General features: G+C 41.9%; 1 protein-coding gene across 1 annotated transcript; it reads left to right on the top strand.

The window, feature by feature from the left end:
* The first annotated feature begins 64273 nt into the window (after nucleotides 1–64273).
* LOC126234467 (uncharacterized) lies at nucleotides 64274–277111 on the top strand. Its single transcript, XM_049943158.1, has 4 exons — nucleotides 64274–64492; nucleotides 192017–192207; nucleotides 233600–233781; nucleotides 275950–277111. The coding sequence occupies exons 1-4, from the start codon at nucleotides 64417–64419 to the stop codon at nucleotides 277109–277111; spliced, it is 1611 nt and encodes a 536-aa protein (XP_049799115.1). The 5' UTR covers nucleotides 64274–64416.
* The last annotated feature ends 11247 nt before the right edge of the window (nucleotides 277112–288358 follow it).

Genomic DNA, 288358 nt, shown 5'->3' with positions numbered 1-288358 from the left:
TGGTGTCAAAAGATATTAAAATATGTTATATTTACCATTGATTAGAGGCGTAGCACAAAGAGTAGAATGTGGATTACTGGCTTACTCACATTGTCTCAATCATACAAAATTGTTTAATAGATACGTTATATTCTCGTTACCTTTCTCAAGCACGAGACAAATGCTAACTACTGCCAAAGAACAAACTGAAAACTGGGTGGAATAAACCGCCAGGCGGCGCTGGGTTCGTCCTACTCGTTGCATTTGTTTATTCACAACTAAATTAACGTCGTTACTTCGTATAAAATAGTTTCATCAGAAAATCACTTTACAATGTTTTACAGAAAGGTTTATTTTTTTACAAAACAATGCCAACAGAACTTTTGAATAGCCGAAAATTATACGGTAGATCACTTATGAACAGAAAGCGCCCATGCATTGCCTTTTCCAACAATGGGAGCAAAAACACAAGTGCCATATAGGAAACTCAGACAATTTTTTTGAGTATATGGCGACCATCCCATTCTGCCGTCTCTAATTAAAACTCCTTAATACTCCAACATAAATTTAACAATAGCACTATCCATAATACAATCATGTAAAAACCAGTGCAACATTAGTGCTATTAGTACACTGGCAATTATACTATCTTACATAACTCGTCCCTTTTACTTACATTACATGTCACAATTTTTTATAGGAATGAAATATAACTCTGACAGAAATAGGAATAGCTATGACAATTGATAAATTAATAAAAATTAAAAGTATGGTTATTAGAAGTGAGTGTGAAGGGAATAGGTTTAGCATTGGCACACTTGAAACAAAGTACATAAGAATCTTCTGTAGTTCTGTGACGATAAAATTGTTTTCTGTGAATAACGAACATTGTAAAATTCCTTGAAGCCATTAAAAAGGGGGATGAAGGGGAGAAAAAGATTAATCTTGAGAAATTGAAAAAGCCATTAAAAAGTTTGTAATCCTAAGACAGCAAATGTTTTATGAAAAGACAACTTTAAAATTACGAGAAACCATTGTTGGAACAGCCATAGTAGCGCTATTGTAGGACGTTTACAGTTTGTGCCATGCAGCATCAATGGCTGAGTAGCAACATAGGAATTTCTATCTGCCTGTGACCAATGCGAGCAAATGATACTATATGTATAACGAGTAATTAAACTTTTATTCATTTTATATTAAAAGCAAAACGCAGGGGGAAGCCACACAATGGCGCTCAGCCTTGGAGGGTAAAATACAGAATGGTACATTTGTCACAAAAAAATACTGCATATCGGCTAACTGTAGTGCGTCGCCATCTATGGAGGGCCTGGGATGGCGGCAGAAATATAAGTGCTCCGTAAACAGACTGAAAAACCAGTTAGTTTAGTATTTCTGACGAAAATTTTGTCTTACTCTGAAAACTCTCCAATTCCTGAAGTGTGTTTAATAGTAGCCCCTTAGGTGCGTTGTGCAGAATTCTAACTATTCGTAAAATTAGCAGTAATATTGCGCTGGTTTTTACAATATTGTATTTTGGATGGTACTTTAGTTAAAATGATGTTCGAGTGTTAAGGGGTTTAATTAGGTAATGCAATATGGGATGATAGCCATATATTATTGATGGAATTGATTTATGGCGTTCGAATATTGCGTCTTCTCAAAAAAATTGTTTGAATTTCCTTTATGGCGCTTGTGTATCTATTCCAGTGGCAGAAATGGCAGTGAATGGGTGCCACCTGTACATACAGTGTGTAAACTTTTAGATTGCAGACCTCTCCCTAGTCCTGAGTCGGTAGAAGTCGGTAAACGTCGTGGGGCTTCGGTAGGCACGCAGTTTCGACTGCTGCCAACATTACGTAGCTGACTGCTCCCTTTCCCTTTCGCAGCATTCAATCACACGCAATATATTTTTGCGAGCATCGCTACGAAGTACTGGTTTCCTTCTAACCGTAGGCCTACCGGTAGGGATTGTTGGCGACTCCCGAGATGGGCCAGCAACTGCCTCTTCACTCATTTTGATAATGTTTAGCACAACTGCACAATAAAAACACGCAGAACAATGCAGAGCAAACCAATAACGAAGCAGACGACAGTGGCTACCTTGTACAACACAATAGTGTTAGTAGTGAAGAAATAATAGAACAAAACGTCATGTCTGACGCGGCACTTTTTCACGCATCTCGATGTTTACCACGTCATATCTCCTGAATTATATGTCGTAAACAGACATAAATTTGCCGGCGCATTTACTGATATACACTCCTGGAAATGGAAAAAAGAACACATTGACACCGGTGTGTCAGACCCACCATACTTGCTCCGGACACTGCGGGAGGGCTGTACAAGCAATGATCACACGCACGGCACAGCGGACACACCAGGAACCGCCGTGTTGGCCGTCGAATGGCGCTAGCTGCGCAGCATTTGTGCACCGCCGCCGTCAGTGTCAGCCAGTTTGCCGTGGCATACGGAGCTCCATCTCAGTCTTTAACACTGGTAGCATGCCGCGACAGCGTGGACGTGAACCGTATGTGCAGTTGACGGACTTTGAGCGAGGGCGTATAGTGGGCATGCGGGAGGCCGGGTGGACGTACCGCCGAATTGCTCAACACGTGGGGCGTGAGGTCTCCACAGTACATCGATGTTGTCGCCAGTGGTCGGCGGAAGGTGCACGTGCCCGTCGACCTGGGACCGGACCGCAGCGACGCACGGATGCACGCCAAGACCGTAGGATCCTACGCAGTGCCGTAGGGGACCGCACCGCCACTTCCCAGCAAATTAGGGACACTGTTGCTCCTGGGGTATCGGCGAGGACCATTCGCAACCGTCTCCATGAAGCTGGGCTACGGTCCCGCACACCGTTAGGCCGTCTTCCGCTCACGCCCCAACATCGTGCAGCCCGCCTCCAGTGGTGTCGCGACAGGCGTGAATGGAGGGACGAATGGAGACGTGTCGTCTTCAGCGATGAGAGTCGCTTCTGCCTTGGTACCAATGATGGTCGTATGCGTGTTTGGCGCCGTGCAGGTGAGCGCCGCAATCAGGACTGCACACGACCGAGGCACACAGGGCCAACACCCGGCGTCATGGTGTGGGGAGCGATCTCCTACACTGGCCGTACACCACTGGTGATCGTCGAGGGGACACTGAATAGTGCACGGTACATCCAAACCGTCATCGAACCCATCGTTCTACTATTCCTAGACCGGCAAGGGAACTTGCTGTTCCAACAGGACAATGCACGTCCGCATGTATCCCGTGCCACCCAACGTGCTCTAGAAGGTGTAAGTCAACTACCCTGGCCAGCAAGATCTCTGGATCTGTCCCCCATTGAGCATGTTTGGGACTGGATGAAGCGTCGTCTCACGCGGTCTTCACGTCCAGCACGAACGCTGGTTCAACTGAGGCGCCAGGTGGAAATGGCATGGCAAGCCGTTCCACAGGACTACATCCAGCATCTCTACGATCGTCTCCATGGGAGAATAGCAGCCTGCATTGCTGCGAAAGGTGGATATACACTGTACTAGTGCCGACATTGTGCATGCTCTGTTGCCTGTGTCTATGTGCCTGTGGTTCTGTCAGTGTGATCATGTGATGTATCTGACCCCAGGAATGTGTCAATAAAGTTTCCCCTTCCTGGGACAATGAATTCACGGTGTTCTTATTTCAATTTCCAGGAGTGTATGTGGATAGTGTATGCGAAATATGTTGCGATTATAGTTAATGGTAACGAAATAATACATTAACACGTCATGCCTACTGCGGCAGATTTACGGTATGTACTGAGAAAATGTAGTAAGCGACAACCTTCTTCCCTTTCATTATTTTGTGGGGGGTGTCAGCGAGAAAAATTTTCGTAAAGGTTTGAAATTGTATGTAACGTTTGTTGCTAGTCTCTAAGTGGATGCATAAATCTGGGTATTTTCCGGTGGTGGCATCTCATTGTTTATGACGTCATATCTCCTCAAGAATGTGTCTGATTTCTTTTTTTTCGGCTAGGAACTTTCGTGGGTGTACGGAGAACAAATCACCAAAATTTCATCGCAATCGGATGAATGGTTTGGGAACGCACAGAGGGCAGACACACATACATACATTTATATATATATAGAGATTGACAGTTACGTTGTACTATATGACCTGTTTAAGTATATTTAAATTTTATAATTAATAGTTTAACATTGCGGGGAATGAAATAAAATCGCGAACAGTGGGAATCGAACACGAGTCCGCTGCATGACAAACCTTTGCCTAATCAATATATATATATAGAGATTGACAGTTACGTTGTACTATAAGATCTGTTTAAGTATATTTAAATTTTATAATTAATAGTTTAACATTGCGGGGAATGAAATAAAATCGCGAACAGTGGGAATCGAACACGAGTCCGCTGCATGACAAACCTTTGCCTAATCAATTGCGCTACGCATGCTACAGTGACCTAATTGTTGAAACATTGTACATTACACTTTTCGGCCGTTCGGAGAACAACTCACCAAAGTTTCATTGCAATCGGATGAATGGTTTGTGAGCGCATAGTAGACAAACATACATACAGTCATTTATATATATATATATATATATAGATTTTAATGTACATGACAATTTCAGTTTCGTTTACGAACAACATTTAAAGCGAGTTTTACTTCCAAGCCTTTCGTCTGCTTTCGTGTAAGCATGACGCGCAATTTGTAGTGCCAGCACTGCAACTGGCAACTGGTAGGCGTGCCTTGTCCACCCCCCCCCCCCCCCCCCCCAACGTCTCCGCTCCCATCGCAGCCAATGCTTGCTTCCTCCTCTCCCCGCACTCCCCTCGCAACTCTGCCGTCTTACAGTTAACACACTGTACATGAGTGCTACGTACCTCAACTGGTATTTCTGCACTTTGTAAATTCTTATAACATGATATTTATGAAGTTTTACTGATGCTACTAATTTATATGCTGTAAACTGTCAGAAATTTACTATCAACAGACAATTTGCCTCATATACTCCAGTGCCACTCAGCTGCCGCTTCCAGTTTATTATTTTCGACTATTCAAAAGTTCTGTTACGTTTTCTTAAAACTTTGAAAAGTGATTTCCATGAATTGTTTTCTGGTGCAATGTTTTATACGACGGAAATTCAGTTGTGAGTGAACAAATGCAGCGAGGACAGAGTACCTAGCGCCGCTTGCCGGTTTAGTCCACCCGGTTTTCAATTTGTTCCTTGGTAGCATTTGTCTCGTGATGATGATTGTTGATGAGATACAATGTATCAGTTGTACAATTTTGTATGACTGACATAACGTTGGTAAGCAAGAAAACCATATTCTACTCTTTATACTATGACCCTAATCAGTAGTGAAATATGACTATACTATCTTACATAACTTGTTCCCTTTTACTTACATTACATGTCACAATTTTTTCTAGGAATGAAAGATAACTCTGACAGAAATAGGAATAGTTATGACAATTGGTAAATTAATAAAAATTAATATTATAGGCATTAGAAGTGGGTGGGAAGTTTTGTGATGTAGTTCATAGCCTTTGAAAATGATAGTTTCGAAACGCCTAAGACAATTTTGGAAATAAAAAAGCACCGCTTCGTCTCATAACATTTTCATGCACATTGCAGCTGAAACCATTGTATGTTCTCGACGGGATAAGGCAAATATTTCATTAATTTGCATCTACGAAATAAGGAAGACGTGTCTAGACGTTCGCAGCCGTACACATTTTGGGGCGATTTCCTTGTTCGCAGAAGGTTCCACTTGTTTGTTGGTCTTGAGAGAGTACTGGTGTTATCTGTTGCGAAAGCGAATAATTTGATAATCGGAACAGAAAGAACAGGAGAGAACCAGCGTAAACCGGCTCAATTTGCGCGACAGTTAAAGAAAGAAAAAAAATCTAATAACGAAAAATTTTTCAATGCTTTTTTTTTCGTTCAGACGGACAAAATTGCGTCCTCTCTCAGCGATTAGGTACATTTCGCATTTGCTAGTGTTTCTGAACATCCACAGCATTCGACAAGTATAATGGATAGCTATGAACGAGAACAACAATTTGTTGAAGCGTTTTAATCTTGTTAAGCATGACTGCTGTACAGCTTTGATTGGAAGTTTCAAGTGAAATCTACAAATAATTGTTTGTTCTCAAATACATGAAATTGACAGTGTGCCCACTGGCGTAGAAGAGGAAAAAAATCGTTTGTGTTTGTTATTGGAAGTTTGACAACTGAGCAGATCGACAGCGAAATGAATTAAGTTGATATTCTTATACAAAAATGTTTATGTTAATCAGTTTAAGCTATGAATTATTTGGAATTTAATTGCTGTCATTCCTTTAATGTCACGTGGAATTTAATGCCAATATCAAAGATACCGCACTAAGTCTTCTGTAATGTTCGTGTAATTAGGAATGCGTTTCTTAAGTGGCACTTCCTTCTGATAATTGCTTCCTGAAAGTGGACGAAATTAGTCTTCCGGTGCCCAACATCCCGCTGGTTAAGTTCACAGTTGGCTATAACTCCGAAAGAAATTAGATTCCTAGTAACATATCGTTCGAAGTAGTCTGTGCCAATGACAGCGATCGAGATTGGAATCTGGTAGTATTATCCGTACAAGGAAAACCTGAAAAAGGAAGAAAACATTTTGCGGTGAGCAAAATTTCTCCTAGCAAAATTCTGAGCGTGTGCAGGCAGTGGATTTTCTACCAAAGTCCATCCGTTCGAACGTCTATTCCGATGAGCAAGACGTCGGGGTTCATACACACAATACTACTTGAAAAAAATATAATAGCCTTTTCAGATCAGACAATATTTTTCCTTACTTTCCTTATACAGCTATAGTTAGCATTCGTATTGTTCGACTTTCTCCACTCATCAACATGCAGAATTGCAAAATTCACAAAATGGCTGACTTCCAACAATATCTCCAATTAGCGTCATACAGAACCCGATACATGTCCCCCTAGTCCACCTGCTTAGCTGAGTGGTAAATTGCTTGTCTCCCAAGCAGTGGACCCGTGTTCGACTCTCGGCTGGGCTGGAGATTTTCTTCGCTAGTGGACTGGATGTTGTGTTGTCCTCACCATCATTTCATCCTCATCACCGGCTCGCAAGTCGCCCAATGTAGCGCCGACTGAAATAAGACTAGCAATCGGCGGCCGAACTTCCCCGATGAACAATGCCATACGCTCATTTCATTTCATGTCCATTTAGTCGGCACTGGAGTGAGCTATTTCGTTTCCTTCATAGCCTGTTTGCAAAGTTCAGAGAGAAGCGCGAGTCACAAATTAGAGATTGTCAGCTTCTCGCTCGTAGTCACAAATTAGAGATTGTCCGTTATTTATCCGTTATTTTTTAAATTGAAGTCAGCTGATAGGTATTCCTGCTTAAGGGAAGTCTCTCTAACAAAGGAACCGCTTTCGACAAAGCTTGGGTATCCGAGTAATGAGGGAATTAGTATATTTCATCAAAATATACAAGGTATTAGAGATAAAGTTAGTGAACTGCTTATAGATGTTGACTCTGAAATTATTGGTATATCTGAACACTTCTTAAATAAGGAGATAATTCAGAGGCTGCCTTTACCAGGATACAGGTTGGCTGGCAGCTTTTCTAGGAGCTCTTTGCGGTGTGGGGGAGTAGCCTTGTATGTGAAAAACGGCATCCCATTTGAGTCAATTGATGTTTCAAAGTACTGCACTGAAAAGGTGTTTGAATGTTGTGCAGATGTGGTTAAATTTAGTGGAGCTAAACTTCTAACTGTTGTTATTTATAGATCCCCAGACTCCGATTTCACAACATTTTTGCTAAAGCTAGACGAGATTCTTGGTTCACTTTATAGGAAATACAAAAAGTTGGTTATATGTGGTGACCTCAATATTAATTGTATAGGTGATTGTGCAAGGAAAAGGATGCTGGTAGACTTCCTTAATTCATATAATCTTATGCAAACCGTACTCTTTCCAACGAGAGTGCAAGGGAACAGTAGAACAACCATAGACAACATTTTTGTTCATTCCTCATTACTAGAAGGGCATTCTGTTAGCAAAAAGGTGAATGGCCTTTAAGATCATGATGAACAAGTCTTAACTCTTAAAGATTTTTGTGCTGCAACACATGTTAAATATGGTTATCAACTGTTTAGGAAAGCTGATCCAGTTGCTGTAGAGACTTTTGTAAACCTTATCGAGGAACAAGAGTGGCAAGATGTTCATAGTGCTGATACAGTAGGCGATAAATATAATGCTTTCCTCAAGACTTTTCTCGTGCTCTTTAAAGTTGCTTTCCGTTAGAACGTTCAAAACATGGTACTAGCACAAACTGGCAGCCTGGGTGGCTCACTAGAGGGATAAGAATATCTTGTATAACAAAGTGGCAATTATATCAAAACGTTAGAAACAGTCAACATCTAAATGCAGCAGCCCATTACAAACAGTACTGTAAGGTGCTTAAAAATGTTATTAGGAAGGCAAAAAGTATGTGGTATGCAGATAGAATAGCTAAGTCTCAGGATAAAATTAAAACCATATGGTCAGTCGTAAAGGAAGTGGCTGGTCTGCAGAGACAGGTCGACGATATAGAATCAGTGCGTAGTGGGAATGTCCGTGTTACTCATAAGTCGCATATATGTACAGTATTTAATAATCACTTTCTGAATATAGCAGGTGAACTAAATAGAGACGTAGTCCCAACAGGGAATGATATAGCGTTCTTAGAAAAAAGTATTCCGAGACTGTTACCTGAAATGCTCCTCCATGATACTGACAAGAGGGAGACTGAGTTAATAATTAAATCACTAAAGACCAAGAACTCTCATGGATATGACGGGGTATCTAGTAGAATACTGAAGTATTGTTCTATGTATGTTAGCCCAGTACTTAGTCATATCTGCAACTTTTCCTTTAGGAGTGGACGGTTTCCTGACCGATTAAAGTACTCGGTAGTGAAGCCACTTTATAAAAAGGGAGACAGGGATAATTTTGACAACTTTAGACCTATTTCTATGCCATCGGTGTTTGCTAAAGTTATCGAGAAGGTTGTATATACAAGGTTACTGGGGCATTTAAATTCACATAATTTGCTGTCAAATGTACAGTTTGGTTTTAGAAATGGTTTAACAACTGAAAATGCTATATTCTCTTTTCTCTGTGAGGTTTTGGACGGATTAAATAAAGGTTGCGAACGCTAGGTGTTTTCTTTGATTTAACGAAGGCTTTTGACTGTGTTGACCACAGAATATTACTGCAGAAGTTGGACCATTATGGAGTAAGGGGAGTAGCTTACAATTGGTTCGCCTCGTACTTTAAGAACAGAAAGCAGAAGGCAATTCTCCGCAATATTGAGAGTGGTAGTGATGTTCAGTCCCAATGGGGCACTGTTAAGTGGGGTGTTCTCCAAGAGTCGGTGCTGAGGCCACTGCTGTTTCGTATTTATATAAATGATATGCCTTCTAGTATTACAGGCGATTCAAAAATATTTCTGTTTGCTGATGACACCAGCTTGGTAGTGAAGGATCTTGTGTGTAATATTGAAACAGTATCAAATAATGTAATTCATGTAATAAGTTCGTGGCTTGTGGAAAATAATTTGTTGCTAAATCACAGAAAGACTCAGTTTTTACAGTTTCTAACTCACAATTCAACAAGAACCGATATTTTGATCAGACAGAATGGGCATATTATAAGGGAGACGGAACAGTTCCAAGTTCCTAGGCGTTCGGATAGGTAGTAAGCTGTTGAGGAAAGCCCATGTTCAGGATCTTGTACAGAAACTAAATGCTGCTTTATTAACCATTAGAACAGTATCTGAAATAAGTGACAGTTCAACATGAAAAGTAGTCTACTTCGCATATTTTCATACCCATTATTTTTTGGGGTAATACTTCTGATTCAAAAAGGGTATTTTTGGCTCAAAAACGGGCCGTTCGAGCTATATGTGGTGTAAGTTCGAGAACCTCTTGTCGACCCCTATTCAATAGTCTGGGTATTCTGACATTGACCTCACAGTATATACGAGGTGCGGCTAGAAAAAAACCGGACTGATGTTGGAAAAAAACATTTATTTACAATTATTTACAATTTCATGTTATTTCCTTCAATGTACTCTCCTCCTCGGTCTCTACACCGCTCCATGCGAATTTTCCACTGTTCATACCAATGCTGCAGATCATTTTCGGTAAGTCCATACATTACTTCCGTCGCTTTTTCTTTTAGTGCTTCAACAGTCTCAAATCTAGTTCCTTTCAAAGCTGACTTGACTTTAGGGAAAAGAAAAAAGTCACAGGGGGCCAAATCGGGTGAGTAGGGTGGATGATCTAAGATGGGAATGTTGTGTTTTGCCAAAAACGTCTTCACTGACAACGCACTGTGAGCTGGGGCATTGTCTTGGTGAAGGATCCATGACTTTTTTCTCCACAAATCGTTCCGTTTTCTCCGTACTCGCTCACGTAGGGTAGCGAGGACGCTAATGTAGTAATGCTGATTCACTGTTTGTCCCTCTGGTACCCAATCAATGTGCACATTCCCTTTGATGTCAAAAAAAACAATCATCATTGCCTTGAATTTCGATTTTGACATTCGTGCTTTTTTTTTTGTCGTGGAGAACCAGGAGTTTTCCAATGCATCGATTGGCGTTTAGTTTCGGGATCGTAAGTAAAAAACCACGATTTATCGCAAGTAATAACATTTTGTAAGAAGGTGGGATCACTTTCAATGTTTTCCAGGATGTCAGAACAAATCATTCTTCGGCGTTCCTTCTGTTCAATTGTGAGACACTTTGGAACCATTTTTGAACACACTTTGTTCATGTTGAAACTTTCATGAAGAATCTGCCTAACACTTTCCTTGTCAACTCCTGTTAACTCAGACACTGCTCTGATTGTTAAACGGCGATCTTGTCGAACAAGTTTACCGATTTTTTCAATGTTTGCATCAGTTTTTGCTGACAATGGTCTGCCAGTGCGAGTGTCATCACTGGTGTCTTCGCGGCCATCTTTAAATCGTTTAAACCACTCAAACACTTGTGTTCGCGATAAACAATCATCGCCGTACACTTGTTGTAACATTACAAACGTTTCACTTGCAGATTTTCCTAGTTTGAAACAAAATTTGATGTTAACACGCTGTTCTTTCTGTACACTCAACATTTTCCGACGCACAGACAAAACGTCAACTACTTAAAACAGACGCCACGGGCAGACTGAGTGCAGGAGGCAGATGAAACTCGAGCAGTAGGCGGAGCGAGAGTCACGTGACAGGCCACGCGACTTTCAGCCTTATTGCATTCGTTTTATTGTTTCACCAGTACTAGTCCGGTTTTTTTCTAGCTACACCTCGTATTTTCTTTAATGTCGTTTGTTGTTAGCAATATTAGCTTATTCCCAAGAGTTAACAGCTTTCACTCAGTTAATACTAGGCAGAAGTCAAATCTGCATGTGGAATGCACTTCGTTGACTCTTGCGCAGAAAGGAGTGCAGTATTCTGCTGGATCCATTTTCAATAAGCTACCACAAGAACTCAAAAATCTTAGCAGTAGCCCAAACACTTTAAAGTCTAAACTGAAGAGTTTCCTCATGGCTAACTCCTTCTGTTCTGTCGAGGAGCTCTTGGAAGAGCTGAAAAATTATGCATATTCCAGTGTTACATTGTTAATTTTCTTTATTTAAAATTACGACTTGTCGCCTGAATATGTCTCCTATATTTCATTTTATGTTTCTACTATCGTGTTAATTTCATGTATTGACTCGTTCCATGACCATGGAGACTTCTCCTGTATTTGGTCCCACAGAACAATAAATAAATAAATAAATAAAAATTTTTTGGTTGACGTTTACGTGAGTTGCGGGTTACTGGGTGCCCACTATATAGCTTTCAACATTCCCACAATATGAACTTGCATCATCACTGAAAAAGTTTAATTCATTATCAATGTATTTGCACTTGATTTCAGAACCACTCTGACGCTTGTTCTCGCTTGGAAAATACTGGAAGATTGCGAAAGGAAAGGGCTCCAGAACGAACGCATTACACCCAACAAAAAATACTGACCGTCGAGAGTTCATGTGCACGCTGGGCGTCTCACCTGCTTTCTCTCCTCTTTGTTTTTCAGTCTTTCGTCTGTTTGGAGAAATAGTACAGCGCAGGAATGTTTAGGTCACCTTGTTGGACTCATCACAGATTTGTGACTAATAATGAAACGTCGATTCCCCATGATAGTCTGCTCTCCACATAAACATGTAACAAATGGATAAAGATAGTGTGAAGAATAATGAAGACGACAAGCACAATATATTCACTGCAGAGATGATGGTTAGTGATTTTTGGGGGGGGGGCGGATGGAGGATGGTGGTATGATTTGCAGGGTTATTTGGAAAAATGTAGCAACATAACTGCAAATTATTATACTTTACCATTGGATCATTCAAAGAAAACGCTAAGAGAAAAACAAGACAATGCATAGTGTCACAAAACGAATGTTATTTAACTGGGACGATGATCTGTAGCAGAAACACAGGGACAGTTCGGGCCAACTCTGCATTGTTGCCAGATTTCCAATGACGTCATGTGCTGTTGCAAATTTTCTGACAAAGGTTGCGGGTTACTGGATGCCCGCTATATAGCTTTCAACATTCCCACAATATGAACTTGCATCATCACTGAAAAAATTTATTTAATTATCAATGTATTTGCACTTGATTTCAGAACCACTCTGACGCTTGTTCTCGCTTGGAAAATACTGGAAGATTGCGAAAGGAAAGGGCTCCAGAACGAACGCATTACACCCAACAAAAAATACTGACCGTCGAGAGTGCATGTGCACGCTGGGCGTCTCACCTGCTTTCTCTCCTCTTTGTTTTTCAGTCTTTTGTCTGTTTGGAGAAATATTACAGCGCAGAAATGTTTAGGTCAACCTTGTTGGACTCATCACAGATTTGTGACTAAGAATGAAACGTCGATTCCCCATGATAGTCTGGTCTCCACATAAAAATGTAATAAATGGATAAAGATAGTGTGAAGAATAATGAAGACGACAAGCACAATATATTCACTGCAGAGATGATGGTTAGTGATTTTTTTTGGGGGGGGGGGAAGGAGGATGGTGGTATGGTTGCAGGGTTATTTGGAAAAATGTCGCAACATAACTGCTAATTCCCCATGATAGTCTGCTCTCCACATAAACATGTAACAAATGGATAAAGATAGTGTGAAGACTAATGAAGACGACAAGCACAATATATTCACTGCAGAGATGATGGTTAGTGATTTTTTTGGGGGGGGGGATGGAGGATGGTGGTATGATTTGCAGGGTTATTTGGAAAAATGTAGCAACATAACTGCAAATTATTATACTTTACCATTGGATCATTCAGAGAAAACGTTAAGAGAAAAACAAGACAATGCATAGTGTCACAAAACGAATGTTATTTAACTGGGACAATAATCTGTAGCAGAAACACAGGGACGGTTCGGGCCAACTCTGCATTGTTGCCAGATTTCCAATGACGTCATGTGCTGTTGCAAATTTTCTGACAAAGGTTAATTTCCCTGTGTATGAAATGACAGAAAATTCAAATTTTGACGGGAAATTCAGAAATAGCTAGGGTTTCCCTCCCCACTCCTACGACATCACTGTTGTCCTAAGTATAAACTGACGGGAAATTAAAAAATCAAATATGGTGCATTGCCTTGCTAATGGAAGTATGTCACTTGTGCTAGATATAGAATTAAAGATGGTTGACCAGGAATACCGGTGCAGCTATATGCCCCCAGGTCCAAGACGGCTGATTGGAGTACTGGTGTAGCTCTATGACACCAGAAATCAACATGCTAGGACAAAGGGAAGTAATTCGTCTGCTAGAAAGTACCTAGTCCTGTAGCGATCTGAAGGGATATTTATACAGTCGTGTCACTTGGTCCAGGTGTGGAATTCCATCCTGCTTTTCCTAAGTTAAACAAATACCCTCTGACATCACCGTTTAAACAATTGTCTTCCTGCGTTTCAGTTTGGTGGGGAATTCTAAATGACCAGCACATATGTCACACAGCAGTGTTGTATTCCCATAAGTTAAAGTCCAAATTTTTAAATTGTGTGGTATGAAGTAGGAACAGTTGAGTCTTTATTTAAAAAAAAAAAAACTCTGAAGGGGGGAATGGGACTCTACGTTCTCCAGACGTGCTGCCCCATGCCGCTGCCGCCCCTCGACTGCACTAACACTCACCATGCCGAGGACATTACAGCCACCTGCCATGCACTCTTGTCACCAGCCACACCACTCCACCCACTGGTGGAAGATCGACGCAGGACAATAGACCAACTCGAGAACCTATTTGGGTTGTCCTGGAGCTCAATTCAGCGCATCTTGACCATCGATTTGGGGATGCGAAGAGTGGCAGCAAAATTTGTGCTCAAGCTTCTTACCGGAGATCAAAGGGATTGTCACGTTCAAGCCTGTCTCGAAATGAAGGACGCGTTTAAAGATGATCCACATTTTCTCAACAAAATCATTACAGGTGATGAGTCATTGTGATATGGGTACGATCCAGAAAGTAAACAACAGTCATCACAATGGAAGTCACCTGGATCACCTCGACCAAAAAAAGCTCGACAAGTGAAATCGAATGTGAAAATGATGTTGATCTATTTTTTGACATCAAAGGGATCGTAAACTCTGAAAACCAGACAGTAAACCAACAATTCTATTTAGAGGTTATGAAATGGCTTCGCAGATGTTTATCATGAAAACGTCCGGTATTGTGGGATTCTGGCGTGTGGTTCCTGCATCATGACAACGCTTCTGCGCACACAACTCTCAGCGTTCGCCAGTTTTTGGCCTCAACGAAGACGACTACCTTGACCGACGCGCCCTATTCGCCGGATTTAGCACCCTCGGACTTCTTCCTATTCCCGAGGATGAAAAGAGATTTGAGAGGGAAGCGTTTTGCAGATGTGGAAGACATAAAACACAATATCATGAAAGTGCTAGCAGGTATCAAAGAGGACGAATTTAAAAGGTGCTTCGAACACTGGAATGAACGTTTGGACAAGTGTATTAATGCTAATGGAGAGTACTTCGAAGGAGGTTAAGGTTGTATTGGAAAATATTTTTGGGTCCCCTCTCATATATATATATATATATATATATATATATATATATATATATATATAGAGGGAAACATTCCACGTGGGAAATATATATATATATATATATATATATATATATATATATATATATATATATATATATATCGGGGCGGTTAGTAGACCCGCAACCGAACGCCTCCCCAGGTGGCGGATAGGGGAATGCCTCCTAGATATAGGTGGTACCGAGGAAATGAAATACTCGGGGCGGACCAAAACTACTAGTAGCTTCTGTTCCCACAGTGCGCGGCTACAAAAGGCGTCTGGTCCACATGTCAGTGGCGGCCTCAACCAACCTCCTGATCTGGAAAGTCAGGTTGTAGTCGGCAGCATGCCATACATCCAACTACTAAACATCATGATGGTACAACGAGAAAAATCTCATTGCCCCGGGCCCCAGTCAATAGACTGGGATCGTCGTGAGCATCGGATTCTGGGGGCTCACGGACATCATGAGAAGAATCGGAGCTTCTCAAACTCCCTCAAGACCAAACGCAAACACTACATCGGCACACTCAACGTGAACACACTGATGAAGACAGGAAAGATGAAACAACTGAGAGACACTCTCGAAAAATTTCAAATCAAAATATGTGCACTGCAAGAAACACGATTCACAGACGAAGACCATTTCAACACGGAGAATTTCAGAATACACAAAGGAAAACCATCGAGCCAACTGAAAAACCTAAGGCTTTTTGGCACAGGATTTGCAGTACACAGGTCTATCACGGACAGCATAATCGACTTTTCGTCACCAAACGAAAGAATCAGCACCATCACAGTGAAATCAGCCAATAAATCCTACACAATAATCAACGCACATGCACCGACTAATGACTACAACAGGAAAAGCCCGGACGAAATTGATGACTTCTGGACGACAATGGAAGAAACTATCAGAAAAATTCCAGCACATAGAGTCAAAATAATACTGGGAGACTTCAACGCTAAAATCGGAAAAGAAAAGATATACAGACATATCACAGGAAAACATACTCCACACAAGGACACCAACAAAAACGGAAAACATCTGATAGACTTTGAAGCCACAACCTCGCCATTATGCCAACAAAATTCAAGAAACCAACACGAAAACGTACCACATGGAAATTCCCCAGCGGAAAGCAAGAACTACAAATCGACCACGTAATAGTCCAGAAAGACTCACAAAAAGAAATTTTGAACATAGACACCCTTAAAGGCTACTTCGACTCAGACCACCACCTACTACAGATCAGGATTCGTCTTTTGCCCAAGAAAAAGCTCCAGAAGAACAAAATGGTTAGATCAGATCCAGAATACGTTACTTTAAACCAGACACAAATATTACACAAAATTAAAATGGAGACAACGACAGACTGGACACAACTTTCACGAAGAATCCGAGAGGCCATGAAACTAGCACAAGCACCACACACACGGAAACACCGTTGGTGGAACCACACATGTGACCAAGCTATTGACCAACGAATCAGTGCATGGAAAAAATTTAGTAGCCATAAATCCCAAGAGAATTGGATGAACTTCTTGAAAACACAGAAGATAATCAAGCAAAATCATTCGCAGTGAAAAACGACAGTATGACAAACGGCGACTGACAGAGATCGAATCGGACTTCATGAAGAACAAGACAAGAAACTTCTACAGAACGTTCAGAGAAAATATGACTGGATATCAACCACCCAACTTGTGCTTCAGAAGACCGGATGGAACCCTAGAAACCAATACCAAAAACAATTGTGACATTCTGGCAAAGTACTTTGAAAAACTGCTCAACACGGACCCCCCTATGGAAGAAATGATGACAGAAACGAGCACATACAATCCAGATAGTGAACCTCCACCTCTAGAAGAAGTTAAAGAAATAATCAAGTCACTCAAGAATCGTAGAGCACCAGGAGAAGATGGCATCATCGCGGAAATCTGGAAGTTACAAGACCCAGAACTCACCAAAGACATCCACAGGATCTTGGAAGACATCTGGAAGACCATAAAAATTCCTGACGACTGGAAAACTGCCCTGATACACCCACTACACAAAAAAGGTGACAAGACTGACCCGAACAACTACAGAGGAATATCCCTACTACCGGTCACATACAAGATCCTCTCTAAAGCTTTACTAAACAGACTAGAATGCCAGACCGACCACTTGATTGGGGAATACCAAGCAGGCTTCCGTAAAAGGCGGTCTTGTGCGGAACAAATTTGGAACCTGAAAATGATTTTACAACACAAACAGAACCTGATCATTACCTTTGTTGACCTCAAAAAGGCGTACGACTCTATCGACCGGAAAACTCTCTTCAAAATTCTAGCAGAATACAAAGTAGACAACAAAACACGGGCTATCATAGAGCAAACCTTTCTATAATAATGTGTTACATCTCCAGTAAGTTGAACTTTTGCACATCTTCCTGCACCTTTCATCCAAATACAAACAGACTCTTGTTCACTTATTTTACGATGATTCCTTGTTCTTAAATAAAATGACTGGTTAGATACAAAGTATGACAGTCCCAAATCTTTATTATACACTTCTCCCACATGAAAAGTACGGTAAGATATTACATCTCTTGCATTGAATGCTTCCAAACCAGTAACATTCTTCACTTTATTACCATCAAAACGAACAACAGCAACTGTAATCCATCCATTGCCAGCTTGATGTGTATCTAATTGCGTAAGTGTAAAATTAATAATACACCCACAAAACACTGATGGACCTTGCAAAATAACTTGTGATCCCTTGTTAGCAACTCTCACTTCCAAATCTTCTATGGCCTTATAAACAGTTTGACGCGAACGTCGATATCTTCTGCTGTAGCGAGGCATCTCCAAAACATGCAGTTGCACGCGCTGCTGCTCGCCGACTGACGTCGGCTCTGACTGTAACTACTTATATACACGCGAAGCTCGTGACCTTGAGCGGCGGCGGTGCCGGAGGCGGCTTATCCCGTACGCGCGCGGTAGGAGCTCTAGACCGCGCGCGGACGGGATACAGCGTTGGCAAAGCGCCAGAGCCAGATGCCTCGTTATGCGTCACAGCTCAGCGTATATTGCATCACATTGTTCCAACTCTATGGCCTCCTGTTTTGAACATAGACACCCTTAAAGGCTACTTCGACTCAGACCACCACCTACTACAGATCAGGATTCGTCTTTTGCCCAAGAAAAAGCTCCAGAAGAACAAAATGGTTAGATCAGATCCAGAATACGTTACTTTAAACCAGACACAAATATTACACAAAATTAAAATGGAGACAACGACAGACTGGACACAACTTTCACGAAGAATCCGAGAGGCCATGAAACTAGCACAAGCACCACACACACGGAAACACCGTTGGTGGAACCACACATGTGACCAAGCTATTGACCAACGAATCAGTGCATGGAAAAAATTTAGTAGCCATAAATCCCAAGAGAATTGGATGAACTTCTTGAAAACACAGAAGATAATCAAGCAAAATCATTCGCAGTGAAAAACGACAGTATGACAAACGGCGACTGACAGAGATCGAATCGGACTTCATGAAGAACAAGACAAGAAACTTCTACAGAACGTTCAGAGAAAATATGACTGGATATCAACCACCCAACTTGTGCTTCAGAAGACCGGATGGAACCCTAGAAACCAATACCAAAAACAATTGTGACATTCTGGCAAAGTACTTTGAAAAACTGCTCAACACGGACCCCCCTATGGAAGAAATGATGACAGAAACGAGCACATACAATCCAGATAGTGAACCTCCACCTCTAGAAGAAGTTAAAGAAATAATCAAGTCACTCAAGAATCGTAGAGCACCAGGAGAAGATGGCATCATCGCGGAAATCTGGAAGTTACAAGACCCAGAACTCACCAAAGACATCCACAGGATCTTGGAAGACATCTGGAAGACCATAAAAATTCCTGACGACTGGAAAACTGCCCTGATACACCCACTACACAAAAAAGGTGACAAGACTGACCCGAACAACTACAGAGGAATATCCCTACTACCGGTCACATACAAGATCCTCTCTAAAGCTTTACTAAACAGACTAGAATGCCAGACCGACCACTTGATTGGGGAATACCAAGCAGGCTTCCGTAAAAGGCGGTCTTGTGCGGAACAAATTTGGAACCTGAAAATGATTTTACAACACAAACAGAACCTGATCATTACCTTTGTTGACCTCAAAAAGGCGTACGACTCTATCGACCGGAAAACTCTCTTCAAAATTCTAGCAGAATACAAAGTAGACAACAAAACACGGGCTATCATAGAGCAAACCTTAACCAACACGACCTCCAAAGTAAAGTTCTGTGGGGAACTATCAGAGCCCTTTGAAATTCGCGCAGGTGTCCGACAAGGCGATGGCCTCTCACCTTACCTTTTCAATCTGGTGTTAGATAAGGTCATAAAAGAATGGGAAACATCACAACAGGGGATAACCTTAGGACACCTACAGATAAAATGCCTGGCTTTTGCAGACGATTTGGCGATTGTCACGAAAGGTATAAAGGAAACAAAAGACGCTATTGAAAAACTGCACGAAATCGCTTCCAAAACTGGACTACAGATCTCTTACGAAAAGACACACTTTATGAGCACAAAGAAACTCTCATCTCTGAACACAAAGTATGGCACGATTTACGAAACGGCAAACTTCAAATACCTCGGTGAAACACTACAAATGAGTGGACATAACAGAGACTCAAACGAAGAAAGAAAGACTAAACTGGACAAGGCATACAAAGTAGTGTGGAATCATTACAACAAGAAGTCTATCTCACAAAAAGCCAAATTACGCCATTACGACACGGTGGTGCTCCCCGAGGCACTATATGCAGCAGAGACCACACTAATCCTAGGGCATACACGTATCAGACAATTAGAAAAAGCAGAACGGAAAATACTTAGGAAAATATTTGGCGCAACTAACAACAATGGAATATGGATCAAGAAACCTACAGAGGAACTGTACAAACATACGGAGACAATCACACAAAAGATTAGAAAACGCAGACTACAATTCTATGGGCACCTATACAGAATGCCATCACACAGGCTGACCAAACAGATCTTTGACTGGGTAACCACTAGAAACAACAAATGGGTGGCAGAGGTAGAAAACGACCTGAACCAACTCAACATAACAGCGGACACAATAAAGGACAGAATAAAATTCAGAAACATCATTAAGAAAAGTAAACTACATGAGATACAATGTGACAAACGAACAGGCATAAAATGGACCGAAGAACGCAAGCAAGATCACAGCCAGAAGATGAAAGAAATATGGGCAACAAAAAAGTCAATCAAGATGAAGCCGAAGACGCAAAGCCGACAAGAGGCATGGACAAAGGACCGGAAACAGAAACACAGAGAGCGAATGAGGGAAGTTTGGGCAGCAAAAGGAACTGGCCATGTAGTTTAGTCCAAATGCGCTCTTTAAGGGCAAAACACCAATAATAATAATTATATATATATATATATATATATATATATATATATATATATATATATATATACACTCCTGGAAATTGAAATAAGAACACCGTGAATTCATTGTCCCAGGAAGGGGAAACTTTATTGACACATTCCTGGGGTCAGATACATCACATGATCACACTGACAGAACCACAGGCACATAGACATAGGCAACAGAGCATGCACAATGTCGGCACTAGTACAGTGTATATCCACCTTTCGCAGCAATGCAGGCTGCTATTCTCCCATGGAGACGATCATCGAGATGCTGGATGTAGTCCTGTGGAACGGCTTGCCATGCCATTTCCACCTGGCGCCTCAGTTGGACCAGCGTTCGTGCTGGACGTGCAGACCGCGTGAGACGACGCTTCATCCAGTCCCAAACATGCTCAATGGGGGACAGATCCGGAGATCTTGCTGGCCATGGTAGTTGACTTACACCTTCTAGAGCACGTTGGGTGGCACGGGATACATGCGGACGTGCATTGTCCTGTTGGAACAGCAAGTTCCCTTGCCGGTCTAGGAATGGTAGAACGATGGGTTCGATGACGGTTTGGATGTACCGTGCACTATTCAGTGTCCCCTCGACGATCACCAGTGGTGTACGGCCAGTGTAGGAGATCGCTCCCCACACCATGATGCCGGGTGTTGGCCCTGTGTGCCTCGGTCGTATGCAGTGCTGATTGTGGCGCTCACCTGCACGGCGGCAAACACGCATACGACCATCATTGGCACCAAGGCAGAAGCGACTCTCATCGCTGAAGACGACACGTCTCCATTCGTCCCTCCATTCACGCCTGTCGCGACACCACTGGAGGCGGGCTGCACGATGTTGGGGCGTGAGCGGAAGACGGCCTAACGGTGTGCGGGACCGTAGCCCAGCTTCATGGAGACGGTTGCGAATGGTCCTCGCCGATACCCCAGGAGCAACAGTGTCCCTAATTTGCTGGGAAGTGGCGGTGCGGTCCCCTACGGCACTGCGTAGGATCCTACGGTCTTGGCGTGCATCCGTGCGTCGCTGCAGTCCGGTTCCAGGTCGACGGGCACGTGCACCTTCCGCCGACCACTGGCGACAACATCGATGTACTGTGGAGACCTCACGCCCCACGTGTTGAGCAATTCGGCGGTACGTCCACCCGGCCTCCCTCATGCCCACTATACGCCCTCGCTCAAAGTGTATATATCTTCAAGTTAACTACAACAACTAAATATCTCTAAAACGGCACATCGTAAGAAAAAAATGTTCTGGGTGAAAAGTTGATATTAATAAAGGGGACATTTGTCTTTGTGCTACGGCTGGCCAACCCGTAACCTACTCTGCTGCTTGGGCCACCTCCCCCCCCCCCCCCCCCACTTTATTGCTTATTCGGATTTTGCACTAAAATATACGTTCGGTTTACTCAAACTACACTACTGGCCATTAAAATTGCTACACCAAGAAGAAATGCAGATGATAAACAGGTATTCATTGGACAAATATATGATACTAAAACTGACATGTGATTACATTTTCAAGCAATTTGGGTGCATAGATCCTGAGAAATCAGAACCCAGAACAACCACCTCTGGCCTTAACAACGGCCTTGATACGCCTGTGCATTTAGTCAAACAGAGCTTGGATGGCGTGTACAGGTACAGCTGCCCATACAGCTTCAACACGATACCACAGTTCATCAAGAGTAGTGACTGGCGTATTGTGACGAGCCAGTTGCTCCACCATTGACTAGACGTTTTCAATTGGTGAGAGATGTCGAGAATGTGCTGGCCAGGGCAGCAGTCGAACATTTTCTGTATCCAGAAAGGCCCGTACAGGACCTGCAACATGCGGTCGTGCATTATCCTGCTAGAATGTAGGGTTTCGCAGGGATCGAATGAAGGGTAGAGCCACGGGTCGTAACACATCTGAAATGTAACGTCCACTGTTCAAAGAGCCGTCAATGCGAACAAGAGGTGACCGAGACGTGTAACCAATGGCACCCCATACCATCACGCCAGGTGACACGCCAGTATGGCGATGACAAATACACGCTTCCAATGTGCGTTCACCGCGATGTCACCAAACACGGATGCGACCATCTTGATGCTGTAAACAGAACCTGGATTCATCAGAAAAAATGACGTTTTGCCATTCGTGCACCCAGGTTCGTCGTTGAGTACACCATCGCAGGCGCTCCTGTCTGTGATGCAGCGTGAAGGGTAACCGCAGCCGTGGCCTCCGAGCTGATAGTCCTTGCTGCTGCAAACGTCTTCGAACTGTTCGTCAGATAGTTGTTGTCTTGCAAACGCCCCCATCTGTTGACTCAGGGATCGAGACGTGGCTGCACGATCCGTTACAACCATGCGGATAAGATGCCTGTCATCTCGACTGCTAGTGATACGAGGCCGTTGGGATCCAGCACGGCGTTCCGTATTACCCTGCTGAACCCACTGATTCCATATTGTGCTAACAGTCATTGGATCTCGACCAACGCGAGCAGCAATGTCGCGATACGATAAACCGCAATCGCGATAGGCTACAATCCGAACCTTTATCAAAGTCGGAAACGTGATGGTACGCATTTCTCCTCCTTACACGAGGCATCACAACAACGTTTCACGAGACAACGCGGGCAGCTGCTGTTTGTGTATGAGAAATCGGTTGGAAACTTTCCTCATGTCAGCACGTTGTAGGTGTCACCACCAGCGCCAACCTTATGTGAATGCACTGAAAAGCTAATCATTTGAATATCGCAGCATCTTCTTCCTGTCGGTTAAATTTCTCGCCTGTAGTACGTCATATTCGTGGTGTAGCAATTTTAATGGCCAGTAGTGTATTGTTTCTCATTCATGGTATGTGGCACTGTAATCGAGAAGTATGAATTGTGCCTGTTGTTGCAACTAACAACAGAAGTATTTTATTCTACATTTCATTTGCAATATAAATGTAAATCTTTGTGTTCTGACGGTGGGTATTTATGACCATAATTTACTTTAATGTTGTAAGTTAGTTTGTAAAATACGATATGGACAGCCATTTCAGCGTATGGTTTGAAATTACGTTTAGATTGATCCAGGAACAATAATGTGGGTGTAATAGTTGATATTGGAGAGCCCCATAGCCTTTCACCATTGGAGTGCTTGATGTCAGTGAGTCCCTTGGCTGTCACCACTGGGGCACTTGATTTCGGCGAATATTCTTGGCTGGTGCACGTTTCACTATCACTTCTCAGTCAATTTACGTTATCGATACAATTGTGGTTTGTATTCCGCCGTTAGTCGCCGTAGAGGAAAACTACGTTACCACACAAGTATCTTATTTGTCGGAAATGCCAATGCCTAGCCATATTATTTGTACTGTACAATCGCATTTTCAACACTCAAGTACCGTTTGAACATCGATAGCAACTGTTACAACACAAACTTGACCCCACCTACACAGGAGGGGCAGGCCGCGGTGGCCGAGCGGTTCTAGGCGCATCAGTCAGGAACTGCGCGACTGCTACGGTCGCAGGTTCGAATCCTGCCTCGGGCATGGATGTGTGTGATGTCCTTCGGTTAGTTAAGTCTAAGTAGTTGTAAGTTCTAGGAGACTGATGACCTCAGATGTTAAGTGCCATAGTGCTCAGAGCCATTTGAACCATTTTACACGGAAGGGTGGTTACTAAGTGGCCAGTTGTAGCACTGACGGATGTCCCTTTAATATTAACTTTTCACCTAGAACATTATTTTTGTACAATCCGTCGTTTTCGAGATATCTACTTCTCTGAAGTTAAACAAACATCCTGTATAAGATTTGACTTCTAGTGAATCTGGAAACCGAACTAACTACTGTAGATAAAATAAATGTGTGCTAAAATTCCAGAAAACAGTCTCTGTTGTTGCATAAACTGTGGCATAATATATTGCTGATCTCGTTGAAGAGATGAATTATAAACTGTTTACATCAAATTAAATTATAATTACGTTTTATTCTTAATAATTAATAACCCTCCCTGTTTCTAATGCAGCCTGGTATCAGCAAACTATGATATGTATCTCCAGAATAATCAAAGCTGGATTCTTGCAGTTTTCCACTTCGTCTGTCACCAGTTTCCTGCGGAGCAAAAATTCAAACCACATTATTTAATAATATATAATTATCTAATAACCGTCATAAAATTTATCTCATAATCAGGCTGTCTATTTTTTCTCCAATTTATAAATGTAGAACCGAAATAGTACATGACTTTTGTATCCTGATCATTAATGCGGAAAAATTAGTTATCAGTTAATATGTATCTGAGCATCACATCATGGCATCAGTGCGATAAACATGTAAACCTAGAGCAACCCTGAGAAGGAACTATGTTCTCCACATCTCCTAGAAGCTGTTACTTTAACAATTTTCAGAGCATAATTTCTACTGGCAAGCATGGAATGTCTGACCATAGAAACACTTTATTTATTTGCATCCCTGGCACATCTCCTAATATTTCTATCAATCATGAAAATTTTTTGGCGAGTTAATTTACGTTTGGTAATTTTCTTATGGAATTCAGTGTACTTATCACTATCTATTTTTACAGGATGTCGCGACAGTCTTTCATCTGTTCGTTTCATGTGACCTCCTACATACATGAACAGAACTCTTTGATGATTATTGTTCTTGCATTAGTGTGCTTAGGTTAGGTCAGATATTCTTTTTGTTCCATAGATCCATAGTGAGGAGATCTCCATGCGAGTCATAAAAGAAGAACAAATAACACACTGCGCAACAGAATAAAAGGATCACTTTTTCGAAACCCCGTAATTGAATTTTATCCATAATGGATGCTGCTGAACTCCGTGACTGTTCCTTTATAGGAAGTAATTGCCTCCCATTGCAACGCATAAGTTTGAAACTTGGCGCAAAAGTGCCTACAATCTACCTCTGTAACGGTGCAAGAGTGTGGCGCCCTGCGACACACCCTCGGTGTCGAAGACGCTTCAAACAGGAAGTTGTCGACACATGCGACGAAAGGACGGAGTTCAGACGTTGATGTGATGTGTAAAGTGGGTTAATGATGCCACATTGGCACCAAATTTCACCACAGTTCAACCCAACGCCACTATTGAGGTACCACACGATGGGAAGATCGCCACAACCTCTCTTACCTACATTTCGTTGCTCTTTTTAAGCCCCTGCGATGGTGATCAGATCTACGACGCCCACAGTTGAAATCAACGCTTTTTTCTTATGATGGCGAGGAAAACATTGCAGACAGACTCTCACTCAGAATCGAAGCGCAAAGTCCTCAGGGGCTGGCATAATGTGTGTCAATGAAACCACCCCTTTTCTTGCGACTTTGATTCCCATACATTTCGCTGTCGAAAACGATAGTTTGTAGGGCGAGGAGAGCAGGCAGACGGGACAATTTTTGATACCGCTTTCTTCTCTCTGACACTTCAGCGCTTTTCTGAGGACGTCGTGGGCCAGCAGTCCCATTGGACGTGATCTCACCCGTTTGGAGTACAGTGTGACAGCAATTTTCGATCTGGTGTACAGGGTGGAACCTATAGGGACCGTTCAAAACCATTCGACGAAATTTGGACTTGAAACGAAGCAGCAAAATGTGCTTAAGCTTTTTCAGTGCTCCTGTTTCACGCCCTTCTGTGACGTGCTCACAGAGGGGTGCTACACTGACACATGCGGGAATAAAATGGCAAAATGCCTTTCCGAGACTTCTCGAACCCCCTGTCCCGCCTCCCCTCCACAGTTCGGCAAAACCCTTGGTGGCACCCACCCACATTTATTGAGAATTTTAAAATGTGCCATTACAGAGAAAACCCGCAAAGTAATCCTAAGTGCCTGCAAATAGGCAACTAGCATCTGAGGTGCGTCAAGTGGTTTCCTACCTGCAAGGCGCCTAGTGCTGCTTTGCAGGTTTTCTCCGTAAAGGCACATTCATAAAATTCTCAATAAATATGGGTGGCCTCACAAGACGAGGTGAAATGTGGGCCAGAGGAGCAGCGACGACCTTCCCCTCAAGTCACAAATCCACGGGGGCGTTGCACAGAACTGTGGTGAAATTTGGTGCGAATGTGACATCATTAACACACATCAGCTTCTGAGCTATCGCGACGGGAAGCAATTACTGGGTTTCGAAAAACAGATCTTTCAATTCTGTTGCACAGTATAACTTTTACAAGAAAAAGAGAGATATTAATGTTCTTTTCAGCGATCCTAAGTACAACGTTACTTACGGATGTATAATAAGTAAGAAATGAGAAACATATTTCTTTTAAAAATTAATAGCAAACTTTTCACAAATATACAGGGTGTTACAAAAAGGTACGGCCAAACTTTCAGGAAACATTCCTCACACACAAATAAAGAAAAGATGTTATGTGGACATGTGTCCGGAAACGCTTAATTTCCATGTTAGAGCTCATTTTAGTTTCGTCAGTATGTACTGTACTTCCTCGATTCTGATGATCAAATTGTAAATTTTCACAATCAACATGTGTGGGCTGACAAGAATCCGCACGCAATTGTGCAATCACGTCATCAACACAGATTTTCTGTGAACGTTTGGGCAGGCATTGTTGGTGATGTCTTGATTGGGCCCCATGTTCTTCCACCTACGCTCAATGGAGCACGTTATCATGATTTCATACGGGATACTCTACCTGTGCTGCTAGAACATGTGCCTTTACAAGTACGACACAACATGTGGTTCATGCATGATGGAGCTCCTGCACATTTCAGTCGAAGTGTTCGTACGCTTCTCAACAACAGATTCGGTGAGCGATGGATTGGTAGAGGCAGACCAATTCCATGGCCTCCACGCTCTCCTGACCTCAACCCTCTTGACTTTCATTTATGAGGGCATTTGAAAGCTCTTGTCTACGCAACCCCGGTACCAAACGTAGAGACTCTTCGTGCTCGTATTGTGGACGGGTGTGATACAATACGCCATTCTCCAGGGCTGCATCAGCGCATCAGGGATTCCATGCGACGGAGGGTGGATGCATGTATCCTCGCTAACGGAGGACATTTTGAACATTTCCTGTAACAAAGTGTTTGAAGTCACGCTGGTACGTTCTGTTGCTGTGTGTTTCCATTCCATGATTAATGTGATTTGAAGAGAAGTAATAAAATGAGCTCTAACATGGAAAGTAAGCGTTTCCGTACACATGTCCACATAACATATTTTCTTTTTTTGTGTGTGAAGAATGTTTCCTGAAAGTTTGGCCGTACCTTTTTGTAACACCCTGTATAAATGTACAACACACTGAAGTTCATATGATAATCCTTACTCTACTACAGCCATTCACCATTATACAGATAATCAGTTTTCAAAACTTATTTACATTGCTCATATTACTGCACTGGAGATATGTGGAAGTCATATGTTACATAATGCTCACATTAGCTGATATTATTAACAACATTACATCAGTTAGTGCCCCTATGAAATACATCAGTGGAGGAAAAGGAGTTGACCATCAATAAATCTCTTCACGTTGGTGTGTAGAATGTATGAGTCGGGCGACATACCATCTGACTTTTGGAAAAGCATCACCACACAGTTCCGAAGACGGCAAAAGCTGAAAAGTGCGAGAATTACGGCACAATCAGCTTAACAGCTCATCCATCCAAGTTGCTTGCAAGAATAATACACAGAAGAATGGAAAAGAAAACTGAAGATGCGCTGCCGGCCGCGGTGGTCTCGCGGTTCTAGGCGCGCAGTCCGGAACCGTGCGACTGCTATGGTCGCAGGTTCGAATCCTGCCTCGGGCATGGATGTGTGTGATGTCCTTAGGTTAGTTAGGTTTAAGTAGTTCTAAGTTATAGGGGACTGATGACTTTAGATGTTAAGTCCCATAGTGCTCAGAGCCATTTGAACCATTTTTTTGAAGATGCGCTAGATGACGATCAGTTTATCTTTGGGAAAGGTAAAGGAACGAGACAGGCAATTCTGACGTTGCGGTTAATAATGGAAGCAAGACTAAAGAAAAATCAAGACTCGTTCATAGGATTTGTAGACCTGGAAGAAGCGTTCGACAATGTAAAATGGTGCAGGACGTTCGAAATTCTGAGAAAAGTAGGGGTAAGCTATAGGGAGAGACGGGTCATATACATTACGTACAACAGCCAAGAGGGAATAATAGAGTGGACGATAAAGAACGAAGTGCTCGTATTAAAAAGGGTTAAGACAAGGATGTACCCTTTCGTCCATACTGTCCAACCTGTACATCGAGGAAGCAATGATGGAAATAAAAGAAAGGTTCAGGAGTGGAATTAAAATTCAAGGTGAAAGGATGTCAGTGATACGATTCGCCGATGACATTGCTATCCTGAGTGAAAGTGAAGAGGAATTACATGAAATTCTGAACGGAATGAACAGTCTAATGAGTACAGTGTATGGATTGAGAGTAAGAAGAAGACGAAGGTAATGAGAAGTAGTAGAAATGAGAACAGCGAGAAATTGAACATCAGGGTTGATGGTCACGAAGTAGATGGAGTTAAGTAATTATGCTACCTAGGCAGTAAAATAACCAATGACGGACGGAGCAAGGAGGACATTAAAAGCAGACTAGACATGGCAAAAAGGGCATTCCTGGCCAAAAGAAGTCTTCTAATATTTGAGAGAAGAGAATCGAAGCATTTGAGATGTGGTGCTACAGACGAATGTTGAAAATTAGGTGGATTCATAAGGCAAGGAATGAGAAGGTTCTGTGCAGAATCAGAGATGAAAGGAATATGTGAAAAACACTGATAAGGAGAAGGGACAGGATGATAGGACATCTGTTAAGACATGAGGGAATGACTTCCATGATACTAGAGGGAGCTGTAGAGGCCAAAAACTGTAGAGGAAGACAGAGATTGGAACACATCCAGCAAATAATTGAGGACGTAGGTTGCAAGTGCTACTCTGAGATGAGGAGGTTAATAGTAGACACCTTTCTGTGGCTTTAAATCTTTATGAAGATTATTTTTATTTTTGGTATTGATTCCAAGAACTGACTTTTTGGATTTAAGAAGGCGTGTATTATTTATCACAAATTTCATTAAGTAATAATTATATTGCTAAGCACTATTGAATATCTTTGCACAGGCCTCTTCAGGACAGTTTGAGTTCACACTGCATATATTTTGATCTGGAGTGTCTCCTATTTTAATACTATTGCGTTGGTATTATTGCTCAGGCTGTGCAATTATTCTTATTTAATTTTGTGGTTGTTCTTTATTTATGTGATTGTATTGTAAGACTTTTAGAATGAATTCTCATTAGATATGAAATGAAATACTTACAATCTATCCCTGCTTTATTAGAGTATTTAACAAGCTACCTAATCAGAGAGTTACAGACTGTCTAAACCGTGATGTATTCACATTCGTAAGTCAAAAGCATAGCAGTTCAAGACGAAATGACACTGAACAATGGCTGTAAAATTTTCATCTGACTTCCTATCTGCTTAGAGTATTCTTTAACATCATGACAGCTTTGGGGCAGTGGAGTACACATAGGCTAAGATAGAAGGTAGTGTTTACCGTTAAACAATTCAAGTGAAAGTTTTATATTTCTGAAAATGCTATAGAGGCTGCGTTGAAAAATTTAAGCTGTTCGAATCTGAATGCTTTCTTTTTGAAAAATATTCGAGAAAGTAGAAACATTTCATTTAGTACCAACAAAAATCGCATATGTCTTGGAAATTATTCCTTATACCTCAATGAATTTAAATAAGATATCAGAGCAATGTGTAGCAGGAGGCTCTTACTGTTTTAACCACCCCCCTCCCCCGCAAAAAATAGGAGTTGCCAACTTCAGTAATTAATACTAAACTTTATAGCTGCGAAGGAGAGCTGGTAATTAAGCATTTCTCTGTATCATTAATGAAACAAATGCTCAGTGGACTTTGTTCACGCACAAAAAGATTCACATTAGAACTGAGATAACCGGGCAGTTTGAGTCAGTTAAACACATTATGTATTACAATGAAATGAATACCCTTAGCTGCATACAGGCGTTGATATAAATCAGTGGGGACAGTTGAAAATGTGTGCCCCGACCGGGACTCCAACCCGGGATGTCCTGCTTACATGGCAGACGCTCGATCCATCTTTTTTTCATTTTGTTCGATATTGTTCGTTGCATGTGGTCTGGTCGGACGTCATATGACATCCGTTCAAGTTGACCGTTGATTCCTTTACTTAGTCTTTTTCTTTTTTTTTTTTTTTTTTCCAGGGAGCTACCGGGTCTTTGACCGAACACGCTGGGCTACCAAGGACACAGAGAATAGTGCGACTGCATTGACTTATCTCTGGCACGCCTCCCGTGAGACCCACATTTGCAACTTATTGTCCCGCGCTGTATTCATAATGCCGCTGCCCATCATACTTATTAACTTATTACTCGCGGCTTTACTGCCGATTCCCGTAAGAGTTCGGGCACTGTTTGTGCATCCGCACAGAAGATGGTCAAATGGCCAGTGACCTGCAACCACAACGGAGGGGTATCTGTTGAGAGGCCAGACAAACATGTGGTTCCTGAAGAGGGGCAGCAGCCTTTTCAGTAGTTGCAGGGGCAACAGTCTGGGTGATTGACTGATCTGGCCTTGTAACATTAACCAAAACGGCCTTGCTGTGCTGGTACTGCGAACGGCTGAAAGCAAGGGGAAACTACAGCCGTAATTTTTCCCGAGGACATGCAGCTTTACTGTATGATTAAATGATGATGGCGTCCTCTTGGGTAAAATATTCCGGAGGTGAAATAGTCCCCCATTCGGATCTCCGGGCGGGGACTACTCAAGAGGACGTCGTTATCAGGAGAAAGAAAACTGGCATTCTACGGATCGGAGCGTGGAATGTCAGATCCCTTAATCGGGCAGGTAGGTTAGAAAATTTAAAAAGGGAAATGGATAGGTTAAAGTTAGATATAGTGGGAATTAGTGAAGTTCGGTGGCAGGAGGAACAAGACTTTTGGTCAGGTGATTACAGGGTTATAAATACAAAATCAAATAGGGGTAATGCAGGAGTAGGTTTAATAATGAATAAAAAAAATAGGAGTGCGGGTTAGCTACTACAAACAGCATAGTGAACGCATTATTGTGGCCAAGATAGACACAAAGCCCATGCCTACTACAGTAGTACAAGTTTATATGCCAACTAGCTCTGCAGATGATGAAGAAATTGATGAAATGTATGACGAGATAAAAGAAATTATTCAGGTAGTGAAGGGAGACGAAAATTTAATAGTCATGGGTGACTGGAATTCGTCAGTAGGAAAAGGGAGAGAAGGAAACATAGTAGGTGAATATGGATTGGGGGGAAGAAATGAAAGAGGAAGCCGCCTTGTAGAATTTTGCACAGAGTATAACTTAATCATAGCTAACACATGGTTCAAGAATCATAAAAGAAGGTTGTATACCTGGAAGAATCCTGGAGATACTAATAGGTATCAGATAGATTATATAATGGCAAGACAGAGATTTAGGAACCAGGTTTTAAATTGTAAGACATTTCCAGGGGCAGATGTGGATTCTGACCACAATCTGTTGGTTATGAACTGCAGATTGAAACTGAAGAAACTGCAAAAAGGTGGGAATTTAAGGAGATGGGACCTGGATAAACCGACTAAACCAGAGGTTGTAGAGAGTTTCAGGGAGAGCATAAGGGAACAATTGACAGGAATGGGGGAAAGAAATACAGTAGAAGAAGAATGGGTAGCTCTGAGGGATGAAGTAGTGAAGGCAGCAGACGATCAAGTAGGTAAAAAGACGAGGGCTAATAGAAATCCTTGGGTAACAGAAGAAATATTGAATTTAATTGATGAAAGGAGAAAATATAAAAATGCAGTAAATGAAGCAGGCAAAAGGGAATACAAACGTCTCAAAAATGAGATCGACAGAAAGTGCAAAATGGCTAAGCAGGGATGGCTAGAGGACAAATGTAAGGATGTAGAGGCTTGTCTCACTAGGGGTAAGATAGATACTGCCTTCAGGAAAATTAAAGAGACCTTTGGAGAGAAGAGAACCACTTGTATGAATATCAAGAGCTCAGATGGCTACCCAGTTCTAAGCAAAGAAGGGAAGGCAGAAAGGTGGAAGGAGTATACAGAGGGTTTATACAAGGGCGATGTACTTGAGGACAATATTATGGAAATGGAAGAGGATGTAGATGAAGACGAAATGGGAGATAAGATACTGCGTGAAGAGTTTGACAGAGCACTGAAAGACCTGAGTCGAAACAAGGCCCCGGGAGTAGACAACATTCCATTAGAACTACTGATGGCCTTGGGAGAGCCAGTCATGACAAAACTCTACCATCTGGTGAGCAAGATGTATGAGACAGGCGAAATACCCACAGACTTCAAGAAGAATATAATAATTCCAATCCCAAAGAAAGCAGGTGTTGACAGATGTGAAAATTACCGAACTATCAGTTTAATAAGTCACAGCTGCAAAATACTAACGCGAATTCTTTACAGACGAATGGAAAAACTGGTAGAAGCGGACCTCGGGGAAGATCAGTTTGGATTCCGTAGAAATGTTGGAACACGTGAGGCAATACTAACCTTACGACTTATCTTAGAAGCTAGATTAAGAAAAGGCAAACCTACGTTTCTGGCATTTGTAGACCTAGAGAAAGCTTTTGACAACGTTAACTGGAATACTCTCTTTCAAATTCTGAAGGTGGCAGGGGTAAAATACAGGGAGCGAAAGGCTATTTACAATTTGTACAGAAACCAGATGGCAGTTATAAGAGTCGAGGGGCATGAAAGGGAAGCAGTGGTTGGGAAAGGAGTGAGACAGGGTTGTAGCCTCTCCCCGATGTTATTCAAAATGGCTCTGAGTACTATGGGACTTAACATCTATGGTCATCAGTCCCCTAGAACTTAGAACTACTTAAACCTAACTAACCTAAAGACATCACATAACACCCAGTCATCACGAGGCAGAGAAAATCCCTGACCCCGCCGGGAATCGAACCCGGGAACCCGGGCGTGGGAAGCGAGAACGCTACCACACGACCACGAGCTGTGGACCCGATGTTATTCAATCTGTATATTGAGCAAGCAGTAAAGGAAACAAAAGAAAAATTCGGAGTAGGTATTAAAATTCATGGAGAAGAAGTAAAAACTTTGAGGTTCGCCGATGATATTGTAATTCTGTCAGAGACAGCAAAGGACTTGGAAGAGCAGTTGAACGGAATGGACAGTGTCTTGAAAGGAGGATATAAGATGAACATCAACAAAAGCAAAACGAGGATAATCGAATGTAGTCAAATTAAATCGGGTGATGCTGAGGGTATTAGATTAGGAAATGAGACACTTGAAGTAGTAAAGGAGTTTTGCTATTTAGGGAGTAAAATAACTGATGATGGTCGAAGTAGAGAGGATATAAAATGTAGACTGGCAATGGCAAGGAAATCGTTTCTGAAGAAGAGAAATTTGTTAACATCGAGTATAGATTTAAGTGTCAGGAAGTCGTTTCTGAAAGTATTTGTATGGAGTGTAGCCACGTATGGAAGTGAAACATGGACGATAACCAGTTTGGACAAGAAGAGAATAGAAGCTTTCGAAATGTGGTGCTACAGAAGAATGCTGAAGATAATGTGGGTAGATCACGTAACTAATGAGGAGGTATTGAATAGGATTGGGGAGAAGAGAAGTTTGTGGCACAACTTGACTAGAAGAAGGGATCGGTTGGTAGGACATGTTTTGAGGCATCAAGGGATCACAAATTTAGCATTGGAGGGCAGCGTGGAGGGTAAAAATCGTAGAGGGAGACCAAGAGATGAATACACTAAGCAGATTCAGAAGGATGTAGGTTGCAGTAGGTACTGGGAGGTGAAGAAGCTTGCACAGGATAGAGTAGCATGGAGAGCTGCATCAAACCAGTCTCAGGACTGAAGACCACAACAACAACAACATATATATATATATATATATATATATATATATATATATATATATATATATATATATATGATGTATTGTTTAGCTTTAGAAAAAACACTAATCTTCACCCTGTTATGAAAATAAATTTAAACTATGTTAGCTCTTGTTATTGTGTTCAATGATGGTGAGATTCACGCTCAATTACTGGAAGCTCAGATACGTTTTGTAGAGCTCACATGCCATTTTCAGCTTCTTCTTTCTTCAATGCCTTTTTACATGCAATTATCATTCCAATAGCTGTACTTATTACAGTGCACTAATAATAATTATAATAATAATAATTATCTTTTCTTGCCTCGCATGCTAAGCAGAAGAGCTACGTTTTTCCAGGAGCACATACCACTTTGATCTGTTCCGTACCCAGCTTTCAGCACATGCATCAATTCGCAGCGCGCCTCTACCTCACAGGGGGTTCCCCAAATTGTTCCGTCCGGATACATCCAAAGATTTCCAAATTACCTGCCTAACCAGGCTGAGATAAGACAACCTTTTTGATATTGCCATTTTTTATGTAATGTTTCTGCTCATACAATTTTAATTAGAAAAACAAAAGGTAGTACAGTTGCAATATTAATATAGAATCGATTAATACCATAAGCAGAATTAGAAAAATAAAGAGTTTTGAGAAAATCAATATAAAGCTGTGTGTAAGGTGGCAGTGTCATTATGTTACGGCAGTACACAGTTCATGGACTGTTCAAAAAAACTGATCCCGTGTGACATTACGGGATGAAAATACGCGAGAATGCTAGCTTTTTATTTTATTTATTCATCATGTTCTGTGGAACAGTGTGATCCAAAGCTGCCTTGCCATGGAACGAATCATTACAAAGTGCACAGAACGCTGAATAGTAAGGTCACAAAAAAGAGAAATAATTAATAAGACACTAAATATTGTGAGAGATTATACGAGTGAATAATACATTACAAAGGATACTTCTTTACAACTTCGAGGAATTCCTGTACAGATTTCAAGGAGTAACCCACAACGAAACCTTTCAACTTGTATGTTGTTACAACCCCGCGAACTCAGGTGTTATATGTCAGAACTACTGAGAAGTATTGTTTGGGAGAGAGGGGTGACTCACGCAAAAGCTTGCAGAGAGACGCCCACAAATGTGTCACTGACCTTATTGCATTTAAGGTACACAGTCGGCCATCCACTGACTCCGGCGATGGCGCCTCGCGGGTTGCGTGCGTGGGTCAGCGCCAGTTCCATTTGCCGAAGTCTGCTGCGTCGGCGCCCAGCCTTTTACAGCCGTAGCGCTCCTACTCAGTGCCACAGCCAAGTGACCGCCACGTCTGTTGGCTGCGCCGGTGGCCCGGTGGTCCTTCAAGTGCAACTCGTGGAACACATGTAGAGCGCCGCACCCCTGTGGACAACAGCTTGCAGTCCGCCAGACGATGTCACCCAGAGAGCGGAGGTCAGTAGTTCCCTCGCTGCTCGCGCCGGTGCAGCTCCAAGATGCGGCCGGCCCGCCACAGCTATTGCGCATCCGTGCAGCCGAGGTTGGTGGTAGTTTCAGCGGGCCGGTTGGCCGCCGATACCAATCACCAGAGGTCATCGTGGTTGGCCTGCAACTTAAGCAATCGTCATTCTCTCCGGTTCTAGAAGCGGCCAGAATGGCCACACGACTTCCTGATTTGAGCCTCAGGACTCGCTTATTTATACGTCTTTTCCCTACGCCTGTGGCATAAGTTCCTCTGAAGGGGACAGGTGGAGTACTATTTAACAACTACAATGTCGGCTTTCCTTACACCCTCTTTGGCCCCTACACACAGGTCACTAGGCGCTGTAGTAATTGCAACGTATGGGTTCTTCACAGCACGTCAGTGCCGTGTGCTGCCCTTATTATTTCACACTTATATACACTCCTGGAAATTGAAATAAGAACACCGTGAATTCATTGTCCCAGGAAGGGGAAACTTTATTGACACATTCCTGGGGTCAGATACATCACATGATCACACTGACAGAACCACAGGCACATAGACACAGGCAACAGAGCATGCACAATGTCGGCACTAGTACAGTGTATATCCACCTTTCGCAGCAATGCAGGCTGCTATTCTCCCATGGAGACGATCGTAGAGATGCTGGATGTAGTCCTGTGGAACGGCTTGCCATGCCATTTCCACCTGGCGCCTCAGTTGGACCAGCGTTCGTGCTGGACGTGCAGACCGCGTGAGACGACGCTTCATCCAGTCCCAAACATGCTCAATGGGGGACAGATCCGGAGATCTTGCTGGCCAGGGTAGTTGACTTACACCTTCTAGAGCACGTTGGGTGGCACGGGATACATGCGGACGTGCATTGTCCTGTTGGAACAGCAAGTTCCCTTGCCGGTCTAGGAATGGTAGAACGATGGGTTCGATGACGGTTTGGATGTACCGTGCACTATTCAGTGTCCCCTCGACGATCACCAGTGGTGTACGGCCAGTGTAGGAGATCGCTCCCCACACCAGGATGCCGGGTGTTGGCCCTGTGTGCCCCGGTCGTATGCAGTCCTGATTGTGGCGCTCACCTGCACGGCGCCAAACACGCATACGACCATCATTGGCACCAAGGCAGAAGCGACTCTCATCGCTGAAGACGACACGTCTCCATTCGTCCCTCCATTCACGCCTGTCGCGACACCACTGGAGGCGGGCTGCACGATGTTGGGGCGTGAGCGGAAGACGGCCTAACGGTGTGCGGGACCGTAGCCCAGCTTCATGGAGACGGTTGCGAATGGTCCTCGCCGATACCCCAGGAGCAACAGTGTCCCTAATTTGCTGGGAAGTGGCGGTGCGGTCCCCTACGGCACTGCGTAGGATCCTACGGTCTTGGCGTGCATCCGTGCGTCGCTGCGGTCCGGTCCCAGGTCGACGGGCACGTGCACCTTCCGCCGACCACTGGCGACAACATCGATGTACTGTGGAGACCTCACGCCCCACGTGTTGAGCAATTCGGCGGTACGTCCACCCGGCCTCCCGCATGCCCACTATACGCCCTCGCTCAAAGCCCGTCAACTGCACATACGGTTCACGTCCACGCTGTCGCGGCATGCTACCAGTGTTAAAGACTGAGATGGAGCTCCGTATGCCACGGCAAACTGGCTGACACTGACGGCGGCGGTGCACAAATGCTGCGCAGCTAGCGCCATTCGACGGCCAACACCGTGGTTCCTGGTGTGTCCGCTGTGCCGTGCGTGTGATCATTGCTTGTACAGCCCTCTCGCAGTGTCCGGAGCAAGTATGGTGGGTCTGACACACCGGTGTCAATGTGTTCTTTTTTCCATTTCCAGGAGTGTACAACGCCCGCCAGACCGTGCCTTCTCACCCACGAGTGGTGTCGTAAATGCCTCACAGAATCGTTTGCTAAATATCAGCATTGCCCGTGCCTTCCATCCGATGTGACATTCAGTTCTGTAACTACTATCTACCAGCCATAGCTACGCGAAATTTACGATGATGATGATGTTTGGTCTGTGGGGCGCTCAACTGCGCGGTCATGAGCGTCCGTACAAAGTCCCAATTTTTACACAGTCCAATTTTTACACAGTCCAATCTAGCCACTGTCACGAATGAAGAAGAAGATGATGATGAAATGATGAGGACAATACAAATACCCAGTCCCCGGGTAGAGAAAATCTCCAACCCCGCCGCGAATCGAACCTGGGACCCCGTGATAGAGAGGCAGCAACGCTAGCCACAAGACCACGGACTGAGGACAATCTTCCGCATTCACCATACAGGACTTCCGCTCACATTTTACTAGTACCAGGTACCCCCTATCATATGCTTATGCACTAATTAGACCTTAAAACTAACTGATTCCCTGGCCAATGCTGGTCAACCATTCAACTGATAATTGGCGTGTTGGAACGTCCACAGTCTATGCCCTCTTCTGTCTTGCACAGAAATACAGTACGCAAAAGCCTGCTAGCAACACGCCACAAATAGTGGCCGATCCGCACATCGCTAATACTTAGTGTTCCTATTCTTTCCGGAAATGTTGTGCATGCTGCTACATTTGTCCCATAGAAACTCCCCCTTGCAGGACCTCTGTTTATCTGTCCAAGGACTCCAAAAGTTCTGGACTGAGTGCGTCATTTCAACACGTTAAATTTAGAGCATGTACTACCCTCAGGGATCCTTCTGGCCAATACAACGTTTTCTGCGACAATGTCAGAACAGTGGAGCCTGTAAGCGTAGCCGGAAGACGAAAATCCGTCCTGACTACCTCACAAGTCGTACCATTAATGATCATTCCACTTTCCTGAAGCTCGAGTTTTTTCAATCTTACCAGACTGCCTCCTTTGTAGCAATTCAACTCTACAGTTTCCAGCATGAATACGGTGCATAATCAATTTGTAGCTACCCTCTGGAAGTACTTTCGGGCTGGGAGAGGCTCCTTCCCACCACTCATCACATTTATTTCTCCCAGAAACAAAGACGTTTCACATGTCCGCACATCAGTCCGTACTTGGCCTCCCGGACAGATCACAAGCCGCCCTTGTATGCACCTTTCCAACTCTACCCGACGCATTACCACGTGAGCCTGCCTGTCCTTTGAGACTAGCAATACTTCCCGTATCCTCACTTGCACCCACTTCCCCAGCACTCTCATTTCACTCTTATGGGTGAATGTTGTAGCAATGAAACTCCGAGTTTCTCCCACAATAGGTACACGGATCGCTACATGCACCATGGCTCCATCTGTTTCCACCTCCACCCTAGCTATAAGGAAGAACAGTGCGACAATTTGGCTATATGCTGTAACTCTGCGGGAAACTGCCTTACTGCCCGCCACAATACCATCACGAATTCCTCAGTTTAACCAATACGATGGTACTAAATTGTCCATTCACTGCATGAAACATCACCTCCTATAATATCATCACTCCATTCCTAGCGTCCCCAAGTTGGTCCGCTAACCCAGGCAGCAACCTCGCTACATTTAATTCATTGTCCAATGCTCTCAGTTGCTTCTGTATTTTCTCCAAATCGCTATTCAGGAACCCCCTCGTTTCGTCAGCACACTAGGTTAGCTCTGCTGCTAATTCCCGTACTAGTCTCATGTTATTCAACACCTCTTGTTCTAAGTTCGATAACCACATTGTACGCCATTCCACGGCATCCTTCACAGAACTTGTCATCTGCTGAACATGAACAACTGTGCTATTTAACTCCTGGACTTCCTCTTCGTCTGTTGTTCCAAATAGTGGCTTTAACAACTTTCCTCCAGCATTTATCCAGTCCCACTTCCGCTCAATCCTAGCTTAAGGAACCACGTCCACCAACTGTGACAATTGCACTCGTAATTTACTGTAATTGAACTGCAACTCCTGGTACTCCCTAAATAAATTGTTCCTCTGTGCCTCCTTGTACGATTCTGAAAAGGCATCCTTCAACCTACGCGTCTCATTCCCCATCTTCCAGATGTCCACTGTTGTTTTTAGCGTCTGTTTATGACTAATAAGCCACACATCCAGTTGTCTCGAGAACGTCACACCCGATTCTATAGGCTGAACAAACGTTACCTGCCCTGCCTTGTCGTTGCAGATGTACAGCAACAGGACCATCCTCGAACCCCAGGGTGTCTTTACGTATTTGAACAAAATTATTCTATCACCCCCACTCTCCTTCCAAGATCGCACAATCCACAAAAAAAAACCAATATCAGTAATAACTACATGAAAAACTAACAACTCCACAAAAAATATACCAATGGCAATACAAATACATACTTCCTGATGTACTGACCAAAAAAAAAGTACAATTATACAACTTACTTACATGACCTTGACCTTTACGGCACATCATGCACCTTACATTGCTCACCAATTCCGGGTTTCTTCTTTTTACCCTTTGTAACTTCCACCTCCTGGCTGGGTGCTGATAACTGTGGTGTCCCCTCTACCATACCTTTAAATCGCTTTATGCAACTGACATGTTTAAGAGACGTTTTTGTGTGGAACTGTTCACCACTGAGGTCGTTTGACGTCATGGATTGGTCCCTGGTACTCTTGTTAAAAATGTCTTCGTTTTCCCCTTTGATGTATAGCGACTAGTGACCATTAGCCACTGCCCCAGGTTCTATCGCGGCAATTTGCCCATGTATCTGTTCGTTTATTCTTGGCGTTCTAGTACTATTGTGTTTGGCTTTTGCACATTCCTCCAAACTTCCCTAATTCTTCCGGCATCTTCCTCACCGGCTCTCCATCCGGTCCAAATTTAGGAATCAAAGCGTCAAAGGGAGAAGGCATTTTCCTGACGTACACCACTTCAAATGGTGACAAGCTTGTTGCCGTGTAAACCTTCGAATTATAGCACTACACATTAGGTAAATAGTCGTCCCAATCATCGTGTCTGCCGGCCGGTGTGGCCGTGCGGTTCTAAGCGCTTCAGTCTGGAACCGCGTGACCGCTACGGTCGCAGGTTCGAATCCTGCCTCGGGCATGGATGTCTGTGATGTCCTTAGGTTGGTTAGGTTTAAGTAGTTCTAAGTTCTAGGGTGATTGATGACCACAGATGTTAAGTCCCATAGTGCTCAGAGCCATTTGAACCATTTTGAGCCAATCATCGTGTCTGGAACCTACGTAATAGCTGAACGTCTCTGCAATTGTCTTGTGTATGCGTTCCATTCTCCCATTGCCCTGAGGATGAAACGGACTCACCCGTAACTTCTGTGTACGCAACGCAGGGTGTAGTTGTTTCATTAAATCCGAGACAAAATTCGTACTCTTGTCCATAATTACGGTCTCAGACGCCCCAAACTTTAATATCCAGTTGTTTACTAACGCCTGAGCTACATTTACGTAACCTTTCGTCCGGCATCGGTACCATTGCCAAAAATCGAGAAAAATGATTGAAGATTGTGAGAATGTACCTATTTCCTACAGGTGTTTTATGAAATGACCCTAACGTAGAAAATGGACTGAACACCTCTGGTAACTTTGGCAATGGCACTTTCTGAGCACAATGTTGGCCGTCTGCGCGCATGGCATGCAGTCCATAACATACTGCTCCACGTCACGGTTCCTGTTCCTCCACCAAAGCTACTCAGCTATGCGTCTGTGCAGTGCACATCGCCAACCATGACCTGAAAACATACGGTCATTAGCATGCTGCAAAACTTCCTTCTGAAAATCCTCCAGAACCACCACACCTGCTCCACAACTCGTCGTTCTACACAACAAACCCTCGTGCGTAACAAAATGTGGCTATGACTTCAATGCCTGGCACTCCTTATCCTTTGCCTGTGCCTAATGCCACCCTTCAGGCCTCTTCCCTAGCATACTTAACATCGCTGCCTCGTGTCTTTAACAAATTTGCATTTGCGTGTGATCTCCCTGGCATATGGCTTACCTCGTATTCGAATTCACTAAGCTTAAGTGTCCACCGAGTTAATCTACTAGATGTATCTTTCAAAGCTAGCTACCATTTCAGTGAGGCATGGTCTGTTACGACCTTAAACTTCCTACCATACATATAATACCGAAAATACGTAATACCATATATGAGCGCCAACAACTCTTTCTCCATTGTTGAGTAGTTACGCTCCACCTTTTAACTGACTTGAAGCGTAAGCTACTGGGTGTTCCTGACCATCTATCATCTTTCCCAAAACACAGCTGGCTGCCTCATTTGAAGCGTTACGCGAAAGGATAAACTCTTTCTCGAAATCTGGAAAAGTCAATACTGGATCTGAAAATAATATTTCTTTCAATTTTTCGAGTGCCTCCGGACATTCCTGCCAGCAATGGAACTTTGTCGCCTTCTTCGGTAGCTTGTTCAAGGGTCTAGCTATATTCACAAAGTCCTTCACGAACCATCTATAATAATTACAGAGTCCATTGAATGATTATACCTTCTTAGTCGATTGTGGCATTGGATAATTTTCAACTGCATCTGTAAGACGAGGATCGGTCTGTACACCACACTCAGTAATCACGTGCCCTAGATAGTTTACCTGGTTTGGCCCAAAATGGCGCTTGTCCATATTTAACGTTAAACGTGTCGATTGTTTAGATTCCTCCAAACGTCTCACATGCAACAATAAATCCTTTGAATAGACAATTATGTCCTCGAGATAAACCAAACAAATGCTGGGCTTTAACGTTCTCAGTACCTAATCTGAAAAGTTGCCGGTGCGTTCTTTAGTCCAAATGGTATGCGTTTGTAATGAAAATGTCCTCTCCATTTGATAGTATCCACTTCCGAGGTCCATAGTTGTAAAGAACCAAGACTGACTCCGATTATCCAAAGTTTCCGTGATGTTTCGAACTGGATAAGCATCCGAAATGGTTCGCGCGTTTAGATATGTATAGTCACAGCAAAATCTGTATTTCCGTGTCCCGTCCGCCGATTTCTTTCGCACGACGACAGTATTTGTACTCCAGGGACTGTCACTCGGTTACATGATCCCATCCTACAGCTGTACTTCATTAAATTCTTTTACCAATGGTTGCAGCTGCTTTGCTATATGGTACGGCTTCCTATAACTCAGTGTGCTTTCCCCTGTCGGAATGCGATATTGCGTCAGAGAGGTTTCCAGTAACTCTCCGTTAGCACAAAATGAATCACTAAACCTCATACGGTCGCAGGTTCGAATCCTGCCTCGGGCATGGATGTGTATGATGTCCTTAGGTTAGTTAGGTTTAATTAGTTCTAAGTTCTAGGCGACTGATGACCTCAGAAGTTAAGTCGCATAGTGCTCACAAGGGAACCTCCCCATCGCACCCCCCTCAGAATTAGTTATAAGTTGGTACAGTGGATAGGCCTTGAAAAACTGAACACAGATCAATCGAGAAAAGAAGAAGTAGTTGTATGGAACAATGAAAAAGTAAGCAAAATATACAAACTGAGTAGTCCATGTGTAAGATAGGCAACAACATAGGGGTGTGTAAACCTATGAGCGCTGTGGTCCCGTGGTTAGCGTGTGCAGCTGCAGAACAATAGGTCCTCGGTTCAAGTCTTCCCTCGGGAGAATATTTTAATTTTTTATTTTCAGACAATTATCAAAGTTGAGGCACTCACATATAATCAACTTCGCTCTCCAAAATTCCAGGACATGTTCAGATTTACTTGGACATATGCAGGATTTGACGGTCTACACACGGAATAATTTGAAAACGTTAAAAACATATGTTTTGACAGAGCACAGACAAAACTGTGCGACTGTGAAACTGTTGCATTCATTTGTTGCAGTTTATGTGACAAACTCTTATGTTTTCACACTTTTTTGGGAGTGATTATCACATCCACAAGAAAACCTAAATTGGGCAAGGTAGAAGAATCTTTTTACCCATTCACCAAGTGTACAAGTTAGGTGGGTCGACAACATATTCCTGTCATGTGACGCACATGCCGTCACCAGTGTCGTATAGAATATATCAGACGTGTTATCCTGTGGAGGAATCGGTTGACCTATGACCTTGCAATCAAATGTTTTCGGTTTCCATTGGACAGGCACGTCCTTTCGGCTACTAATCGCACGGTTTTGCGGTGCGGTCGCTAAACACAGACACTAAACGTATTACACTGAACAGAGACGTCAATGAACGAACGGACAGATCATAACTTTGCAACAATAAAGAAGGCAAATTTTTCACTCTAGGGAAGATTTGAACCGAGAACCTCTTGTTTAACAGTTGCTCACGCTAACCACGGGACCACGGCGCTCATAAAGAAGGATTCTCCTAGATGTTGCCTATCTTGCACATGGACTACTCAGTTTGTATACTTTGCTTAGTTTTTTCATAGTTCCACACAACTTCTTCCTGTTTTTTCGATTGATCTGTGTTCAGTTTTTCAAGGCTATCCACTGTGCCAACTTATAACTAAATCTGAGGGGGGTGCGATGGGGAGGTTCCCTTGTCAGAGCCATTTGAACCATTTGAACTAAACCTCAGCAACAAGTTCTCCATAGCCATTGGATAACTGCCCTTCAAATGACCTTCTTTGCCTCGTAACACTTTCAATAGTTTGCTTGTGGCTTTCCTCCAGGCTCGACCAATCGAAATCCTCATCTTCCAAGACTTCCAGAGTGTCTATTATTGCACCCTTTGACAGAGTCACTTCCCCTCCGCCGAAGTTACCCACACTAACCAGAATCATCTGTTCCCCATTAAGGTCACTAGCATGTGCCAAACTCCTATATATAAAACAATGCGAACTATCCAACTCTTCATTTGTTAAGAGTGGTACAACCACATATAATGCTTCCCTCGGCAAATCTGTATCCACTGAAACCCATACTATCATTTCCGTACTTGCTGGTATTTTATACTGCTGAAAGCGTACTCAGTTTAGTTGGTTTCGCCCCCTTGACAGCTGAGCCTTGCGCCATTGTCTCGGTTGCAGCTGTTTCCCCCAGCTGAAACAAAGTGCCACTGAGTTCTACTGTGCGCTGCAAAAGACCAATCTTAGTTGATGTTTGTCGAGAAAGTCTAGCCCGAGGATCACGGAATAAACTTCGCCTATGTATGGCAACACCTCCATGCGTTCGCTTAGCTTTCCCGACCGCAAACTCTAGTGCTGCCTTACCCAATGATTCCAACCTATTATCGCCAACCTCACATAACCTATACCGTTGTGGCCCCAATCTCCTCTTTCCCCTTGAGATCCAGACTGATAACGGACACATTCACACCTGTCTTAACCAAAAGTCTCTGTTTCCTCACCCACTAAGCCACTAAACTACATTCTGTCTTGCACTAACTTATTCCATGCTACAGTCTATCGGGACTGTCTTCCAACGGGTGAAACAATCCCGTTTGCATTTAACGACTGCTTCCCTCCCCGGTGCTTTCCACCGTTCTTACCTCTACACTCAAATGCCCGGTGGCCCATTGTGCCACACACATAGCACTTTGATTGCTTACACTGTTTTCTTACATGACCCTCCCGACCACATCTATAACACATCAGAAGCGAACACGGGGTGGTCTAGTTTCTACTTTATGACCATATCCACCTCCTCTATAAGTGCTGCGATCCTAAGAGCTGACTTTTAAGTCCTCCGGGTACTGTATCTCTATCCTCTGTGAGATTTCAGCGGGTATACGACGCAAAAAAAGAATCCACTGCTCTATTTTCTACCACCTCTAACAGCACCCTATTACCTTCTGCATTCTGGGTCTGTACACGATGTCTTTGCATTTAGATTACGGACTATATCTGAGAATGCTTCCACAGACAAGTTGCGCTGAATCGAAAATGTACTTAATTTCTTTCGAAAAGGTCGTGCACCGTTGTGCTTTTGGTGCCGCTGGCACAATCCACTGGCCCACTGCTGGAACGTATGTGCTTTACTCAGTGTCTCGTGGTAGACAACATATGCTTTAGCGTCCCCCCACCAAACGCGTATTAGCAACGTACAGAATTATATCATCTGATCACCCACGTACTTCCGCAGCGTCCCTATAATCTTTAACGAAAATTGCCTTGCCAAAGAAGGGATTAATCAGTGCGACCAATGCCGGGTCATATGGACCAGAATGCACACTCAATACAGACTTACTTTACCGTGACTCTGATTGTGACTGATTGTGACTCTCTTTACAAGCCTGTAACTCACGATTAATTTTGAAATTTATATTTTTCATGTGCTCAAACTGGTCTGTTAACGCTTGCATTTGTTAAGTTAAAGCAGCAACTGCATCTGCGGTAGTAGACGTGTTTCCACCATTTTGCATACTCTATTTCCGCCTTTATTCCACTAATCGTTTTTTGAAAAAGATAAAAAGACAATCTCCCATTTTAGCCCATACAAAAAGTGTAATCATAATTAATTCCGCCAGCGAATCATCGCCCATCTACACTCAGTACAACTACTAGGCAGATGACCAGCATGCCTACATACAGCACAAACTGCTGCTACAGCTCTGGTACACGGAAACTTGTGTCCAGACAAATTGTAAAATGGACACCTCACTGGTACTAAATTCTCACGTCCACCATCACCCCTAAACAAAGATAAGTCCACGGTTTCCTGTAGCTTCACAAAAGTAACTCTAAACATCGTGTACCCTAGCTCACACAACTAACTCTGACAATGAGAGCAAACATCAAAAATTAGAACTTAAATTCACCAGTGTGCTAGCTCTCACCAAAATGTAGTGTTGGCCGTGGACGAATTATTTTCCACGCAACGCTTTGTGTTGGAAAGCGAAACGACCACTTCCTGACATCAAACTGTTACAACCCTCCGAGCTCAGGGATCGTAATATGTCAGAACGACTGAGAAGTATGGTTTGGGAGATATGGGTGACTCATGTAGGAGCCTGCAGAGAGACACCTTCAATTCTGTCACTGACTTTATTGCATCGAAGGTACACAGCCGGCATTGCGGTGATGGCGTCGCGCGGAGTGCGTGTGTGAGTCAGCACCAGTTCCAATGCCAGAATCTGCTGGGTAGGGGTCCGGTCCAGAATGAGATTTTCACTCTGCAGCGGAGTGTGCGCTGATATGAAACTTCCTGGCAGATTAAAACTGTGTGCCGGGCCGAGACTCGAACTCGGGACCTTTGCCTTTCGCGGGCAAGTGCTCTACCAACTGAGCTACCTAAGCACGACCCACGCCCCGTCCTCACAGCCTTACTTCTGCCAGTACCTCGTCTCCTACCTTCCAAACTTTACAGAAGCTCTGCCGGTCGCCCAGCCTTGCAGCCGTAGCGCTCCTACTCAATGCCACAGCTTAAGTGGCCGCCACGTTTGATGGCTGCGCCGGTAGCCCGGGCCGCAACTGACTGCTCCTTCAAACGCAACTCATTTAGAGCGCCGAAAGGAAACAGCTGTCCGACGTCGTCGTAGTGAGCCTTAGCAGCTCTGGATGTCCGCCCAGGGCACAGGTGTGCACCCGGAAGGTTGCGAGTTCGCACCACGGCCCCTCCCCTGCGGAAGGCAAGATCCCACCCAGAGAGCGGAGGCCAGCAGCCCTCTCGCATCTCGCGCCGGTGGAGCTCCAAGCCGCGGCCAGCCCGCCACAGCTATGGCGCGTCCGTGTAGCGGAGGTTGGCCGCCGATACCCATCACCAGAGGTAGTCGTGGATGGCTTGCAACTTAAGCAACCGTCATTCTCTCCGGTTCTAGATGCGGACAGAATAACGTCACGACTGCCTGATTTGAGCCTACGGGCTCGCTTATTTGTGTGTCTTTCCCCTATGCCTCTGACGTAGTTCCTCTGGAGGGGAGAAGTGGAGTGCTCTTTAATAGTTATAACATCAGCTTTCCTCAGCGCGCTTCGGCCAGTACACACAGGTCACTAGGAGCTGTTGTAACTGCAATGTACGGGTTCTTCACAGCATGTCAGTGCCCTGTGCTGCCCTGATTACTTCACACTTGTGTACAATGTGTAAGTAGGCTGTTTAGGTTTTTTTATTAGTAACGCCACCTCTGTATGAAAATCACCGGCTGTGCCGTGTGCAGTCTGTGGCTGCTTTGCATTGTTGTAATACTCAACCATTGTAGTGTTAGGCAGCTGGCTGTGAACAGCGCGTAGCGTTGGGCAGTTGGAGGTGTGCCGCCAGCAGTGGTGGATGTGGGGAGAGAGATGGCGCAGTTTTGTAATTTGTCATGATATCAAGGTAAATACATTGTTTGTTCTCTATTAATATCTTTCATTTGCTAACTATCCCTATCAGTAGTTAGTGCCTTCCATAGTTTGAATCTTTTATTTAGCTGGCAGTAGTGGCGCTCGCTGTATTGCAGTAGCTTGAGCAGCGAAGATTTTTGTGAGGTAAGTGATTTGTGAAAGAGATAGTTTAATGTTAGTCAGGGCCATTCTCTTCTAGAGATTTTGAAAGTCAGATTGCGTTGCGCTAAAAAAAAAAATATTGTGTGTCAGTTTAAACACAGTCACACGTATATAATTGTTCAAAAGGGGACGTTTCATATGTCGACCCATAGCCTAGGATACCTCACTGGAATCTTCTGATTTTTTCTTGTAGTTTGTGTAATTAGTGTAGCTTTTGTTTATTGCTAGCGCGTAATTGTAGAGAGAATTTCCATTGTAGTTGTAGTTTTTCATTGTTGTACAGTAAAACAGTTGTGGTATGCATGTAGATTTGCACCAAGTATTTCGCAGCTGCAATTAACTAGATATTATTTTCAGTGTTATGTTAATGTGTTCTCTTATTTTTGCTCTTCAAATTGAGTTTTTCTGTGTTGTCGTGTGAAATACTGTGACAATAATGGCGTGTGAAAAACGTAACACTAGGCTCCAAAGTAAATTGAGAAATGACAGTGAAGACGAAAGCAATATGTTAGCGCCGCAGAATAATGAATTAACTAATGTTAATAGTAGTAATTTGGTAATTGCGCATAGGGAAATGGAGCGGGTTTCAAACAATGGCGTGGACAGTGAAACAATTAGTGAAGAGGGAAGCATTATCGATCGATCGGTCGGCAATAGCTCGGCTCAGGAATCCGAAATGACGCGACACGATCTCGCAAATACTGTAGATTCAGGTTTTGGATCCTCACCGTTTTCTCAAATAAGTCAAGACACATTTTCTGCTTGTCAAAATGTGAATGTTTCCGGTGCAAATTCACTGCCGAAAAGCACTGAGGAACATGTTCCAGACACCAGTGCATTGTTATTACAATTAATACAACAAATGGGACAAACACAACAAAAGCTTCAAAAGTTAGACACAATGGAACAAAATCTTCGAAAGTTAGACACAGTGGAACAAAATCTCAAAAAGTTAGACACCAAACTTGAACAAACACGTGAGGATTTAACTAATGAGTTACATCACATTGAATCGAAATGTCAAAAAGTCTGTAATGACGTAAAAACACAAATTTGTGAGCATTTCCAACCTATTTTTTCGCGTCATGAAAATGCACTACAGAATCACGAAGCAGCCATAAAAGAACTGCAAACTACTGTTCATGAAAATCATGAGACCTTGCAAGCTAAATTTGACTCAGTTGCATCTACCGATTCGGTTATGCAACTTGCAAAAACTCAGGAAAACTTGAAGGACACAGTAGATTCGATTTCAACACAAATGGACACTCTGAAACTTGGTTCAGAAAAACACACTGAGGAAATGTGTTCACTATCGGAGAAAGTAGGCGAACTTTCGGATCAGGTCACTAACTTATCTACAAAGGTAGATGATGATCTGAATGGCACAAGACCTGTAGCCTTCACTGACACAGAAGAGTATGAACAAATTAGAAAATTCAAACAAAATCAAAATCAAATCAATACACAGTACAAAAGAGAAATCCGCGAAGTACAAGATCAGCTGACACAGGTAATACAAGAATTACGTATTTCAGAGGACACTCGCGCCCCAACACGGGAAGAGGGACTTAGAAATACGGAACAGCCACAAAATAATAACACAGGGCATTTCGGAAGTTATGAAAGAAACTGGCAATGCGCACCGAATTTTGAGATGGAACGGCCGACACGACCTAACAATGAGCGATATGTGACTCGCCGACATGATGACTTTGACTATAAGCTGTTCATTACTACACGTAAATTCAAAACGTTTAAGAATTCTGCCAACGACATTCATCCACAAGCGTGGCTCGATCAATTCTCTCATTGTTTTCCCCCCAACTGGTCATTAGAACACAGATTAGAATTTATGTGTGGCTATTTAGAGAATGAACCAGCTGTAAGAATGCGTTCGGTCATTCACGATTGTCATAGTGAAGGAGAATTTTACCATGCCTTCCTCTCAGCATATTGGTCTCAAACCACACAAGACCGAGTAAAACATGGCATCATAATGATGAAACATTTCGAACAATCTGAATTCTCCAGTCTTGTGAAATATTTTGAAGACATGTTGCACAAGAATCAGTACCTGTCAAACCCATACAGCCCCTCAGAACTCATCCGCATTTGCTTAATCAAACTGCCTGAACATTTGCGACACATTATTTTGGCAGGACGTTGCAAAGACGACATTGAAGCATTTCAAGGACTCTTACAAGAACTGGAAATTGACACTGACAATCGCGGAACGCACGAGCACAACAGTTATAGGCCACATCTGTCACAATTCCGCGATGACAGAAATAATACACGACAAGGCTATTCTTATAACGTAAATCGTGACCGAAACAGACACCACCCGTATAACAACCGTTGGCAGAGTAGTAATAATTACAGGGAAAGATCACCTCTCCGCGGTGGTGACTATCACAGAGACAACCATAGAAACAGACAATATGGGAACCAAAACAATTATTATTACGAGAGACAGAATAACTTCAGACGCAACAGTTCGGCGCACAGTTACGATTCAGGGAGAAATTCTCCACCACGTGACGGACAAGGAAGAAACTACGGAACCTACCGACATGACGACAGACGATATATTCGTAACGACAGACCTGAATTGCATCAGAACTGGCGGGATTTAAACAGAGCTGGGCCCTCTCGTCACGGTGAATTTGTAGAAGTTCGGTCTCCTAATCCCAATAACGACGTGCGCCAACAAAGGGACAGACAATGACTCGCACCGCAGGGAGCCGCGTGCGCCGGCTGGCTCCGAGAAAAATAACACAGACGCTAACCTTGAGAAAAGATTTAGCATTCCTTACCGACGTATAAAATATGACAATTGCTTTTCAGTTGATAGTCTGCGTACTATGAAGAGTAAAGGATTGCACCACCCTTCACATGTAAAACCGTTTATTGAGAGATGATCTGCTTTTTAACTTTGTCTTTGCCATAAAATTTTTCACTTCACATTTCTAGTATGCTTTGCCAGACTTAGAATCTATTAACATGCAACAATGTTTGAAGTTAAATATCCAGTCAAGAACCAAGAGAACTTATTTAAACAGAAATTACGAATGCATTGTTATTGTGAACAGACGACACAGTGTTGTTATTTCTAGATTCTTGCTTGTTAGTTGCACGATTACGTAACGACTATCAGGCTTACATACTTAGGACACATACTGGTACTGCTAATGAGATTTTAATGCAACATTTTGGTTTACTTGCAAATACATTATGGATTCAAGGTGCTTTCTGAGAGATACCAGGTGACACAGTGGTTAGTTTATTTGACAGCTACACGACTATATCACGACACTACTAATGTGTGACACAATTCATCTTGTTGCTTTTGCGGTGTATCTGTTTTATATCTGCACAGTTTTCTGAATTCTTCAGGAAAGAAAAACATGTTTTAGTAGTAACTTTTGTGGTATGGCAACAATGAGACAGCCTTTTTCGTGGCACAACAATACGTTACAGTACAGTACTTTCTTCATCACAACAATAAGCGTAATAACTAAGATATCTATACGCAAAGCATTTCACTTTTGTTTAGCATGAGGTAAGTACATTGACTTCTGCAGAACTTAGCTTTCGGAGGACGATAACTACGACACTTCCACAGAGATTATGTTGCGACAAGACGCACAGTTTAGCGCTACAGTACACGCATTTGAGTGATTAATCTTATACTTAAAACACTTACTTTTAAAGATTTTTTAATTACAAAGAAGGTTTTCCGTGATACATTTCATTCCATTGCTGTAATCTGTAACACCTGAGGGTATAATTACATTAATCCTCAGGGGGGTACACGCTTACTTTGTGTACCATGTGTGTGGCAACCACAAGGAACCCTAGCTAATATGGTATTTGCTTATACAACTTTACACATCGGTACCATATTTCTCCAACACAGTATTACACAGCTATCAGATCATTTAACTGAGAGAGACAAACATTTTTTTTACTACGTCAGTGACAGATGTTTACGTAATTACACAGTTGAATAACTTCATACGTATGAAATTGTATTTTGTCTGTACTTTGTAAACTGTTCATATTTTTTCGGAACCATTGTGATACAATGTGAGCTTTGAATGATGTGTTTGGTATGGAATCATGATTTTAAAGTACGTTTGAGGCAGATGACACTTTTGAAATGAGCAGAGAATTTTTTTTAGGTTTTGAAACTATTGGAGGAAGCTACGACGATTTTGAGATTTGACTGAGGTGTTATGATGTTATTTTTTACGACGACGATGTGTATTATGTTGTTGAGGTATGTTTATGATTAGTAAGCTAATGTTATATGAAGAATTTGATTATGCTATATATCTAATGATGAAGTATTGAAGAAGCGTCGACGAATTTGTATATGTGTAATAAGGTAAGGAGTAATGAGTAGCGGTTAGGAACTCTGCCTTGTGAAGACGTATGTTGGAAACCGAGAATCGTACTTTTAGAATTATGAAATGTGTGTAAATGCGTGAATGTATCACAATGCCGACGAAAATTTTTTGGACACTGTTATATTCATGGGATTTTGTTTTTACAGGTTTGCAACGCTAATTCTTGACCTGTGAAATATTTTTATTTAAGACTGCCATTGTAGCGGAAACTGCTGTCGTAAATATTTCCGTACGAAAGTTAAGTGACCACCTGCACGTAATACGTCGTGGGCACACAGCTGTGTCAGACACCTGGGCGACAGCCGCCCGAACAAAAAAAAACCATTAGCCTTCCAGCGGCACAGGTAGAAGAAAAAAGAGGCCATTATAATCGCTATTGACGTTCCTTTGTAGAAAGCATCGCAACATTTCACGGCTATTGTCGTGCTAATTGAGAGAAATGCCATATGGCTAGTGAATGACGTTTCACGCCTTGCTTTGCCCATTTTGTTTAATATCTAGTTTCTAGCTGCACTGCAGCACTGGTTAAAATAAAATTTTATAGATGTACTAATATAAATATTTTCTGTCTGCAGATCTATTAAATAATAATTTTGTAATCCACATTCTTCGAAAAAGGAGCTCTTGGAATGGAAAGAACAATAAGAAGGGACTAATACCAGGAACTGCATACATACTGAGTAATTTTTTGTAGAATAAGTTGTTGTGGTGCACCACTTTAATTACTTAGACATTAAGATGTGATTATACATTTCCCTTATCTGCATTGTTATCTTTAGTCTACTATTTTTTCTGCTTGAGCTATGTCATGTTTAGGTATAAGTTGCTGCTGTTTGCCAGGCATAGTGTTATTGAATTTGATTTTGTATTATTCTGTTAAGCCAGTTTTACTAATGATTTATTTTTATATTTTTATTGTTTGCTGCACATTGCCTTAGATTAGTTGTAATATTACAATTGCTTTGCTAATTTCTTAATACTGCTTGCTTCACAAATCTGCGTTTTTTTTTTCATTGCTGTTTATATTAATTGTTTTATGTGATGCTGCATTGCCTCGTCCCTTGGTATATATATCTGAGCTCAGTAGATTTAAGTTAGCTTAAGAGGGGGTAGACTATATAAGAAACTAACTATGATGAATTGGAAGAAATACATTGAAAATCTATAAGAAAATGGTTTGGCCAAAACAGTATTTTGAAATAGGATATGAACCAAAAAAAAGTAGGGTTTAGGGACAACAGGTTTAGGTAGGATTTTCTTGGAAATAAATGATGAAGTAAGATAATGGAAAATAAATAATGAGGTAAGAAATATGTGAACATATATATATATACAGAAAGCATGCTTGAATAGGATTTTTTTGGTGGAAACAAATGTGGAAATAAGACGAAAGATCTATGGAATGAAGTTTTGGGTTGGACTGCAGTACCAAAAGTTACACTGAAAACGAACCCTGTCCTTTCCATTGTGTTATCCCACTATGTGTTTGTGTACCCTTGTGTATTTGTTTTCTTCCTGTCTTTGTGTAGTTTCATAGAATTTTTTCTTCTTCTAATACTAAGCTACATTCACTATGATGAGGAATACTGTGATCCTCAAATATAATTTGCATTGATAATATGTTATTTACTTTGTAAAGATGATTAGACATTTATCTGTTCTGTGTTAATGCTTAGGTGTGAAGTTGATGTTTCAAAAGTTATTCTGATCTTTTATGTATGAAATTATGTCATAATTCCTGTAACACTGATGTATATGTTTATTTCTATTCTTTTGTAAAGCCCCTATTACCGCAACTGTTATTTGTATTGTTATGTTCTTGAATGATGTGTTTTGTACCTTTGTTATTGTGTTCTTATGTTATAAAATTGTAATCGACACCAGGTCATCAAATTAAGTAACTTGTAAGTTACATTTCACTGCACACGTTTCTATTGGTCATAGTATATGGACAATATGTGAGAAGTAGGGACTGTTAGTGTTTGCACGTGTGTTAATAATTCAGCAAGGGACTGGATAACAGCATTGCTGGTTCTGAGGACAATTCCAAAAACTTTGTGAGTGCACAAGTGGTGGTTATGGACTTGCTACATTATCCGCAAGACTCTTCGATGGTGATTGTGCACCTGCACAGTCGCAACAGATGGCTGCTGGCCGTCTCTACAAGGACTACAGTGGGTCTGCGTCTTTGCTGACTCACCAGTACCATTATCTCTACAAGGACTGCAGTGGGTCTGCACCTTTGATGACTCACCAATACCATTATTTCTACAAGGACTGCAGTGGGTCTGCACCTCTGGTGGCCCACCAATACCGTAATCTCTACCAGGACTACAGTGGGTCTGCTCTGTGATGACCTACCCACCAATACTCTTCAAAACTTCGACTGACTCCGCTGTGGGTTTGCTCTCTTGTGGCCCATTACCTGTCAGCATGTCGAGAGTCAGCACTGTCTTTCCGTTGGAAGGACAACGATACTTCTTCAAGACTGCATGGAAATCCACTACTTCCGTGTGCATTTTCTTTTACTGCTCAGACTTTGAGAAAAACACTGCAATGTGATGAATGATCAGGACTGTCTTTATGGACTGTGAGAAAATTTTAGCTTTTGACCAACATTGTATCAATAAGTGTGTGCATTTGATTTCTTTGTTATTGTAATTGTGAAAAAAAATTTTAACAAATATGTATTGGCCAGTGCCCAACAAAATTTGTAAAATTTTTTGTGGGGAGCATGGGGGCTATGTAAGTAGGCTGTTTAGGTTTTTTTATTAGTAACGCCACCTCTGTATGAAAATCACCGGCTGTGCCGTGTGCAGTCTGTGGCTGCTTTGCATTGTTGTAATACTCAACCATTGTAGTGTTAGGCAGCTGGCTGTGAACAGCGCGTAGCGTTGGGCAGTTGGAGGTGTGCCGCCAGCAGTGGTGGATGTGGGGAGAGAGATGGCGCAGTTTTGTAATTTGTCATGATATCAAGGTAAATACATTGTTTGTTCTCTATTAATATCTTTCATTTGCTAACTATCCCTATCAGTAGTTAGTGCCTTCCATAGTTTGAATCTTTTATTTAGCTGGCAGTAGTGGCGCTCGCTGTATTGCAGTAGCTTGAGCAGCGAAGATTTTTGTGAGGTAAGTGATTTGTGAAAGAGATAGTTTAATGTTAGTCAGGGCCATTCTCTTCTAGAGATTTTGAAAGTCAGATTGCGTTGCGCTAAAAAAAAAATATTGTGTGTCAGGTTAAGCACAGTTGTAAAAAATTGTTCAAAAGGGGACGTTTCAAATGCCCGCCAGGCCGCTCCTTCTCACATGCGAGCATTGTCGTAAATCTATCTCGCAGAATCGTTTGCTAAATATCAACATACCTTCGATCCGATGTGACCATCAGTCCCTTAACTACCATCTTCGAACCGTAACTGCGCTCAAATTTACAAGAATCCCCCACGGCTGTACATACTCTTGGCGCAGCAATAAAAATACCTGCGGTTTATCTTCAATTTTTTCAGTTCAGTTCTACTGGAAGCCTATTGAAAATGAAACCTGCTGAATTGTGCATAGCTTTCTGTACAATGCTCAAGGATAGTTATCTAACGAGGTGACCGCACATACTCGTCATCACCGATCTCGTCCAAATTTATGGGGAATGCAAGGCGCATCGGCGGTTGTGGCCGAGCGGTTCTAGGTGCTTCAATCCGGAGCCGCGCTGCTGCTACGGTCGCAGGTTCGAATACTGCCTTGGGCATGGCTGTGTGTGATGTCCTTAGGTTAGTTAGGTTTAAGTAGTTCTAAGTTCTAGGGGACTGATGACCTCAGATGTTAAGTTCCATAGTGCTCAAAGCCATTTGAACCATTTTTTTTTTTTTTAATGCAAGGCTTGGCCAGAAATGAAAGAACAGTTGTGGAAGCCCCAGATAGCCAAGCGTTTAGAAAAAAATAGCATATTTGGTGTGGATGGAAGAGCCATAACCGTTAATGTCCGTATAGTTCGTAGCAGTGGTTGGCGCAGAGGAAACGGTGCAGAATATTGATCGGAGGGTCGTAAGGTCAAGTTCCATTGTGCAGGCTTCTTATTTTCAATTTTTGCTTTATTTACGCAAATAAACCGAAATAATCCAAAATATATTATTTTATTTGTATTTGGTGAAAGGTATGAAAGTGAAGGTAAAAAAATTTGAAATTGCTAATAAACTTATCGGAAGAGATTGTATAGCATACACGAGAACTTTGTATATAAAATTAAATATTTTTATTGTTTTATAGTTGATGATTTACATTTGCGTGGGTGATATTTATCGTAAAAACAGGGGAAGCAGTAATTTTCACTGCATCTTTCAACCCTTATAAACGCCATATTTTTGCATTTACATGTTTTTTTTAAAGTTTCAATAGGGCAACAGACTTGGTTTACCTTCACATATCTATCGAAATACGAAGTTCTGTGCGCTGTAATTACAGTCCCTTCGCAAAGTTATATGCAGTGCCCACGCGCACGCTGCAAAAACGCTCCTTCCATGGAAATTTGTTTACCATCCACGTGGATCCACATCGTTTCAGAGCGGAGTGCGGGCTGTGTCAATGTGAGAGGTGCAATGCGAAGGGGACGAGTGTACCCACAATGGAGTAGCGGGTGTTCGTTGTGGAAAGTTACGTGACTATAAAGTCATGCAAACGGTGTGGTCAGTTGTTTGCTGAGAAGTTTAATGGTGTCAAAGTGCCAGCAAACATTGCCATGCAACGCTTACTCCTTTTCCTTTGTCTTTAGTTTTCATGCCTTTTACGAAAGTATTGATAAATACACTACACTGAGTATCGTTTCGGTTTATAAGTGTGAATAACGTAAAAATTGAAAATAAAAAATAATGTTCCCGCATATGGACTCGACCCTACGACGATCAGATTACCGGACTGTGCTCTATACGTTGTACGAACCGCCGTCTACAACTGGCGCTGACATTAAAGGCTCGTGTCTCGCCCGACCCGCGCCAAAAAGCCACATTTTTCTAAACACTTGGCCATCTGGAGCTTCCACCTGTGTCACTTTCATTTCTGGCTATCCCTGCATATGCGGGGTGGGGTAAATAAAAGCGGTCCGGACGAGTGGATACGATACATACAACCACACCCCGTGACGCGCGCACCCAGTGTACGGCCGCCACGTGGATCCACATCGTTTCAGAGCGGAGTGCGGGCTGTGTCAATGTGAGAGGTGCAATGCGAAGGGGACGAATGTACCCACAATGGAGTAACGGGTGTTCGTTGTGGAAAGTTCGTGACAATAAAGTCATGCAAACGGTGTGGTCAGTTGTTTGCTGAGAAGTTTAATGGTGTCAAAGTGCCAGCAAACATTGCCATGCAACGCTTACTCCGAAAATGGTGTCAGACAGGATCTGTTTTGGACAAGTCAGAAAACATTCCGAAGCGTGTCCGCACACCAGAAAATGCTTCAGAGTCCTACCAGATTAAACCGACACCTCTCACGAGAGACCAGCATATCACGTCGACCTGTACGAATACTCCACCTGAACCAACAAACCAACAAAGGCGTGTCCCTGTGGAGTGTCTTTCATTCATGTACTAAAACCAGCAGATGCTCCTCAGCGCCTTCAGTTTTGTGAGTGGCTGTTCACTGATACAACAATGAATGGCTTGGACGTGGATCTGTTCTTTATGCCTTATGAAGCCTGGCTTCACCTGAGTGGTTGTGTCATCTCACAGAAGCATAGGTTCTGGGTAGCGGACAGTTCACGTAACTTCCACGAAACACCATTGCTTGATCAGAAGGCTGGGGTTTTGTCAGTGTCTGCATGCTGCATTGTTGGCCCCATCTTCTTTCATCAGACGCTGACTTCGGCGCGTTACGTTGCCAGTATTTTGAAACCGTTTGTGGCAGCATTAACGGAGGAGCAAAATACCTACAGTTACCTCCAACAGGATGGAGCAACTGTCCATACAGCCGGCCGAACCTCGGAGCACACTTACACAACCTTCACGCCTGACAAAGTTGTTAGCATAGGTCAGTCCAGTCGCGGACGTCGCTAGACACCCAGTGTACGATCACTTTGTGTGGGGAGCGTCAGGTCCAAGATGTATCGCAACAACCATCATAGTCTTAGAGAACTGCAGCGGAACATTTCGGATGAGACTGCAGCAATTCCAGCAGCGGAGCTTCGATCCTCCTTCAGGAACTTGCTGATCAGGGCCCAAAACTACCAAGAGACGAATGATGGTCACTTTCAATACCTGCTGTAGTCAGGTTAGTACTGTATTTCCTTTCCTCTGGAACTCTGTTTTCCGGACTACTTTTATGTGCTCCAACCTGTACCGTAAATATGGCAGACATCGGTGCTAACGAGTAGGCGCGGACCCCTTGTAAGTGCCAAACGACTTCCCGCCTGATGTTCACCGAATAAATATCGTAGTTTCTTCTGAATAAATCAATATTGCGAACAACAAACCCTCCGATCGAATATATGTGTCAGGGATGGCAAAGTTAGAAACCAACAATGGCCTACACAAAAAGTTTGCAAACTGATACCGCAGATCAGTCTGACACTCTTTTCTGGATTAATTTTATTCTTAATCAATGCGCAGAGTTGCCTAAAATATAACACCATACGAATAAAAGTGAGAGTAAGCAAATAAGACAAGCCTTCGTATTTCATTGTCAAAGACACTGGAGATTATTTATCTTAGTCTGACAACATCCGCACTACAAATAAAGATTTGTTTAGGTGCTTCAACACTTCTGTGGTTTGCTTCTCCAAAATGAATTTACTATGAAGAATTTATCATTATCAACCTATTCTGTAAGCTTGTCATATTTTAGCTATGTACTGGGAGAAATCTCTTACAAGTTCTGAACTGCATATAGTATGTCTTTCCGAAGTACGGTGACAAAGAATTGGCTAAGAAAAATTTATTAATGACAATGAAAATTTCGTTAACCGTTCGTTCCGAAACTATACTTAATTTGCTATGTATTCTTGCATTTGACGTCGTCGTCTTCGTTTCCCTTTTATCCAGCATCAGGCTGGGTTGGAACATTTATGGCACTTCTCCACTTTGTCTGTGTTTCCACCATTCTTCTTCTATAACTGTTTAGTTCCAGCTCAGATTCCTTCACCTTAAACTAGTGTTTATTGAGTCAATCCATCTCGCTCTAGGTCTCCCTCTTGTCGTGGAACTTGGCCTCTATCATTCGTTTTGGTATTCTTCCATTTTCTGCTCTCTTTACATGTCCAAACAATTTTAACTTGTTCTTCTCAGTTTCCTCATTCAGCTTTTCTGCTCCAGTTTCGTTCCTAACATCTTCATTCTCACTCTGTTCACCCCTTTTCCCTAACATACGAGGTGTGGCTAGAAAAAAACCGGACTAGTACTGGTGAAACAATAAAACGAATGCAATAAGGCTGAAAGTCGCGTGGCCTGTCACGTGACTCTCGCTCCGCCTACTGCTCGAGTTTCATCTGCCTCCTGCACTCAGTCTGCCCGTGGCGTCTGTTTTAAGTAGTTGACGTTTTGTCTGTGCGTCGGAAAATGTTGAGTGTACAGAAAGAACAGCGTGTTAACATCAAATTTTGTTTCAAACTAGGAAAATCTGCAAGTGAAACGTTTGTAATGTTACAACAAGTGTACGGCGATGATTGTTTATCGCGAACACAAGTGTTTGAGTGGTTTAAACGATTTAAAGATGGCCGCGAAGACACCAGTGATGACACTCGCACTAGCAGACCATTGTCAGCAAAAACTGATGCAAACATTGAAAAAATCGGTAAACTTGTTCGACAAGATCGCCGTTTAACAATCAGAGCAGTGTCGAGTTAACAGGAGTTGACAAGGAAAGTGTTAGGCAGATTCTTCATGAAAGTTTCAACATGAACAAAGTGTGTTCAAAAATGGTTCCAAAGTGTCTCACAATTGAACAGAAGGAACGCCGAAGAATGATTTGTTCTGACATCCTGGAAAACATTGAAAGTGATCCCACCTTCTTACAAAATGTTATTACTTGCGATGAATCGTGGTTTTTTACTTACGATCCCGAAACTAAACGCCAATCGATGCATTGGAAGACTCCTGGTTCTCCACGACAAAAAAAAGCACGTATGTCAAAATCGAAATTCAAGGCAATGATGATTGTTTTTTTTGACATCAAAGGGATTGTGCACATTGATTGGGTACCAGAGGGACAAACAGTGAATCAGCATTACTACATTAGCGTCCTGGCTACCCTACGTGAGCGAGTACGGAGAAAACGGAACGATTTGTGGAGAAAAAAGTCATGGATCCTTCACCAAGACAATGCCCCAGCTCACAGTGCGTTGTCAGTGAAGACGTTTTTGGCAAAACACAACATTCCCATCTTAGATCATCCACCCTACTCACCTGATTTGGCCCCCTGTGACTTTTTTCTTTTCCCTAAAGTCAAGTCAGCTTTGAAAGGAACTAGATTTGAGACTGTTGAAGCAGTAAAAGAAAAAGCGACGGAAGTAATGTATGGACTTACCGAAAATGATCTGCAGCATTGGTATGAACAGTGGAAAATTCGTATGGAGCGGTGTAGAGACCGAGGAGGAGAGTACATTGAAGGAGATAACATGAAATTGTAAATAATTGTAAATAAATGTTTTTTCCAGCATCAGTCCGGTTTTTTTCTAGCCGCACCTCGTACTTCTTAGGACTTTTCATTTCACTGGCTTGGATTCTACTCTCCTCTGTTGTTGTCATTGTCCAGGTCTCCGATGCATAGGCCAGCGTGGGTGTAAAGTACGTCTTGTAAGGCAGTGTTTACACTTCATTAGCATTTACCTCCCCCAGAGTAAGCCCTTCATACACTGGTAAAATGCGTTGCATCCTTTTGCTAACCTCTCTCCATTCTCCATTATCGCACTTTCTAGATACTAAAGCTATCCACAATTTCACACAATTTCAATGTCCTGTCCTTTAATATCAATTTGTCCCTTACCTACTTTGTCTTCCGTGGTTACCATCATAGTCTTGCTTATCTACAAATTACATTTCTGTGTGTGTGTATATGTACGTTCCACATCTCCTCCTGAACCACTGGAGTGAGCTCAACCAAACTCGGTACACATATCCTTTACTGTCAGGCAACAATCGCTGTGGGGGTAAGGATCACCTACCTAACAAAGTTCACAAGATATGACGTCATAAACAATGAGACGCGTGGAAAACTGCCGCATCATACATGGCGTTTAAATGTATTACATCTGTACTACTAACTGTATTCGCAATAAATTTCTCAGACAGTATACATATGCCGCTAAATACACCTACAAAAAGTTCAGAGGATATGACGTCATAAATATTGAGATGCGTGAAAAACTGCAGCATCGTACTTAACGTTTAAATTTATTAGACCTTCGCTACTACCTCTATTAGCAATGTATTTCGCAGACAGTATCGACATAGGCCGCTGAATGTACCTACAGAAATACATCATTGTAAGACCCATATCTGCAGAGATATGACGTCATAAACATTGAGATGCGTGAAAAATTGCCGCATCGTGCACCAAATTTAAATACTTTTGTTCTTTACTGCTGAGACACCCGTACAGTCAAGTCACATTAAGGAAATCCTTGACGAACGGCAGCGATTCTGACAGCTTTCACCTACGAAACACAAACGGCTACACGCGAAAACAGTAGCCATCTATAGAGCTATGAGGAGGCGTTGCCATAGAGACGTTTACAAAATAGCGTTGCAGACACGCAAAGCAGCTGCGTCCAGCATACAGAAACTGTCTGCAATCATCTTTCTCAAAAATGGTTCAAATGGCTCTGAGAACTATGGGACTCAACTTCTGAGGTCATTAGTCCCCTAGAACTTAGAACTAGTTAAACCTAACTAACCTAAGGACATCACACACATCCATGCCCGAGGCAGGATTCGAACCTGCGACCGTAGCGGTCTCGCGGTTCCAGACTACAGCGCCTAGAACCGCACGGCCACATCTTTCTCAATTTGGATACTATACTTCTACATTTGTCCATTATGCATATTTCTTTGTACCACTGTTACCTAGTTTCAACGGTGTTTTCACGAATACATGCAAATTAAATTTTTTCGATACTTTAATGCCAACACAGTTCATTTTTTGCTTGCGTTACTGATAGAAAACTGGCAAAATGAATACCAGCGCAATGCCGGGTTTGTCATCTAGAATACACAATAAAAAGCAAGAGACTTTAGATGGAACTTTGTGGGACACTACATGTAATTAGTCCTTCGTTACTTTTTATATTCTGCTGTACTCTTAACGTTTTCTTGATGATTCTTGTCTTTCTGCGGCGTCCTCGGGGATTAAGGAAAATGAAGATAAACATAAATAAGCTTCCATCGCAACGTTGCCAGTGAATGGATTGCTACACAATTCATGTTACACACTTATAAAGGTTGTAGAGGGGAGTTGGTAGATCAAGTTTTACACAGGAACCCATGTCCGGAAACATCCTATGACGCTACAGAGCGTCAGAGTTATAGGCACTGACGCCTGTAAATGTGGGTATACAGATTGTGATTCCGTGATGATGTTACAAACTTCATAGAATGACGGAGAAGGATAACTGTATCAATTTGAGGTAAGGGTCCCTGTACCGGAAACGAACGAGTCGAAAGTTACAAGCGAAAACCGTTCTGATACCTCAGATAGTGGAATACATGTGCTGGTACCGTTGTTTTTAAGACTGTAGGGTTGGCAACTTTCAGAGATGGTAGTATAGACCAAAACAAAGAAAAAATGCCTAGTAAATATGGGCTCTAAAATGCATACCTTAACAGGTACGAGCACTTATGCGATAGAGGAGATATGTTTTGACACCAGCGAAGATGAAGAAGTGCTCATATTTGGTCCATACTACAATATGTGAAAGTTACCGTCCCTACAATCTTAGCAGCCACAGAACCAGCACATGTATTCCAGTGTCAGATGTATCAGAACGCAAGCCGCGGTGGCCGAGCGGTTCTAGGCGCTTCAGTCCGGAGCCGCGCAACTCCTACGGTCGCAGGTTCGAATCCAGCCTCGGGCATGGATGTGTGTGAGGTCCTTAGGTTAGTTAGGTTTAAGTAGTTCTAAGTTCTAGGGGACTGATGACCTCAGAAGTTAAGTCCCATAGTGCTCAGAGCCATTTGAACCATTTTTTTTTTTTTTTTTTGTATCAGAACGGTTTTCGCATGTAACTTTCGACTCGATCTTTTACAGTAGAGAGGCCTTTATCCTAAATTGATACATTTATCCTTCTCCATCGTCGTAGAATGTTTGTAACATCATAACGGAATGACCCTGTATGTACCCATATTTACAGAAGGCGCCGGCGCTTATAACTTTGACGCTCTGTAGCGTCGTTGGATGCAGTCTCCGCACATGGGTTTCTATGTATGACTTGACCTACTAGTTCCTTCTACGACCTGTAAGTGTATAACATGAATTGTGAGACACCCTGTATACGCGTAGTAGTCCCGCCGTGCTTGGCACCGCCCACTCCTCCGCGCCGGCTGGAGCGGCGGTACAGCTGGGAGGCATTATCTCCGAACGCCTCCAGATAAAGGCGGGCGCGCTAAAGTCCCCAGGGAGAGGTCCCAGTAGCTCTGTCAACATCACGGCGTCCGCTTATCGCGACGCCTCGTCCTCCAGACAGCGGGCACTCCGCTACTTCTCAGCCGCTGATGGGTGCCGTCCGTCCGCCTGAGATGAGACGGCCGCCCAGCTAGACGCCAGCCACCCGCCGAGTATCCGATCGCGCACACGCCATGACGGAGGCGTCGCTGGAGAATGTCGTCTACTACCGCGGCGGTGGCGGCTACGCCTCCCTGCTGCGATTGCCGCGTGAGTACACGCACTGCGGCCTTCAACCCTTGTGTGTGTTTTACTAACGTACTAGAGACTGCACGCAGAATAACAACAACAATAATACGTTTCAAACGCTGGGCTTTCGATTACATGCGACGAGCTGAAACTCTGTGCCGTACCATGATTCAAAAGAGAATCCTCCTCTTTTGTGATAAGCACACTATCAATGCCGCTTGGGCCCTCTCAGAGCTTCAATTCGTTGCAGACCTCTCATCGCTCCTTGTAAATCCCGTCAGCTGTACCCTGAGACGTGTTCAAATAGTGCTACTGGCAGAGTACTGTTCGTGAACGGGACATACCTAGTTTCAAACTCCGATACGGTACACATATTTAACCTATCACAAAAAATTAAGGTAGCGTAAATACCACCTTGTAATTTGTTTACTGAATATGCACGTCGTGGTTTCTTGGCCTTCGTATAACGTCCTTCCAACGTCAGTGAAAGTTCCACGTTTTGTTACATTACCTTGATTCTTTTATTTTTCCTAGCCACATAAGGCCAGATCCATAAGTGAGTTGACGTGGATTTGGAAATGAACGGATTTGACCTGGGAAGGCAACGCGCTCCTCCCCGGATCCCGGAAGAGGCGTCGTAACGCGCACGCCTATTCGAGCGTGTAGCATTACCTTCTGTAAATATTTTAATAGGCATCTGACAAGTATTGCAAGAATCATACAATGTAGGCTTTCATGGCCAGCATCTTTTTCAGTTAACACTTCCGGGCTCAAATGCCGTGGTCGATGTATAAAACTGCTTCCTAACGTTTCGTCACTAACTGCGGGAGACATTTTCCGAGTATCCGTTTTACCTCGGAAGATCTCCCGCAATTGGAGACGAAACGTTAAGAACCTGTTCTGTACATCGACCACTGCCTCTCAGCCCGGAAGCTTTAGCTGAAGAAATATTACAAGACTTTCTCGAGTGAGTACTGCCAATTAATACCGGCGCTTCCCAGAGATCCAAATTGTGGGAGGTGGCGCTTAGATCAAGACACTGGCCTCTTTCTCGGGAGGAAGTACGTTTAGATCCCATCTGCACAGTCTGATTTAGATTCTCCGAAACTTTCTTAAAATGAGTTCACACGAATATCGGAATAGATCTTTCAAGGAAGCAACAATCTACATTCTAGATCACCACGACGTCGATTATAAGATTCGAGAGCTACTGTTCAGAAAACGGCTTTCCAGCGAAACCTCTGCAGCGTACTCGAAACAACCTTTGCAGCATTACGACGTCCGTCCACATTCCTGCGCATTTGGACGTGATGGCGAGCTTCAGTTCTTGTGAGTTTTCATGTACCGCAGTGCTTTAACTGTGGCGCTGTGTTCCAGAAAGTCAAAGAAAAAGGTCATTATAACTTCTCCGGATCTGGCGACCCTGTTGTTTCGACTATGCCGCAAAAGTTTCTCTGGAAAACCCTTACACATCCTCCATATAGCCTCGATTTCTCCCCAAGCGATTTCCATAGTTTTGGAGCCCTAAACAAAGACGTTCGAGACCGTCGATTTGCTTCGATCGAAGAGATGCAGTCTGGATACAATCATGATTTCATAGGCAACGGCAAAAGTTTTTCCGTGAAGGCATTGACCGTCTTATATAACAGTGAGATAAATGTAATAACAATTACAGCGATTACTTTTGAAACAGTAAACACTATGCTTACTTTTTCCCATATGTCACATTTTCATTTCACTGCCCCTTATAGTTTTTAACAGCACACACAGAGAACGTAACTATTGGTTAAATTTCAAGTTCTCGGAAACCTTTCTTTGGAAGCATATGATTTTAACCAAGTCAAAAATATGCAACTTGCATATTTTGAGAGTGTCTCTACCTACTTTTGCACTCCGTATTGAAATAATTCCATTGTAATTCCTTTATTGTACTGTGACTGCTTTATTATTTTTGGCTCTCTGACTGATCAGTTTTAATTATTAACAGAAGGGCTCTGATAATCGCGCCCTCGAGCACGTTGGCAGCCGAAATATCAACAGTGTTCTCCCCTTCAAAATGCATCTGAGTTTAGTTGCTAAATCTATGTAAGCCGCTCAAAAAAAAGTTTTGCATCACATGTATGTCTGCAAACGTGTGAGGGCTTAGAGTCAGTGGGAGCAGGGAATAAAAGAACGAGACGAGCCTCATGAAAATAAAATGTATATCTACTGTGAAATAAAATTAAAACAATAATCAAAATAAAAGCAACTTGTTAGAAGATGCACGTCGGTAAAACCAAAATCTGCATCTGGGTAACATTCAATAACATGATTCTCCACCGTTTGCATTTTAACATGCATGGATCCTACTCGATATGCTGTCCAGAAAGTTGCCGAGACGTTGCTGCTCACGCCTTTCCCACTCTTCGATGGTGGTCATTCTGAGGTCATCCAGTGTGTGCTTAAGGTTCGTGCGAGGACACGCAACAACTTTCAACTGTGTCCAAACACACTGTCATTTTCCTATCTGCACGTACCGCAGTCCGCTTCATTCGGTTGATTCCTGCATCTGGAAGGAATATGTTCAGCGGATGGAGGAGGTGTGCTCGCATCCTCCACCAAAATGTTGACTGTAAGGCTGGGCAAAAGGGTTGCAGGGTCCTGTCTCGATAATGCACAATATTCAACTTACCCTTAGTAGCGACGAGAAGCACTCGACGTCCGTATATAGGGCGTTAAAGTATTCAATATTTTGAGAGACGGTAGTATGGACCAAATCAAGTTAAATTTCCAGTAAATATGCGATCTAAAATGCATACCTTAAAACCTATGAGCACGTATTCATCTTCGTTATTGTGAAACACTTCTCTTCTACTGCAAGCTCTAGCCGGCCGCTGTGACCGAGCGGTTCTAGGCTCTTCAGTCCGGAACCGCGCTGATTCGAATACTGCCTCAGGCATGGATGTGTGTGATGTCCTTAGGTTAGTTAGGTTTGAGTAGTTCTAAGTCTAGGGGACTAATGACCTCAGATGTTAAGTCCCATAGTGCTTATCGCTAAAGGAGGTGCTCAATATGGTGTCCAAACATAGTAAGGCATGCTTCTGTGCCGGCCGGTGTGGCCGTGCGGTTAAAGGCGCTTCAGTCTGGAACCGCGTGACCGCTACGGTCGCAGGTTCGAATCCTGCCTCGGGCATGGATGTGTGTGATGTCCTTAGGTTAGTTAGGTTTAATTAGTTCTAAGTTCTAGGCGACTAATGACCTCAGAAGTTAAGTCGCATAGTGCTCAGAGCCATGCTTCTGTCCTACATCTTCGAGAATCACGCTCTGTTTGAAAAACTCCATGTTGGTCGTGAATGCGCTGTCATACATTGATCACGCGTTCCTGTAGTGTTTGTACATCATTAAAGGGGCTTGCATACACCAAAGATTTCAAGAGTCTTCACGATGATGATGAAGTCCCATACTCCTCGACAGAGCGTAGGGGACGATGCGGGAGACCCGCACTGCTGTAATAGGCAAGGTCCTAGCGGAGGTGGTTTGCCATTGCCTTCCTCAGACCGTAATGGGGATGAATGATGATGATGAAGACGACACAACAACACCCAGTCATGTCGAGCCAAGTTAAAATCCCTGATGCCGCCGGGAATCGAACCCGGGACGCCGTGCTCGGGAAGCGAGAACACTACCGCGAGATCACGAGCTGCGGACGTGTCTCCACAGCCAAAGGAATTAATATCGGGGGAACCTCCCCGACTAATCCATTGCCCATTAAATGTCTGTGTGAGGTATTCTCGGACATTTAGGAGAAGATGGGGTGGTGCCTTGCTTCTAAAACTTCGCGTGGATTTTCATCAGCCCATGCAAGTTAATTATGCAAATTGGTAATCTTATCTCGCATGAAACCAGCTTCGTTTGTGAACTGTATTTTTTAAGTAGATCTTGAATACATCATTCCAACGTTCTTCATTCTGGCAAGCTGATTTTGTGATCGAAGGGCTTGGACGCACTGTACATGACAAGGGTGTAGCATCGCCCAGACTGCAGTATGGCTAACCCCTATAGATGTTGAAATTCTGTGTACTCTAGCTCCGGAATCTTTGTCCATCCTTTGCAGTTCTCACTCCTCGGCAACGTGAGTGGGTCTGGTGCGAGGTTTACCACCATCAGCCGGTTTTGTAACTTTAAAGCTAATGTTTGCTAGTCGCCGTAAAAAGTGGTGGAATAATTGCGCAGACGGTACCCTGCGTTCGGAAAATTTTCATGCCGGCCGGAGTGACCGAGCGGTTCTAGGCGCTACAGTCTGGAACCACGCGACCGCTACGGTGGCAGGTTCGAATCCTGCCTCGGGCATGGGTGTGTGTGATGTCCTTAGGTTAGTTAGGTTTAAGTAGTTCTAAGTTCTAGGGGACTGATGACCTCAGAACTTAAGTCCCATAGTGCTCAGAGCCATTTGAACCATTTTTTGAAAATTTTCAGCATGCAATAGACGGGCTCAGAGGTTACTTCCATTTACCAGCCCGTGTGGAATAATAAGCTCTCATTATGTAGATAAGTACAAATATAACAGTGTAGTAAAGTAAAAACATTTTACGAACTTATCGAAACACTAACTGGTTACATTGGAACTAATGTATATGCCGCACTTACCCAAAACTGTGAATACGGTTTACAGTAACAACACTAACAGTTGTTTACTACATACTGCATCCTAGGACAGTAACAGAAGAATGGGTTTTCAATTGTTTACTGCTTTCTGTTCAAAATGGCTCTGAGCACTATGGGACTCAACTGCTGAGGTCATTAGTCCCCTAGAACTTAGAACTAGTTAAACCTAACTAACCTAAGGACATCACAAACATCCATGCCCGAGGCAGGATTCGAACCTGCGACCGTAACAGCAGCGCGGTTCCGGACTGAAGCGCCTAGAACCGCTCGGTCACAGCGGCCGGCCTTACTGCTTTCTGTACGTCGTTAGTAATAGCAAAGGGCTTGTTGCAGAGAAGATGAACAAATACTTATAGCTCTTAAGGTATACGTTTTAGAGCCCATATTTACCGGGCATTTTTGTTTTGTGTTGGTCCTTACTACCACTTCTCAAAATATGGAATACTTTTTATAGCATCTTGTTGAATGCTCGAATGACATTGCTGTGCTGTACGCCTGTTTAATGGGCAACTCCCTGCACTGACAACACTGCTTGCCGTAAAGTGACAACACGCACACCGTTAAGCTTGAAATGACTCTTCGAGGCTCGTTGACAGCCTGGATATTGTACACAAACCGCTCTGTCTTCTTCACGATTAGAGATATAGCGATCCATACTAACTTTTACCTCCATTACGCACGTGGCTGTAGGTAGCGACTTTTTGTGTGAAACGAGTGTTGAGGAAGCTGTTCCGGTCAAAAAACATAAATTTATGTTAGTCATGAGGATGACGCAAATCTTTTTTGACCAGGTTAATTCAGTTATTTTTCTGCGTTCTTCTGTAATAAGTTTTGCCTCCTCCGATACTACTTTACCTGATAAGGTAAGAACATTTGTTTCAGATGTCTGTATTATTACTGTGCTTTATGGAAAGGTGCATATCTGTTGAAGGAAGAGAACTGATTTTTCATCTGTGATGATTAGATTATACGATTAACGTTCATGCTATTGTTCAGATAATAGCAAATATTCTTCTCCATCACTAGTATAGTATTTTCATGGGTTTTATCGTCAATTTTTGTGTTATCATACCCAGGAGATACGGCATAGTATGAAAACATGAGAGGGGAATTCCCTCTGTTAAAAATGGAAATCGACACTGTTGAATAGTAGTAGGACGCATACAATCGTATGCAATGGGATTTAAGTATGCCGGCCGGAGTGGCCGTGCGGTTCTAGGCGCTACAGTCTGGAACCGGGCGACCGCTACGGTCGCAGGTTCGAATCCTGCCTCGGGCATGGATGTGTGTGATGTCCTTAGGTTAGTTAGGTTTAATTAGTTCTAAGTTCTAGGCGACTGATGACCACAGAAGTTAAGTCGCATAGTGCTCAGAGCCATTTGAACCATTTTTTTGATTTAAGTATCGTTGTGACCTTTCTTTGGATGTGGCCTTGTGAGCTTTGGCCGCTAATCTCTATTGCGTTCTTCCTGTTGAGAAGTGCTCGTTCAGCTTAGCTGGCAGCGCTCTAGCTTGCCACGCGGAGACTGATAGCCAGATTAACTGCCTTTGGTATGGCATGCTGTGCGGTGTGTGTGTGTAATTTTTCTTCTAGCGTTTTCCTACATCTCAAGAAGCCGTACATTCTTTTTATTACACATAATTTGATTTGTAGGACATCAGCAACTGAGAGGCATGATTAACAGAATGACAACCGCTTCAGTTGTAATAATGACTTATTCAGTCCACGACCGGTATCGGTATTATAAATCCCACCTTCAGGTGCAAGAAAAACTGTAACACACAGAAGGAAAGGAGGGAGTGAATATTACATATCTGAAAAAATAGAAGAACAGACCAAGAAAGCAATGCGACTCACGTACGAGTACTGTACTTAGTCACGAGTAACAAACGCTCGGTCCAGTAAGTGCAAGAACTTCTAGTCATTGCATCTTTTGCGGTACTAGAAAAAAGATGACTATACAGACCTATCAATGTAACATTCGTGGGGGTAGGACGAAGGAAAAAGGGACGAAACCCAAACACTGTACTCACACTGTCCGCCGTCGAGCAGCCACACGCGCTTGTCATCCGTATAAAATCATTCACTTTGTTCAAAAGTCTGCATACCTGTGTTTTAAACATTCTGCGAGCGTTTAGGTATGCGCGGAACGGCAACAGAGAATCTCCGTTGTGAGGACAAGTTATCCCCCTTCCGTCTCCCCCCTCTCCCATCCACCCACGAATATTTGGTCCGCCAGCTTTTAGCTATACGCTGTGCAAGAATAAATCTCTGCAAGCGGAGTCATTGTTTTCAATAAAACCATTTTATGACTGATAAAAACAGAACTGCTGTGAAACGGGAGATTATTCGCATGACGCCTTCTCTTTCATAAGAAAAGCCACTCATCCACAAACACTGCTAAAATGAAATGCGTCACGACATTGGTTAACATCGCCCTACAACACATGGACCTCGCCGAGGGGGTGTGGTTACGGATCTCTGCGACACAGGAAGCCATACCATAGGTGCAGCCATATCGGAGGGATATCTGTGGTTCCTGAAGAGGGGCAGCAGCCTTTTTAATAGTTTTGGCGGCAATGGTGAGAATGATTGACTGATGTGGCCTTCATTAGCCAACACGGCCTCGCTACATTGGTATTGCGAAAGGCCGAGAGCAAGGGAAAATTATAGCCTTTACATTTCCTGAGGACATGCAGTTCTACTGTACGGCTTTATGATGATGGATGGCATTCTGGTAAAATAAGCCGGAAGAAAAAAAAGTCCCCAATTCGGATTTCCGGGCGAGAACTACTGAGGAGGGTGCTGTCATCAGGAGAATTGAAACCGGCGTTCTCCGGGTCGAAGTGTTAGACAGGTTAGACAATTTAAAGAGGGAAACGGATAGGCTGAAGTTAGGTATAATTGGCATTGGAGAATTGTGGGGACAAGAAGATCAGAGTCTCTGGTCAGGTCAGTACAGGGTTATCAACACAAAATCAAATACAGGTAAAGATTTAGCTTTTCGTGACTGCTCTGCAAATCACACATAAGTATTCTCTTTGCTGTTGGATTGTGAAGAACACGCCGTCTTGTCGTTGTTGTGAAAAACTTAATGTGATGATAGCGGAATGAGTAAACGACAAAGACTGAAGTACATAACGCGGAAAGTACATTCGTTGTTTACACTAGTATTCTTTTTGTAATTCTCATACTACAGCAGCGGCAATCAGTTTAAAGACATGGATATTTGCAGGAAAATTATCATTGTTTGTTGAAATAGCTGTACTTAATGTAAATGCAATAGTAACAAATCCAGTGGACCGGCAAATGCAGTCAAATGATATCGCATTTGATGTCAGTAGTACGGTATATAACAAGACATCAAAGAATCATGTGGCAGAGGGTGGAACTCGGCACAAAGGCAGTCGGCTCTGTGCGGTGTTAGTGTGTGCGTATGTGCCTTACTGCGGATAGGAAACACACATCATTAGTGACAGTGCTTGTTGTGTATATAAACCACGATTGTGACAATGCCCCGCGGAAAACAGTTACCGTACGTTGAAAGTACGTACAAGGAAACTGAACTTTCTTATCGTCAAATCGCCAAGGGCTTGAACTGTACAAGTGCGATGATTGATGATTTCGTTAAACTGGATGCACGGTATGGACAGGCGGAAAATATGAGCAAATTAGAAAATTATCTGAGGCATAGAAATGCTTACAGTTGCGCAAAGCAAAGGCCACAGACCGTTATTCTTCTCTCAACTTGCTGCTGATTTACAGTTGCCTATGACTGCCAGATACGTACGACAAATTTTGTTCACATGACAAATATCTTGCATTCAGGAAATGGCTGCAGAAACCCGCTGTAACTCCCAAATATAAACAGGTGAGATTGGAGTTTGCTGAAAAACATGTGACCTGGACTTCAGAATGTGATAAAGCGATATTCAGTGACAAGAAGTAGTTTAATTTAGATGGGCAGGAAGGATTTCAGTATTATTGACATGATCTGAGAACAGAGCAACAGGCCATAATGAGCAGAAATTTTGATGATGGAAGTATTCTGTTTTGGGCAGCCTACTGCGCTAAAGGGAAATCACGCATTGCTTGACTGAACACTAGAATAAACTCTTAACATGTGCACTGAGATGCTAGAGACAGAATTGATTAGAAAGCATGAGAACCTAAGGAGCGAAGATCTAATGTTTCAAAAGATAATGCATGTGTGTTTGTTTCTGCGCCAACCAAAAAGTGGTTTGAAGATAAAAATATCGATATCTTGTCTTGGCCTGAACGTAGCCCGTATTTGAACCACGTGCAAAACCTTTGGCAAGTACTTGCAAGGCGTGTTCATCGCAATGGAAGGCAATCTGAGGCTATATAGGAGCTGAAAAGAGCGATACGAAAAGAGTGGGTGGCAATTTTACTTCAAGAACTACAATCTCAAACAAAATGAATGCTGAAGAGAGTTTTTGAGGTAATTACTAAGAATGGTGGTTGGACAAAACGCTAACAATGCAATAACACAGCAGTAGTGTCTTTCCACCAATTCCCATCCAGGAAATGAAAACACCTTATTTTGTTACTCGGTTAATGAAAGAAACTATGTAATTCCGTCATGATTGTTTATGTCTTGTATGTGTCTATTACTTTCATGGTAAATTCGACATGCTTCAGACATGATACTATTACTTTCATGAAAACCTGCATTTATTTATTTATTTAACCTGATCAGATTAGGCCATCAGGCCCTCTCTTACATCGGACCAGTGTTCCACACTTGCAGCATTTCACACATCAGAGTTACATTATGACAATAGTTTAAATAATAAAATTAGATTACTCTAGTGACAATATGAATAAATAGTAATGACTAAGACCTAATAAAGTAAATGCTGGCAGTATTTTTACAACAGGTGCTATACATACAGATTATGATAAAAGCAATAATAATAACAGTAAAAAAATCAAATAATAATGATAAACATGAGAAAAATTGGCAATAGTAATGACGATTTGTGCAGATCTACATTAATATCTTGGTGTGTAAAGTAGATGTTTACTCCTATAGCGAGTTTTGGGGAAGGGAGATTTAAGGATGGGGAAAGAGGGAAGTAATGAGGTAAAGTGCATTCATGTACAGAGGAAGGCATTACTGTTGCTTAAGTAGGTACGTCGTTAACTGTTTTTTGAAGCCGGACATGATTTTAAGTTCTCTAACATAACGAGGGAGGTTATTCCAGAGTCGGGTTCCCGCTACTTGGATAAGGTGGCTGAGCGATGCAGTGGAACAGAGAGGATTTTATTATGATGGGAACGCGTGTTTTTGTCATGTTGATCCGACATAAGCGTTAAGGACGAGGAGAGATATGAGGGACAGTGTACATTTATGAGGCAGTAGATGAGACAGAGTGTATGGAAATCTCTGCGTTTGTCTGCACGCAACCAGGACAATTTTGCATATACTGGTGAAATGTGATCAAAAAGTCGAACGTCACAGATATATCGGACGCAGGCATTCATGACCATTTCTAGACGTCGCAAATTTTCCTGAGAGAGGCCTTGTAGGATAATATCGCTGTAGTCAATGATTGGGAGTATAAGCGTTTGTACTAATTTCTTTTTCAGATCGAAAGGGAAGAATTTTTTATAATTTTGCAGGACATGAAGGGATGCTGAGGTTTTTTTGCACACTGCAGTTACGTGCTCTGTCAAATTTAGATTTTCATCTATTATTACTCCCAAACTCTTTGCTGAGGGAGAGAAGTTAATATTTGTTCCATTTAGGATAAGAGATGGTACGGATTCCCGATGTTTTGGCCTAATGAGCTTAGAGTGACCAACAAGTACCGCTTGGGTTTTAGATGGGTTTAGTTTTAGTCCTATGTCCTGTGCCCATTTTGATAGTGCATCGAGGCCAGTATTGAAATTTTCAATAGCTTTCTTAAGATTGCTTGGTTTCGCACTTAGATACAACTGAAGATCATCAGCATACATATGATATTTGCAATACGTCAGAACCGATGACACATCATTGACATACAGAGAGAAGAGTATAGGACCTAATACTGAGCCTTGGGGAACGCCTGACACTTCCTGCCGCCATTGTGATTTTATCTTCCCAGACAGGACGCGTTGCTGGCGAGACGTCATGTATGAGCGAAACCATTGCACTGCACTTGGTGAGAAATTTAGACCGCTAAGTTTGGCTAGTAAGATGTCGAAGTCGACAGTATCAAATGCTTTGCTGAAATCTAAGAAGCAAATGATAGTCGCTTCTTGTCTGTCCATGGCAAGTTTCAGGTCATCTGTCACCTTTATCAGTGCGGATGTTGTGCTTCGATGTTTACGGAAACCTGATTGGTATTCGTCTAGTAGGTTGTTAGTAGTTAGGTAGTTGGTGAGCTGGTCATGAACTATATATTCTAAGGCCTTTGATACTGCAAGAAGAAAGATGGGGCGGTAGTCAGAGGGTGCTGTGGCGATATCCTTTTTAGGCAGTGGCTTAATTTGTCCCAGTTTCCAGGCCTCAGGGAAAACACTTGTGATTAATGAATCGTTGAAAATATCTGTTATAGAGGGCAGTAGCCACGAACCTACTACGGTGTCGTAGCAGGCGGAGAGGTGATACTCCGACGTGGCGCGTCCCAGGTGGCGGATAGGGGGGTCCTCACCGGTTTACCGGCGGACTTGAGCGAAATAAAATAGCTCTCGCGGACCAAACACTAAACAACCTCTACGGCTAACAACCGTAGTTGTAACTCGGAGCTTGCTCCATACAAGGTTGACTACCTTTGAAAGTCAAACATGGAAGGAAATCTTTCAAGGAATAATCCACCGCTTGGCAATAACCAAGGAAGACTGCACTCGGATACTGTGTGCAGTCACCTGAAAGATAACTTGGATGAGTCGGAGCATCTGAAAATACCCAAAACGGACAGACGACCAAAACTCAAGACAGGACAAATAAACTACATTGCGACACACAATATAAATTCCCTCATACAACCAGGCAAACTCAAAATTCTGACGGATGAAATGGATCGCAAGGGGATTCTCATAACCGGACTTCAAGAAATGAGAAATACTGATCAGGAGCCGATAGAATCACAAGGATATAGGATTTATAAGGGAATACCAGGGAAAAGAGTCATGAAACAGTGTCCACAATTTGGAACAGGATTCGTGTGAGTCTGAAAATAATAAGAGTCCATAATAGAATTTAAAGCACAATCTCCCAGGCTCTCAACATTAACTCTAAAAGCTGCAAATAAAATGTATACAATAATAAATGCCCATGCCCCGACAAATGATAAAAATAATAAAAAAGAACACAGAGAATAGGTAGAAAAATTTTGGGAGCTCTTAGATCAAACGACGAATAACAATAATAAAAATCACATCAAAATTTTAATTGGAGACTTCAATGCCCAGTTAGGAAGGGAAAAGAGATATTGAGACATAATAGGGAAATGGACAGCACAAAGAAGAACAAACAAAAATGGCATAAGACTAGTGGAATTTTGCAGAAACCATGACATGATCTCAAAGTCGACGTATTTTAAGAGAAGACCAAGTAAACTAAAAACTTGGAAACATCCAGACTGGAAAAAAGGAGAATGGCAACTGGACCATGTCTGCATGGATAAGAATTACCACAAGGAAATTTACAATGTGAAAGTACTGAGAGGGACAGATACCGGATCAGATCATTACATGATAAAAATTAAAATTAAATTAACCCCATTAGCAAAGAAAAAATCCCACCAGAAGAAGAAGAGAACCTATGACCCTCATAAACTGATACAAAATGAGGATTATGAAGCACAAACCAGGGATATAAAAATAACAGATGATCTGGAAGAAATAATTCCCAAATTGAAACAAATAGCTGAACAAGTTGCCCCTATAAATCCAAGGAAAAAACACCAGTGGTGGAACGATGAATGTGATGAAGCAGTGTTGGATCGACACCAAGCCTGGTTAAGGCATCAAAATGAAAAAACAGAAAAATCATATTTGGAACTCACAAAACAAAGGAAGACAACACAAAAAATAATAAGGAGAGTTAAACGTCAGTACCAAAAAGATATACTTCTAATGATAGAAACAAATAGTGAAAAAACAAACTCAAGAGACTATTACAAAATATTTGGCAGACAGTTACAAAGATATGATCCTCCAACATTAATGTTAAAAGATAAAGATAATAACCTAGCCCATAGCAATAGTAAAAATACAGAAATTCTAGCAGAAACATTTAACAAGTTACTAAATTGTGAAGATCCCCCAGAACTTCTTCAGATAAACACAGAAACCCTAATTAAAACACCAGCAGAAAATATAAATCCACCTACAATTAATGAGGTCTACAGAGCTTTGAAAGAACTCAAAAACTACAAAGCAAGTGGAGAAGATCAAACGTTTGCTGAACTTTGGAAATATGCAGCAGAACCAGTAAAGATAGCATTACACCAATGCATAGTAAAAATCTGGAATGAAGAGAAATTACCAGAAAATTGGACTACTGCTATAATACATCCATTACATAAGAAAGGAGAAAAATCAAATCCAGACAACTATAGAGGAATTTCCCTTTTGGACTGCACGTATAAGATCATGTCAAGAATACTATACAACCACTGTAAAGATCAACTAGAACTGGAACTGGGAGAATATCAAGGAGGATTTAGATCCTGGAGAAGCTGCCCAGAACAGATAATCACCTTGAAGTTAGTTATGGATGTCTACAAAAGAAGGCAAAAACAACTAGTCATAACCTTTGTAGATTTCAAAAAGGCGTATGATTGCATCCATAGATCTTCAATGATGAAAATATTAAGGAATTTTGGACTTCATCCTAAATTAATAAAAATGATACAGTTAACCTTAACAAACACCAAATCCAAAGTAAAATTTAGAGGAGAAATATCTGAACCATTTACGATTAAAACAGGGTTGAGACAGGGAGATTATTCAATTGTGCTCTTGAATATGTAATGAGAGAATGGTACAAGGAAAATCCTATGAATATTAAAATTGGAACTAAGAAAGATAAAATAAACCTAAATTGCTTGGGATTTGCTGATGACCTAGCATTACTAGCTAATAATATTCAGGAAGCCACGAAACAAATAACAAGCTTACAAAATATAGTACAAAAATTAGGACTCCAGATATCATTTGAAAAGACTGAAATAATGGTAACGGATCCACTTGTAATAGATCACATCACAGTGAACAATAGGGAAATTAAAATAGTGAAACAATTTAAATACCTGGGTGAAATTATAACACACAAATTGGACGAGAAACCTGCATGGCGAGCAAGAACTAATAAAATGATAAAAGCTCAAAAACTAACATGGTCTACGTACAATAAAAAATGTCTATCAATTAAAACAAAATTAAAACATTACAAGACGGTGGTTCAACCAGAGGTTACATACGGAAGTGAAACTCTTTTTAAAGTCACCCAGAAAAACAGAATTGACAAAATTTTAAAAGTAGAGAGAAGAATTGCTAGAACATGCATAAATAAGAAATATCAAAAAGCTGGGCAATGGCGGATAGTTCCAAATGAAGTGGTATACAGAGAACTGGAGCCCATCACTGATACTATACGAAAGAAAAGGATCTCTTTTTGTGGTCACATTCTGAGGACACCAGAAACCAGATTATCAAGGAAAATTATTGAGAAACTCTGGAATTTGAAACAACAAGGAGGATGGCTTAAGGAAATAAGAGAGGATATGGAAGAACTGGAAATAACTCTGGATGATTTGCAGAACAAAACGCCAAATTTAAAGAAGTTGAGGGACACAGAAATAAGATTTAAACCAAAAATTGACAAACGACATACAATGAAAAGGGTATTTACAGATAAGGAACGACGAAAAGCATCGGAACGAATAAAGAGATACTGGGCCACTCGGAAGGGGAAAATACCAAAGAAGAGGACCAGAAATGATTGACTGAAGTGGTCCAATGAGGCCGTAAAAGCAGAAGAAGAAGAAGAAGAGGGCAGTAGTTGGTCAATAATAAGCTTTACCAACTGGATAGTGATGCCATCATGTCCAGTAGATGCTGATCGAATCCGCATTATGGCTTTCTTGGCAGTATTGCAAGTGACGTGCTGTATTTAGAATTTTTCTTTGCTACAGTCGTTCATCCCCACGAAGTAATCAATGATTCTCTGTTTTTTTCCGATTCAATTGTGGTTGTATGTAATGTGAAGAATCGGTTTAGTTCTTCAGATGGGACCATGGGATTTTCTGCAACTTTTATTTTGCCTAAACCGAGACTACGGAGATTTTTCCACAGGATAGCTGGTCTACATCTATTGTCAGCTAATGTACGGGCATGCCTGAGCTTAGCGTTTCTCACCGCTTGACTGACTATGTTTCGTTTCTGCTTGTATACGGTATGATTTTCAGGTGTAGGGTGTATCTTGTATGCTCGCTGTGCAGCGTCTCTGAGATTCATGAGCTATTTTAGTTCATCAGTCAGCCAAGGTGCAGGTTTCCTTTCTACTTTTCTGGTCTTTATTGGAGCATGTTTGTTATATAGTTGAGTAATTTTCTTAGTTAAATCCTGGAGTTTGTCGTTTATGTCCATGGGGGGAGTAGAGGTCATCCTCCAAACTATTTCTTGTGCCTCAGTTTCGAATTCACGCAAATTTATGCGTTTGAAGTCTCGGTATGTAGACAGTTTTTGTTTCTTTCTAGGACATTCTAGTGAATACGTCATGAAAATGTCATGGGCAGACATGCCAGGGGCAGATATTTGAGAGGTGCGGATTATTCCATTTGGAGATTTCGTTGCGAATATATCTATGAAAGTGTGACTGGTAGTCGTGTGATGAGTAGGTGTCAGCTGAAGTAGCGTCATATTTGAGGAAGAAAGCATCCTCTTAAATTTCCCAGTGGAAGGACTATTGCGCAGAAAATTAATGTTAGTGTCGCCTGCTATAATTACATGTTCATATGACGATTCGAGACAAGAGAGGGCAGTTTCGAAGCAGGCGAACCCACCTACTTTAGGAGGTTTGTAAAGGACACATATTAAACACTTTCTGTTAAGGGATTTGATCTCTACGAACATATATTCCTCTTGTTTATCTACATTGTTATCGGATGTATGTAGTACAGTAGGTGACAAATCAGAGCGTATGTACGCCCCTACTCCGCCCCCTCGTCTGTTGCATCTGTCGTGCCTGAGAAAGATATAGCCATCTAGGTTTACGGAAGTTTTAGGAATACTTGGTTTGAGCCAAGTCTCTGACAAAAGTCTTACGTGTGTATCAGTAGTTTGAAATATATATTTGAACTCGTCGAAGTGAGCTGGCAGAGACTGGACATTTGCATGTGCAATATGCAGCTTGGTGCGTTCGGGTGTTGATTGCCCGAGGAGGCTGTCGACCGATGTTTGCGGGTCGTGGTTAGCAGTGAAAGCGGCCGAGAGGGGGAGGGGGTGGGTCCCCAGGGAGGCAACGGGATCTGCGGCCAAGGTCAGCGAGGACTGCAACGGTTCTGGAAGTAGCCGTGTGCTGGCAGGGGAAGAAATATCGCTTAACACAACGGAAGTAATCTGCACATAACGGTAGTGTGTGATTTCTACTACTGGATACAAGAAAAACTTCAGTTTCTTGTTACGTTACTTTGTGAATCTGCTCAACAGCTTGTCGGTACATCCAGTAATGCCTTCTTTGGCAGGAAGTTTTTTTGTTGTGGCTATTTACATTGGTAGTACTGTACTGTCCCCGCGAGCACACACGCTCGGCGCTGTGGCTTATGGAAGCGAACGTGAACATTCGTTTTATAGTTTCAAATGTCGTATTTTGTTCCAATATTTCATTTAATTTTCCAGATGGTTTTCGCTATATTAAAGGCGTCTTCACTGTTTTTAATGGAATGATAGACAGTTTTTTACATGCTATGATATTTATAGGAAAAATATAAAATGTAACTATTACCTGTCTGTCCTGCCAAAATCTGCGGTTTTTCTTGTGCGATCACGGGTTAAGGATGAAGTTCCACTTACGAAAATTCGTTACGTCTTCGCCTCGAAATCTTTTATTTTCCATTTACTAAATGATGTGAAACACTTCACTGCTGATTTGACAACCGCTTCAGATGCGTACTGTGACGATTACAGTTGTGAAAAGTTTGTTTAGTTTCTGTCTCAAGACTCGCTTGTGTACATAAGTGTTACCAACTTATTATGTGTTCTTTTCTGTACTTTACCTCTCATTTCATATACGCGTGCGCGCGACCATGTGAAACAGCTTTTTAAGGATTGGGAGGATTAGGAATCTTGCAGCATATATATATAAAAAATATTTTTTTTGGTTATTTTTGCCGGCCATTGTGGCCGAGCGGTTCTAGGCGCTACAGTCTGGAACCGCGCAACCGCTATGGTCGCAGGTTCGAATCCTGCCTTGGGCATGGATGTGTGTGATGTCCTTAGGTTAGTTAGGTTTAAGTAGTTCTAAGTTCTAGGAGACTGATGACCTCAGATTTTAAGTCCCATAGTGCTCAGAGCCATTTGAACCATTTTGGTTATTTTTGTTGATGACTTCCCATATCTCTCTTCTTTTTGAAAGATGGCCATTGCCTCTAAGTACTTAATACATCAACTGAAAGTTGTTGCACTGGGTGATCAGCAAATTCTATGCTAATTCCCCCAAGTATTCTGATGGCTTGGAGGCTTACAGAGGTTAGCACGCTGACCTTGTACTCGCGAAGACAGTGGTTCTAAACCCCGTGCGACCATCTATATTTAGATTTCCCGTCATTTCCGTATATCATTTAAGGTAAAAGCCGAGATGTGTACTTAGATTTCCTTTTCCTGTTCTAAGTAATGATCCGTCTGCAATGACATCATCCTCCACTGGAAGCTAAACCAATACCCTTTTTTTACGAAAACGGTGTTTATTCGATTTCACATTATTGACTGGTTCAGTCCGCTACTCGACTGCGCACTACGAAGACTGCACTAGATTTGTAGCATATAGTTCGTAAGAAACTGGACAACAGCATACCCCACTGTCGTAGTTTTCCTTCCGTACTAGTTCTATAGTCAGGCGTAAAATATTGTTGACTGAGCTTTTAGAATGCCGAAAGGAGCCAAAACGTTTCAAAAACGTCGGGCGACAGTCACAAGTGACGAAGTTTTGTCTGTGCTAGAGACGTAGCCAGGGAGAAAAAATTTTTCGATTAGGCGCTAGTTCAAATAGCTCAGAGCACTATGGAACTTAACATCTGAGGTCATCAGTCCCCTAGTACTTAGAACTACTGAAACCCAACTAACCTAAGGCCACGATACATACCCATGCCCAGGGCAGGATTCGAACCTGCGACCGTAGCTGTCGCGCGGTTCCAGACTGTAGCGCCTAGAACCGCTCGGCCACCTTGGCCGGCGTCGTGTATTTCAACTCAGAAGGTAGTGGAACATATGTGTTCGAGAAGAAAATTAAATATTTGGCTAATTACTAACAGTGTAACCCTGCTCCTATTAAGCCTCGTTTTCCTATAGGTCATTTCTCGAAGAAATAGCGGTAATGGGGCTTTATTTCGAACACCGCTGTGGTTAGAATACTGCGTTCACCGACTGACTGCAGCTGTAGTTGCGAACTGAGTGATCAGGCTGTAGATCAGTAATCCTTGTATTTCACAAGCTGCGACATGGTCACGAATTGAACACTGACCCGAATATAGAATAAATTTCACGTCAGCTGTTAGTTTTTTTTTTCATCAGATTATCGGTTTCGGTCTATAATTACCATCTTCAGATCTGTTTTATAAAAACAGTATATTAGGACATGTTTTTATAAAACACATCTGAAGATGGTCATTATAGACCGAAACCGGTAGTCTGAAGACAAAAAAATTTTGACCGTTGACGTGGAGTAAAGGAAATTTATCATTGTATCTTATGACATAGTAGCGGAAATGTTTATCCAAACATCCAGGCTGGTAACTGATAAGATTTCCTCCTGACAAAGATGAGCAGCTGACTGAAGTGTGAACAAAAGATTAACGAATCAAACCAGTTGCGCTATAGAAATGTCTGAACGTACACTACGGCGTAGCAAAAGATAGACATTTTTTATCATAAGGCCGATAAAAAAATGACAGCCTTAGTCTTTGTGATAGAATATCAGAATACTGAAGCTCATCTACTGCAGACTGCTCACATAACTCGCACACCATATTTTCTCACAATTTTTTGAGTGTACATATATACATCTTTTCTCTATTTTATTTTCTTCTCTCATTCCTCGAAGGCTAAAGAGGTGCGGCAGCAGTACAACATTTTACTCCATATTCAGAAGAATTCTTAAATACAGGGTGTCCGAAAAGTCTTTCCTTGATTACATAAATTGATAACTCAGGCTAGAAGTAGGATAAAAATATGACACTGGTGTCTAATTGTTCACAAACTATCAAAGTTTGTTTCACACATCAGTAAACTTCCACATGAGGACCCCTGGTAGCACGTAGCACATCTACGTGATATTCAATTTCCTTCCACACATTAGCCAACATCACTGGAGGGATCAATTCAACGACTGTGGTTATCCGTTGCGGCAGGGCTTCAAGATCTGGTACACGTGTTCGGTGACCTCGTCCTTGACATAACCCCATAAAAAGAAGTCTAATGGGGTTATGTCAGGAGAGCGTGGAGGCCAAACCGTAGGCCCATCACGACCAATCCATCGCCCAGGAAAAGTCATATCGAGATAGGCACGGACGTCCAAACCCCAATGAGGCGGTGCACCGTCTTGCTGAAACAAGACATCAGGGTGATACTGAAGCAGCTGAGGAACAGCATACAGTTACAACATGTCCAGAGACGCTGCAGATGTGATGATAGCCTCAGCGAAGAAGAATGGCCCGATAATTCGATGGTGCAATTGCGCGCACCAAACATTCACCTTTGGACTGCCTCTGGTGCACTCCATAACCTCGCCAGGGGGTTGTGAACCCCAAATGCGCACATTATGGCGATTCACTACTCCACTGAAAACAAGGTCGCTGCGTCGGAAAAGGCAATTCGTGTGAGATAACCATCATCGTCCTCAATACGTGATAGCATTTCGACCGCAAAGTCATATCGACGTGTACTGTCATTGGGCAACAAGACCTGAACGATTTGCACTTTGTATGCACGAAACAATAAACGTTTGTGTAAAATGTCATGGAGAGAGCTTTTTGGCATTTGTAATTCACGTGAGGCCCTGCGCACCGGTTTCTTCGGACTTCGCAGAAAAGACTGCCTTACAGCTTCCACCCTGTCTGCTGAGGTTCTTGGTTGACCAGACCTCGGAAGGTCCGTAACCGATCCTGTGTTCTTGAACTTCTCATACCAGGCTTTAATGCTCTTGACATCAGGTAGATTCCTTTCAAATGTTGTCTGGAAATGTCTCTGCACTGTGGTTGGTGATCGTGTCTCATGGTACCACAGGACACACTGTGCCTTCTCCTGATTGGTTAACATGGCTTCTTGGGCACTGCACCTCATCCACTACTTCCGTACTGCGAACCTAAAACAGAAAAAAAAACTTTGATAGTTGTAAACAATTCGACACAAGTTTCATATTTGTATCTTACTTCTAGCCTGAGCTATCAATTTATGTAATCAGGGAAAGCTTTTCGGACACCCTGTATAACAACGACATAAATTATCCGATCAGAAGTATCCGTGCACCACAATGTAATCCGATATTAACCACTGTATGTCACAAGAGACAGATCCGCCATTATAAAAGGAGGCGGGGAGTATTGTTTTGTCAGTAGAGAAGCAGTAACAGCGAAATGGGTCGGCCAGTAGACCTCAGGGCGAACGTGGACTAATCACTGGATGACAACTGAGTAGCGAATCCATCAGAGACAGTTCAACCCTTCCAAAGCAGCCCAAGTCGACTGTTTATGGCGTGATATTGAAATGGAAACACGGAGGAACAACTGCAACTAAACCTCATGTACTGACGCAGAGGGACCGTCGAGCACTGTCGAGTGTGGTTGCAAAACATCGCGTGAAATCAGAGGAAGGTATCGCTCTTGAGTGCCAAGGCTATCACAATGTGTTTGCAGGATGGATACCACTGTACAGAGAAGGACTGGAAATGAGTGATTTGGATTGAGTACCCTGTGGCAGTCCGATGGAAGGGTTTGGGTTTGGCGAATGCCCGAAGAACATTATCTGCCATCAAGCGTAGTTCCAAAAACATGTTCAAATGTGTGTGAAATCTTATGGGACTTAACTGCTAAGGTTATCAGTCCCTAATCTTACACACTACTTAACATAAATTATCCTAAGGACAAACACACACACCCATGCCCAAGGGAGGACTCGAACCTCCGCCGGGATCAGCAGCACAGTCCATGACTGCAGCGCCCAAGACCGCTCGGCTAATCCCGTGCGGCGCGTAGTTCCAACAGTGAAGTACAAATGAGGTGGTGTTACGGTACGGGGGTTTTACCTTTGCGGTTTGGCTGGGGTTCTCTCATTGCAAATAAGGAAACGCTGAATTCGGAAGGATATTAACACGTTTTACAGCACTGTGTAGTGCTACAGCTCAGGAAACATGCGGAGACGGTGATCGTTTCTATCTGAAAGACGATATACGCTGTCGTAGATTAGCGTCAACGAGACTATGGTTTGTCTACGATGACATTTCTAAAATAGTCTGGCTTGCCCAGAGTCCCAACCTGAGCCCAATGGAACGAACACCTTCGAGATGAGTTAGGGCGGCGGCCCCGAGGGACCAACAACACCATCTTCTCTGGTTTCGGCTTTTGAGGTAGACTGGGTTCCATTCCTCCACAGACAGTCGGACAAGTCATAGAGAGTATCCCTAAAAAAGTTCAACCCGCCATAAAGACGAAGGGTGGTCACTCCCCACATTAATGTCCACTAATAGAAGTCTGGACTTTTGATCAGTTGGTGTAAATTACCTCCCCCCATGAACCATGGACCTGCCGTTGGTAGGGAGGCTTGCGTGCCTCAACGATACAGATAGCCGTACCGTAGGTGCAACCACAACGGAGGGGTATCTGTTGAGAGGCCAAACAAACGTGTGGTTCCTGAAGAGCGGCGGCAGCCTTTTCAGTAGTTGCAGGGGCAACAGTCTGGATGATTGACTGATGTGGCCTTGTAACACTAGCCAAAACGGCCTTGCTGTGCCGGTACTGCGAACGGCTGAAAGCAAGGGGAAACGACAGCCGTAATTTTTCCCGAGGGCATGCAGCTTTACTATATGGTTAAATGATGATGGCGTCCTCTTGGGTAAAATATTCCCCAGGTAAAATAGTCCCCCATTCGGATCTCCGGGCGGGGACTACTCAGGAGGACGTTGTTATCAGGAGAAAGAAAACTGGCGTTCTACGGGTCGGAGCGTGGAATGTCAGATCGCGTAATCGGGCAAGTAGGTAAGAATATTTAAAAAGGGAAATGGATAGGTTAAAGTTAGATATAGTGAGAATTAGCGAAGTTCGGTGGCAGGAGGAACAAGACTTCTGGTCAGGTGAATACAGGGTTATAAATACAAAATCAAATAGGGGTAATGCAGGAGTAGGTTTAATAATGAATAAAAAATAGGAATGCGGGTAAGCTACAACAATCAGCATAGTGAATGCATTATTGTGGCCAAAATAGATACGGAGCCCACGCCTACCACAGTAGTACAAGTTTATATGCCAACTAGCTCCGCAGATGCCGAAGAGATCGATGAAATGTTTGATGAGCTAAAAGAAATTATTCAGATAGTGAAGAGAGACGAAAATTTAATAGACATGGTTGACTAGAATTCAATAGTAGGAAAAAGAAGAGAAGGAAACGTAGTAGGTGAATATGGAATGGGGATAAGAAGTGAAAGACGAAGTCGTCCCGAAGAATTTTGCACAGAGCATAACTTAGTCATAACTAACACTTAATTCAACAATCACGAATGAAGGTTATATACATGGAAGAGGCCTGGAGATACTGGAAGGTTTCAGATAGATTATGTAATGATAAGACAGAGATTTAGGAACCAGGTTTTAAATTGTAAGACATTTACAGGGGCAAATGTGGACCCTGACCTCAATCAATTGGTTATGAACTGTAGTTTAAAACTGAAGAAACTGCAAAAAGGTGGGAATTTAAGGAGATGGGACCTGGCTAAACTGACAGAACCAGAGGTTGTAGAGTGTTTCAGGGAGAGCATTAGGGAACAATTGACATGAATGGAGGAAAGAAATACAGTAGAAGAAGAATGGGTAGCTCTGAGGGATGAAATGGTGAAGGTATCAGAGGATCAAGTAAGTAAAAAGACGAGGGCTAGTAGAAACTTTGCGTAACAGAAGGTATATTGAATTTAATTGATGAAAGGGGAGAATATAAAAATGCAGTAAATGAAGCGGGCAAAAAGGAATACAAACGTCTCAAAAATGAGATCGACAGGAAGTGCACAATAACTAAACAGGGATGGCTAGAGGACAAATGTAAGGATATAGAATCACATCTCACTAGGGGTAAGATAGATACTGCCTACAGGAAAATTAAAGAGACCTTTGGAGAAAAGAGAACCATTTGCATGAACATCAAGAGCAAAGATGAAAACCCAGTTCTAAGCAAAGAAGGGAAAGTAGAAAGATGGAAGGAGTATATAGAGGGTCTATACAAGGGCGATGTTCTGGAGGACAGTATTATGGAAATGGAAGAGGATGTAGCTGAAGATGAAATGGAAGATACGATACTGCGCGAAGATTTTGACAGAGCACTGAAGGACCTAAGTTGAAACAAGGTCCCGGGTGTAGACAACATTCCATTAGAACTATTGACAGCCTTGGGATGGCCAGCCCTGACAAAACTCTACCATCTGGTGAACAAGATGTATGAGACAGGCGAAATACCCTCAGACTTCATGAAGAATATAATAATTCCAATCCCAAAGAATGCAGGTGTTGACAAATGTGAAAATTGCCGGATCATCTGTTTAATAAGTCATGCTGCAAAATACTAACTCGAATTCTTTACAGACGAATGGAAAAACTGGTAGAAGCCGACCTCGGGGAAGATCAGTTTGGATTCCGTAAAAATGTTGGAACACGTGAGGCAATACTGACCCTACGACTTTCTTAGAAGATGGATTAAAGAAAGGCAAACCTACGTTTCTAGCATTTGTAGACTTACAGAAAGCTTTTGACAATGTTGACTGGAATACTCTCTTTCAAATTCTGAATGTGGCAGGGGTAAAATACAGGGAGCGAAAGGCTATTTACAATTTGCACAGAAACCAGATGGCAGTTATAAGAGTCGAGGGACATGAAAGGGAAGCAGTGGCTGGGAAGGGAGTGAGACAGGGTTGTAGTCTCTCCTCGATGTTATTCAATCTGTATATTGAGCAAGCAGTAAAGGAAACAAAAGAAAAATTCGGAGTAGGTATTAAAATCCATGGAAAAGAAATAAAAACTTTGAGGTTCGCCGCTGACATTGTAATTCTATCCGCTACGGTAGCAGGTTCGAATCCTGCCTCGGGCACGGATGTGTGTGATGTCCTTAGGTTAGTTAGGTTTAAGTAGTTCTAAGTTCTAGGGGACTGATGACCTCAGAAGTTAAGTCCCATAGTGCTCAGAGCCATTTGAACAATTTTTTGTAATTGTATCATAGACAGCAAAGTATCTGATAGAGCAGTTGAACGAAATGGACAGTCTCTTGAGAGGAGGATATAAGATGAACATCAACGAAAGCAAACGAGGATAATGGAATGTAGTCGAATTAAGTTGGGTAATGCTGAGGGAATTAGCTTAGGAAATGAGACACTTAAAGTAGTAGATGAGTTTTGCTATTTGGGGAGCAAAATAACTGATGATGGTCGCAGTAGAGACGATGTAAAATGTTGACTGGCAATTTTGTGAAACTATTTGTATGGAGTGTAGCCATGTATGGAAGTGAAACGTGGACGATAAATAGTTTAGACAAGAAGAAAATAGAAGATTTCTAAATGTGATGCTACAGAAGAATGATGAAGATTAGTTGGGTAGATCACATAACTAATGAGAAGGTATTGAAAAGAATGGGGGAGAAGAGAAATTTGTGGCACAACTTGACTAGAGGAAGGGGTCGGTTGGTAGGACATGTTTTGAGGCATCGAGGGATCACCTATTTAGTATTGGAAGGCAGCGTGGAGGGTAAAAATCGTAGAGGGAGACCAAGAGATGAATACACTAAGCAGATTCAGAAGGTTGTAGGTTGCAGTAGGTACTGGGAGATGACGAGGCTTGCACGGGATACAGTGGCATGGAGAACCGCATCAAACCAGTCTCTGGACTGAAGACCACCACCACAACAACAACAACAGTTTGATTGGAGACGTTGAGCATAGCTACAGTTGCTGTTTTTAAAATCGAAGGTGCTAAAATGGAGTAGATGTTAAAATGTTGCATTGAATTGGACACACCTGTATTAGGAAAAGACAAAATAGGAGAGTGATTGATTGATTTTGCGGAATCGTTAGATTTGAGAAAAAGAGGGATCAGGTGGTCTGGAACAGACGGAGAAATGAAAGTAATATAGGATGGTAGGTGGTAGGAAAACATGCGGTCTTGCGTAGGAGTAAACTAGATTGGAGGACGGCCTTGGAGAAGAACAGGGGGAAAAAAAAACGAAATTGGAGAGAGGAGTGGTAGAGCTGATATGGGGACAGTCGGAAAGAAGTGGGTTAGATTTGATGGAAAGGATAAATTTCAGGTAAGAATTTGTCTGGCAGTGAGAGTATTGAAGGCGCCCTACGAAAGAATGTGGGACGTGTTGGTATTGATGTGACAGGATATCAGGATCAGAAATTAGAGGGTTGGGACTATGGGGTCGTTGGGGTCGAGCAAGTCTTCAAATCTCCCCGTGTGACAGCCTCACCCGATACGTGATAATCTACCGATTCTCTATCCACGAAAGGGATATGAACGATATTTACTAGCAGTATGAGAGTAGGAAGAATGGAGTTTAAGACCCCGCCGGTGACGTGGTCCTTAACGCTGAACTGCCATGAGGGGTGAATCAGCCGTGGGTTCACTGAAACAATGTAGCGAAACAACGGAATTCCCGAATCAGAATGCTACGTCAATCATTGCGCCATTTCGTTGCATTTGCTAGCGTGGTATAGGAAGTGGCCCCAGACGCGCACCTGGCAGTGAATTTCGTTGAGTAGATATAGATATAAAAATTTCATTTTTTCATTGTTTTTGGCACATAATTAGGTGCAGTTTAGATGATTCAGTCTCAGAGCAGTAATATGAATACCGTTAGTTTTTCTTATACTTAGTGAGAATTTAATCAGATCCATTAATCAGAGTGAGAACATGGTCCCGATTTCACGTGAAAATGTAGGTCGCCGTGTAACTGGCCGGACCGAGTAGCACACATGGCCGAAGAGTATCAGCCTGCCACAGAATTCTCCCGTTCAAAACAAAACTTGTGGCTCATGAGCATTGTTGTGTCAAATTTCTTCTATACGCCGTAATTCAAGCTACTAGAAAGTTGATTCTGTGTCTGTAAACGATATTGTCCGTAGTCATAAAGTTCTAATGATCACATCGAAAGAAAAATAAAGCTATAACCGTGGAATCTGATGATGGTGTGAGTGTTCGTGTACATAGTCACCCTTCAACGTGACACATTTTTCCCAACGATGGTTGACTATGTCCTTTGTCGAAGTCTGCATTTTGGCTGACGAGGAAACGTTCACATGCCAAAATCACCAAATTAGTCATACTGGAAATGCCTGCCATGCAACGTTTTCTTCAACCGAGGAAAGAGGAACACTCTGGCTGCCAGATTTTCGAAAGCATGCCGCAGTAGGGCAAGTGCTTTACTTGTTTAACCGTTTACCGCATTTGGCGCCTCCGGACTGCATCTTAAGGAAGTATATCAAATCATTTGCACTGGAAGCACGTGGGTGATGCTCAGACACGGCTAACTGGTCAGAATATTTACGACTAAATGTGATTTATCAAGCGCGTGGGACATTTGTGCGGATGGGACGAGGTTACGTTTAACAGCACATAGTGCACTGCATGAAATCTGTCTGGAGGTACGCCCTCTTTACACTCCTCAGCCTTGTTGGTAACCATTCGATGCATTTTGTAATAGCAAAATCACACACAAAAAAGAAACTACAGCAACATACGACTGCTCCCCGCATCCCAAGTGTAAAATGTGCTCCTGGGTAGTAAATAATAAATACACTCCTGGAAATTGAAATAAGAACACCGTGAATTCATTGTCCCAGGAAGGGGAACTTTATTGACACATTCCTGGGGTCAGATACATCACATGATCACACCGACAGAACCACAGGCACATAGACACAGGCAACAGAGCATGCACAATGTCGGCACTAGTACAGTGTATATCCACCTTTCGCAGCAATGCAGGCTGCTATTCTCCCATGGAGACGATCGTAGAGATGCTGGATGTAGTCCTGTGGAACGGCTTGCCATGCCATTTCCACCTGGCGCCTCAGTTGGACCAGCGTTCGTGCTGGACGTGCAGACCGCGTGAGACGACGCTTCATCCAGTCCCAAACATGCTCAATGGGGGACAGATCCGGAGATCTTGCTGGCCAGGGTAGTTGACTTGCACCTTCTAGAGCACGTTGGGTGGCACGGGATACATGCGGACGTGCATTGTCCTGTTGGAACAGCAAGTTCCCTTGCCGGTCTAGGAATGGTAGAACGATGGGTTCGATGACGGTTTGGATGTACCGTGCACTATTCAGTGTCCCCTCGACGATCACCAGTGGTGTACGGCCAGTGTAGGAGATCGCTCCCCACACCATGATGCCGGGTGTTGGCCCTGTGTGCCTCGGTCGTATGCAGTCCTGATTGTGGCGCTCACCTGCACGGCGCCAAACACGCATACGACCATCATTGGCACCAAGGCAGAAGCGACTCTCATCGCTGAAGACGACACGTCTCCATTCGTCCCTCCATTCACGCCTGTCGCGACACCACTGGAGGCAGGCTGCACGATGTTGGGGCGTGAGCGGAAGACGGCCTAACGGTGTGCGGGACCGTAGCCCAGCTTCATGGAGACGGTTGCGAATGGTCCTCGCCGATACCCCAGGAGCAACAGTGTCCCTAATTTGCTGGGAAGTGGCGGTGCGGTCCCCTACGGCACTGCGTAGGATCCTACGGTGTTGGCGTGCATCCGTGCGTCGCTGCGGTCCGGTCCCAGGTCGACGGGCACGTGCACCTTCCGCCGACCACTGGCGACAACATCGATGTACTGTGGAGACCTCACGCCCCACGTGTTGAGCAATTCGGCGGTACGTCCACCCGGCCTCCCGCATGCCCACTATACGCCCTCGCTCAAAGTCCGTCAACTGCACATACGGTTCACGTCCACGCTGTCGCGGCATGCTACGAGTGTTAAAGACTGCGATGGAGCTCCGTATGCCACGGCAAACTGGCTGACACTGACGGCGGCGGTGCACAAATGCTGCGCAGCTAGCGCCATTCGACGGCCAACACCGCGGTTCCTGGTGTGTCCGCTGTGCCGTGCGTGTGATCATTGCTTGTACAGCCCTCTCGCAGTGTCCGGAGCAAGTATGGTGGGTCTGACACACCGGTGTCAATGTGTTCTTTTTTCCATTTCCAGGAGTGTACATAGACGTTAGTATTGTACTGAGTGTGTCTAATATGGGTAGAAGGTAGTTGAAAGCTATGGTGGAGTCGGCAGAGGCACTATTCTGACTCAGGTCACAACTGAAGGTAGGGCGGCTCGAATACAGCTGACGACAAGCACTTGAGGCATGGGCAGTTTGCCAGTAAACTTTAAGAGGCGGCGAGCCGCGTATCGCTTCTTATCATTGTACTGGTCAATAGAGAACTGAGTGCTCTCTATTTGGTCATCATCCGCGACAACACACACCACACTGCACTCAAAATGCATTCATCAAAGATTTTGAAAGTGCGCGTAAACAAATCGATAGATAAGTTCGTAATCGTTTACCAGGATACTGACAATCACATCCATCGTTCCTTCGCCGCAACTATATTTCTCCCTGAACTCAACTGACAGAACACTGCTTTTACTAGATACCTTCTCAGGGTGACCCAGTATTCCTTAACTTGTGACTCGCGAAATAAAAAGAAGCAGCATTTTCACAGTAAAATTCTGAATGCTAATATTTTTCTGGCTGTTTTTGCCACGACAATTTTATGTTTTCTAGGCATCACTACTGAAAATTAGCCTATTTCATAGCGCAACAACAATGCACTGAAAGAAACCTTTTCTCATTCATTTCTAATCTTTACAAATTATTCAGTGTCACGGGGACGTCACTTTTCGAACAGACTATACCGCGACAGTTCAGAGTGTTCCAAAAATATTCATCCGATTTCACAGGACTATGTCTTCTACATCAGTGTTTCCCAACATGGAGGTTATTACCCGCTGAGGGTTAAAATGAAATTTTCTGAGGGCTAAAAATGAAAGGGTTCAATTGTGTTTCGGTCAGGAAACTAAATTATCTTTAAAACATCATTACTATTATCACTATTTCACAAGACAGTAATACTGAGTAAATAACTTACCAATAATTACATTTTTCTTCCGAATACTAGCATTAAGACATGACACAATTGGTGGAGGTTACAGGTTGTGAAACAAATCAGTGAACTTCTTCCTCACCTACTCCACTCATTTACTATGTACTTTGTATCATGCACCTGTGATAGTAAAATTGAGATATGTACACTATATAGGGTTACATATCTCATTAAAATTCGTTCTGCCAGTAGTAAGTAGTTCCCACACTAGATTACAAATTGCTTTATTATTCACTTCACAACAATAAATAAACTTACTGACAGTAATTATGTGATGGCTACTATACTTTATGGCCTACACTGTATGATTATTGTTGTTATTATTATTAGCGGCAGTGGCCAGACACAATGCAGTGGCAGCCTGAAGTCTTCCAAGTCTGCCACTTTAGAAGTAAGGAGTCCAGCAGTCAAGCGATTTACGAACAGAAGGCCGAAGTGTAGCGCACACATTTTAATTTGCTTGATTTTAAACGGAAGTGCAGGGTATGAGCGAAGCAAGTGTCGCTAGGGAGTGGAGTGGTGCAGAGGAAACGTGTTTTGTAACGAGTGTCTGTCCTCAACGTTTTTCTAGTTGAGGTTGTAAGTAGCACTCGCAGTGCACTGAGAATTGCTTCACCATTCTATAAAAAAATTTATTGGAAATAAGCAGAACCATTGTCTCACTGACTCGTTAATTCATGATTTAATAAAACACCTACAAAAATTAAATATCATGTAATCGTGATGGTGACAGGGCGTTAGGGGAGGGGGCGGAGGAGGAATGGAGAGGCTACATTGTTAAATTCCTAGTGCTGTGAAATCTGAAAAAAAAATTTAAATGGCAGTTACAAGAAGTAGAACAGCGATAATAAAGAGAACCCACGAAATCTGCGACTGAAGACGCCTTGCAAAGAACAAAGGCGAAACGCTTCTGGTACAAAATTGTGTTTCATTCAGTTGTAATTGGACGGTACCAAGATAAAAATTATGCACATATCGTAACGTTATGTGCATCCGAGGACGGCAGGACTACAGAAATTGAAAATGTCACTCGTTCCTGACTGGATCCCACACAGTTACCATATTGCTGGTATGCTGATCACGACGCTTCACCGGCCGATCCATACAGCTCCAAACATTTCGTGTGAGATTAAAACCAAGTGAATTAGTGGGCCAGACGATGTGAGATACGTTTCCTGAGTTTTCGTCAAATCGGTAACTTTGTGTGCAGCCTGTTAATACGTCTGTTGTCAACACGGAAGACAGGAGGTCTACAGCATTCTCATCATAAAGATGAAGAGAAAGGGGCAGTACCTAAAAGCTAAAGTTCCGTCAATTGACCCTGTCGGACCCTTCAGTATCCGCCGCCCGACGTGTCACCCTCTATCAACGACGTCATTCGGATGCGATACAGTGGGGTATGCGGTCAGCACAGGGCGCTTCGAGCTGTTGTCAGCTTCCCAGACCTTGTATTCGTTAATTCTCACTCAAGTAGCTTCCTAGTTGGCATCATAGGGTTGAGTGCACCCTATTCCAGTCCTCCCACCAAGATGAAATCCCTGATACAATCGGGAATCGAATCCGGCTCCTTCGCATTGCACTCAGACACAATGACCACTGAGCAATGGAGGCGGACACAGAACAAGACTTGGTCGCCGAGAAGAATGAATGTACACTTATCAGCTAGAACATTACGGCTACCTACCTAATAGCCGATAGTTTCGAGGACGGGGGGCTCTAACGTCACGTTCAACCACATCCTAGATCCTAGATGTGTTCGATCGGGCTAAGATCTGGTGAGTTGGGGGGGGGGGGCAGCACATTAACTGAAACTCGCCACTGTCTCCCTCGAACCACTCCATCATAGCCCTGGTCTTGTGACATGCCACGTTATCTTGTTGAAAATTGCCATTGCCTTCGGAAAACATGATTGTCGTGAAGGCGTGTACGTGGTCTGCACCCAGTGTACGATACGCATTGGCCACCATGGTGCCTTGCACGAGCTCCACTGGACCCATGGATGCCCACGTGAATGTTCCCCAGAGGATAATGGAGCCAGCGCCAGCTTGACTGCGTCCTGCAGTACAGGTATCAAGAAGCTGTTCACCTGGAAGACACCGGATTCGCGCCGTGTCATTGGCATGATAAAGAAGGTATCAGGATTCATCAGACCGTGAATTGCTCTGCTACTGCGCCAACGTCCAGTGGCGATGGTCACGTGGCTATTTGTCGTAGTTGCCGCTGTCGTAATGTTAACATTGGCACATGCAGGGGTCGTTGGCTGCGGAGGCCCATCGTTCGTAGTGTTCGGTGCACTGTATGTTCAGGCATACTGGGGGCCAAACCACACAATAACCCTAGGTTCGGTGTGGGGCGGCGGAGGGGTGAGTGGACTGCTGTAGCCTGTTGTGGGGTTGTGTACTACTGAGGGCTACTGTGGGGACGAAGCCTCTCCGTCGTTTCTAGGTTCCCAGTTCAATACATACATACATACATACAAATCCCAAGTTAGTAAAAGGCTGCACAGTCACTGATCCTATCTTTTGGTACCCGTGTCCTCCCTGCAATAGACAGGTGGACTGTGCGCTAAGCTGCGCAGGTGGACACAGATGTCACATGGAGTGGACTTTTCTCAAGTAGTCCAGATCTTCCACGACACTCATTTATGCCGGCCGTGGTGGCCAAGCGGTTAAAGGCGCTACAGTCTGGAGCCGCGCGACCGCTGCGGTCGCAGGTTCGAATCCTGCCTCGGGCATGGATGTGTGTGATGTCCTTAGGTTAGTTAGGTTTAATTAGTTCTAAGTTCTAGGCGACTGATGACCTTAGAAGTTAAGTCGCATAGTGCTCAGAGCCATTTGAACCATTTGAACACTCATTTATGTAGAACCGCATTATTTTTCCAGAATGAGATTTTCACTCTGCAGCGGAGTGTGTGCTGATATGAAACTTCCTGGCAGATTAAAACTGTGTGCCGCACCGAGACTCGAACTCGGGACCTTTGCCTTTCGCGGGCAACTGCTCTACCAACTGAGCTACCCAAGCACGACTCACGCCCCGTCCTCACACCTTTACTTCTGCCAGTACCTCGTCTCCTACCTTCCAAACTTTACAGAAGCTCTCCTGCGAACCTTGCAGAACTAGCACTACTGAAAGAAAGGATATTGCCGAGACATGGCTTAGCCACAGCCTCAGGGATGTTTCCAGAATGAGATTTTCACTCTGCAGCGGAGTCTGCGCTGATATGAAACTTCCTGGCAGATTAAAACTGTGTGCCGGACCGGCACTGAGGCTGTGGCTAAGTCATGTCTCGGCAATATCCTTTCTTTCAGGAGTGCTAGTTCTGCAAGGTTCGCAGGAGAGCTTCTGTAAAGTTTGGAAGGTAGGAGACGAGGTACTGGCAGAAGTAAAGCTGTGAGGACGGGGCGTGAGTCGTGCTTGGGTAGCTCAGTTGGTAGAGCAGTTGCCCGCGAAAGGCAAAGGTCCCGAGTTCGAGTCTCGGTGCGGCACACAGTTTTAATCTGCCAGGAAGTCGCATTATTTTTGTCGGCAACACGTGTTATTGTATCAGAAGGAGAGGCACATAGCTTTAAAGAGCAGACAGGTCTAAGGCTGCAGAATAACATTAAATAAATCTCGCATTTGTTCCTCAAGGGCGGTTTTTCGTAAGATGTTCAGTTATTTTTACTGGATGTGATTACAATGATTACAATTCTTTGCTGTATGGTGTTCTTGTTGTAGATGAATCAGAAATTTGTCAGTTGAAGAAACCGAAGTATACTGTTGCTTAGAAAGTAAGATTACACAATCGTTCGAAGGAAGAAGGAGATCAGGAACAGATTGCAGTAGAGCGTGAAATTTCTCTTTTATCAACAGAACAGAGGTTTACGGATACCAGACATTAAAATAGAAGTAATAAGAAACTTCCTGAAGCCGTAAGTCTACGGCACAGTAACGTGTGAGTGTGAGACATGGATCATAGGGAAATAGAAACGAAAAGCATTTTACTTGTGGCATTTGATGTGGATACAAAAGTTAATAAATGCTAAAGCAGGACTGAAGAGGTGCTAGAAAGCACTGGCAGCGAAGGGTATCAATGGAAAACTCTTCCCAAAGGAAGGGGTTGGTTTATCGTACGGATGATAAGGCGTCTGGGAAATAGCCAGTTTGAAACCGCAAGGAGTAAAAGTTACTGGGACAGCTAAATACCAGAATATGCCGAACAGATTATCGAGCTTGCCGGGCATGGTGCAAATAAAACCATCACTATTACAGTAGAAAAAAAGAGACAGAGTTCACCATCATACTAGTGGAAAGTCTGATGAATCAAAGGAAAGCAAGCCATCGTTGTGATCCTTCCTGAAACATTCGTGATTTGTGCGAAATAAATATTCACTTTGCAATTATTCTTTGACGCGTACTATAAGGTGCAGTCAAATGAAAACGAGACAGATGAAAAAAAAGTAATAAAAATGTTTGTTGCCCGCCCGGTTAGCCATGCGATCTAATGCACTGCTTTCCGGGCGAGAAGGCGTGCCGGTCCCCGGCACGAATCCGCCCGGCGTATTAGTGTCGAGGTCCGATGCGCCGGCCAGGCTGTGGATGGTTTTTAAGACGGTTTTCCATCTGCCTCGGCGAATGCAGGCTGGTTCCCCTTATTCCGCCTCAGTTATACTATGTCGGCTATTGCTGCGCAAACATATTCTCCACGTACGCGTTCACTACAGTTTACTCCAGCACTCAAACATTGGGGTTACACTCGTCTGGTATGAGACGTTCCCGGGGGTCCACTGGGACCGAATGGCATAATAACCCTGGGTTTGGTGTGGGGCGGCGGTGGGGTGAGTGGACTGCTATAGCCTGTTGTGGGGTTGTGTACCACTGCGACTACGGGGGGAAGAAGCCTCTCCGTCGTTTCTAGGTCCCCAGTTCAATACAATACAAACTGTTTGTTATTTAAAAAGTAATCGTAATAATTGTGAATACGTTTACATTTTCAGGAGCTGGTGTCCCACAGCCATCGGAAATTTGAAAAATATGAATTCATGAGGTATCTCCATACTCGTACACGTCCATCCACTCGATACGATTTGAAACGAGACTCGTCCGAGCAGGCAACATGATTCCAGTCATCAACAGTCCAATGTCGGTGTTGATGGGCCTAGGCGAGGCGTAAAGCTTTGTGTCGTGCTGTCATCGAGGGTACACGAGTGGGCCTTCGGGTCCGAAAGCCCATATTGATGATGTTTCGTTGAATGGTTCGCACGCTGACACTTGTTGATGACCCAGCGTTGAGATCTGCAACAATTTGCGGAAGGATTGAACTTCTGTCACGTTGAACGATTGATTCTCTTCAGTCGTTGTTGGTTCCGTTCTTGCAAGATCTTTTTCCGGCAGCACCGATGTCGGAGATTTGATGTTTTACCGGATTCCTGATATTCATGGTACAATCGTGAAATGGTCGTACAGGAAAATTCCCACTTCATCGCTATCTCGGAGATGCTGTGTCCCATCGCTCATGTGCCGACTATAACACCAAGTTCAAACTCGCCTAAATCCTGATAACCTGCCATTGTAGCGGCAGTAACCGATCTAACAACTTCGCCAAACAGTTGTTTCCGACCGCAGCGCCGTATTCTGACTGTTTACATATCTCTGTATTTGAATACACATGCCTGTACTTTGGCGCTTCAGTGTATATGGCGAATATAAAATCACTGAAATAAAACCATGTATCTGTCACTGTAGTCACATCGTCAATACATATGTCCCACTGAGACCAGATGGTCAATGCCTTCATGGAAAATTGTTTGCGGTTGCCTTCGGAACCAGTATTGTAACCAGACGAGCACCCCTTCGACCGCAGCGGATCTGTGGCTACGAGTGTCCTTCGTCAGGGCTCAAAACTATGGAAATCACATAGAAAGAGATCAGGACTGTCTGGAGGCCGTGTATGGGATCGCAGAGAAACTTCTGCAGCGTAGTCGAAACATCTCGTTGACATGTGAGCTGACATTATACTGCTGTCCATCAACATACCTGGCCGTTTGGATTCTTTTTTTTGTTTTTTGTTTTTTTTGTTTTTTGTGGTTTTAGGGCGCACAACGTCAACGGTCATTAGCGCCCAGACTACTTTAGGAATGCACCGCGAGTCACAAGTTTAAAACAGCAACGAAACGGAAAACACGATGAAAGACATACTGACAGGCATAGGATTAAAAAAGAAAACAGCATAATCAATGTCCTTTGAGAGGGTTGTCAAATTGATAAAATGAAGAACGCGAGCAGCTGCTCGTGGGTCATCCGCTAAAATGGCTTCTACAGTACATGGCAGGCCAAGATCGAGACGCAGGGTGTTAAAATCCGGACACGACGTTAAAATGTGGCGAACCGTCAGCAATTGCCCACATGGGCAGAACGGCGCCGGCGCAGCCGTCAGCAGATGGCGATGGCTGAACCGGCAGTGGCCAATTCGCAACCGGGCCAAAACTACCTCCTCCCGCCGAGAAGGGCGTGAGGAGGACGTCCAAGCCACGGGAAGAGCTTTCAAGGCCCGAAGCTTGTTGTCTGGAAGTGCAGCCCAATCGGCATGCCACAGCGATACAATGCGCCGACAAATTACCCTGCTACAATCTGACGAAGGGACACAACAAGAAGCTGTCCGAGGCTGGAGGACCGCAGCCTTGGCCGCGGCATCTGCAGCTTCGTTCCCAGGGATACCGACATGGCCAGGAACCCACATAAAGCTAACCGGAGAACCGACGTCCACCAGCTGCTGAAGAGAGCGTTGGATCCGGTGCACGAAAGGGTGAACCGGGTACGGATCACCGAGGCTCTGGATAGCGCTCAGGGAATCGGAGCAGATGACATATGCAGAATGTCGGTGGCGGCAGATGTAAAGGACAGCCTGGTAGAGGGCAAAGAGCTCAGCTGTGAAGACCGAACAATGGCCATGGAGCCGATATTGGAAACTTTGTGCCCCGACAATAAAAGAACACCCGACCCCGTCATTGGTCTTAGAGCCATCTGTATAAATGAAGGTCATATTAATGAACTTCGAACGAAGTTCGACAAAACGGGAGTGGTAGACTGAACCGGGGGTAACCTCCTTCGGGAGCGAGCAGAGGTCAAGGTGGACGCGAACCTGAGCCTGGAGCCAAGGTGGCGTGTGGCTCTCGCCCACTCGAAAGGTAGCAGGGAGTGAAAAATTAAGGTGTTGAAGGAGGCGACGAAAGCGAACTCCAGGGGGTAGCAGGGCGGAGACATACAACCCGTATTGACTGTCGAGAGAGTCATCAAAAAAGGAACGATAAGACGGGTGGTCGGGCATTGCCAGTAGCCGACAGGCATACCGACAAAGCAGTATATCGCGCCGGTAGGTGAGTGGCAACTCACCAGCGTCAGCATGAAGACTCTCGACGGGACTAGTATAAAACGCTCCGATCGCAAGTCGTAAACCCCGATGTTGTATGGAGTTGAGGCGGCGTAAGATGGATGGCCGTGCAGAGGAGTATACGAAGCTCCCATAATCCAGCTTGGAGCGGAAGATCGACCGATATAGGCGAAGTAGAACGGTTCGATCCGCTCCCCACGACATACCACTGAGAACACGGAGGACATTGAGAGAACGGGTACAACGGGCAGCCAAATAAGACACATGTGGAGTCCAACTAAGTTTCCTGTCAAATGTAAGACCTAAAAATTTTGTTGTCTCCACGAATGGGAGAGCAACGGGACCGAGTCGTAAGGACGGTGGGAGAAACTCTTTGTAGCGCCAGAAGTTAATACAGACCGTCTTCTCGGCAGAAAAAAGGAAGCCATTGGCGACACTCCAGGCGTAAAGACGGTCAAGAGAACGCTGAAGACAGCGCTCCAGGAGACACGTACGCTGCGCGCTGCAATAGATGGTAAAATCGTCCACGAAAAGGGAGCCTGATACATCAGCTGGGAGGCAATCCATTATTGGATTGATCGCTATGGCGAAGAGAGCGACGCTCAAAACTGAGCCCTGTGGCACCCCATTCTCCTGGCGAAAGGTGTCTGACAGGACAGAACCCACACGTACCCTGAACTGTCGATCCATTAAAAAGGAACGAATAAAAAGAGGGAGGCGACCGCGAAGGCCCCATGTATGCATGGTGCGGAGAATGCCCGCCCTCCAACAGGTGTCGTAAGCCTTCTCCAAATCAAAGAACACAGCCGCGGTCGGGCGCTTCCGCAAGAAGTTATTCATAATGAAGGTCGACAAGGTAACCAGATGGTCAACAGCAGACCGGCGCCTACGAAATCCACATTGTACATTGGTAAGGAGGCGTCGAGACTCGAGCCGTTTGGATTCGATGGAGCGCTTCAGTTTTTGCAGTACCCAAGTATCGATTTGCGTTAATTTTGGTACCGTGTTCCACAAAATCAATGAGAAGCGGGCCCTTTTAGTCACAGAAAAGGTCGTCATGACTTCCCCGGAGCTGGCACGCACGGTTGTGAATTTCTTTGGTGGATGTGGATCCATATACTTCCAATGTTGGCTCTGATGCTTGCTCTCTGGCCCAAAATGATGACACCATCTTTCATCTCCCACGGGACAGGAAACGATATTCTTCACCGTGATACCGTTCCAGGTGCTGCAGTGACGTCGATATTCTCTTCAACTTCTGCTCCTTCGTTTGGTTTGTGAGGCGCTCAACTGCGCAGTCATCTGCGTGCTCCTTCGTCAGGCTGTGGGAAGCCCACTGCACACAGATTTTCCGAAACTTCAGATGCTCTGTCATGACGGCGTCAGCGGTACCGAACTGATGCCCAATATGGGTCGAATGTCTTCCACCGTCTGACGGCACCATCGACTGCTGCAATGACAGAGGGGGTAATGACTCGGTGAACTGTCCTGGCCATCTTTCAACGACACCCAAAGCTCTCGACATTGTTTATTCCACACATTACATACTGTACGAGACGTACTGTGTTCGCCATACACAGTAGACATTCGGGTATGAAATTCGCTTCCTGACACTCCTTCCGCAGTCAAAACCCGGACAACACCTCGCTGTTCCTGTTTCCTGGCCTCCATAGTGAAGTCCGGTCTCTTAAACTGACGCAAAGCCTGAAGAGTGGTGTGCTGACCACATGCCCCTCCGTACGCTCATCCAGTGATGCCTGTGGGCTGAGGATACCACGGCGACTAGTCGGTACCGTTGGGCCTTCATGGTCTGTTCGGGCGGAGTTTATTGTTTTTATTTCAAAGTGAAGTCGGTAGCACACACAACTCGCTGCCTCATGCCGAGCACACCTGACATACAAATGGCACAGAGGTGAACGTTTGCACTGTTCGCTCCTGATTCGTAACCTGCGTTACCCTCGTCCGCGGAATTCTCGTTATATAGTCTGTATCGTTTCCATTTGACTTTCCATTATAAATTTGACTCGTAAGATATTCTTCACGCTTACCTCTGTGAAGGAAAGTTGGAAGTCAGGTGATACCACCGACCATGTTGCAAACCGTGCACTCCCTGTCCACTGCTCTCCTATAAGTGTTGCACAGACACTTGCGTTCACCCAGGGTGCTGCGGTGCCATCATGTTGTTCCGTATTGGCAGATGAACATTCCCCACGAGCATCAGATGTGTGTTATACAGAGATCGGCGTGATTTTGTTGAGAGGTGCGCGTATAGCTTGACGCTCGGCGCACTAGCATCTGAAATGGCCCGTTGGTCTGTTACTCTGGCTAGCTTGAGTGTGGTATTTATGAGGTTTTCCGCGCTCGTTTACGTAAATGTAAAGCTGGTCGTAAATATTCTCAGAAAATACGATAACACAGAAAACGAATTTTACGTAATTCACAGACAGGTGTCACACACGACTTCCCTCCCTTAGGGCAACTGACATCTGTGCTGACAGGAAGCTTGGTCACGAAGTTAGAACAAATAACTTTGCCGTATAATGAAAACAGTGGACGCCATACCACAGGATAAACACGTAGCTCGTGAACGATTTGTGGAAAGATATGTGCTGCTTGACAAAAGATGATCCTTTCTCCTAGATCTAGGGTTGTTGTTAGCCCATTCCGTAGAATGTGTCAACCCTTTGTTAAACGGTGGCTGTTGATATATGTTTCGTTGCTCATACGACGTTTTGCTAACACATACTAAATTCATTCTAGAAAGAACATTCTATTCGTTTTTTTGTTGTCGTTGTACAGAGAAATACATCGGAGCAGTAGGGCAAGGCAGGTTCTGGAAAAAAGGGGCATTGGTTTCCTTCTCTCAAGATAAAATAAGCTCCCTCCCTTAGGCAGATGATGAGATCACCAAACCTCAGTACCGTTGCTGGGACAAAGGATCCATTGTCCTGTTATGATGAGGTCACCAAGGCACATGACGAACTTCCTGGCCATTAGGAATCAAGTTCCCCCTCCCCATTCCCCACCATCATATAAATTCAGTTGCATGAGAATTGTCATTCACACTTTGTTCGCCTTAGAAAATAGATCACATTTACACTACGATTGCATACATAGTCTATAAAGTCATTGTATGAAGTTCTGATATGTGGACACCAACGACGTAATCTGTGTGTTGTGGATCACTAATGCACAGTAGAATTAATGCAGATTGATGAAATTCGCATGTTTAATGTATATGCATGTATCTTCTGAATTTATTTCCAGCATTGGCTCTCCATATGTATCGACTATAGACATCTTCCTCCAAAGGTTAATAGGAATAAGTGACAGGTCGTGCACACTCATCATCTCCCTCACACTGTATTTCGTTGTACTGCCAAGACAGTCGCGTATGTACGCTTAGGCTGTAGTCTAGTGGTAAGCCATTGTCAAATATGTCAAAGTCACTGTTATGCACAAGGCCTGTATTCGTACAGTTAGATCCGCTTTGTGTCAAATTGTAGGTTTTGGCGAATAGCAGTATTCTAGAACCACTTAACTGAGGCAGTTCCGATAACTGTGGCTATCGCTGTGGCGGCACTGAAAAGTCCAATAAATCCGGAAGACCGCCTGTGGGTTGCTGTGGTAGTGCTAAGTCGAACACCAGTGTGACATGGTCCAGCAGCATGGACCCATGCACAACTGGAACAAAAAATAAGTAAGTTTAACACTTAGGATATTAATAATAATAATTTTTAATAATACTAATAAAGGTTGGACAATTACTTACTCTTCTTCTTATTGGCGGATCTCTGCTGGCATTTCACAGTGATCCTTCCCTATGCAGAACAAAGTGTGTATGACAATGCTCGTGCAACTGGATTTATATTAAGGTGGGGGAGGAGAGGATAACTGGATTCCTGTTGGCCCAGGAGACTGTCGCATGCCTAGGTGACCTCGGCCTATTAAGACAATGGATCCTTTGTCCCAGAAACAGTACTGTGTTTCAGTAACCGGCACATGACTGGAGGATGGTAGGGGAGATGGAGTCGACTTATTTTTTTTTCTTGAGATAAGTAGAACAATGGGCTTTTTGTCTCAGTACCTGTCCTACCCCTACTACTCATCCGTACCTGGAAATATTTTTTTTAGATAAGTAGAATAATATGCTCTTTATCTCAGAATCTGTCCAGTCCTACTACTTATCCATGCCTGGAAATATACACTATTAAATTAAAAGTGTCGAACACCTATTAGTGGACATTTAAATGTGGTTTGTCCACCGTTTGCCTTTATGGAAGCTTCAACTCTGCTGGGGACTCTTTCAGTGAGGTGTCAGAATATCTATGGACGAATGACAGCCCATTCTTCCATAGCATTCGCAATCATAGACGGCAATTAAGTTGGACACTGCGGACCAATGGCTATTTCATGTTCGAAGTCACCAAAGTCTCCTGGCCAATCATTCCGCTGTTACTGCTTCCTATTTACAACACCATACTTCGCCCCTCGTTTCATACTGACGAATTTGCCTCTAGTGACATCCATTTCGCATTACATGGGGTCTCCAGATACTTTCGACCAGATAGTGTATTTTCATCTATGAAAACAGGCAATCGAACTTGTGACTAGTATAAGCTGTGGAAATTATTCTAGTATGGCTTCTAAATTCTGCAAATGATATAGCGGAAATTGGTGTTTGTGGTCCACCCACTACGAGAGACCAATTTAGAGGCTCCACACGACAAAAACAAGCAAAGCAAGATTATGAACGTGAAATACTCGTCTGTTGTATAATTATAACAGACAGAATATTGGTGAACTACGTTCGTCGTATGCAGAAGAACCACAACATCTGAGGTGTCTCTGCCAGAGATTTACTTGTCTGTTACTCGACAAAACGGACGGTAGACTTGGCGAAAGCGGGAACTAACTTGATCATACGGCTATTAAACGCCATATTACAGTTAGGGCGCACACTAAAAGTGAACATGGGAAATACTGTTGCTGGAAACCCAAGACAGCTTTCTGTCGTTAAATTTGTTAAAAATGAGAAGGAATAAGGAGTGACAGTGCTGTTGGGAAAGATGATGGAACGAATTAGCTAAAGATAAGTCAATCGTGTGCAAACCGCAGCACGAAGGATCCGATGCTGTGCAGAGTGGGAGTCAAGTATCTTCCCCCAAGGAAGAAGAAGCAAAGAGCACACAATAAATACCATGAAACTTCCTGGCAGATTAAAACTGTGTGCCGGACCGAGACTCGAACTCGGGACCTTTGCCTTTCGCGGGCATGTGCTCTGCCATCTGAGCTACCCAAGCACGACTCACGCCCCGAACTTTCATATCAGCGCACACTCCGCTGAAGAGTGAAAATCTCATTCTGGAATAAATATATTTATGAGGTGGATAATTTAGTTATTAGCCAGCAATTTCTTTGACATTATGGTCAGTATAACGATATACGAGGGACAACTGTGCGAAAACTTCATAGCCTTTGTCGCACAGAATGGACTTGATAGCTAGCAATGGAAGTCTGGAAAAAGTTTTTCTGCCTAAGCCCGAACAAACGGTACATGTTCCAATAATACGATATACAGGTTGGTTAGACACAGCCTGAAACGCTTGTATGGGTGTTGCAGGGTAGGTTGTGATGAGAAATAATTGTTACGAAAAAAAATGGATAACTTGCCCCATTTCTGAGTTAAATAGGATTGAAGATAGCCAATCAGGCCATTGCGCCCGCAAACTCAAGCGGGTCGCCAGTGATGGTGTCGCCAAACGTGTTCTTCGCTTGGTTTCCTAAAACTCAATAAGAGATCGATACAAAAATTGGACTTTGATTGGTACTGAGGATCGGACCGGAGAGCCAAAAGCTGAGCAGCCTTGTGGTCCGTCATTTACGCTATGAGAACAACTGAAACCTAATTGTATCTGGCGGGCCCCTTGAATCTGCGCGCACACTGGCCTGATTGGCTAACTTCAACGGTAATTAACTCGGAAACGGCACAACGTGTCGAATTTTTTTCATAACAACTATTTCTCAGCACAGCCTACCCTGAAACATCCTTACAAGCTTTTCATACTGTTTCTGACCACACTGCACACTATATTTGTCAAAAAAGTGAAACACCCAGAAGACATGTCGAATGTCAATGTAACTTCGTACACTTTTACATCATCGGTTGGTACGTAAATAAGTGTTGCGATTCTCTGTGACAAATAGAGCGACCATCAGAACGCATTAGTGTTGCTTGTGTTTCGGATTGTTACCAGGTCTGGTAGGGTACATGAGGAGCGAGTGAACAGCGTCGGATATTGAGCGTTGACTACGAGGTACATGGAGATTCTGCATACTCGTGTGGGACAGCAACTGACAGAATTTGAATTGTGTGTCTCCGCTTGGCCAGCTGGTGCAGTCATGCTTCACTCCTATTTTTGTGGAACTCGATGTGACAGTGACCCATTGTTGGACTGCATGAGAACGTGTGACCAGGCGTACTCGTCGCCAAGGTTCGGATCGACCACATCCGATCACCACAAGGGAAGATCGCCATCTTATGCACTGAGCACATCGTAACTCCTTCACATCTGCGACTGCCATCAGAAAAGAAGTAATGGACTTGTGCAACATTGTGTGTTATCCCGCACCGTTGATCGTAGTAGTGCAGAGACTGGACTAGGGAATTAACGTCCCATGCATAGATTGAACACCAAAACATAAACGACTGTGTTTGTAGTGGGGTCATGACCATAAAGCATGCACTGCTGACGAATCGCGTCGGATTGAGTTCAGTGCTGAATCGCGGTTGTGTGGTACCCCGGATGACCGTTATCAGCGATTATGGTGGTGATTCGGGGAGGGGTCTCATTCTTCCAATGTTTTGGAGAGGCACGCCTGTGTTAGTCCAAGCGTCACAGCGTGTGAAGCCGTTGGCTATCACTTCAGATCTCTGACAGTACAACGGTACGACACGGACATCCTGCGTTCGCATGTGTTACTTCCCATATGACAGTGCTGTGATGCCATTTTTTAATAAGACAATGCAAGTGCACACATGGCTCGTGTCTGTGGCAAGCAGGACCCTAGATTGTCCCCGACAGAACATTTGTGGGCAACAACCCCTCCCCAGTGGCCAGCATCCAGGATGCCAAGCGGCAAAGAAACTGGTATAGGCATGCGTGTTCAACTACAGAGATACGTAAACAGGTAGAACACGGCGCTGCGGTCGGTAACGGCTATATAGACAACAAATGTCAGGCGCAGTTGTTAGATTGGTTACTGCTGCTTAAATGGCAGGTAATCAAGATTTAAGTGAATTTGAACGTGGTGTTACAGTCGGTGCACGAGCTATGGGACACAGCATCTCCAAGGTAGCGATGAAGTGGGGATTTTCCCATACGAGTGTATGGTGAATATCAGGAATCCGGTAAAACTTGAAATCTCCGTCATCTCTACAGCCGAAAAAAAAGTGCGAGAACGGGACCAACGACGAATGAAGACAATCGTTCAGCGTTACAGAAGTGCTACCCTTCCGCGGATTGCTGCAGATTCCAATGCTGGGTCATTAACAAGTGTCGACGTGCGAAACATTCTACGAAAGATCATCGATGTGGGCTTACGGAGCTAAAGACCCACTGCAGGACACAAGGCTTTACGCCTCGCCTGGGCCCGTTAACACCGACATTGGACTGTTGACGACTGGAAACCTGTTACCTGGTCGGACGAGTCTCATTTCAAATTGTGTACGGGTTGTGGGGCCTGTGCAGTTGGAGTGATATGGGACCGCTGATGCGCCTCTGACAGGTGACACGTACGTAGGCATCCTGTCTGATCACCTGCATCCATTCATGTCCATTGTGCATTCCGACGGACTTGGGCAATTCCGACAGGACAATAAGACACCCCACACATCCAGAATTTGTACAGAGCGGCTCCAGGAACACTCTTCTGAGTTTAAACACTTCCGGTGGACACCAAAAGCCCGAGAGATGAACATTACTGAGAGTATCAAGGGTGTCTTGCAACGTGCTGTTCAGAAGAGATTTCCACCCCCTCGTACTCTTACGGATTTATGGACAGCCCTGCAGGATTCATGGTGTCAATTCCCTCCCACTACTTCAGATATTAGTCGAGTCCATGCGACGTCGTGTTGCGGCACTTCTGCCTGCTCGTGGGAGCCCTACACGATATTAGGCAGGTGTACCAGTTTATTTGGCTCTTCAGTGTGTAACAGTTGTGGGTCAACTTGCCTCATGATAGGGTACAACGGCTTTATAACACCCTTCCTAACCGAATAAGCGCATGCATCCAGGCCAGAAGGGGTGCAAAGTCATTCTAATTAGTGAGCTCATAATGCCATGATCTTTGTAAATTTGCCTATATCCTGTAAACCCTAAAATAACATCACGTTCCCTCCCAACCTGTGAATTTCAATATCGTATTCTCCTCCCTTTTTGGGTTCTTCACTTTTTTCGTCAGGCAGTGTACCTTCAAAACAAGGTTTCTAAATCATATTTTACAAAAAAATTAAGCTTCTAAATTAAAGCGGTGGTGATTTATCATGCGAAACATGTATAAATACACATAGCGCTGCGAATAAATGTAGTTATCTATATCTACATCCATAATCCGCAAGCCACCCGACGGTGTGTGGCGGAGTGTCAAAACGACAGTGTGCAAAGACTACTGTTAGACGATACCAGTCGGTGTATAACTGTTGTGATATGCAGGACTGGCGTATAGACGCGTAGCGTGTACAGCGTCCCATCTGTAAAACGGTGGAGCGTGTACAATTAAGTACTTCCCTCCCCCCCCCCCCCCCCTATTCCTTGGCCGTAAATACGACGGTGCTGCCACCGTGACCAGGTCTTCATTTAGCTTTGCCGACATGCAGCACAATGGACAGAGATGGGACTTAGAAATTGGATTTCTGCTGTAACTGAATCCACGGTGCTTTGTTGGTCACAGTACAAAAGAAAAGGAACAAAAGGTTTAGAGATGCAAAGATCGTCGTCGACAGCGAGGTCATTAGAGACGCAGCTCATTCCTTAAGGAAAGGATGGGAAATCAGCCGCAACTTTTCCAGAGGAACCTTCCCTGCACTCGCCTTAAGTGGTTAAGGAAAATCGCAGAAAACTGAAGTATAGGTGACTGGGCGTGAATTTGAATCCTACTCCTCCAGAATGGGAGTCCAACCCCGTCGGTGCCACACGTAGATCGGTCTGTCGGCGTAGGAAAAAAAGAGGCAATACGTGCGAAATTACAAAAAAATAAAAATGTCAGAAAACATTATCTTCCTGCTTTAGTAACTACTTTAAGCATGTTACCTACAAATGCAATACGCGTGAGAAGTAACTGAGCTCTTTAATTTCATGAACTGTGAAGAAAAGAAAGATAACGAGGGTTTATATTTTCAGAACGAGAGCTTCTTGTTTTGTTTATTTTCCTTCTGCACAGGAACCCACGAGGCGTCTCTAGCACGATAAGTGCGGCAACACTTCTTGCCGTTTTCGACTAGACGGCGCCTGACCTCCTATTGATAATTTTTTCCGTGTTTATGGCCCAACATGTTTAGATCCTGCTTCGTGGAAGCGTAGTAGTTACGGATCGTTAAGGGGCCATCAAAAGTCACGCGTTACGGGTAGAGCTCCTCAAGCCACGTGACAATTTCAAAATAACCGAAGACGTAGGCTACTGTACGTAACAGCTAGATGCAAGGGCGGATCGCGACAGCGTCGAAGTAAACAAGCAGGAACTTTGTTTGAAAATTCACCTTTGTTAGTCTCTAAAATTCCTCTTAATCCCCATCTTATATTCAGTTCTTTTAAAAACTACTGTTAGAGTGCTGAAAGCTGAGCCCGTGAAATTAGCATTTGTTTCAGGATTTGCTTTATCACACTAATGACATATATATTTTGCGAGCGACCGTTTCAAAATGATATACAATAAGAGTCCACAGAATAGAGAGGCTGAAGACATTTCATAGCCGGCCGGGGTGGCCGAGCGGTTCTAGACGCTACAGTCTGGAACCGGGCGACCGGTACGGTCGCAGGTTCGAATCCTGCCTCGGGCATGGATGTGTGTGATGTCCTTGGGTTAGTTAGGTTCAAGTAGTTCTAAGTTCTAGGGGACTGATGGCCTTAGAAGTTAAGTCCCGTAGTGCTCAGAGCCATTTGAACCATTTTTTGACAGTTCATAGCATACTTACAGGAATCTTCCCTTTGCAAATATACGGAACAAAATAATAGTACAATTTCTCAGTGATTATGCAGATGCATTTGCATTAAAAACTTTATTTACGTTGAACTGAACGATGTATTAACTCGTGCACATTTACACACACACACACACACACACACACACACACACACAGTGAGAGAGGAGAGGAAGGCAATTACCTATTCAAAATCTGATTCAGGGAACAGGAACCATGCAGCAAAAAGTATCTGTTATTTGTTACTTTTAACTCTCAAGGGGGGGGGGGGGGGGAGGCAATGTTTTCGTGGTTAAGTATTTTGCTCCTTATGAACAAGATAATGTAAAGTGGTGAATATTGGCGGTCATGTTTGGTGCTCCTGACATGTTTGCGAACTCTACTATTGTTTTGAAACTGACTGATTAACTAAAAACACTTGCTCTGGGAGTAAATGCGTTGCGAGGCTGTTGTCAGTATACCAATTTGATTAAACAACGGCTTATTAGAATGAAACCAACACTTTATCCCTATTTTATGCTTTTGTGCAATAAATCTAAACGGGATATTCCAAGGGAAAAATCGTACGTGTACAGAAAAAGAATTCCAACGCTATACGTCTGGGACACAGTACTGAATGGAAATGAATCGCTGACAGTGACAAAATCGGAAAATAGAAACTGGAAGCTATGAAATATATTGCTGCAGAATTGTGTTAAAAACTAAGTAAACAAATAAATTACGACTTAAGAGATATTGGAAGCACAAGGGAATAAATGTTTGGAAAAGTCATTACAAGGACAGGTTCGTTGGAAATGTGCTAAGACGTTTAGAATTTACTGAATTAACACAGGAAGAAGCATTAAAATGGGGAAACAACGGTGGTCATCAGTCCCCTAGAAGTTAGAACTACTTAAACCTAACTAACCTAAGGACATCACACACATCCATGCCCGAGGCAGGAGTCGAAACTGCGACCGTAGCAGTCGCGCGGTTCCAGACTGAAGCGCCTAGAACCGCTCGGCCACTGCGGCCGGCAAACAGTGCAACAGTAAACACGGATTATAAAAGGAGCCGGATGCGCTAGGTACGCGTAAATGAAGGGCGAGGTTTCCAGTCGTTCAGAAAACTGGTGACTGTAAATAAATCTGTATGAAGACTTTGAACGGCTGCCAAAACCAAGAATAAGTGGCGTAGTCGTCTGAATATTTTTAAGCAAGCCTTCATACTGGCGCAAGTACCAGCAGCAGCACGATGACTGTCCCAGCGCGCTGGTTGTTCGCACGGACTTGCCAAACGGCACTCGAATTAGCGCAAACAGGATTGTGCAATTGCTCCCTTCGTGAAAGTCGCAATTTACATTTGAATTGTTTCAGAATGATTGCTACGCAACTTAAGACAGGCGACCGCAATGCCGGAGTGTCTGTTTTCTCAAAACTGCCAAAATTTTAGCAAAATTGTCCAGTTTATTGGCACCCTTAAAGACATGGATCAAAGCAATCAGGAGGATGCAGTATTTCTTGACTTCTGAGAAGAATTTGACTGGGTACCATACCAATGTTTATAGATCATTTGGGGTAGCAACCAAAATTTGTGACTAGAGTGAAGATTTGTTGGTAGACAATATGCAGCATGTTGTCTTGGAGGGCGAGTCATGGACAGAAGTAACTTCAGGCGTGCCCCAGGGAGGTGAACTGGGACCCTTTGCTCTTCGTGTTGTATATCAGTAACCTATTAGACAATAGTAATAGTAATCTCATACTTTACTCAGATGATGTATTTAACTATAGTAAAGTTCTGTATGAAGAAATCTGCATAAATATACATTCGGAACTTGATAAGATTTGGAAGTTGTGCAGAGACTAACACCTTCCTTTTAATGTTAAAAAATATGAGACTGTGCACTTCACAAAACGAAAAGAATATGGAATCCTATGGTATCAATCAGTCAATTTATATACATAACTGGATTAACAATCTGTATGATTGTGAAGTGGAATGATCACATAGGCTCAAACGTAAGTAAAGCAGATAACTTTCGTTCATTGCAGGATTCTGAGAAAACACAGTCAATCTGTGAAGGACTGACTATTGAACACTTGTGCTCCGCTTTTAGAATATTGCTCAAGTGTGTGAGACCCTTACCAAATAGAACCAACAGGGGATATTGAACTTATTCAGAAAAGGGCAGCACGAATGGTCATAGGTTCGTTTGACTCACGGGAGTGTCATGGGAGTGCTAAAAACGCTGAAGTGGCATATGCTTGAAGATAGAAGCAAATCATCCAGCGAGAGCACGCTTACAGAGTTTCTGGAAACAGTGTTAAGTGACGAACCTAGGAATATTTTCAGCTCCGTACGTATCGCACCCATATGAAAACGGTGACAACATTAGAGCAATTATAGCGAGCGCAGTGATTCTTCCTGTGCTCCATACGCGATTTGGACATGAAGAAACCGCAACACACTGGGTACTTACAATTAAAGTGCAGTTACTCACGGAGGCCTAGCGTGGGCTGTAATTATGGTATGGCAGCGAAACTTGGCACATATTCTAACGTGTGGCCTGGGTAGTGCTAGTGGTCGTGCGATGTCACGAGAACCACCCATCTCATGGTCAACAGGAACTTATGGAAAGCTTCGCTGCGTATTTTATTCTGGTACCCGTAGTAGATCCAGATAGTGTAGCAACTGAAGCCCTATGATCCACAGCAACATTTTCAGTTCCCTCCTTGATTTTGGCACATACTGAAGTTGACAACATGAGGCTGGGCAATATTCTATGGAGTTCAAAAATGGCTCTGAGTACTACGGGACTTAACATCTGGGGTCATCAGTCCCCTAGAACTTAGAACTACTTAAACCTAACTAACCTATGGACATCACACACATCCATGCCCGAGGCAGGATTCGAACCTGCGACCGTATTGGTCACGCGGTTCCAGACTGAAGCGCCTAGAACCGCACGGTCACACCGGCCGGCCTATTCTATGGACTGATGGGTCACATTTTACGCTACAGAATGCGACGAATACACAGAACTGTCGACTTTGGAATACTGTTCAACCGCGTGCTGTGCACGAAGTGCCATTGCACTCACCGTGTGTGACTATGTGGCGTGGATTCACAAGCATCTTTATTCTCGGTCCGTTCTTCTTTAAACAAAATATACATAGAGGGCCTTTCAGGCGTACCGTAACGTTTGCACGTTGCCTTCTGACCACTTGTCATATTTACGTGAATGGAAAATTTAAGAAAAGAAGTGGTGTTCCAAAGTTCTCACCGGAACTCTGTCACAAATGAGGCACATGCTTTTTTTTTTTTTTTTTTTTTTTTTTTTTTGCATAAGCACTGTGGAAATCTGAGTGTAATTCACTGCAGACCTTAATACAGGTGCTTTATCTTGATCTAAGCTGATGTACATATCCTAGCGTCTTAACCGGCGACTTTAACGGATCCACTCGAGAGCTCTTCCTCTCCTGGCAGTGAATAAACACCACGTGGTTCGCATGTACTATCTGGATGTTGCCTCACGCTGTGGGCGAATCTGCAACGGAACAATGAGATTCCAATAGCCGCTTAAGCTGAGATTCTCTCCTCACTAAATAAGCCCGCAAGTAGATGATACATGATTTTCGTCTCACTAAAATCTACTCCTTCCATTAAAAGATGTCTTCGTTTATTTCTTCCTTAGTTATAAATAGCATAGTGAATATTTAAAAACGTACAATACGTGAAAACTAAGTTGTGACATTACGTTGGAAACGGTGATTGAAAATCGCTTAGTTTCAAATGAATTTTTCCTTACTAGAATTTATTTATTTCATATTTTATACATATTTTATTTTACATTTTTGTAGCCTGTATTATTTTATACGTACTTTATTCAGGGTGGTTATAATTAAGCTGTCGCTACTTGAGCTAGTGCAGAGGAATTCTATTTATCGTGTGGCTACTTATCTTTATAGGAATGATGTTCAGACTGTGCACTGCAGGGTTTTCGTTGTCGGTAGTGTTAGTGTCATGACTTATTGTTAGGCGCCGATACAGGTACGGCGACGTTGAGTTGAGGCACAAGCATCAGTGTGTATTACGGTTGCACGCAGTCACGATGCGTCTGGACTAGATCAGCAGAGCTTTACTCTTAAAGCTGTTTTATTATGTCAACAGCAATAATGCTGCTGATCTTCGCGAGCGTCGACGCATTAAAGGAATACAGAGAGTTTCTCTTTCCACACCGGGGTTGAAGAACATGATTTGGAAATCAGAATTAACTGACGATTTGAGAATCGGTTCTGGGAGAGACCGACGGCCAATTGCACCAAAAATTGTTGAAGTTAATATTGCCATGGTTGAGTATGCACAATCTGTGTGACGACAGCTGAACGTTTCATGGTCCACCGTTCGAAAAGAGCTGCGAACAACTGTGAAATGGAATTTCTAATGTGGTTCCAGGCTGTCGTGGGTAACTCTCATGTCACACCACTTCCTGCAAAGGTGACGTCATTTTGACGTCACACGCAATATGGCCGACCGCAGACCGGCTATCGGCTTTCTGACAAGGAAGAATACGAATGTTATTTCTCCTCGATTCACTCGCAACAACTTAAAAAATGGTTCAAATGGCTCTGAGCACTATGGGACTCAACTGCTGTGGTTATCAGTCCCCTAGAACTTAGAACTACTTAAACCTAACTAACCTAAGGACATCACACACATCCATGCCCAAGGCAGGATTCGAACCTGCGACCGTAGCAGTCGCACGGTTCCGGACTGCGCGCCTAGAACCGCGAGACCACCTCGTCCGGCCGCAACAACTTAAGCTGTCGTCTTAGGTCTGTGGGAATTACGGTACTCGGGATAGTAGTTACGTATAATAACAACTAACAGGTCGAACGATTCCAAACAAATATAGTTTATTGTCCTACAAGGTACAAAACATGTTGTCACATATATCGATCAGAGCGAACTAACTGCGGGTCCAGAGAGGATAGTTGAGCTACCGCCGGGCAGCGATATTATTCCGGGCGACTCCACGGAGTTACGTCCCCACAGGGTCCCGCCTAACGACACACTTGGAAATCGCCATATTTTCGGGAGTAAATAGCCAAATATTCATGAAAAGGCAGAACATTGTTTTGTTGCTGCTCGTTTCAGTCGCAGCAAATACAGCTGCCCTCTTCGGTTCCTGTCTAACCACACACCTGGAAAGCGCTAAATATTTGTTTCATCCTTCGTTCTCAAATCCGGCGGCATGTAAATGACATCGAATATTGCAGAAATATTGAAGTCCCAGAATGTGTTAACAACGCTAACATGAAAAAAGATATATGCATGTGGCGATAATTCACATCATGTGACTCTACAAGCCACGTGGTTATCCGTTGGCTAGCTTTTAGTCGCGTGATATTTATCTCCTCTCTTGGCTATCACAGTGTCTCATGAAGGGTTATATCGTTGATGCGTCATTATGTGACATTTAACGATAATGGTAACGTGTGTGTGAATAATTTTCAATACCCCTTTACATGAAACGGCACACTGCAAATTATAATACAAGCGTGTTCATCCTTAATTTGTAAGTTATTGACGATAATAGCTCATTCCTGAGAGAACACTCTTATTTGAAGCCAATAACAGTAGACAAAGGTTCTGTGAAATTTAATTATAGCAATAATATAACAAATCATTCAAAGAATGATGTATTTTTATAAATCTCCGATACGCGTACATTAAGTCTTGTGAGAGGCCCGTATCGAACGCTAACGAATGTCCATACGCGATGATGCGGTCGTCGATACTGCGAGTGACGTTGAAATGAGGTCACATTTGTAGGAAGTGTGAATTGAGCGTTACCCTGCTGATATTGTGGATGCAGATGATCGTCTCATTGAGCTACGTCTGTAAACTGGAACGTAAACAATATAATAAACGAAGAGTTAAGGTAACTTCTTCAGATTACGGAAACTTGCGATACTACTTAATTTTCACCTGTGATGGTACCGATTTTAGGATATGACGCATCCGACTCACGTTTTCCCGTAATTTCTTAATACAATGCACTCTGGCGAAGTTATGTATTGTTTAAAGGTGGTCCAACACTTAATGATAGTTTTACATGCTTGTGGGCTGTGCTACGGAAATTAATCCTTCTATAAATGTCATGACGAAGTACAAAATATAACCTTGTTTTTACTTCTGCGTCATAAAACTAATGTAAGATCATTCGTAACAGATGCCACTTACATTTGTGTACAAACTTATATTATGTGAAGCTTGTGACGTGACATATCTAGGGAAAATAGTTAACTTATTTTGATAATCACATAAACATCTTTGTTTCTATCATATTTTTAAAAGTTTTTCGTTCTCAAAAAGTGTAATTTTATTCAAGTCTGTCTTTTTTTCGAAAAGCGGAAATGATGTGATTGCTGGCCGCGGTGGCCGAGCAGTTCTAGGCGCTTCAGTCCGGAACCGCGCGACTGCTACGGTCGCAGGTTCGAATCCTGCCTCGGGCATGGCTGTGTGTGATGTCCTTAGGTTAGTTAGGTTTAAGTAGTTCTAAGTTCTAGGGGACTGCTGACCTCCGATGTTAAGTCCCATAGTGCTCAGAACCATTTGAATTTTGATCTTGTGATTAATTTGACTGACAAAATATCCGGAATGTTTCGCACATTACGTGATTCCCGCGACAGGTAACTGAGACTACAATAAAACTAGATCAATGTTAGTATCATCGTTTTACCAGTCGAGGCATGTAATACTTATTTAACATAAAATGTCTGTTCCACACATATTTAATCCTGTACTGCCTAACCTCGGTTAAAACCGAGGGAGATGTTGCTGTGGATAAGACTCGCATTCAAAAAGAAACTGTCCAAATTTTCGTCCGTCGAGCTATATTTCAGTTTGTCATTGTTTCCCCAAAACGCTAAATGCAAATGCACGGATAACACCTTTGCGCAGAACACGGCCAAATTCCGTTATCATCATTCCTCAAGTTGGACTTGTTCTCTCTCTCTAACGATCTCATCATCGACGGGGCGTTAAACCTTAATTTTGTTTCTAAACTGAGCCTTGGTCACAACTGCATCCCAAAGTGCTATACGTTGGAAGTAGTTGCATATTTTTAAAATGGATCGTCTGCCAGTTGCGAACTAAATTACCGAACTGAATAATAATAATAATAATAATATAATTTCGTTTGGCCGAATGGCCTGGTGCTAGCCATTCAATTAAACGTTAGCCACTTCGGCGATTTACATGACCCTCGTGTCCCTAACCTACACCAGTTATTCAAACGAGGAGAGGGCACCTACAGTGTAACGTGGAATCCGAACCACGTGTCTTTCCTGGTGACTCCTCACGTCATTGAAAGGTGAAGGGTAGGTTAAGTCGCAGACTGACAAATCCGAGGTCCGATAGAGATTTGATTCAGATCTGTGTTTTACTGCTAGACTACGAGGCCCGCCTAACCCAGCAATGAGTATCACAATCGTTCCTGAAGATAACGAGCAGCTGCCTCGCAGAAATACTGTGCAGTTTAGATAAAACCATCCGACGCAACACCCATGTATCTCTCAAGGAGTACGAGTCTGTTTGGAAGTCATAGATTCTGAGAAAGTTTTGAAAACAGCCGTTGGGAAACAAGGCAATGATTCAACCAATGTAGGTATGCTTAAAGTTTACGTGTGTCAGCTCAATAGCTTTCATTAGACTTTATTAGGTTATTGAGAAACTGAGAACTGAAACAGCGGTTAGGAACAGAGTTTCCACATTAACGATACCACTCTTAGCAGTCCTAGAGAAAGTTCTCAAAGTCTTAAATCTGAAATGCAGTTGACTAATATGGGTTAATGTGTCATATGTTGACCACATTCGTTTTGCTGACGACTTTGCGCCGTCTGCATCTATTACAAGTAAGTTTCAACAACGAATGGAACGACTTAACAGAGAATACATCAGTTGCAGTAAGATTAAAATAATACACAATCAAAATGTCGAAAAGAAAATCGTTCAAATTAACAACGAAGTCTTAGAAAAGTCGGTGATTTTTTAGGGCAGTTAAAGACAGTGGCTGGATGTACTACAAGGGAAATAACCAGCAGTGTACAAATTCCGACTTTCACTTACGACGGTGAAATATAGATTTTTAGTTCGAAAACCGTTGAAGAACTGTGGTCTGTTCAGAATTGGAGAAATGAATGTTGGGAATTATCACAGCAGACAGGAAAACAAAGAAAAGAATCATGGAACAAACTAGAGAGGAAGACATAATTGTGACAGCAATGCAAATGAAATTATAAGGTTTTTAACATGCTGTCAATCAGCGGCTGTTGTATAATACAAAATTTTGAAAAACACAGCCCTCAGTCGCGAACACAGTTAATTTGTGAGCTAGGTTTCGGTGTCACAAGGGACAACTTACGAAAGCTGCGGTCATACCTGACAGAGTCAGATAGTCAGAAATTAAAATAAAATGCATTTGTATAGCCATCCGAACATCTTTCTTACTGTAGCTTTGTTACAGTGTATCGATTAATTCCTTTTACAAAAGACCTCACTGGTCAACAACATTTTTGTTGCATTGCTGTCAGCAGTTATCCTTACCTAATTTAAGGGTGCTGATTTCAGATCTGAGGTCGGTTTTTTTCCTGAAAGCTCTAGTTTTCTTGCACTCGCAAAATGTCAGTATTTCATGTTATTATCATTAGATCATAATGTAGGTGGATATATATTTAAACCTCTCGTACGTAGCTGGTAATTAAATTAAATACAAATTACAAGAAACACAATCTAAATCAGCGGTACGAAGTGAAACACATACCACCATGAAGAAAGTTAGGGTTTGATAAAAGTTGTTTCTAACTAACTAACGCTTTCTGTTGAGGCAGAAGTTTTCGTTTTAACCTCGTCCGTTTGTGGAGAACTTCAGGGAGATCCCATTTAATTCTCCAGCAATAGCTTGTCATCATAAGTTCGTCCCATCTCCCTTGATAGAGCTCTTCCATAGTCTTGAGGTACTGATGGAACCGTTTGTCTTGCTTGTCACTGATGTCTTCTAAATTGTCAGGAAATTTATGAAGATGACTCATATTACACCCAAGAACATGAAATTCAGCTATGAGACTTTTATAGTTAACAGCTTTTTTATTACCAAGTAAGTTTTTCATTACCGCACCCATGCAGCCCTGTCCTTGATGTTCATTTTTGCCATAAAATAGGGATATTAGGATATGATATTTTATACCTATTTTTCATACAATTTCCCTTTAGATTAACGGTATAAAAATAGCAGTCACTTGTGGGATCGGGATTCCGAAAGGTAAACATTTACTTCATTTCGTTCAGTCACGCAGAATTTCCTCAAAGTTGTGACATACAGTATGCGGTGCCCATGCATTGCCTTGGTCGCCAGATTTAAGTCCAAAGTGTGCTCTGTAAGCCTGCATCACACAGGATGTTATACTGCGTCTGGGGCGAATAAGGGTATAATGTCTAAAAATGTAACAGAAACTGTCATGATGATTATTACATTGATGACTCTTCGTAGCCATGATGAAATGACATCAGATCTGAAAGAAAAACAGATACAATATCATAGCCCTAGTGATAACATAAACATGAAAGTAGTTAATCTAACTACAAACGGCTGGAATGGAAAAGTTCTTATTGCATGGAAACCAGAGCATGAAGAGCAAAATCGATTTAAGATTTGAAGTCGGAAGGTCAAAGACAGTAAGAATCAATGAAACAAATCTCATGTAATTGAGTGTTCGGAAAATTTGTTGACCATTGTCTTAAATGGGCTGAAATTAGTGCTCAACTAATGGCACCATTTGTACGTGCACCGTTCGGATTTTACGTGTAAAAAGTCATCCCTAAATAACATCGGACTGGAGCGAGACTGATGGTTCAAATTTGGTACGCCGATGTATCGAACCTTGATCTAAGGCAAGTTTTAACTGTTTGAAAAAATCTTGCTGCATTTGGATTTTACGAGCAAAAAAGACGTTTTTCCTGGGACGTTTTTGCAGCGCGCCGCTTTTATAATTCAAACTACAACGAATCAGTTTGAGCTTTGCACTAAGGTAGATAAGTCAAAACTATTTTTTTTGTTTAGTAATCTGTATACGTTGTCGAGATGCGGTGGTTTAAAGTCGAGCTATATTTAGCACATAAAAGTCGTTTTTAACGTGAATTGAATGTACGGGAACGGTTTAAAGTGAGTAAAATAGATAAAAGATGCATTTTTACGAAAAAATTGAAAACTCGCTTTCAAAAATATAGCTTAGTTTGTATTTTACTTGCAAATCACCTTTTTGTGAGATTTTTCACCTGCGTCACTTCTATTTTCAAGCTTGTGCGAATCTGTTCAAATTTTGTAAGACAGTAACAAGTACATTTAGTTAATGGTAGCCCTGTTGTTTTGTGAAAGCTTTATCCGTTGCCACGATACAAGCAACATGGTTCAATAGATAACAAAAAAAAAAATCTTTACCTTACGACAAATAATGGAGAAGAGTTATGAGTGGAACAGGGAATTGTATCTATGCTTTATAGATCTAGAAAAGGCACATGACCGGGTTCCTAGGAGGAAGTTATTGTCTGTTCTACAAGATTATGGAATAGGAGGCAAACTTTTGCAAGCAATTAAAGGTCTTTACATGGATAGTCAGGCAGCAGTTAGAGTTGACGGTAAATTGAGTTCATGGTTCAGAGTAGTTTCAGGGGTAAGACAAGGTTGCAACCTGTCTCCACTGTTGTTCATATTATTTATGGATCATATGTTGAAAACAATAGACTGGCTGGGTGAGATTAAGATATGTGAACACAAAATAAGCAGTCTTGCATATGCGGATGTCTTAGTTGTGATGGTAGATTCGATTGAAAGTTTGCAAAGTAATATTTCAGAGCTAGATCAGAAATGTAAGGACTATGGTATGAAGATTAGCATCTCCAAAACGAAAGTAATGTCAGTGGGAAAGAAATATAAACGGATTGAGTGCCAAATAGGAGGAACAAAGTTAGAACAGGTGGACGGTTTCAAGTACTTAGGATGCATATTCTCACAGGATGGCAACATAGTGAAAGAACTGGAAGCGAGGTGTAGCAAAGCTAATGCAGTGAGCGCTCAGCTACGATCTACTCTCTTTTGCAAGAAGGAAGTCAGTACCTAGACTAAGTTAAATCTGTGCACCGTTCAATCTTTCGACCAACTTTGTTGTATGGGAGCGAAAGCTGGGTGGATTCAGGTTACCTTATCAACAAGGTTGAGGTTACGGATATGAAAGTAGCTAGGATGATTGCAGGTACTAGTAGATGGGAACAATGGTAGGAGGGTGTCCACAATGAGGAAATCAAAGAAAAACTGGGAATGAACTCTATAGATGTAGCAGTCAGGGCGAACAGGCTCAGATGGTGGGGTCATGTTACACGCATGGGAGAAGCAAGGTTACCCAAGAGACTCATGGGTTCAGCAGTAGAGGGTAGGAGGAGTCGGGGCAGACCAAGGAGAAGGTACCTGGATTCGGTTAAGAATGATTTTGAAGTAATAGGTTTAACATCAGAAGAGGCACCAATGTTAGCATTGAATAGGGGATCATGGAGGAATTTTATAAGGGGGACTATGCTCCAGACTGAACGCTGAAACCCATAATCAGTCTTAAATGATGATGATGATGATGGATAAGTCGTCGACCGCGCCAACAGAATCCTACATCGACTACCAAGCAATGGCGGTCTAATGTCACAATTATGGTAGTGTAAAAGTTGGGAACCAGAATGAAATATGCTCATGTCATAGCACAAAAGAAAGGAATATGTCCTAGGCAGATTTAGGTGTGTAAAAGTAGGGAACGAGTTTTTCGACTTATATGCAGTTTCAAAGACATTTAAATCAAAACATCTTGACATGTTCGCTCTTTATTACGAGTTAACCCTGCATCTCCAGCGCACCTGCATCTTGCAATTTACAAGCTAAAGTCCCTGATGCTGTGCCCAAGATTCGCTAGCCATATAGCTGAAGACCATACATGTAACAGCCAAAAAAAGTTTTTCTGGGGGGATAAAATTTCCAGGGGTGGATGAAAAGCGCAAATGCGCCAAGATGTTTTGATTTAAATGTCTCTGAAGCTGCCAGATAAGACGAAAAGCTAGCTCTCTTCTTTTACATTGCTAATTCTGCCCAGAACATATTCGCCTTTTTGTGCTATGATAGGAGCATTTTTCATTCTGATTATAATGCATTCAGTTTTTACCGCTATTATCTTTGTTCCTGCGAAAATATCTACAAAACAGGAAAATGTTGTAACATGCAATCACCAAAATGTACAACACACAAAATGCAGAATAATGCAACGCACAGAAGCCAAAGTTCGGTGATGTGGTAGCCGTCAGAGTGGGAAGAGCTAAACGTATTGTCGATGTGGCGCTCTTCCCTTGCATTCAGTGAACACATACACGAGGTATCGGCTAACTCTTCATTATTAAGCCTATCCATACTGCTGTGTATCACTGTTAACGTGCTATTAACACTGTTGCTGGAAAAACAAACGCGACATAGAACCGAGCAATACTGAATGCAGGTTTGAGGGCGAAGAGAAAAGTGGACGTATTGTTGTCAACAAGCAAGTTCCGTGAGCGGATACAAGACTCACACAACTTACACGGTCGACAGATGTACTGTTGTGCAGGTATTTTCAGTGCAGTACCGATACAAATAAGAAATGAAATGAAATGCAGTTAGTCTGTAATGAGATACTGGAAACCACGGGCCCTTGTACCAGAAGTATCCGTGAACAATCTATGTGGAGTTCAGACCCACCGTGTATATCAAAACTACGTGTCGGTTCGAAACTTGAAAAAAGGGGCAATTTTATTACCAACTTAATAATCCACCATTGCTTATGAGTCACCTAAATCTTAAAAATCTGCCTCTACCTACATCATTCGCCCTCCACATGTCTAGTTTCTAAACGATGAAGAAGAGCTGATGAGATTCATAGGCAGAATCTTAAAGAAATGAAACTCATCTGCGAAGGAAATGGCTTATAAGTTGTGTTGTGTCTAGACAAGACAGCCTAGACACAATGAGAGGAAGCCGAAAGGCACGCGCTTAAACTCACGCAGGCTGGCGTGAGGTCTGAAACAGGATACGTAATGAATGCTATAAAGAAGAGTACGTAGCTTCTGGAATACTTAACTTTAATCCACATTTGTAGAACATCGCTCTTGATGATACATTAATAAATCTCAATATCAATTGAATACGGCGCCTTGCTAGGTCGTAGCAAATGTAGCTGAAGGCTATGCTAACTATCGTCTCGGCAAATGAGAGCGTATTCGTCAGTGATCTATCTCTGGCTAAGTCGGCTGTACAACTGGGGCGAGTGCTAGTACGTCTCTCTAGACCTGCCGTGAGGTGGCGCTCGGTCTGCTATCACTGACAGTGGCGACACGCGGGTCCGACGTATACTAACGGACCGCGGCCGATTTAAAGGCTACCACCTAGCAAGTGTGGTGTCTGGCGGTGACACCACAAGTTGCTTGTTCGACCGATTCTTGAGTATCGTTCATTAATATGGGTTCTTTACCAGGTAGGACTGATAGAAAAGAGAGGGAGAAAGAGAGATAGGAGCGAGAGCAGCGAGAGCGTTGCCGATATGCTCAATAAACTCCGTTGGCAGACGTTACAAGAGACGCGTTGTGCCTCACAGAGAGGTTGGTTCAAATGGCTCTGAGCACTATGGGACTTAACATCTGAGGTGATCAGTCCCCTAGAACTTAGAACTACTTAAACCTAACTAACCTAAGGACATCACACACATCCATGCCCGAGGCAGGATTCGAACCTGCGACCGTAGCGGTCGCGCGGTTCCAGACTGAAGCGCCTAGAACCGCTCGGCCACAACGGCCGGCTCACAGAGAGGTTTTCTATGGAAATTTCGAGAGAAATCTTTCCCGTAAGAGTCAGAGAACATATTACTTAGTCCCGCATATATCTCGCGTAATGACCAAGACGAAAAAATTCGAGAAGTTAGGGCCGATACATCGATCATTCTTTCCACACATCATTCGCGAGAATGGATCAGTTAGTGATACCAGAAGTTCCCTCCGCCACACACTATTAGGTGACTTGCGGAGTATGATATAGATGTATAACATCTTATACTGTAGCTCTTGAGGAAAATGATGTAGCGGCAAAAGGTTTACCCATTCCACAGTTAACCTTTGTTCTATAGCGGAGTGTACGCTTTATGACCGATTGTAACTATGCCGCACTAATCTGCTGGAGCACGAACCTGTACACTTATGTCCGAACGTTCACGGGTAACAATACTAGACAGCTTCTTCGGTAACAGCATTTCTCAGTTACATAGTATGGGTGTGAGATCCGGCTAAACACACAGCCTTAATCTGTCGGCATATGCAAATCCAGAGTGAAACCTTCATTTTGCGAGTTATAATACGAAAATATGTTCCGATCTCTTATGAATACTGTCATTGCGGGAACAGGATTACTGTAACTTAAAATCAGTTTGCTTGTCACTACTTGAATCCCATACTTCGATTAGCTTTGGCAGTGCAATATTCGGAGAACAGGTTGCTGAAACATAATTTTGCCTAATAAATGTAACTCGATTCCACGGTTTTCTCGTTATTGTGGCTATTGGTTACTTCTGTTATTTCTTATTTGCTGTAGATGCTCATGGGCCTTACGTAGGGTAGTACAGCAGACGGCAATCATGATAGTCTCCTGATCCTGAAGAGCATGTGATTCTTTGAAATACTGCGAAACTTCAACACGAGACGACGCAGCGCTCGAGAATCTCAGTAACATTTAAGCGCAGAAACCATCATTTCTGTCTTAATTTACGACTTCGTTTTGGTTTTATTCTCTGTAGATTAGTGGCTCAGTTTTCAAGGAGCTAGTTTGTTTCTTACAAGTGGAACTCATAAAACTCGAGGATTACTAATATGCCGATAGTCAGATCGATGTTATCGCACAATTTAGCGCAGCCGTCAAAGAAAAGATTATCTGCAGGCAAAGCTGAAGGCGGACTCAGCATTACTGATGTGTGTTTACGTAAGCCGCTGCAGGCATGTGAGATGACGGGCGCGTGCTTCTGCTGCTCATCAGTGTGTCAGAAAGAAGATGGATTACGGCGCGGTGTAATTATTACGCCCAGTGCTTGGCTTCTGTTATTGACGTAAATAATTAAACTGCCTGGAAAAAAAAAGACTGGAGCGCCCAGAACACACGATGGGATGTCAACATAACTTCGTACACATACCCGACATAGGATGGTCTGTAAATTATGAGTGTTGAAACTGTGTGACAGATGTACTGAAGCGCCAAAGTAACTGGTATAGGCAAGCGTATTCAAGTACAGAGATATGTAAACAGCCAGAACACGGCGCTGCGGTTGGCAACGCCTACATAAGACAACAAGTGACTGGAGCTGTTGTTAGATCGGTTACTGCTGCTACAATGGCAGGTTATCAAGATTTAAGTGAGTTTGAAGTCGTATTATAGTCGGCGTACGAGCGTGGGACACAGAATTTCCGAGGTAGCGATAAAGTGGGGATTTTCCCGTACGACAATTTCACGAGTGTACCGTGAATATCAGGAATCCGGTAAAACGTCAAATCTCCGATATCGCTGCGGCCGGAAAGACGATCCTGCAAGAACGGAACCAACGACTGAAAAGAATCGTTCAACGTGACAGAAGTGCAACCCTTCCGAAAATTGCAGCGAATTTCAGTGTTGGGCCATCAACAAGTGTCAGCGTGGGAACCATTCAAGGAAACACCATCGATATGGGCTTTCGGAGCCGAAGGCCCACTCCTGTACCCTTGATGACTGCACGATACAAAGCTTTACACCTCGCTTGGGCCCGTCAACACTGACATTGGAGTGTTCATGGCTAGAAACATGTTGCCTGGTCGGGAAATTGTATCGAGCGGATGGACGTGTACGAGTATGGAGACAACCTCATGAATCCATGGACCCTGCATGTCAGCAGGGGACTGTTCATGCTGGTGGAGCCTCTGTAATGCTATGGGGTGTGTGCAGCTTTAGTGATATGGGACCCCTGATACGTCTAGATACGACTCTGACAGGTGACACCTACATAAGCGTCCTGTCTTGTCTGATCACCTGCATCCATTCATGTCCATTGTGCATTCCGACGGACTTGGACAATTCCAGCAGGACAATAAGACACCCCACACGTCCAGAATTGCTACAGAGCGGTTCCAGAAACACTCTTCTGAGTTTAAACTCTTTCACTGGCCACCAAACTCCCCAGACATGAACATTATTGAGCGTATCTGGGATTCCTTGCGGACTGCTGTTCAGAAGAGATCTCCACCCCTTCGTACTCTTACGGATTTATGGACAGCCCTGCAGGATTCATGGTGTCAGTTCCCTCCAGCACTACTTCAGTCATTAGTCGAGCCTGTCCCACGTCGTGTTTCGGCACTTTTACGTGCTCGCGGGGCACTGCACTATATTAGGCAAGTGTACCGGTTTCTTTGGCTCTTCAGTGTATGTCGACCATCAGAGTGTATTAGTGTGTTAAAGTGTTTAGTGTTGTTATGCGGCTCAGTAGGGTGCATAAGGGGCACGAATAGAGTCTGATCTTGAAGTACACGGAGATGCCGCATACTCGTATGAGACAGCGTAATAAGCACCTGAGAAAATTAGAAAGGAAACTTATTATCGATCTCCATTTGACCAGCTAATAAAATCGTGCAACATTCAGATTTGTGGGGCATTCGGGCGTGACAGAGGTCCGATTTTGGAGGGCATGAGAACGTGAGGGTAGGCCTACTCGTCGTCAAGATTCCGGTGGACCACGTGTGACCACCACAAGGGGGGATCACTGTGCTGTGAACCAAGCACATTGTAACAACCCCTTCACATCTGCGTCTGCCATCTGAGAAAAAGTAAAGGACTGCCTTCAGCTCTCTGTGTCATCCCGCGCCATTGGTCGGAGACAAGCGTCAGCTGGAGCAGGGAATTAACCATAGGCTGTCGGTAACAAGTAAAATCAACGGCTGCATTTGGAGTGGTGCCGTGACCGGGAAGCATGTGCTGCTGATGACTAGCGCTGCGATGTCTTCAGTGATGAATCGCGTCCCTACACTGCCTCGTCAGCGAGTAGGGCGGCGATCGTGGGAGTTCAGTTCTTTCAAGGTTTTGGAGAGGCACATCGTGTTATTCCTGGGGTCAGGGCGTGTGGTGGAGTCGGGTGTCACTTCACGTCACTGCTGGTAGTGACAGAGGGAACTCTGATGGTACAACGTACGTCACAGATATCCTGCGTTCTCATACCTCACCTCTCGTACGACAGTATGTTGTTGCAATTAATTGGCAGGCATTGTTCTTCTGTGGCACCTGTATGAACTCTGTGTTGAGGTACTCCCGTAGCTAACAAGACCTTCAGATCTGTCTCCGATAGATTGTGTGTGAGAGCATTTCGGACGTCAGCTTCGTCTCAGTACTAGGATTCGGGATATCAAGGACCTCGTGTAATAGTTGCCTCAGAAGAGTGTACAACCGCTTTATGCCACCCTTCCCAACCGAATCAGATCATGCATCCAGGCCCTAGGGTGCGCAGCGTCATACTCTATAGATGTGTTTTCTTTACATGTGCAGGTTGATTTACATCAGTCAATGCCAGTCATTTTTTACAGCAAGCTATGAGATAACGATCTCTTTGCTCCATTGTGGTTTGTATGCTGTTCATCGTATACTGTATTTTCTTTCTGCCACGAGAATATTCCGCTGTCGTTACGAATACCAACAATTTTTTTCCATCATCAGATATGTGTCCCATAATGTAATACGTCCGCAGCTCGTGGTCTAGTGGCTAGCGTTGCTGCCTCTGGGTCCCGGGTTCGATTCCTGGCCGGGTTGGGGATTTTCTCTGCCCGGGGACTGGGTGTTTCTGTTGTCCTCACAATTTCGTCATCATCATTCGTGACAGTGGCTAGATTGGACTGTGTAAAAAAATTGGACTGTGTAAAAATTGGGACTTTGTAAAAATTTGGACTTTGTACGGGCGCTGATGACTGCGTAGTTGAGCGCCCTACAAACCAAACATCATAATGTAATATCCTTAGCTACTAGTCACGTGCAAATTATGATATTTTAAGTTTGTTTTGCCATTTAATGTGATTTTTTTTTGTTGAGACTCGGGCATGAAATCCAGTATGGATGAGGATCGCCCAGACAGTCTAGTGTCGGAGTAAGAGATTTTATATGTAGACTGTGAGGCACGTAAAATAAGTTTCTTCAGATTCGAAGGTCTGCAGCTCGGGTTTGAAAAATTCTAAGCTGCCTAGTTGTTCGTAGATAAGCCTTAGGTATCCCTATAACTCGTTGGGTTAGCCTGTTCAAATGTCAGAGGAAGGCAAATGGGGCACTATCTCCACTTTGACCAGCACTAGTAAAGCACTCGGGTGTTTCACTTTTATCGCAGCTTCGCCTTACCATATCATTACGAGGAAGGCACAAAACATTTTTCCAAAATTTTGATTTCGCACCCGATACTGTTGTCGCACAAAAACGGGTTACGTCCAGCAAAGAGCTGCCGAAAGTTAAGGAAGAACGCATCATCTCCTCCTCGGCAGAGCGATCTATGGAAGAAATCTTTGTTGCGAGTGCAGCACGTGCGAGGCTGCGATAAGCCCAGCGCTTGGAGAGGGGGCGGGGGAAGGCAGGAAAGAGGGGTCGTCGGTCACGTCATACTGTGTAAACAGAATGTGAGAGGCACGTCCTCAGGACAAGATAAAACAGACTGCAGCTATAAACATGGATACGAGGTAGGTGGGTATGATTCCCGACATGGGAAGTACTTATAAACACAAACTTCTTTGATAAATTTTAAAAAGATTGCCAAGTCTTTACGAAGGAGCCACATAAAGCGTAGAAGACCAACAAACTACTGAAAATGCCTAATGCAATTATGTGAAACATGTTTAGTTCAAAGCAAAAGATGTGAGATTGTTATTCTTATACAGAAGATAAACATCGTTGAAGTAGCAACTAAGGCAGAATGTTTGCAAATGTTGATAATATAATTATACAGGATGTAAATTTCAATTTGAGAAACCAGAATAACTCGAAAAATAAGCTTCACACAAAAAAATGTATAGAATCCAAAGTTGATTATTTTCGAGGGGGACATCTGCTGGTGCTAAAATTAGCCTGCCACCCCAGCACCCTATGGGTGAGGCGGGAGGCAACTTAAAATTGCAAATGGGAACCCGCATTTTTTATTGCAGAATCAGATTATACATAAAAAACTACGCACATTTTGTCTTAAACAGTTCTTTTGATTCTTGGTAGTTGGCGCTGTAATTCATGAAAATCCATGTTCTCATTTTTGCATGGAAAATAGTTGCGGATAAATAGAAAAAAGACTTGTGAATGTATGCTTTCCCGGCGTATACAGCTGGCGAAGAGTTCTCGGGCTTCCAGCCGGGTGGCGGTGTCTTCAAACTGCGACGTTTCGACGAGTGACATACTCATCATCTTCTGGCACTTCGCCAGATGATGAGTATGTCACTCGTCGAAACGTCGCAGTTTGAAGACATCGCCACCCGGCTGGAAGCCCGAGAACTCTTCGCCAGAAAAAAGACTTATTTAGTTCGTAAATAAAACTCTCCCTCTCTCCCCATGGGGTGGGGTTTGAGAGAGAGGAAGTAGAGTTTTACAAATGTTGACTCAAATATTTATTTTTTCCGCAGATTCACATAAGTTTTGTTTGTTTCGTGGTCATGAGGCCGCACAACTTTTAATTATCAAACAAATCATCTGACTAACTAACTAACTAACCAAACATCCTACTTACTAACGAGTGAACTCATTAACTGAAAAACTAACTGATTCACGAACCTAATTTTTTATTAGATTCAGAGTAATCACCCTTGTTTGTCGAGAAGTCTCACAACTGGGTTGCTTGCTTAGTTTGAGTTTTTTAGTTTCGGGTGGAAAAACGTAGAAAACGACATTCATAAATTTATTGACTTAAATCGCATTGTTCACACCTTTATTCTATTTCGGAATATCGCGGCTGTTACGGAATATCGCGGCTGTTACGTCGTTTACATTTTTAGAATTATGTACGATAATCGATATCCCACTCAGCCCTGATCGATAATCGGTGCTCTAATCCAGCCCTTGCTGATGAGCGGTGTAATAAGACTAGGCTTTAAAAATTATAAATATTAATGTAACAAACGCACTGTATCTTTTACTCGTCTGAGCATTCAGACAGCAATACATTGTTTATAACGATTGTCTTTTGGGCGACTTATGTTTGATTACCTTGTGTGACTGCGTTCGCGTCTTCTGCTCGCTACCAGCCGCGTTTGACGCGGAGTTAGTATTGCTAGCCGGAATTATGCCGAGCAGGCCGCTTCTCGCTCATAGAAATTCTAACCCTGCCTTTCACGACGCCCCTTATTACGCCGCTCATCAGCAAGGGCTGGATTAGAGCACCGATTATCGATCAGGGCTGAGTGGGATATCGATTATCGTACATAATTCTAAAAATGTAAACGACGTAACAGCCGCGATATTCCGAAATAGAATAAAGGCGTGAACAATGCGATTTAAGTCAATAAATTTATGAATGTCGTTTTCTACGTTTTTCCACCCGAAACTAAAAAATTCAAACTAAGCAAGCAACCCAGTTGTGAGACTTCTCGACAAACAAGAGTGATTACTCTGAATCTAATAAAAAATTAGGTTCGTGAATCAGTTAGTTTTTAGTTAATGAGTTCACTCGTTAGTAAGTAGGATGTTTGGTTAGTTAGTTAGCTAGTCAGATGATTTGTTTGATAATTAAAAGTTGTGCGGCCTCATGACCACGAAACAAACAAAACTTATGCGAATCTGCGGAAAAAATAAATATTTGAGTCAACATTTGTAAAACTCTGCTTCCTCTCTCTCAATCCCCACCCCATGGGAAGAGAGAGAGAGTTTTATTTACGAACTAAATAAGTATTTTTTCTATTTATCCGTAACCATTTTCCATGCAAAAATGAGAACATGGATTTTCTTGAATTACAGCGCCAACTACCAAGAATCAGAACAACTGTTTAAGACAAAATGTGCGTAGTTTTTTTATGTAGAATCTGATTCTGCAATAAAAAATGCGGGTTCCCACTTGAAATTTTAAAGTTGCCTCCCGCCTCACCCCCAGGGGTATTTTTCGAGTTATTCTGGTTTGTCATTTGGCTCTGAGCACTATGGGACTTAACATCTGAGGTCATCACTCCCCTAGAACTTAGAACTACTTAAACCTAACTAACCTAAGGACATCACACACATCCATGCCCGAGGCAGGATTCGAACCTGCGAGCGTAGCGGTCACGCGGTTTCAGACTGAAGCACCTAGAACCGCTCTGCCACAGCGGCCTGCCTTCTGGTTTGTCAACTTAAAATTTACACCCTGTATAAAGCGAAAGTGTGGCTAAAAGGCCGAACCCCTTGAAGAGAAGGTCTACCAACATATGTAACCAACGTAAAAACTGTGTGTATAGACCGGATACCATTGATATCGTCAGGCAGATATTTGTCTTTGCGGATGACATGTTAATTAGATTCAAACTCTTGGCATTTTTGAAACGACGCAAGTGTTGACTCAGAGGAGCCGTGCAAAAAAATATGCAACTGTTGTAAAAATGGACTATGATGTGTTTCCAATAAGGATGAAAATTCTTAGGCACATATTGCCTTATTTTCAGCTTACTCCTCAAGACGTCTGGAATCATTTTCCTTCCATTATTAGGTTTACGTCGAGTCATTATAGTGCCCTTGTATCACACGGTAAACGTTTCTGTTTGCCTACGTCCTTCTGCTTTTACCTCCGTCATAAAAATACCGTATGTACAAACAGTTCTCGGAATAGCCTCGTGAATGCTGGCTGCCAACAGCGAACGCTGTAAACATCGCAGCGACAGACCGATGACGTGCGGATATCTTCATTTGCGCTCTCCGCAATCGCAACTGAAAAATAACGCAATCGGACAAATCATACTTGAATAGTAGTTTTATTAAAGAACGGCAGAAAAACAACGGCCTGGACTTGCTAATTAATCGTGAACTATCATTTAAAATACACATACTTTCAATCCCGAATAAAAATATCCAGATTATATCACTTTTTCCAATAATATTATGCAACAATTTGTAGTATTCTGGTAAATATCGTTAACCATTATCTTCTTTATTCCTTGTGAGTTAACATCTTTAGTGCATTGCAAACAAATCGCGAACACCATTCCTGCGCCACTGTTACTCATAGACTTAGAATATTACGTGTTATAAAAGGTTTTGGAATCTTTCTAGTGATCGATCACAAAAAAACAAACGATTAAGAAGCAAGTGAAGAATATTTCCATTTCTGCAACGACAGTACACTGGTGCGATATGAAGGAGGTGGCGCTCAACAAACGTCAAATTGGCATGATGTGTATTACTTGCTTGTCTATGGAAATAATTCCAAGATGAACATCAACAAAAGTAACAGAGTAATAGAATGCAGTTGAATTTAATTAGGCGGTGCTAAGGGATTTAGATTAGGACATGAGACACTGAAAGTAGTACATGACTTTCGCCATTTGGGCAGCAAAGTACGTGATGGTGGCCCAGCAGAGAGGATATAAAATGCAGACTGGCAGTATCGCGAAAACCATATCCGAAAAATAGAAAGTTGTTAAATATTTGGTAGCTCTATTTAGAAGTGAAACGTGGAAATAAGCATTTCGGACAAGAAGAGAATAGACGTTTCTGAAAAGAAATGAAATCATCGTATAGCATTATTGGCCGCGAGACCCGATCCAGGGTTGTTCGGTCGCCTAGTGCAAATCTTTTTATTTGACGTCACTTCGGCGACTTGCACATCGATGATGATGAAATGATATGAGGCAAACACAACACCCAGTCCCCGAAAGTATAAAATCTCAGACCCAGCTGGGAATCGAACCCGCTCCCCCTACACGGTAGTCAGACGCGTTGACCTCTCAAGCTTTTAAAACGTGGCGTTATAGAAGAAAGCTGAAGATTAAATGGGTAGATCGAGTAACAAATGAAGCTGTCCTCTGTTGTTCTGTGATGAAGAGGCTTGCACAGGTAGACTATCACCGAGAGTTGCATCAAACCAGTCAAGGACTGAAGCGATAACAACAACAACAATGATTAGTATTTTAGGGCAACCGCACAAAGTAGATAAGGGTAATGTCGCCTACATTCTGCACACAGGGTGGTTCAGAAATGTTACGATAAGCTTCGAGGGGTTGTAAAGGGTATCTTGAGGAACAAATCGAGAATAGGAACCTGTGTGCAGAAACATCATCAACGACGCTACAGAGTGTCGAAGTTATAGGCAAGAGCGCCTGCCCCAAGGATACCCCTTCGGTACCAAATATGACTGTTCGCTGACGTTGTGTAGGCAGAACGTCTCACAAATGATCGCGCTGATTGACACGATCGTCAGTGGAGAAGATGGAGCTAGCTGCTGTGTAGAAATGCCTTGTCTCCTGTGAATGCCAAGCTCTGTTGTCCTAGTGGATGGCGGTTTCAGACACAGGTTTCCGCCTGCGGTTTTTCTCTTGGAATCCTCTCAAATCTCCAGTGTTTTTTAGTATACAGAAGGAAAATAAACTGCAGGTGGAAACCCATGTCCGAAACTATCACCCGCCAAGGCGACAGAACATCGCATTTATAGGAGAGAAGGCCTGACTACGCAATAGATAGCTCCATCTACTGCGCTAGCGATTATGGCAATCAGTCGCGATCATTGACTAACAGACATCATAGCAAGACATTCCGCCTATGATCCGTCAGCTAGAAAGTCATGTTTGCTGCCGAAGGGGTGGCCCAGTGATAGGCGTCGCCGCCTATAACTTCGACACACTGTAGCATCATTAGATGATGTTTCCGGACACGTGTTCTTGTCTGCAAACATTTCTGGGCAACCCAATACAAGGAAAAATTACAGAGGGAATTTCACATTCAGGATTCGCATTTTGATGATGTTTGTTTTTGAGAATATGTGTTGTTCCTCGTGTAAGAAATAGAAACGGCTACCAGCACGTGTTGGAAGTCGATAGTGACAAGATCGTGACCTATCGAGATGGCAGTTTAATGTTCCGCGATATTGCTGTTCACATTACTCGTGCAACGGTAACAGAGGTACAGAAGTGGCATCACATCGATTTTCAGGAGAGTCTCGGTTTTGTGTGCTGCATTGCAATGGAAATATTCATGTGTGAAGGCTATAAGGAGAACGAATTTTGACAGATGGCGTTCATAAACTGCATAGGCCCCAGTAGGCCTAACTGGGATGACTGAATAAGGTGCGATCACTGCTCGTTCGAATGAGCAGTAATTTGGGCAACAGCTGTTTCATTTCTGACGCTGTCAGGCCGGTGGCTGTGCGCTGTCTTCGAAGTTTCCAAACCGGTTTCTTTCAATGAGATAAACCAAGACTATGTGGACCTGTGCTATTGTAGCTAACATTGATACAGATGGTGTTTCAGTTTGGCCTGGCCAGCACGCCCGCCACAGCTTTACCACCATGAAAAAAATTTGGTTATGGGTTGCTGAGAGACTGGCATGCCACCACTCGCCAGCAACTAAGACTGACAAACTCAGGTACACAGTTGAAGCAGCATGGAATGACATACCTGAGTCTGTCGTCCAAGTCAGTTCAACTGGATGCTCAACTGGGTTTAACCAACTGTTGCTGCCAAAATTGGTACAGAGTGAGTTTGACTGTTGGGATAGCCAGTACATTCGCCAGATCTCTTACCTCCCTGAAAACATCTGGTTATAGGTTGCTGAGACACTGGCTCACCACCACTCACCAGCCACTATGATTGACGAACTCTCGTGTAGAGTTGAAGCAGCATGGAATGAGATAGCTAGGTCTGTCATCCAAGTCAGTTCAACTGGATGCTCAGCATGGTTTAAGCAACTTTGGTGCCAAAGTAGGTACACAGAGAGATTGACTGTTGGGCTGGCCAGCACATTCGCTCCCCTCTTACCTCCCTGAAAACATGTGGCTGTAAGATGCTGAGAGAGTGGTACGCCACCACTTACCAGCCACTAAGTTTGACGAAGTCTTACGTAGAGTTGAAGCAGCGTGGAACGACATACCTGGATCTGTCATCCAGGGCAGTTCAACTGATGTTTACCTGAGTCTGAGCAACTGTAGGTGGCAAAGTAGGTACAGAGGGAGTTCGACTGCTGGCCTGGCCAGTGCATTCGCTCCCCTCTTACCTCCCTGAAAACATCTGGTTATAGGTTGCTGAGAGAATGGTACAATGGTATACCACTACTAGCCAGCCACTACAGCTGACGAACTCCAGTGCAGAGTTGAAGCAGCATGGAATGACATACCTGGGTCTGTCATCCAAGTTTACTTCATCTGGGTGCTCAGCAGCGTTTAAGCAACTGTTGCTGCCAAAGATGGTCTGTGGCATTGTTGGCTGGAAGGACCCATTTAGGGGAGTCTGGCCACCGGGTGCAAGTCACATTTCTGGCGATGCCACATTGGGCGACTTGTGTGTCGTTGATGATGAGATGATGATGAGGACAACACAACACCCAGTTGAAGAAAATCTCCAACCTGGCCAGGAATCGAACCCGGACCTGCTGCATGGTAGGCAAGCACATATCCACTCAGCTAAATGGGCGGACAAAGACGGTAGAGAGGTAGTTTGACTGTTGGTCTGCCCAGCACATTCATGAGGTGTCTTACCTCCCTGAAAACATCTGATTATAGGTTGCTGAGAGACTGGCACACTACCACTCGTCAGTCACTACTCTAGCAGTGTGAAATGACACCCGGATCAGTCATCCAACCTCAGTTCAGCTGGGTGTTCGGCTTCGTTTAAGCCATTGTTAACAGTTCTGTCTTCTAAATTTTACATCCTGAAAGCGCGTATCTTTCCTACTACAGTGTGCACATGCAATAAGTAAAATGCTATTTACTAACCTTGCTGTTGTTACGATTGACACTGTCCACAAATTGAGTCTGAGTTACGATTGTAATGTCCAACATTGTAGTTTAAGATGAACACTGCATACAAGGTGACGTGGTGGTGCCTGGCTGGTCATTGGTTTGGAGTACTCTGTAGTTTTCGTGCTTAACTTAACGCGAGTGTCCAAGTTACTCCTTTAAAAAGGTCTCCGCCATTTCTTTTATCAGCTTGTCCCAATAGGCTCTTGCGCCCTGCTTCTAATGAACTGGTCATTTACGGACGTTAATCACTAATCTTCCTTCATAAATACAGGCAAACTGAGAGTTAGAAAAAATGATATAGCACTAAAAGTATTTTAAAATTTGCTTTTTGAAACAATAAACAAATTATACTTTTGGAATTATTGGGTAATACCGGTTCTTTATGGTGTAAAGGAGGACGGAAGCTGTCTTGAAAGAAGCTTATTAAATGTGTATGTAAGCACCACATGGGAGATTCCTTTTGTACTCCCTTTGGAAAATGTAGTCTCTTTTTCGATATTGAAGTTACGGGGTCCGTTTCATGTAAAACCAAAGAAAGATACCGTTAGTATCTGCTTTACGTTTCCCAAGGAGAAATAGAAAAATGCACGCTAGTTACAAATTACGATATCTGTTGTCTCAAAAGTACGCAATGGAAAATATAATAAATAAATCTTCGTTACCGAAGTCACCACCCAATTCATTCATGAAACGGAAAGAGTTGATCGAGTTGGTTAAACAATGGACTCGCATTCGGTAAAGAAGAAGTAGTTAAAATTCTCATCCAAATATCCTTGCAAATTTCTGCAGCTTCACTAAAATACTTCAGTGAATGTCAGATCGGCTTCAGAATCATGTTGACATGCGAAGCCCCTCTGCATTTGTTAAAGTGTTAATATTTATTTATCGTATAAATATACAAATACAATTCGCAGCAATATTCACACAATGAAGTACAAAAGGAACATGCAGAAGTTCTGGTATCATTTGATCCTACAAAGTGATGTCAAGATAATCTATCCATTCCAATGGTACTGATGATGTCCTTCCACGCACTGCTGAAACATCTTTTGGGATAGTCGTCTATAATGAGGTGAATGCTATGATCTGAAGCTTCACAGCCACTCAGTGGGGTTTCCGAGAGCCCTCATTTGTAGTTTTTCCGTGTCCACATCGCATTCTGTTCAGTTGACGCCAGGTTCTTCTAGGCAGTTGCAAGACTGATATACCTGTGGGGTCTTCGAGGCCATGACGACGTATCTCCTTCCACACATCTTCACTGTTCGGTGGTTGGATCTCACAAGCTGATCAGAATGGTTTCCTTGACTCGAGACTCATCCTGCTTGGACTGAGCACAATTTTCTGGGCATGTTGTCTTTGGGAAAACTTTGAGTTATTAATTTTTCCCCGTTCACAGGTCACTGCATCTTGTCGCTTCAAATGTGCTGGAACGATGATGCTGAGAGCAGACAACCGAGGTAGAGGAGTTGTTCTCGAGATGCCCGTTGTGATTCTCATGGTATAGCTCAAATGAAAATCCACCTTTCTGTCATGCACACTCTTGTACCATAATGGTGTGCAATATTCAGTTACAGAATATACAAGAGACAAGGCCGCTGCGCAGAGAGTGTTTTTTACTTAATTACCTCGATGTCGACGGGGTATTTAATTCTCCTCCTCTGCAAGAACTTATTTCTAGAATATCGCCGTAAGTTCAGGATAGCGCACAAATGTAGTTAAAATCACACGCCACTAATGTATGTAGTACATGGTGTTTATTGAATGACACTGGTATTTAATACGCTACGCAAAAAGCTGAACATTCTTGACAGATTTTACGAGGCTTCAACTGAAAAACAAATTAATTACATCACAAGCCTTGGCGATGTATTCAGACCAGATAATCCTCTTGCCTACAACTCACATCAGCTACTTACAAATTTCAATACTTAAAAACTACATCTACGTTCAATACTTTTAATAATTCCTCACAAGGGAACCTCCCCATCGCACCCCCCTCAGATTTAGCTATAAGTTGGAACAGTGGATAGGCCTTGAAAAACTGAACACAGATCAATCGAGAAAACAGGAAGAAGTTGTGTGGGAGTATGAAAAAAATTAGCAAAATATACGAACTGAGTAGTCCACGTGCAACATATGCAACTTCAAGGGTGACGTGCAGCCAGGAGCGCCGTGGTCTCGTGGTTAGCGTGAGTAGCTGCGGAATAAGAGGTCCACGGTTCAAGTCCTCCCCCGACCACCACAGTGACTTATAGCAATGCATTGTCGGGATTTCAGAATACTTTTCTTCTCAAGCTCTTTGTTTAAAAGCAGTGCAAATTTTTCTAGGAATTAAGTACATGTAATGGGCACACAGCTTGTAAAGATCGTGCCTTGTAGGGAAGCACGTTGCTGCTATAATCATACCGATCCTCATCCCAAATAGCTTCTTATGGTATGTCTGTGATGCAAGCTTATAGCATTACTACTATTAACATTAATAAAATACAGTCACCCTTGAAATTGGCAGCACTAAAAGAATTCTTGTACCAGTCCGGGACAGATATCGCGTTGCTACAAGAAGTTGCGATAACGGAATTTCGGATCCCAGGCTTTTTTGAAATTGTAAATGTTTCTACGGAAGCCAATATCGGTACAGCCATTCTTATAAGGGAAGGCATTCCGGTGACTGAAATCGAACGACTAGAATCAGGAAGAGCCATAGGCATAAAAATATTCGATGTGACAGTGCTTAACCTTTACGCCCCATCAGGAAATTCCCACAAATTGGATCGTGCGAAGTTTTTTCAAGATGAACTGATTTATTTATTGAGGAAAAATCCGTGTTCTCTTATACTAGGTGGAGATTTTAACTGTGTTTTAAACCAGAAAGATCAACAACCCAACTTCAACTACTCGCCACAGTTAAAAAAGTTAGTAAGTGATCTACACCTTAAGGATTTGTGGGAACTTCAGCACCCGACGTCAGTCGGGTTCACGTATATAACCAGCCACTCCCGCAGCAGACTAGATAGAATTTACGTGTCACCAAATTTGCAAAATTATTTATTAAACGTTGAAACTATTCCCGTGTATTTTAGCGATCACAGTACACTTTTAACTTGCTTTAATTTAAGTGTACAGCCAACCCGTCGATTCAGAGGCCAATGGAATTTAAATATCTCTGTTTTAACTGACGAAGAACTAGAACAGGAAATAAGAGTAGCGTGGACTATGTGCCTCCGCACAGTAGACAAGCACCCAACAGTCATTGACTGGTGGACTAGGAGGGCTAAACCAAGGCTGCGGAAAGTTGTCATGCAGTATAGTGCAGCGAGACACAGGGAGTTGAGGAATACAATGGAGTTTTACTATAAAGTTTTAAGAGACTTATATCAACAGGCCCATGATGACGTAATTCGTCTGAATGATATCAAAGAAATAAAAGCCAAGTTATTAAGCATTAAACGGCAACAGATGGAGGGACTCAAAATTAAATCGAAAGCCACATCAGTCGTAGCAGATGAAACAGCTTCTCTGTATCACTTGGTGCGGCATGCTAAAAACAGACGTCTAACTGTAATTGATGAAGTCCAGACGCAAACTGGTACGAGGCTCACATGCCAGAAACAAATACTGGACGAAGTCCACAGGTACTATGAAACCTTATATGTCCCTACCACAGTGGAAGATGCAGCTTTCGAGGACTTTCTCACTATTTTAGATCCACAATTGTCGGGAACAGACAACGCTGACATCCTGTCACCTATTACTAAAGATGAAGTGCATGAGGCAGTGCGTAACTCACCTCTCAAAAAATCTCCGGGACTTGATGGCCTCCCTGTGGAGTTTTATGCCCGCTACTGGCCTATAATTGGGGACAAGATCACTTCCATGGCAAATGAGGTCCTGAACGGAAAACCGGTCCCTGCAGAGTTTAAGGAAAGTAAAATAGTACTGATTCCTAAGAGTAAAGGCAAAACCAACTTAAACAATTTTCGGCCTCTTTCGCTACTAAATTCTGATTACAAAATAATTTCGCGTATTATCAACAAAAGACTCTCTGCCTTTTCCAACAAAATATTGAGTCATCATCAATCTTGTTCTCCGACCAGAACGATATTCGAAAGTCTATCAGCATACAGAGACGTCATTGCAATTACCTCAGTGACAAGTATAAAATGTGCGTTAATCTTTATAGATTTCAACAAAGCTTTTGACCGCGTTAGTCATAGATACCTCTTTGCGACGCTGTCAAGAATGGCTTTCCACCCCCAGATTGTGAACATGCTAAGGAATATTGCAACAGGTATAAATGCGAAAATAGCAATCAATGGCCAAACATCTAAACCCATACAGATAAGGCGAGGGGTTCCACAGGGCAGTCCCTTATCTATGTTTTTATTTTCTGTATCTTTAGAGCCCTTCCTCCGCACTGTCCACGCAAGATTAACAGGCATAACATTGAGTGGAGAGAAAACTGTCATACGAGCTTACGCTGATGACGTGGGCGTTGTAATAAGAAATAAGGAGGATACAGTTACACTGGAAAGAGAAATCCAAAGGTATTGTCTAGCGTCGGGAGCGACAGCAAATGAAAACAAAAGTCAAATATTGAATCTACGGGGCCTAGATCACCTTCGACTGGCATGGGCAAAACAAGACAACAAACATAAAACTTTGGGAATAACCTTAATGGCATGTCCGATGAGGATGGCTACTTTTAACTGGACGGAAACTAGGAGGAAAGTTCATGGTGCTGTAATGGAGAACATACATCGAACTATGGACCTGGTGCAAAAAGTCAGATTCATCAACTCCTGCGTATTGTCTAAAGCGTATTTCACTGCGCAGGTATTTCCAATCCCTAAACTAGTAGCGAAAGGGATCATGTTCACTGTTACCAATTATTTATGGAGAGGAGACATATTCAGGGTTGGTGCGACTACCGTTATACTGGATGTCAGAAACGGGGGCCTCGGTTTGGTGGATATTCGCAATAAAGCGTCTGCTCTGTTCCTCAAACGGACTTTCCATATACTCAGAGAACTTCCACAATGTATAACCGCAAAGCTCTTTGAGGCTGTGACACCCCATAGCCTGCAAGCACCGATTGATGTGCGAAGAATTAATGCCCGTCTGCAGTATGTGAGGAACTTTTTCCTCGAAGCAAGTTATCTTAGTGACGAAATCAGAAGCAACACACGTATCACAGCGCGCGACATCATACTTGAAAGGAAGTTAAATGAGGGTAGAAACAAAATTGAAACGAAATTCCCAAATTGTGACTGGAAAGCTGTATGGCGGAACATCAACTATGCCGGGCTATCTACAGACGCTATTTCCGCATGGTACAAAACAGTTAATAATGTCATCAGCACTAACGAGAGACTATATGGGATCGGTTTAAACCAGACACACCTTTGTGGAAAATGCAATCTGGTGGATACACTCAGCCACAGATTCACCTGTGGTGGCAATGTGCATAACTGGAATTGGATCAGGCAACAAATCGCTTTTCTCACCAGATCCTCTACGGAATATATAACGCCATCGCTCCTCCTGAGACCGGACATGACATACTTTCCGAAATTAAAAACCAACGCCATTAGCTGGTTACTGGGAAAATATGTTAGTTATGTCATCCACACACTTGGGTCGGACAACGAGATAGAAATCCGCGTTTACATGAAGTGTGAATATGCAAAAATCAGCACGTATCGCAACCACAAGAAGCACTACGGCAACATGCTGAAGATCATTTTTGAAAGAATGGGTGTTGGTTAAATATGTGGAATCACTGCAACACCTTGAACGAGAACGAACAGAAGAAAATTAAAAGTTACTTGGTTTCTTATTATTATTTACTATTACCTTGCTTCCGGAAACCTTTTTTTTTCTTTTTTTCAGTTTCTGCTTAGAGAAGAGGTTTCTTTGTCTTTCTTACATCGGAAAATGGAAATATTGTGTTAAGATTTCTGCACACTTAGTGCTATGACCCAACAGGGAACATGGAAAAGGGGTGGGAGGGGTTGGGCCTCGACGCACTGACAGTGCCGTGAACAGACTCCACTGCTAGTGCGGCGTGTACCACGCCCTGACCATCCTAAAAATACAAAAAAAAAAATAAATAAATAAATAAAAAAATAAAAAATAAAAATAAAATAAAATAAAAGTGGTGAATAAAAATTGGATTGCTGGGAAAAAAGGATGGATAAAAAAGTGGATAGAGAAAAAAAACAAAAAAAGATGGAAAAAAAGTGGTAAAAAAGTAAAAAAAGTGAAAAATTTACTTTCTTTATTTTCGCAAAGTTATGACCTGTCCATTCGTTCATTGACGTCTTTGTTCACTGTAATAAGTTTAGTGTCTGTGTTTTGCGACCGCACCGCAAAGCCGTGCGATTAGTAGACGAAAGGACATGCCTCTCCAATGGGAACTGAAAACATTTCATCGCAAGGTCATAGATCAACCGATTCCTCCACAGGACAACACGTCTGATATATTCTATACGATACTGTTGACGGCATGTGCGTCACATGACAGTAATATGTTGTCGACCCACCTAACTTGCACACTTGGCGAATGGGTAAAAAGATTCTTCTACCTTGCCCGATTTAGGTTTTCTTGTGGATTGTGATTATCACTCCCAAAAAAGTGATCGCATCGGACGGACAGATAATAATTGTCTGAAAACAAAAAATTAAAACTTTCAGCCGCGGGAAGACTTGAACCGTGCACCTCTTAGTCCGCAGCTACTCCGCTAACCACAAGACCACTGCGATCCTTGCTGTTTGTCACCCTTGAAGTTGTATATATTGCACGTGGACTACTCAGTTCGTATATTTTGCTAATTTTTTTCATAGTTCCACACAACTTCTTCCTGTTTTCTCGATTGATCTGTGTTCAGTTTTTCAAGGCCTATCCACTCTGCCAACTTATAAGTAAATCTGAGGGGGGTGCGATGGAGAGGTTCCCTTGTCAGATGTAGCACCTTCACCAGTATTGCGACTTCCTATCTTGATTGAATATCTGTAAAACATATGACACAACTGATATTTTTACAATTCGTTAAGCCATAAAACAAAACACAAATTCATCCGTTACTAATGAAATATTAGCTGAAAAGCCAAATTGGCAACATTTTTGAAATGGGAGAATATAATAGCTCACTGACTACAGATTTACTCAGAAGTTGTTCGGCATGTTACGAGGGCGGGCCATAAAGTAATGCCTCCGAATTTTTTATTTGATCATTCCTAAATATTTTTAAATGAAACAAACGTTATTAACATTCTATATCTTTATTCTTTCTGTCTACATGTTTGCAGCCCTGTGCCGCTTGAGGGTTCCGAACTGTAGGATATAACATGGCGGTGTGTAACGTAACTGTGTCGGTCTTGAGAAGCAGCGTGCTGTAATAAAGTTTCGAATACAAGCAGTTCATCCACACATGGGCACACTCTCCTTCGGCATGACAATGCCAGACCATGTTAGAGCTCTGCAACATCTGCATCAATCCTACACCTTAGGTTCACTGTCATCATTCTTGATACAGCCTTGTCTTGGCCCCATTCGACTTTCATCTGTTCCCACGACTTAACGCACACCTTCGGGCTTTGAGGACTTCACTTAGATAGTGTTGAATCGATGCAAGCAGAGGTGGGTCAAACAATCTGTGAGTATCAAGAAACACGCTATTCGTTGGGAGAAATGTGTTCGTCTCTATGGTGACTATGTTGAGAAATAAATAGGCGGATATGAAGGATAAAGATATAGTCTATTAAGGATACAGGGTACTTTTTGTAAAAACCAACACCTATTTCTTTCAGGCACTGTTTATAATGTATATGTTTTACAGATTTTTTGTTGATATCAGGTAATGAGCACACTTTCCAAACAAGTTAGAAGTATTTTGCATATTTTTGAACCTGCTTAGAGTTATTAAAATCTACAAAGAAACTGAAACAATTTTTTTTCAAAATGCTTCCTCAAATTGATGTACCATTTAATCCAATGTTATACCTTTGAAGGAAACCAGATTTTTACCAGATATGCATGATATGTTAGTTGAGGTACTAGACCTATTTAATAACACCTATTATGTTTATTACAAGGATAAAAAATATCACATCTAACATTTTAATTTTTATAATTTTTTCCTAATAAAAATGTTATTTTTTCAATAATTTAGTTGATTCTGCAATAAAGCTCAGGTCTACTACGTAAGTATGGCCCATTGCACGTTACAGAAAAAAATTAGAACAATGCTTTATAAACTTTAGGAAATATTTGTACCTGAATTCTGAAAAATATAACTTGCAGAAAATTGGGAATGAAGATATGAGTCCAATTAAACTGTGCTTCAGAACATTCCTAAAGCATTGTCTTCATCATGCAGCATTTCTTCATTTTCAAGCTTCCTCTTGGCATTCCTTTTAGCACTTCTTCCTTCTTTGGTAACCTGAGTAGCAAATCTTTCAGCTTCATGCACCCCTTGTCTGTCACACACAAGCAATTGATCTTCCATGTTAGAGCCACATTTTATGCCTAAATTTCTCAGGACTTCCAACCTTCCTATCACTTCATCATTGAAACATATCACTGCATCTATTACACCAACTTTTAATTATTTAGTCCTACGGAAACATTCTAAGGCAACCTTTCCCATATGCAATAGTTGAAAATTTCATTTGTATTCTGAGTGCCCCCATGAAGACATTTACTGAGCAAGACAGGTTCATTCAAGTCTCTAAAAAATGGTTTTATTTCATTCATAACAGGCTCAGGAAGAGAATGCTTATGATGGTTTATTTGACCACTTTCTTTTGCTTTTTGGTAATTACCCCAAGAATCTGCTCCTTTAGGGCGAAGTCCGTGAACAGGGTGGTCATCTGTGGACAACTTATGAAAGTAGGTGGCCCATAAAGCTTTTCTCATTCCTATTAGATCATTCAGAGGTGCATTTCGGCTAATGGCCAGTCCATAATAACTCTGAAGAAGGTCTATTTCTGTTTCTGTCACTCTGTCTCGGGCAGACAGAGATTTTCCATCAGATAGCAACTTTCATTTCATTTCTCTTCATAGCTTCCTAAATCTAGCACCCATTCTCTTTTTCACATGTCCACAACACTCCAGTTTTGTTACCAAGATATCACCATTAACATTGAACTCATTAATTTTATTGAAAGCTTTAGAGTGTGTGGGTTTTTTTTCCCCGTCGACAACGAGGTCATTAGAGGCGGGGAGCACAAGCTCGGGTTAGGGAAGGATGGGGAAGGAAATCGGCCGTGCCCTTTCAAAGGAAATCACGGAAAACCTAAATCAGGATGGCTGGAGACGGGATTGAACCGTCGTCCTCCCGAATGCGAGTCCAGTGTGCTAACCACTGCGCCACCTCGCTCGGTGAAAGCTTTAGAGTCCCCATCGCCTAGGTACTTCGTATATCTAACATTATAATTGGGCACTGACCTCTGAAATATTTTTAGAGCTCCATCACACTCTATACCTCCACTGTAACCATCATAATCCTTAGAACACTGAACACCATTCAAGGAACGATGTCCTCGACGTTGCCATGTCCCATCAAGTGCAAGAGCAATGTCCCTGGTTCCACTAATATTTTCACTTTCTTCCACTGCTCGTTTCATAGATGCTTTAGACACAACCGTCAAGGCACCTACAAGTATTTTTATGTGCTTGCTGAACTTACTGTGAGGAGGAGGAAGGTCCACCAAACCACAGAAAGTTTGAGCAGCCTTTTCTCCTTTTCCTATCGCATGCATTGCATCCACTAACTTCAAATTCACATCATATGAATTATGCACAATGTTCGAAGTCATTTTCGAGGTAGATTTATTGTAGTATCTACGCAGAACAACTAATTTTGGCGCCAAACCCTTGCAGCTACTTTGTGGTTCAGTTATTTCCAGATAGCCTACACCATCATATTGTTTACATTTCGCTACTTCATTTATCAAAGAAGACAAGAAGCCAACATCAACAACAACAAATCCACTACAAACAGCGTCATTGTTAACACAAAAATTTGAATCACCAGGAGGCGTGCCATGTGGTAGTTACTTCCCTGAAGAACTGATACATAGGTTACTTCCAACAGTATGGCTTGCTTTGTTTGTGAACTGGTTACTACGGAATTTCCTTTTATTGAATTTCTTGATGCGTGGCATAGTTCGTATTTATTGCACACTAAAGGATATGTAATTCCACAAATATATGTAGCGCTTGGGCAACAAACACTCAGTAACACGTGAACAAACTGCTTCAGCGAAACAAAAGTAAATACTTCAAAGATAATCATTTATGGACACTAGAAACCTGCACTGTTATCAACATATACAATGTATCATACGTATAATTACTGGAAACAGAAAGTTCACAGTTCTTTTCGAAATAATACTGGTTTCTGTAACAGAAATAAATGGGGCGTGGCGGCATAAATGACCGCAACTTTACAATTTGTTATATATAGGTCATTTTTCATTTGAAACCCTATAATGTATACATCAATGTAATCAGGAAAGACTATAGAATTTAATAAAGTCATAGAAAGATTGATTTTACCACCGTTTATAAGTACCCTGTATCCTTAATAACTTTTGTTGTATTTAAAAAGCTATAAGAGTTTTCACATTAAAAATATTTGTCGGGCATTAATTTTCAGCACGCCCTCATATGTGAGATAAATAGAGCCAAAGCTGGAAACGAATAAGTGAGTTATTTTCAAGTATTTAAAAATAAATCATTTATTTACCTATACAGTAACAATTACATAACTTATTGGCTCCTTTTTAGACATAATACGTGCTAACTAATACAGAAATATACAAAGATATTACCAGGGAAATTAAAAAAAAAGAAAGTCATTGGCACTTTGTGTCTCATCTAACCAATCTAGTAATTTTCACGGAAGTGTAAGGTTGTGTATACTGTTTTAATAACGAATAAAAATTTCTTAGTAATTCATATAGTGACCAGCTTAGTCCTCTATTCGTTCTACATCTCCTGTTCCCAGCGACTCAGTGCACAATAAATTGTTACATATTGTACTTCAAGATTTCATCCACATCAAAACAACCACAAATAAATACAAATGGCAAAACATGAACGATTTGATATACACAAACAGGTCACAATAAGGCGCTCAGTCTGTGTCACAATTTTTCTTTTGTTTAGACCTACGTACAGTATTCATTACACAAACGACTTTGATGGGAATGATTTTCATTATAAGTTCTGTTACCGCAGTTTACAGGAAATTAAAAATGCTGGAGGCTTTACAACACCAGCTGCCCTTGTAATATTTGCTGACATCATTGTTTTCGTCGTCTATCAAACAGCTTCAGACGGTGGAGCTGCATTCTAAGAGCGAAGAGATATGAGTCACAGGTGTAATCAGAGATTAATTACCACAACCTCTTCTGACTTATCATGTGCCTTTGTGTAGTCACGTGTCACTTCTGATGGGGGCTGCAAGTGCGTGTTCTAGATTGTTGTCGATTAATTACGTCGGCACAGCTAACGCCTAATTTAGTACCCACTTTTACATTAAGGTGACAAAAGTCACGGGATATCTGCTAAAATCGTGTCGGACCTCCTTTTGCACGGCATAGTGCAGCATCTCGACTTGACATGGACTCAACAAGTCGTTGGAAGTCTCCTGCAGAAATATTGAGCCATTGTGCCTCTTTAGCCCTCCATAAATGCATCTAAATGTTGCTGGTAGCCGCGCGGGATTTGCTGAGCGGTCTTGGGTGCTGCAGTCATGGACTGTGCGGCTGCTCCCGGCGGAGGTTGGAGTCCTCCCTCGGGCATGGGTGCGTGTGTTTGTCCTTGGGATAATTTAGGTTAAGTAGTGTGTAAGCTTAGGGACTGATGACCTTAGCGGTTAAGTCCCATAAGATTTCACACACATTTGAACATTTTTTTGTTGCTGGTACAGGATTTTGTGCGCAAACTGACCTCTCCGTTATGTCCCATAAATGTACAGTGATATTCATGTCAGGCGATCTGGGTGGCTAAATCACTCATTCGAATTGTCCAGAACGTTCTTCAAACCAATCGCGAACAATTTTGGCCCGTTGACATGACGCATTGTCGTCCATAAAAATTCCATCAATGTTTGGAAGCATGAAGTCCATAGATGACTGCAAATTGTCTCCACACAGTCGGATATAACCATTTCCACTCAATGCTCGGTTCAATTGGACCAGAGAACCCAGTCCGTTCAATGTAAACACAGCCCACACCATTGATTTCTGCGGTTATTTCACGTTTTGCTTGTCTATTAGCACTGACGACTGCACGCGAATGCCGCTGCTCTTGCTCGTTGAGCGAAGGCCGTCGGACACTCCGTTGTCCGCGGTGACAGGTAATGCATGAAATTCGGCACACTCTTGACGCTTTGGATCTCGGAATATTGAATTTCCTATCCATTTCCGAAATGGAATGTCCCAGGCTTCTAGCTCCAACTATCAGTCCGTGTTCAAATTCTGTTAACTCCTGTCGTGCGGCCATAAATCACGTCGGAGACGTTTTGACGTGAATCACCTGAGTACAAATAACAGCTCCGCCAATGCACTGCCATTTTATACCTTTTGTATGTCACACTATCGCCATTTCTATATGTGGAGATCGCTATCCAATGTACTGCCAAATAATGTTTCGAAATCAAGCTAAGTTGTTACCTCAACTACTCAGAGAATGCAGCATACAAGCAGCAGGGCACATGAAAATTTCAGTGTTCAGCACGTGAAAAGAAATGATCTCTCGTCGCTGTTTGACATATTTATGAGGCAAAATGGTGTGTAATGTTGGCTTTGAGGTCAAGTAAGACGGAGAAGCTACTTGGAATGGAGAAAACTGAGGAAGCAAATGGCCACGCCATTTTGGGGAAATCATCCCAGTTATTGCCTGAAGAAGTTATTTACAGAAATCGCGGAAAACCCGAGACTGCATAGCCGAACGAAAATTTAAATGAAACCTTCTCACCCGTCCACTAGCTTACCGTGCACCGTTTGCTAGTTATGCCCCCTGCCCGGTGTTCTATTCTCCCAATAAAGAGAGACGGAGGGGAGAAATGGAACTTTTTTATTACAACATTATTGATATATTAATTTGATGGTGCATTGAGAGCATATATACGCACGTTGTCGTTACACGCAAAGGCTGTAAGGCATATAAACTCACAGGTCACACAATACAGGGTTTTCAAAATGAATGGCCTGATTTCAAAACTCCATATTTATTGATAAAAACATACTGCAAACATGGGATGAATGGCAAAACACTTACAAAGTCTTAAAGTTTTAGCTATGCTGTTATAAATGCTCTTTGTGTCCACTAGCAGCAGCACTAACAACATCTAGACGTTAGCTAAATTCGTCATAAACTTTACACAATGTATCTGCTGTTATTCTGTTCTTCACTTCTTCTATGTCACGAGTTAAAGGGAAGATGAACACACTTTCCTTCGCATATCCCCGGAAGAAAAAATTGCATGGCGTCATGTCTGGCGATCTTGAAGGCCAAGAATGGAGGGCAGTGTCTCGAGGTCCCTTATGATGCAAGAGTGGAAGATTGCGTTTAACGTCCAGTCGACACTAAGCTCATTAGAGACAGAGCACAAGCTTGCATTATGTCAAGGATGGGGAAGGAAATCGGCCGTGGCCTTTTCAAAGGAACCATCCCGACATTTGCCTGGAGTGATTTAGGAAAATCACGAGAAACTAAATCTGGATGGCCGGATGGAGGTTTGAACAGTCGTCCTCCTGGATGTAGGTCCAGTGTGGTAACCACTGCGCCACCTCACGCTATCCATTGTTGTGGCAGAGTGTCATTGAGAAACTGACGTATGTTGTGCCAATGTATGGAGCCCCAGCCTGTTGTAAGATGAAGTCATCGGAGTCCTCCTGAAGTTGCGGAAAAAGCCAATTCTGCACCATTTGAAGATAGCCCATTTCAGTCACTGCGTTTTCCTAAAAAAAAAAGAAGGTACCCCGAGAAATGGCACAGAAATCTTCACTTTAGGTGGGCCTCTTTCATGCTCAATAACGTCACGAGGGTTCTGGAGTTCCCACATGTGTACGTTACATTGGTTTACTTTACCGCTAACATGAAATGTTTCATCACAGAAAATTAACTTTGGTAAAAATGTATCGTCTTCCATGTCCTCTAGCAGAGCATTCCTGAAGTCAGTCTGATTCCCTTTATTACCAACCCAAAGAGTTTGCACTAATTGTAGTCTGTATGGTTTATAGATCAAACTACGGCTTAATCACTCGCCAGACAACAGACAGTCGTATGAGGCATTGCCAGTTCTCTGCTTTGCGGCGACCATTCTTTCGTGGACTGCGCTCAAACGTTTGCCAAATTCCTTCCACCATGTCATCAGACGTATGAGGTCGACATGGACTGGACTCTTACCTTTGTACAAATATCCTGTCTCTTCAATTTGGCGATACCAAAGACGAATGTTTTTAGGTGCAGGCGGACCAGTGCCAAAACGCCGACGAAAAGCGCACTGGACCGAAATCACTAACTCAGTTTTTGCGAACTCCAGCACACAAAGCGCCTTCTGTTGAGCGGTAGCCACTGATTGCAAACTTAGAAGGTGCGCCAGCTGACACCTAACGGCGATTTTCTGAAACTCTAGGCCACGTCCATTCAAACAACACACATTTTCTTATCAGCACGTCCCAAGTTTAGTAATTATTACCGTTTAAAATCAGGTCATTCTTTTTGAGACACACTCTTTTAGTTCACAATAGTCGCTCTGAACTGTAGATGGCGCAGAACCGGTACCACTCAACCATGTGACCCTCCACTTTTGACAAGAGTCGTCTACATCTGCATCTACAGGATTACTTTGCAATTCACAATTAATGCCTGACAGACGGTTCATCGAACCACCTACATGCTATATGTCTACCGTTCCACTCTCGAACAGCGAGCGGGAAAAACGAACGCTTAAATCTTTCCGCACGCTCTGATTTCTCTTTTTTATTATGATGATCATTTCTCCCTATTTATATGGAAAACAACAAAATATGAGGGTTAGAACTTTAATAGTGGCAACTATTATTTACAGCTCGTACAAAATTGATACGTGTTTCAACGTTGTACTGACCTTCAAAGTAGTCACCACCATTGTGTATGACCCGTCGCCAGCGATGTGGCAGTCGTAGGATACTCTTAGCAGTGCCATTTGTGTTGACAGTTCGATCGGCGCGGTCTATTGCTCTACGAATTTGTAGCAGTTCTGAAATGAATGCCGTGAAGTGTTTTCTTCAGTTTAGAAATCGAGTTGAACTCACGAGGGCTTAAATCAGGGGAGTGGGTGGTATAGCACTTAGCAGCCCAATCAGTCAAACAAATCGGTAACAGCTTGCACTGTACGTGCTTGAGCATTGTCCTGCAAAATGATGGTCAGATCCTGCAGAAAGTGTCATCACTTCTGTCTCTAAGCTGGTCGTAGCTTGTGTTCCAAAAATGAACAGCACAGAGACACGGCGTAAAGGCAGTGGTCGTAAAAAGATCCTAACCGACAGGACCGAGTCTCATTCCTTGTTTATGACACACAGGCCCCACGTCATCTCAGAGCCTGTAAGTTTGTCAAATGATTTAGCCCATCTCGAAGTCACATATCGTCAGGTCGGTTATAGCGAAAGACAGATCAGACATGAGTTCCGCTTTTGACCAACCGTACGCCTGGTGAATGATGAAAATACCGAAATGGCACCAAAGGCTACGGCCTTTTTGCCTTAATCAGGAAGCATTTCCAACAGATTAGTCGTCTTTTGCAGTGATATGATATGAAATGTATTTTTCGACCACCAACTTAGATTAGGGCCCTTTAGGATCTGTAAAGGATGATCTTGGTATGGGTTAGGTGGGTGTATGTCGTATTCGCCGCAGATGTGCCACGTCATATATTACTCATACCATTAATTCTTGGCTCAAATGGCTCTGAGCACTATGCGACTTAACTTCTGAGATCATCAGTCGCCTAGAACTTAGAACTAATTAAACCTAACTAACCTAAGGACATCACACACATCCATGCCCGAGGCAGGATTCGAACCTGCGACCGTAGCGGTCACGCGGTTCCAGACTGAAGCGCCTAGAACCGCACGGCCACACCGGCCGGTCACTATTAATTCCGATCCTATCTAAAATCTCTAAGCAGGTCGAAGGCTTGTACCCAGTCACCAGTTGATTCGTCTGGTATGGCAATAGGAGACGGCAAAAGGAAAGCTTTAGTTTTAAATTTTGCGTTTAAGGACCCGTACAAACATACCACCGTTTGACCATCGCACAGATAACCGGATGGAGGACACAGTGATAGGCATCCCTGACGTAAGGAAGCAACTAAAAAGAGTTGAAAACAAATAAGTCGTCAGGTCCGGATGGAATTCCAATTCGGTTTTACAAAGATCACTCTTGGGCGTTGGCCCCTTACTTAGCTTGCAGTTATCGCGAATCTCTCACCCTGCACAGAGTCCTGAGCGAATGGAAAAAAGCGCAAGTGATTCCTGTGTATAAGAAGGGTAAAAGAACCCCCCCCCCCCTCCCACACACACACACACAAAAATTACAGACAATAATCTTAACATCGGCTTACTGCAGATTTCTTGAACATATTCGCACACCAAATATAATAAAGTTCATTGAGACGGAAAAGCTCTGTGCACAAATCAGCATTGTTTTAGAAAGCATCGCTGGGCGAAACTCAGCTTGTCCTTTTCTCACACGATATTCTGTGAACTGTGGATGAAGGGCAACAGACAGATTCCATATTCCTAGATTTTCGATAAAGCATTTGACACGTTGGCCCACTACAGATTGTTAATGAAGATAATAGCATAGGGAATAGGTTCCTAGATACCTGAGTGACTCGAAGATTTCGTAAGTAGCAGGGCGCAGTATGTTGTCATCAGAAACAAGGGTCTCGTCAGTAGTGTCCCCGAGAAGTGCGACAGGACTGCTATTATACACTGTGTACTCGTACATAGAAGGCAGGGTGAGCAACAAAACAATTTGCGGCTGTTGGCTGATGGTGCTATGGTGTACGGCAAGGTGTCGTTGAGTGACTGTGGGAGGATGAATGATGACTTGGATAGGGTTTCTTGTTGGTGTGACGACTGACAGCTAGCTCTAAATGTAGAAAAACATAAGTTAATGCAGATGAATAGGAAAAACAATCCGTCAATGATCGAACACAGCATTAGTGGTCCGCTACTTGACAGTCAGATCGATGAAATATGCAGGCGTAACGCTGCAAAGAGATATGCAATGGAACGACCGTGTAAGGATAATAATGAGGACGGCGAATGATGACTGGTTCTAGGAAACTATGGTTCATCTGTATGAGAGATCATATACAGAACGCTAGTGCGAGCCATTCTTGAGAACTGAGCAATTCAGAGGCGGGCTGATAGATTCGTTACAGCTAGGTTCAGTCAACACGGAAATATTAGAAGATACTTCGAGAATTCAAATGCGAACCCTGGAGGTAAGGCGACGTTCGTTTCGAGAAACGCTGTTGAGAAAATTTAGAGAATCGGCCTCTGAAGCTGACTGCAGACCGACCCTACTGTCACCAACATATATTTCACACAAGGACCACGAAAATAACATAAGAGAAATTAGGGCTCTTAGGAGTCCTTTTTCTGTTGCACTATTTACCGCTAGAACAGGGAGGGAAATGACTAGTAGTGATATACGTACAACTAACCGTCCGCCGCGCACTGTATGGTGCCTTGCGGAGTATGTCAGTAGATGAAGACTTTGGTGTAGACCGTGGAGGACCGGTGTATGAGCACAAACGTCACACACACAACAGCGGAGCAAATCTACTACTGCAGAATATTGCCTTGGCACCAGTCATCGTACGGAATATGAAATCATGGAGGTGCTGATATGCACTTCAGACATTGGGACAGTGTTGTCAAGGAAGCTAGTGACATTATAAACAGAGATGAAGACTTCTGCTTAAATTCTGCTTGGAATCCTACTCGCTGCCTTGTCAAAAATCGAGGTTTTATATTCCCTTGCACAGCGTTTCCTTGGTGCTTCGTGCCTTGTAAATGACAAGGTGCACACCTGTCGAAATATCGGCGATTGTCGAAGATGTCTCCCGGTTGCATTGCCGTAAGTTGGCTGAACATTTTACTAACCGGGAAAAACTCGGATTTCACGCGGTTCTTTGATGTTTTTCGTATTTGACTTTCACTGAGTCATTTGGCTAACCGCGAACATGAACTAGTACGAGGGCGTGCTTTATTTCTTAACGTACTCACTCTGGTGACGAACATATTTCTCCCAACGAAAGAAGAGTTTGTTGATACCGTTACTGTAGAATGTTTTGTCTTTGTTGACGGAGCAAGAACCTCGCTGCTACTTACATCGCTTTATCACTATCAAAGCGAAGCCCTCGAAGATGTTCTTAGAGAAACAAATGAAAATCGGACGGGGACAAGTTGGTATTGTATGGGAGGATGATCGACGACAGTGAACCCAACGCGTCGGATTGTTGTAAAGTTGTAGCGCTAATGTGCGGCGTGGCATTGTCATGCTGAAAGAGAGGATGTTCCATGTGTGGACAAAAAAAAAACTACGAACAGGCCTTGAAGGCCCAACGGTACCAACCGGCCGCTGTGTTATCCTCAACCCTCTTAGGCGTCACCGGACTGCGGATGTGGTCAGCACACCGCTCTCCTGGACGTTGTCAGCTTTCGGGACCGGTGTCGCTACTTCTCAGTCAAGTAGCTCCACAGTTGGTCTCATAAGGGCTGAGTGCACCCCGCTTGCCAACAGCACCCGACAGACCCAAATGGTCACACATTCAAGTGCTAGTGAAGCCCAAAGCGCTTAACTGTGATGATCTGACGGGAACCGGTGTTGCCACAGCGGCAAAGCCATTGGCTCCATATGTGGACGAAACTCGATTACAGCATGCTGTTCTTCACGCGCCGACATAGTTATGTCACTCAACGCCATGTTACGTACTACAGTTCGGAGCCCTTTAACAGTAGAGGGCCGCAGACATGTAGACATGAAGACTAAATACGCAGAACGTTAATAACGCTTGATTTGTTTAAAAAGTTTTAGGAGTTTTCACATTAAAAAATCATAGGCATTACTTTTTAACACGATCTCGTAAGTCTTAGGTCAACATTCTCGGCGACCATTCTTCTACAGCTATGTGATGGGTATGCTGAACCGATGTGGTATGGAGATAGTTTGAACGTTTAGGAAGAACAAAGACTACTTTAGAAAGCGTGCAGTACAATACATTTATTGATTTGGAGAATACAACGCGAATTACGGAACAATACTTACTGTTCGAAAAAGCTATGTACTCTTTGACCTTTAAACTGTATTATACTTGTGAAAATGTTTTTGTTGTTTGATTTGGTCTGTGTAATACGATTCAGCGTAATGAAAACAGTGCCTCTACAATACTCTACGTGTTTAATGAATACTTCCATTCCAATACCACTCATAGATCCATTGAATTTTAGCCACTGGGCGTCACGCGTTCGTATAGCTTCTTAGACACGCATCAGCGTGTGTCAGCTGTTGGTGGTCTTGTGGTGGGCGTTTTGAACCATCGCCTGTGGGATTCCGGGTTCCATTACCCGGCGAGGTCGAATTTTTTCCGCTCTCGCCTGGGTGTGTGTTTTGTCCTTATCATAATTTTACCATCGATTAGCAAGTCTTCAAAGTGATGTCAAATAAAAAGACTTTCACCAGGCCCCGAACTTCCCGAACGATGTCTCCCGGCCAATAAAGCCATACACACATTTCATTTCATTTTACTGATTTGCGAGCGCAGCTGCGGGTAACACAAACACTATGTGATCAAAAGTATCCGGACACCTGGCTGAAAAAGACTTACCTGGCTGAAAACTGAAAAAGACTTACAACTTCGTGGCGCCCTCCGTCGGAAATGTTGGAATTCAGTATGGTGTTGGCCCAGCCTTAGCCTTGATGACAGCTTCCACTCTCGCAAGCATACGTTCAATCACGTGCTGGAAGGTTTCTTGGGGAATGACAGCACATTCTTCACGGAGTGCTGCACTGAGGAGAGGTATCGATGTCGGTCGGTGAGGCCTGGCACGAAGTCGGCGATCCAAAACATCTCAAAGGTCTTCTATAGGATTCAGGTCAGGACTTTGTGCAGGCCAGTTCATTACAGGGTTGTTATTGTCGTGTAATCAGTTCGCCACAGGCCGTGCATTATGAACAGGTGCTCGATCGTGTTGAAAGATGCAGTCGCCATTCCCGAATTGCTCTTCAACAGCGGGAAGCAAGAAGGTGCTTAAAACATCAATGTAGGTCTACGCTGTGATAGTGCCACGCAAAACAGCAAGGGGTGCAAGCCCCCTCCATGAGAAACACGATCATACCATAACACCACCGGCTCCGAATTTTACTGTTGGTACTACACACGCAGGCAAATGAGGTTCATCCGGAATTCGCCATACCCACAACCTGCCATCGGATCGTCACATTGTGTACCGTGTTTCATAACTCCACACAACGTTTTTCCACTGTTCAATCGTCCAGTGTTTACGCTCCTTACACCAAGCGAGGCGTCGTTTGGCATTTACCGGCGTGATGTGTGGCTCGATCATGAAATCCAAGTTTTCTCACCTCCCGCCTATCTGTTATAGTACTTGCAGTGGATCCTGATGCAGCCTGGAATTCCTGTGTGATGGTCTGGATAGCTGTCTGCGTATTACACATTACGACCCTCTTCAATAATCGGCGGTCTCTGTCAGTCAACAGACGAGGTCGGCCTGTACGCTTTTGTGCTGTTCGTGTCCCTTCACGTTTGCACTTCACTATCACATCGGAAACAGTGGACTTAGGGATGTTTAGGACTGTGGAAATCTCACGTACAGACGTGTGACACAAGTGACACCCTATCACCTGACCACGTTCGAAGTCCGTGAGTCCCGCAGAGCCCCATTCTGCTCTCTCACGATGTCTAATGACTACTGATGTCGCTGGTATGAAGTACGGTACCTGGCAGTAGGTGGCAGCACAATGAACCTAGTGGCAACACAATGCACCTAATATGAAAAACGCATATTGTTGGTGGTGTTCGGATACTTTTGATCACATAGTGTAGTTATTTTATAATTATGGAAACGGTTGTCCGACAGCTCCATAAAACAGCAAGGGCATTTGAACGTAGACGTGTTATTATACGTGGTCTGGATGATTTATGGCAGACAGAGCGTCGTGGATATGAGGCAATATTCACGAGCCAATAAACGGTTCAATGGTTATAGATGTGTGTAGGAAGTTTTCCTGCGCTCTGCGTGTGAAGTTGAAGACTGGTAAGGAAGAAGCGTACGTCTTTGAACGACTACATCAGACAGGAACGAACAAATGCCCTGACTCTTCAAACTGATCATGTAGGTGAATTGTACGATCGCTATTTCATGCTAGTAATCAATACGTGGCTTCAGCTGGGCAAGGCACACCTGAAGAAACTTTTGATCCTCTTTCTTGCCGAACGGGTACCATTATCAAAGTAAGAGGCGATACTACATTGTATTATTGAGATATCTCCTGTGGGTGACAAATCTGTGTCTTGTGTGCTCAGCATTCCTTATATATGCAACACACACGAATTATGAGAGTTGTAATCAGACGTTCAGCAATTCGTGGGTCTTTTAGAATTCACATAGCCGTAAGATGGTGGAAATCTTGACTTGCACCTACATCAGCCCGTCGTGATTGTGGCAGGGGACCTCGATTCGTCACCGCATGGTTGGTGCAGAGATACAATGATAATGAAGTGATATCGCTAATCCCCATAAATACACAGTACAGCAGAGATTAAACACTGCGTTTTCAGCTGGCATTGCTAACTGACTCCGATAAGGCGCCAGGGTTATATCTGCACTTCCTACACGGTGCAAGTTCTTTTAACTCATTCTAAGTTTCTGTCATTGTGTTTGATTGTTGATATGTACTCTAGGACTTCGTCATCGACGTTGGATTTACCTCCTAATGAGTAACACGATTGCCGGCCGGTGTTGCCGAACGGTTCTAGGCGCTTCAATCTGGAACCGCGCGACCGCTACGATGGCAGGTTCGAATCCCGCCTCGGGCATGGATATGTGTGATGTCCTTAAGTTAGTTAGGTTTAAGTAGGTCTAAGTTCTAGGGGACTGATGACCTCAGATGTTAAGTCCCATGGTGCTCAGAGCCATTTGAACCATTTTAGTAACACGATTGCGGCATACTGAATTTCAGAATAATGCCGATAAGTCATAATCATTAGCCGGTTTACTCACTGCTGAATCTCGAGACATCAATATCTCATTTACTTCTTAAGTAACAGAGTCTTCGAAGTCCCATCCACAGCTATCTTCAGCTTTTCATAATCTAATGTGAATAGGTGGATCTGTAATCTACTTTGCATGATCCTTTCATCTACGTGCTGCTCTTCCTTGTGGTCTTCTGTTTCTTTTTTGCCTTGCAACATGGTCTTAAAGTTATGCCGTCCTTTTATCAAAATGTGCCCAAAGAACTGAAAGCATCTTTGACTGACAAGGAAAAAGAAACTTCTTGTGATGCTAAATTCTTCTATAATGGAAAGATTGGTTCCTCTTTCTGTCCATGGCACGCGTAACATATCTCGAAAGCATCAGTTGGGGCCTTTCTCACTACCTTTCACGGTCCAGGTCTCGCAGCCGCACAAAAACGCAGAGAACACTAATGACTACACCCAGCGCATCTTCGATGCTCGGATACTACCCGATTCTGCCAGATCTTAGTTAGTCTAACAATTGTAGTTCGGCCAAGGACGATTCGTCGTTTTATTTATCACAGTTTGCTGTGTCATTGATCAGAGATCCTAGATGTACGCAACCATTCATCGCCTCCATATCCCTTAAACAGCCCGTAGGTTGAATTTGGTCTAAACCTTGTCAATTAATAACAATTAATGTGGTCTTTTTCATGTTAATCTCAAGACCGAAATTTAAACTAATTATCTTCACTCTGGAAAACTGATTAGTAAGCTCTTCCTCACTTTCTGCAGTTACGGTAGTATCGTCAGTAAAACAGAGATTGTTGATTTACCCATCACCAATTGAATTCCACCATCCCAGTCATCCGTTGCTCCCCTGGTGACATTCATTGCTCAGGTTTTATGAGCTGAGCAGACAATATATAACCTTGTCTGGCTGTCCTTGTCACATCGACAAGTTCCGAGTATTCACCATCAGCCTGTACTCCTGACTGTTAGAAAAATCTTTTGTTTGATCTCATATCGTCATGTATCAGCCAAAATCAAAGTATCTCAACCACTGCATTTTTAAAAATGAAATGACAGTAATGTGTTTTTTTCGCTTACTGATCATTTCATTTTCTACATGGGGAGGGGATGTCAGCAGATGTCAGCAATAGTCATAGGACGCTCTTCATCCAACACGAGTTTTAAAACTGTATGTATGATCAACACATCGATAACAAAAAGGTACAAGTCAATAATAAAATAACGGAACCAGTTGGTAAAATTTGTAGGCCCTATTTAGAGGAGCTGAAGACCACAACTGGACGGACAGGAAAGGGAATAAATGGAAGACTAAAAGTAGCATGGAGTGTCTTTATGAAAACTACGTAGAATTTCAAAACGAAACTTCTGAGGCATCGGAAGTGGAAAGTTTATAATCAGTGTGTATTGGTAATTTGTATTTTTTCAGTCACACCCAGCGGGCTCACAGCTCTTATCTGAGTAGGTGCTTTGCTACCACTGTGCCCCAGCCTTTGTAGCACTACTTCTTTGCTGCATTCCTATACTTGTACTATACCTTTTCTCCCTTTGCCTTTCCATCAGATGGTCCGCCTAGTCCAGACCCTGCTTGGATCTGGTACAGGATTTAGGACCATACTTTCCCAGTTCACTTCTGGCGCCCTCTTCACTTCTTCATTAGCAAATCCATGGACTCCATTGCTGGGTTTGACTGCAATCGCTTTTCCAAATTTTTCAGAAATGCCAATCGTGCAGGGAAGGGCACTCAATGTGGTGTACGATTCACCTCTATGCATTTCCACCTTCACATCCTTCCTTTCCACTATGGTAGTATACCATAAACCAGGCATGATAGCCATCCTGTTGTGAGGAGTCGTAAAGTGCTTGCACGGTGGTAGCCCCCTGACCACACAGGGATCCCACTATTAGTACCTGAGTTGCAACGTCGCTAGTATGCCGAGGAGTAAGTGGCCATCGTGCATCGTGATTGGGGCATGGGGACTTCGAGCAATAGATTACTGGCCAGTTACCTGTTGCTGAGGCTGGGTGGCGCCTTGGGGAGAGCCCCCAGTTACAGACGGTGGCACCATGGCAGGTGACTTGCATATGGAGTGGATCAAGCTTTCTCCTACTTGTGGCCATTTGACCCCATCGGTATATTCAGAAGGCAAGAACTTATTCAATGCAGAGAGATATTGCTCAAAAATGTTTGCTTCCCTGGCTACACCATGGAAGGAACATAGTTAAGTGACAAGCAGATAATACTCTTTATTGGCCACAAAGCATTTATTCTTTGTAGAGAATATAGAGGACAGTTTTGGGAAGTTAAAGCTATCTTCAAAATGAAGAGTGGGTCTATTTTGATTAAAACAGCATCCCGTGCTCAGTAACAGGTGTTGCCTGTTTGTGACAAACTGGATAGCATTCTGGTGACGATCACTCCTCATAATAATCTAAACATGGTTTAGGACATCACTTTCCATCATGACCTCCTTTTGCTGTCTGATGTAAGCTTGATGCCAGCTTGGAGTGCTGGGGTTTACACTATGTCTGTCGTGTCCATTGGGGGCCAAAGGGCAATAGGATTGCTACCAAGCGATTCATCATGGCGTTGAGGGCGATTTGTTGCCTGAAAAGGTCAAGGTGATGGTATATCGATGTGATATGAAACTGTACCCCCCCCCCCCCCCATGCAATGCTTCAAAAGTCTGAAATTCAGACACGTCTTCACATTGTGACGTAAGCCCAATCTGTAGGGATTGTGGACAATGGCATGTGAATGTTACTTGAGCCCCTCCCCCCATCTGCATCAACTGTGAAGTGCACCATTCTCCATGCTTACCAGACTGCATCGTCTTTCAGAGAGAGAGAGAGAGAAAATACAGGAACATAAGAAAGAGACCAAGAAAAAGTATGAGCATCTTCATCCTGCACGCATACCAATTGTTGTATGCTTCAGTTATGACTACATCGCTCTCTCTGCAGATGGTGCTCTCACCTGTTATGCCTCCTTCAGCAAAACCTCAGAACTGTTCGGCTGTGCCTGCTCCCCAGATGGTCGGGGTCTCTCCTCCTGCTGCTTCCCCCATACCCACTTTGGTAGCAATGACTCCCCACCTACTGGTGACGTCGACCCCATCCCCCAATCAGAGATGCATCACCATCATCAGGCTTCTCACTCCAGGAACGGATCTCTTTGGACACAGTCATCCAAGGTTTCTGCTGGTCTGCAACTGGATACCAGCCAGTGGCTGAAGGAGACAAAGGTTGCCAGTTTTAGAGCCTCAAGATCTTCCTCTGGCTCAAACTATTTCAGGGATGCCCTCCCAGTCACCCAAACCCCTAGGGAGAAGAAAGACCAAAAGAAGTCTTCCAAGTCGAAGGAGATACTGATGGCCCCCACGCCTCTATATCCCACTTGTTGTGGTTTAGTGGCTGAGGCATCGACTATGGTCGTCCCTGAGGCTCCAGATCGCACCACACAATATGTCTCAGAACCTATGTGTCTTGATACCATACCCTGGGACATATCCTGTCTCCTTGGTCCCTTCACACCCTCCCAGTATACTGCTAGCATGATTCTCCAGTGGAACTGTAGCGGTTTTCTCCGCCAGCTGGCTGAGCTATGATATCTCTTAAGCCCCTCCCATGCTTTCTGCATTGCCCTTCGGGAAACTTGGTTTCCAGCAACGTGGAAGCTTGCCCTTCTTGGCTACTGGGGATATTTTATGAATCATGCAGTCTGTGATAGGATGTTGGGTGGAGTTTGACCATATGTTCTTGAATCTGTGTCTAGCGAACTTGTGCCAATTGTTATAACTTTGGAGGTTGTGGTTGTTCAGGTAAGGTCATTTCAGGATTTTACCATCTGTAATGTTCATCTCCCTGTCGATGGTGGAGTGCCTTAGAACGTATTGTCGTCATTGGTTTCTCAGCTCCCCCAACCTGTCCTGATCTTGAAAGACTTCAGTGCTCATAAGCCATTGTGGGGTGGAACTATGATCACTGGTCACAGTAACGACATTGAAAACTTACTGTCAGATCTCGACCCCTGTCTCTTGATACTGATGCCCCCACACACTTCAGTGTGGCCCAGGGAACTTATTCAGACATTGATCTTTTTTCTACGTGCAGCCCTTGTCTTCTCCCATCTATCCACTAGAGAGCCCTCAATGACTGTGTGGTAGTGATGACTTCCTGATCTTCCTGTGTCTTAACTTCCCTGGGTGCAACCAAGACAGGCTCTCCAAAATGCCGACTGGAATGCTTTCACCTCCGCTTCCGCCCTTAGCTCCCCTCTACATGGACGTGTGTTCAGAGTGCAACAGCAGCCATTCTATCAGCAGTTGACTTAGTGATCCCCTATTCTTCGGGATCCTCCATCAGAAGAAAATACGTTGGTGAACCTCAGAAATAGCTGAGGCCAGTAGAGATTTCAGGCGTGCTCTCCAACGCCATAAACAGTATCCATCGATGGAACACCTCATTGCCTTTAAATGGCTTCAGGTCCACGTCCACCACCTAATACAATGACGAAAGCAAGAATGCTGGGAACGGTACGTTTCAACCATTGAACATGTACGTCTCCTTCACAGGTTTGGGCAAGGATCAGACACCTCTATGGATACCAGTCTTCTGCAAGTGTACCTGGTATTTCCTTGAATATTGCTATTTTGACTAACCTAGATACTGTCGCCGGACATTTTATTCTGCATTATGTTCAGGCATATGCATCGGAGAATTATCAACCTGGATTTCATGCCCTTAAACAGCGATTGCACTCATCTTTCACCACAAACCACCTGGAGCCCTAGACTACATCACACAGTGAGCTGGGATTCTTCCATTCCCTACCCCTTTGCCCTGATACATCCCCTAAGCCAGACCGCATCTGCAACCAAATGCTCAAACACATGTCAGTGAATTGTCAGCGTCATCTCCTTACTATCTTCAACCCTATCTGGAGCGAGGACGAGAACGCACCTTACTGCCAATGTGGTGCCCAGATTTAGGTGCTTTGCAGTGATATTGAAACTTCTTAACACACTACTTCTGGTGCTAGTGGACGACGCCAAAGTGGCTGACATGGTTTTTCGTTTCACCTGTGACAGTGGCTTCTACTCATCTCTGTGAGGTGGGGCACTTTGGTCTCATTGACTGCCTGAGGCGATGGATGAGCACCACTCGCCTGCTGTGGTCCATAGGACCCACGGCGGCCCTTGCTCTGTGGTCCAGCCTGGTCCCTACCTTTCCCACCGTTTTATTCTTCTTATTCATTTATGTTTGCTGTTTTGTCTTTCCTGACATGTTATCACCCTGTCTATGCTGCTCGTCTCCTTGGGGTAATGGTTGGTGGGCAGTGCTGGTCGGATGCAGAGGATGCATCTTGTAAGGGGTCAACTGCCCTTACGTATAGAGAGCAGTAGGTACTATCCATAGTCTAGCGCCCAGTGCGCCAGGAGGAGTCAGTGTTGAGACTCCGAACAAGTAAGTTGTTGGATGCTAAGCGAGCAGGGCGGATTTCGGCAGGACGGCTGACCGCATTTACAGTTAACGGCTGTGTGTGTCATCCAAAGCGGTGGGCCTGATCTCCAGCAAATACGTAAATGACGTTAATTGAGTGATTTGTTTGATGTGTTGGTTCAAATGGCTCTGAGCACTATGGGACTCAACATCTTAGGTCATAAATCCCCTAGAACTTAGAACTACTTAAACCTAACTAACCTAAGGACATCACGCACACCCATGCCCGAGGCAGGATTCGAACCTGCGACCGTAGCAGTCGCGCGGTTCCGGACTGCGCGCCTAGAACCGCGAGACCACCGCGGCCGGCTGTTTGATGTGTTTAAGTGTTCATTCGTGCACCGTGATTACACGACAACCACGCCGGACACCCACGATTTGAATTGCAGTGATGATTGTATATTCAGTGCCACATGAAGAATATTGGTGTGTGACGACATAAATAGGCATCTGAGATGTGTTAACGGTAATTACTTTGTCAGACGAAGCAAGTAACTGCCTCATTCGTGCCGTTTAGACAAAAGATATAGAACATTAACAACAAAGTATGGACCGATTTTTGCTACCTGACATCCTAATTAGCTATGTTGGATTTGATGTGAAACAACTCCTGTGCAAATATTAACCAATCAGCCTTTGTCAGTTGCACATGGTCAAACTAATTTAAACTGTTAGGCTGTAATCCACTAGTCAATAATGGTGGGTTTAATAGGGGGTGTCTCAGTCTCCCACCACATAGTATGCCCTTTGGACCTCAACTGCATTCTGGACATAGCGGCTCGCCTACCCCCTCTCACTGCCCTCTTACTTCTTCATTTTATCTCTTTGTTACAACTGGGCTTTCCAGGATTTGCTTCTCTTTACCCTTCCTCAGAGGATTATTCCTGATTCGATACATAAAGGATGAAAGGACTGATGACCTCGCAGTTCGATGCCTTTAACTCCAATAATCAACCAATCACGTCAGTCAGGCATTAACTTTTAAAACGAAAAAAATCCAAAAACTGAAGGTTGCTCAGTGGGCAATGGGGAAACGCATGTTAGGAATATTCAAGCAATCAGGGAATAAAGAATTGAATCTCAAACAAACTTAAGTAAAAAACGTAATTCTGCATGTAATAGGAATGAAACACAGGAGGACGGTTTATGTAGTCAGGTGAATGGTTGATGGACAGACCAAAAGACGTTCTTTGTTGGATTCCATGAGATAAGAAAATTTAATTCAAGACAGCGGTATAACATTAGTAAACATGCAGGAGCAAGATGGATACACATTCCAACATATCTGGAAACAAAAACCTTCTCCACGGAATTCAACAAGAATTTCGATAACATCAATTGTGTGAAACTCTGTGGTATCATCCAAAGATCGCGGCGCCATACCGAAATCAGCAATGCACATCGATACCACAGACATTAATGATGTTTCACTGCAATCTGCAATGATGAATGGGAGAGGCTGAAGAAGGTACACTCCCTCAGCACAGCAGTGCCCTCGTACACAGGTCAGTATAGAGCAGAACATGAAAGTACCCCACACTCAGCTGAAGCAGCCAACATCATTGAGTACGATTGAAGAGTTATTCAACTTTCAGATGGAAACGTGTTTTTATAAATGTTCAATGTTGTACTTCAAGAGAAGATTTGTAGTTGGATGCATCTAGTAATGCTTTAATAATCAATGACAAATGCTAATTATCAAGCCCTCTTGTGGCAAAGGAGTGTATCAAGGTAAGTAAATTTTATTTTACCATTGAATGAGCCATCTCCCATAGCAAGCAAAGAACCCACAGTTCTCGGTCGACGATTATTGTTTCGTCTGGTCATAGCAAACTTAACTCGCACTGTTCACATATGACTTCTTCACTGCTATGGACAGAGGAAACCTGTTTTCTCCAGCTGCTGAGTCACAGCCTGAATCAGTAATATCGTACAAATTATGTAACAGTTTGTAATATATGAACTGCCGTTCGTTTGCGAAAGGCACTGCATATGGAACACTAATACAGCCCATACTTGAATACTATTCAAGTGTATCGGAGTCATGTCAGGTCCGGACTAATTTGAACACTCCTTTTTATACAAAGAAAGGGGCGTGAATGGTTTATTAGATGGGTGAGTGAGTGTAACAGAAATGATTAAAAATCCTAGCTGGCAGATGCTAGAAAAAGACTCCATACTCCTCATGAGAACCTGCTACAAGGATTTTCCCTTGAAGGCAGAAACAACGAATATTTGTCTCCTCCCAGTGTTCCTAACACATACAGACGTGGAAAATAAAATGAGGCAGACATAAGCTCTCACAGATATGTAAAACATTCTGTCCGTGCTAGGTCCGTGAATGGAACGTAAAGAGATACTACTACACTGAAGAGCAAAAGACCTGCCTAATATCGTATAGGGCCCCTGCGAGCACGCAGAAGTGTCCCAACACAATGTGGCATGGACTCGACTAATGTCTGAAGTGGTACTGGAGGGACGTGACACCATGAATCCTGCAAAGCTGTCCATAAATCTGTAAGAATACGAGGGGGTGGACATCTCTTCTGAGAGCACGTTGCAAGCATCCCAGATATGCTCAATAATGTTCATGTCTGGAGAGTTTGGTGGCCAGTGGAAGCGTTTAAACTCAGAAGAGTGTTCCTGGAGCCACTCTGTAGCAATTCTGGACGTGTGTGGTGTCTTATTGTCCTGCTGGAATTGCCCAGGTCCGTCGGAGTGCACAATGGATATGAATGGATGCAGGCGATCAGACAGGATGCTTACATACGTGTCACATGTCAGAGTCATATCTAGACGTATCAGGGGTCACATATCATTCTAACTGCACACGCCCCACACCATTACAGAGCTATCACCAGCCAGAATAGTCCCCTGCTGACATGCAGGGATGTCTCATAAGAAACTGTTACAAGGATATTCGCTTGAAGGCAGAAACGACGAATATTCGTCTCTCATCCCATATCACACCAACTGCACACGCCCCACACCATTACAGAGCCTCCACCAGCTTGAACAGTCGCCTACTGACGTGCAGGGTCCATGGATTCATGAGATTGTCTCTATACTTGTACAAGTCCCCCGCTCGATGTAATTTGAAACGAGACCTGTCCGACAATGCAACATGTTTCCAGTCATCAACAGTCCAGTGTAGGTGTTGATGGGAGGTGTAAATCTTAGTGTTGCGCAGTCATCAACGGTACTCGAGTGGGCCTTCAGTTACGAAGGCCCACATCGATGATGTTTTGTTGAGTGGTTCACGCGCTGACTCTTTTTGATGGAGCAGCATTGAAATCTGTAGCAATTGAAGGAAACGGTTGCATTTCTGTTACGTTGAACGATTTTCTTCAGTCGTCGTTGATCTCTTTCTTGCACGATCTTTTTCCGGCCGCAGTGCTGTCGGAGATTTGATGTTTTACTGGATTCGTGATATTCACCACACAGTCGTGAAATGGTCGTACGGGAAAATCCCCACTTCATCACTACCACGGAGATGCCGTGTACCACCGTGCATGACAGCACGTTCTGTCCCACTTAATTCTTGATAACCTGCCATTGTAGCAGCAGTAACCAATCTAGCAACTGCGCCAGACACTTGTTGTCTTGTATATGCATTGCCGACCTCAGCGCCGTATTCTGCCTGTTTACATATGTCTGTTTTTGAATACACATGTCTATACCATTTTCTTTGGCCCTTCAGTGTATATAGTACAACAAAATGTGCCCTGTGCCATGCGTTTCACAGTGTCCGCGGAGTGTAGATGTAAATGTACAGGGGTTGGACAAAGATACGAAAACACCGCAAGAAACGCACGCTTGAACATAAATACAGATATTAACCAAGACTGAAGGTTGAACTGTTGTATTTTATCATGTACAACACCTGTGTAGTGCCCTCGGTACGTTGCAAGTGTCAGTCATGTTCAGAACAGGATTCTCTATGGTAGTGACTGAGCGAAATGATTTCGAACTTGGCCAAGTTGTTGGTAGCTGTATGCTTCCATAACCAAAGCAATCAAAGTGTTTGGCGTGCCAAGAAGCACTCTATCGAGATTTATGCAATGCACAGGGAATAAATTGCTGGGAAACATCAGAAGACCTGACCTTGTGCAGAAAGACGTCGTAAATCTACTGAACAATGTGAAGTTTTCTTCACTACACTTTCAATCGCATCAGTGAATGTGGAACGTAGGGAATTTGCTTGGAATGCAATACCTACATTACCAAAATGTCCCCACAACTGTAACTGAAGGGATAACAACATAGATGTAATAATGAAAGGTCAAAAGAAATAAAATTATTTTCCAACATAAAAGAAACCAATTCCACAACTGTTGTGACATCTGAGCCTCAGACAAGAATCTTTAGTGCATTCCCTTTTGACGCAAAAGAAATTACATTTACAAAACTTGTTTTACTGGAATGTCGAGTGAAGTATGAGAATTTCCTATGTGTCAAGGAAAGTACCTTTCATCAGAAGAACAGATAAAAACACAAATATACTTCTCATGAATGAAATATGTGTTTGTATTCTCTTAATTTCAATGGAATATGCTGCAGTTATACAAATGTTCAAAAGAATTTGTTTTTGAATAAGTTGTAACTTATGGCACCGAATCCAAGAGATTTGGCTGTTTTTCATGTATTTCATGACCATTCTTGTCTCTTGGTAAACCGCTAAGTCACGACAAGAATGAAACTGTGTTTTGATAAGTTGTGTCTTTTGCAAAATTTTACCGTGTGCTACAATGTGTGGCCCATAGACCTTTGGGCGACAAGGGTTGTAACCATAGTTAAAATGAATACATTAAATTTATGCACATAAACTGAAATGTTTAAATATATTTAAATGTTATAATTAATCGTTGAACTCTGTGAGAAAGAAAATGAAATGAAAAATGTATATCGTAGCAGCGACATCGAACCCAAACTGCCGAGTTGCCAGCTTCTTCCTTTTTTCCCACTTGTTGCACTTTACCATTGGGCTACTGCACTGATGCATGAAGTGCTGCTCAAAAATATCTCACAGTCTTTGTTTAAATTTTTAGACAACATTTTACCTTTTCCTACAGCCTACTCAGGATAAATATTCAAGAAATTTGAAAGGGGCATCGTCCCACACCCTTCTGTTGTTGGATTTACATTTGGAATAGATCTACCTAACTTTTTAAAAGTAACTCTCTCGTTCAAAGATATACCAGAAAGGGCCCTACAGCAGATCATCTATAGAAAACACTTTCATGCAAAATTTTCTGGTATATGCTCTTTTTTATGACCATCTATATCCTTTTCATTTGCAAAACTAGTAATCATATAAACTGAACTCTTTAAATATATTTAAATTTTACAGTCAAAGCTTCACATTGCGAGGGATGAAATAAAATGAAAAAACTGGTATCGCCAGCCGGAGTGGCCAAGCGGTTAAAGGCGCTACAGTCTGCTACGGTCGCAGGTTCGAATCCTGCCTTGGGCATGGATGTGTGTGCTGTCCTTAGGTTAGCTAGGTTTAAGTAGTTCTTAGTTCTAGGGGACTAATGACCTTAGAAGTTAAGTCCCATAGTGCTCAGAGCCATTTGAGCCAAAACTGGTATCAGCAACATTTGAAAACAACCTGACAAAATGCCACTCAATGCATTTGACCACTTTTATTTCCCACAGCCACAGCGCCATTACATCAACTGCTCCACAATAATTGCTCATTTTGTACGCTTGCACAGTTCATTACTTTCAGTTTCAAAGAAAAATACTGACCTGATCCTGCGAGCAATGTGAGCATCAAGGGAATGGAAGATAAGAGAACATTTGAGCTAGAATTAGAAAAAAACTGTTAAATAAATGTTTTATAATGTAGAGGAGTGTTTTGAGTCCCTAACAAATAGTTGCATTTTCTTCATTGTCATTTGAATTGTGCAATTCCAATGTGAAATTTATGTTTTGTTTATAGACACATAAACTCTAAATGATGTGATAAATATGTTCTTCAAAGTTGTGACACTCACTGCTATGAAAATTGTTACCATCTGATAGGTGGAATGACACTAACAGCTCTAGTGGCAGGGAAGACAGCTGTAAAATTAATGTTTGTTTTTAATTATTTTTCTACTTAATTAAGAAAATAGTTATTATTGTTTTACGTTCCAAGCATTATTAAATTATCAACAGAGAAGAGTGATTGTGAAATAAATAGAAAAATAGCCAAATCTCTCTGATTCAGTGTTACAACTTATTCGTAAAGAAATACTTTCGAATACTTGTATAACTGCAGGATATTCCACTGAAATTAAGAGAATTCAAACACGTATTTCATTCATGAGAAGCATATATTTCTGTTGTTGTCTGTTGTTGTTATGATACATACTTTCATTGACACATAACAATTTTGAATGAAGTCTAATGTTTTGGAAATTCACGCACTTCACTCGACTCTAATGCACAACTACTTTTGTAAATGTAATTGCTTTTGCATCAGAAGTGAAACCACTGAAGATTCTGGCTGTTTGTGGCTCACATGACGCAACAATCGTGGAACTGGTTTCTTCTCTGTTGGGAATATTTCTTTTGACACTTCATTACCACGTCTATGTGCATTTCCTTTCAACCACAATTGTATTGGCTTATTTGTACGTTAAGTAATGCAGGTATTGCATTCCATACAAGTTCTGTACGTTCCACACTCACTGATGGGACTGAAAGTGTATTGAAGAAAACTTCCCATCGTGGATACATGACATCTTTCTGCAAAGGGTCGGTCTTCTGTTGGTTCCTAGCCATTTTCCCTTCTTAAAAGAAAACAATATTCATCAGTATATACCTGTAGTTAAACGAGAATTTTAAATAAGATGTTCTATAATGTACCGTTTCATACCCCCAAAGATTCCCTAGGAAACTAAAGAAAGACAGATGTATTGTAATTTTTTAGTTATTGCCAATTTTTATAACACCGCATATGCTGTCTATTCTATGCTACACATCTATATAAACGACACGATTCGCACTCATCCATTATTGTATTTTTAAGTGTACCTTTCCGTCCACTTGGAGCAACGCTGTCACAGTGTGTAACAAACATGTGAAGGAATTTCGTGTCTGTTTAGATTTGTTTAAGCAGCTACCAGAGAACTACTTTCAAGGACCAAAAACAGGTGATGATGTAGGAACCCGTGTTTGTTGTTTTCTCTGCTCAACCCTTTCAGATCTGCATTTTTTATAGCAGAAGAAAACTTTTTTTCATGCCTTAATGCTCTTGTGTGATTTTTAATTATTTTTGATACAAGACTGATAAAAAAGTGTGAACTCATTTTCAAAACATACTGTGTACACTTGGCATCTTTTTATAGAATTAAATAACTAATTTTGAAATATTCACTGTTGTAATAAATAAACTTGTAATTCCATAATTACCATGCAGTATAACAATTATAATAATTATTCATATATACAATGGAATATAACAAACCACTTCTATATATTCTGGTGGCCACAAGCACTGCATACTGCTACATTAACTTTTTAATATTTTATACGGAAGCCCAGCAGTTGGCAGCACTTGTACTTGATAAAAAGATTGAACATTCACAAATGTGTACATAAGGTTGCCACTGGGAAAAAATATTTCTGTTACAACTAAGAGACAGTGAAATTCAATGTACACTTATAGCCAGTAGGTCTGAAAGAGATAAATGCATTTTGTTCCATTTCTGGTCAGATTTCCGAACACAGTGATGTATCAATAGCTGATACATGTGGCAGCAGCAACTGCATATCTAGATCTACAACTACATTTATACTCTCCAAACCATGGCAGAGGGTACATCCCATTCCACTCACATATGGAGTGGGGGAAGAATGATTTTTTAATTCCTCTATGCATGCATTAGTTATTCTAATCTTATCCTCATAAACCCTACGTGAGTGACATGTAGGGGGCTGCAGTATATTTTTGAGTCATCATTTAAAGCTGGGTGTTGAAACTTTGTTAACAGACTTTCTCAAGGGTAGTTTACATGTATGTTAAAGAGTCTTCTAGTTCAGTTCCTTCACTAACTCTGTGACTCGCTCTCACAGATTAAACAAACCTGTGACCATTTCCGTTACCCTTCTCTGTATATTTCAATATCCTCTGTTAGTCCTGTTTGGTATGGGTCCCACACACTTGAGCAGTATTGCAGGATGGGGTCAAAAAAGTGATATGTGAGCTATTTCCTTTGTAGACTAATTGCACTTCCCCACTATTATACCAATTAACTGACATCTACCATCTACTGTACCCACAATTGAGCCTATGTGACCATTCCATTTCATATCCCTTCAAAATGTTACACCCAGATATTTGTGTGAGTTGCCTGATTCCAACAGTGAATCATTGATATTATAGTCAAAGGGCGCTACGTTTTTTCGTTTTGTGAAGAACACAATTTTACGTTTTCGAACATTTAAAGTAAATTGCCAATCTTTGCATCACTTTGAAATCATATCAAGATCTGGCTGAATATTTATGCAGCTTCTTTCAGACAGTATTTCGTCATAAATAACTGCATCATTTGCAAAAGTTCTAAGGTTATTATTAATGTGGTCTACAAGATCATTAATATACAACATGAACAGCAAGGGTCCTAACACACTTCCCTGGGTCACACCCAAAGTTAATTCTACATCTGACAATGACTATCCATCCAAGATCACGTGCTGTGTCCTCTCTACCCAAAAGTCCTCAATCCAGTCACATATTTCTCTTGATTCCCATATGATCATACTTCTGAGAATAAGTGTAGGTGTGGTACTGAGTCAAATGCTAGTTGGGAATCAAGAAACACTGCATCTACGTGACTGCCCTGAGCCAAAGCTTTCAGTGTGTCATGTGAGAAAAGTGTGAGTTGAGTTTCACATGATCGGTTTTATGCATCCATGCTGGTTGGCATTGAGGAGGTCATTTGTTCAAGATACCTTTTTATGTTTGAACTCAGAATATGTTCTAAGATTCCACAACAAATCGATGTCAAGGATATTGGACAGTAGTTTTCTGGGTCACTTCTACTACCTGTCTTGTCCAAGAAGTGGGCACAGTTTTTTATTTAAGGGATTTACAATAGATTATAGTTATAAGAGGTGCTAAGTCAGCCGAAAATTCATTATAGAATCTTATATGGTTTCTATCGGGAATTGTAGCTTTTTTCAATTTTAACGGTGTTGGTTGTTTCTCAACACCACTGAGACTAACACTTATTTCATTCATTTTTTCAGTGGCATGTGAATTAAACTGGGGCAATTCAACTGGGGCAATTCACCTGAGTTATCTTTGTGAAGGAACATTTGACAACAGAATTTAGCAGTTTAGCTTTTGCTTTGCTACCCTCAATTTCAGTTCCTGTCTCATTGAGTAGGGACAGGACACTAACAGCCTTTACATATGAGCATAATATCTTTGGGTTTTGTGAAAACTCACTTCACAATATTCTACTATGGTAGTCATTGAAGGTATCACGTGTTGCTCTCTTGACAGCCAAATGCATTTCATCCAGAATCTCTCTATCTATAGCCCTACACTTTGCTTTACGTCTATTATGCAGTAATCTATGTTTCTTTGGAAGTTTGTTGACAGTTACTTTATACCATGGAGTTTTCCTCCCATCATGAATTGCTCTACTGGGTACATATCTACCCAGTCGATGGTCAACTATTTTTTTTTAAACTTGAGTCGTAGTTCCTTTACATGCTGCTGTCCTATGTTGAAAGTTCCAGTTTCCTCGTTGAGATTTTTTATCTAGTTTAATGAAAATATATATCTTTCTGATTATTTTAATTTTCCTTTGTACTTTGGTAATCATTATTGCCACAAGTGTCTCATGGGTCACTGACACCAGTTTCGATGTGGACATCCCAAAAGAGGTCAGGTCTATTTGTTGCTACTAGATCCAATAGATTTCTATCACAACTGAAGTTGCTAACCACCTGTTCTAGGTAGTTTTCAGAGAAGACATATAGTAATGTTTCATAGGATGCCTTACCACACCCACCACTAACAAAACTCTAATTTTCTCAATTAATTGTTGGGTGATTAATGTCTCCGCTGATGATTAGAGTATGACTGGGGAACTTAGGTGCAAGTGAACTAAGGTTTTCTCTAAGGTTTTCGTTTACATCAGAAGATGAGTCTGGTGTACAATAGAAGGATCCAATTACCATTTTATGCTCACCCCTAATATTGAGTCTTGCCCAAACAATCTCACATACAGCTTCAGTTTCTGTCTCAGCTGGTTTGAGCGTCTTGTCTACTGCAACAAAAAGATCAACTCCATTTCCCATTTGCCTATCCTTTCATTATACGAGGTGCATTCAAGTTCTAAGGCCTCCGATTTTTTTTCTCCGGACTGGAAAGAGATAGAAACATGCGCATTGTTTTAAAATGAGGCCACGTTCATTGTCAATACGTCCCAGAGATGGCAGCACCGTACGGCAGATGGAATTTTACCGCCAGCGGCGAGAATGAGAACTGTTTTAAATACTTAAAATGGCGACGTTTTCCTTACTTGAACAGCGTGCAATCATTCGTTTTCTGAATTTGCGTGGGGTGAAACCAATTGAAATTCATCAACAGTTGAAGGAGACATGGTGATGGAGTTATGGATGTGTCGAAAGTGCGTTCGTGGGTGCGACAGTTTAATGAAGGCAGAACATCGTGTGACAAACCGAAACAACCTCGGGCTCGCACAAGCCGGTCTGACAACATGATCGAAAACGTGGAGAGAATTGTTTTGGGAGATCGCCGAATGACTGTTGAACAGATCGCCTCCAGAGTTGGCATTTCTGTGCACACAATCCTGCATAACGACCTGAAAATGCGAAAAGTGTCATCCAGGTGGGTGCCACGAATGCTGACGGACGACCACATGGCTGCCCGTGTGGCATGTTGCCAAGCAATATTGATGCGCAACGACAGCATGAATGGGACTTTCTTTTCGTCGGTTGTGACAATGGATGAGACGTGGATGCCATTTTTCAATCCAGAAACAAAGTGCCAGTCAGCTCAATGGAAGCACACAGATTCACCACCACCAAAAAAATTTCGGGTAATCGCCAGTGCTGAAAAAATGATGGTGTCCATGTTCTGGGACAGCGAGGGCGTAATCCTTACCCATTGCGTTCCAAAGGGCACTACGGTAACACGTGCATCCTACTAAAATGTTTTGAAGAACAAATTCCATCCTGCACTGCAACAAAAACGTCCGGGAACGGCTGCGCGTGTGCTGTTTCACCAAGACAACGCACCCGCACATCGAGCTAACGTTACGCAACAGTTTCTTCGTGATAACAACTTTGAAGTGATTCCTCATGCTCCCTACTCACCTGACCTGGCTCCTAGTGACTTTTGGCTTTTTCCAACAATGAAAGACACTCTCCGTGGCCGCACATTCACCAGCCGTGCTGCTATTGCCTCAGCGATTTTCCAGTGGTCAAAACAGACTCCTAAAGAGGCCTTCGCCGCTGCCATGGAATCATGGCGTCAGCGTTGTGAAAAATGTGTACATCTGCAGGACGATTACGTTGAGAAGTAACGCCAGTTTCATCGATTTCAGGTGAGTAGTTAATTAGAAAAAAAATCGGAGGCCTTAGAACTTGAATGCACCTCGTATACCGACATTTCCCCCTAAAATTTCAGGTTTCAACCAACTTTCTGTACCTAGTATCATGTGAGCTTCATTGATTTTCAGGAGCGCCTCCAACTCTGGCACTTTTTTGCAAATCCTTTGGCAGGATTTATAAATTTTCTCCTGTGGGAGGCATTTCTTTCGCTATTGCAGTCATACTTCTGGGTTTCCTTCAGCTATCATTGTCTGGATTAGATGGAGAGTCGTCTAATCAAAAAAAAAAAAAAAAACCTTTGTGTGCACACTTGACTCATTTAAGGGGACCCTACAGTTCTCAACCATATGGCACAAGTCCAGGAAGTCGCACCCTAGCTTGTCACAGAACCTTTGAAGTTTCTGGTTCAGTTCTTCCATTCGACTCAGAGCCAAAGGGCAATGATCAGTTTTGGTAACGAAGCTGCAAATTAAGAACTTTGTTGAAACTCCACGCACAAGGCTGGTCTTCTCAACCTTCTCTGCCACTCGTTGAAGGACCCAAGAATGACCTTGGAGCCCAGCCACAGAAATCATTTGCTCCAACATGCACTGCAATCTGCAGTTGGTTGCACCCTGTTCCCACAATGGCTGCTGGAATAGCCTCCTCAATGTGCTGGATGAGGCCACCATGCATACACACTGAGTGCACATGATGTCCTTTCCTGTCCCTTGCTACCATTTCCCTACGGGGCACCACCATTCATTGTATATTAGAACTGCTGACAATTAATAGACCCTCTACCCTTTTGTGTTTGTATCCTCCTGACACTGGATAAAACAGGTTTCCCCATTACAGATGAAGTGAGTCCCACTGGCTCAGTTTCAGTTTCAGTGAAAGACAGCACTTCAAACTTGTTGTTTAAGAGGATTGGTACAATATCCTGAGTCCTCCCTATCCCTGTCCACCCTGTACGGGATGCCTAGATCTACCATTGACACACCACTTGCACTCAGGTCCTGTACTTTCTGTAGAAGAGACAGGATCCACAGGAGAGTACTTTAGGTGTCTCCAGTATAGATATCACCGTTACATGGCTCTCAGGAGCTCTTCCAACACACTGATTCGCAGCAGCTGCCAATCGTTTAACAATAGTCACGGCGATTTCCAGCTGCTTATGAATGGCAAACAACTCATCCCATGTTTGAGAACAGCATTCACAGTGGGGCTGCATTTTGGCTGGTGCAATATATTAAGTGGCAGTGAAAACAGAACATTAAATTACGGCCTCTGATTATCTTTTATCTGTTGAGTTAAAACGTTCCTAATTCCCTATAAGAATTGAAACAAATACACAAAACGATATTTCCATTAAGGCAACACAAAAATCTGGCAAAAATTACTACTTTCTTAAAACATTTTGAGGTTAAAAATATTTGTTAACAAACTCAAAAACAGAGTTGAAAAATTAAATAACATATAGAGCTACCCCTCTTTAAGGGAAAACTAGATGTATCACAATATGTTATCGTGTGAGGAAGAAGGAATACAGCTACTGCTAGATGTCCCTTCATTTTCTTCGAATGCTAAGTCATCTTCCATGGTGAGATCGTGTGGAGCACAGCGGACTTGAATGAAGTGAATTACATTTTCAATTTTCCTCAATTTTAGATGGTACAATTGTCGAAAACGCTGTTTTAACAATCCAAAGCAGTGCTTAACAACACACCTGTTTTTCGAGAGTCCAGTGGTAAAATGATTTTGAGCTCTAGACAAACGCCCCGTATTTCTAAATGGGGTAAATAAATTCGTAATGCATTGTCACCGAAAAGATGAGAATCCACGAGGATTTAGTTAAGTGTTGACGTCCTGAACAGTTCCCCATCACATACAGCACCCAGATAACTGACGAGTAAGTCCCGAATCCGTTGGTCATATTCACAGATTATTTGCAGTTACAATGAAAAACAGTTTTTCCGGTTCAAATACCACTGGGGGTCTTTGGAGGACTGTTTATTCTACTGTGTGTTCTGTCGATTACACCAATCGCTCCAGGAATCCTATTTCCCCGGAAATTATCCTCAATTTGTGCCCTTTCCTTGGCAGACGGCCACTTTGTAAATCCTAAATCACTAAACAACTACGTCATTCTTTCTATGACATGGTGCAAAGAACCAATACAAATGTTAAATCTGTCTACCACATATCTAAAGCTTGCTGCTTCGTGGCCATAACCATAAAAACATCAGAATGTGCTATAATGGAAGGAGCTTGCTATTGCTACCTCCCTAATGCTTACAATGGCTAGAGTTCCTGAATTTTTCCCTTAACGCCTCCCCCACACGACACCCACACGAAAATATTCCATAAATTCAGTGTCTCTATATTGCAGCACGACATTCTCGAAATATTTTTTTTCTTTTGGTAAGATGTTTAACACTTCCAGCTCCACGTCACTCAACAGAAAAATCCGTTTCGATTTGCTGGACATGTGGAATAAGTGACAGTTATAAGTACCATGTTTCAATCAATTGCAGTTCTTTTGCACTTCTAGAAGAAGAGATGAATTTATAAGAATAAGTAAAACGATTACCTTACATTTAACGAACAAGCACAAACATGAACTAGTCGAAAACCGCAACTACAGCAGCTTCCAAAATATCGAAGAACTCGCCAAACAAAGCATGACTCACTTGGAGTATACCGCGCTCTAACTCAGGCAGTTCCGCGCATGCGCGAATCTGGTGGCTTGGGATAGCCAGAAAAATTTTCCAGGCAGAGTCTGACTGCTTCACCTCACTGCTTATACAGTGAACAGCCACACACTAAGTTGCCAGAAGCGGCAGAAGGCACTGTTTATATGCGGTTTCAACTCTGCGAATGCGCATGAGCCCGCCGGAAACTGCTTGAACGGACCTTCTGTGTTAGCACAGTCTAATAATATGTACTGTTAGACTGTGTTTGTATGCAAATTCCGTGATACAATCATGTAAGTGATGCAACAGATGATTATAAACTAATCTAAAAAAAGGCCAGTTCACACCAGCCATCATACTACGTCTCGACACGTCAAGGTTTATCGGGGAGAAAACATTGACAAGTGGCTTCGCCTGCTAACATTGGAAATTTTATTTTATGGTAGTGGATTTTGTGCTTTAGTATCTTCTAATTTATTATTATTATTGTTGTCGTTGTTGTTGTTGCCGTTGTTGTTGTTTGTTATTATTGTGCTTTGTTTTCTGGAAAATTGCAAGTGTTCCGTGACAACTTGGATATTCTTCCATTGAGTGTTCTCACAAGTGAAGTCATGTACATGAAAGCAAAAAAATTATGTAGGTTTTACAATGATTTTGAAAAAAACCACTATATCCATTTCTCTACACCGAATACAGTCATACCGACAATTGATGTAGCGTATAAACAGGGCTCAGTTAACAGGGTACATTTCTCCAAATTTTTGGGTGTTCACATTGATGACAATTTGAACTGGAAGAAGCATATTACTGAGCTTCATAAACAATTAAGTTCAGCTTCTTTCGCTCTTCGTATAATTGCTAGTCTTGGTAATAAACAGATCAGCCTCCTAACACACTTTGCGTATTTCCACTCAATAATGTCTTTTGGAATAGTTTTCTGGGGTAACCCACCACTTAGACATAAAGTATTGAGTACACAAAAGAGAGCAGTGAGTATAATTAGAGGTGTTCACCCAAGGACGTCATGTAGGCACCTTTTCAAGGTGTTAGGTATTTTAACTGCACAATCAGAGTACATATATTCGCTACTGAAATTCGTTACAAACAATCCATCTCAATTCGCGAAGAACATTGATGTTCATCTGTACAACACTAGAGGGGAAAATGACCTTTCCTATCCGTTATTGAAGCTGTCAGTTGCTCAAAAAGGAGTACATTATTCAGCAACAAAAATCTTTGATCATTTGACCAACGACAGATGTTACAGGTAGCAGATGGAGTTTTAAATCTAGCTTAAAATCATTTCTTTTGGACAACTCCGTGTACGAGTTCCTTTTTCAGACATGGTAAAAAAAATTGTACCTCTAAATGTAGTTGCAGGTGTAGAACTAAAAATTTCAGTAATATTAATATTAGCACTATATATATATATATATATATATATATATATATATATATATATATATATATGGAAATACAGAAGCGTCCGATCTTACCCGTCGGCTTTGACCCATGACGTCACAAATACCGCGGAAACGACCATAAACAACAATTCCAATATGGCGGATATAAAAACATCGAATACGTATTGTAAACACTGAAATACACAAGTTTCACAAAAAGCCTAATGACTGTAACGGGACAAGCGTGGGAAATTGGGGGTTTTTGGGTGGGGAGAAACTAAATATGTCGTTATGCGGTGGGGGGAGTCTGCAGTGCCCCCCCATCCCCCCACAGGCTTCATTAGTGTCAAATCAATATTTTCGAATCATAGGCGGCCGCTGCCGCGGCCGCATTCCAAAAAAAAAACTCCCAACCTAACCTCAAGTGGGCTACGCTACAGATCAATATGTTCATCAAATTGCTTCATATTACGTATACATGTTCTTTAAACAAGAGTACATCAAACCATGTATTAGGTTTTCCGCGCCGTAATGACGTCACACACCACAACACGCTTACGTCACGGGTCAAAGCCGACGAGTAAGATCGGACCTTTCTGTTGACCCATATATATATATATATATATATATATATATATATCTTGTAATCTGACTTGTTCCACGTCAAATCGATAAAACAATCGGGAAAATGATTTATGGAACATGACATAACTAAAGTGAACAGAGCTGACACCGACACTGTATACAAGTAAGAACATATGGGTTTTTAAGAAATTTTCATTACATAACGTTTTAAGAGAAAAATTCAACTCTAATTGAGTAGTAAAATACGGTTGTTTATGACTTAATAGTTACATAAGGAAAAAAACATAATGTGTAAAATAAAACGGCTCTATTAATTCCCTTACAAATATTGTTTGATGTTTTTGTATGTATACATTTTCCCTAGCAAAAAAATAATAATAATAAAAAAAAGGGTTGATGTCTTGAAATGGAGTTTCACGTTTTAGCACTTTTTCACATAAAATTGATCAAGAACATGCGTTATGAAGTTTGCTTTGGCCATTAATAAACTTTATCGTCGTAAATTCCTCAGTTCCGATACTATAGTCGAACTTCTGTCCCACGAGTGTTAAATCATAATCTCACTTGCACCAGTGCGTAGTGGGCTACGCGCATTGACGTGACGTGATGGCCAGTGTGAATTGGCGTGCAATCAACCACCTTCACTCTACCAACAAACAAACATATTTAAACTACATGAGAGAACGAACGAAAGCAAAATGACCGATTTTCCAGCCATTGGAAACACTGGAGGATATGGATAAATAAACGTGTTGTTAGTGAAATAATTGTTCGTTTTTTTATTCGTGAAAATTTGCAGTGTGCTATTTCACATGAAAGCTAGTCTGCGCGACTCGATAGATATTATAGATTTCGATGACTGTGGAAATTCAATTGTTTATATTTAGAGAGAGAGAAATAATAAAGCCCGGTCAACACGCAACGATCTGTCTGCACAGACATTGGCGCAGATGTCTGTACATGCAAAAGATCGCTGCAAATGTGGTGTGTTCACACGGCACAAACCCCAATCTACTACTCGCCCGCCACCTGTCGGTGTAGAAAAGAAATATCCGTGGCAAGCGACTACGCTCCCCGTAAACGTCAAAAATTTAATTCAGTTATTTTGAAATATAGAAATGGAGGAAGTTCTGTTGTGGTCTGTGTTCGCTACTTGTGTTGCAAAAAACATTCAGACCAACCGCAGGAAACAGAGAAGGCGGTCAAAGTGGTGTAGACAGTGGTTGCTAAGGCGAAAGCAGTTTTCTCACGTACATTTACTGCGAGAGTTGCAGGGCGAACCTGTCTTGTTTTACATTACCTCGTGTTCCATTTCCTGGCACATTGACACTCCAATTTCATCTTCAGTTGTACTCCTGCTTCGTCTTGGCGTTTCTTGATCACTAAGAAATCCAAGCAGATCTAAATACCATAAAATTGGCTGGTATACTTGATCTACTCTTACCCCAGATCTTCTAGATTTCTGAACTTTGGGTAACTCTTTTCGGTAAACAGTTCGCTGACAGACTGAATTTACTTGACTTGCCTTCATGAACTCATCCTTCAGGACAGCGTAAGTAGCTTCACATGTGTTGAGTATTATTTTACTCAACGCTTGTTTCGATATTGCAATTGAAAATTCCAAATCCTTGTAGCTCCTTCCTGTTGCTAGGAATCTTAATGTTACCGCCAGCCGTTCATGAGGAGAAATTGCCCTTCTCATACGAGTATTTTTTCTCATAATACGAAGGGTTACAAGCTTTAAGAGATAATTATAAGTTTCGACATCCATCCGCAAATAATTTCGCCAGTTTGCAACGAATTTTTTTTTTTTTTATTACCGTTTCTCTGTTTGCCGAGGCGTCAACTGCCCGCAATTTTTCAATTAGAGCATTGTATGCTGCTGTCTTTTTGTCTCGGTCACTATATTCTTTACTTTTAATCTTCCACAAACATGGGTGGTTTCTATATATTTCAATGAATTCACTTACAAACTCTCGAGAACACTGACGAGTATCAGTCATTTTAATGCCCTATGCACTCAAATACAAATACTAGACTGAGCAAACAGCTGTTTCGCGCCAGATTTGCGGCGATCTCCTGTCCACACGCTCCAACTTGTCTGCGCAGATGTGGTTTGAACCCACAGATTTGAGAGGTTTCGCTCAAACCTCCAACTCCAACTTCCAGGTTTGTACACACCTCAGGTTGGTGCAAATCTTCTGTCCACACGCAACGATCTGTCTGCGCAGATGTGATGTGTGCAGACATTTGCGCAGACAGATCGTTGCGTGTGGAAGTTCCGTGGGTCGTTTGCAGTAATCGATTACTCTCGAGTTTGCGTTTCCGTATGAAGTGTGTCTGTGGTGTAATAGAATGTAAACATCGACAGCTGATGCTTATAGTGAAAAACAACTAAGTTTTATTTTCAAGACCTTTATTCATGAATTTTGTGGTAAACAAGGTACGTAAATACATTCTGTGTAAATCAAGGATTTATGACAGTCGGTGACAATCGAGAAATCAATGTAATTATCAACTGCGTCAGTAACAACTACCTGTTCTAGACACCAAACAAATTTATTAGTCCAAAACTCATCAACATTACGCTTCTCTCTAGGGAAAATGTGTCTGTCTCATCAGTATCCCATGTTTCGAAGACTGACATCAGTTGTTATCCCCTGCCGCTTTTTCATAATTTGTTGCCAGACACCATTATTTGATGAAAGGACTTTCCATCTTTGTAATATGTTACTGTTATCATTTAGTTATGTGCTACATAATTTGCATGTTGACAATGATGTGTGTTTAATGTGAATTGTATAGTTTGGATTAATCTGGTTTGTTGTAGCAGCTTGAGTCCATTGCGATAGTGAATGTCATGAAATGCAGTCATTTATATGACTATCTCCTGCTTTTTTGTGTGCTGGTTTCATCAATTTCAAACAAAATGTCGCATTTTACTAATTATACGGAAATGTATAAGATTCTGAAAAACATGTACATTATAATCATCTCAGTTTTGTTTTAGTCGCCTTTTAAATACATACAATGATATTTATACTTCACATTAAATTCCACACACACATCACTTATTTTTCCACTATTTCCTTTGGGAGGGTAACTTCAGCACTCTTTTTATGTACTTGAAAATGATTGCAAAAAGAGAAAAGGCAATAACATCAAATTTATTATTTAAAAACATAACATTTACATATAATACATGGTGTCTGTGTTTGAACTGCTGCCTTGCCATCAGCTTGATATTTCATCCAGATCGAACTGGATAATACATTATGTTCAAAATTTCCTCATAATACAGTTATGTAACTGTATTATCTGTGATTAGTATGAGATTGCAACTAATACTATGTGCTAAGGTATTTATGTATAATGTGAATGGATATAGTTATCATTTTTGCCTGAATCACAGTTCTGCTGCCTTGGACTGTACATCAAGAACTACTGTTGCAGACTGTCAAACACATTCAGCTTTCATAGACTGCTGCTCTTTCCCAAACTTATTAAAATATATTTAGCTGTCACTCTGGAATGCCCAGTCTCTTCAAAAATGATCTGCATATGAACTTTGCTATTCATGAGAGAGATTACTTTGTACAAATATTAGCAACTTTATGTCAATAAAGTTTGCATGTGGAATGATTGTGTGTGCGTTTTACTACGTGGACTTATTCTCATAATTTTTATTTGAAGCATATGAAATGGGCGAGCAGAAGTGTTGTGCATTCTTCTTCAAGCACCAGTTCAGAAGCACGAAAGTATACATTGCTGCCCAGCCATCTCAGTGTAGGTTTTTTGTGATTTTCCTAAATTACTTATAGCAAATGCTGAGATGGTTTGTTTGAAGAGAATGTGATCAATTTTCGCAACCTGAGCACATTCTCCATTTTCTATCACCACCTCTTTGATGGAATATTAAACCTTAATCTTCCTTCCTTCCTTTAAATACCATTTCTCTAAATTTATCCAGAGGTTTTTGTGAGAACATTGATTAATTTCTTCCAGAGATTCCAATTTACTTGGCTCCACTAACATGTTACTGCCCTAGCATTATGCCTCCAGATTCATTCAATATCATCTGTCTTGCTCTTGAATTACATTTCATTCATTTACTGTGTTCCATAGGTTCTAGTAAGAAGAAAAAACTTCAGGGATTTAAAACAAGTCTAGGTAAACTGTAACAAAAGAGAAGTAACTTTTAAAGCTTCAGTTGTAGACTGTACTATGAAATATTCATTATTACACCAGGTGGATGTAACTTTCAATGTTAGAACCAAAGCCGCAAATTTGAAAAATGCTGCTGCCATTTCCTCACTTTTATTAAGTGTTTACTGTTTATCTTGTATTGATAGCTTAATATTTCCATGATTACATGAATAAATAAATGAATATTTTTCAGAGAAAATAGCTCCTATCGACAGTTAAGGGGATGGGTGTTAATGAACGATGTGAAATATCGATAGGCCTATATGTGTATGACACAGAAGGTGGTAGTGATGGTTCTGTGTGTGCTTCAGGTGTAGATGTTGTTGTGTTTTGTTTACCATTTGTCTAGTTCTTGTCTGTGTTCTGGCAGCCATTTAATTCTTGTGCTTAGTTCATATTTTTGTTTGTCACTCCCGTCCATGATGTGTAAAATTTGTTTAGAATTATTGTCATTATGGAACCCATTCCTAGTGCTATTGATGGTTGTCATATCTGTACCTTTTCCTCTGGGGACCATCCAGGGAATGAGGGAATTGTTGGCATTGACATTTCAATTGATGCTGTTTTTCTGATAAGTCCACATTGTAACAAAAGAGGGTTAATTGATATTTGAAATGACTTGAGCTCATCAGGGAAAAGAGACATTTGTTAAGTGTTGTCATTTAATGGACCTAATACATGTGAGTGCTGCTAAGTCCAGGAACTGTCAACATGTGGAGTGGAATTGTGCCACCATCAAATTGAGGTGGTGGTACACAGTTTCCTTACTCCAAAACAAGGGAAAATTTCACATAAACATATGTCCAAAACTTCATTTTCAGGTTATTAATGAAAGCTTATCAACACACAAACTCATAATAAATGCTCAGAATTTCCTCCTCTTGCTTCTAAACATGCACACTCTCATTGAATCATGGACTATCAACCCTTTCAAATACTCCCTGGCAGTTTCAAATGGCTTCGTGGGCTTCCATGATACATCAATGAAGAGGTCTGCATCCAGGTGGTGTGTGCTGCATAGATCAGTTGTTTAAGGTGTCCTCAGAGAAAAAAATTGAGGGTTGAGGCTGGGGGAATGTGCAGGCCAGGTCCTTCTCTACTTATCCATCTGCTATGGTAGATACTGCTCAATGTATCTTGAACACTGTGGCTGAAATGTGCTGGAGCTCCAGCATACATAAACTAGATATTTCTTATTTGTGGGGACAGATCTTCTAGTAGATTCTGAAGAGTGTGCTGAATAAAGTCCTTGGTGGCAGCACATGTAAGATGGGCTGGGAGAATGTATTGCCCTACAAAACAGTCATCTTCAGTTTCAGCCCACACATTAACCTTAAACTGATGCAGATGTCTAACCTGTACTGTAATATGAGGATTGTGACAACCCACATGTGTTGGTGATGGAAAGTGTTATTCCATCTCTTCCAAATGTCGGCTTGTTTGTAAACAAAACTCAGGAGACAAACAAACCATTGACAAAAGTTCTTCTGTGGTGGATGATCGTTGAAGATGATACGGATGCATGAGATGTTCGTGAAGTGCCTCCACATTGAAGTCGAAAATGTAGCACAGTCCAGGGCCACTTGTCTTGCGCTGATACCTGGCTCCTCTTCGACAGCTTACAGAACCTGCTCTTCCTAGTCAGACATCACATGGTCTTCCTCAGTCAGTAGACTGTGGTGCTACAGATTCTGACCTGGCAAAGCAACAGTACACAGCATCAAATGTTGTATGACTTGGCTGTCTTTGGTCTGGAAATGCCATCTGATACAGCCATGCATTTTCATACAAAATTATGTACGGTTACTTCCCTGAACCTTGTGAATGTGTTATATTATGGCGCGGGTAGGTAAAATCTGTGGAATCCTGCACATGCTGTGTGACAAAACCTACGTAATGGCCAACACCCATTGGGACCTAGTTTCAACAATATTGTTGAGAAAAGTGTAAAAGGTATCATGCTTTGTCTTAACTACAACCACTTATGATTAGAAAGCACAGACTGAGTGTGAATGCTTGTTACATCACATTATGCAAACGCAAGCTCTATCAATTGGCATAATATTTTTAAAAGGCGGAGTTATATAAAAAAGATAGGTCAAAGCTGAAGTGACTTCCAGCAGCAGTATATTATATTAAATGAACTGAACTGTAGCAGTGAGCAACTGCTTGTGGAGAGAAGATTAATGTTTAATGTATCCACAGATGTGGATCCAACATGGTTCCTGTCTCAGTATTAAGGAGTGGTGTGATGGAGTATTTCTTCATACATACCAAAGATTATTCTTTAGAAGAAATGGTTGCTGTAGCAAATGTATCATCATGTGCAGATCTGGTGTTGGTAGTGGCAAATACCATACTCTTCAAGAAATTCGCATAAGGAGTGTCTTCATAACATGATTACAACAGATTAGGTTTGCAAACATTTCTCTTCTTGATGAAGCAGAATGCTATGAGATGTGAATTGGCACAGTATATTGACAATGATTTGTTCTGATGTGTTTTGATTTAACTTTTATCAAAACATCTTCGTTACAGTTACACACTACCATCTTTTCCTCATACCTGCTCACAAACTTGTCTGGGTGCAATGGACAAAGAAATCCAATAGTGTGCCATGGAGGAGTGCCAGAATATTGTCTACTCATGCAAATCATATTTGTTCTAAGGGATGATACTTTGTACCATGTTCAGAGTCTCTCATGAAACCTCCCAGACTTGCATGTAAGTTGTGGTGGAAGGTGGAGGAGATATGTGATGTTATGAGAACTTTTTTATTATGCAAAAGTTGATTCATTCATTGATCTAAGTGATATGTTGAATCATTACATTTAGCTGTGTGGATGTCCAGGTTTTTTCTTTTGTGTGCCATCGTAATGGAGACGGTAACATTACAAGCCGATTGTTTTGTTGCAAGGTTAAATATTCAGAAGGAGTCACACTTTTGGATTGAGCCTCAAAGCTACTAAAGCTTGAATCCCACTGAAAATCTCTCAAATCTCTTAGAATTACATGTCAAATATCAAAATGAATGTCAGATGTCAACTACATGCTCTGACCAAATTTGAGTCATGTCAGCAATGATCAAACAGTGACATCCAGATAATCATTCAGTCATTGCCTTAATGAATTTCTGCCATTTGTTGCTAGTATGTGGTAGTGCTGCCCAATTCCCCCCTCGAATTCGTGGTGTGTTGACAGACTGATCTGTAGCACTGGGGTCATTCCATCCCAAGTGATCACATTTTTCAGAAGCTTTCCGCTCTTCTGTTTCCGATTTTGCTCAAATTTACCATGAGTAGAGATATACTGTAGAAATGAACTCGTGCAAAATTTGAGTTCATAATACCCAATATGTTCGACTAGGGTGTGATGAAAGTGAACAAACCCCATTGTTTGACATTTCTTAATAAAAGGGAACACCATCTAGGAACATCTTGTTTTCAGATCCTATACAACTGTTGGTCCTGAATCGGAAAAAAACTTGGTGTGCAGTATGAAAACACTTTGCAACCCAGTATAATAAATCAAAGTACCCCAAAAAACGTGCAGAGAAAAACATTCAAATTTTTTGGACTTCAATGTAGGCAGGTATCTCTGGAAGGAAAAAATGCAAAACAACTATGATTTAGCAGATATATTAATGGTACCTGGGGCAGGGTCTTATCAGTACATCTTCTTGCTGAAGCACTTATTGTGCATCACACTCAACCAGAAACATGATGCAAAATATAAAACTGCAGAAAGTGAGCCAAGTTCAGGCACAAATATTGCAAAAGGATGACTTCAGAAGTTCTTCCTTCCAGCACCTCTGGAAGAGCACACTTTCCTCCACTAGAAACTTCGTGTTGTATCTGAGAGTCGAGTCAGCAAAAGGGATGAAAAAGTATTATGTAAATGCAAGCTCTATCAGTTGGCACATTATTTTTAAAGGCAGAATTGTATAATCTCAGAACATTTAACTTTCCTCAAAACATCTTTGGTACAATTACACACTACTGACATGCCTATTGCTTATTAATCTAAGACAGTTGTTTATTCAGTATGGAAAAGAAAACATAGAGCAAGAAGTTGGGTTTCCTAAATTTTGTGAGATGCAACTAAAATGGTGCATTACTGTTGGAGCAAATTCAGTATGCGTTTGCACAATCCATCAAATTGTAAAGCTAACATGTAACATGAGCTCTACTGACATTGACTACAAAGCCCTTCCTGCCAAGATTGTCTGCCATTTAGATTTAGATTGCATGCTTCAGTGGTGTGAAAACTGCCCAGAAAGCATAGAAGTAGGGAAATATTTAACAGAAGTGTTTAAAAACTGTGATTTTGATGATGTGATTGAATTCAAACAATGGACCCAAACTGATTGTGATACACTGAAGACAAAGTAGCTGCCTATTGAAGAAGTTAGTAAAAATTTGATTGCCAAAATTTTGAAGCTTTGTAGTCATGCAAAACATCAGACTTGTCACTTGAAGAAAATCAAAGAAAATTTGAAGCCTGTGAACTACTCATTCTAATACATTTTGCAGAAAATTATTCTTTCCTCACCCAAGATGCTGTTCAAAGTTATCACTGGGACAATAGTCAAGCAACATTACACCTATTTGTTGTATACTATAAACTGAAGAAGTTCAGTGTATTAGCTTATGCATTAGCAGTGCATGTCTCGAGCATGACACCACTGCCGTCCATATATAGCTGGCCAGATTGATGAACAATCTGTGAAGTAGTATACATTCACTATTTCAGTAATGGTTCCATTGCTCGATACAAGAATTACAAATAGTTTATAAGCCTGTGCTATCACAAGAAGGACTTTGGTATAACTGATAAATGGATATTTTTGGGACAAGCTGCATTAAATTTTTGTGCTATGGAATTGGTGGAACATCTAAAGACTTAGCAGCAAGAACAAGCCTGCAATGAACTACAGATGATCAGATTTTACCCCCAGAAGATTTATTCAAATTTTGGGACGAACAAGTCCACGGAATCTTGTTCATTTTTGTTACTAGCCAAGAAATAGAAGACGAAAGAAAGCTAGAACAACAATTTGCAAATCACCATACTTACCTGGAACATTTTCCTCCAGTGGATTTGAACCACATTCCAGTTATCTGGGTTTCAAGTGAAACAACTTATTTTGTGACTTCGGTTTATCAATCAACTGACACTAATGTGGTTTTTGTCTCAGTTTTAAACTGTATTCCTGGTGAATACATTGGATGCATCTACAACAATCACTTGTGGATTGGTAACATATGTGGACTTGATATTGAAGAACAAGATGCCCTGGTCAAATCCGCGTGTTCTTTTTGTCCAGCTTGCTCATTCTGTTGGTCTGAAAGATAAGATAAATATTGGATTACTGAATAGCACATAATTGTGAATATTGCAGCACCTTCAGATCTAGAACAAAAAGTAAAAATTATCAGACTCCAAAGAAGGTCAAAAATCTGTGCATTTTTCTCTACAGGTTTTTTTAACCACTTTCATGGATTATAATGCCTCACAGAATGCTTCACATTCTGTCACACTGTATTTTTCTGATTGACAGCTGAAAGTTATCCAAGACCTGAAAGTGCTTATGTGTCTCTTGTAACAAAATAGCTTCAAACATTGAGTTTTGTTCATTTTCATGCACATTCATCAAAAAGACATTGAAATAGAAGGCCAATGTTTCTCGTATACTTAAGCTCATTATTTAAAATTTTGCACAGGTTCATTTCTTGCATAGTTCTGGACCCTCAACAAATTTCAAGAAAATTGAAGCTCAAGGAGTGGGAGGCCCATGATCACTTGAGATGGGATGATCCACCGCTTAAGGTTTAGTTTATGTCGGATGGTGGTAAATTTGTTGAGTTGGCAAAGACTACAAATGAGAATATATAATGAAGATTGTGGTAGCAAATTTATCTTTTGCATAGCCCTTGTCTACATATACCTCTCTTTTTTACTACGAAAACTATAACCTTTAAAATAAAAAAAAGTGACACTAGATAATTGACATATCTCCAACAGATGTTTTGTTGCAAGATATTGTCTGTAACCTGTGAGCAATGCAAGGAGGGGAGGGGGATATGTTACATAACCATTGCCCTTTGTTAAGTGTCTTGTAAATGTGCACAATATTAGGATACCAATACCTAATGTTTTGTGGGATGAGCTTATTTATGTTGCTCACATAGTTTCAGATTTTGATTTGACATATGTAAAAAGTGTAATCGATTGAGGAGAGAGGGAGGGTGGAGTATTTTTCCATGATGGGAAATTGTCTAAATTTTGAATACTTTGTCTTCTGTTAACTTGCAAAATTATGTTAGAACAGTGGCAGTATTCTTTTTCCACTGCTAAAACAGCATAATTATTTAAAATGTGGGTAACAGTAACTGCTTACGTAGAGTACTAATGTATTACATGCAGTACTGGATTTTCCCAAGTTCCTCATTACTTTCCTTTCATTTTGTTTCCAGAGAAGGGAGCGATGCATGGAGCACGACGAGTTGCAACTTTCTGCTTGTTGACAGCAGTCCTTCCAACCGTCCTCCTTGTTATACCCCTGTACCTGCGTCACAGTGTTTTCTCAGACAGAATGTTTGAAGTTGCTGAGGATGAAATTCTGGTTCTTGAAACGGTAGAGGGAATATCTACTGTGTTCTGCCAGGTGAGTCAATAAACATAATAATATTTATTTGTAAAGGTGTAATGTTGAGTAAAAAAACTTCACAGGAACTAAATGGTTCTATTACATAAATGAATTGGTTTCATTGATGCAAACGAGTGCGAAAGATGTATGTTAGGAGGAAGCAATAGATACTGTGATTATTGTGCATGCTCTGTCAGTGCTATTCTGAACCACTCATTTTATTTCCGTCTCACTCTGTAACTTTTCATCAAATGCAGAAACTGAATGATGAGGGAATGAACTTTTTGTTATAAAGGCTACGATGTGTTTCCACAGATTTGTGAATGACCATACAACAATATGATATGAACACGCCTTTATTGCTCTAGGAGATTTTGATGAACTGAAATTCAGTTCTGAAGATTCTAATAAAAGGCAAAAGCTCTATCACTGGTGCAGTTCAACAGAACATATCTGAGAGATGGAGGGGGAGGGGTGTAGTTTTGAAAAACATTTCTCTCATATTTAGTCACTTCCACGTTACTGAAAATCGGCCACGATTTACTTGGTTGAAGGTTCACTATAACGTGACTTAAGTCTTATTGGACTAGTGTGTGAAATCCAGTGTCTGCAATCTTCTCTCCTACGTTATAGAAGCTATCAATTTCTTACCATACTGCACCATTGTCCTTGAAAGTACATCTACCCAATTGTCCTCGCTAATCCTCTTTGTACCTTTCTAGTTAACATACTGTCAAAGCTAGTACTTCTGTTTGAAACCAGTTGTCACTTGGGCCACTTAATGAAGTATCTGTTGTAAATCACTCATTTAAATGCTTAATCCAGACCTGAAATATCCTTTGTGACAATAATCTTCTAAGTGAAACTGCAATGAAATAACAGGAGTAGCAACGTGGTGTTGTGGTTATGATACTAGACTGTTGCATGGAGGGTTGTGAGTTCAGAACTCACCTGAACTGTATAATTTTAATTTCTATATTCGGTTCGACTATATTCTAGAAGTATCCACAAATGTCAAGAATCATTGTACTGGAATGTTCTGTAACTGTATATATACTGTATGTGTTCTGGCCAGAGGCAGTTCGCTCTGCGCTCTTGTATGTGCAAGTGCTGAATAAACCTTCGTTAACTGAAGTTAGTGTTCGTCATTCATCTAATTACACCTTCTTCTACATGACATTATCCTGGCGGAGACACTGGGTATTGGAACATGTGATAGTGCACATGACACGATAAATCAGTCTAATGTAAAACCCATAAATTCAACTAAATACCTAGGTATTACAATTATGAACAACTTAAATTGGAAGGAACACATAGAAAATGTTGTGGGGAATGTTAACCAAAGACTGCGTTTCATTGGCAGGACACTTGGAAAATGTAACAGATCTATTAAGGAGACTGCCTACACTACGCTTGTCCGTCCTCTTTTAGAATATTGCTGCGCGATGTGGGATCCTTACCAGATAGGACCGATGGAGTGCATAGAAAAAGTTCAAAGGAGGACATCACGTTTTGTATTACTGTGAAATATGTGGGAGTGTGTCACATTAAAAGAAAGGCATTTTTCGTTGCGATGGAATCTTCTCACGAAATTCCAATCACCAACTTTCTCCTTCGAATGCAAAAATATTTAGTTGACACCGACCTACATAGGAAGAAACTATCACAACGATAAAATAAGGGAAATCAGAGCTCGTATGGAAATATATAGGTGTTCGTTCTTTCCGCACGCTCTACGAGATTGGAATAATAGAGAATTGTGAAGGTGGTTTGATGAACCCTCTACCAGGCACTTAAATGTGATTTGCAGAGTATCCATGTAGATGTAGAAACTACTTCTGTTTACCAAGTGCTAGCAGACTAATTTCCACAGAAAATCTGTGTCATAGCATTTGCTGGTGTTCAGTGACAAGCATCTTGGAGCGCGCAGCCAGGAATGACTTAACTTCGGATTTGGTAGACCCAAGTTTTCCAGTATGTACTGCCCATCCATTCTTTGTGTAAGTGCCAAGAAACAAGGAACATCTACAAAACATAAGAAGCAAGGGACATCTACAAATTATTTAATCCTCTGTGCATGAACAGTAAGCCAGGAAGATGGATGACTGAGGGTTGAGGCAGAAAATTTATAAATATAATGTTTTAATTTAAAGTTTTATCTAAAACTGTCATGTTGATTTGTTTGAACACACAAATCTCCAAAACTGCTAGATGAATTTTCATGGGGTTTTCATAGTTAACTTTAGTGTACCGTAGGGCATTGAACATGGCAAGGAGTCTTTCTAAATACATGATATTGGCTATAAGACTAAGAACTATGGAGTCTCAAGAATACAATGAAGATCGTTAGGTGAGACTCACTGCGGCTGCGGCTCCTTCTGAAAGTAATGCATGATGTAACTCTGATCAAGAGCATTATGCATTATCTCACTCCCCAGAACTCTTCACTTGCAGATGCTTAAAGTTACTTCTCTACAACATAACATCACAGAAGCAAAAATTTTGATGTAAATTGGCACAGGAGAGTGAGTTTTTATTCCTCGAATCCCACTTATTTATAACAATATACCATTTCACTTCAAATGTGTACAATTTCCGGTAAGCTTATGTTATGCCGTTACCGTAAATAAAGCACAAGGCCAGGATGATGTGTGTTGCAGGAGGTGGACCTAAACATCAGTTGCGATTCTCACAGCCAGCTTGTGTGTCTCTCTCCCATGTGAGTGAAGCAGACAAGCTCTTCATTTATGTCTTCAATCATACTACTCCAAATGTTGAACACACAGAAGCTTTACAAGTCAAAATTAAATTCCATGTGTACACAGTCTTGGACACAGTTATAAATAAGTATCTGGGAAATGCTGGGTTTCTCAGCTAGTTGTAAAGCACATTTATAGTAGGGAACCAAGAGAAAAGAAATGACAAAAGTCACCAGACAAAACTTCATTGGTCTTATCTGGTGATCCAGAGTGGATACTAGTTTATGTCTGGCTGAGGGAAGAAATGTGTCCCTCAGCCAAATCCTTCACTGTTGTGAGCTCTCTACCTTGATGGAAAAATATATTGAAGGACAAGGCAGCCTATCTACTAAGATGGCTTTCATTCTCCATCTGCTCGTCACCTAGGGAGCTTTTCAGGTCTGTAATGCCCCTCTGTTGAGGAAGTAGAGTTTCTGTGAAAAAGATACCCGCAATAGAGATAGAGCAAAAGTCTACCACATGTTGCCACATATCTGCTCCCTTACAAAGTCTAACTTCCAAAATAGATTCTCTAGATATAACACTATTAGAGAAAACAGGAGTGGTAGGAAGGGTGACATCACCCTGCTCATCCATGAAACTACAGCATACCACCAGTTAATCCTCAAGCAGGTGTGCCTGTGTATAAATTGTGCTATCCTTAAACAACAATGTCTTGTATGATTCCATTGTTGTTTTACAATTGTGAGCCCATAACTGTTCCTTCGATTGCTACAGCTAACACAATGATAAGTAGTGGTGCCATATGTCCAAGTGAGCAGCAGTAATATACAATAAACAATGAGCTAGGTGAGAAAAAAATTTACAATCCTTGCAAGAAAATGCCCCAGATTCCAAGCTAGTGGCACAATGCTGTAATGAAGCAGTTGTCAATGACATAATTAGCAATTTAATAAGCAGTTGATCAGGATCTGATGCAACTGCACTGTTTAATCCTTTGCTTGGGTTATTACTGTGGTGTAACATTTTTATACAACAACAGAGTAATATAACAAAAGTTTATTTTATTATTGTTTAATTAAACAGTGATTTAGTTCATATAATGTAAATTTATTCTATCATTGTTTAATTGAACTAAGATGAAAGTGCGATTTTGATCAGCCATGTTTACGTTGTTAACATAAAGATAGCTGTTCTTTACATGTGTACGAAGTATGCTGCAGGCTCACTTGAAGTTTAACGGCACTGGTTATGCTACAATCACCACTTCACCTCATGGCAGCCCACATAAACCTGTCAGGTAGCTCAGTTACAGTCATACAATACCTCTTAACTACCCACAAAGGACAGTCATGACATACGCCTGGAAATTTCACAGATACACAATGAGCAACTAACTCAATTCTCAAGTGGCAGCATGGAGTGTACAAGGCAGCAGACAGAAATGGAGCAGCTATTCCTCCACTAATAATAGGCCAGAACTACATACTGTTGGAGATCTTCAACCGACAGTGGCACCTTCACCTTACCAAAGGAGCTCACTTGTTGATATCTCCATCTCTTGCTCTGATATGTGTCTGTGAAGTTTTGAAAAATAGAATGGGGATGGATGATTATCCCATCCTGATCACTTTGACAGCAAATTTGCGTACTCTCCAGATAATTGGACCAGGCAAATGAAACTGACAAAGCTGCCTGTTTGGTCATTTCATCTTTCTCTTGTATCAAATATGCCAATTTCCTATCCCAACTCACTGACTTATGCCATAAGACTTAGTCATGGTAGCACTGGAGAAACTAGCTTCCACAACCATCATAAGGAAAACTGTATACTGCTCTGTGAAAAAGTCCTGTGATTTGGCTGAACCCGGAATGCTCTTGAGCTATTGCTTGAAGGTGACCAGCATTAAGGGTTAAGCAGTTTTTGAAACAATGCAGAAGTGTTTTTTTTTTTTTTACAGACACAGTCATCCCAACATTGTAAATCCTGAGTCAATTTCATTTGATCTCATTGTGAAGGATCACTTTCAATGCACACTCATTAATGAGGAAACTTCTTCTGACAATCAAACCAATCTCCAACACTGCCACCGAGAGTGATAAAATTTGTTACTCAAATGTTTTACATTTGCTATTAGAAGTGTTACAACATCTGCCGTGTATCCTAGGTCAAATGCAGAGTATATAATCACTATAGATGACATTGGTCACATAATTGTGCCCATACTGAAGTAAAGAAATGAGCTTGGCCAAGCCAGAGAATATAGCCCTATTGCTCTGTCAGCAAAGCTCTGGAACATGCTATGGAAATGGTTCTCAGGAGAGACATCTGACGTTGTCGTGAAATTCTCACAATATTTCATCAGTACAATGGAACATCATCTTCTGGTGTGATAAAAACACTGCTGAACTGTGACTGAAGCTGTTAGGGGTTCAGCATTCGTTTGCTGGCCATGGGTTTGGTGACCCCGGGGTTCCTGAGCTGGGGACTGCTGGATGCCGCCAGTCTCCTGATGCTGTAGGCTCTGAGCATGCTTCAGCGACCACTGTAGTGGAACATTTTGTGCCCCAGGGAGTTCTTTAGGGTGTCCCCGATGAAAGACAGTCCACTTGGTGGTCGCCGGAAGTCGCTGAGGTAATTAAGGAGGGTCGGGGAGCTCTACAGTGGCATAAGTGGCACCCTTTCCTGTTGCACCTAATAGCCTTTAAATAGCTCTGTGCCCATGTTCACCAGCTTATCAAAAGACAGAAACAGAAGTGTTGGGATAGGTACATGTCGACCATTGGATGCCATACATCACTTTCCCATGTCTGGGCAAAGATCGAACGAGTTTGATGCTCGCGCCTCTGCGTCGGAGAATTAGCCCCCAGCCATTGCCCCGACACAGCTCCTGGGCCCGATCGGATCCACAGTCAGATGATTAAACATCTCTTGTCTGACTACAAGTGACATCTCCTCGTGATCTTCAACCGGATCTGGTGTGATTGCGTCTTTCCATTGCAATAGCAGTAGGGCACCATCATACCAGTTCTCAAACCCAGAAAAAACCCACTTGATGTGGATAGCCCATCAGCCTCACCAACGTTCTTTGTAAGTTGCTGGAATGTATGGTGTGTCGGCGGTTGGGTTGGGTCCTGGAGTCACGTGGCCTACTGGCTCCATGCCAGGATGGCTTCTGCCTGGGTCACTCTACCACTGATAATCTTGTGACCCTTGAGTTTGCCATCCAAACAGCCTTTTCCAGACGCCAACACCTTGTTGCCGTCTTTTTTCATTTACGAAAAGTGTATGATACCACATGGCGACATCATATCCTTGGCACATTATAGGAGTGGGGTATCCGAGGCCCGCTCACGATTTTTATCCAGAATTTCCCATCACTTCGTACTTTCTGTGTCCATAGTTCCCACAATAACCAGGAGAATGGGGTCCTGCAGGGCTCTGTATTGAGTGTATCTCTATTTTTAGTGGCCGTTAATGGTCTAGAAGCAGCTGTAGGGCCATCCATCTCACCTTCTTTGTTTGCAGACGACTTCTGGATTTCGTACTGCTCCATCAGTACTGGTGTTGCTTGAGTGGTGCCTATAGGGAGCTATCCACAAGGTGCAGTCTTGGGCTGTAGCCCACAGCTTTCAGTTTTCAGCCACAAAGTCATGTGTTACACACTTCTGTCAGCATCGTACCATTCATCCGGAACCAGAACTGTATCTTACTGACGATCCCCTCACTGTAGTGGAGACGTATCGATTGTAGGGCCCTTGTTCAATCCCGCCTTGAGTATGGTTTATGGTTCGGCAGCACCCTGAGCATTGCATTTACTTGACCCAGTGCACCACTGTGGTGTTCGGCTAGCGATGGGAGCTTTTAGGATGAGTCGGGTGACCACCGTCCTTGCGTAGCCTTGAGTTCCGCCATTGCAGGTCAGGGGTGCACAACTGCTCGCCAGTTACATTGCACATGTTCATAGTTCTCCTGTGCATCCGAATTACTGTCTCCTTTTCCCACCCATGGCGGTTCATCTCTCACATCGGTGTCCCAGGTTAGGGCTTACAATTGCAGTTCGCGTCCGATCCCTTCTATCTGAACTGGAGTCCTTGCCTTTACCACCTATACTCGAGGTTCAATTGCGTACACCTCCATGGTGTACACCTAGGTCGCAGCTTCGCCTGGACCTTTCACATGGCCCAAAGGACTCAGTTCACCCCGCGGCTCTCCACTGTCATTTCATCTCGATTCTTGACATGTACTGAGGCCATGAAGTGATTTACACGAACAGCTCGATGGCTGATGGTCACGTTGGCTTCGTGTGTGTCCATGGAGGGCATATTGAACAGCATTCCTTGCCCAATGGCTACAGTGTTTTCACTGCAGACCTGGTGGCTCTATCTCATGCTCTTGAGCACATCCGTTCATGCCCTGGGGAGTCATTTCTTCTGTGTACTGACTCCTTGAGCAGCCTACAAACTATCGACCAGTGCTACCCTTGTCTCCTTTGGTAGCGACCATCCAGGAGTCCATCTATGACCTGGAACGGTCGGGTCGTTCAGTGGTGTTTGTGTGGACCCCAGGACACGTCGGAATCCCAGACAACGAACTTGCTGACAGCTGGCCAAACAGGCTACACAGAAACTGCTTATGGAGATAGGCATTCCAATAACTGACCTGCGTTCATTTTTACGCGCGCCAGGTTTTTCAGCTTTGGGAGTTGGAATAGCATAGTCTCAGTACGCACAACAAACTGTGTGCCATTAAGGAGACTATGAATGTTTGGCAGTCCTCCATGTGTGCCTGTCGCAGGGATTCTGTGGTTCTCTGCTGGCTCCGCATTGGCCATACTTGGGCAACACATGGATACTTCCTGCACCGTTAGGACCTGCCTCAGTGTTGATGCGTCGCTAGGTTGACAGTGGCCAATATTCTGGTGCATTGTTCCACTTTGAGTGCCCTGCGACAGAATCTTCGGTTACCGGACTCGTTGCCGCTAATTTTATTTGACAACACCTCATCAGCTGATTTAGTTTTACGTTTTATTCGTGAGGTTTTTAGCACATGTTCTTTGTCCCTCTGTGTCCTCCACCTTAGTGCTTTCAGGGTGGAGGTTTTAATGTGTTGCAGAGTGGCTGGCTTCTCCTTTTTATTCTCATGGTTATCCAGCTATGGTAATCTTTTTTGTCGCTTTACTCTCTTCTACTTGTTTCTTGTGTTTCTGTGGTTTTCTTCTTCCCTTTTTTCCATTTAAGTGTTTGTTGCCCTTCTGTCATTCTTGTGGTTTTTTCCTTTCTCTCCACTTTGTGTTGTCAGTCTTGCTTGTTTTATTCTCACCCTTGTGGCATTGTTTTATTCAGAACAAGGGACCAATTACCTAGCTGTTTGGTCCCTTCCCCCCTCTTTTAAACAAAACAACCAACCAACATGCAGGAAGCAAAAAGCCATGGGCGAATTACAGCAAAGGTGCAGTGACATGCAGGGATCTGGTGGACATTCCCAAAGGAAAACAGAAGGTTGAGTGGGCCCAAGAAGGCATAGTTGATGTCCTGAATGTTATGGAAAGAGTGGAAGATGATCTGGTCAAATCCAGCTAATGCATCCTAACTTTCAGTAGCACAAAGCTTCCGGAGTATGCAGGGATGGTTTTCTTTGTTTAAATGTGTGACTTTATTTCCCTAATCCAATGCGCTGCTTTAAATGTCAGCATTTTGGGCATTCTACTCATGGATTTAAGGGAGAAGCCACTTGCAGCAGATGTGCAAAGGCTGCCCATGAAGGAGTCATCTGCTGTTCTCCAGTTAAGTGTGTGAATTTCTCTGGGTATCACAGTGTCTAGAGTAGGAACTGCAGCATATACCTTGAAGAACAGAAGATACGAGAGCTTAAAACTGTGAAACCGGTGAGGCCAGAAAGATGTATAAGGCCATGTTGACACACATGGGCGGTGCCACCTTTACTTCTGTTCTTAAACAGCCTGTACAAAAAACTGATGCTGCTGTATAAATGGAGGTTGCCAGTGTTGGTATTTGTCAACGCACTTGTGCTGCTGCAGTTATTTCAAAGCTCATAGCTGTCCCCAGAACATCATAAAAGGCTGTGGCTGCTGAGATTGCAGAACTCCCTGCCTCTCCAAGGATTCAGTCTGGTCCATTGTCCAGGACTGCCACTACCACTCTGCAGTTGTTGGTCCATAGTCTCCTCAGGCCAAAAATCAAAGGCAAAGCATCAACCACTGATGGAGATGGGAAGTAAGCAGTCTGACAATGTCAATGTAACTCTCTCAGATGTCTCACACTATTTCTCTTCAATGAAGCCTTCTCATGCAAAGGCTGAGCCTCCACCTATTGTGGAAAGACTGGGTGAAAGTGCTACCACAATGATAAATGACTCCCATGCTACAGTGGAACGTTAATGGGTTCAGGACACACATGGGGGAGCGGATGATCTTCCAAGTATGTTATTATATTTAGTACCCACTCCATGGACACCAACTGTCCTTTACTGTGTTTCACTGGAGACAGGATTTATGGCTCCCTGTCTGATAAGGATGATGAACTACATGGCTCAACAATTTGTTAAGCACGTTTCGTTGTCATTGTACTCCACATATACTTTGTCCACACAGTCGTGCGTGTATGGCACAACACATTCCACTGACTCATCTTGCAGAAACATTAATATTTCATCTGCTAGTTCATTCTCACTCTATGAAATCCTTTGGGTTCCTTTCTGACGAAATGTTTACTTCGTCAACTGTTGTAGATATAATGCAATGTTTGCTTTGTTTATCATTGCCATTGCTCTGCTCTGTATCAACACCACTAGAACTGTAGCACTGTTGTGAGTTACTCGTCAACTAATCACTTGAACTACACTCCATAGCCTGAAGCTGTGTTCACCATTGGGTGCCTCCAGTCCCGTCCCCTATTGCCATTAGCAGCCGATATTATGGTTGCATGGTAGACAATATGTGGGATGTCAAATGCTGTAAACATTATTGGCCTCTTGCGACCTCCAACCATTGACCTCTCTTTCTGCTATCCAGTCCTCGCTGTCTTTGTTTATTACTGCTCTGGATTCACCTACTGGATGGAGTTCTCCCAGAAATGATACAGCTACTGTGGATAATCAACGGATCTAACTGGACACCATTCAGCTAACTGACTTAGTCTGAATACCACGACAGCATCCATGATTGGGTGGATCACATCACGAGTGATCCACCATGCTGCTGACTTCGCCATCCCGAAGTCCTCTGGTCATCTTCAGAGGCAGCCTGCCCCTTGGTGGGCTGATGAGTGCTGTTCATTAATGTGGATCGGGCAAGTGGCTCTGCAACAATTTAAGTGCCACCCAGCAGCAAAAAAACTCTCAGCTGTTTGAATGGCAAGGGCCAAGGCTCGATGCATCATTTAGGAGAGCCAGGAAACATCATGACAAGCAGTGCAAGACTTGTTAACCATTCAGTTTGTTCTACAACAGTGTGGGAAGCAATCAGGAGGATTTCCTGTAAAGGCAGTCAGTTACTTATAGCGGCATTGTTGAAATGGGTGTCTCCAAACAACATATGGAGACATTGCGTAGACAGTGGCAGAGCATATTGTACTGACTACCACCATTGCAAGCCAGGATCCAGTGTTCTGTTGTTACCGTGCCACCATGGAGACGGTCGAGGTGGACTTCCTGTCCACCAATTTGGCATCCTACAACTGCCCATTCCCCATGTGTGAGCTGGATTCAGCACTGTCGGACGCTCGTGATACTGCACCTGGTCACGACCAAATCCAGTACAGCATTCTGCAGCACTGGCAAATAGTGTCAAAAGAAATCCTCTTACGACGTTTTAATTTGATTGGCTGATAGGCCAGTTTCCCAATTCCTGGCAAGAGGCAATTTTGATACCTCCCCTCAAACCAGGAAAAGACCAAATGTGTCCTAGTTGTTAATGGAGCTTTGCTTTACCAAGCTATATAGGAAAAGCCCTAGAGTGCATGGACATCTATCATCTGCCTGGATATTAGAGACCAGGCAGCTCCTTAGCAGCTGTCAGTATAGATTCAGGAGATGTTGACAGTTCCTATGTAACAAGCATTGTCGGGGGGTATTTTTTGAAATGAGTGAGGAATGCAACACTACTTGGAGGCACAATATACTCAGTCAGTCCAACAATGCTTTCACAGCCAGCTCCCCGTCTTCATTAGGCCCTTCCTCTCAAGGTCCCTTTTAGGTACAGAGTCAGTGACGTGTTGACAGATAGTTTAAAATGACTCTAAGCACTATGAGACTTAACATGACTGAATATCTTTAAAGTACCTTGGGGAGCAGACAGATCATCATGAGGTTGTGACTGGACTACAGGTGCACATTGTATAGCTCAGTGAGGCTTTCTTACCCAAAGATCATTGACGCAATACATCATGAGGGGACCAGGCTGACCGTAGATGCTTACAGGACCAGCCCCATACCCATTCTCTCCACCGAAGCTGGTGAACCGCTGCTTACCATTCAATGGCAACTCCTCATGGTGCACCAAGTGTCTACATTCCTTGACACTCCACTTCCCCAGTATTGCATCCCATTGTTCACCCAGCTGTGTAACATCTATTCTCAAATTTTCCATCAGAGGCCAAGAGTAACTTTAGATTTAGTGCAATATCGGAGAGTTGCACTCCTGCTTCTGTTTTTAATACATTTTCTGACATTGCGTTGTCCTCAATGCCAAATTATCTGTGATCTTCAGGGCATTGGAGCAGATGAGATGTGCTGTGCCTGCTAAATTCCTTGTGTGTGCCGACTCCCTGACTGCCCTTCAGTCTCTGCAATGTTTGTGTACAACCAGTGATGTAATCCAGGATATCCAGAATGCCCGTCTCCACTTACAAAAACTGAGGAAGGAGGTTCCTTTCGGCTGGGTGCCAGGGCACATGGGCATTGTAGGGAAAGAAAGTGTGCATGAGCAGCTTAAGAGGCATGTTGTGAACCTCAATTAGTTCAGTGTACTGTCCCCCTACATGCTATCACCTAACTGTTGATGTTCAGAATCATGTGTCAATGCAAAGAAGAGGACCTGGAAATGACAGATAATCAGCTGTGTCTAGTATAGTGCACAATGTGGCCCTAGCATACTCCAACCAGCCGAGCTGGCAGGATGAGGTACTATGTACTCTTCTTCATGTAGGCCACAGCCCTATGATGCATGGCTTCTTCCTCCAGCAAAAGGAACCTCCAATGTGTGGTGCTTGTGGCATACAGATCACCATTTGCCACATTTTACTAGATTGTGTTTTATTTTCAGGCCAGAAGGAAGTGGCCAATTTGCTGACAGATCTGCCCTGTAGTTTAAGTGACATTCAAATGAATGTGGTTAGAGTTTAAGGTTTTTTGATGTGTCCAGCTTGTTTCCTAAGATTTTAGGGAGATGTTCTTAAGGTGTTAACTGGCTGACTGGCACACCCATGTTTTTATAAGTGGTCAACTAGTCATATTTCCCTCTTTTGATATAGTGGCTCTTCTCCTGTATTTCCTGTTTTACTTCAGTTGAGGATCTTTAAGGTATTTTACAGACTGATTCATCCTTGTTTTTTGTAAGTGTTTCACCAGACACATTCCCCTGTGTTGTTATTTTAGATCCTCTGTCGCTTTGATTATGCTTGAACCCCAGGTGAAGCATCTTTCATCCTTTCTCCTTTGTCTTAGGGCATATAAGATAAAGTTATTGTGTGGGTCAACATGTGTGAGGTGGGAGTGAGTTAGTATCATTTTGTGGGCTTAGTTCTTACTGGGTGACAACATTTTAGCCATTTTCTCCATATTTGTTTCTTTTAATATTTGAAAGGATGCTGATAACCTTGCCATTGAGTTCCTGTAAACTCCAAACACACACAAACTGTGACTGAAGCCTATTATTTGTACCAATGTAAGTAGAAAATGCACAGGCAGAAGATACCAAAGTCAGTGGCAAGTAGTGAAGATTTCTAGGTTGATAGCAGAAAAGAGAGCTATGCCACCTGTTGCATGATAAGCCAAGAGCTTTGGCACATACACAGAGGCTCTTGTTCTTACTGTATGCTGCTGTTGACTACCTCAGTGCCCTGTGTTAGCAGCTGCAGGCTGATATGTGTGTCTGCACTGGTATATGATCATCCTCACCACTGGCTCCTGAATATGTATGTCACCAACAAAGTGTCAACCATTGTATCAGCAGTAGTTGCCCTTGTGATCGCTATGATTTTAACGTATCCAGCATTATGAGTTAAGTCTATATTTTGCGTGTCTGTTTAGCACATTCATCGAGCTGAGAACTTCCACCACTTTAACAACACTTAACCCAGTAGGAAGACATCAACTAGAGAATTTTGGTATTTTTGCAGTCCATATTTTGCATCGTACTGAGACAATTTTTTGCCACAGAATATTTCTCTGACTGGTCCAGTCATGTTTGTTGTCGATGTTTGACACATCTTTCTTGCTCACTACGACATGTTTGTCCAATGTACGATGTCCCAGAGCTGCAAAGAATCTATACCAGACCGTCTCAAACCAAGATTGTCTTTCACTGAGCCTAGAAGAGATCTGAGTTTCTTTGGCAGGTGGAAGATGCATTGAACTTTGTTTTTTCAGTAATCTTCCAATTTATGAAGAAATGCTGCCAGCGTACGGCAAGATGACCATTCCTCTTTGCTTTTCACTTTCTTCCATCTCTTCACTTTGTATAAAAGGTGCCACGTGTTAAACACGGTGACTCTCCCATTCAGAATATACATTCTGCAAGAATATGGTATGAAGGTGGTCTAGCTCATTGAATAAGCTGTCTGAATCTGATATGGCTTATGCTCTGTGGGCCAACATCTTAAACATGCCACTTTGTTGTAAAAGATGATGATAGCTGGTGGCCTGTAAGTGTAAGACCATTTGTGTAGGTTTATGGTACACAACATGATCCAAGGTGCCATCCTCTTTTCTCCATGCCAATACATCCAAGAACAGTAATTCACTATTTTTCTCCATCTCCATGATAAACTTGTTGTTTGAATGAAGAGTATCCCATTGTGTTATGGAAACACAACCAATGATGCAGTACCATGAGGCCAGATTACAAAGATGTCAATCACATATCACCAAAAGCATGTAGGTTTTAACTTTGCTGACTGGAGTGCTCTCTCCTCAGAATCTTCCATTAAAAATTAGCCACAATGGGACTATTCAAATTCAACACCATTAGTCTGTTCAAAGTATTGGTCATTGAATGAAAAACGGGTTGTGGTGACACCACGCGTGAACAAATCAACGAATTCCCTTTCCAGCTTTTCTCCAATGAACAACAGTGATTGCTGCACTGGTGCTAGAGTTAAAAGAGAGACCACATCAAAATTTGCAAGAATATCTGATGATGTAGGTCATAAGTTCTTGAGCTGATGATGGAGTCTTCTGAGTTGCAGATGTGGTGCTCATATTTTCCTACCAAAGGCCTTAGTTACACTGCCAGATCTTTTGCCAGAGAGTAAGTGAAAGGCAATCTTGGTTTGAGAAAGCTTGGTGTCTCTAAGATTCCTTGCAGCTGAAGGACATTATACTCTGAAAGAAACTTGTTGCACTGCAGAAGATAGATGGATTGAACATTGACTATACACACAACTAAACTAGCCCGAGAAATTTGCAGTACAGGGCACAATATGGACTACAAAAATATCAAAATTCTCTTGTTTTCATCTTTTTACTGGGACAGCATAATTGAAGAAGTGGTGGAAATTCACATCCCAACAGTTCTGCTGAACAGAGACAAACGATGCCAGCTTACCACAGCATGGGACCCAGCACTGGCAATGTTAAAATCCACAGTGACCACAAAGGTATGACACTTCGTTGGCAACACAGATATTCGGGTGACAATAGGAATGATGGTCGCATGCTAATGCTAATGCATTTATCGGCATGCTCCTTCTCCAGAGAGCGCTCACATGGCTGACAGCAGTGCAAAAAATGAACAACAGCCTTTGTGCATGTGCTGAAGCTCTTGATTCATTGTCTAACATATGACATAGCTGCCTTTCCCACTACCAATCAGGAAATCTTCACACTTGGTCACCAAATGTGGCGCCTTCATTTTTTAAACTAGGCGTGCAATGGTGACAGGAATGCAGTCACTTATTACCAAGCATCTGAAATGACTTCAGAAAAGAAAGGGGATTGTAGGACAAACATGCATTATTGAAACTCGTATCTTAACTGATCTCATCCAACACAGCTTTTTAACCAGTCTTCTTTGTTATCACAGCTCCATACAGCAATGTACAAGTTTCTATGCTAATACATAAGCATTGTACTCTTAGAATACTAGATACTTTCATCACATTTATCTAGGGACTGCTTCGCACTTTGTTAGAGCAATGATATGTTGGACCTATGAATATTACTGCAGAGCTTCCCTCAAGTGCAGTCCTCAACTCAATATTCTATGCCACCAATTAGTAAATTATTACAATATTATGTTACAGAATGGCACATATCTCCAGGAAATGGTTCATAGTCTGTATCATACTGCCATATTGCTTGATGGTTGGCTGATAAAAACTGGGTTCGCATCACCACGTCACGAATCTCAAGTAGTCGTGTACTCACACACATATGTAGCATTGGGCTCGATAAATGAATTTAGAAGAGTATAATACTAATAACTTTGACTGACTGCAGTATTCTTGAGACTGATCTTCGACTCAATATGACATGATAATGCCATATTAGGTATTTATTTCCAAGACTAATAAAATTGCCATTGGCTGTGCATTGTGCCATACTTGCTGGAGCAAAGTAGCATGGATCCCACTGCAATGCTCCCCCCTGCACTAATCACTGGAGGAACCGCAACTGGATTGCTGTGTGAACATCTAGCATATTTTCCAGTTTAGACTAATTAAGAAACTGCGCCATTAGAATCTGTATTAGAGTAATGCCTTCAACGTCACCTAATGCTCTGCTCTTTGGAAGCAGCAGAGATGCTTGTTCACGTTCGTCACCAGTATATGGTAGATGAACATTAAGACTCCAAATTCTGCAGTCTACGTCGTTTAGAAAGTAACTGAACACAGGAACTTCTTGAAACAAATTACTACCGGTTTTGCCTCCCCCCTCCCTTCTTCTCTCTCCCCCCCTTCCTCCCTCCTCCTGTCCCCCTACTCCTCACTGCAGTCTCTCTCTCTCTCTCTCTCTCTCTCTCTCTCTCTCTCTCTCTCTCTCTCTCTCTCTCTCTCACACACACACACACACACACACACACACACACACACGCTCTCTCTCGTTGTTGTGGTCTTCAGTCCTGAGACTGGTTTGATGCAGCTCTCCAAGCTACTCTATCCTGTGCAAGCTTCTTCATCTCCCAGTACCTACTGCAACCTACATCCTTCTGAATCTGCTTAGTGTATTCATCTCTTGGTCTCCCTCTACAATTTTTACCTCCACGCTGCCCTCCAATGCTAAATTTGTGATCCCTTGATGCCTCAGAACATGTCCTACCAACCGGTCCCTTCTTCTAGTCAATTTGTGCCACAAACTCTTCTTCTTCCCAATTCTATTCAATATCTCCTCATTAGTTACGTGATCTACCCATCTTATCTTCAGCATTCTTCTGTAGCACCACATTTCGAAAGCTTCTATTCTCTTCTTGTCCAAACTATTTATCGTCCATGTTTCACTTCCATACATGGCTACGCGCCATACAAATACTTTCAGAAACGACTTCCTGACACTTAAATCTATACTCAATGTTAACAAATTTCTCTTCTTCAGAAACGCGTTCCTTGCCATTGCCAGTCTACAATTTATATCCTCTCTACTTCGACCATCATCAGTTATTTTGCTCCCCAAATAGCAAAACTCCTTTACTCCTTTAAGTGTCTCATTTCCTAATCCAATTCCCTCAGCATCACCAGACTTAATTCGACTACATTCCATTATCCTCGTTTTGCTTTTGTTGATGTTCATCTTATGTCCTCCTTTGAAGACACTGTCCATTCCGTTCAACAGCTCTTCCAAGTCCTTTGCTGTCTCTGACAGAATTACAATGTCATCGGCGAACCTCAACGTTTTTATTTCTTCTCCATGGATTTTAATACCTACTCCGAATTTTTCTTTTGTTTCCTTTACTGCTTGCTCAATATACAGATTGAATAACATCGAGGAGAGGCTACAACCCTGTCTCACTCCCTTCCCAACCACTGCTTCCCTTTCATGTCCCTCGACTCTTATAACTGCCATCTGGTTTCTGTACAAATTGTAAATAGCCTTTCGCTCCCTGTATTTTACCCCTGCCACCTTTAGAATGTGAAAGAGAGTATTCCAGTTAACGTTGTCAAAAGCTTTCTCTAAGTCTACTAATGCTAGAAATGTAGGTTTGCCTTTCCTTAATCTATTTTCTAAGATAAGTCATAGGGTCAGTATTGCCTCACGTGTTCCAATATTTCTGCGGAATCCAAACTGATTTTTCCCGAGGTCGGCTTCTACCAGTTTTTCCATTCGTCTGTAAAGAATTCGCCTTAGTACTTTGCAACTGTGACTTACTAAACTGATAGTTCGGTAATTTTCACATCTACATCTACATCTATATCCATACTCCGCAAGCCACCTGACGGTGTGTGGCGGAGGGTACCTTGAGTATCTCTATCGGTTCTCCCTTCTATTCCAGTCTCGTATAGTTCGTGGAAAGAAGGATTGTCGGCATGCTTCTGTGTGGGCTCTAATCTCTGATTTTATCCTCATGGTCTCTTCGCGAGATATACGTAGGAGGAAGCAGTATACTGCTTGACTCTTCGGTGAAGGTATGTTCTCGAAACTTTAACAAAAGCCCGTACCGAGCTACTGAGCATCTCTCCTGCAGAGTCTTCCACTGGAGTTTATCTATCATCTCGTAATGTTTTCGTGATTACTAAATGATCCTGTAACGAAGCGCGCTGCTCTCCGTTGGATCTTCTCTCTCTCTTCTATCAACCCTATCTGGTACGGATCCCACACTGCTGAGCAGTATTCGAGCAGTGGGCGAACAAGCGTACTGTAACCTTCTTCCTTTGTTTTCGGATTGCATTTCCTTAGGATTCTTCCAATGAATCTCAGTCTGGCATCTGCTTTACCAACAATCAACTTTATATGATCATTCCATTTTAAATCACTCCTAATGCGTACTCCCAGATAATTTATGGAATTAACTGCTTCCAGTCGCTGATCTGCTGTTTTGTAGCTAAATAATAAGGGATCTATCTTTCTATGTATTCGCAGCACATTACACTTGTCTACATTGAGATTCAATTGCCATTCCCTGCACCATGTGTCAGTTCACTGCAGATCCTCCTGCATTTCAGTACAATTGTTACAACCTCTCGATACACCAGAGCATCATCTGCAAAAATCCTCAGTGAAGTTCCGATGTCATCCACAAGGTCATTTATGTATATTGTGAATAGCAACGGTCCTATGACACTCCCCTGCGGCACACCTGAAATCATTCTTACTTCGAAAGACTTCTCTCCATTGAGAATGACATGCTGCGTTCTTTTATCTAGGACCTCTTCAATCCAATCACACAATTTGTTTGATAGTCCATATGCTCTTACTTTGTTCATTAAACGACTGTGGGGAACTGTATCGAACGCCTTGCGGAAGTCAAGAAACACGGCATCTACCTGTGAACCCGTGTCTATGGCCCTCTGAGTCTCATGGACGAATAGCGCGAGCTGGGTTTCACACGGCCGTCTTTTTCTAAACCCATGCTGATTCCTACAGAGTAGATTTCTAGTCTCCAGGAAAGTCATTATGCTCGAACATAATACGTGTTCCAAAATTGTACAACTGATCGACGTTAGAGATATAGGTCTATAGTTCTGCATTCTGTTCGATGTCCCTTCTTGAAAACAGGGATGACCTGCGCCCTTTTCCGATCCTTTGGAACGCTACGCTCTTCTAGAGACCTACGGTACACCGCTGCAAGAAGGGGGGGGGGGGGGGGCAAGTTCCTTCACGTACTCTGTGTAAAATCGAACTGGTATCCCATCAGGTCCAGCAGCCTTTCCTCTTTTGAGTGATTTTAAATGTTTCTCTATCACTCTGTCATCTATTTCGATATCTACCATTTTGTCATCTGTGCGACAATCTAGAGAAGGAACTACAGTGCAGTCTTCCTCTGTGAAACAGCTTTGGTAAAAGACATTTAGTATTCCGGCCTTTAGTCTATCATCCTCTGTTTCAGTACCATTTTGGTCACAGGGTGTCTGGACATTTCATTTTGATCCACGTACTGCTTTGACATAAGACCAAAATTTCGTAGGATTTTCTGCCAAGTCAGTACATAGAACTTTACTTTCGAATTCATTGAACGCCTCTCGAATAGCCCTCCTCACACTACATTTCGCTTCATGTAATATTTGTTTGTCTGCAAGGCTTTGGCTATGTTTATGTTTTCTGTGAAGTTCCCTTTGCTTCCGCAGCAGTTTTCTAACGCGGTTGTTGTACCACGGTGGCTCTTTTCCATCTCTTACTATCTTGCTTGGCACATACTCATCTAACGCATATTGTACGATGGTTTTGAACTTTATCCACTGATCCTCAACACTATCTGTACTTGAGACAAAACTTTTGTGTTGAGCTGTCAGGTACTCTGTAATCTGCTTTTTGTCACTTTTGCTAAACAGAAAAATCTTCCTAACTTTTTTAATATGTCTATTTACAGCTGAAATCATCGATGCTTTATGATCGCGTATTCCCTGTTCTGCTTTAACTGTTTCAAATAGTTCGGGTCTGTTTGTCACCAGAAGGTCTAATATGTTATCGCCACGAGTCGGTTCTCTGTTTAACTGCTCAAGGTAGTTTTCACATAAAGCACTTAAAAAAATTTCACTGGATTCTTTGTCCCTGCCACCCGTTATGAACGTTTGAGTCTCCCAATCTATATCCGGCGAATTGAAATCTCCACCCAGAACTATAACATGGTGGGAAAATCTACTCAAAATATTTTCCAAATTATCCTTCAGGTGCTCTGCCACAACAGCTGCTGAGCCAGGGGGCCTATAGAGACATCCAATTACCATGTCTGAGCCTGCTTTAACCATGACCTTCACCCAAATTATTTCAAATTTCGGATCTCCGTCAATTTCCTTCGATACTATTGCACTTCTTATCGCTATAAACACGCCTCCCCCTTCACTGTCCAGCCTGTCTCTGTGGTATACATTCCAATCTGAGTTTAGGATTTCATTACTGTTTACATCTGGTTTCAGCCAATTTTCTGTCCCTAGTACTATATGGGCATTGTGACCGTTTAGTAATGAGAGCAGTTCTGGGACCTTTCTATAGATGCTCCTGCAGTTTACTATTAGCACATTTATATTGTTATTCCCTGTTGCATATTGCCTACTCCTACCTTGCCGCGTCTCAGGAGGCGTCTTGTCGGGCCTAGGGAGGGAATTTTCTAACCTAAAAAACCAACATGTGCACTCCACACGTACTCTGCTACCCTTGTAGCCGCTTCCGGCGTGTAGTGCACGCCTGACCTATTCAGGGGGACCCTACATTTCTCCACTCGATAGCGGAGGTTGAGAAATTTGCACCCCAGATCTCAACAGAATCGTCTGAGCCTCTGGTTTAAGCCTTCTACTCGACTCCAAACCAGAGGACCGCAATCGGTTCTGGGAACGATACTAGAAATAGTTAGCTCAGATTCCACCCCGTGAGCGAGGCTTTCCGCCTTCACCAATTCCGCCAACCGCCTGTACGAACTGAGGATGACCTCTGAACCCAGACGGCAGGAGTCATTGGTGCCGACATGAGCAACAATTTGCAGTCGGGTGCACCCAGTGCTCTCTATCGCCGCTGGCAGGGCCTCCTCCACATCTCGAATGAGACACCCCGTCAAGCAGACAGAGTGAACATTGGCCTTCTTCCCCGACCTTTCTGCTATTTCCCTAAGGGGCTCCATCACCCGCCTAACGTTGGAACTCCCAATAACTAATAACCCCCCCCCCCCCCCCCCCCTGTGTGCCTGCTTGGACCTTGCTGATGGAGCGGCCACATGTCCACTCACAGGCAGAGCGGGCGATGCCACACGGCCAACCTCCACATTGACCCTCCACCTTGTGCGCCGCGAACGCCGCTGAACCCGCCAGTCCCCTTTGGGAGAGGGTGGCCCAACCGCGCCCGGTACCCGCAAAGATGTCTCGACAGCAGGGACAGTGGGTGAAGCATGTAACACCTGGGGTGTACCATGCGACACACACCAGACTCCCTGCTGCCGCTACACTCTGAGGCAGCAGCCTGAAGACGGCTGACCACGGCCATCAACACGTTCAGCTGTTCGCGAACAGTGGCCAGCTCCTCCTGCGTCCGTACACAGCAGTCACACATCCTATCCATCCTAAAAAATCAATTTACTGTAGAGAGTTAATCAACTTTTAACTAGACTGCTAATTCACTAAAGGCGGCTGATTGTTGACTAAACTGTGGTTGCTAGACACGTCTTGTAGAAAACAATGAAAATAGCACTACCTGTCTCTGGACTGTATTGAAAACAAACACTAGCACTACTGGCACTATGGTTGACTAAAGGGACTCTCTCTGACTGCATTCAAAACAAACACGAAATCTATGGAACGCTATTACTAGCACTTGACAATTAAAGCTTCCTAAAAGCAAAAACACACGGAAGAAATGACAAGTAAGAAAAATACAGTTAATACTTAAATTAACTTAGCTCACATCTGTCAACACCTGCTTTCTTTGGGATTGGAATTATTATATTCTTCTTGAAGTCTGAGGGTATTTCGCCTGTCTCATACATCTTGCTCACCTTCAGTACCTGAATAATTTCTTTTATCTCATTATACATTTCATCAATTTCTTCATCATCTGCAGAGCTAGTTGGCATATAAACTTTTACTACTGTAGTAGGCGTGGGCTTCATGTCTGTCTTGGCCACAATAATGCGTTCACTATGCTGTTTGTAGTAGCTTACCCGCACTCCTATTTTTTTTATTCATTATTAAACCTACTCCTGCATTACCCCTATTTGATTTTGTATTTATAACCCTGTATTCATCTGACCAGAAGTCTTGTTCCTCCTGCCACTGAACTTCACTAATTCCCACTATATTTAACTTTAACCTATCCATTTCCCTTTTTAAATTTTCTAACCTACCTGCCCGATTAAGGGATCTGACATACCACGCTCCGATCCGTAGAATGCCAGTTTTCTTTCTCCTGATAACGAGGTCCTCCTGAGTAGTCCCCGCCCGGAGATCCGAATGGGGGACTATTTCACCTCCGGAATAATTTACCCAAGAGGACGCCATCATCATTTAACCATACAGTAAAGCTACATGCCCTCGGGAAAAATTACAGCTGTAGTTACCCCTTGCTTTCAGCTGTTTGCAGTACCAGCACAGCAAGGCCGTTTTGGTTAGTGTTACAAGGCCAGATCAGTCAATCATCCAGACTGTTGCCCCTGCAACTACTGAAAAGGCTGCTGCCCCTCTTCAGGAACCACACGTTTGTCTGGCCTCTCAACAGTACCCCTCGGTTGTGGTTGCATCTATGATACGGCCATCTGTATCGCTACGGCACGCAAGCCTCCCCACCAACAGCAGGGTCCATGGTTCATGGGCTTACTAATTTTTATTTTGATTTTCACTCACATAATATGAAATACAGTAGGCATAATTGTATTCAAAAATCTATGGGAGAAATCACATTTTTTGTTTTGAGCCAGTTTTTTTAAAGCTAGGTTCATGCAGGGAGCAGTTTATGCAGTGTGTGTCTTCAAGGTGGATGGTTGTTAATCTTTTTTGGAAATGAAGTTTCAAAAAGAGATGTGGAGTCAGTTGCAATTTACATATTTCTCTGGGACATATTTACCCCAAAATTCTTCAGAGGGTGCAGTTTTGCAAGTTTGCGAAGAAATATCTTTCTGCAAGTCTGTTTTCTCCATTTGGAGTAAAGGTCTTGAAAGGCAGAACAACTTCCCAACCACATCAATCCATTCTGCTGCTGGAGAAAATTTAAAAGGCGATTTTAAGAATTGCGACAACTTCTCTATCTTTGCAAAGTCTTGGAAGCTTCCTGCAAATTTTTTCCTAAGTTCTCACATACAATTTGAAAATACTGCAATGTCTATTTCAGAATTATTTTTACATTCAAGAATTGTTAGAAACTGAATAAATTCCCAGCTTGTAATATCTTTTTCAAAGATATACAGTTTGCAATGGAAAGAAGACATACTTTTTGTCAGAACCCATATTAGTTTTCCCATCTCCTTGTAGCTCGGTATTGAGTACATTTAAATTTTTCAGAAAGTCTTTCAGGAAAGCCGCAGCTAGCTTATTGCATTTGCTTCCTAGGGACTCCAGATGCTCCCTTGCTTTTTGTGTATCCCAAGTTGTCTAAGGAGGAGGTTACTTTTTCTTTTATTTGCCAAAAACATTCAGTCACTTGACCTTCACTTAGCAAACAAACATTTTTTTCCATTAGTTAGTCAGAATGTGCCACATTACTCTCAGATAGAAACTCTTTGAACTGTCTGTGCCAAAGAGGAGCACAAGTACCTCATAAAATTTATCAACCTGATCAAGCTGTCCATTACTTCTTTCAGAGTGGCACTAAGTTTCTCACAAAGGACGGCGTGGCGAATTACGTGTGATTAAGATAGTAGCCCAGCATTCTTATCCTGGATTTTCTTTACTAGTCCCTTTCCTGTGCTGATCATTGCTGGCATCAGTTGAAAGAGACACCATTTTAATTTATGTTTGATTTTGTCATGATGTGTCTTGAATAAATTTTCTCCACGAGTCTTGCCTGTAAATGGTAATTTTGCTAGCAGTTATTCCCTAACTTCTTTACTTTCAGTATCCAAAAACACATGAAGGTAGAAATTTGTTCATCAACAATGCCGCACGATTAATGAGTTGCTTTGGTGTAGCAAGACATTTTCTGCAGAAGTTCAAGCAAACTACTTTTATTGTTAGCAGCCAAAATTCCACTTCATCTTGCGTTGCTTCTTGCCAACAATGGAGTAGCTTGAATTGCATCAACAGCATCCTTTTTCTCTCCAAAAAGTGCCATGATCACTTCCAGCATACATTTTTTACTATCTGAGTCTGAAAATAGCTTGTACTGTTTATTAAATGACACACACACACACACATGCACACACACACACACACACACACACACACACACACACACACACACACACAAACTGCTACTTTGATAGTTTTTTCTTGCGTGCTTGTAGGGTGATTGATTTAGTAAGGGTGTGCTTTTTTAAAGGAAGCTAGATATGCCTGGAGTTGTTCTTGATGAGCTTTTCTGCTCAGAGAAAATTTTTGTGCAAAAACTGATGAGTTGTCTTGTAGTGTTGCTTTAAATTGGCACTTTTAGCATGAGAAACAGCTTTGTTACGTATGAGGCAAACTGGAACAGCTTCAAGTCTATCAGGCAGTGTAAAACCGTATTGTTGAGTCAACTCAATCAAAATATTCCAATTTTCACCATCAACTTTACACTTTTTAGGGTCATGATTGATGCAAAAAACGTTATAAGCCTTGACAGTAACAAAACAAATGAAGAACAGCTCCATATGAGATCACAGTACCTACTGATGAGGTAATGATAAAATCTGTTTGTTTTGTTTAGATTTATTTTATGTAAAAATACCACCACCCGGTACAGAGCACATGCCAACACACCACAGAAGAGTTACTTTTGTGTCAAAGTGTATGTCGACGCACTGCGAAAGCGTCGCTTCCATGTCACATGTCGCTGCAGCCATGTACATGCACCTGAAAGAGAAAATTGTTATTTCACAATAAGGTTTCATAAAGGGTGTTAAGCTGTCATTCGAGTTACGAGCACAGAAATTGTGTTAAAATGAATATACCTGCTCTGATTAAAAAAGATTTCATAGGTCACCAGAGTTAGAGATCAATTTATAAAATTTCGTGTTCCATTAAATAAATTCTCGTGTTACCTTAAGGTGTACAGAGCTTATATGTGGATCAACATAACATGCTGTACTGACAGGCCAACATGCCCCCCCTTCCCCCGTCGCCTGCCCTGCACTGCACAGCATAGCAATTATGTATTTAATGTGCTTAATAACCATTCAGAACTCAAATCAGTCACACAGCTACTTGTAAAATACAATACAAGATGATAAGGTTTTGCTCAAACATATTGTTATCAGTAGAAAAATATTTTTAAATAATTTACTTGAGCAATTTCAGAAAGTTTTTATTGGTCTAGGTTTGTCTAGATTAGATTAGATTAGATTAGATTAATACTAGTTCCATGGATCATGAATACGATATTTCGTAATGTTGTGGTACGAGTCGAATTTTCCAATACATGACATAATTAGGTTAATTTAACAACATACTTAAGTTAATATAACAACTTTATTTTATTGTGTTTTTTTGTTTTTCTTTATTTTTTTTTATTTTTATTTATTATTTTTTTTCTTAATTTATATCTAAAAATTCCTCTATGGAGTAGAAGGAGTTGTCATTCAGAAATTCTTTTAATTTCTTCTTAAATACTTGTTGGTTATCTGCCAGACTTTTGATACTATTTGGTAAGTGACCAAAGACTTTAGTGCCAGTATAATTCACCCCTTTCTGTGCCAAAGTTAGATTTAATCTTGAATAGTGAAGATCATCCTTTCTCCTAGTATTGTAGTTATGCACACTGCTATTACTTTTGAATTGGGTTTGGTTGTTAATAACAAATTTCATAAGAGAGTATATATACTGAGAAGCTACTGTGAATATCCCTAGATCCTTAAATAAATGTCTGCAGGATGATCTTGGGTGGACTCCAGCTATTATTCTGATTACACGCTTTTGTGCAATAAATACTTTATTCCTCAGTGATGAATTACCCCAAAATATGATGCCATATGAAAGCAATGAGTGAAAATAGGCGTAGTAAGCTAATTTACTAAGATGTTTATCACCAAAATTTGCAATGACCCTTATTGCATAAGTAGCTGAACTCAAACGTTTCAGCAGATCATCAATGTGTTTCTTCCAATTTAATCTCTCATCAATGGACACATCTAAAAATTTGCAATATTCTACCTTAGCTATATGCTTCTGATTAAGGTCTATATTTATTAATGGCATCATACCATTCACTGTACGGAACTGTATGTACTGTGTCTTATCAAAATTCAGTGAGAGTCCGTTTACAAGGAACCACTTAGTAATTTTCTGAAAGACAGTGTTGACAATTTCATCAGTTAATTCTTGTTTGTCAGGTGTGATTACTATACTTGTATCATCAGCAAAGAGAACTAACTTTGCCTCTTCATGAATATAGAATGGCAAGTCATTAATATATAGTAAGAACAACAAAGGACCCAAGACTGACCCTTGTGGAACCCCATTCTTGATAGTTCCCCAGTTTGAGGAATGTGCTGATCTTTGCATGTTACGAGAACTACTTATTTCCACTTTCTGCACTCTTCCAGTTAGGTACGAATTAAACCATTTGTGCACTGTCCCACTCATGCCACAATACTTGAGCTTGTCTAGCAGAATTTCATGATTTACACAATCAAAAGCCTTTGAGAGATCACAAAAAAATCCCAATGGGTGGTGTTCGGTTATTCAGATCATTCAAAATTTGACTGGTGAAAGCATATATGGCATTTTCTGTTGAAAAACCTTTCTGGAAACCAAACTGACATTTTGTTAGTACTTCATTTTTACAGATATGTGAAGCTACTCTTGAATACATTACTTTCTCAAAAATTTTGGATAAAGCTGTTAGAAGGGAGATTGGACGGTAATTGTTGACATCAGATCTATCCCCCTTTTTATGCAAAGGTATAACAATAGCATATTTCAGTCTATCAGGGAAAATGCCCTGTTCCAGAGAGCTATTACAGAGGTGGCTGAGAATCTTACTTATCTGTTGAGAACAAGCTTTTAGTATTTTGCTGGAAATGCCATCAATTCCATGTGAGTTTTTGCTTTTAAGCAAGTTTATTATTTTCCTAATCAGAGGGAGAAGTGGGTGAGATTTCAATTGTATCAAATTGCATAGGTATGGCCTCTTCCATTAACAGCCTAGCATCTTCTAATGAACACCTGGATCCTACTATATCCACAACATTTAGAAAATGATTATTAAAAATATTTTCAACTTCTGACTTTTTGTTCGTAAAGTTTTCATTCAATTTGATGGTAATACTGTCTTCCTCTGCTCTTGGTTGACCTGTTTCTCTTTTAATAATATTCCAAATTGTTTTAAGCTACTGTGAATATCCCTAGATCCTTAAATAAATGTCTGCAGGATGATCTTGGGTGGACTCCAGCTATTATTCTGATTACACGCTTTTGTGCAATAAATACTTTATTCCTCAGTGATGAATTACCCCAAAATATGATGCCATATGAAAGCAATGAGTGAAAATAGGCGTAGTAAGCTAATTTACTAAGATGTTTATCACCAAAATTTGCAATGACCCTTATTGCATAAGTAGCTGAACTCAAACGTTTCAGCAGATCATCAATGTGTTTCTTCCAATTTAATCTCTCATCAATGGACACATCTAAAAATTTGCAATATTCTACCTTAGCTATATGCTTCTGATTAAGGTCTATATTTATTAATGGCATCATACCATTCACTGTACGGAACTGTATGTACTGTGTCTTATCAAAATTCAGTGAGAGTCCGTTTACAAGGAACCACTTAGTAATTTTCTGAAAGACAGTGTTGACAATTTCATCAGTTAATTCTTGTTTGTCAGGTGTGATTACTATACTTGTATCATCAGCAAAGAGAACTAACTTTGCCTCTTCATGAATATAGAATGGCAAGTCATTAATATATAGTAAGAACAACAAAGGACCCAAGACTGACCCTTGTGGAACCCCATTCTTGATAGTTCCCCAGTTTGAGGAATGTGCTGATCTTTGCATGTTACGAGAACTACTTATTTCCACTTTCTGCACTCTTCCAGTTAGGTACGAATTAAACCATTTGTGCACTGTCCCACTCATGCCACAATACTTGAGCTTGTCTAGCAGAATTTCATGATTTACACAATCAAAAGCCTTTGAGAGATCACAAAAAAATCCCAATGGGTGGTGTTCGGTTATTCAGATCATTCAAAATTTGACTGGTGAAAGCATATATGGCATTTTCTGTTGAAAAACCTTTCTGGAAACCAAACTGACATTTTGTTAGTACTTCATTTTTACAGATATGTGAAGCTACTCTTGAATACATTACTTTCTCAAAAATTTTGGATAAAGCTGTTAGAAGGGAGATTGGACGGTAATTGTTGACATCAGATCTATCCCCCTTTTTATGCAAAGGTATAACAATAGCATATTTCAGTCTATCAGGGAAAATGCCCTGTTCCAGAGAGCTATTACAGAGGTGGCTGAGAATCTTACTTATCTGTTGAGAACAAGCTTTTAGTATTTTGCTGGAAATGCCATCAATTCCATGTGAGTTTTTGCTTTTAAGCAAGTTTATTATTTTCCTAATCAGAGGGAGAAGTGGGTGAGATTTCAATTGTATCAAATTGCATAGGTATGGCCTCTTCCATTAACAGCCTAGCATCTTCTAATGAACACCTGGATCCTACTATATCCACAACATTTAGAAAATGATTATTAAAAATATTTTCAACTTCTGACTTTTTGTTCGTAAAGTTTTCATTCAATTTGATGGTAATACTGTCTTCCTCTGCTCTTGGTTGACCTGTTTCTCTTTTAATAATATTCCAAATTGTTTTAATTTTATTATCAGAGTTGCTGATTTCAGACATGATACACATACTCCTGGATTTTTTAATAACTTTTCTTAATATAACACAGTAGTTTTTATAATTTTTGATAGTTTCTGGGTCACTACTCTTTCATGCTGTCAGATACATTTCCCTTTTCCGGTTACAAGATATTTTTATACCCTTAGTAAGCCATGGTTTGTTACAAGGTTTCTTACGAGTATATTTAACTATTTTCTTGGGGAAGCAGTTTTCAAATGCATTTACAAAAATGTCATGAAATAAATTATATTTTAAATTGGCATCAGGTTCACGGTACACCTCATCCCAGTCTAACTGCTGTAGGCTTTCCCTGAAATTTGCAATTGTTAAATCGTTGACTGGACGTACTACTTTGGAGGACTGTTTAGTATTGCTGAATGGAGCTATGTCATATATTGTAACTAGCTGTGCACCATGATCAGAAAGACCATTCTCAACAGGCTGAGCATTTATCTGGTTAAACTTATCTTGGTCTATAAAGAAGTTATCTATCAGTGAGCTGCTATCCTTTACCACCCGAGTAGGAAAATCAATAACGGGTGTTAAATTGAAAGAACCGAGTAATACTTCAAGATCATTTTTCCTATTACCCTCTTTCAGAGAATCTACATTGAAGTCCCCACAAATAATAATTTGCTTCCCCCTGTCTGACAGATAGCACAACAAGGAGTCCAAATTTTTCAGAAATAGATGAAAATTTCCTGATGGGGACCTATATACAGTTACAATTATAAATGTGCCTTTATTTAATTTAAGCTCACAGGCACATGCTTCAATATGTTTCTCTACACAAAACTTTTTTGTTTCTATACTTTTTGCACAATGATAACTTTTGACATATATGGCAACTCCTCCTTTCTCCATATTTTCTCTCATTACATGTGCAGAGAGCTTATATCCACTTACATTTACCTTATCCATATCAGTAACAATGTGATGCTCAGACAGGCATAGTATATCTATTTCATTCTCAGCTTCTAAATCTTCTAAACAAACCAGAAGCTCATCTACTTTATTCTTTAAACTCCCAATATTTTGATGAAATATACTTACATTATTTTTAATTATACTTTTATGAGAACCATTCCTTATTCTAACATTTGCAGTACTCTCCTGTCTGAGTTTCTCATTGTGCTTAGGCCTAGTTCCTATACCAGTGGTCACACGGTGTTCAGAGAGGCAGATTATGTCAACTGGGTTGGGTGACTTTAATTCATCAATGCAATTACCTAGGACTGAGATACAACTTGGTGGAGATAAAGTTTCTGGTGATTGGTGAAAATTTATAATTGATAGCTGTGATTGGTGATCCAATGTGCTAGAATTGTGCTGTTTAATTTCTTTCCTAAACTGAAGATTTGTTTCAATCCTGACCTCTCGTAGAACTTGACATCTTTCTGTCTTACCTATCCTAAAAAAGGTGCTGCTCCAACACCTGTAACCACTGGCCACTAGCTTTTGACCTTCAGTGGTCTGGACGTGGACCATGATCCACCACTGTTGATGGTGGCCCTAGCTGTACATATGGACAAAAGTGTTCATTTGGTGAATATAATGTAGAAGGTGTTAAGTTGCAGGAGTATGAAATTTTGGTGTATTTCCTCTGGATTCCATCACACCAAGACCTCCAACAAAAGGGATATGTTCCCTTCCTCACAAAGGATCAATGCAAAATGGGCACTTTCTTATTCCCGATGTTGATGTATCCAACAGCATCCCTGAACATGAAGCCAGGGAACCTCTAGTACTAAAACGTACAGCCTGTTCCAAACCCAATCCATCTCTCTCCCCTCTCCCCTTTCCCTGATGCTTCCCACCCACCTTCCAGAAGAATTGGTTTATGGAATGGACATGTGACACATGGTGTCCAATATCAGTGACAAACATATGTTTCTCAAGATTGTAACCTGCTGGTCAGCTACTGTGTGCTCCGGTTGTACTAGTATAAACTTGTTTTAATCCTCAGATAGATTATTAATTTAATATTATGTCAATTGCACAGCCAATAAAATCAAATTTTAAAAAAATCATTATGTAGGCCAGTCGAATTAGTCGGGTGATGTTGAGGGTATTAGATTAGGAAATGAGACACTTAAAGTAGTAAAAGAGTTTTGCTATTTGGGGAGCAAAATAACCGATGATGGTCGAAGTAGAGAGGATATAAAATGTAGACTGGCAATGGCAAGGAAAGCGTTTCTGAAGAAGAGAAATTTGTTAACATCGAGTATAGATTTAAGTGTCAGGAAGTCATTTCTGAAAGTATTTGTATGGAGTGTAGCCATGTATGGAAGTGAAACATGGACGGTAAATAGTTTGGACAAGAAGAGAATAGAAGCTTTCAAAATGTGGTGCTACAGAAGAATGCTGAAGATTAGATGGGTAGATCACATAACTAATGAGGAGGTACTGAATAGGATTGGGGAGAAGAGGAGTTTGTGGCACAACTTGACCAGAAGAAGGGATCGTTTGGTAGGACATGTTCTGAGGCATCAAGGGATCACCAATTTAGTATTGGAGGGCATCGTGGAGGGTAAAAATCGTAGGGGGAGACCAAGAGATGAATACACTAAACAGATTCAGAAGGATGTAGGTTGCAGTAGGTACTGGGAGATGAAGAAGCTTGCACAGGATAGAGTAGCATGGAGAGCTGCATCAAACCAGTCTCAGGACTGAAGACCACAACAACAACAACAACATGTAGGCCAGCTGTTCAGAACTTCACATCCCTTGTGAAGTGAAGGTTTGCAACCCATTTATGACAGACCACTAGAAGACATTGACATAACTCGAGTAATTATGCTACAACAAGATGTGTCTATATCTTCTTATGCTCTATAATAATTGAGTTACAAATTCTCACTTCCCAAAAGGTTGTTTAGTTTGCCATAGTTGACTTGCTTTTAAGCATTTTTGTTTATTTTATTTTGTTGCTGTTTATTGTAAATGCCATGTAATCAACATCATAATACATCGCCAGTAGATTTGGCATCCTGGTAATGATACCACAAAGTGTATAATATGAAAGTATAGGAGTCATGCCAGGAGAATTCAGTGCTGGATGATGTAAACCGCCCCAGCACAAATTCTGATTGGTCAGTGTTAGTGACTGTGCAAGTGTGTGCCTAATAGTTAGCAAATAGGGGACCTTAGGGACTAGTCTGGTCCTCTTTGATTTGTTCATACTTCTAAGATTAGAAGTTTAGTGTTTGGACATCAGTTATCTAAAGTAGTACTACACACTTTTCAAAATAAACTAACAAAAACACATTTAAATGCTCTTTTTAAGTATAAAACACTTGTTGATTAAGAAATTTGACAGTAGCTCAGCATGTAACATAATTGGTTTGTATTCATAAAGCTGATGGTTCAGATCTCACTAGTAGCATACTTCCATTATTACTTTCTCTTTTAAAATTGATTTTTATTAACAGTTGAAATTTTTAATATCAAATATTGAATCAACACTGTAGGAAAAGGCAGATTGCTACTTACCGTAAGGAAGAAATGTTAAGTTGCTGACAGGCACAATTAAAAGACACGCTTTCAGCCACATCCTTCATCAGTAAAGCACACACACAAGCAAGCACACCTCATGCACACATGACCAACTCCAGCATCTTGGGCCAGAATGCAACTGTCATGTGGGATGCAAGCAGCAATCAGGAGAGGATGGAGAGGGAAATGGATAGTAGTGTACAGTTGGGGAGAGAAATCTGGTGGAGTGTGCAGAGACCAGACTGTCAACAGGTGCAGTGTCACAAGGTTGTGGGGCAGGGAGGTGGGAAAAAAGAAGCAAAAAAGGAGAGGAGTGGGAGAAGATGGGTGAATGCATTGGCAGAGTGCTGCAAACAGTCAGGGTAGGAGATGAGAATGGGGAGGAGATGATTGGGTGGAGAGTGTGGGTACAGTACGTTACCATAGGTTGTGGCCGGAATAATACAGGAGCAGAGAATGTGTTGTAAGGATAACTCCCATCTGCACAGTTCAGGAAAGTTGGTGATGGAGAGAAGGATCCAGATGGCTCAGATAGTGAAGCAGCCATTGTAACCACGTGTGGCATGTACAAATGCATGTTGTGCCACAGGATGGTCTACTTTGCTCTTGTCAACAGTTTGTCAGTGGCTGATAGTGCCTGTCTGTGAAGGCCTTGGTGAGACAGTCAACATACTGAGAAGGGAGTTTTTGTTGCTACAGGTATGCCATACCCATGTCTACAGGCTGTATGGGAGGAGGTTTTTACTGTGAAAGGGATGACAGCTGTCAAGATGCAAGTACCGCTGGTAGTCGGTGAGTTTAATGTGGGGAGAGGTGCGTATGGGGCCATCTGAGAGGAGGAGGTCAACATATAGGAAGATTGCACACTGGGTTGAGGAGGATTGGTAATACCCTTCATGAAAAGTTTAAAAAAAATTAAAATTTAAATAAAATTCTGCAATCACATACAATTGAAATGGAAAACATACATGAGAAATTGAAATACCTCAAGTAAAGCCAATTTACTTGCAATTGATGTGGTCAGTAGTTCAGTAAGACAATACAGTTAATAAGACAGAGGGCTATTCACTTTGTGTTTTGCTTAGCTTCAATGAAACTTGTGTTCTGCAGATATCACTTGTAACTCAGAAGTTTCTGCAATGATCAAAAAATGTTCTGTTTGGTTCTCTGGATCCTTAAATCCAGTTTAAAGCAAATTGCTCAGTCAGTGTGAAATGGGTGCTCTTCACATTTTTAATGAAAGTGGAATACCATACTTACTAATCAAAGTTGAGGCAATTATTTTTCTGAATATAAATAAATAGGACACTGAATGATCATCGTACAACACACCAATATGACTAACCAAGCATCAGATTACCTGTAATTTGACATTATAAAAATTAATCCAGTATAGTTTAGTTGCCACAATTTGAATTTTAATCAGTTACTGTGCACTTCAAAATTTATGCCTTTTGACTCATATAGTTTTGAGAAGTATCCTTATTATGTTTAAGTTTCTGATTTTTATATTCCATTTATCATGAGACTATGCTTATGCTGACTTTCTGCCAGTACTGACAGTAATTTTGTCTTTGCAGTAATAATCTGACTTTAACAGCATCAACAAATAAGCGATACTAACAGTGTGAAAGGGCAGATAGTGCTCACCACATAGAGGAGGTACTGAGTGACAGACAGTCACAATGAGGAAAAAACTGTTGTTTATTATCAGCTATTGGACTAAGTCCATCAGACGTAGACAAAATCACACACACACACACACACACACACACACACACACACACACACACAGAGAGAGAGTGCCATTGACATCTCCAGGCATTAAGGTAGTAATTGCAAATAAAAATGATACCTGGAAAATGGATTGAGTACTGGCATCAAACTTAGGACTGATGATCAAAACAAGAACATCCCGTCCCTCATCATCACTCGTGGAACAAATTTATGCACCGTAAGAATTACAGTACAAGTCACATGTTGAATGAATGACAAACTTTAAGTGTAGGAGAGAGTAAAGAAAATCTAATGTCCAAACAGGCCACAGTTATTAAGGTTTGATAAGTATTTTGTTGACTTCGCACTGTGGAAGAAATCAAAACCTCCTGACAGTATTATGTTTAGTAAGCCCAAATTGTCTTACAGCTACTAATTCAACTCTCAAGCTTTTTTTGTACATTTGCCATTGGGACATATTCCAGTGCACTTTATTTCTTAAAAACTGGCATATCTACTTCCTTCTTACCATCAACCTGTGTAAAATATTTGTGGTTTAAAATCAATATATCTGCATGCAGCTTAAAGTATGATAATATTTTATTTGAGAAGCTCAGGTTATTGTTGTACTAGGAATACCATTGCTGTATAACTTTTCTTCATCTTTATCATCTTCATCATTGTACATTTCCGTTTCCCAGGTGCTGTTAATGAGGGGGACTGATGGCCTCAGATGTTAAGTCCCATAGTGCTTAGAGCCATTTGAACCATTTGTTAATAAGGGATGGTGGTTATTGTTGAAACAGCTGGTTTGCAGTCTAAGTTAACCTGACTGTTAAAACGGCTCAAAATAAATGGTTTTCAGAACAACCAAAATGTAGACTTTGAATAAAGGAGTAGCAGATCTCAACCAATATGGGGTTAAAATTGTGGCGGAACTTGGTCTCATTATCTTCAGCAAAGATGGTGAAGATAAAAGGGATGGGCACAGAGACAGCACGAGAGCGCGATTTCATAAGTGGATGACTTTCCTCCATCGTCACCTGTGGAATGCATCAGTTTTTCACCATGAGGCAACCATAAAATTAAGGGTTCATTTATTATCCCAAGTCAATAACATGTCAATAATGATATAGGTATATCAATTAAATTTGTGTTCTTTTCTTTGTGGATATTTTCTCCTTACATGATATCGAAAGTTTGTTGTGCCTCCTCCAGTTCCTAATCTTTTAAAGCAAATAGAGCATTGTACTTTAGTGCTACTGTAGTTTGTAAAATATTTCCCAACTAGGGGTCTGCAATACAACTGAAGTCCATGGACAATAACAAGAAACTAACAGGGGGCTAGGAGGGGCAAGTCTTCCACACTGCATGTACTTGCATTCCATGTAACAGACCATGCCACATGATGACAGATATGTCGTTGGCTCAGAAATGTTGTATTAATTGTTATGTGTTTGTTCCTAGTTTCTGCATTGTTATTAAAATAAGCTATTTGCTTTTCCCATTTTCTATAATAAACCAATATTCCAAAGGAATGGAATTTTTGTACTAACAAACATTACTCATTAAAAAAAAAAGATTTATTTAAAAACCAAACATTTTAGCACTGCTGTTAAGGCAGATTGATATGTCTTTTTTTTAACCTAGTTATTACATGTCCAACCAATGGATTCTGGGTCTTCCTACAGGACATTTTCTTACACATTAAGGAGTAACTTTCAGAGATGAAATAGGGAAGGCAGTAGAGGGTCACATAAGAAACAAGACACAGTAGAAATCCATGGATAACACAGGAAATACTGCAGTTAATTGGCGAAAGGAGAAACTTTTGGAGCACAGCAAATGAAGCAGGTGCAGGAGATACAGTCTAAAAAATGTGAAATAGACAGAAAGTGCAAAATGGCAAAACACAAATAGCTAGAGGACAAATGTAAGGCTGTAGAACCATACCTAACTAGGAGAGATATATATGCTCCCTACAGTAAAACTAAAGAGACGTTTGGAGAAAAGGAAAGCACCCATATGAATATCAAGAGCTCAGATCGTAAGCCAGTACTAAGTAGAGAATGGAAAACACAGAGGCGGAAGGAAAATATAAATGGTTGAAATAGGGGAAACAGACTTCGAGACACTATTCTGCACTGTCCGGTCACATTAATATGACCACCTGGCAAAAATTTGAACAACCACCTTTTGTAGTGTGGACAGCTGCAAGACATGCAAACAGGGAGTCAGTGAGGTTATGGAAGGTACCAATGGGGATGTGGAGCCATGCCAACTGCAGTGCTGTGGGCAGCTGCAGTAGGTTTCTCAGTTGACAGTCTGTGGCATGAACAGCCTAATCAAGCTGGTCCCACAGATTTTCAATTGGGTTTAAATCTGGCGAGTTTGATAGCCAGGGGAGTACAGTAAACTCATCCTAGTGCTATTTGAACCAAATATATACAGCGTAAGCTGTGTGATAAGTTGCATTTCATGCTGGTAGATGCCATTGTCTTGAGGAAAAACGAACTGCATTTAGGGGTGAACATGGTCCTCAAGAACAGATGTGTACTTGTGTTGATTAATTCTGCTTTCCAGAATGATGAGATCACCTGGTGAATGCCCTCCAGCATGATTCCTTCTGACAATTGTTGCAGAGTGTTTGCTTTCAGATGTTTTACATCATAGCTGCTAATGGTCTCCTGTCCAATGGAGCATAGAACATCCAGTCATGATATTGGTACGAAAATTTCAATCTTTATCACCAATAGACAGCAGTCAGCATAGTTGCATGAAACAGGTGCCTAATGTGGATGTCCATAAGCAGTAACATTCACTAAAGTCATAGAGAAGACACAGTTAATAGCCCTGTTGGTTCATCTGAGTGGTCAGTTGCTCAACAGTTGCACATGTATTAACCTGTCCACATCTCCGCAGCTGTTGGTGGCCCTGTGACCTATGGCCTGTGTGGCACCACATTTGCCTTGGCACCAGTTTTGAATAGTGCCATTTTACCATGCATGGTATACTTTAACCATGGTGGCAGACAAACAGTTTACAAACCTATCTGTTTCAGAAATGCTTCCACCCTTGGCCTGAAAGCCAGTGATGACCCACTTTTGGACATCAGATAAATCGCTTTGTTTCCTCATTACAAAGATGACTGCACTGTTTTTCACATCCCCCCAATTTGTTTTATATACCATCCACTGCTAGTGCTGCCACCTGCTGTCTGTGACTGGTTATTGCAGGTTGAAATTGAACATAGACATGGTCACGTTAATGTGACTGGACCTTGTAGAAAGAGAAGAGGATCTAGATGAAAATGAGATGAGTGAAATATTACTGTGAGAAGAATTTGATGAAGCATTGAAAGATGTAAGTGAAAAAAAGCACCCTGAGGTAGATAACATTCCCATAGAATTGCAGAAATCATTGACTGATACAGCCATGACAAAATTATTCCACCAGGTGTGCAAGGTTTATGATAAAGGCGAAATATCGTCAGATGTGAGGGAGAATGTAATAATGCCAATTCCAGGTTTGAATACTACAGAACAATCAGTTTAGTAAGTGATGGTTGCAAAATATTTACAAGAATTATTTACAGTAGAATGGAAAAGGTGATAGATGTCTACCTCGGTGAATATCAGTTTGGATTATGGAAAAGTATAGGAATACATGAGGCGATACTGATCTTGTGGCTTATCTTAGAAGATAGATTGAAGAAAGGCAAACCTATGTTTATAGCAAACGTAGACTTAGAAAATGCTTTTGACAATGATGAGTGGAATACAATCTTTGAAATTCTGAAGGCAGCAAGGGTGAAATGTAGGTAGCAAAAAGTTATCTGCAACTTGTAGAGAAAGCAGATAGTAGTTATAAGAATCAGAGGCTATGAAAGGGAAGCAGTAGTTGAGAAGGGAGTCAGACTGGGTTGTAGCCTGTCCCTGCTGTTACTCAATCTGCACATTAAGCAAGCTGTGAGGGAAACTGAGGAGAAATTTGGAAAGGGAATTAAAGTTCAGGGATGCGAAATAAAAATATTGAGGATTGCTGATCACATTGTAATTCTGTCAGAGACTCCAAAGGACTTTGAAGCACATTTGAACAGAATGGTCAATATCTTTGATATGAACACATCAAAAGTAAAAACAAGGGTAATGTAATATAGTCAAACTAAATTGAGCAATACTGAGAGGATTAGGTTAGGAAATGAGACATTAAAAGTTTTGCTGTGTGGGAAGCAAAAAAACTGATGATAGCTGAAGTAGAGTGGATATAAAATGCAAACTGATGATATCAAGAAAAACATTTCTAAAAAAGCAGAAGTTAACATTTAATGTGAATTTAAATGAAAGGAAGTCTCCTGAAAGAATTTGTCTGGAGTGCAGCCTTATATGGAAGTGAGAAAGTGGACAATAAACAGTCCAGAGAAAAGACAATAGAAGCTGTTGAAATGTGATGCTATAGAAGAAGCTCAAGATTTAATGGGGAAGATCAAACAACAAATGAGGAAGTACACTTGAGTAAATAAGGTATCAGTTGATAGGACACATCCTGAGGCATCAAGGAATTGTCAGTTTGGCAATGAAAGGAAGTGTGTACGGTGCAAATTGTAAGAGACCAAAGCTTGAATACAGTAACAGGTTCAAAGGGATGTAGGGTGCAGTAGCTACACATAGGTGAAAAGACTTGCATAAGATTGACTAACATGGAGAGCTGCATCAAACTAGACTTCAGACTTAAGAGAGTGGCAGCAACATCAACAATATCATTTGCACATCAACACAAAAAGGAGGTTGCTGTCATTACTAAGGAACTATTTTTTGTGATGCAACTGTTCCAATCTTGAACTATGTCTTACATTGTGACAAGTTTCATCAGAATCTTCAAATCATTGACAGTGGATGAGTAGTGCTTCACAAAAATCTTGTGTATCAAGTCCGAGAAAAAAATGTTAGACTGACACTGCAAGTATGTGGTTACTATGTTCAGTTAGTGGAATCACCTTCAAAATAGGACACATTAGAATTGCATTGTTCTTTCCCCTGCTCAAGATTTTTTTACAGATGCTGTCCCATTAGACAACACAGCTGCTCCACCGTTTTTGCCATCCAGTGGAGTATGAAAACATTTTTGTAGTAAACTGCTAGTCCTCGGAGACAGAATTGATCGATTTTGTTGAAATATTTACAGCATAAGGGAAAAGTTCTAGGTAAAAAATAGTTGCACACTAATACACAATGACGAATAGTTTAACTAGTCTTTTATTTTGTGTTGAGGTAGCATATTTTATTGGTAATTAAGTTAATGTATGTTACATACTCTGAAATACCCTCTTTCATAAATAAGTGTTTCTATGTAGATAATTATGAAATCTGCCATTTTAAGGCAGAATTTCTGTTTGGCTGACCCACTGTGTTTATTACTGTAATTAGACATTTGTATTTGTTGCTTCCTCCTAATTACTTGTGTTTGCCCTTTGACTTATGATTCAAGAGTGACACACTTTTTTTTCCTATCTCTGTCACTCTTTTTTTTCTCTGTCACTTTTTGGCACCTGTCTCTCATTTTTCTCTTAGCTGATGGCTTCCCCTTCTGACTTTTGAGTTTCTGAAATGTAGTTTTAATTGACTCAAGTATTATTCTAAATAGCTAATGAAAACCTGTACTTATTGCAATTCTGTCTGATGATCTATTTGTATGTGTCTTACATTATAAATTGATTTGTAATCATTGAGGGGTGTCTGGCTGTTGTTTTTAGGTTAGTAATATGTCAGTAGTTGTCTACCATTTTCAGCCACAGTATTATTCTGTTTATGTCCAATGCATTTTGGAGCTACAGCTTAATTTTCAATAACTATTTTTTCACCTTCACGTAGCAGTAAAAGAAACACAGTTGTTAATTTTATTATGAAGATGTCTGAGATGGAGTGAAACAGAGAAACAATATATTGTCTAAAGATTGTGTGCTATTTTTGAGATTTTTCTAATCTATGTCTCTTTCATCAATTGCATCTTTTTTCAGCTTCTTTCTCTAACATAAATTTACTACAGCAATTTTTCACTTTTGATTTTCATTTTGATATTTTTTACTATGTTATACGTGACAGGTTTCCTATGTTTTATTATTTTGCTTTAGTCAGTTCCATTTCATTTTCTTTCTTTCAGGTCATTCAGTTTTCTACCTCCAGCTTAAAAACTTCTCCATGCCTTACCACTGTCATCATAACTCATTTGAACTGTGGATTTCATATGAAATAAGAAACTTTGGATTTCTTATGCAATAAGAATCAGTTTTACTAATATAAGCACTGACTGAATGGCTGGCAACTGTTCACCTTTCAGAAAAAATGCTGAGTGGCAGATAAGCACTTATAAAGCAGATTACTGATCTGTTGTTCAGAGAAGGAAGCTTAGACAGATGAATGTACATATGCTTTGAATGCTACAGCATGAGCAGTGGTTTAGAATGAGAACCACAAGAAGGCATGCAGTGGGTGTTGCTCATGAAAACATATTTGCTTTCAGCTGCTACTTCATATCTTTTAACTTACGAATACAATCTCACACCTGTGCCCGTAAAGTCAAGTCCTCTTATCTATGCCATGAAAGAAGGAACTGACAGTCTCTATTACATCCTACAGTCTTCCAAATCTTGATGGCATCAACTTCCAGTGCCCCTACCTCTCTAATCTCCTGTCATTGCTCTCTCGATCATCTGTTCCTTTTCTGTTTTCTTTGTCTGTCATGTGAACGTGAGACTACTCATTTGCCTTTCCTCCTTTATCATATACAATTATATTTACTTTTTATGTAATTTGTTTGCTCTTTTCTTCATCCTACTTTGTGTCCTGCCTCCATTTCTGGTTTCCTCTTTCTTGATGCCTCTGTACCCAAAACATCTACACTTGTCCTGTCCATAAAATATCCCTGCCTTCAGTTAGTTCTGGAAACTGTCCCGTATTTGTGTCACTTCGTTGCCCCACTTCCCCATCAACACACTCTGCCCTGAGCTACCTTTTCCTGTGTTAGTCTCCCCCACACTTCGTCCCTGCATCATTTTTGTGGTCTAGGCTAGCACTATCCCAGTAATGTTGTGAGATCAGAATCACGTATGAATGTATAAACTTTGTCTAATGAAGAGAGTTCAAAAGCCTAAGAAAATAGTTATTTCTGCCAAAACACTTCCTAACGTTCTTTTAAATTATACTTATTTGGCTTTCGACTTTTCAGGATATCTTCAGGTGACAACCAGTTCAGTTGTCACCAGAAGATGACAACAAGAGGCCGAAAGCCAGTTCATGATCAAGTAAATGTAATTTGCAGAACATTAGGAAGTGGTTTCCTTTGTAATACTACTATCATGTTCTACCAAGCACCAACAGAAAAATCAGTTAATGTTATATTTGTCATTCATCTTTTCATGTCTTAAGGTACGTGATGACATGTACTCTCAATCATTGTTGTCATTATTGAGAAATTTAATTATTATAAGTTCATTATTATTGAGTTTCTCATGTAGCCATTGAAAATATCGTGGAACTCAGCTAACATCAGTTGTGAACTGTAAATATGTTACACATTACTGTTTCTACTTGGGGATTGCATTTTCTCCGTTTATACTTACTAATGTATGAAATTTTATTTGCCCAGTTTATATTGGTTTGTTTCTGCACTTCAGTCTAGTTAATTTTGCAATTTCAGGGCCATTCTTTGAAGATGAATTCCACCTTTAATGCTTTTCAGCTCAGGACTGTTCCTGAGATTGGTACTAAAATGAAGTCTTCAAAAATAATAAAAAAATTCTCACTTCATGATGATACTTGGGAATATTGGGGTTTCTTTTTGCCGAAAGGATCTGCTATAAATGTAACACTTTGCTCAAGGTCAGTAATATTTCATTTGCATTAAAGTTTCTAATCACTATGAATCTTACTTCTTTCAAATGAAAACAAATGCCACCCAGAAATTCATTTTAACAATATTCTAAATTAAGTTCTTTTTGACTGTATAACTTAAGGACAACATACCAGAGTCTTGGAATTGAAAATATCACTGGTATCTGTGATATTTGCTGCAAATGCTCTTTTATGTATTATCTGCAGTACTCTCTCTCATCTCAGTGTAGTCATATCACTATTTCGCAATAGTGAACCCAGTGACCTTTCATTCAGCTTAGTTTATATTTTTACGCTATGCCCAGCTCCATTTTCTCTTTGGTATCAACTAATGAAATATTACTGTTTATTTTAATTTCATGGATTAGTTTACATTTTCATATCTGCTTTGTGACGTTTTCTCTAGTGTGGGGCTATTATTGTTTTGATCAATTTAAGTTTATCATCTTTCACTGTTAAGCTTAATTTGTACTATTATATCAGAGTAAATACAAAGTGCTGTAACAGATTATTAAACAAAGCCTATATAGTGCTTCCCAAAATACACTCCTGGAAATGGAAAAAAGAACACATTGACACCGGTGTGTCAGACCCACCATACTTGCTCTGGACACTGCGAGAGGGCTGTACAAGCAATGATCACACGCACGGCACAGCGGACACACCAGGAACCGCGGTGTTGGCCGTCGAATGGCGCTAGCTGCGCAGCATTTGTGCACCGCCGCCGTCAGTGTCAGCCAGTTTGCCGTGGCATACGGAGCTCCATTGCAGTCTTTAACACTGGTAGCATGCCGCGACAGCGTGGACGTGAACCGTATGTGCAGTTGACGGACTTTGAGCGAGGGCGTATAGTGGGCATGCGGGAGGCCGGGTGGACGTACCGCCGAATTGCTCAACACGTGGGGCGTGAGGTCTCCACAGTACATCGATGTTGTCGCCAGTGGTCGGCGGAAGGTGCACGTGCCCGTCGACCTGGGACCGGACTGCAGCGACGCACAGATGCACGGATGCACGCCAAGACCGTAGGATCCTACGCAGTGCCGTAGGGGACCGCACCGCCACTTCCCAGCAAAGTAGGGACACTGTTGCTCCTGGGGTATCGGCGAGGACCATTCGCAACCGTCTCCATGAAGCTGGGCTACGGTCCCGCACACCGTTAGGCCGTCTTCCGCTCACGCCCCAACATCGTGCAGCCCGCCTCCAGTGGTGTCGCGACAGGCGTGAATGGAGGGACGAATGGAGACGTGTCGTCTTCAGCGATGAGAGTCGCTTCTGCCTTGGTGCCAATGATCGTCGTATGCGTGTTTGGCGCCGTGCAGGTGAGCGCCACAATCAGGACTGCATACGACCGAGGCACACAGGGCCAACACCCGGCATCATGGTGTGGGGAGCGATCTCCTACACTGGCCGTACACCACTGGTGATCGTCGAGGGGACACTGAATAGTGCACGGTACATCCAAACCGTCATCGAACCCATCGTTCTACCATTCCTAGACCGGCAAGGGAACTTGCTGTTCCAACAGGACAATGCACGTCCGCATGTATCCCGTGCCACCCAACGTGCTCTAGAAGGTGTAAGTCAACTACCCTGGCCAGCAAGACCTCCGGATCTGTCCCCCATTGAGCATGTTTGGGACTGGATGAAGCGTCGTCTCACGCGGTCTGCACGTCCAGCACGAACGCTGGTCCAAGTGAGGCGCCAGGTGGAAATGGCATGGCAAGCTGTTCCACAGGACTACATCCATGGGAGAATAGCAGCCTGCATTGCTGCGAAAGGTGGATATACACTGTACTAGTGCCGACATTGTGCATGCTCTGTTGCCTGTGTCTATGTGCCTGTGGTTCTGTCAGTGTGATCATGTGATGTATCTGACCCCAGGAATGTGTCAATAAAGTTTCCCCTTCCTGGGACAATGAATTCACGGTGTTCTTATTTCAATTTCCAGGAGTGTATAAGTAGTTATGTGTAAACAAGTATGCAAATCTCATGGATTTTGTGATGTTGATACCTAACTCCGCTGTTATTGTTAACTTACTGTGTAGTATGAAAAACTGCAGTTATGGATAATTAGACACATTTGTTACCCACAAGTGGTTTGACATGGCTGTAAGCAATAAAATGAAGCTTACTGGCCTACATAGTATCAGGAGAGTAGAAAGCATGATCCCTCCATACAGAATAATCACAGGAAACTATCTACATACTGAATAAAGGAGCACACACAACTTAATATTATAGCAGTCAGGAAATAGGGGAGTGTGATTATTCTCGGACATTTGTGCTGAACACAGCAACTGAATATGTACTTCTGAATAGTTACTTTGTTAAGATATGTTTACATGGGCAACAGAAATAGATTATTGTTGACAGTACTGCTGGCCATACAAATTGCAGCCACATGTCAATAACATTTCTGGCAACTGCTGCTTGTGAATGTTTGCGACAGTACACTTCTGGGCCAGTAGTGTTTATATGGGTCACAGTATTTCTGCAGAATAGATAAAAGTTAGGCACTGTAATTGAGTACAGCTCTCCTGTATTTCCATTACACTAAGTTTTGCAACCCGCTTGGGGCCCTTCAGTTTTTGGCTGCTGGTAATTCATACAAAAGTTTGATATCCCTCTTTAAAATTTGCTCAAATGGCTCTAAGCACTATGGGACTTAACATCTGAGGTCACCAGTCGCCCTTCAAAATTTGCCTCTCACTGATAAGCCTCTTGGTACGAGACTTTGCAACACATCAGTGGAAGGATGTGAGAAATTCATGAAGTTAGTTGGAAATAACAATCAAATATTTGTGATGATATTTTATTGTGGATCACCAGCACTATGAGAGAACAATGAATTTCACAAATGCAATACATCTGTGGCCAGATTTATGGGACATGATGTGTGCGAAAACAGGAATAAAAGAAGAAGAAGAAGAAGAAGAAGAAGAAGAAGAAGAAGTAGAAGTAGAAGTAGAAGTTGGCAAGTTACTGGCCCTGAACACAGAAACACATGTGACGAAATTTAAAAATGTTTAGATCACTTGACCTGTGTAAAATTGAATTATGGCCTACTCCATCAGATTCTTTACTATGTTTGTAGCAGTGAAAAGTCATTTTACAGACTGCTTCCTTTGTGTGTATTAATTTCTGTGTGCTATAGCTCTGGCTGTAGAAGTATGTTTCAAATTTTTGCCCACTTGTACTTTGTTTTAGACAATAAAAAATTGCGCACCAACTTTTGAACTGAACTGACATAATATTGTTTCATCATTCAAAATATGTGACTTAATAGTGTAGCACTGTTGGCTGGAGAAAGAGGCAGCGAGGCTAAGAGTGAGAGGGACGCATTTACAGGCAAGAACAGAGATGCTTCCACTCATAGAAAATATTTTCCTCTCATGGTGATCAAAATCAGCAACTCCCTCCTCGACCATACCTCGACAACTACTTACAATGGCCTGCTCCATCAGCAGTGTTGCTAGGCCATACTGCAACATTGAGGTGTATTGCAGACAGATTGCAGCAATGTTGATACCAACAATATTGCAGTATAAGAACACACACACACAAACACACAAACACACACACACACACACACACACACACACACACACAATCACACAAATCAGCTGCCCAGCTACATTGTCCCAACTCACTAATTGTAGCTCCTCTGCAACTTAATTGGTGAGGGATTGTATTGGATAGGATGAGCAGGGAGAGCAAGAGGTGGAGAGGAGGGCCAGGATTATTGGAAGGAAAATTTGCTGGTGATGGGAAGAGAGAGGCAACAAGTACATGAGATGGGAATGTGACGCCATTGTGCTTGCTTTGTCACAGGTAGGTGGCTTGTATGTGGAGAGTCAACTGGGAGAAAGGGATAGCAAAGAGGAAGAGGGAGGCAACAGAAAGAAGTGTGTGAGTGTAGAATTAGTGAAATGAGAGGATATGGAGCAGGCTTGCAGGTGGGTGTGCGATAAGGGCTAGTAGAGGTTGAGGAATCAGAGAATGTGTTGTAAAGACAGTTCCCAACTGTGGCATTCAGATAAGCTAGTTGGGAACCATTGGGCACTAAAGGAGCCAGGTAGCAAGCATTGTCAAGTGACCACTGAAATTGATGGTTTGTGATCAACAGCATCTCTGCCACTGGGTGGTCATCGCTGTTCTTGGGCGCAGTTTGGAGTTCTGTTGATTCTAGTAGACAGCTGCTTTGTGTCCACGCTCACATAAAAGGTGTGCAAAAATTACGTGATATGACTGCTTTTACAGGTGGCCTTACCTCTAATAGAATAAGAGTATGCACATTAGGAACAGAAGTAGGACATGCTTGGTGGGTTCATAGGACAGGTCCTGTATCTGGATCTTCCACAGTGGTATGACCCAAATGGCAAGGGTTAGAGTGTAGATGCACCTTAAGGATGGACCAGGGTATTTCATAGATTAGGTGGCTGCCAGAATACCACCAGAACACCAGAAGGAGTGGAAAGGATTGTGGGGAGAGTGTTCGTCATTTCCAATTGCAAAGTCAAAGCACTGGCTAAGGATATAGTTAAGTTGTAATAATGCCACAATCTTCCTGACATCAGCGTTCACTAGCCTCCGTCTCTCACTCATTCCATTCCCATGGTGCCCCACCCACCACCCTACCCTTCATGTAAGGTGTTCTACAGTGTGTTCAAGAAATCCTCATACCCATAGATCAAAATACTGTATCATGTATTGAAGTACTTTTGTATAAAACTATGCATCCAGCAGATCTGTATGTGCACTGTCATGAGTAAAGTATCAAGCTTTACACAGAGATCTGTGCATCTTCATCCTACTTTACATTGTGTGGCATCTCAGGAAACAAGCCTCAAAAGGCTTCATCTAACACTTTTGTGGAATATTTTATTAGTCTTGTGCCAATGTTGAACAATATTGGGTTTGATTATTTACCGTAATGAGTTGTTTGATGTTATAAGATTTGGCCTTTGTGATACCTATTTTAATGGGGCTGGGCATTTTGATGAATGCCAGTCTAGTGGTTCTGAAATTGTTCTTGAAGGAATTTGCACACCTGAAAAGCAGACTGTGATGGATCGCAATCCTGTTTATCCACACATAGTCCACAGTTCCCTTGTGTTTTAGCAGAGGTGTTAACCATGTTTACATGTTCAAATAAGAATTTGCATTCATGTACCCTTAAAAAAATTGGTCCAAGCTGATATTGTCATGACATCCTAGTTCATATCATAGTATGAGGTGGATTTATTTCCAATTTCTATGCATAATTGGATCTTTCTTTGACCAGAAAATCACATTCTCCCTTTTTTAGTTGCAATATATCACAAATTCACCAGGAAGTAATTCTCTTACGTGAGAGAGAGAGAGAGATTGGGAAATTGTGGCATCAAAGCAGTGCTGGCTGCATCTTGATATTCAATTTCATCGTTAGACAATTCATTTATAGACTCTGGTGTAAATCCTTTCATTTTCAAATATTTTCTTTTTTAATTTGGTGATGCCATGTTGAACATTTTACTTGTTCCTTTCACTTTTGTGGATGGATTTCCTTGGTTCCTATTCAGTTGATCAAGTGATGGCAGCACACTTTCCTGTTGCATTTTCTTATGTTCATTATGTAGTCTGTCTTTGACACTGCCTGAATCAAAAGCATGTTTCTCCCTGTCAAACAGAGTAGCTTTACGATAAGAAACATTGCCAAAGCAATCTCTAAGTACACTTACTATCTCTATCATTTTTTCCCTTATGTACTTGTATGTGATCATTTGTATTCCCACACAGATGCTACTGATCACTCCTAAACACTGTAACTGTATTGTCTCACATCAGCAAAGGCTTCACAGCCAAAACACTGCAATTTTGAAACAAAATATTACTGTACTGACAACAGGCTTTCTCCTCAGCTTCAAAGCAGGGATACCAATAAAACTACTATTTATTTCCCCAATTGTACAAAGACAATTGTACAAGGACTTCTTGGATACCCTGTACGCTCACACCCTTGTCTCGTCTCATCTCCTTTCTCCCCCTTCCTCTCTCTTGTGCTGTCACCAGTGCCACATTCCTTTCCTGTGCATTTGCTGTCCCTCTCTGCCAGTCATTGGCAGTGCTGCTGTCCAAGTCTTCTTGCTTCTAAACATTTTCTTTTTCCCTCTCACCCATTTCACCCCATCTCACCGGTCAAGCTGCAGTGCTGGTATGTTTATAGTAACTTTTAAGTCCTGTTTATGGATTATGGGCCTATCTACAACTCTTTGCCTCAGCTGTATGGTGAATTGTTGACTCAAGGATGTTGCTTACAACACTGAAACTTAAGGGGAGTGCTTATGGTGAAATTGGTCAAAAAGTGACATTTTCTGATTATTATCTCTTAATATTTTATCTCTCCTGAATAATTTGATGCATCATTTGTCCATTAATTCCAATTGAAAGTGTATTTTTTATCATTTCAAAGTTAATAGTGCAAGTGTAAAAAAATCCGGCCTTCTGCATTGACTTGCTATCTCTGGAACTATTCAATCTACAAGGCTGTGGTTTTCAGCTATTTATTCCTTGAATTCATATTAAGAGGTTGGATGCACTGTATAATCAGAAATGGCAGTATTGCACATGCATCTTGTGCATTTACTTTGTGGGTGTAGTGTTTTATAGGTGTTGAACTGTAAACATAGTGGTTTGGTGCACTATTACACATTCTTATACCTCTTTTCAACATGATGAAAAGAAAGAGTTCTCTTAAGAAGTGATATTTCCATGGAAATCAGCTTACTACTGTATCTGAATCCAGTGCTGATACTGAAATAGATGTTTCACAGACACATGAAGAGGACATGCCTACTAGTGCTTCGAGGAGGAAACTTGGAAACCATTAAGATTTATTTATTGACAAAGGAGGTCATGTAAATAGTTCAGGTTATGTTTTATTAGATTTGAGTGTGTTAGGACAAGTTTTACAAGATGCTGTATCATGTAAGGTTTGTTGTGGGCAAATTAGCATCTTTAAGGACGCATCTGCAAGGACTGCAGGCACTCTGCATCATTTTGGTCTTCTCATAAGTGCAAGAATGACTTCTTTGAAAACAATGTTAGATTTTTGTATGGAATGAAGTGCATAGGTAAAGGACTGACTGCAGCTCAAGTAACGTGTGACGCTGAACTTGTCAAACCTACCGACCAGATCAAGCAAGTACACAGAAGTAATTGGTGAATGTGTCAGATCTGTTACTGGTGCTTCTGTGAAAGCCACTGCTGAAGAAGCAGTAGAATTAAATAACATGCCAGACTTATCTGTCGCCGTTAATTGTACATGGCGGAAGAGAGGCCACACATCTAAAACTGCATTTGCAACTGTCACTACAGGTAAAATTTTAGACATCAAAGTGTTAACTAGATACTGCCACCAGTATAAATCAGTTGACAATGAAATAAGTGAAAGTCATAAAACAAATTGTGCCAAGAATTATTAGGGAACTAGTGGGGGTATCGAGGCTGCTGCAGTTGCTTATATGTTCAGACACTCACAGCTGGAAAGAGGTGTGTGCTACACTGAGTACTTGGAGGATAGTGATTTGAAGGCCTTCAAATCAGTCATGGAAAGCCAACCTTACGGTGAAAAGCATATTTTGAAGATTGAATGTGTGGGCCACGTTCAAAAATGGATGGGAAAATGCCTTTGAGAATTGAAGCAGACAAACGGAAAAGAAAACTTATCAGATGGAAAGACTGACAGACAAAAACATTGATGAACTCCAGCAATATTATGGAATGGCAATAAGGAACAACACACGTAACCTACAAGGAGTGAAAAGAGCAGTGTGGGCTACATTCTTCCACAAATCATCCACTGGTGATACACCTATGCATGGTCTTTGCCCACCAAGAGCTGATTCATGGTGCAAGTATCGCAAAGCTTAGGCAGTGGGTACAGAGGAACAAGTTAGGCGCAAAAACAGCATACCAACTGTAGTGATGGAGGTAATTAAGCCAGTATAGAGAGAGTTAGCTCATCATGATCTTCTTTCCAAAAATCTCCATGGTTGAATGCAAAACCCGAATGAGTCTTTCAATAATGTCATTTGGAACTGCATACCAAAAAATTTCTTTGTAGGCATGAAAACTATGCTTGGGTGTTTCTGATGCTGTGACAATGTTTAATGATGGAAATTAGGGAAGAATTAGGGTACTACAGAAACTTGGTATCACTCCAGGAGCCAACACACTGCAAGCCTTGCAGTGAATGAATCGACTGAGGATTATGAAAGTGCAGTGTGCAGCAGAGGAAATGTCTAAAAAAGCAAGAGGCAGGAAAAGAAGGAAGCTTCTAGGTTTGCAGGATGATATTTATTTATTTATTTATTTACACGACAAGTTCCGTAGGACCAAATTGAGGAGCAAATCTCCAAGGTCATGGAACATTTCAGGACATGAAATTACAATATAAAAGTAAGAACAGATAAAAATAAAATGTTTATGAACCCGAAAAGAGTCGATCCATAAGTTTAAGTAAACACAATCAACAATGCAACAAGAATCAGCTTAAATTTTCAAGGATCTCCTCAACAGAATGAAAGGAGTAACCCATGAGGAAACTCTTCAGTTTCGATTTGAAAGCAGGTGAATTACTGCTAAGATTTTTGAATTTGAGTGGTAGCTTATTGAAAGTGGATGCAGTAGTATACTGCATACCTTTCTGCACAAGAGTTACGGAAGTTCGATCCAAATGCAGGTTTGATTTCTGCTGAATATTATTCTTGGGAATAAGCTAATATTGTTAACAAGAAATGACAGTAAGGAATATATATATTGAGAGGCCAATGTCAAAATACCCAGACTTGTGAACAGGGGTCGACAAGAGGTTCGTGAACTTAGATCACTTATTGCCCGAACTGCCCGTTCCTGAGCTGAAAATATCCTTTTAGAATTGGAAGAGTTACCCCAAAATATAATAGAATATGACATAAGCAAATGAAAATAAGCAAAGTCGACGATCACTCACTTCAGGTACCGTTCGAATAGTAAAAATGGCAGCATTAAGTTTTTGAACAAGATCCCGAACGTGGATTTTGCACGACAGTTTACTATCTCTTTGAACACCTAGAAATTTGAACTGTTCAATCTCAGTAATCATATGCCCATTCTGTGAAATTAAAACATCGGATTTTTTTGAATTGTGAGCTAGAAACTGTAAAAACTGGGTCTTACTGTGATTTAGTTTATTTTCTACAAGCCATGGACTTGGTCATGAACTGCATATTTGAAACCGAGCCAATGTTGCACACAACATCCCTTAGTACCAAGCTAGTGTCATCCGCAAACAGAAATATTTTAGAGTTATCCTTAATACTATAGGGCGTATCATTTATACAAATAAGGAACAGGAGTGGCCCCAACACTGATCCCTGGCTCACTCCTCACTTGACTGTTCCCCACTCAGACCCCACATCACAGCCATTCTCAGCATCATGAATAATGACCATTTGCTGTCTGTTGCTAAAGTAAGAGGGGAACCAATTGTGAGCTACTCCCCATATTCCATAATGGTCCAACTTCTGGATTAATATTTTATGATCAACACAATCAAACGCCTTAGTTAAATCAAAAAAATATGCCTAGTGTTCGAAACCTTTTGTTTAACCCATCCAGTACCTCACAGAGAAAAGAGAATATAGCAATTTCAGTTGTTAAATGATTTCTAAAACCGAACTGTACATTTGATAGCAAATCATGTGATATAAAGTGATCAGTTATCCTTACATACACAGCTTTTTCAATAAAAGGAACTATTTAGCAAACATTGATGGCATAGAAATAGGTCTAAAATTGTCTACATTATCCCTTTCTTCCTTTTTATAAAGTGGCTTTACTACTGAGTACTTTAATTGCTCAGGCAACTGACCATTCCTAAAGGTGGCTAAATACAGGGCTAACATGTGCAGCATAGTACTTTAATATTCTGCTAGTCACTCTATCCTATCCTTGAGAGTCCTTATTATTCAGTGATTTAATTATTGACTCAATCTCCCCCTTGTCTGTATCACATAGGAATATTTCAGACATCAATCTTGGAAAGGCATTTGCCAAGAAAGTTATATGATTCCCTGTAGAAACAAAATTTTTATTTAATTCACCAGCAACGCTCAGAAAATGATTGATAAATACTGTACATATATCTGATTTATCAGTGACAGAAATATTTTTACTACAAACTGACTATATTGTCGACCTTGTGCTGCTGACCAGACATTTTCTTCACAATTGACCACATGGTTTTAATTTTGTCATGTGAATTAGCTATTCTATTTGCATAGCACATACTCTTTGCCTTCCTAATAACATTTTAAGCACTTTACAATACTGTTTGTAATGGGCTACTGTAGCTTGATATAATTCCCACTTTGTTCTATGTGATATCCTTATCCCACTAGTCAGCCACCCAAGCTGCCTATTACTGCTAGTACCCCATTTAGAACGTTCTAATGGACTCAACAAGCATGAGAAATGGGTTAAGGAAAGCATTATATTTCTTATCTATGTTGTCGGGACTCTAAACATCCTGTCACTCTTGTTCCTTGACTAGGTTTAAAACACTCTTTATTGTTTTCACTTAAAACTTCCTGGCTGATAGGCTGTGGTCGAAGTATAAAACTCTCTCCTGATGTTTCGTCTCCGACTGCGGGAGACATCCTCCGAGGTAAAGCGGCAAACTACGAAGAGAACTCGAGGAAGCGCTGATTATATAAGCAGTACAGAGGGTGCCACTGTCGATCACGTGGCGTCGGCTATGAGATTGTCTCTGGTGATGCCAACATTCTCGATTGAAAGTAATCGATCGTCACACTTGCGGTGCAACGCTGACATTCAAATTTTATCCAGTTTAACACCTTCGTCTTTCCTGTTAAAATTATTACGATGTTTATCAATCTCGATAGCCTCTCTATACAAGCGTGCATAATAATGTGAGGTTTTTGATATGACATTTGTCTCGCTGAATTTTATTTCATGATCACCTTCCTGGTAAACATGTTCTGCTACGGCCGATTTATCCGTGTGACCCAGGCGGCATTTCCTCTTATGTTCAACAAGATGGGTGTTCACCCTTCTCTTTCTGGTACTGATGTAAACATGTCCACAACTACAAGGAATTTTATATACCCCCGGTGTAGCCAAAGGGTGTCGTGCATCTTTTGCCGACCTTAAAAATTCTTTTATTTTCCTAGTGGGTCTGAAATTAGTTTCCACTCCATACTTGCCTAAAACTTTCCCGATGCGATCTGTGACCTTACTAATGAACGGAAGGAAAACTTTGCCCTTGGGCGACTGTTGTTCGTCGTTGCTCCTGATTCTCTGCCTAGAGCGAAGTGCTCGATCTATATCCTTGCTAGAATAGCCATTCTTCACAAAAATTGACCTTAGATGTTCAATCTCATCTTTTAAATAAACAGGTTCACAAAGTTTGTACGCCCTGTCTACCAAAGTTTTCATTACACCTCTTTTTTGTCTAGGGTGGTGGTTTGAATCTTTATGTAGATAACGATCAGTATGTGTGGGCTTTCTATACACTTTATGGCCCAACGTTCCGTCCCGTCGTTTAATCACAGACACATCCAGGAAATTCAATTGCCCATTCCTTTCCGTCTCCATAGTGAATTGGATTTTCGGATTAACGCAATTTAAATGTGTCAGGAAGGCATCCAACTCCTCTGCTCCGTGTGTCCATACTACGAACGTGTCATCGACATAGCGATACCATCTGGCTGATCTCTTACTGGCAGTCTGCAACACCCGTTGTTCAAAAGTCTCCATAAATAAATTAGCCACAGCAGGACTGAGAGGACTGCCCATAGCCACCCCGTCAATCTGTTCATAAAAGTCATTATTGTATTGAAAGTAAGTTGTGGTGAGGCATTGTGGGAATAATGCCACAATATCGGTAGGAAAAATATCCGCTATGCATAAAATAGCTTCGTTTACCGGAATCATGGTAAATAACGACACAACGTCAAAGCTGACGAGGATATCATCCGGGCCCACGCTCGTTTCCTTGAACTTGTCAATGAAATGAGCTGAATTTTTAATATGACTGTCCATCCTATCAACATAAGGCTGCAGCATTGAGGCAAGGTGTGTAGCTAACTCGTGTGTTGGTCCACCTATAGCGCTGACAATTGGCCTCAGCGGAATCCCAGGTTTATGAACTTTGGGTAAGCCATAAAGTCTAGGTGGGTACGCTTCTGTTTTACAAAGCAGCTTCTTATCGTCGGAGCCAAATGAAGACGCTTTCACCAGTCAATTTGTCGTTCTTAAAATCTTCATAGTCGGATCTTTCTGCAGTTTTTTGTAATTGGAGGGAACCAAAATATCATTGATTTTTCCATGATAGTCCTTACTGTTCAGTGTGACGGTGGCATTACCCTTATCTGCATTAACAAGAACAATAATGTTTTTATCTGCATTTATATCCCTCAGCGCCTTCCTTTGACCCTGCGACAAATTACTTTTAGGTGGCTTACATGTACGTAAAATCCTAGCCGTTTCCATCCCAATTTATCTCAGCGGACTGCTGTGGGAGCTGACGGATACCGGCCTCAATATTTGCTACAATATCCTCTGTGGGTACGTTTTGGGGCGTCACAGCAAAATTGCCTCCTTTCGCTAGTACAGAAATTTCAACTTTTGACAAATCTTTATCAGATAGGTTAATAACAGTTCGAGAATTGTCCTCAACTGAACCTCCCGAAATGTTGTTCTGCAAGTTATTGAACTTCTTCTTCTGCCTATTTGCTGATATTTCTGCACTAACTTCCATAGTTTTGAATGTTAGACCGTCAGTGTTATTCCAATCACCACACTGCATAGTATTACTAAGAACCAAGTGGAGATGAAGAAGCTTACTGCTGGTTACTGCCAGTGTTCATCTCGTCTGATGAATCCTCTCACGTAGCATTGCAGACTCCATACGGTTGTAAATACGATGCGCCTGAGCCGAGCGAAACATCCTCTTCACCTTCAGAAATTTCGGAATCGTCGAAGTGTCCCTGCAGCGTAACAGGAAGGTGAGGTTACACAGTTGTTGTGCTTTCTTCTTGCGCATTCCTTCAAATCGTCGAACCGATGCTGACATATCCTCCCCGTAAAGGCGTTTGATCATACAATGTAAGCTTTCACGGCCGGTATTGTCTTCACTTAAAACTTCCGGGCTGGTCGAAGTATAGAGAGGCTATCGAGATTGATAAACATCGTAATAATTTTAACAGGAAAGACGAAGGTGCTAAACTGGATAAAATTTGGATGTCAGCGTTGCATTGCAAGCGTGACGATCGATTACTTTCAATCGAGAATGTTGGCATCACCAGAGACAATCTCATAGCCGACACCATGTGATCGACAGTGGCGCCCACGGTACTGCTTATATAATCAGCGCTTCCTCGAGTTCTCTTCGCAGTTCGCCGCTTTACCTCCGAGGATGTCTCCCGCAGTCAGAGACGAAACGTCAGTAGAGAGTTTTATACTTCGACCACGGCTTACCAGCCCGGAAGTTTTAAGTGAAGACAATACCGGCCATGAAAGCTTACATTGTATGATCAACTCTTTATTGTTGTTGGATTAACTTTCATACATAGTTTGTAATTATATGTGACATTTCTTTGAGAACAAAAGCCCTTCGTTGTTAAAATTTGTGCATGATCCAGATAACGCTAATTATGGGTCTGACTGTTTCTAAGAGCTGGCATGGCTCCATATGTGAGTTGGTATCAAATAAAATGTTTGTACTTGATTTCCAGAAAATAATAATTTTCAAAATATTTGACTCATTACCTCAGGAACTATTTTTATATATATTTAGATCTCTGTCTCTCAAAGGTTCTGAGATAATGAGTCATCAATATTGCAAATTTATCACTGTAGGTGTATGACGTACATACTCCCCTGAATGCAAATAAAGATGAGCCTAAATAAGAGGGTGTGTGTGTGTGTGTGTGTGTGTGTGTCTATAGAGGGAAACATTCCACGTAGGAAAAATATATCTAAAAACAAAGATGATGTGACTTACCAAATGAAACTGCTGGCAGGTCGACAGACACACAAACAAACACAAACATACACACAAAATTCAAGCTTTCGCAACAAACTGTTGCCTCATCAGGAAAGAGGGAAAGAGGAAAGGATGTGGGTTTTAAGGGAGAGGGTAAGGAGTCATTCCAGTCCCGGGAGCGGAAAGACTTACCTGTATGTCTGCTTGTGTCTGTATATGTGTGGATGGATATGTGTGTGTGTGCGGGTGTATACCCGTCCTTTTTTCCCCCTAAGGTAAGTCTTTCCGCTCCCGGGATTGGAATGACTCCTTACCCTCTCCCTTAAAACCCACATCCTTTCGTCTTTCCCTCTCCTTCCCTCTTTCCTAATGAGGCAACAGTTTGTTGCGAAAGCTTGAATTTTGTGTGTATGTTTGTGTTTGTTTGTGTGTCTGTCGACCTGCCAGCACTTTCATTTGGTAAGTCACATCATCTTTGTATATATAGAGGGAAACATTCCACATGGGAAAAATATATCTAAAAACAAATATGATGTGACTTACCGAACGAAAGTGCTGGCAGGTCGACAGACTCACAAACATACACACGAAATTCAAGCTTTCGCAACAAACGGTTGCTTCATCAGGACAGAGGGAAGGAGAGGGAAAGACGAAAGGATGTGGGTTTTAAGGGAGAGGGTAAGGAGTCATTCCAATCCCGGGAGCGGAAAGACTTACCTTAGGGGGAAAAAAGGACAGGTATGCACTCGCACATACACAGACACAAGCAGACATATATATATATATATATATATATATATATATATATATATATATATATATATAAAAAGAAAGATGATGAGACTTACCAAACGAAAGCGCTGACAGGTCGATAGACACACAAACAAACACAAATATACACACAAAATTCAAGCTTTCGCAACAAACTGTTGCCTCATCAGGAAAGAGGGAAGGAGAGGGAAAGATGAAAGGATGTGGGTTTTAAGGGAGAGGGTAAGGAGTCATTCCAATCCCGGGAGCGGAAAGACTTACCTTAGGGGGAAAAAAGGACAGGTATACACTCGCACACACACACATATCCATGTGGATGGATATGTGTGTGTGTGCGAGTGTATACCTGTCCTTTTTTCCCCCTAAGGTAAGTCTTTCCGCTCCCGGGATTGGAATGACTCCTTACCCTCTCCCTTAAAACCCACATCCTTTCATCTTTCCCTCTCCTTCCCTCTTTCCTGATGAGGCAACAGTTTGTTGCGAAAGCTTGAATTTTGTGTGTATATTTGTGTTTGTTTGTGTGTCTATCGACCTGCCAGCGCTTTCGTTTGGTAAGTCTCATCATCTTTCTTTTTAGATATATTTTTTCCACGTGGAATGTTTCCCTCCGTTATATATATATATATATATATATATATATATATATATATATATATATATATATGCCTTATTTTACACTATGTTACCTCTTAATATATTGCACCTGCTGAACCACCAAAACATCTCTACTTGTAATGGTTTTTACTTAGAGAAGGAACAGGGACTTTTTTTAAAAACAAAATTGAATATAATTTTTGAAAGATCATAACTAACTAATTATCTGTCTGTATATTCTGATCCTTTTCTGAAAAGGAGTGAAACTATACTTCCTAAAATTTTAGATCTCTGTCTCTCAAAGGTTCTGAGATAATGAGTCATCAATATTGCAAATTTAACACTGTAGGTGTATGACGTACATACTCCCCTGAATGCAAATAAAGATGAGCCTAAATTAGAGGGAAAATTTTTATATGAAACGGTCAGCGTTATGTGATTGTTGTGAATTTGCACCTGTTGGAAACAGTAACATTCTGATGCCACACACAATGAGACTAACAGAGTGGGGTGGGCCACATACATTAAAATGCTGGTCTGTTCATATATGGGATCAGCATGTGTCATTATTGATTTTCAGTGGAAGCAGCAATGTAGGTTGTTGCATAATTTACTGACAGAAACATCACACAACTTAATCTAAGAGAAATAGAGAATGGATACTTGTGAATAACACCTAACAACCAGTATAAATGGTAGTGGCTAATAAATACAGTTGAACATATTTATTTCAAAAGTATTTTGAAATTTCTTCGTTCTAGAGAGCAGTAATTAATTTTTAATATTTCCCACTTTATGAATGTATTTAATGCAGTAACCAGTCGCATTACACACCAGTTCAAAACTGCTTTGCTGCCATGAGCCGTACTAAAGACATGTACAGACATTAATTGTATTCTCAGATTTCTTTTACCTCTTTTTAACTGTTATGTCATAGTGTATAGCACTTGTAGAGCAAATGTGTATGCCTTTAACTTTTTTTGTACAGTCCCATTGTTATTCCCAAGACCCCTCATCCTTCAATGTCAGCAAGTATATAACTGCTACACTATGAACATATCTCCTTGTTAAATGCATTTAGGAGCAAGTGATAACCGTGCATTGTGTTCATTAACCTTGTCATTAGCATCTACATTGCCACAGAGATGCTTTTATAATTTTTGTGTATTATGTCAATAACCAACTATTATTAAAAATAGAAAATTTTTTTGTCACACTTATAATGTTGTTTACATATGAAAAGAGTGGCAATTAGCGTTTTATACAAGATGGTCAGAAACATCTGAACAGTTTGTAAGGGTGTTGCAGAGTAGATTGTGCTGCGAAATAATTGTTAACAAAAAAATTCGATATGTTGCATTGTTTATGAGTTAATTAGCATTGAAGTTAGCAAATCGGACAATTATGCATGCTAATTAAAGTGGCCTGCCAGAGACGTTGTCACCAACTGTAAAGCAATGGCATTGTCTTAGACCTTATAGCTACAAATAGGCTGGACCTTGTGGACAACGTCAATATACAAATGGGGATGTCATTACAGCAGCTATGGTCACAAAAGTTAATACATCAGTCAGGAAGGCTAGGAGAGAGTTTCTGCTAGATAGAGAGGATAAGCAGTTATTAACATCTTACTTAGACGGTGAATTGGCATTACTTAGTACCAGTAAGATGGATGTAGAGGAATTATGGGCAAAGTTTAAGCAGATTGTAAATTGTGGTCTGGAGAGGTACGTGCCTAGTAAGTGGATAAAGGATGCAAAAGACCCACCATGGTTTAATGATGAAATTCGTAACATGCAGAGGAAGCAGATGATGTTGCACTTTAGGTTTAAAAGGCACACACAAACGACGACAAGCGAAATTTAGTAGAGATTTGTGCATCTGTGAAAAGATATATGCACAAAGCATACAACAACTACCACCATCACACCTTAGCAAAAGATCTGGCCAAAAACCAGAGAAAATTCTGGTCACTCGTAAAACTGCGAAGTGGGCCTAAGGCTTTCATTCAGTGCCTTATTGACCAGTCTGGTACGGCAGTTGAAGATAGCAAAATGAAAGAAGAAGCTTTTAAATTTCACCTTCAAGAAACCGTTTATGCAAGAGAACCATACTAATGTACCGTCATTTGACCATCGAACAGACTCCTATACGGATAAGATAAAAATAAGTATATTTGGCATAGAGAAGCAACTTAAAGATGTGAAAACAAGTAAGTCACCAGGTCCGAATGGAATCCCAGTTCAATTTTACAAAGACTACTCTACAGCATTGGTCCCTAACCTAGCTTGCGTTTATCGTGAATCTCTCGCCCAGCACAAATTCTCAAGTGACTGGGAAAAAGCACAGTTGACCCCAGTATATAAGAAAGGTAAAAGAATGGACCCACAAAGTTAGAGACCAATATCTCTAATGTCTGTCTGCTGCAGAATCCTTGAACACATCTCAGTTCAAATATAATAAGCTTTCTTGACACTTAGCAGCTTATGTCCATGAATCAGCATGGTTTTAGAAAGCATCACTCTTGCGAAACTCAGGTTGCCCTTTTTTCACATAATATACTGAGAACTATGGTTGAAGGGCAATAGGCAGATTCCATATTTCTAGATTTCTGAAAAGCATTTGACATGGTGCCCCATTGTAGACTGTTAAGGAAGGTATGGGATAAATTCACAGATATGTGAATGGCTTGAAGACTTCTTAAATAATAGAACCCAGTATGTTGTCCTCAACGGCATGTGTTCACGAGAGACAACGGTATCATCAGGAGTGCCCCAGGGATGTATAGAGGACTGCTGTTGTTCTCTATATACATAAATGATTCCTGCGTGGAATGTTTCCCTCTATTATATACATAAATGATTTGGCAGACAGGGTGTACAGCAGTCTGCGGGTGTTTGGTAATGATGCCATGGTGTATGGTAAAGTGCTGAATTTGAGTGACTGTAGGAAGATACGAGATGACTTAGACCAAATTTCCAGTTGGTGTGAGGAATAGCAGCTAGCTGTAAATGTTGAAAAATGTAAGTTAATGCAGATGAGGGGGAAGAACAAGCCTGTAATGTTCAGATACAGTATTACTAGTGTCCAGCTTCACACAGTCTATTCTTGAGTACTGGTCAAGTGTTTGGGATCTGTACCAGGTCAGATTGAAGGAAGACATAGAAGCAGTTCAGAGGAGGGCTGCTGGATTTGTTACCGGTAGGTTTGAACAAAACTTAAATGTTTTGGAGAGGCTTTGGGGGCTCAAATGGGAATCCCTGGAGAGAAGGTGGTGTTCTTTTCGGGAAACATTATTGAGAAAATTTAGATAACCAGCATTTGAAGCTGACTGCTGAAAAATTCTTCTCTTATCAATATACATTGCACTTAAGGACCACGAAGACAGAATACAAGAAATTAGGGCTCATATGGAGGCATACATATAGTCGTTTTCTCTTGCTTTACAAGTGGAACAGGAGGGGAAATGATAAGTAGTGGTACAGGGTGCCCTCCACCACACACCTTACGATGGCTTGCGGAGTATCTGTGTAGATGTAGAGCCATCTGAAGTTGCTGAAAATGCTTGCTCGCTGGGGCAGATATCAGTTGTCAGCTCTTGCGCCATTGTACTTCATACTGACATTGATGGCTAAGAGTGTGCAACTGAGCGGCGATGAGCTTACGAACAAGTCTGAAAGCTGGGACGACTGGCTTTACCTCTAAGGTTCTGAAGTTAGCTGGTTGATTCTCCAGTGTTAAATGCTGCAGTAAGCAGTTCAATTTACACTTTTTTCACTCGTCTTGCTGAAACATCTGGTCTGTTATTCTTAACTGTGGTATAGTCATCATGTTATGATACAATTTGAGCATTACCAAAGATCACCAGGTCAAACTAACGTATATCCATAGAACTTTCAGTGGAATTAGCACTATCTGTTTTATATAGCACCTTGGCCTATAATCAGTGTAATTTAAGTCCTTCCACATTTTTTATTAAAGTCGTTCTCCTGTTTTTGCGTTTCAGTGTCCCCTCTATAAACGCAATATAGTAATGACAGTGTATGGACAGCATTGTCAGAGAAACTAATTTGGTGGCCTCTCAGTTTCAGTTGTACTCACAATTTATCAGAGTTGCCCCATTGTTGTTTATTTTATGTTGCTTAAACTGATTTTGGATGCTTCTTTTATGTTGTCTCTGTGTATGCACATATGCAGTGCATTTTGTATACTCCAGTGTCTGTTAGTGGAGGATGCAATTTCTCTCAGTCTTCCTGTTCTTAGTAAACTTCTGTTATAATCAATGATCATTTTAACAACAGGCAAAAGCTTTTCCTGTAGCTGGTTGCTCTCCACTACATGCTTCATATTTTCCAGAATGTACTGCTATATTTATTTCTTTGACAGAATGGGCATTACTTCTAAAAATATTTTTCAAGTGGGACCATTCTTCCTCCAGTTATTGTGGCTCACATTTTCCTCTCACACAGTTCATAAGTGCCTCAGTTATTGTATTCTTCTTTCAGTAATGGTGATTGGAAATTTTGTGAAGGTGTCAGTCTGTGTGAGCAGATGTTCTATACATTTTGTCTGCTTTAGTTCATCTTTTCTCCTTGGTAATTGTGTTCTCAAAATTCAAATCTGTGTCTTCTCTCTTTTCCATTGTAAACTTATCTAGGAATTAATACGATTCAGAAAATGCAACACTGTGCTCATTTTCTCCTTGAGGCCATGTGTCATGTATGAACCAAAACCCACTTGTTGGTCTTTTTTTCTGTAAAAAAAAAAAAAAAAAAAAAAAGCAACTACTTTAAAATTTAGTATATATAAATTCAGTTGCAACTGCACTGAGTGAGTTCCACATAGCCAAAATGTCAGTTTGCTCATAGAATTTGTCAGGCCTTTGAAAGAAGTGTGATGTGAAACACTTTTTAAAGAGACGTCGAAAACTTCAAAATGGTATATAATATTTCCTAGGCTTAATTTAAGGGTTTTTGTAATTTTTTTCCCCCAAAGTGATGAGAAATTATGCATCATAGTGGTCAAGTGTTGGCAATCCCGTAGGTTGTATATGCAATAGAATTGACAGTAATTCTCAATGGAATGCCTAATTTGTGAATTTTTGACAGTTTTTGTGATTTGATGAGACATTTTTTACTTATGGGAGAAAGGAACTTTTATTAGCTTGTTCATTGCCCTAAGTATTGCAGTTGTGAGATCTCTTTTAACCTCTCTTTTCGTCTTTGTAGTTGTAATATGTCTTGGATTTTAGTGCAGTATTCCTCATTCTTCTTTACATTTTGCCACATTATATGAAGCAACAACCAAATCATTTGATAACTACTTTCACATAAATGGCACAAAATAGGTTGTCAGTGATACCACATTATCATAGTTGTGTAATATACACAATTATGCATGGGACAAGTAAAAAAATCCATCAGTTGTACATAAATGTACATAAATAGAGTACTATGTCCTTAAATCTATAGCATATAGTGCAAAACAACAAGTTAAAGGGAAAGTTTTCATCCTTTTGTTAAAATAATCATAGATTGTATCAGTAGAATGCTAAGAAAATGTTATAGTGACACAATGTTCAAATCAACAAAACATACAAGTCAACACCTGAATTCCAGTAAGGACAGTGATCTCCACCACCCACAACAGGAGTATACAAAATTTTGTGGCGGCGTTCGTAGCGACAAACAATTCGCTGTAGAAACGGCTTACGAAGTCACCGCCACACTTTTAATAGCGGGCCGACCGGTCCGCTGGAACAGTGAACAGAAAGATGAAAACCCAAACACTCTGATTAAATAAAAGTCGGTACTTATCTTTATTAACGAAGATACAGAAACACAGTAGTGAACTCCGTGTCTACAGAAATCTGTCTAGTTCGAGTCGGAGCGGCTAGGTCAGCGTCGGCTGACGACAAACAACAAATCTGCTGCGATGAACACACAACTGACTAGCAAGTACACAATTCGGTGGCTAATATACAACTGAGCGGCGAATACAGAACTGTCCTAGCGCTCGTGACTCCAGCGCTTAAGAAGCCAGAAGCCAGCGGTGGCGCGTGCAGACTTGCGGCGATTTCCTGTCTCGCTGGCTCTGCTTATGCGGACGGCGTCCGGACTTTGATGCTGCCAACCTTTTGGCAGCGGTCTCGGGTGGCATTACTGGCTAGGATATAACACTCCTCCCCCCCAAATCGCCGCACCGTCGTTGAATAATGACGTGGCGAGCGTCGATGGCGGGGGAGGGGTCTGGCCGCAGGCGTAGCAGAAGAGACCGGGGCGGAGACTGTTGTCGGTGGCAGTCCCCGGTCCGCACCCCAGCATTGGCTGCGCGGGGCCTCGGGAAACACCGACTGAAAACCGAGGTCAGGGTGCACGCCTGTGACCACGGGCGCAGCTTCTGGTACTGGACGCGACGGGGCGTCGGGACCCACGAAGAGAGGCAGCGTCTCCTGACGCTGCGTCGACGGCTGCTGAGAGGGTGCCGGACAAGGCGCTGCGGTGTCAGACTCCTTGGGGGTGCCCAAGGAAAGCGGCTGCAGGACAGGCTGCACAGCCACCACTTGGGAAGGCGGCCCGGCTGAGGGGTCGACGTCCATCAGCTCCGAAGGCGGTGGCGACTGAAGAGGGACTGCAGGCGCCAGAGCGACCACCTGGGGCGCTCCCGGATGAAGCTGCGCGGGAGGCATCAACGGGACGGGCTGTCGGCGTGGTAGCGGCGACGGCTGCTGCTGCTGCCCTGGGGGCGGCAGCGAAGTCGGAAGGCGCGGCTGGAACCCGCCGCGGACCAAATCTGTGGACAAAGAACGAGCGGCAGAATCCGGGCGGCCAGCGCGGCGCAACTGGTTCTGATGCCTCCTGTGCACCCCAGTAGCACCTTGAACAGTATAAAAACCGCGACCCTGGACACTTATCACGGTACCACGTTCCCAACGACGGCGACCGTGATAAACTCTGAAAAAAACGGCGTCGTTGCGCTGAAAACGCGTGCGATGCTCAGAAGCGGCGGGTCGATCCGGGGGGTGCAACAACCGTAGTAGGGTGCGATGATGACGGCCGTGGAGAAGCTCCGCAGGCGAAGGGCCGTCGCGTGGCGTGGTCCGGTACGACGACAGGAACGTGATGAGGGCCTGCTGACGAGAGTGCGTAGCACGACGGCGGTCCATATGATCCTTGAATGTGCGTACAAAACGTTCCGCTGCACCATTCGATTGAGGGTGGAACGGCGGAGTAAGAACATGGCGAATGCCATTGGCAGAACAAAAACTTTCAAATTCAGCAGAGGTAAATTGTGGACCATTGTCAGACACTAAAACTTCTGGAAGACCCTCAATACAAAAAATTGAAGTCAACGCCTGTATAGTTTGTGCAGACGTAGTAGACTGCATGGGCACAACAAACGGAAAATTACTAAATGCATCTATCACGATGAGCCAACGAGAATTCCAATATGGACCAGCGAAATCAATATGTACTCGCTGCCAGGGACCGGCAGGGCGTGCCCACTCAAAATAGCGTTGAGGCGGAGCAGCTTGGTGTTCGGCACACGTCGAACAATCTGTAGACCTCTGCGTAATCTGCTTATCAATGCCGATCCATGTACAATGACGGCGGGCAAGCTGCTTGGTGCGGACCACTCCCCAATGACCTTGATGCAACAAGTCGAGGACCTTGGATTGGAGCACGTGGGGAACCACTACACGAAGCTGGTCATTCTCGGTGCGTAACATCAAAACTCCGTGCGAAACGGACAACAGATGACGTTGCGGATAATAGCGACGAACCACAGGATCCGATATGTCCTTTGCCTTGGACGGCCAACCACGTTGAACAAAACGTAATAGTAAACTCAGATGAGGATCCGTAGCTGTCTCACGTGCCACCGGACGATAATCAATCGGAAAATCCCGGAGGGATTGATGCTCATCGGCGTCAATCTGATGGCAAGAGTCGTCAGAGGAATCGAAGACATCATCCGCAGCAATCGGCAATCTAGAAAGCGCGTCAGCGTTTGCATGCTGAGCTGTAGGGCGATACAGTATCTCATACTGGTATTGTGATAACAAAAGAGCCCAACGTTGTAGTCTCTGAGCTGTCCGCTGAGGAACTGGTTTAGACGGATGAAACAGTGACCTCAGGGGCTTGTGATCTGTTACTAAATAGAATGGTCTACCATAGAGGTAGTGATGGAATTTTGTGACACCGAACACAATAGCCAACGCTTCCTTGTCCAATTGGCTATAATTACACCGAGCTTTGTTTAGCAATTTAGATGCGAACGCAATAGGACGTTCGGTGTTACCGACTCGGTGAGACAACACAGCACCGAGGCCGAAAGAAGAGGCATCACAAGCTAACACCAGAGGCTTGTTAGGGTCGTAATGGACCAGACAACGATCATTCAATAAAGCCTCTTTAAGCTGCTGAAAGGCTGATTGGCAATCAGCTGACCACACAAACGGAACATTCTTACGGCGGAGACGATGCAACGGTGCAGCAATCTGTGATGCATTAGGTATAAACCTAATATAATATGTCAATTTGCCAAGAACTGCTTGCAATTCATGCAGATTGCGAGGGGCGGGCAAATCACGAATAGCTGCTAAATGTGACTGGGAGGGATGAATGCCTTGAGCATTAATAACATGTCCCAGATACTCCATCTCCGTAAGGAAAAATGAACATTTATCGATGTTGCAACGTAGGCCTGCCTGAGACAACACTGTAAACAAACACTCCAAATTACAGAAATGTTCAGCAGGCGTCCGACCGGACACAACAATATCGTCTAAATAGTTGCAACACGATGGCACATTAGCCAGAAGTTGTGACAAAAACGATGAAAAACAGCTGGAGCTGACGCACAACCAAAAGGCAAACGCAGAAAACGGAACAACCCCAACGACGTGTTTATGACAAAATACTGTTGTGATTGCTCGTCGAGGGGCAATTGCAAATATGCTTCACGGAGATCAATTTTGGAAAAGAAACGAGCTTCCCCTAACTTATCCATCAGCTCGTCCGGTCTAGGCAAAGGAAAAGAATCAATGACAGTCTGAGGATTAACTGTCGACTTAAAATCAGCACACAAACGTAACTTGCCAGACGATTTCTTTATAATAACTAAGGGAGAAGCCCACTGGCTTGCTGAAACGGGTTGAATAACACCGTTGTTTTGCCAACGACGAAGTTCATCTGCTACAGGTGCCCGGAGGGCGTGAGGCACTGGACGAGCACGAAAAAATCGAGGCTGAGCATTATCTTTTAACGTAATATGAGCGGCAAAGTTCGCAGCACAACCTAGTTCGTCTTTAAATATGTCACTGTATTGTTTACACAAATCGGTTATGCTGTCTCGAGGAACAACAACAGAATTAATTTGCAACACATTGTCTTGGATAGACAGGCCAAACAAGTCAAAACAGTCTAATCCGAAAATGTTTACACTGTCTGTAGTGCGGAGCATTGTGAATGAAACTGTTTTTGTATTGCCACGGAATGTGGCTGGCACGCTACATACACCTAACACAGGAATTTGTTCTCCACTATAAGTAGCCAAAGAATGTTTTGCCGCTGAAAGTTTAGGGCGGCCGATAGCCGCATACGTAGCACTATTTATGAGAGTCACAGACGCACCAGTGTCTAATTGAAAATTGAAGGTCTTATCCTGGATGCGTAGCTTCACAAATAGTTTATTACACTGTCTCTGGTCGGTGCAGCGGAGGCAGAAGACACAAAATCAGCGCGTTTAGCGCGTGTTCGCTGCTTACGACAACTCGTGGGTTGGGTGGGTGGAACAACAACTCCCGCTTCACTTGCAGTCTGTACATTACTTTTTACAGCGTTTGAGTTACGCTTGGGTCGCATAGCAGAGGGCTGGGTGGGTGGCTTATTGCGAACAAGTTTATTACCCACACGAACCGTGGAAGAGTCTTTAAACGCGACCTTCTGGGCGGACTGGCTTTGAAGAACATGAATATCCATGGGCTGGGCAGCACTAGAATTGTTCTTGCGTTTACGCAAACAAACAGTCTGGATGTGTCCTTTCCTTTGACAAAAGTGACAAGCCGCGTTTCTTAACGGGCAACGTTCACGAGGATGAGCAAGAACACACTTAGGGCAAGACTTAACTCTATCATTTTGCACACGCGGCTGACGAATGTGTTTTAACATGACGCAGCCGGCTAGTGTTTACAGTCTGACTCTGCCGGTGGGGCCGCGGGCGTGACATAACTTGCTTAGCACAGGCAATTTGAGAAATACATGGCTGATCGAACTCACACTCAGCATAGTCAAAAGTATCTTGGGCTTCAATAATGTTCATCACAGTCTCTAATGACGGGTCAGGCAACTTTAAGATAGCAGCACGAATACGAGAATCTGCAATGTTTTGAGTAATAGCGTCTCGTAACATGACATCACTGTAGGAAGCTCCACACACACAATTAAATCGGCACTGACGGGTGAGGCCCCGTAAATCAGTTAACCACTGTTTATTAGATTGATGTGGCAGTTTCTTTAATCTGAAGAACTTGAATCTGGCTGCTGCCACATGAACTCGCGACTCGAAATACTCAGCAAGCTTGTTAACAACAACGTCGTAGTCTAAAGCTTCTGGCTTGGATTCCGGGAACAACTTACAAAGTAGTCGATAGACTTCCACGCCTGCAGTGGAAATTAAATAAAGCTGCCGCTCAGTACCCGTGATTTTGTAGACTGTCATGTGCGCCTGCAACTGCGCGAAATATTCTCGCCATCCTTCTCTTGATGCATCAAAAGCACGGAAAGGCGGTGCTGCCTGTGCTTGTTCCTTTTGTGTTGGAGGATTAGCCGCTTGTTTGGCGATTGCTTCCACCAGACTTTGTATTTGCTGACTCTGTAACAAGATCAACTGTTGTAATTCGGCAGACATAGTGAACACAAATTAAACCAGCCCCCAAAATTTGTCGCTATAATTAGTATAACCAGAAACAAGTTGACCAGCCCTGCACACGAGTTCAGAAGCCCTCGTCGCCAGTTTTGTGGCGGCGTTCGTAGCGACAAACAATTCGCTGTAGAAACGGCTTACGAAGTCACCGCCACACTTTTAATAGCGGGCCGACCGGTCCGCTGGAACAGTGAACAGAAAGATGAAAACCCAAACACTCTGATTAAATAAAAGTCGGTACTTATCTTTATTAACGAAGATACAGAAACACAGTAGTGAACTCCGTGTCTACAGAAATCTGTCTAGTTCGAGTCAGAGCGGCTAGGTCAGCGTCGGCTGACGACAAACAACAAATCTGCTGCGATGAACACACAACTGACTAGCAAGTACACAATTCGGTGGCGAGTATACAACTGAGCGGCGAATACAGAACTGTCCTAGCGCTCGCGACTCCAGCGCTTAAGAAGCCAGAAGCCAGCGGTGGCGCGCGCAGACTTGCGGCGATTTCCTGTCTCGCTGGCGCTGCTTATGCGGACGGCGTCCGGACTTTGATGCTGCCAACCTTTTGGCAGCGGTCTCGGGTGGCATTACTGGCTAGGATATAACACAAAATCCCACGTATGGTGTACAAAGGCTCAAGAAACACAAGGGCAATTATCATTTGGCAAACAGGTACAAAATCAGCAGTAGTAGATCACACCCTGAGACTAGGGAGTAATGAAATTTGTTCATCTAACACTAATCTTATGTTGATGTACAACCACTAATATGGTAGAATGTATAGAGTTGCCATAGATATTCAAAAACACAAGAGTGACATTAAAAAAGGAAAGGCATAAATTTTATGGATAATGAGCTATAGAGCTGAACAGGAGGAAAAGTTTGAACTCTTTTTGCCAAATGAAGTTCAGGGCATACACCAATGTGATTCATTGGACTCTAGCAATATTTGGATTATGCCATGTCATAATATCCATTGCTTGGTTACGACTAATAGTTCAGCTTTTTCAGCAGGCTAAGTGGGTAAATTATAGATTTTATTGCCTTGATAAAGTATGTAATATTGGCGAATGAATCAATCAGCTGTCTCCATAGTCCCTCAGGATGTCTTCAACAGCAGGAGATTAAACTTCAGGCATTACTGTGTAGTAATAAGAGCAATAGACAGACAGTGAACAGATATGCATATTCATTTACCTTCAATTAGAACTACACCTTACAAAAAGCATACGCTTTCTTGAATATGTGACACCCTTGTTGCATTTCACAGTCATTTAGCTGGAGAGCTGTGCAGTTTTCAGCTATGTTGAGTATTTCATTCATTAATACTCATTCTTCTGTTGTGGTATTATTAAGTATGTACATTTGATGGATTTTTTTACTTGTTCCATGCATAATTGTGTATGTTACACAACTATGATAATGTGGTATCTCTGATGACCTATTTTGTGCCTTTTGAGGAAAGTTGGTTAGTGTGTAATTAATAAATGTATTTTATAGTATTTGCAGAAACTATCACAGACAAGTAGTGATCAGGCATTTGAACACTTGAACATAGCAGGTGTAATGATGTGTGGTATGTGAGTGACGATAGATCAGAGAATAGAAGAGACACTGAGCAGTGAACAGACTGGTAGAAAGGATGATCAACTGATTAGCTTATACAACTTCTGTAAATCTAACCCCCCTCTCTCTCTCTCTCTCTCTCTCTCTCTCTCTCTCTCTCTCTCTACTGTCTCCCAGCTTTGATGTTATTGGAAATGATTGCAACAAACTGTATATTGGTCAGACAGGAAAGGCCATAACAGCTAGGCTGATTGATTGGGAATGACTGCAACAAACTGTATATGGAACAGACAGGCAAGGCCAAAACAACTAGGCTGATTGAACACAAATGCAGCTGGAGATTACATAAGTCAGAAACTCCACCTTTGCCAAACACGTGCTGAAGGAAGACGCTGTTACCAAGTCCATACGGAAGTCCTACTTATAGCTGACAAAGGAAGAAAACTAAGCCTTTTAGAAGCACTTGAGATAAACAGACATTAGCTCAAAAACTCTAACTGGTTCTAAATGATAAATTACAGTTGAGTACATATCCCCCTTTTAAGCTTCACATGATGCAATCAACCAGTTGCATACCAACACACTGACACATACTGCTACAAAAATCAAAACACAGCACAATTTCATATTCCTTACGTTGCTTATCCCGCAAACTTCAGCTATATAACTTGTTGTTGTTGTTGTTGTTGTTGTTGTCGTCTTCAGTCCTGAGACTGGTTTGATGCAGTTCTCCATGCTACTCTATCCTGTGCAAGCTTCTTCCTTCATCTCCCAGTACCTACTGCAACCTACATCCTTCTGAATCTGCTTAGTGTATTCATCTCTTGGTCTCCCCCTATGATTTTTACCCTCCACGATGCCCTCCAATACTAAATTGGTGATCCCTTGATGCCTCAGAACATGTCCTACCAAACGATCCCTTCTTCTGGTCAAGTTGTGCCACAAACTCCTCTTCTCCCCAATCCTATTCAGTACCTCCTCATTAGTTATGTGATCTACCCATCTAATATTCAGCATTCTTCTGTAGCACCACATTTCGAAAGCTTCTATTCTCTTCTTGTCCAAACTATTTACCGTCCATGTTTCACTTCCATACATGGCTACACTCCATACAAATACTTTCAGAAATGACTTCCTGACACTTAAATCTATACTCGATGTTAACAAATTTCTCTTCTTCAGTAACGCTTTCCTTGCCATTGCCAGTCTACATTTTATATCCTCTCTACTTCGACCATCATCGGTTATTTTGCTCCCCAAATAGCAAAACTCCTTTACTACTTTAAGTGTCTCATTTCCTAATCTAATACCCTCAACATCACCCGACTTAATTCGACTACATTCCATTATCCTCGTTTTGCTTTTGTTGATGTTCATCTTATATCCTCCCTTCAAGACACCATCCATTCCGTTCAACTGCTTTTCCAAGTCCTTTGCTGTCTCTGACAGAATTACAATGTCATTGGCGAACCTCAAAGTTTTTATTTCTTCTCCATGGATTTTAATACCTGCTCTGAATTTTTCTTTTGTTTCCTTTACTGCTTGCTCAATATACAGATTGAATAACATCGGGGAGAGGCTACAACCCTGTCTTACTCCCTTCCCAACCGCTGCTTCCCTTTCATGTCCCTCGACTCTTATAACTGCCATCTGGTTTCTGTACAAATTGTAAATAGCCTTTCGCTCCCTGTATTTTACCCCTATATATAACTTGTAAGATTTTAATATTGTGTGTTTTAACCACGTACTTTGTTTAATGTTGCCCATTGTGTAAAAATATTATTTGCAATGTAAAACTTGGTTTTTGCACAACATAAGTTACTAGTGCTCATTTATATACTTCTCAACCAATGTCACGACCTCACAAACTATGAAATCATAACCACATAACCGGTAACACTATTATGAGAAGGAAAGTTGCTACTTACCATAAGGCGGAGATGCTGAGTTGCAGTAACACTCTTAGTTTATGTATTTTGATTATTGTGTGCAATACTATCCATTGCCAAAAGTTTAGTTTATAATGTTAAAAAGCATGTTTGTTGCACAACATGGATGAAGAGTGTTCAGTTTAACAGTTTCCCAGCCAATGTCAAGACCTCACAAAATTTAGCTTTGTAACTATTTAACCTGTAGTACTGTGTAGTTTAATTATATATTGTGCTTACTATTGTCATCATCATCATCTTGGACAGTTTCCAGCCACTGGCTGGTGTGCTTACTATTGTCCATTTTGTAAAGCATAATTCAACATTAAGAGACTTATAATGTTTGGTTACATAAGAAATAGTGTCCGTTTCAGTCACCAGTCAGTTGTGTCCTAACAATGGTCTAATAAGCCAAAAACTAGTTTGAAATAAACAAAAATCAGTAGAACAAAAGTACTGTACTTGTTATTCAACCTTGAAGTACTGGAAAAACATCACACTTTTAATTTAATGCAGCAACACTAGGAGCTTGTCAGCTTCTAATGATTTTATTGTATTTAACAAATTTCCTATTTGGCATATTCTTTATTTACATTTTACATTAATCAGTTTATAATATAAATGACAACAAGGTCATATTGTTCCTTCATCAGGCTCAGCAGCTTCTCCACATTGATGACAGTTTTGGCCAATTTAACTCAACTGTGTAAAAGTGCTTGATTCATATAGGTACATAGTTGCTAGAGTTGCTGATGGCTTGTTGGTGTTTTATTGGGGTTTATTGTGCAGAAATCTTGTAAGAAGTGCCTGTGGTTGATGTCATACAATCCCAAAATCAGTTGCTTAAGAACATAATAACATGCTAACTAGAAGCAAGTGTAACCAGAGCCACGTGTTGTGAAATTTCAACATTGTTTTGCCACTCCTTGCTCAGATTCTGTGTATTTTCTTCGTGATGCACATGCTCCCTATAAGGTAGTTCAAGAGCTATATTCACAGGCAGTTCCATTCCTGTGTAAGAGCAATCCAGAGGTTGGGAAGAGCCTTGATGGCAGCTAATAGCAATTTCCAGTGCACTGTAGAAATGTTCTATACGATTCACACCTGCAGATGTAGTGGCCAGTCCATGCGGTGAAATCTTCAGCTACAAGGAAGTGTCTCCCAGTGTAACACTTCTCTGGATAGGCACTATTGTCCTTGAAGAAGAAGACTGCAACAGCTGCCAAAAAGTCGCATATGTCATTGCAGTATCTCACCTCTGTGCTTTGTGCCATAAACAATATTCATGCAACCACTAACAAAAGTGTGAAACTCTGTTATGTCAATCTGTTGTAAAACCTCCTCACAAAATGACACCCATTATTACCAAACTGCTCTTTTCCCATGGTGTTACTGTGATTATGCAGGCTACAACTTGTGCTCAGGACAAATACAAAATGGAACAGAATTCATTGTGAAGAGAATATTTCCTCTTTCCTTATGCACTACTTTCTGTTGTTTATGAATTGTATGTGTATACAAAATTGTGATTAACTGCCCCCTGTATAGTTGACAGTTATGTTTTGGGGGAGAATCATGACTGACGTTTACAGTGATTGATAACTTCTTCATTTGCTTCTGTCCTTAATTAGACTTAACTTTTTGACACCAGTGTAAAACTTGACCAACAGAATGAGAACCTAAACTGCTAAAGAAGCTCCATTTAAACATTATGTACCTCGATAATCTGCAAACCATTGTGAAGTGCATGGAAGAAGGTAATTCCCACTAAATGATATAACAGGGTTTCTTCACATTTGTGAAGTGCACAATTTTCCGTTTCTGAACATTTAACACATGTTGCCATTCTCTGTACCTGATTGAAATTTTATCATGCTCTGACTGGACATTTGTACAACTTTTTTTCTGATAGTACTGCATTATAGATAACAATATCATCTGCAAGAAGTCTGAGGGTACTATTAAGGGGAGGTTTACTGTCTTTGGCCCGAAAAAATCATGTTCTTTGAGAATTTCTTTCTCTGGATGTGTTATAGATATCGATGTCAAATTTGGTCCAAATTTTTATTGATATTTCCTCTACAAACTGGAATTTTTTGGACTGGAAATGTCAAAGAAGGCGGAAGTGCCGTCAGAATGAAACGAAATTTCGATGTAGACCTCCACGTGCAGTATGTCACAGGTCAGCCGTCTCGTCTGAAATCAAAACTGAGTTGACGTTAGCAAAGTATATAAGATTCTTTAGGAGTTGTACCTCGCTTAAGTTATTTGGACCATAGGAAACAAACTGGCGGCCATTTGAGGGAAAAAAAAGTTTTTTTTGACTTCGTCGGCCAAGTAAAAATATTTATAATTGATGAGTCAGAATAAAGGTGGTACAACTCCTAGAAAATTTAGTTAGCTTCATCGGAAACAAAGAATCATGCCAATCGGTTCAGTAGATTTGAAGTTACCATACCACACGATAAAAAAAAGTCATTTTGAGAAAAATGCGTTGCAGTTTTGACTACGTATAAATGCAATATTATGCAACGTACTTACAATCTGCTATTCCGGGTCCATAACTAGTTCTTCCTCTTCCTCATAGAGGGCGTTCTGCTCGATCTGGGCCATCCTGCGCTGCTCCAGAGCCGCTCGTACGGCCGGTGACAACGGTTTTCGGGCACTTGAATCCGGTGGTTGTCCGAACGCTTGGCGAACTACGTCGAATAGAGTCCCAGGGTGACATCCATCATTGTCATGGTCTTCAGAATTGCTGAATACCCTCCGTTGAAGCTGCTCACTGCCAGGAAAATCTCAATCTCCACAGGCTTCGCATGAGAATGCACTCATGCAATCACTTAGGGGTAACTTCCAAACGCACGCATTCAAACTTTCATTTGAATTTTGTGTATTTCCTCCCAAGCACTGGTACAATAAATTGTCGTCCGAAAGAAAAAAACTGGTGCGTGAAAAAGGCCGATGTCAGGTAGGTGCTTTTTTTTCCATCCATGAATAACAAACATTTCAGTTCCGTATTCAGAAAAACCATTTCAGGGGTGGATTCTAAACACTTTTATGGATCCAAAAACGCAATTTAAAAAAAAATTGATTTTTTGAACCAAAAGATAGTAAACCTCCCCTTAATATCGCGACACAAGATCCTACCTGAGCCGTCTTACAGAATTTTGTAAAGATACTTTCTGCTGTAACTTCCTTCTTCATTTTGCTTCAGTTTTGTTGCATATGTAACAACCTTATCATATATACTGTCTATTCTCTTTTCAATTAAGTGACATTATCAATAACATTTTATGAGGTACGTCCTATAATTTTCAAGAAATTGAATGTCCTGTTCAAACCACTAGCAGTAGTTAGTTTTTGTATTAGGTATCTGATTCTAAATATTCCCCCTCTCAGTTGGCCACAGACATTTTTCTGATTGTATGCGTGTTTTACTTCTTGTTGATAAATGTAAACGAGGATAGGGAGCCACTTACCTTTAATGAGAACGTAGACATACATAATAGTGTGACTGTAGATGGGGTCCATTTTTTGAGTATGTGTGAAGTTGAAATGAAAAGAAACACAGAGTAGCTGGTAGCTGCTCAAAAGGTATTGAAAATTCTCTACTATTGTATGAGTTTATGCAACATGCATCAGTCAGCTATATAGATAAATGGTTGCCTGTCCTCATTTTTGTTTGTTTTTCAATCCTTCTATTTGCAATATTACAGTATTAATTATTTCTGATCTTTTTGCACCTTGTACAACTATAATTTTTGAAATGGCTGACTAGAAACAACAAAGAATCTTTATCACATTTTACGAGGCCTATTCAAACAATTCCAGAACTTTGTCCACAAAATTTTTGTACATTTACATTTTACTCATTTTGCATGGTCTCCATTAAAATACTCTCCTCCACAATTGATATACCTCTTCCAACACTTGTTTCCATTTCCGGAAGCAGTCTTGTTGTATGAAATGCAGTCTGCAAATTTCCTGTAATCTCATCTGTCATCACAAATGTTGGTCCTTTCAATGGGGTTTTCTACTTTGGAAATAAAAAAAAAAAAGGATGAGGCAGCACAGTGATATCGTTTTCTGTGCAGTAGTCACGCACCAACAGGGATGAATAAGGTGTGTTATCATGGTCCAAGATACATGAATTGTCTTGCACATTTCTGGCCATTTCCTTCTCACATTTTCTCACAAGTGTTGCAACATTTTCCAGTAGTACCATTGATTGACAGTATTAACAGTTTGACACTGTGGCAAGAATTCATGATGAACTAACCTTGAAAATCAAAGAAAACTACAAGCATGACTTTGACATTTGACCTGATCTGATGCGCTTTCCTTGGTCTTGGAGTACATTTCCTGACCTATTGTGAAGACTGAATCGTGGTCTCAACATCATAGCCATAGACCCATGTCTCACCACCAGTTATGATTCTCTTAAGGAACATCTCACTCTCATTTGCGGGATGCAATAGCTCTTCACAGACTGCAAGGTGAAGTCTTTCTGGCATTGAGATGAGCTGTGCAACGAACGTGGTGGCAACACAATACATTCCAAGATACTGCATCGGGATTTCATGACATGGTACAACTGAAATGGTACTTTCTTCTGCAATCTCTTGGACAGTCAGTCTTTGATTGGCATACATAATTTCATTGACGTTCCTGGCATAAGTGTCATCAATAGATGTCAAAGGGCATCCTGAACAAGGGTCATTGTTAACTTCCATCCAGCAATTTTTAAACCATGTGAACCATTCGTAACACCGAGGATGCCTTAAGCAATCATCAGTGCAGGCTTCCTGCATCATTTGGCGTGTCTCTGTAAAGGTTTTCTTGAGTTTCATGGTAAAAAATTTAATGCAAACATATTGCTCCTCTAACTCTGCCATCTTATCTTGAAATTTGTAAATGTATGACACAACATTATACGCAATACAGCACAGAACAATAAATAACAGACATACAACAATGAAACTTCTGGTAGTTACACATTAAACAGATGGTATGTGTGTAGGGATGCCAACCACATTTTGCTCCAATACACCATTGGCATGAAATTATGAATGATCTGGAAATTTTTGAACAGACCTCATATTTCAGACCAAAGAAAATTGTATCTCAAGCTCACAAAATACCTGAGAACACCTAAATATTTCATTCTGACAACATTCCTTCACTTAGCTTGTTTGTTGTGAAGGATTTCACAACAAAGAGAAATGTAACTATTATCTCCCTCCCTGCAGGTCCTTCTTCATATTGCCTAGTCCATGCACTTTCTCTCTCTCACCTTGATCCGAAGCCTAGTTCAAGTTTACATTCTGTTAGATACATTCAAGCAGAATCAACAGTTAATGAACACATTACTGACAGTTGACTTGCAGCACTTCTTCAAATGAAAAAATCATTGTAGCTATTGTATTCAAGCACGAGGGGTTACTTTGAAGATGATAGAGGGAAAAGTTCTGTATTGTATGGTCCACAAACCTGTTTGACCCACAGTGTGACCTATGTTTCACCTTATTATAGCCTATTTTCTGGCACAATAATGTAGCTAAAATGTTGATACAAGAGACTGGTACACTTAGAAGCAAAGAATTGGTTTCCAGAATGGAGATGAATTCTTAGTTACATTCATGTTACTCATGTTGATATGACAGCACTACAAAATATTTAATTAATGTACCTACAATAATCTTAAGATGTAATTCAAACTGGGTAGTTCTGGAATAATTTGGTGAAGTCCATTGGTGGACTGCCACTCAGATGAGGAGAAGACCATGGCAGCAATGCCCCAACAGGGCGCAAGCATGACTGATTTGCATGACGGGTCAGCTGCTCGCTGTTAACATCCACCATAAACAACTGCTGACAGTTGTGGCCTACCATGACACCTGGCAGCTACCCCTGCCACAGGCCAAAGGAGTAGGCCCAAACAGTTACCATGAGAAGAAAACATGGTAGACTACACTGGTCAAGGGAACATGGCTCAACATACAACAAATCCAAGACACCCCGCCCCTGAAAATGTTCCACCAGACTGCACACATTGACCAGTGTTACCTTGTAAGTAGCCAGAAAACTCGACAATGCACCTTCGTGGGAAGAGGCAGAACAGACTTCTTCATGTGTATCTCAAATGTATTCCTTTACTGCTCCACATGTGATTTAGAGGCCAGGTGAAACATGGCAGCAGTCAGATTCTGGATAATGTTGCAAACACATAATTCTTCCAACACCTGACACAAATTGTAGTGGACTGTTAAGGCAGCCAGTCCACAGTGAAGTAGCCGAAAGGGCACGCGTCAACTCACGCCGTCTGGCGTTAAGTCTGGAACAGGATTCGTAATGAATGTGATAAAGAAAAGAACGTAGCTACTAGAACACTTAACTTTTATATTATCCTTTGGTATACAGCATTCTGGATGATACAAGTGAGACTCTATCTTGAGGTACATGCAACGTTACAAATGGTTAATGGCGCCTTGCTAGGTCGTAGCCATTAACTTAGCTGAAGGCTATTCTAACTGTCTCTCGGCAAATGAGAGAAAGGCTTTGTCAGTGTAGTCGCTAGCAACGTCGTCGTACAACTGGGGCGAGTGCTAGTACGTCTCTCGAGACCTGTCTTCTGGTGGCGCTCGGTCTGCGATCCTGACAGTGGCGACACGCGGGTCCGACATGTACTAATGGACCGCGGCCGATTTAAGCTACCACCTAGCAAGTGTGGTGTCTAGCGGTGACACCACACCAATTTATTACTGTTATTGAATGAGAGAGTCCTGAGGGGTCCCTTGATGCCAAAAATAACCAACAACATGCAAATAGTGGGAGTCAGTGATGTGGAGAACAGCTTATCTACATACAGGAAATTGGACAATGCATCAACCACCAACAACACATACTGCCCAAAAATAGATCTGCAAAATTCACATGCACCCTGCCCTAAGGGTGCTCTGGAACCGGCCGAGGAGAAAACTGGCACACCAGTACAGCCTAGTTCTTTGCACAAGTCCCGAAAAGCCACACCAGATGTTCCACGTCATGATGGATTATCAGCCAGTGGATGTGATGGCTTGCCAGTGCATTCATACAAGTAATACCCCTGCGCAACTAGAGTATGTAAGGACACAGAGCTGAGAGCCCCCTGGACAATGTTGATTGAATCATACAAGAGGGAAAAAAGTATGGCATGCCATATCTGCCACCAAAGAGATGCGCTCCAGCCAACCCACATTGACAGCTGAAATGATTTTCCAGAAAAGCAGGTCAGCAGCCATAGTGATAATGACCTCTCATACTGTCAATGGAAAATCCGACAGTTTGCTGCAAGTTATCACCCACCGTGAACATGAGAGCCTCCTGATGATCAAACTGCAAATCAGGAACTACTGATAGCCACACAAATGCATCACCACTGGCATGTTTGGTGGTGGAGCACTAGCAAATATCATCGCACTAGTTACTGAGAAAGAGGGTCCACATCTGCGGTTATCCGGGAGCTTGTATTAAGGACCAGATAAGGAAACCAATGGCTTGTAGTTGGTGACAAGAAGCAACCCCACCCTGTACAAGAAAACATGACATTTTTTAAACTCCAAATATAATAGCAAAGTGCCTCCTTTTCCCCATGTGAATAATTATGCTGCACCGCAGGCGTCTTTGATGCCTGAGCATTGGGTTGTTTGGTGCAATTCAAGTTTCAATGGGACAGAACCACACCATGTCATACTGGGAGGTTTCACAGGCTGAATTAAAGGTTTACATGGTATAAAAGAAGCCAGGCAGGGAGCAGAGCACTAACATTGATGAAGAGGCTGAAGCTTATTGACATTCCACAGACCAGACAAATTTAAAGTCCTTTTTATAAAGAGGATGACAAATGTGTGCAGCCCAGGGAATTAAATGAGCATAATATGAAATCTTACCCTAAAAACACTGAAGCTCCTTCGAGTTCTTGGGTGCCAACAGGTTGACAGTAGCTTTGGTCTGTTCATCCATAGAGGTATTCCCATCTTTGTTAAGCACATACGCCAAAAACGCACTTTTGGGGAGAAAAAACTGCACATTTCCAGCTGGTAATGAAGGCCATTCTCCAGGAAACATTTAAGGATGGACTTAAGTTTCCATAAATGCTCCTCCTGTGTAGGGCCCATTACCCAGATGTCATCAATTGATGGAACAGGGAATCTCCTGAATCAACTGCTCCAGATACCATTGACAAATTCCTGGTGCATACAAGATCCCAAAATGCTAGCAGTTAAACTGGTAGAGCCCAAAGGAGGTGTTGAGGACCACGAAAGTCTGAGAAACTGCGTCCAAGGCCAACTGCACATAGACATGTCTTAAGTTGATGCATGAAAAATACTAACCTCCCCCAACAACTTCATCAACAACTCCACCAGCCATGGAATTGGATATGAATCTGCAGCACATTGCACATTGACTGTATGTTTAAAATCGCCACAAAGGCATCCTGTGCATTTGGGCTTCTGAATCACCACCAGTTGGGTGGCCCATTGATTCAACAAAGTAGCAATGATCTCTTGATCCTGCTAACACTGCAACTTGGCCTTTACTTTGCCACTCGTGGAAAAGGGAATGAGACCGAAGGGGCAAAATTTAGGTACTGCCAACAACTTAAGGAAAAGCGCCTCGAAATTTTCTGCCAAACCCAAGGCATTTTTAAACAGCAAGCCGCATGACCGTAGTATGCACTCCGAATCATGAAAAGGAATGCGTTGAGACAGTAAATGCATTTTGCCAACTATTGGGAAGCCAAAAACAGAAAAATCATCAAGCCCAAAAGTATTTTGCACCAATAGTGAATTGTCCACTAACTATGTAAATTGCCATTCCACATTCTTATAACACATGGAGATGGAAAAGTGCTCCCCCACAAAGGAATGCACTGTTTACTGTAGAATGTAATGTGACATAGTGGCCACTGCTACACCGCGCACCCCAGGAACCTGTATGTACCTAAATAAGTGAGGCTGATCATCCCTTGGCTGCTTGAAATTCGACTGGTCACCCATCCACAACCAGTGTCAGCAAAATACACTAAACCGACACATGGAAGGCATTGAAGACAGCCTCAGCATCCTGCGAACACACAAGAGTGTCCGACGCCTGACTCATGGCTCATCAACTGTCACCAACAGCTGCCAAATGGTCTGTCTGATGGCCTACCCCACACCTGGCTTCCACATGTCCACAGTCTTGTTAAATGTGCGGCAAGTGCCAGTCAGGGCACAATCATCGGCAAAGACTGCCAGTGCTGCAATGCCATTGCACTGGACTCATCAACAGCGTAACACACGGTGACTCGGCAGGAGGCAAGGCCAGCTGGGGTACCCTGCGGAGCACTAGGAGTCTTGGAGCTGTTTATCATGCATACCTAATTGAGGAACCTAACATTTATCAGAAAAGACATCCATTACCAGTGCCGTCAGCTCATGCAATTCCGCAACCTGGGCAACATTGGCTAAAGAAGGGCTGGACAAGGTCAGTACCCTAGTCTGAATGTGAGGATCATGTATTGACTGGACAACCACATTCCGAATTAGGTAGTCTACGTAAGACGTAGCACATTTGGGACACTCAAAACAACATTTGCACAAGAATCCCTGAAAATCAGTGATTCAGGCCACATATGACTGCCCACGATGATTCTGGAGCTGGTTAAGCTGCAACTGTGCCGTCGCCACATGTGTATGGTGCCTTAAATAATGCATCAGCAGAGCTTGTCAAAGGGGAGTTTCTTGGGCTCAGTGAAGAGCTTCAAGTATTGGATACTGCTTGACAACTACAAGGCAGTCTTATCCCCTGGATCAATGAGACCCTTACCTGGGAGTGCAACAAGAACTGGCACAGGGATTCTCCATAGACTCATCAGAACTTGCAAAAGGCTTCAGGGGCGGGGGAAAAAAAAAAACAGCACAACTGGTGCCTAGCCCACCACTAGTGGGACAAGGGGACAAAGCAAATCCACATTCTGGTTCATCAGTGCGTACGTCTGCTCTTCCTGCTGTTCCTTGTATAGACACAATTGTTCCTGCCAGTATTACAGAAATGCTAGGTCTATGCTGGTCTAAAATGAACACTATGTAAAGGGGGAGAAAAACATAGGGGCATCATGTGCATAAGAATGTCCTTTGTCCCCACAGGAATGACAACACCGTTACACTACACTGTCAGTGTGGGTACTTCACTGGCTGACAGTGGCTCGGTAATAACTGAGGAGCAGAACTCGAACCGAGTGTGGTGGTACAGTGGTTGGTACACTGGACTCGCATTCGGGAGGATGATGGTTCAAACCCGTCTCCGGCCATCCTGATTTAGGTTTTCCGTCATTTCTCTAAATCGTTTCAGGCAAATGCCGGGATGGTTCCTTTGAAAGGTCACAGCCGATTTCCTTCTATAATCTGAGCTTGTGCTCTGTCTCTAATGACCTCATTGTCTTCGGGACGTTAAACACTAATCTCCTCCTCCTCCTCCTCCTCCTCCTCCTCCTCCTCCACAGAACCCCATGAGAAGAAATGAAACTCGTGGTGTGGATCAGTCTATGGAAAGTAGAAGGTATGAAACCATGTAGATACCTGCATAGAGAGAAACTCAGGACGTGGCTGGTGTGACAGTTGACAGCTGAGCACTCACTCGGTAACAACTTTCATCATGAAGTGGAAGAAGAGGTGGTGGTTGAACTCACTGTCAGTATAAGCTGTGGCTCACTCTGCATACTGCCGCCTGTAAGTAAAAACGTCTGTCAACAGGTCTGGCCATAATATGCATCATGTGTGTCCTTCATGGCAGGTTTCCGCACTATTCCACTGCACTATCGACACCAGCTTGTCTGCCTCCATCACTGTGTTTGCTTCCGGGATTACTAAATTGAACACCGACAATATTGCGAAAAGGGCAGTTTGCTACTCACCATATAGAGGAGATATTGAGTTGCAGACAGGCATTGCAGAAAGACTGCTAAACATGTGAGCTTTTGTCCAAAAGGCCTCCTAGACAACACACACAAGCACAACTCATATACGAATGACCGCTGTCTCTGGCCACTGAGTCCAGACTGCGGGCAGCTGTGCATCTCACATGTTTAACAGTCTTTTTGTTGTGTCAGTCTGCGACTCTACATCTCCTCTATATGGTGAGTAGCAATTCATCCTTTTTATAATATTGTGATTATTCCATTGTGGATCATTGAGCAATGATTAATTTAGGCTGTCTGGAAAGCTAAGAAAATTATATATAACATAATATTACAAAGCTTTTCCAACAAAGGTTTTTCTTTGTAACCTACTACAGATACTAATTACAATTTTTTTTCACTTAAAAATGAAACTTCATGCTTATATTACAGTGACATTTTTGTTGTGATGTACTGTTGCTAATATCTATCTACATTTAGATTGTTACTCCGCAATCCATATTATGGCAAGATGCGGAGGGTACCCCATACCACTAATAGTCATTTCCTTTCCTGTTCCATTCGCAAATAGAATGAGGGAAAAACTACTGTTTGTATGCCTCTGTAGGAACCATAATTTTTTGTATGTTATCTTCGTCCTTACATGTTGGAGGCAACAGAATCATCCTGCAGTCAGATTCAAATGCTAGTTCTCTAAATTTTTTCAATATTGTTACCAAAAAAATAACGTCACCTTCCCTCAAGGGATACCCATGTGTGTTCCTGAAGCATTTCCCTAACACTTCTTTGTTGTTTGAACCTACCAGAAACAAATCTAACAGTCCGTCTCTGAATTGCTTCAATGTCTTCCTTTAGTCTGACCTGGTATAGATCCCAAACATTCGAGCTGCACTCAAGAATATGTGGCACTAGCGTCCTGTATGTGGTCTCCTTTACAGATGAACCACACTTTGCTAGAATTCTCCCTGTAAACCAAAGTCAACCATTTGACTTTCCTACCACAATCCTTATATGCTCGTTCCATTTTGTATTGCTTTGCAATGTTACATGCAGATATTTTAACAATGTAAATGTGTCAAGGGGGATGCTACCAATGCTGTAACCCAACATTATGGGTTTGTTTTTCCTACTCATCTGCATTAAACTGAGAGTTTTTGTACTATTATTTCTCTTGGGCTGGTTCCAAACTATAAGATGTAACGAGTTCTTAGGTAAGGTAATTTTAGCGTGAAAAATATGAATAGAACTATGTTGCCTACGTGCTTCCCTGATAGCTTGCTGAAATAAACATTCTTTTGCCATATGAAGATTAGGGAAATACCTGTTTCTCACATTAGAGTATTGTGAATGTTTGGTTTTTAATTTTGATAAGCACTTCATAACATTTTGTTTTTCTTCCACAGCAACCCTGGAGCACGAATGTTGATTGTCAAGGGAGACAAAACTCTCAAGAAATGCGACCTGATTGACCAAGGTGTTCGAAAGGTGTCTGATAGAATTCTTGTAGACAGGTTCTATAATAAAGGGATCACTGTGTATGAGATTAACAAACAGCAACAAAGTCTTACAGAGAAAGGACACGGTGTTCCACAGCATGATACTCATATCCAAAGCATGTCAGAACAGTCTGCTGAACAGTTTGAAGGAGAAGATGAAACAGACGATGGAGGTGATTATCCGCTCTCATTTTCAAAGGGAACGAACAGAGTAATTCTTCCTGTACTGCCCAAACAACTGAAGCAAAATATTGAAAAAATCCCAAATTTGGATGAAGTGAAACAGAGTGATACAGGGAACAGTGATGATGACAGTTTGGGTGCTGAAGAAGTTCAGGCATTAGAGGTGATCAGATCTCATTTACAGAAACATGCAAATGATTCCTTGTATTTAACTAGTTTGAATCAAAGTAATGACACAAGTGCTAATTCGTCAAGAAAAATGCGACATGCCAAAAGTAGAGCTCGAAATCTCAGACGCAAAGAAGTGAGTGTTGCTGGTGATGAAGGACAGTACCAAAGACAGCGGAGGGATGTCCATGCGTTGGATGGAGGTATGGCTCATGGTGGCACTGCTGCTAATTACACAGAACCAGAAGATGATGGGGAGTCATCAGAGTCAAGCTTTGAAAATGAACTGCTGCGTTGTTACGGGAAACACACTGTATTTGAGCATGACCTTGTACCGTCTCAGAATTGTACAAAAGGTGCCAGTAATATGACATATACAACAATCGTAGACTATAAGGTACAAGAGGATGGCTACTACCATTACATATTTTATAGTGATAATGATTTTGTTGATAATACTATTAATGCAGTATTTGAAATGTTTAAACCTAGATTCAAGTACACTAATTACACTCACGCTTGTATAAATCAGACTGAATGCCACTTTGATTTATCCTTTTGGTCAAATGAAGTGGTAATACTGGAAATGCCTCATTACAGTGCCATTGAGACTGAACGAAAATTCTATTTGATTTCCAGCTGTTACCCTCGAATGGCAGTGTATGTAGTATTTCCAATTTCTGTCTTGTTCTTGATATTAGGTTGCGCTTTTCTGTGAATGGATATGTGGCCTATCTTGTACACTATAATAATGTCCTTGGACAACAGACTAGAAATTGGTCTGGAGTGCTGTCATTATGCAACTCACTTTCATATAACATAGTATGGATTTAATAAGAGCTTAAGTTGTGATTCTTAGGTTTTGTAATCTGCTTGTAAGTTTTTCATTATTTTACTGCATACTTGGATATCTAAGTTAACAGAAATTAGAAACTCAGGTGAAAGTAGTTGCAGCAGATTTTCACATTACGGACACAGTCTCAAAACAGCAATTAAAGCATAGAAAGGTGAACCAACTATAAATTATGGACATCCAGTTATAAAAGAGAAACAAAAGTAAAGAATAACAGTTGAAATCACTATGAGCATCGGCTTTCCCAACCTCCTTTCTCTCTCCCCCCCCCCCTCCCCCCCCACTCTCTCTCTCTCTCTCTCTCTCTCTTTCTCTCTCTCTCTCTCTCTCTTGCTCGTTCACTCACTCGCAGTATGCCAAAGTGCTTGTTCCTCAGTCTTTTAGTGTATTGAGCCTTGTAAGTGATGGGTTGGTAAGCTGGCCCACCAGTTCTACAATTGGGGGCCTCTGATCTGGTGTATTGTGTTTAGCAGACCATAATGGCCTGACTGATTTCTGCTTATGTAGGTTATTTGAATAGAATGTCAATACAAACTCCTGTTCTCAGCCACCTGTCCTCTAAACCTGCACTGTTGGTGAAGTAATAATATACTGCTCTGATATTTGGAAAGAATTGGGCCTGAGTCCTAAATTGAGCATCTTAGCTGTACCAAGCAAGGTGGCCCTTTCGTCAGCTTACTGGACTCGCATTCAGGAGGACAGTGGTTCTCATCTGTGTCCAACCATCCAGATTTAGGTTTTCCATATTTTCCCGAAATTGCTCCAGGTAAATTCCACGATGGTTCACTTGAAAGGGCATGGCTGATTTCCTTCCCCATCCTTGAAACATTTCGAGCAGGTGCTCTGTCTCTAATGGTGTCAAGTGGATGTTAAACCCAAATCTTCCTTCCTTCCTTCATCCTTGTTCTAGCTGTCACAATTTGCCTCATTCTACCAAAATAAATGTCAGAATTTCTTAAACTAAACAACAGCCAACTGTGTGTCTCATTTCTGTCAAAACTGGACGAGTATTTGCCGGCCATTGTGGCCGAGCAGTTCTAGGTGCTTCATTCTGGAACCGCACGACCGCTACGGCTGCAGGTTCAAATCCTGCCTCGGGCATGGATGTGTATGATGTCCTTAGGTTAGTTAGGTTTAAGTAGTTCTAAGTTCTAAGGGACTGATGACCTCAGATGTTAAGTCCCATAGTGCTCAGAGCCATTTGAACCATTTTTTGGACTAATATCATCATTTTAAAAAATGTGCAAAATTGAATCGTAAGTCTCATCATGTACAAGAATATGACTAGCTATGAAAAAGTGTAAGCTCTTTAATTTGCATCTTACATCGCATTTCCTTCCCAGTGCCCATCACTCGTAACTACTATCATCTATTATTGGGTAGTAAAAATAAGCACTTGGATAGCTTGTCAACACAGTGCTGTTCATTAAATGTTTCAAACTATTTTGCTACACTCACTGTATCTCATCACCTTTCAAAACGAATCATAAACCATTTTTTTCTAAATGTCTTTTGGCAGGTAAACTTGATCATCACATTCATGAAGGATCTTTTCATCTATAGAATATTACCATTCTATCAGCTGAAGCTTCAGTTGCGAAACAAGGCAGATTTCACATGGGACAAGTTCATATCTGTAGGTGGACCACAAGTGTTTCCATTGTCAACATGGTTCTAAACTTTACTCACATTCATCATGAAGTGCTCAACTCACAGGTCCCAGTCTTCATTGAATTGCTTTTAACACCTCTATGACTTGATACAAGATTGTTTTGCATTCCACTCTCCAGTTTGTGTATTTTAAAAAAGGGTAGTATTGAAAAATAGGAATATGACACAGTTCAACAGTTACTTCACAGAAGAGATAATAGCTACAATTCCTGTCATGAAAGACAGTGATTTTTTTATTGATATCAGTACACCCATCATTTTCAAATGCCCACTTCATGTTGTGCAACTTTGTTGAAACATAATCATAATAAAGTTATGTTCCTGAGCCTGTAACAATGCTATTTGTGAGGGACTTTTAAAAAGTAAGTTACACATTATTATAGGAGGGAAATAACTTTTACTGAATGCTGCACTACAGTTTACATGTACATGGCCTAATTTTTCAGCATAGTCACCAAGTCTGTGTAAACAACAGTCAGTATGCTTTACCAGTTTCCAATTCCTCAACGTAAAAATCTTCTCCTTGGTCATGGAACTGTTCAAGAACTACGGTGAGAACATCTTTGTTATTGGTGAATCTTCCCCCCCCCCCCCCTCCCTTTCACCCACACCATCCCTACCCCCGCACCCCTATCCTTACCCCCACCCCCACCCCTACCCCTACCCCTACCCCTACTCCTACTCCTACCCCTATCCCTATCCCTATCCCTACCCCTACCCGCTACCCCTTACCCCTCAAATGTTCTTTCATCTTGCCAAAAAAGATTGCTTGGACATTGTCATCTGTGGTTGATGTCAGTTGCTTTTCTCCCTGATCAGCATTGCCCACATCTGTGTGTCCTTGGTCAAAATGTTGACTCAGTTTCACTGTACATAGATGCGACATTGCATTTGACCCTTATACTGCCAGAATTTGACTGTGAATCTGTTGACCACAGAATCGTACTCCCCTGCGTTCTTCAGCTTTGGAATATGTTTCCACTTGCTGCACTATTTCACTCCCGCATTGTGATGCACCTGTTATTCATACAGCAGCAGATCTGTATCTACAGGAAAGCTGGAACATACGCCACTTTTGTGATTCAATTATCATAGCATGGGACAGCATATGTAATTTACTTTCAGAAATCCCAACATACCTAGTTCAGTGAATGGTTTTAGAATTTTTTGCACTAGGAGTAATGTACTGTTTGCTCTTATGGAAAGAATTGTGGCATCTGCAAAAAACAAAGCTTGTCACTTTGATATGGTGTATAAAACACCATATCAAAGTGACAAGCTTTGTTTTTTGCAGATGCCACAATTGGTTGCGGATTACAGTTATGAACAGGTCCAGCGATCCTTTCCAGTTGCTGGTATGGTGTACAGTGGTCTTCTTGCACTGGAATGTATTACTGTAATGATATCATCCTGCCAACTGTTTGAGCATGTTGTTGTAAGGGGGGAGGATCTTTGAAGCTAGAGCTACTCCCACTAAAACATTTAAATATTGTAGAGTGACATGGAAATTCATCCTCTGGTGACAGGTGTCATTTCCTGAAGTCATGAACCTACTGTCAGCCATGAAAAGAAAGTCACAAAATTATAAGGAGACAAGGTAGCTGGCCAGCAATTATGTTAAGTTGGAGAAATTCTAATAATGCCAACCAAGACTTTGTTTCTGCTCATCCTCACAACCCATGTGTCCCTCTCATCTTCTGGTCTGACTCACCTACTGCTCCTTCTAATAACTTTCGTTCCTGTACCATGAGGTAACAGCTCCAAAAATCAGAAAATATATTTGTATATTTATATGTGACTATCGGCGGTATTGAAATTTCACCCCATGAAGGTAGAGACCGACCAGCTGTTCTGTCTCCTTGTAATTTTATTGTTTTCTGAAGTGAATTTTCTTCAAGAAAAGTTTTTATGAACTGCTAATCATTCTTCTTTCATCCATTGTTTCATATCTTGATATTAACAGCTCAACAGCTATGGTAGAAATGATAAAAAAAAAAAAAAAAAAAAAAAAAAAAAAAAAGCTTAGAGCAGGCAGCTTGTGGCTACCTCACCCTCCTGTCTTCCACAGCCGTTGCAGTCCCACGTGACGTAAATGAAAGTAGCTTGCCCCAGTTTGTGAGCGCAGTAAATGTTAGTAGGCTATGTGAATTTTAAATTGGTTAGTTATCCAGTCAGTGTTTGACCGCGTAAGGCATCAGTAATATTCCTACTTGCAGGGGGTACCAAATTTGTTGGGTACTGGAAAAAGTGGAAGGATATTGTAATTCTGGTGAGAAAGAAATCAGGAGTAATGAAAATATTTATGTATTCTGAAATAAGAATTAACCAAAACACAGTATTTAGCAGAGGGTAGCCTTCACTGATGTTATGCAGTGACAGAATACACATATTGAAACCATAGCTAGGTACACAGAACTACACTCAATCTGGAGAGAATATTTAAATACTGTAGAGTGACATGGAAATTCATCCTCTGATGACAGGTGTCATTTCCTGAAGTCATGAACCTACTGCAGAATAGATCAAGATAGCACAGGGGGAGATTCCAGTGAATCTTACCGCACAGCTGGCACCCTTAGTTTGTATTTGTAGCATGAGATACTTGTATTCACTGAGTGAATGAATGGCATGTGTACGCGCACACTGTTGCTATGTTCTGCTCAAGATGTTACTAGCTAAACTACTACTAACTGCAGGACAGTAAGTGCCTGTACCAAGACTCATCTGCAAGAGTGAAAACGCTGCAGCTGTAGGCCTGCTCGGAGATCAAACTTAATGGGGCAGAATGTGCCAAGAGGTAGACCTTTTGTGCCTTAGATAGTATCAGTTCTGAAAGCTTCCAATTTGAAAAAATAGAGCCTTTGACAGTTATGTGGGAGGGAAGGGGGCAAAGCCTCCCTGCTGAAACATCGATCAAAAAAGTTTCCATTCAAAGATCGTATATTCCAGAATCGGTATGCTAATCAGCCAAAATCACTGTTAACATTGAGACAATCATCCAACCAGTGCATCAGGTTGAAGATACCTGTTTAGTAAAACATCCTGTCCTTCTGCACAAGAAGTCCATAACTCTGCTACACATCCTTGTCTGACAGGAATCGTTGATCCTTGAAGGCCTTTTAGAGACAGAAGGTGTGATAATCAATTGGGGAGATATAAGGACTACAGGGCAAGTGCGCTAGTGTCTCCCACTTGACCTGGCGTTACATCTGTGTTATGACATTTACAATATATGGGGACATATGTCATCATGAAGCAGCAGCACTCTTGTCACCATTCCACAGTGATGGTTTTCAACAAATATGCAGCCCTATAGACATTCTTTATTCCCTTATTGATTGTTTGTCTTTCAGCAGCCAATAAAAGAATAACAACAAGTTGATCCTATTTGGATGCATTTGGTAGTAATGTCACCGTAGTTCACATTTCCACATTTATTAAGTGCATGTTGGAAAGACACAAATGCTACACTAATTCCTTGCCTACATTTCGATGCATGTATACCCGCATTGGAGTTGTGCCATGTTGCGTATATGCTGCAGTAATGCTCTCAGATGAAAATTTTCTTTTGCTCTTTGTAGAAACTGACCATTTGTTTTTGCTGAAAGAGATTTCCTATTCTGGCTCAGTTCCAACCATGAGAAAGTCAGTTCTCATTATCAGAATGCCTATATTATGAAGAAGAAGAACTGATTAAATATGGAGTAGTTTTTAATGGTTGCCACCATTTTGAGTTAGTTGTCAACTGCTCTCAAAATGATGCCTGCCAAAATCTGTTTCTATTTTGGTTCCTCAGTATGTTAGGAATAATTGTCAGGAAAATTCTTTTATTTTTGAAATTTTGTTAATGGTTTGAATCAAAGTTGAATTTTGAAGCAACTTGAAGTAAAAGTGATAGGGAAATTATGGATGTACCAGTGGTTTGTTCTTTGGCAAATGGTGTGGAATTTGTCATTTTCTGAATGATTGCTTATTAATTCCTACTTGATTCTTTCTTTGTTTGTGGCCTTGTACGGCAGCCCACACAAGTGTCTCTCTATGTGGGGCTATCCTGGGAGGGTTAGTTGTTATTTTGAGATTAGTCTTTGCTTCAAAATTTGGTCCTGTGTCAAAGATTATTGATTTTACCATTTAGTAGTAGTAGACAACAACAATAATTATGTATTATTCTACCTAAAATGCATCTGAATTTTCCAAAAGAATTGGGGGGGGGGGGGGGGGGGGGCAGCACGTGTTAATTCTTCAAGCACAACTGAGGTGACAGTACACATCTGTGTTTGACCTAGACATCAGTTTCAGTAGAGGGCAGTGGTTTGTTTCTTGTGTACAGCTATTTCTTTTGTCAAATGAAATGTTCATATATCATTATTGTTGAGGAGACCCCATCTGGGATGGGATTGTTCGGCCACCTGGTGCAAGTCTTTCTATTTGATACCACTAAAGTGATGTGTGCATCTTTATGATGAAAGTGAGATGAAGTGATTAGAGCAGCACAGACCCAGCCAGGAATCGAACCTGGGACCCCGTAATCTAACCATTGGACTGACTGCTAGTTGCAGAACTTCATGGAAAAAAAAATTCTAAGGTGTCTCCTTCCTTCCCCTCTTTGTAACTGTGTACCTTTCTGTGAGGCAAAGAAGCTGAATGCAAATTTTGATTCATACAGTTTGATAGTGCTTACAGTTTCTGTCTCTTATACAACGTGAGTTTACACGTGGTAGGCCTCCGTTGCAGTACTTATAGATGTATGTTTCAGCAAGACTTCCAGAAAGAGGATCATTCATAAGGAAAGCTATCATAATAGCTATGATTACCCTCAGGGAGGGTGACCTTAAGTTGAAGCAAAAGAATCCATTTTTAATTATATTAAGTGAGGTGGCATACTGATTAAGGCACTGGACCCGGAAGACCAGGGTTCAAATATACACCTGGCCGACAAGTTTAGGTTTTCCATGGTATTGCTTAATGCAAATACTGGGATAGTTCTTTTGAACAGGATGTGACTGATGTACTTCTTGGTGGTCTTCACTGTAAGCCTTCTTTGATGCAGCTCTCCTCATCGGTCTATCCTGCGAAAGCCTCTTTATCTCTGTGTAATGACTGCAACATACATCCATTTGAACCTACTTATTGTATTCAAGCCGTGGTTTCCCTCTAGAGTTTTAACCACCACCACCACCCATTACCAATTTGATGATTTCTTGACACCTTAGAATGTGTTCTCTCAAATGATTCCTTCCTATACTTAGTTTGGGACACAAATTTATTTTTCCCCCAATCGTTTTATGATGTAAATAGCAGTTTTTTTTATCATCAGGATATCGATCCCCATTTTTTGCTCTGTTGAAGTAAATAATACATTCCAGGTTTTATTGTATGGCTCTCGGGTACTTATTTAAATTGAGTCTTAGGGCCACAAAATTTTCTTGGCATTGTTTGGGAAAGCTGAGCAAAAAAGAAAATAATAATAATAATAAATAAATAAATTAAAAAATGCCCGTTAAGGCTCATAAACTGTTGCAAACATTTTGACTTCAGCAGGCTATATATACAACCCGTCAACTTATTATTGCTTAGTTTTAAGTGCTTATGATGAATGTTACTTAAGTATAAGTGCCTTTTTTGTCGATGATGAACCTGCTGCTAGTTCATAGTCTTCTACCCTTCAAAAACCTAAGTGGGCCATCAATTTTGAGGTCTTCTTCCAAAAAACAGTGTTATGATACATGGAATGTAAGCTGGGATTTTAGTACACTGTCTGATGATCAGGGGCTGTATGTTACCATTTCTCTTCCTCTTAGTGGTCCTTTCTGACTGTGAAAATTGTTTCCACTGCCAGAATTTGAACAAAGTACCTCCAAGCAAACATCCCTGCATTAGTGTGTGCTAAGTAGGAGACTTTTTCAGTTGTGATAACTTTGATAACAAGAGTGAATAGTTATTTCAGAAAAGAGATTTAAAGTAAATTCTGCATGAACACTTGAATTTTATGTGGAAATACTTCATGAGTATTGAGGAGCAAGGTAGTGGAACAGGGAGAGAGAATCACGCATCTCTGTGTCCATGGTCACATCACATCGCAGTGGTTACAACAGTTTATTGTATAACCTAAAAAGTGCTGGACCCAATGAAAAATATATAAGTAAATACAGACATGCAGATTGATTAATGTTAAATGTAAGTTAAGATTTATCTAAATATTTATGTATAAACATCAGTTTTCTTTAGTACTCAAACATGAGCATGAAAAAAGATTTAAGGAAATAATGAAAGTGAACAGTAATTTATGAGCCCATAGAAAGAAGGACGTGATGTCTGTGAGCTGTCAACATACAATTTTCTCACCTCCAAAAAAAGTTTCATTTAGGAACCATTAGTGAATTAAATTTTCCTTACTACTGTCACTGGTGAAACATTATTAGCTCCCATCAGAAAGAAAACCATAATTGGTTTCCTCTAATCTGTACCGTCACTGAGCACACCATAACATTAAAATGAGCAGAGGCTTGTCCCAGTCATCTTTTATCTTCCATCAGGACATCTTGTATTATTGTACAGCCAGATTGTCATGTAGCAAATCAGACTGATACTAATGGTTCAACTCTACCGCAGAAAGTCTGTTCTGGCGTAACTAATGACAGCCAGTTCTATTGTAGTTAACAATATGATTTGATTATTGTAAAATTTCAGTCTGTTTTGTGAGTTGTAACTATTTTTTTTATTTTTTTTTATTTTAGAAAGGTCTAAATATAGTGCAGGCTATCTTCCCTCTTATCTGTTTAATTGGTTATAAAGATCTTCTTCTTCCTCCTCTTCTTCCATATATATAATGATTACTTCTAGAGATTAATCTAAGTCCTTCAGTCTGGTTTTGGGTTTCCCTGTGTTTCTCCACCCTGTTGGTTTGTAGCCATCTTACTGGTATGCTCTTTTCATTTCTTTCTTTGTCCTTGTATTTTTTTCTTTTAGAGACATTAATCCTAATTATGCTCTTATATTGGTATTTCTCTTTGAATCTTGTCTCGTGCATCCTGTTATATGGCCAAGGAATCTCAGTTCCCTATTCTGTAATTCTAGTGTATCTTTCTTTCATTTTTGTCTAGGTTTCATATCAATACACTACTACTGGGAGCCTATTGTATAAATGTCAGAAGTGTCTGTTTTCTCAGTTTCCTTTGAGAGTTTCATCTAATAGCACCATTCATCAAGTTAATTTTTTTTAACTTACATTGGTAATTAATTTCATCTTCATGTTACATGTTGCATTATAAGTGTGTAACATTTTTAGTGACTATTATTTCCCAAATAACTAGAATATCCAGTTTGATCCTCTCATGACAACCAGTGGCAAGTGGAAAGGCAAATGTTTTTGTTTCACTGGAATGCTTGTAATAAAGTTAAGAGTTTTTGTCTATCTGTCAAAACTTGTACAGTTGTAACATGGTGTGTTTGTTTCTGAAAGTGAGTAGTATATAAATTCGGAAAAGTGTTGCAAAGCTCAGTCAAGCTGATCTTGTGATCCTATGACAGTTATGCATTTTGTATGTTACTGGATCAATTTGATCAACTTAGGCCAACTTACGCCCCATTTTAGATCATTTAGTGCCTTATATGAAGGACTATATGTAATAACTAAAGAAAATCACATCTCAGTGGGCTTTATCTACACAGAAAGCAACAACAAGCATTTCACAAAGTTTACTATCTTGACGCGTTTATGTCAGTGCTTCACCACAGAAAGAATCTGGGAGAGCTTATGATTGTGTTACCTGCTTTACTGTACAGAATTGCTGGCTTGTGAGGATCTCTGTGAAGTCAAATGCAAATCATTTGTAATAATATTCAAACTGTAAGGGAGTTGTGGAAGTTAAGCCCAAGTAGAGTCATATAATTGCTGCTATGTAGATGTGCCTTGTCTTGCAGAAACAGAATGAAGTTAAAGATTGGACAAGGTTCTATTTTCCCTTAGAACTTTGCATGCTCATTTGATCACAGTTGCTTGTATCACCAAGTAGAATAAGAGTGATGCACTTTTTGTCACAGGACGTGTTGATAATGGAACTGAAATTTTTCAAAACATTTTTGTAAGTAATGTGTTTCCTAACTCTTACAGATAATAAGCATATCTTAACTGCAGAATAAAATGGTTCTCTATTTAGTTTTTTAATGTGCTACAGTAAAGTCACAACACTGCTTCTTAAACAAGAATTCTCTCAGAATGATGGAGGATCAAATACTAAATGATTGTGAGTTGTATAATGAAAGCTAGAATAATTTTCTGTTTAGAGAGACTGAATTTTGTCGTCATGTTTTTCACTTGTAGTAGAAGTACTCATCAAGCTGCAAATCATGAATTTTTTTTCAATAATTACATGTGATTTAACATTATCTCTTTAATAGTGAATGCCCATAAGGCTGCCCATAGGTATCACATCTTTGTAGTTATTGCATTACATATTGTTGTTCTTGTTATGGTGAACACAGAGTAATGTATAAATTGATTTATAGAAAATACTGTAATATTTTTCTTCATGTGTGAATCTGAAGCAGGCATAATCTATTGTTATTGCAGGTAACACAAGAGATGTCCTTATGTTTGCAAAATTTAGTATCATGAAGTGCCTTAGATAATATATGTGTGTATATAATAGCTCCTGTTCCATTTTTCCATTCCATATTGGGGATTTCTGTGTGTTACTGTTTAAGTTAAGGTTGATCTTCCAATCTGTTGATTTATTGTATGTCTCTGAGTGGCTTGTGTTAATGATTTTGTGTAACTCCATGAAACTGTGATGTTCCTATCTCTTTACTGAATTATTGTATGTACTTCTAATAGTATCTGAGAATGTGTAGGGGAAGGGGGGGAGGTGATATTTATGTTTGGAATATGGATGTATAAAGAGAGAAGCAGTATTACATGTATTCATCTAACTGATATTTTTAATCTTCTTACCTGTACAGTTCTATTCTTAAAAATTAAATGCGCTAGAGATTACATATTAACTTACATGCTTCTTTGTGTCTAGTTTAAGTACCTTTCACGTGCCAATTGTTTAATGTACAGTCACCATTTTCTACACTTTTTTTGTTGCTAAAAATAAAATACAACTTTTGATATTGAAATACACTGTTAACACAGTACTTGTTTGTCACAAACCTAAAGCATTTATCAGACGAAGATGTAAAACTCACGTATTGGTAATTTAGTATTATTATCTGTATTGAAATTTAAAGTCATTCCCAGTTCATTTGTTCTCATGTAACTAATACAGTAAAAGCTTCAAAGTGATGCTGCTATTTGGATGATAACCAAAGAAAGTTTCATCAGTTATTACATTTTTATTATTGTGACACAGTTTATGTTCAGAAAATTTACTTGATATTTCATTAATCCCACTTGACTGAAATTTGTAGTCTTCTCTTTAATCATAATTCCAGGAA

The sequence above is a fragment of the Schistocerca nitens genome, chromosome 2 (assembly GCF_023898315.1).
Source record: "Schistocerca nitens isolate TAMUIC-IGC-003100 chromosome 2, iqSchNite1.1, whole genome shotgun sequence".
Taxonomy (NCBI): Eukaryota; Metazoa; Arthropoda; class Insecta; order Orthoptera; family Acrididae; genus Schistocerca; species Schistocerca nitens.
This window is presented reverse-complemented; position numbering and strand designations above follow the sequence as displayed.

Coding starts and splice junctions, on each gene's coding strand:
- LOC126234467 (XM_049943158.1), top strand. CDS start 64,417: ATGACGGAGGCGTCGCTGGAGAATGTCGTCTACTACCGCGGCGGTGGC. Junction 64,493..192,016: donor CTCCCTGCTGCGATTGCCGC/GTGAGTACACGC, acceptor TTTTGTTTCCAG/AGAAGGGAGCGATGCATGGA. Junction 233,782..275,949: donor AATGTAACACTTTGCTCAAG/GTCAGTAATATT, acceptor TTTCTTCCACAG/CAACCCTGGAGCACGAATGT.